The sequence below is a fragment of the Oryctolagus cuniculus genome, chromosome 7, assembly GCF_051225735.1.
Source record: "Oryctolagus cuniculus isolate XC-2025 breed Fujian yellow rabbit chromosome 7, ASM5122573v1, whole genome shotgun sequence".
NCBI lineage: Eukaryota > Metazoa > Chordata > Mammalia > Lagomorpha > Leporidae > Oryctolagus > Oryctolagus cuniculus.
The window spans coordinates 20,297,334-20,585,691 of NC_142873.1; the positions used below are offsets into that span (position 1 = coordinate 20,297,334).

Below are 288,358 nucleotides of genomic sequence, written 5' to 3' on the forward strand. Positions count from 1 at the left end.
TTCCTATTATTCATGTTGGTATGAGATTTTTCTTGCTTAATAATGCTACCCTTTAATTCTACATCAGCAGATACATTTGCTACCATATTTAAAGGTAGACTCTTAGAGTTACCCATGCAGGAGACAGCCAGATGAACACACGCTATGGGACTCAGTGAACACCCCACAAAGGGGAAATAACTTGGGCTTTTCCGTGAGGATTGAGTAGGATTTTAAAACATCAAGAGGATGTTTGGGTTATTTGAATCTATTCACATCATCTAAGTACAGGTAGGAGGGAAGAATTCTCACAATCTGCCTTAATACACCAGACATGTCAGTTTTACTCCAGCAAAAAGGTTATGTGGGATGTTTGCATGTAGAGCTGGGGCTTTATCTCAGGGTGAAGAGGTAGGAATTGGTCTCATAGCTGGTACTTTTTAGTAGCAAGGAAAAGTTGTGTTATTTGTATTCTATAGAATCAATTTCACTCTCCATTTGTATTTGCAGATTCAGCTGTACTGCCATTTTCTTATGTTCTAAAAGTTTAAAAGCAAGCACTCGGGAGGTAGTTGGCTGTGTGTTTCTGCCTTGGGATTTCTGAGGCTAACCACCCAGTGAATTCTGCAATACTGTGTTAAATGGTGCTCCTAGCCGTGGAGGACATAATGCCAAAGGCAGGATGACTTCCCTGTGAAAAATGATAGCACTGCAGACTCTGATAGGGAGACAGCATTATTAATAGAACAGGGCACAATGATGCCTGCCATCAGAGCCACTCAGTCTATTTTTGTGTGGCATAGGGGACTTGTAGCCATCACTTTGATTTGCAATGGAGAACCATGATCTCCAATAACAGCTCTCCACGATGATAAATAAAACAAAGTTGAAAAGTCACTGAAGTAGTATTTGTAAATGACTTCATAGTAAAAAATACAAATAAATTCTTTTCAAATTTATCACTTATTTGAGGTTGTATGGGAATCCTTTCTGCAGGTGCACCACCCAAATGCGTATAGTTGCCACAGAGAGCCTGGTGCCAGAGTCAGGAGTTGGAAACCCAATCCAGGTCTCCCATAAGGGTGGCAGGGACCCAAACTCTTGAGCCGTCACTGCTGCCTCTGGGGTTTGTGTTATCAGGAAACTGGAATCAGGAGTTGGAGCTAGGAATTGAACTAGGTCCTCCGATATGGGTTGCAAGTGATTTTTTTTTTTTTTTTTTTTTTTGATAGGCAGAGTGGACAGTGAGAGAGAGAGACAGAGAGAGAAAGGTCTTCCTTTGCCGTTGGTTCACCCTCCAATGGCCGCCGCTGCAGCCGGCGCACCGCGCTGATCCGATGGCAGGAGCCAGGAGCCAGGTGCTTTTCCTGGTCTCCCATGGGGTGCAGGGCCCAAGCACCTGGGCCATCCTCCACTGCACTCCCTGGCCATAGCAGAGAGCTGGCCTGGAAGAGGGGCAACCGGGACAGAATCCGGCGCCCCGACCGGGACTAGAACCCGGTGTGCCGGCGCCGCAAGGTGGAGGATTAGCCTATTGAGCCACGGCGCCGGCTGTTTTTTTAACTTTTATTTAATGAATATAAATTTCCAAAGTACAGCTTATGGAGTACAATGGCTCTCCCCCCCCATAAATTCCCTCCCACTGCAACCCTCCCCTTTCCTGCTCCCTCTCCCCTTCCATTCACATCAAGATTCATTTTCAATTCTCTTTATATACAGAAGATCAGTTTAGCATATATTAAGTAAAGATTTCAACAGTTTGCACCCACATAGAAACACAAAGTGAACAATACTGTTTGAGTACTAGTTATAGCATTAAATCACACTGTACAGCACATTAAGGACAGGGATCCTACATGAGGAGTAAGTGCACAGTAACTCCTGTTGTTGACTTAACAAATTGACACTCTTGTTTATGGCATCAGTAATCACCCTAGGCTCTTGGCATGAGTTGCCAAGGCTATGGAAGCCTTTTCAGTTCACCGACTCTGGTCATATTTAGGCAAGGTCGTAGTCAGAATGGAAGTTCTCTCCTCCCTTCAGAGAAAGGCACCTCTTTCTTTGATGACTTGTTCTTTCCACTGGGATCTCACTCGTGGAGATCTTTCATTTAGGTCATTTTTAATTTATTTATTTATTTTTTGCCAGAGTGTCTTGGCTTTCCATGCCTGAAATACTCTCATGGGCTTTTCAGCCAGATCCACATGCCTTAAGGGCTGATTCTGAGGCCAGAGTGCTGTTTAGGACATCTGCCATTCTATGGGTCTGCTGTGTATCTCACTTCCCATGTTGGATCGTTCTCTCCCTTTTTTATTCTATCAGTTAACATTTGCAGACACTAGTCTTGTTTATGTGATCCCTTTGGCTCTTAGTCCTATCATTATGATCAATTGTGAACAGAAATTGATCACTTGGACTAGTGAGATGGCATTGGTACATGCCACCTTGATGGGATTGAATTGGAATCCCCTGGTATGTTTCTAACTCTACCGTTTGGGGCAAGTCAGCTTGAGCATGTCCCAAATTGCACATCTCTTCCCTCTCTTATTCCTACTCTTGTATTTACCAGCAATCACTTTTCAGTTAAGTTTCAACATGCAAGTGATCTTAACCAGTGTCTTAACTGCTAAGCTAAGCAGCTAGCCCTACACATATATTTTAAAGGCAGGCAGATGAAATCACTACTGAATTATCCTGTTTTTCCGTGGGATATAAATTAAAATAATGTCTCCTAGAAATTGTGATTAGCTAACTTAAAGGATATTAGTTGAATAGGTATACCATATAATTTTTCTGTTATGACATTGATCTGAATAACTAAATAGTCATTATTATGTTCTAAAATAGCAAACAGTTTTGTTTTATTAATATTTTGGCTAGTACAAAAAGAAACAGTAAAATAATTATCACTTTGGTAACCTCAATACTCCTTTTATTTCCTGCACAAATCTCCTCTATCTTTCTCCAGATGAAGTTTGCGTGGGTGAGGGTTAAAAAGATGGAAGGATCAGCATGTTAAGTTCTCTAAGATCACATTTCCAGCTGGGCTTTCCATTTCTTCACAAAGGAGAAGATGCAGTTTGTTGCTCCATAGAGAACCTGGTTCTAGTTTTGTAGGCAGAGGCCTTTTAGTGTCGTGTCTTACTTAGTGACATGTAAACAACTGAGATAAAGGTTTTTTGGGGAATGGAATTTTTACAGAAGGAAAAGGGAGAGGAAGAGAATATTGATAGCTTTGGGAATCTGAAAAACAGATGCAAAACAGGAAAGAAAACAGATTATTCAAAGTTTACCATCCTCATCATTTAAGATATTCAATTTGGAGCCGTTAATTCTAAGTATTTGCTGCTCTGCTTTGTATATGAACATTTATAAATAAACTGTTGGGTGGAGCGCATCTCCATCAAATTGTTAAAATAATGGTAAAGTCAAATAATTGTAGTGGGAATTGGCCCTCGTTGCCCAATTAGCATTTATGCTGTACGTGTTGAGTGTCTATTAAGTACCGAGCACTGTGGGAGACTAAGGAAACAATTACTCTAGACAGGCTTCTCCTTGCTCTCATGATGAGACAGAAGATACATTAGGATGTCAACATGAAAACACACAGATAAAATATTGCAAGTTATAAACTATATGAAGTGAAAAACAAGGGGCTTACATTGAAGACCATGGGAGGGTGAGATAATTGAGGCTGGAGTTAAAAGAAGCTCTTTGAATTAATATTTAAGAACCACATGTGAGGAACCCAGTGTGAAAAATTCTGCAAAAGACTGTCCAGGTGGGACAGTGTTGCAAAGGCATTGTGAGTGCAGGGGAAATCTCAGTATGAGAGCAGTCACATGGGCACGTCCATAAGAAAGGCTTTGTATGGCGCCAGCGCTGTGGCATAGAAGACTAAGCCTCTGCCTGCAATGCCGTGTGTACAGAGTGGCAGTGGTTTGAGTCCCAGCTTCTCTACTTCTGATCCAGCTCCCTGCTAATGCTCCCAGGAAAGCAGCGAAAGACGGCCCAGTCCTGGCCATTTGGGGAGTGAACCAATGGATGGAAGATTGATTTCTCTGTCTCTCCGTTTCTCTCTCTCTCTCTCTCTCTCAGTATCTCTTCCTTTCAAATAAATACCTAAAGCTTAAAAAAAAATAGAAAGGCTTTGTAACCTTATGCACTGACTCTCCTCTCCCTAATCAATCTTCATTAAAAGCAATGACAGATAAAACAGAAATGGAAGAAGTTTATGAGACATAGCTAGTTTTAAGAAAGATACACATCTCTGTAGCCTATAAATGAGCAAACAAAGGATAGATACAAAGCTCAAGGCCAAGCAGACAAAGGCAATGAGAAACTCAGCCTGTGTAAATAACTAAAACCAAAGTGTCTTTGCCAGGTGGGAACTGCACAGGTGCACTGCTTAGCACCCAAGTCCCCTTCCAGTTATTTGGTAATAAAAAGAACAAAAGTTGTCATCAATAATTTTTTAGTACAGGAAGCTAGGAAAATTTTGAGACAACTACCAAGCCAGAATTGTGCCCAAGGCACTCATATGGCTCAATGGCTGGGTAGTCAGAACAGGAAACAGGGTCATCAACATAAAACCTGTTCTGACCAAGGGTCCCAGAGTTGTGGCACAGGCCATCTCAAAATCTCCAAGTAAGAAGAAATGAAAAAAGAAAAGAGGTGAATTCAAACTCTGTGATTCTATTCCATAGGTTATTCTAGAGCTGATATTGGTATGTGTTCAAGATATCCTGTCAAATGATCATTGTTTATAAGGAAAAGTAATTCTGAAAAAAGAAAACACCTGTGAATGAGAATGTAGGCCCAATCCATGATATATTCTTACCATAGATCATCAGTGATTATTCAACTGAAAGAAGTGTGTAAAACTCTCAGGAAACATTATGGCTCCTTCAAGTTGGAGTAGCCCTTTCTTCCCAGGTTCTTCCTTTACAACTAGTACTGTTCTAGACACCACACAACATATAAGTACAGAAGACTGAAATATGAGAAGAGGAAGCTGGCCCACATGGGGTCCCAAGGAAAGACTAGGTAATGAGTTTCCTTTTTTTTTCCATATACATGCCCAACATGAGCCACTGTAGAATATCCAATGCAGAAACCAATAATAGGTACAGATAAATAAATAAATAAATAAGTAGGTAGGTAGGTAGGTAGGTAGATAGATAGAGCCTTCAGGAAAATCCTGTTCACCTAGCCCAAAGACCTGGAAAGGGCTACTGCCTATCAATAGATAATATGTTTTGCAATACCTGCTCTAACCTGACCAAACAATGGTGCATGCAGCCACTGTGGTTCCAGCAGGCCAGGTGGGAAGTGATAATCGACCTCAACGCCTGCCCCCATGAAGGTGTGGGCTGGGCTCTGATTCCTGCAGTAGTGTGAGCAGGATGCAGTGGGAGCGAGCCTCCACCTCCACAACCACCTGTTGCCATGAGCTGTTATGAGGCCAAGCAGCAGCACTCTTCTCCTTCTTCCTCCTCTTTGTTCCTGGGCCCAGCAGGAGACGGACTATACACAACCTCCCTCTGCCTGTACTGCATCCCCACAGGGGGTCTGCCAGCTAAGCAAAAATGAAAGATTAAACAGGATTCAGATCTTCGTAATACCCAAAATATTCAGAATATAATTGAAAAACCACTCATCATAGCAAGCACCAGGAAAATTCCAACATGAATGTGAAGGATAAGAGATGATTGAGACTCCAACACAAAGATGGCTCACATGTCCGAAGTATCTGACAAGAATTTCAAAACACTGATCATAAAATTTCTCAACAAACCATTACTGATTCTCTCAAAACAAATGCAAATAGAGAGAAATCTTAGGAAGGCAATAGAAGCTAGAATAAACAGTCAAATGGAAATTATAGAAACTAAAAATAAAATACCTAATTTGAAAACAAAGCCCACTGAGGATCGGGTCAATATCCTACCTCAGTAAAGTGGAAATGATAGGACAGACTGAGTGAACTCCAGGGCAGATCAATAGAATTTACTCTACCTAAACAACAGAGTAAAGAATGCCAGAGCAGCAGAGATCCATGAGCCCCTAACAATAGAGCTAACATCTGTTTCCTTGGAGTCCAATGCAAAAAGAAAAATCTTTGAAGTGGCCAGAGAGAAATCATACATCACTTAAGGAGAACACCAAATCAAATAGCAGCAGAATTCTCATCTCGAATCATGGAGGCCTAAGGAATTGAAGTACTTTTCAAGGGTTCAGAGAGAATTATCAACTACAAATTCTGTATCCACAGAAGGTATCCTTCCAGAATGAAAGGGAAATAAAGACATTGTTGACAATAGACAATGAGAATTTGTTACTAGGAAATCTACACTTAATGAATGATGCAAAAGAGTTTTCTAAATAGAAAGAAAATGATAGTAAAAGAGGGCTTTCAACTTCAGAGAGGAAGGAAAACAGGAATGGCTAAAAATGCAGTTAAATGTAATAGACGATCTTACCCCTCATGAATTTTTCACAAGTCCTGTTTAAGGGGTGAAGCAAAATTATAATGTTATCTGATGTGATGTTCAATGAATGTATAGGAAATACCTGAGAGAATTGTATTAAAACTTGCCGAGTGTAACATGACCTAATGGAAGGAAGACTCCTACACTTTCCTGGAAGTGGGAGCTATCAACTCTAGTTAACTATGACAAGTTGTAATATCTAGAACAACCCTTAAGAGAAGTATTAAAAGGTATAAGGAGTAACATACTCCAATATACTATCAATATTCAAGTTGGGATCTTTAACAGTGTCCCTACAAACCAGAGGAAAGTAAGAAAAAAGAAATAAGAAAGAGGAAGGAAACAGAAGATAATGAAATGGAAGGTGGAAGCTGCTGATATATAATTATTTTAAAGCTAAATGGTCTGAGCACACTAATTAAAAGCTAGAGATGCACACAGTGGATGGAAAACAATGTTTACTAAAAACAGTTACAGAAGGAAATGCATAGAAGGAAGCTGTGAGTGTAGACTGGAACACCAAACCCAGGCTCTGAGTTATTCTAACTTTATATAGAAACAGGAAGGGCATAGACCGAAGACGAGGAGGTTCTACGCAGGCTTCAGGACACCTTCAGAAAAGACAAAGGAGAAGCCAGCTGGGAGGAATAGGAGTTCATGTTTCTCAGTATACTGCATGCTAAAACTATGATGCAAATATGATACAACGTTGACAATGCAGAAATAGCTGCTGGGATACTTGCTAGCACTCAAACACATTCATTTGTTTGAAATCATTTCCAATTGACTGAACAAGTTTTAAAACAAGTAGTGATTAAGTCACACAGACTTAAGTTAGTATAATTTTTGGTTTAAGTGACAAATTGTTTACATGTATGGAGAACATTTTGCATGTGGTTGAATGAGCAAGATAATAATATAACTTCAGGGATAGTAATGTAGCGCAGAAAAAAAATTGCTACCTTTTCTACCCATTGCTAAGTTTATGGCTGCAGTCCCTATAACAAAATACAGATTCTTAAATGATAAGCATGCACATTTATTTAACATGAATTTTACCCAACATAGGAGCCTTAAATTTTATAGTCTTATTTTCTTTTTCATGTCTGTAAATGTATTTTCATTTGTATATGCCTATGTTCCCAAAATTGTGAATGTATATATGAGGGAAAAATACTTTGAGCAAGTGGAAATTAGGGGAATAAAATGAATGTGGATTATATACAGGAATTTTAATTATGCAGGGTCAAAATCCAGTTTTTAATAAAATGTTAGAACTAAATATGGAATGTCATTATGTATGAATAACACATGGAATTAGTTTATGTGATACCTAGGCTTAAAATTGCATTGCTCAAATTCATGCTAACTTTTAAGTAAGTGAACCTCAGATTCTACACAGATCAACAAATGAATACTTATTTCTCACTCTTATGGTCACTCAAGTATCCAGCCTCCCTTATCTATGGGTTCTCCATTTTGTGAAGCCATCGGAGGTCTTTCTTTCTGTACTTTGTATTAAACAATATGTGAAGAAGTACATCAGCTCCATAACCAGTTCTGTCTTCAAATAGTGATGCACGGCCCTTCCTCTCACACAGAACCCATTCCTGAGTTCTTCACAAGTCTGAATTGCAACTGCCATTTGTGAATGTGTGTCATACATTATGGAACATACAAGATCACACTCACTTTCCTAATTTCAACCTTTTACTTTTACTATGGAGGAAAATAGTGTTACATCACATCTCTAATCTGGTTTTTATTAATGGACTTCTGATAGTAAGTTGTAAGATATTATCAAATATTATCATTTGATAAATGATAAAGTTTTAAAAAGAAATGAAAATTCAAAGAAGTAGGTAAACCTGTGTATTTTTTTTTGGCTTAGGTTTTATGGGAAGTAGATAATGATGGAGAGGTATGATTGGATATAAAGTATGATCTAATTACAACACTGGGGTAGAACTTGGCAAGGCTTGTCCGCTCAGATTCTTTGCACCCCTCCGTCTTTAGAGAGATGGGTGTTCCTTTCCTCTGTGCACAGGGAGGGAACTTCTTGATTGAGAGCCTCATGACCTGATTCAGGGGGAAACTCAGAATGACCTACCCACTTCTGCTGTCATCTCAAATACCAAGTATTTGGGGTTAGTATGACCTGAACACCATCAGCATGTAGTCTTCATGGAGACATCACATTTTTAAGCAACAGTGCAAGAAGGTATAAATTCAAGGAACATTATGTTAAAATGATACACTCACATTTCTTCAAATCAGTCCCACTGAGAGTTGTTTTTAAATTAAGTCTATGGGATGTTCATAATTCAGATTTTGTCCTTTTAATCAACTTGACTGCTATGGATAATCATATTCCAGCCTTAAAATGCAACACTAGGGTATCTGCAGAGAACTATGATTTCAATGAGTTCACTGAAGAAAAAAATTGAATCTAAAATTACCATATCTAAACACCTAGGTGTTACTCCACGACGTTGGGGAGCATACAAAAACTGTACAGTAACCAAAAAATCAGTGTGCTTGGGGTTGGCACTGTGGCATAGTAGGCTAAGCCTTTGCTTGTAGCACTGCCATCCCATATGGGCACCTTTTCAAGACTTAGCTGCTCCTCTTCCAATCCAGCTCTCTGCTTATGACCTGTGAAGCAGTGGAAGATGGCCCAAATCCTTGGGTCCCTGTGCCCATGTGGGAGACCGGAAGAAACTCCTGGCTCCTGACTTTAGATTGGCCCAGCTCCGCCCATTTGGGGAGTGAACCAGGGATAGAAGACCTCTCTTTTCTGCCTTTCTTTCTCTCTATCTGTAACTTTGCCTCTCAAATAAATAAATCTTATAGAAAAAAATCAATGCACTTAAATATGTTCCCCTTTCTGCCTTCCTGACTTATTCCTCACTAGCTATGTACTATTCATCCCAATTATGTACTGCAAGGCACAATCTCCTACAGTCGATTATCATTCACAGTAGCATGTTCAATAAAGTCCTGTGAGCATTTAATTAGATAACACTGAACCATTTCTCCTAGGGGAAATACAGGTTAGTTTCCTGGGAGCCTCTGGTCACAATATTTACATCAACCAATCAATACACAACCTTTTTTTATGTGTGTTTCTGTTTAAAACAAATTAAATATATGCAGTTGACTCATTGACATTGAACTCACAGTGCCCTGTGCATAGCATGTCCAAGAAGGGCAAGGGAACAGTGGAGCTGCATTGAAACAGGTGAGGAGAGTCTTAGGAGATTGGGTTAAAGAGAGGACAGTGTAGATTATGTAGGGCTGTCAAGGCTACTCTACATTTATTGGACTCTTCTACAAATGAGAAGCTAAGGTATTTAAATTATTGAGCAAAGAGTGACTTTTTTTTTTTTTTTTTTTTTGACAGGCAGAGTGGACAGTGAGAGAGAGAGACAGAGAGAAAGGTCTTCCTTTGCCGTTGGTTCACCCTCCAATGGCTGCCGCGGCCGGCGTACTGCGGCTGGCGCACTGCACTGATCCGATGGCAGGAGCCAGGTGCTTCTCCTGGTCTCCCATGCGGGTGCAGGGCCCAAGGACTTGGGCCATCCTCCACTGCACTCCCGGGCCACAGCAGAGAGCTGGCCTGGAAGAGGGGCAACCGGGACAGAATCCGGCGCCCCGACCGGGACTAGAACCTGGTGTGCCGGCGCCGCTAGGCGGAGGATTAGCCTAGTGAGCCACGGCGACAGCCAAGAGTGACATTTTCCAAAACTCATCTCAATTACTGAGTTGAGATTTCAGTGCAGGGATTTAAGGTACCTTATGACAAATAGGAGGCTATTTCAGGGAGCCCGGCAAGGCCCTGGGCTGGAGGTGGTGGTGGTGAGGAGAAATCAGTGGGCACAGGGGGCACAGTTATTTTTCACAGAGATTTCCAGGGGTTTCTACCTGAAGTCCTGGTGGTGGAAAGGAAAGAAATCAAAGATGACACCCAAATCTTTGGTTTCAGTTGCCACTTCCGGAGATCAGGAAGATTGTGGGAGGAGCAGGCTGGGGTAGATCAGGTGTCTGGTTACCTTTGAGATCCCTATTAAATGTCACAGCAGGGGATGGGCATTTGGCACAGTGGTTCACATGCTGCGTGGGATGCCCACATCTACTAGGGGAGTGCCTGGGTTTGAGTCTCAGATCCACTTCTGATTCTAGCCTCCTGCTGATGCACATCCTGGGAGGCAGTAGGGGAGGCTCAGATGTTTGGGTCCCACTCAAGTGGGAGACCCAGACTGAGTCCTCATCTCCTTGCTTCACTCTGGCCCAGCCTTGGTTGTTGCAGGCATTTGGGGATTAAATCAGCAGATGGGACCTCTCTCTCTCTCTCTCTCTGTCTCTATCTCCTATTCAAATAAAAAATGAAAATAAACATTTTTAAAATTCCAAATAATTGGATAAATAAATATGGATTTCAGAGTAGAGCTACAGATTTGGAGATTAAAAACTTTTGGGAGAAGTTATTATGCGGATAGTGCTACAAACTATGAGGCTGGATGCAATCACCAAGGGAACTAGTCTTTAATCACAAAACTATAAAAGTTTGCATCTGGAATACAAAGCTATCGTGTCAGCACACGAGAGTGATTTTCTTCACTGGTACTCACTATTTTTAAGTGGTATACCCCAGTTTCCTTACACTGCCTGCTGTTGAGGTGCTCAACAATATTTACTGACTGATAGTGATGGACGTGTCCTTTTGGTCATGACCTGACCAGTGTTAAATCCAGGGCAACTAAGCAAGTCTTCTTATTTCTAACTCAGTGGTCTTTTATCATCCTCACATCTCCTGCCAAATTTAATTCACTTTCTTACTCTTGATAAACACTGATCTACTTTGCATTTCATTTCTAATTCCCTTACTAAGTTGCTGTTTGGTTATTTTTCTTAAATTTATGATGCCTTTAAAAGCCACATTTGCTGCATTTTCTTGTGTTATAACAGAAAATGAAGACATACAATAATTTATTAAAGAATCAATGTTCAAGAATAGGAATTTTTAATTTAATATAAATCCTTTTTACTCAAGTTATTAAATTATACTAATATTCAACCCTTTTAAAATATAGTTGTTATAGATTTTCTCTATATCATAAAGGAAAAATGCTGTGTTTGATTTTAAAATTCTGGGGGAGGAGAGGAAGATTCAGGATATTGTGTCAGATAAATTTTATAATAAAATGGCTTGTGTCAGATAAATTTTATAATAGAAAGAATAGGCACAGGAATATATTGATAACATCTGTGTATTTATGTAACCAATATCAAGTTAGATTTCAGATTATATTAATTCCAAATCATTCTTCTTATTAGTGCTAACTTAGAGGAATACTTTGCACTCAGGTAGTGTGTTAGTATGTATATTCAGTATTATGAAAATAGCTAAACTCTTAGGTTTCAGTTTATCATCCTTGTTCTGGATCTTTTCCTTCTCATTCCCCTCTCCCTTTGTCCCCTGTAGTTTGGGGATTTTTACTGTTTTTCATTATCTTTTGTTGAGGGGAAGAAGATGGAGAGGAGCAGGTGAGTCCTAGAAAACAAAAATTTGAAGCAAACATTTCAAGAAAAGTATCACATTACGACGTGCACACATCTCATTGTGACTTCATTGATTCTTTTTCTCAACAGAAAATACAGAAGTGAATTAAGGGTCAGGGAGAATGCGAGTTCCCAGTTCCTGACAGTGGGCAGAAAAGGGGGCCCATAAGGGGACATAAACCTGCTCAAAAGAAAGCATGTGAGTGCTGGAGACGTCATCTCTCACATAATTGTTTCGCAAAAAGATGAGCATTTGAATGTTTCAAACCAGCTCCCCATATTGAAATGTACAAGGGCAGGTATTCTGATGAAAACTGAAGACAAGGCACTTGGCAAAAGGTTTGGCATATTTTATATATTCAATGAGTGATTATTTGCACAGTTAATCACCTGCTTGGGAACAGGGATGGGTGGGGATACCCAGCCCAATAAAGCATCAATGAAAGGTTTGTCGTGGGCAATGGTCTAAAACCTGCACTTCTTCTCTAGATCCATAAGAAGTCATTCTACCCTACACGTTTCCCAAGTTTTACTTTGGAAAAATGAGGCTTGAATTTTTGTGGTAAATTCACACTGTATAGGAATAAGAATGATCAGCAAACTAGTTTTACAAAGAAACCACAATTTTTTAAACTAAAACATTTGTTATAAATATGTATATCATTCAACACAAATAAAGATAGAAAAAGGATTAAATTACTGTTGTCATAGTATGCTTCCATGACCTAAGGTCTGTGCATGGGACAATAGCTGCTGTATTTAATTTGAAATATCTTTATATTGAAACTGCTATGGGTATCTAAAATATTAGAAGTAAAATATGCCCTACAATTAAATTGGACAGAATGCTGTATAATTCTATTTTATGAATACATTGAGATTCACCTACACACAGCTTACTGCTTGGGTAGTACTTGGGCTGGAACAAGGATTTCCTGCCTGGCAGTCATTGCTTTTCCTAGAACTCTCTTTAAAGGAGTAGGGGGCTCCTACAGGAAATGTTGCAAAATGGAAAACCCATCTCAGACTCCTAAATCCATGTCCAACAATGGTTAGGTGGTGGCATTCAAGGAGACTCAGAATTGATCCCCGTTACTCATGGATTCCATATTTGCAAATTCATCTACATGTAAAAATCTTATTGAAATCTCCAAATCAATACTCGGGGCACTAAGTCATTTATGGCAGTGAATGAATTCTCCAATGTGCACACTGGCTGTGAGATGTAACCCAGCTGAGAGCCAACAGCCCGTGCTCTGCCTTCTTTTCCTTGCTCACACTGTCAATGAGAGTCAGCTTCTCAGTGTAGGTGGCGCATGGTTAACAGATTCTTGCTGCTGATTTTTCTGTATAGTGTTGTAATGCTGCCTAGTGTTTCTAAGCGCAAAAGTGCTGTGATATGCCTTGCACAATAAAGTAAGGTTGTTGGATACGCACCCTTTAGGCATGAGCTATAGTGTTGTTAACTGAGTTCAATATTAATGAATCAACAGTATATGTTAATTTGTTTAAACAGAACCTCCTATCAAGCTAGCTTATGTAGGATTAGTACACACACACATACACACAAACATACACACACAATGTTGTGATCAAAGATTGACCTAACCCTTTGTGTTCTATAGGAACAATGGGCCACCACTGCTAAATGAGCTCTCCCAGTGACTTTATATAACGTAACTACTATGAATAAGAATCAATTATACTTCTTTTTCGAGTGTGTTAAATTTTTTTTTTTTTTTTTTTTTTTTTTTTTTTTGACAGGCAGAGTGGACAGTGAGAGAGAGAGACAGAGAGAAAGGTCTTCCTTTGCCGCTGGTTCACCCTCCAATGGCCGCCGCTGCAGCCGGCGCACCGCGCTGATCCTGGCAGGAGCCAGGAGCCAGGTGCTTTTCCTGGTCTCCCATGGGGTGCAGGGCCCAAGCACCTGGGCCATCCTCCACTGCACTCCCTGGCCATAGCAGAGAGCTGGCCTGGAAGAGGGGCAACCGGGACAGAATCCGGCGCCCCAACCGGGACTAGAACCCGGTGTGCCGGCGCCGCAAGGTGGAGGATTAGCCTATTGAGCCACGGCGCCGGCTCGAGTGTGTTAAATTTAAAACTTCAGTTTGACTTAAAAATTTAATCCTTGTGTGTGTGTGTTTGCAATGAAAGAAAATATATATACTCTCCCAAATTCCTATGGATTATTTAACCAACAAATAAGTCTAGCTCCTACATTGCATCAGCATTTTCTTAAGTTCTTTGGAAAACATGAATGGATAAAGCATTCATTGTCCTGGTTCCCAAAAGTGCAATTTAATGCATCATATATTACAAACAAAAACCTAAGGGATATAATATTACAATATGCCTAATAAGGGTCAGCTAGGTTTATTGGCTAACCTCTGCTCTGAAGTCCAAAGGGGCTACTTGGGTTACAGAGAGGTTGAAATAGGCAGGATTTGGGCAGGTGCAGAGGATGGGTATAGTTTTTATTTTGATTTATTTTTCATTGTTTTGGAAGGTAGAGGGACAGAGAGAGTTGAAGGTGAGTTTATTTCAGGAAGCATACACAATCAGAGGTACACCATGAACATTAGGAAAGCAAACAAGGAGAAAGCAGACTTAGACTATATGGAATATTTTAGAGTAACACGATGCAATTTAAAGCTAGTGGCAAAAGACTGCTAAGTTATTGCTGTCTCATAACTATTTTACTGTGATTTAAAGGTCTTGTATGAAACAATATCTTATATCTTCAGAGCTAATAGTTAATCTGAAATACCTTTATATATTAAAACTGTTATGGACTTCTAATATCATTTTAACAATAAAACACTGGGAGCAAGAGATACCCTAGAATTAAATTGGCTTTAAATTGTGTTTAGGTAAAATAATGTCTGCATGTTTATTGTTTGTATTAATATGACATATTGTGCAATGTCTGGGTCCAGCAGGTGTCTCACTTGTGGGTGATATTTACATAACAGCAAACTTTTAAAAAATGAAAACTCTGCAGATCCTAGAGGGATGAGTGCATGCATGGATGAAAGAGCTGCTGTGTGGCCAGACTGTGTTTAAATGTGTGTGTAACTTGCAGGATGTCACACAACAGAATCACATGTGCTGGAAGAAGAACAGAGGATGGCAAGCATGTTTTTGGCTGTGCTATGTTAAGAGTGACAGGGCCAGTCACACAGACTTTGACAGCACAAAGTCAAGCATGGAGATTGTCCATCTAATAACTCTAGCATGTATATTGACCATTTTGGAAAGAGAAAACATATTATTTTATACATATTGGACCTCCAAAACTTAATTTCCAGGTATCTTTCTAAGTCTACATAGCTTTTTTTTTATTTTTATTTTTTAATCTTTTTTTACTTGACAGATATATAGAGAGAGACAGAGAGAAAGCTCTTCCCTCCATTGATTCACTCCCCAAATGGCGCTGCACCGATCGGAAGCCAGGAGCCAAGTGCTTCCTCCTGGTCTCCCATGCGGGTACAGAGGCCCAAGCATTTGGGCCATCCTCCACTGCCCTCCCGGGCCACAGCAGAGAGCTGGACTGGAAGAGGAGCAACCAGGACTAGAACCCGGCACCCATATGGGATGCTGGCACCGCAGGCAGAGGATTAGCCAAGTGAGCCCAGCCCCGGCCCCATAAGTCTACATAGCTTTTAGTCACTGGCACGACTGGCTTCCATGTCTCATGATTCCTTGTGAAAATTTTTTTTTTTGTAATTAATACAGTTAAAGAAGAAAAGCTCTGACTGTAGTCAAGTCTTGTTCTAACCTGAGAGCTCACTTATCTCCATGGTGACCTTGTATAATGCACCTTTGGTCTTTTATGGATGAATTTTATACTTTAACTCTCAGGGGACCTTTCTCTTTCCCAGTAACCGCAGTTTACCAACTACCAAACATATTATCCAGAAGTAGAAATCAATATTTTGGGGTAGTAATAAATAGTGCCATTTTACTAATAGTCTATGTTCTTTTTTGAAACCACATGCTGATACCTTTCAGAGGCAAGCTGCCAATTAGTACTGGGCATTAATAATAATTGGGACAATATGCTATTCCACCCCCTCTCCCTCTACAGATGTAATGAACCACGTATCTGCCAGATGGAATTACAGCCTAATGTACCTTGACTTGCTGTTGCAGAGTTCATGAGCCTGGTTTTTCTTTCTAAGCATTTTCACCGCTAATTTTGCCGACAGACTCAGAGTCGACAGGATCTGTAAAGGTTTGAGCTTGGAAAGTAGACAATTTCAACATGATACAGGGATGTCTGGATACATGCCTCAGAGGATATTGACATTCAAGCTCCCCCTGAATGCTACGGACTTGTGAAGCTGTCCCACACTTCCTGTAGAAGAACTTAGATTTTACTGCCAGAGAAGGAGCTGAAGTGGCCTCTACTCCACAGAACAAGGGCCCCACTCAGTAGCTGTCCTCATTTCTTTCTGGACAGACTAGCAACAGGATGAAATTCTTGAATGACCCAGGTAGACTCACGTGGAGCCTGATAAGGGAAGAAAGATGCTGCACACTTAAAGAGCAGATAAAATTCACTGTTACAGAGGCATTCTTAGCAGGTTGAGACTTGGGTCAGAATGAAAGGAGTACTTTCTCAGTTCAAAGGGGATTCTAGCCTAGGAATGATGATAAAGAATGGGGTCAAACATGCTTCAAGAGTAGTCCGTAGAAGCTTGGGCAAAGCAATATCACTGCTCAGCAGAGAGAAAACACACACAAGTTGCCATGACAGAAGCCAGAGGAAGGGAAAAGTAAGCTGAAGGAAGGGGTATTCTGAAATGGGATTGTTCTGTAAAGCCAAAATAGCCCAACCAACGGTCATCTTTTGCAAGAAGGGATAGAAGACTCGCTCTTTATGGAGACCATGGAGAATGTGCTAGTGAGAGAGGGGCGCCATCATCACTAAGAACACTAAGTGACTCCCCTTGGCTGGAGAGGTAAGCACAGGTAGAATCAATAACATCCATGGGTTGATGGAGGTCCAAAGAAGTAGCAGCCAAGCTGTGGGAGCTGACCACCAGATGCCATGAGATTTGACCAGAAAGATAAGAGGTACAGTCAGCAGGTCTTGCTCAACAGAGCCTGGTAAAAATAGTTAATAGGGCATTTGGGGGGGGGTGGTTGCAGGAATGAGTAAGTAGCCAGCAAACATCTGAAACCAAATGATACTAAGAAGAAGGTAATAGAGCAACAGAAAGCTGAGGATAGCCACAAATTAACAAATGCTAACTCCTGCTCAGTTCTCAGACCTGAACCAAATTTTCAAATTCAAAACAGACTACCATATTAATGTGGGAATAAAGGCCCTACCATGTGTTGTGAAATTCCCTCAATTATTCCGCAGAGGGAGCCACAGCCATCCATTCGTGTTAGTTTATATCGGGGAAATGAGAATCACAAGGTATTTCAAAGAATACTGAAGGTAGGGTCTGAACTGATATTAATACCCAGAAATCCAAAGCCCTGTCGTATCCTGGCTTTGACAGTGGTGCCTAAGGAAGTTAGGAAAATTCAAAATCTTGGCTAAAAGGCATCTCTCAGTGGTCCACTTGGCCCAAGGATCTATTCAAAGGTCATTTCTCCAGTCCCCAGGTATGTGATAGAAATCTATATTCTTAGTCATTATAGTGATCCCCTCATTGATTTTCTAGAATGTGGAATAAGAATTATCAGGGTGAAAAAGGCCCAAATGGAAACCTCTGAAATCCCTCCTCACTCCCTTGCGGAAATAGTAAATAAACAGCAATATAGCCTGGACAGACAGCAAAGACTTGTACTGTGGGGGACGCTGAATCCGGAGAGGCCTAGGGGAACTTCCTGAGCCTGCCTCCAATTTGAAAACCTGACTTTAAGTTTCAAATCTCTGGTAGCAAACACCCCAGCCCCAGGGCGCTTCTGCCTAAGGATCATTAAGGTGGTATAATAGGAGTGGCTAGGACCCTTTTTCATCACAACGCCCTACGCCTTGCCTGCATCCGCTCATCTGCTCTGTACCATCCGCTCTGTACCTCAGCTACATATACACCTCCCTTTTATAATAAAGTGAGACCCTGCTTCGACTGGGCTCCACACCGCGCCTGGTTGTCCCCCGGGGTTTGGGGAAGGCTGAGTGGCGGGTGGCGGGTGGCGCACTTGCCCTCCTCGGTCAAGGCAAGCTGCGGGCAGTCTGCCTAATTCTCTGGAGGTGGCGAGGAACAGTCACTGCATTGTACCACTTTTAAAGACCTATAGAATCCAGGAAAAGTGATCCTTATTGTGCTCCCATTAAAAAAAAAGTATGTATATATGTATGTATCTCTTTCTATCTATCTATTGATCTATCTATCTATCTAAGGGATATTCCATCTGCTACATCACTCTCTAACTGCCCCCCACCAGCCAGGGGAGCCAGGAATACAACCCAGATTTCCCATGTGGGTGGCAGGAACCCAAATACTTGAGTCACACTGCTATCTCCCAGGTCAGTGTTAGCAGAAGGCTGGTGTCAGAAGCAGTGACAGGTATCAAACCTTGTCTCTCTGATACAGGGCACAGGCACCTTAATTGCTAGTCTAAACTGTTGCCCCTTGTGTCTCCATTTAATTCACCTGTTTGAATCCTGCAAAAACTGGGCAGATCCTGTAAAAAGGTTGTTGGCTAACACAGATTAGCAAATAATAGCCGTGTTTGCAGTTGGATGTGGTATAGTTGCTAATGCAGATAAGCATGGTGTTGGGTACATTGTAGGTAATCATTTATCTGGCAAATATATTTTTTCAGTAAAATGGACAAAGATGTCGGAAATAAGTCACATTCACTTTAAAAGGACAAAATAGTCATTTATATCATCTCAGAGTTATGTTCAACTTCTCGTCCTCTTGTGTTGTGGTTTGATGGTTCCCACAGCTTTCTTCAGCTCCTGGCTTATTTTCTATCCCAGGAATTTTTCTTAATACGTTTCATTTATGTTCAACCCTTTCTTGACATCTGTTTTTCAGAATATCTTGACCAACACAATGAATATGTCAAACACTATAAAATGTCGAATGCTACTAACTTTGATTTTTCAATCTTTTTAATGTTATCAATTTATATAAACAATTATATATTTATGGACCAAAGTGTGATATTTCAATATGTGTTTACGATATATACTCATCAAAACAGGTTAATCAGTATTTCTCCTTCCTTGACATTGCTTTATGATTGGAGGCCTGGAGCTTGCTTTCTGTTTGTTCATACAGTATATACTAGCTTATTGTGAATTATAATCTCCTTATTAAGCTGCATAACACAAGAAATTTTTTCCTTTGGCCCAACTCCCGTACCTGTTATCCAAACTCCTTCTATTCCTCTCACTCCTCCCAGCCTCTAGCAATCACTGTTGTGTAATCACTGTTGTGTTCAGATTGAGTCTTTGGAAGGAGGTGTATATCTCCCATATATGAAGGAGAACATGTGGTATTTGTCTTTCTGTGTCTGGCTTATTTCACTTAACCTGGAGTCCTCCAGTTTCATCCACTTGCTGCGAATGACAGGATTTCATTCTTTGTGCGGCTGACCAGTAGTCCATGCTGACTAGCATTCTGTATATACACCACATTTTCTTTAGCCATTCATCTGACGATGGTCACAGGGTTGGTTCCATACTTTTGCTATTGCGAACAGTGCTGCAATAAATATGGTGGAGCAGGTATCTCTCTCTCTCTCTCTCTCTCTCTCTCTCTCCCTCTCTCTTTTTTTTGACAGGCGGAGTGGATAGTGAGAGAGAGAGACAGAGAGAAAGGTCTTCCTTTTGCCATTGGTTCACCCTCCAATGGCCGCCGTGGCCAGTGCGCTGAGGCCGGCGCACCGCGCTGATCCGATGGCAGGAGCCAGGTGCTTCTCCAGGCCTCCCATGGGGTGCAGGGCCCAAGCACTTGGGCCATCCTCCACTGCCTTCCGGGGCCACAGCAGAGAGCGAGCGCCCCGACCGGGACTACAACCTGGTATGCTGGCGCCCCTAGGCGGAGGATTAACCTAGTGAGCAACGGCGCCAGCCCATAGCTGTTCTAATAGGGGTGAGTTGAGATCCCATTGTCATTTTGATATGCATTTCCCTCATCAATGCTATTGATCCTGAGCATTCGAAATTTCAGGACATGTATACAATGTGTACTGTTCAAACAGGGTAATCAACTTCCACTTTTTTGGTATTAATCTACGATTGGAGATTTGGAGGTTTGTTCTATTTCTTTGTTAAATATATACTAAATTATTACGAATGATAGTCACCAAAACATTCTATGTATCTAATTTTTTTTAACATGGAAGTATCAGTGTTCATGTTAGGTTATTTTCTCCCAAATAAATTGAGTAAGTTAGAGGTCAGTTTGGCCCAGTGCAGACTGTCAACCATGACTGGATGCTAAAATCACCTAGAGCACTTTAAAATCATGGCAAGGCCTTTGAAACTCTCCCAGAAATACTGATTTTATGGTTTGGATGGGCCTACCCATCAGAATTTTGACAAGTAAATTAACTTCTCTAAGTCTCAATTTTCCTCCTGTCACTTAGATAGATTCTTTTTTTTTTTTTTTTTTAAATCCTGCATGGCCATCATTGGAAAGATCTTAGAAGCTGGCATATTCTTGTTTGTGGCTCGCTCCTTCAGTTTGTTCTAAATTTTCCTCAAATACTCCGTCCTTAAAGGGGCCTTCTCTGCCACACTAGTGCTCACTGTGGCCTCCCAGCCCGCCCGCTGTGAGGTCCCTCCCCTGGGCACTTGTCATCTTACAGCACACTCTACAGTTTGTGCCTCTCCCTCAGATGAAACTGGGACTGCCGTCTTTCTCATTTGGTACAGTAAGATTCTGAACAGAAGTTGGCAAACGACAGTGCATGGGCTAACAAGACCTGTTGCCTGTTTCCATAGTTTTATCAGCACACAGGAAGTCTGCTTGCATGTCATTCATGGCTGCTCCTGCACACACTGTTACATGTCCTACAAAATCCGGCACGCTCTGGTTGACTATCTGGTCCTGTATGAAAAGTTTGCCATCCCTTGGTATAAAAAGTATCTTCTTCTTCTTCTTCTTCTTTTTTTTTTTTTTTTTTTTTGACAGGCAGAGTGGATAGTGAGAGAGACAGAGAGAAAGATCTTCCTTTGCCGTTGGTTCACCCCCAATGGCTGCTGTGGCCAGCGCACTATGCTGAACTGAAGCCAGGAGCCAGGTGTTTCTCCTGGTCTCCCAAGTGGTGCAGGGCCCAAGGACCTGCGCCATCCTCCACTGCCCTCCCGGGCCACAGTAGAGACCTGGACTGGAAGAGGAGCAACTGGTACAGAATCCAGCGCCCCGACCAGGACTAGAACCTGGGGTGCTGGCGCCACAGGCGCTGGCCAAAAGTATCTTCTATATGGGGCATGCTCAATAAACATTCAAGCATTTATTCAACAGTATGTCTGCACAAAATCAGCAGCCCTCAAAAATGGTAAATTGTACATTTGATTTGATTAAAAGTGAGTATGGCCAGATCAAATAATCAAATTACTAGAAACTGATAGACTAAAATGTTCATCTGAATAGATTGTATGTGATTTTCTAAGGCTACAAAGCGAACATGGTGGATGGTTTCTTTACCTGCATCTCCCTCCCCCCTTTTATGTAGAAAAAGGAAATGCTGGGGAAATGTGAGGTTTCATTGCCTGGTCTTTTTATGGCCCCCTTACTACAAACCAAAATATTCTCCCTGCTTAGGAATGTGGTGCTTCGTTATGTCACAGGTAAAGCTCCCAGGACAGGGAGCCCCCGGCCCTCTCCTAAGGCTTGAGGGCTAGATGATCATCATCTGGCAACCTTGAAGGGACTCTGTTTGGAAGTTGTGCTCACCATCATTACCCTGAAATTGATTTTTAAATTGTCCATTAGTGTATTCATAAGGGAGCATTGCTTCTTTTGCCAAGAGCAACATTGTGAAGTTGGAGAACTTTATTAGAACCTTGACTTTCGCTTTTTGCTTTGACTTTTAAGGCTGACCCTTTTTTTGAAATATAGACCCCCTGACAATCTTGTAACTCTAAAGCTGCTTCTCAGGATGTGCGAAAGAGAGAGAGAGAGCGAGAGAGCGAGAGAGAGAGAGAGAGAGAAGAAAAAAGAAAAAAAGAGGGAGAGAATGGAAAACCAAAGGATGACAAATGAATTATATTAGAATTGTAGTCATCACAAAAGCCAACAGTTTTTTATAACAAATTATATTTTAAAAGATTTACTCATTTATTTGAAAGGCAGAGTTACAGAGAGACAGAGGCAGAAGCCATGAGAGAGGGATCTTCCATCCCTGGGTCACACTCTAATGGCTGCAATGGCCAGAGTTGGGTTGATTGGAACCCAGGAGCTGGGAGCTTCTTCCGAGTCTCCCACGTGGGTGCAGGGGCCCAAGCACTTGGGTCATCTTCTACTGCTTTCCCAGGCCATAGTAGAGAGTTGGATTGGAAAAGTGGAGCAGCCGGGTCTCGAACCAGTGCCCATATGGAATGCCAGCACTGCAGGTGGCAGCTTTAACTGCTACACCACATCGCCAGCCCCTGACACATGACTGCTAAACACAGTAGATAAAAGAAATAGTTACATAGGCCAGCACTGTGGTACAGCGGGTTAAGTCACCACTTTCAATGCCGGCATCCCATAGTGGAGTGCTGGTTCATGTACTGATTGCTCTGTTTCGTGTACAGCTCCCTACTAATCCGGCAGAGGATTAAGGCTTAATTATGTGGACCCCTGCCACCCATGTGGGAGATGCAGATGGAATTCAGGGCGCCTGGTTTTGGCTTGTCCCAGCTCGGGCCATTGTGGCTAATTGGAGAGTGAACAAGCATGTGGAAGATTTCTCTCTCTCTCTCTCTCTCTCTCTCTTTCTCTCTCTCTCTTTGCTTTTCTGGCTTTCCAATAAATAAATAAATATCTTAAAAATAAATAATTACATTTTCAAAATCACATCTCAAGACATTTGTAACAACTGTAATATGATACAACAATATCTATGATTTCTAATGATAGTAAGGTCATAAGTATTACTAATGCAACTATGACGGATGCCTGGATTTGAAATTGTTATTGAACCCCTAAAATATGATACAGAATGTGGCCCATTAAAGTTCCCTGAAAGTCCCATCTGGAGTGCCATATATGATGACAGAATTTGGAGTGCCATACGATATCACCTTGTGCTTATTAATAAGTCCCCAATATTAATAAGCCCATGTGGGTTCCTGCCTAATAGAGAATAATTCTGAATACCGGCATAAATGAACAAGGCAGTGTGGTACATTTTTAAGTTTTTATTCAGTGAGTAAGATGCATAGGAGAGTGAGGGTTTTGTCTAAAAGAAAGGGATAAATCTGGGTTCATACCAAGTACCAGGAACCAACCACGTGGAAGAGCATCTAGGCCAGGAAGCACAGGGTGGGTGGCCCAAGGCCATGCACCCTGAAGGCACAGGGGCACACAGGCCCAGTGCTGGCAAGAGGCCAAGGAAAGGAAGGGAGGGGAAAAAGGCGGGGCACACTGTGTCCCAGGCTTCTAATTCATTACCAAAGGGGAGTGGTTAATTATCCTGATTGGCCAGTGGGTGCACAGGTGTGGCCAGGTAGGGGCATGAGGTCACACAGGGGCGTGGTGAAGGCGTGGTCTTCCAGCTCACAAACCTAATCAATTTTAACCTGTATGCCTGCCTACATCAGATTCACATTTGAAGTTGGTGCTAAATTTCAGTGAGTGATGAATGAACAGAAAGCTCTAATCTCCCCCCATCTTCTTTCTTGGACCTGCCTCTCTTTACACTCCAAGCACTAAATTTTTTTTTGCACTGTTGAGCCTGTTCCTGTTCTCAGAAAGTACTGCCCACTCTTCGTCACGGCAAATTTAAGTCCATACATTTAACCTTATGGTAAATTTAAGTCCGTACATTTTGATGACCCCAGAAGAAGCACAATTTAAAATGTACCTTTCCATGACTAGAGATGGTCTCTTTAAAGAAATTTCAGCAATAGCCCCTGATAATCACATACTGAAATACTAACTCCTGAAATTTTAGTACAAGTATACTGGGGATTATACATATATAAAATTAGCCTGGATATGCATTAGTCAATTTGGCCATTGAGTGCACTATAGGAAGCTGGTGAGATAAATGTAGAATTGAAAAATTTTCAATTAGCTTGTGAGGCAGTGGTAGGCTATAGTTGGCCCTATGCAAAATAATTCATGTAGCATTATGGGAATTTGTCTTCTACATTGCCTGGCTATCTTGCTTTAATGTGCATTTGTTACTAGGAAGTTGTACTAATGGAGTATTGTATTATTATTGTTGATAAAATAATAATGATATTTTATAGTCACTGCACATCATTCTTTGTTCCTTGACTTTGTTTGTACAGGAAAATCAAAGGAACAAATTGCCATTTAGTGCTTTTCCACGTCTCCAATAAAATATCAGCAGGAAAGCATAGGCTCAGATTTATCAATGAGCAGATGCTAACAGATTATGAAACTATGCAAGAGACCAGTGCTGTGGTGTAGTGGGTAAAGCTGCTGCCTGCAGTGCTGGCTCTGGTTTGAGTCCCAGCTGCTCCACCTCCTACCTAGCTCTCTGTTATGGTCTGGGAAATCAGCAGAAGTTGGAGCAAGTCCTTGGGCCCCTGCACTCACGTGGGAGACCCAGAGGAAGCTCCTGGCTCCTGGCTTCTGATCAGCCCAGCTCCGATTTGGGAAGCAAACCAGTGGATGGAATCTCTCTCTCTCTCTCTCTCTCTCTCTCTCTCTCTGCCTCTGTAACTCTGCCTTTCAAATAATAAACAAATAACTCTTAAAAAATAAAGTGAATTCCTTGATACTTAAAAAAATAAAAGAAACTATGCAAAGGCCAATATACTTGAATAAGTGAGTTAAAGCTACCTCTCTGTCAATTCAGACATTGCTGATGGAGCTCAGTAATGGAACTCAGGGAAAATATTTGATCTGAGACATTTTTGGAAGAGAAGAATTACCACTAAATTTTCACACTTTGTGTTCTAATTACCCAATGGCCATTTTCCTTGCTGACAGATACCACTTTCCCTTCCCACCACACAAGGTATTTTAGGCACTAGGTATTTGTACTGTTCAATGAGGTATAAGACTATGTAGCTCTGAGCATGTCCTAACTGGTATCAGTCCTTAAAGCCAAAACAAGTAAAAGTTACCCGAATATAATAATGTTATTTAATGTGACATAGAAATCCTCTAGGTGTCCTTTTACATCAGCAATTTTATGATGGTTCTAATACAGTCTTACAAAAGAATAATAGAAACGGAAAATTGGCAAGGTTTGTTGGATTTGAGCAGTAAACACACTAGGAATTACTATGTGCCAGGCTTTCAGATAGGGATTCTGAATGTGTAAATGGAAATGATATCTCCTGTCCTCAAGGGCTTAAAGTGGAGTGAAACTGACAAGCAATAGTTTATGGAAAAACTGTGTTGAATGCTTTGAGAGAAACAAGTACATTCTGCTAAAGCATCCAGGAAGTTAGGCTTCCTGAAGCACGTGGTACCCCGGTAAGTTTTAATGAACTATAAGGCAGTACCCAAATGAAGAGAGGCATAGTGCTGAGATGAGGCAAAGTTAAGTTAATATGGACAGTGGAGACCAAAACTGGTGTAGGTGAGCATCGTGTCCCTCAGTGTTTCCTTGAGGAAATTTGCAGCTAAGATGCTCTGAGAGTAAAAAACACTGCTCTGTTCCAGAAACCTCATATTCCGTGGCAGAAGCTATCTATTTCCCACTCTCTCTCATCTGTCATCTATCCATCCATCATCTTTCCATCTATGAACGTAACAACAGGCATCATTCTAGATGATGTTAACTGAGAATTACTGTCATCAAAGCTCGATCTGAGAATGGCCATGTTAATACATAGCTATATCAAAATTAATACAGGCAAAATGACACAGAGAGTTAAGAAGGTCTAAAATCAATCCAATCAAAGTATCAAAAAGAGGGGCCGGCACTATGACATAGTTGGCTAAGCCTTTGTCTGCAGTGCCGGTATCCCATCTGGGTGACATTTCTAGTCCTGGCTGCTCCAGTTCTGATCCAGCTCCCAGCTGATGGCCTGGGAAAGCAGTGAAAGATAGCCCAAGTGCTTGGGACCCTGCACCTGCGTGGAAGACCAGGAAGAAGCTCCTGGCTCCTGCCTTCGGATCAGTCCATCTCTAGCTGTTGAGGCCATCTGGGGAGTGAACCGGAGGGTAGATCTTTCTATCTCTCCCTCTCTCTGTCTGTAACTTTACCTCTCAAATAAAAAATATATAAAAATATTTAATAAAAAATCAGAAAGAAGAAACAAAAACCTTGAAAAAGAGACAATGGAAGGGAAATCTGTATGATTATGGAAAGCCAATCTTCAAATACGGGAAACTCAAGAAATTCCATGTGAGAGAAACCAAAAAGAATCTATACCTCAATATACAATAGTGAAATGGAGGAAAACGTTGGCTAAGAGCACACACTTCAGAGAGGAAATGACAGATTATCTGCAAAGGAATTATAAAGGCTACTCTCTCAATTGCTCTAACCAGCAAATAGAAAATGTTCTCAACTGATAACTGTTTATTTAACAAAACTTGAGAATCAAATGTTGGGGAATCATCACCTTATACACTATAAATGTAAACAAATTGTATTTATCAATTATACCTCAAGTTGAGGGGAAAAATACTTTTTTAAAAAAGACAAATACTAATTTATTTTCAATGTTATCAAAGTAGTAAAATGTACACCTAGTGAAACTACAGTCTACACTAACTTCAGAAAAAATATGAGGAAAAAATTTTTAAACTTATTTATTTGAAAGTAAGTCACACACATACACAGACACACACATAGACACGAGAGAGAGGGAAAGAGAGAGGGAGGGAGAGAGGGAAAAAGGGAAAGTGGGAGAGAGGGAGAGTGTTAGAGAGAGGTCTTTTTCCCACTAATTCTCTTTCTTTTTTTTTATTTTTTATTTTTTTATATTTTGACAGGCAGAGTGGACAATGAGAGAGAGAGACAGAGAGAAAGGTCTTCCTTTGCCGTTGGTTCACCCTCCAATGGCCGCCGCAGCTGGTGCGCTGCGGCCGGCGCACCGCGCTGATCCGATGGCAGGAGCCAGGTGCTTCTCCTGGTCTCCCATGGGGTGCAGGGCCCAAGCACCTGGGCCATCCTCCACTGCACTTCCTGGCCACAGCAGAGAGCAGGCCTGGAAGAGGCGCAACCGGGACAGAATCCGGCGTCCCGACCGGGACTAGAACCCGGTGTGCCGGCGCCGCAAGGATTAGCCTAGTAAGCCGTGGCACCGGCCACTAATTCTCTTTCAAAATGACCACAATGGCTGAAGCCAGGAGCCAGGATCCAGGAAATCCATCTGGCTCCCATGGGTGGCAAGGACCCAAATACTTGCTTTATAATCAGCTGCCTTCCAGGGTGTATGTTAGAAGGAAGCAGAACTAGAAGTGGAAACAAACTCCTTGACCTTTTGAAATATGGCATATAGACCTCCCAAGAGGTGGCCCAATTCACTGTTCTACACCATCCACCATGCCATTTCTTTTTAAATGAAGAAATTAATTACTTTTGATGGATTGTTTCACAAAGACCACATCATGATTTTAAATGTATCCACCTAATTCTGTGCCTTCATAATAAAAAACACACGGAGGTTGGTGTGGCACAGCAGGTTAAGTTCTCCCAACACTGCCATCTCATTTTGGAGTGCCAGTTTGAGTTTTGGCTACTCTGCTTTCTTTTCTTTTCTTTCTTTCTTTTTTTTTTTAAAGATTTATTTATTTGCTTGAAAGTCAGAGCCATACAGAGAAAGAAGGAGAGGCAGAGAGAGAGGGAGAAGTCTTCCATTCACTGATTCACTCCCCAGTTGGCTACAATGGCCTGAGTTGCGCCAATCTGAAGCCAGGAGCCAGTAGCTTCCTCTGGGTCTTCCACACCAGCAAAGGGGCCCAAGCACTTGGGCCATGTTTTACTGCTTTCCCAGGCCATAACAGAGAGCTGGATTGGAAGTGGAGCAGCCGGGACTTGAACCAGCACCCATATGGGATGCCGGCATTGCAGGCAGTGGCTTTACCTGCTACACCACAGTACCATCCCCTATTCTCCTTTCAATCCAGCGCTCATGCGAATGACCTGGGAAGGCAGCAGATGATGGTCCTAAATCATAGGGTTCTGCACTCATATGGGAGACCTGATGGAGTTCCAGGCTCCTGACCTCAGCCTGGCCCAGTCCTGGCTGGTGTTGCTAAGAGGGACTTAACCAGTAGACAGGTGCTCACTCTCCCTCTCCCTCTCCCTCCCCCTCCCCCTCCCCCTCCCCCTCTCCCTCTCCCTCTCCCTCTCCCTCTCCCTCCCTCTCCCTCCCTCTCCCTCCCTCTCCCCTTTCCCTCCTCCTCTCCTCCCCTTCCCCCTCCCTCTCCTTCCCCCTCCCCCTTTCCGTCTCCTTCCCCCTCTCCCTCTCCCTCACCCTCTCCCTCTCCTCCATCTCCATCTTCTTCTGCCTGTGATACTTTGCCTTTCAAATAAACTAGTCTTTAAAAAATATGAAGAGGCTGGCACTGTGGCATAATAGGCTAAGCCTCCACTTGCAGCACCAGCATCCCGTATGAGCACTGGTTCATATCCTGGTTGCTTGTCTTCTGATTCAGCTCCGTGCTAAGGCCTGGAAAAGCAGTAGAGCATGTCTCAAGTGCTTGGGCCCCTCTCAACCATGTGTTGACCAGAGAAGCTCCTGGCTCCTGGCCTCCAGTTAGCTCAGTTCTGGCCATTGCAGCAGCCATTTGGGGAGTGAACCAGCAGGTGGAAGACCTCTCTCTCTGTCTCTCCCTCTCTCTGTGTGTAACACTACCTCTCAAATAAACACTTAAAGAAAAATATGAAGGAGAGCATGCAGTTTTTGTTCTTGAGTTCCATGAATTTTGCTGCAGATAGGATTTCATTCTTTTTAACTGAATAATATTCCATTGTGTGTATATATCATATATCCTCCGTCCAATCAAATTTGATGGGCACCTTGATTCATCCTATATCTTGGCTATCGTGAATAGTGCTTCAATATGCACGGTGATGCAGGCATCTCTTTGATATAATGATTCCACATCTTTTAGATATCTACCCCATAGCTGGATTGCTGAATCATATGGAAGCTGTATTTACAGTTTTTAAAGAAATCCCCATATTGTTTTCCACAGTTTGTATGAATTTACGTTCTCACCAACAGTTGAGGTCGAGATGGGTGGAGTTGTACAGAGGAAGGTTGGATAATGAGCGTCAAATCGGAGTGAGACAGAAGGAATACATGCCTGATACAAACAGCATAGAGGAGATAAGCTCCAAACTTTCTCAGAATGTTTCTGAGAATTCCCTTTACATAAATAAAAAATATTTAGGAAATAATCTTCGTGAGAAATGAAACAGAAAATAGCAAAAATGAATAAAATAGCAGGTGGTATTTCTTAGTTAGAAAAGCAGAATACAGAATTTGAGGAGTAGAGACGAAAGCCTTGTCCCTGCCCTCCTAAGGTTTCATCTCCGAGAATGATGCTCGTGTGTATCCGCACAGCAGGTCTTGAGAAGGCAGCCTCTGTATCTTCAGATTCTCCGATCTGCATGGTTTTACTCTTACCCGAATTGCTAAAGCAATTTCTGCTACTCATGAGGGCGGTTATAGAGCAAGAAATTCTCATGTACCAACAAGCGGACATAATGAATTTTCTGACAGATGCACACAGAGAAGGTGCAGCTTCCAGCAGTCAGGAGACGAGGAAGAAACAAGAGGAATTCAACCCATCCAGCTCTTGAAATCAAGAAGCCACTCAGCCACTGGTGTGTGCTTCATACTTTACAAGCCATTTACGGAGGTGTTTTTTTTCTCCTTTGGTCTGTGTTAGTAATCAAGTATTTTGCTAGTCTTTTAGTTTTCAAAGTTTATTTCACTCATGTGCCAGATATATGAAGTCAAGAGTCAGTTGTAGTACATATGTGCCCACCTCATATTTCCCCTGGGCCATTAACTGCTTATTTCTGCTGGTCCTTCAAATGGCTACCATTGCCTCAACTTCTCGCTTCTTTCTATCTTTTCAGATGTGCAATATTCTAATATACATGGAATCCCACTTCTGCCATGTAGCCCTCTAGCTTAAATTTCTCCCTTTGCTGAATCTACATACAATTGAAGTGAATATACTGCATATGGTCTCTCCTCCTGGTTTCCTAAGCTTAAGTGTTTGGTCCAAGTTGCAAGACACGATTTAAGTTTATTACTTTACATGTATTATCCACAGGGGAAAATCCTGGTTTATCAATTTACTGTTGTATCAGTGGAGACACTGAAATTGATGAGATCCTATCTCTTGGATTCTTGTGGCTTGAAACTTCAACAATTTTATGAGACAGGACCTGATTTTCAAGAAGGTGAATTTTGAGGGACAGATGTTTAGTCTGCATTTAAGATACCTGAGGGATGCCTGTGTTCTTGTTGGTGTGCCATGTTCAATTCCGGGCTCAGGCTTCTGACTTCAGCTCCCTATTAACGCAGACCTCTGGAAGCAGAGGTGATGGCTCAAGTGACTGAATTTCTGCCACCCAGGGGGCAGACTTGAACTAAGTTCCCACCTCCTGTCTTTGGTGAGACCGAGCCCTACTCCTGTGGGCCTTTGGGGGGCGAGTCAGTGGGTGGGACCACTTTCTGTATCTCTCGTTCTCTCTCTGCCTCTTAGAAACAAACGAAAATTTTAATGGTGAATTTTGTAATTGATTTTCAAATAATTTAATTTTATAGTTATTTCTTAGACTTCAATATGCCTACTGAATTATACAGTATTATGTTTGTTGGGAAAAGAGTCTAAACATTTCTATCAGGTAAGAATCATTACTGGGGCTGGCACTGTGCCTCACTTAGTTAATCCTCCACTTGTGGCACTGGCATCGCATATGGGCTCTGGGTTCTAGTCCTGGTTGCTCCTCTTCCAGTCCAGCTCTCTGCTGTGGCCCGGGAGGGCAGCAGAGGATGGCCCAGGTGCTGGGCCCCTGCACCCACAAGGGAGACCAGGAGAAGCACCTGGCTCCTGGGTTTGGATCGGCGCAGCTCTGGCTGTGGTGGCCATTTGGGGGTGAACCAACAGATGGATGGAAGACCTTTCTCTCTGTCTCTCTCTCTCTCTCACTGTCTATAACTCTATCTGTCAAATAAAAAAATCATTACTAACATGAGAATAAATTTGTTCCAAGTCCCGCCAACTTCTTATTCAGTTTTGTAAATCATTATCTCAATCAGTTTGATGTCCTTCTGCCAAGTGATCCAGGCTTTTTGAAATTAACACAGAAATAGAAAGGGTGGAAAACTGTTTCCCTTATACAGAAAGTCAAATTTGGCATTGTTCACAAGAAACCCCTTAGGGGAGCTGCATGAGAAATGTGGACGTTTTGCCATAAAGCAACAAAAGATAATACAGAACAAAATGCAATATGTCAATTAGATTAACGGAAGAAAGAAGCAATAAGAAAAATGTCTTTTAGCTGCAGGCTAGCAGAGTTTCACAGATATCACTGAAGTAAAATATAAATGAACCCATCAGGATATGTTGACATGTAGAACAATAGTAATGTCCCAGCTACCTTGAAATCTTACTTAAAATGAAGACTCCTGGAGGAGACGAGTCTCAAGCATAATTCAGCCACCTCAGAGCACGGGGGAAGCTCTGTGCAAATATGCTCAAGTTGTGTCAATATACACTTACCTTCCCTTTCTGCTCCCAGATGCCAATATCTTCATTTAGCCCTAACTCCACAGATGCTCATCCAGTTATTTGGTGAGTAGATACACCTCTCTACCCATGACCTTTGCATTGGCTACAAAGAGTGGATCCTGGTCCCAGGCCACTACACCACTACAGAAACAGAGAAATCCTTAACAACATCTGTCCCTGTGTGGTCTATCTATCTACCTATCCATCTTCTAAGTTTCATCATCTATATGAATTCCAATCTGTATCCATATCTACCTATCTATTATCATCTGTCTTAATTCTAAGCATCCTAGCATATGTATTTCTGTGTACAGAGTCTTTCTTGTTATGGGACTCATTTGGGAAAATGAGACAAAATGAGCATTTTGTGGCTTCCAACTTCTTCCTTTTCAAATCTAGGAAGAGATAGCTTACTAATAAACACCTAGGGGAAGGATATATAGAGGATATGTTTGACTGCTATACCTAGTGGTCCTCTTTTTACTTTCTATGACATTTTTTGATTGACGGAGGTATTGTTGAGTGAGTGATGGAATCTTTCTTATCTCTCTCTCAACTTATAGTATATAGATGACCTTCAGGTCATCTGTGTGTGCTTAAGCCTCATGCCCTTGTACAGAGGAAAGTGCTAAAGGAGAAACTGGGAAAGGCCCAGATGACACGACCAAACTCTTGGGCTCTAGTACTGATTGTGAATATCAAATCAATAGATCATTTTATCTTCCTGAAAGCATAGTTTCCTTATCTGTAAAATGGACAAACGATCACTACTCTCTTTGACTCCTAGTTGTATAGATGAAAGAAATTCCACGTGGTACAAGGCCTTGCAATCTGTGAAGTGTGATACACATGTACTCACTGGGAAAGCCTTCACAGGAAATGGCACATAGTCTTGTAGGATGATGTGTAAGCCAAAGAAGCACACACTTTTGATAGTGACTCCTCCCTCTCCCTCTATCTCTGTCTCTCTCTATCCCTCCCTTACACACACAGACACACACACACACACACGGGTCCGTATTCCCAACCAGCCACCACTTATCTCTTGGTATCACCTCTCCTGTCGCCCAGCACTGACCCCAGGTTTCACTCCATGAGTTGCACATGCGTAATGAACTGCTTCTTGCCGGGGGACCACTGCTCTTCCCATGTTGAACACCAGTCGCTCCCTGGATTAGCTCATCTCACTGCTCATATAGTGTGTGAGCATCTATGATAATAATGATGGTAAAAGCATTTAGCTAAATCACCAGCAAGAATCCTCATTTGCTGTTGAACATGTATGGAAGAATAATCTAGCAGTCTAAGAGTGATTTATTGGGGCCAGCGTTGTGGCATAAGGGGTTAAGCTGCAGCCTGCAACACCGGCATCCCATATGGATGCAAGTTCAAGTATTGGCTGCTCCCCTTCCAATCCAGTTCACTGCTAATGCGCCTGGGAAGGCAGTCGAAGATGGCCCAAGGGCATTAGCCCCTATACCCACATGGAAGACCTGGTGGGAGCTTCTGGCTCCTGGCTTCAGCCTGGCACAGTTGTGGCCATTTGGGAGTGAACCAGTGGATGCAAAATCTCTCTCTCTCTCTCCCTTGCTCTGGCTCTTTCACTCTCTGACTCTCCATCTCTTGCTCTGTAACTTTGCCTTTAAAATAAAATAAAATAAAATAGTGATTTATTGCCAATATTGATGTATTTGGTGATTGAAATAAAATATGTATCAGGGGACCTTTCTTTAGTGTGCAGGAATATCAAACAGTGAATTCAAACACAAAAGGCAGATTGTTAGCACTGAACTCATCTAAAGACAAAAAGAAAGTCTTGGTAATTCCTTCAGACTTAAAGAAAATAGCCCTTGCTTATAGTAGCCACTATTAGGATAAAGAAAGCATACTGTTCAAATACAAATGAAATAGATAACCATGTATTAGGAAAAAAGCTTCAGTTGAAGAATTAAATACCGATTTGATGCAGCTATTATTATAGTGTTTTGTTCCTGGATTTTTGAGGGCCTCTTCACTTACAGGTAATCCAGAAATAATGAATTTAGAGCTTGGATACACTTTAAGAACATTCCCATGATTACCCAGCAAAGCCCTTTAAAGCTAATTGAACAAAATTTATTTGCAAGTTTACTTACTGGAGGATTCGTAGTTTGGTCTTATGTTGAGTTTTAGTATAACCAGGATTTACTATAGCAGTATTTGTCCCTGATTATTAAATACCTGAATTCCTCCCTCCCTCCCTCCTTTTTTCCTCCTTTCTTTCCATCCATGTTTGCTTCCTTCCTTGTGACTTTTTCACTTAGACAATTAAATGTTAATGAACACTGCTACGAGCCTGCTACATTGTTAAACGTGTAGCATAGTGGTTTTACAGATTATAGGAAACTTATAAACCTGCGTAAACACTCCAGGGGGTCGTATAATCTAGCCCTGAGGGATCAGGAACAGCCACCTGAAGTGTGAATGAGAATCAGAGGAAATCATGAAAGGAAGGAGATGGTGCCTGCTAGCCAAGGAATGACAAAGAGAACATTGCAGCTCAGACTTAATTCTACTTCAATGACAAGCAGATTAGGAGACTTCTGCAGAGATGTGAAGCCAGAGCTACACAGAGACTTGACTAGTGTGCTGGATTTTATATCGGGAGGAGTGCACTGGGTTTAGGCTGGTTGCATATTTTCAACACAAAAGCAGTATGACAGGTCCTTCAATTGCGTGGACAGCAACTGGAAGAGGCAGAAGGCCCTGTGAGAGTTGAAAAAACAAGGCAAACAATGATGATTGTGTGAGCCAGGATGCTGAGACAGGGTGGTATGATAAAATAATAATAATCATAAATGTTTAAATGGCAGAGTGAATCATCATCACTCAGAATTGTGAAATGAAGGGGGAAAAGAATAAAAATTGGCTTCTTGACTTATTGGATAGTCCTTGGTGTCAGTGATTGACTAAGACAAAGGCAGTGACCACAAGGAAGGGGAAGTTTAAGTGTGGACCAGATAATTCAAGATGTCTTTGGCATGGCTTTTGTTTTGGGGATTTTAACTCTTTTTTTTTGTAACAATAATCATACATATATATATATATATATATCAGCTACAGTGTAATATTCAATATATGTGTTCAGTGTATACTGATCAAAATAGGGTAAGCAGCATTCCCCTTTCCCTGATGTTACTTTATGGTTGGAGGCTTGGAGCTTCTCTCTTCTATTCGTTTATACAATATACACTAGGTTATGGTGAACCATAGTCTCCCAACTATGCTGTGTAACACTAGGAATTTACCCTTCAATCTAACCCTAAACGGGTACCCATTATCCAAACTCCTCTATCTCCTACCCCTCCTAGCCTCTTAGTAATCACCATGCTGTCTTCAGATCGATTTGGGTATGTGTCTGCTTGTTTTATTGGCTTCCATATGTGAGGGCGACATTTGGGATTTGTCTTTCCATGTCTGCCTTATTGTCTTATTTCACTCAAGATGACTTCTTCCAATTGTTCAAAATTATAGGATCTCATTCTTTTTATGGTTGAATGGTGTATATACTCCACATTTTCTTTATCCATTCATCTGATGATAGACAACTTATTGGCTATTGTGAACAGTGCTGCAACAAACATGATGGGACAGGGATGTCTTTTGGCTACCCTGTAGTTGGATTGCTGGATCATATAGCACTATTTCCGTATTTTTAAGGGCTATCACAATATTTTCCACAGTGGCTGCACTAATTTACATTCCCATAAGCAGTATATAAAATTTCCTCTTCCTTTGCATCCTCACCAACATTTGTTACTTCCTGTCATTTGATCATATATATTCCAACAAGTGTGAAATGATATCTCATTGTGATTTTGATTTCCTATTCCCTGAGAAGTTTCATACATGTATGTACTCATTATGTGTAGTTATTCTTTTGAGAAATGTCTGTTCAGATCATTTGCCCATTTCTTAGCTGGGCAAATGTTTTGTTTTGGAGTTCCTGATATATTCCATCTATAAGTACCTTGTAAATATTTATTCCCATGCTGTCAGATGTCTCTCCACTCTAGTGATTGTTTTCTTTACTGTGAAGAAGCTTCTGAGTTTGATATAATATCATTTGTCTAATTTTGGTTTGTGGTCTGTACTTTCAAGGAATTTTCCAAAATAATTGTAATTTACAACAAGGTTTTTAAATGCTTCCCCTAACTTTTCTTCTAACAAGTTCATAGTTTCAGTATTATATTTAGGTCTTTGATCCATCTTGTGCTGACTTTTTTATATGATGAAAGGTAGTCAAATAATTTTATTTTTCTAATAGTGTATATCCATATATATGTGTATGTGTGTGTGTGTGTGTGTGTGTGTGTATGCCTGTATTTGAAACCAGAGTTATAGAAAGAGAAAGAGAGAGGTTTTCCGCCTCTTGGTGTTTACTCCACAGATGGCTGCAACAGCCATGGCTGGACCAAGCCAAAACCAGGAGCCAGGAACACCATAATTGTCTCCCAGATGGGTTAGCAGGGGTCCATGTACTTGGACCATCTTCCACTGCTTTCCAGGAGCATCAGCAGGAAGGTGGCTTGAAAGTGGAACATTTGCAGGAAAATGGATGCAACTGGAAGCCATTATAGTTAAGTAAGCCAGTCACAAAAAGACAAATACCATATGGTCTCGCTGATCTGTGGTAACTAATAGAGTACCTAAAATGCAATCTATAGGAGCAAAAGTGACACTTTAAGGTGAATTGATTTTGAATAGCCTTTGTCTTGACTATAGAGGAGCATTTTTTTTTTTCTTTTTTCTTCATACAAATCAGTGAACTCTCTACTTAGTGTAGGGTTAATTTTATGAGCATAAAAATTATCTGAAAAATTGATCTCTATAAAAAGTAAGAATGGAAAAGGAAGAGGGAGGAGAAATAAGGGCAGGAGTATAGGTGGGAGGGGGATGGGGGGGGAAGAATCCTCATGTCTCCAAATCTATATATATTAAATGCATGAAGTTGCATTCCTTGAATAAAATAATTTTAAAAAACAACAACAAAAAAGAAAGTGGAGTAGCCAGTACTCAAACTAGCACTCCAACACAGGTTGCCAGCATTACAAATGGCAGCTTAACCCACTGCGCCACAATGCTGGCCTCTATCCAGTTTTGCCAGTACCATTTGTTGAAAAGAATGTTCTTTCTCCAGTGTATGTTCTCAGTGCTTTTGTCAAAAATAAATTCACTACATGCATGTGGATTAATTTCTGTCTTCTCTAGTCTAGTGCATTGATCTATGTGTTGTATTTCATGACCACATCTGGTTGTTTTAATGAGTATAGCTTTATAGTATTTGAAATTGGGTATTATGATGACTTCAGCTGTACCCCCCCACCCCCACCTCCATGTTGCCAGGATTGCTTTGATGCTTCTGGGTCTTTGTGATTTCATCTGAGTCTTAGGATTGATTTTTTTCTAATTCTGTAAAGAAAGTCTTTGTTATTTTAACAGGGATTGCATTGAACCTATAGACAGTTTGTAGTATGGGCACATTAATGATATTAATTCTTCCAATCCATGAACAAGGAATATCTTCCAATTTTTTTTGTTTCTAAATGATTTTTAATCAGTGTTTTATAATTTTCATTGTAGAGGTTTTATTTTTCTTTGGTTGAATTTATTAATAAATATTTAATTTTTATAGCTATAGTGAATTTGATTTCTTGATTTCCCTTTCAGCAGAGTAATTATTAATGTATAAATATGCTACCGTTTTTTGTATGTTGACTTTGTATCTTGCAACTTTACTGAATCAGTTTATTGGAGCATTTTGGTGGAGGTTTTAGGTTTTTCCATGTATAAAGCCATTTCTGCAAATGTAGATATTTTTGACTCCTCCTTTCCAATTTTTGTGCTCCTTGTTTCTCTTCCCTAATTGCTCCTGCTAATACTTCCAATACTGTATTGAATAAGAATATCAAATGAGGACAGCCTTATCTTGTTCCATATCTAAGGGAAAATTCTTTCAAGTTTTTTTTTCCCATCCAGTATAATATCTTTGGGTTTGTCATATATAGTCTTTATTATTTTAAGGTATGTTCCTTTTATACTTAATTTGTTGCAAATTTTAATTATGTTGAATCTTATCAAATGCTTCAAATTTACTGCACCCCAACTATTTTAAAGCAAGTAGAAAAAATATATTATTTTGTCCATAAATGAGGATTTCTCTCTGAAATGTGAAAGATCAAAATTAATAGAATGTAAAAACTAGGGTGTGTGTTTGATTTGGCATTTAAGCCACTGATTGGGAAGTCAGTATCCCATATCAGTGTTCCTGAGTTTCTGTCCCCCTCTGCTCTTAATATTTTCAATCCTAGCTTCCTGCTAATGTGCACCCTGGGAAACAGTGGCCAAGGGTCAATCAGTTGGTTACCTGACACCTATGTGGGAGACAAGGATTGAGTTCCTGGCTCCTGGCTTCAGCTGTTATGAGCATTTGGAAAGTATTCCAACAGATGTCAAACTCTCCAGTCCCCACCCAGATCCCTCTCTCCCTCTCTCTCAGATAAATATTATTAAAATATAATCACTTTATAAAAACATTACACTATTAATAACCACATTAAAACAATATAACAATACTTCCTTTATGCCACTTGCTATTTTGATAGGATTCCCCCTTCTCTCATTTTTTTCTATAGATTATTAGTTTATATCACATATAAATAGATTCAGTGGTTGCTAATTGGTTGGTAGGTCCCTCAAGTCTCTGACCACCTGCAGGTTCCCTCTTTGTCTCCTCTTTTCCCTTGCAGTGCACTGATGGAGAAACACACAGGCTGAAGCGTACTGACTGCATTCCGGGCTAGAGCGTGTACTTCTGTGCCCTAGCTTCCTGTAGAGTTAGGTCCAAGGCTTCATGAGATTCAGATGTTTTTTCTGACAACTTCATGGTGACAGAAAACATTGGACTGTCTCCATCGTTGTGACATTCACAATATTAGACCCATTAATTCATTAGAAACTATAAAATGGAGAGACACTCTCATTGGCCAAGTCTTCCTTGTTGATTAACCAGATTAATTTCATAAGGACAGACTTCCCTTTGTGGACCATGGCCTCTTTTGAAAAGTGCCTGTTCTAGTCCATGGCCTCTTTCTTAACTGGATTGTTAGTTTTCTTGTTATTGAGTTTCTTGAGCTCTTATAGACTAATGTAATCCTACTTGTATATTTTTGCTTAGATTGCCTGTGCTTCAGGGGTCTTCTCCAAGAAGTGTTTTGCAACACAATGGATGCAACTGGAAACCATTATACTTAGAGAAATAAGCCAGTCCCCAAAAGACAAATGAATTATGTTTTCCCTGATTTGTGGCAACCAATAGAGTACAAGAAATGTAATGTGTATGAGCAAAATTGACATTTTGGGATTCCATAATTGTTTACAGCCCTGGTCTCTACTGTTGAGGAAGAGTGTTATTGGTTGAATCCTTTACTTAGTGTAGGGATAATCTTGTTAGTATAAAATAAACTGAAAGTAAATCAGCCTAAGCATTAAAAGAAAGAAGAAAAAAGGAAAGAGGAGGGAGGGAGGGTGGCAGAGTGGGCGGGAAGGAGGGTAGGGTGGGACGTATCACTATGGCCCTAAATCTATATACGTGGCATACATGAAATTTGTTCACCTTAAATATGAAATAAATAATTAATTTGTTAAAGAAGAGAAGTGTGAAAAGTCTCTCTGGAAAGTAGCCCGTGAGCATGCTAGAACAGTAGCAGGACAGCGTGCAATGGTGCTGCTGTTAAGAAACAAGCTGCTGCTGGCGCCTCGGCTCACTAGGCTAATCCTCCGCCTAGCGGCGCCGGCACACCAGGTTCTAGTCCCGGTCGGGGCGCCGGATTCTGTCCCGGTTGCCCCTCTTCCAGGCCAGCTCTCTGCCGTGGCCAGGGAGTGCAGTGGAGGATGGCCCAGGTGCTTGGGCCCTGCACCCCATGGGAGACCAGGAAAAGCACCTGGCTCCTGCCATCGGATCGGCACGGTGTGCCGGCCGCAGCGCGCCGGCCCCGGCGGCCATTGGAGGGTGAACCAATGGCAAAGGAAGACCTTTTTCTGTCTCTGTCTCTCTCACTGTCCACTCTGCCTGTCAAAAAAAAGAAACAAGCTTCTCTCTCTTCAGCGTGACTCCTCGGGTTCCTCCTGGACCTGTTTCCTCAAGAACACACTGAAGGAGCAATGGGCACAGCCGAGGACACTGTCGGGTGCTTATTTCCAGCCTTAGCATAGACTTTGCCCCCAGCCATTGCTTGCCAGAACTCTGCTTTGCTGAGAAGATGCTTTCAGTTCACTGATTACAAGTATAATTAACATATGTAAATAACAAATGTAAATAAACATATTACATTGCAAATAACATTGGATTCTACTTCAGTGTATTCTTGGTACTTTGATCTAGGTTTTGATTTTCTTTTATTTCTTACTCTGCCAATGTTTCCAGAAGTAGGGAGAGTTTATCTTACTTATTTCTACCAACTTTAAGTGCCTTAAAGCATTGGAAGACCATTCTTTCCTTTCTCATTCACTCTTCCTCCTCTTCCTTCTTTTCTCTCTTTCCCTTCCTCTCCTCTTCCCTTCCTCCCTTTAAATCTCCCCCCTTCCTCTTTTCCTTCCTTTCCATTTCTTTCTCTTAACATTCAGCTGCACATGCCAAGAGCTGAGAAGGCAGCATTTGGAACATAAGGGCTGGTGAGATGCAGAGTTGTGATTAGACCCTACAGCCTCTCCCCTGTGGTTCCAGTGCAAAATAAAACCAGAAAAGACAGGAGGCATGCCTAAAAATTGACGTTGCTAATTTCTTGGTAGAACATCAGTATTTCTCTATCCCCCTTCAAGATTTCCTTGTGTGGTTACACATCTATTTTGACATTGATCTCCCAGTACAATGCAGGTTAGAGGTGTTGGAGTAAATGATGCCTTTAAAGAAGACAGCACTGAAAGTTTTAAAAGAAAAAGAAAAAACAATGCTCTGTGGATATATCAGTTGCAATTTTTTAGCAGTCTCTTTATTTTGAAAACCTCTCATAGAGCTGCTTGATTTCATGAGTGCTAGATTCCACCATGATTGCTAAAATACCATGCACCAGACACACACTGTAGTATTGTCAACAACGATCTGGGTTGATATACAGTGTGCCTCCCATGCTCAAGGCACAGTCCTGGAAGAGGAAAAAGAAAGGGGCTGAAAAAGCTGCGAGAGGTACACCAGGGAGAAACAGGGTATTTCCTTCCCATCTTTTGCTTACTGCTGAACTCAAGACCAGAAAGGGACAGGGATCCACATGGATGCCAGAGAAATGCAGGTCAAAGTCATACATCCTCAGCCACTGTTACTTTCTCCTGTAAATTTCTTAGTGATAAACTGGTCTTTAGGTCAGTTTATTACTCTCTATTGCATTTGTGAAAAGCTCTTTCAAATAGCTCTTTACCACTTTTGATCTTTCCATATTAGATAAATTACTTGTATTTTACCTTACCATAGTATAATCAGAATATTGTTTCTTGAAATAATTTTGCATGCTTCCTTTTCTGTGTTAACTTGTCTCTTCTATTTGCCTAGAGTAATTTTTTCACCTCAGATAGATTTAGGATTGTTACATCCAAATGCAAAACCAGTGAAAAATAGACTGTTCAGCTTTTGGCATCCAGAATGGGATTTTAGTCTCAAAGCTGACTTGTTTTATCCGTGCTGAGAAACAACTTTTGAAAGCCAGATTTTATGAGAGAGAGAGAGAGAGAAGATAATTCAAAATTATAAAGCTCCATATTTTTCAACTCAGGGGCCTCTGTCTGACAATGTAACCACTGAGGCTGCCATAAATCAAAGTCCCAGAGAAGAAAAGCCATGCTCTACCCAAGTTCCAGCCACTGGGAAGATACAAGCCTGGGGAGATAATTCAGGGTATTTCACATTTTCTTGGAACAGATTGGAATTAACTTGTACACAAATGTATTCAAATCTTCATTAAAATATTTCTGAAAGAGAGTGAGAGCAAGAGAGAGGGGGAGGGAGGGAGGGAGGGAGGAAGGAAAAGAGAGGGGGAGAGAGAGAGAGAGAGAGAGAGAGAGCCCTCTTAACCCTGGTTCACTCTCTAAATGCCTGCAAAAGCCAGGGCTGGGTCAGGCTGAAACCAGAAACCCAGAACTCAATCCAGATCTCCCACGTTGGTGGCAGGAACTCAAAAACCTAAGTCATCACCCACTGCATCCCAAGGTGTGCATTAGCAGGAAAGTGGAATTGGGAGTTGAGCCATGACTCAAACCCAAGTACTAGGAGGCAGGAGGCAGGTGTACCAAGTAGAGTCTTAACTGCTGCATCAAATGCCCACTCTTTATTAAATTGTTTTAAAAACAAAATTACAATAGAGAAATGTAAAATAACTTGCAGATCTGGGGATCCTCAATTGGGAGAGGAGGGTTTGGCTAGGGAAGAGAGGAGTCCTGGGTTCAATTGAAAAGTATTTCTGGGCCGGCGCCGTGGCTCACTAGGCTAATCCTCCGCCTGCACCCTAGGTTCTAGACCCTATTGGGGCACCTGATTCTGTCCCGGTTGCTCCTCTTCCAGTCCAGCTCTCTGCTGTGGCCCTGGAGTGCAGTGGAGGATGGACCAAGTGCTTGGGCCCTGCACCTACATGGGCGACCAAGAGGAAGCACCTGGCTCCTGGCTTCAGATCAGCACAGTGCACCGGCCGTAGCGGCCATTTGGGGAGTGAACCAACGGAAGGAAGACCTTTCTCTCTGTCTCTCTCTCTCTTTCACTGTCCAACTCTGCCTGTCAAGAAAGAAAGAGAGAAAGAGAGAAAGAGAGAGAGAGAGAGGGAGAGAGGGAGAGAGGGAGAGAGGGAGAGAGAGAGAGAGGGAGAGAGGGAGAGAGGGAGAGAGGGAGGGAGGAAGGAAGGAAGGAAGGAAGGAAGGAAGGAAGGAAGGAAAGAAAGTATTTCTGGGAATGGCAATGTTTAATCTCTTTGTTTTTGTTCCTTCCCTTGACATTGCTTATACTGCCTATCCCTTTGTTGTTTAGACAACCTATGCATTACTAGTGTAGGCTTTTGTCATTCATGGTTAATTTCCTAGCACTCTAATGTAAACCCTTTCTCAGTCTATCGCTCTTATTTAGAAATGAACATGTAACATAATGTACATGCGGTATACAGCAAACCAAGAGGGCTATCTGGCCATCAGCAAATATGAAAAGGTAAAACTTGATGTTCTTCACACTGATTACAAAAGACTGAAATTTCGTAATTCATCATTTTGAGTTAAATACTTTCCTCTTCAGGAACTCTGAATGGCTTGATAGTTGTAATGAAAGGGGAGGGGAAATGGGAGATGAGACAGAGTAGTCATTGGTCAAGGCAACACTGCAGACTGAGGCTCTGCAACCAGCCACACTATTAAGGGCACCAGTCCTGGGTGATGCATGTTCTTCAATTTCTTTGTCTCATTTCTTCCAGGGAAACCCATGTCTGTGTTCGTCCTGGTCTTTCTCGCTACCCTCTGGAGGTTTCTTTCTTTTCCTTGATCTACCTTAGCCGCACCTGAAGCCAGTATGGAGGAGCACGATCCTATGGGATGCTAAATACCGTTCTCACCCAGCTTTCCGCGTTTGCAAAGTCAGAGAGGCATCTGTTTTCTGCTTTTAACTTTCAAAGCTTCAGATGTTGGTCTCTTTTACACTTCTCCTCAGTCACACACATTTAAGCTTCATATCTCTTTGATCTAGGAAGTTTCTTAAATCAATTACTATCTAAAGTCATCTCCTAGACCTCATTTTAAATTTTTATAAATTACCAGACTCAATTGCCCACATTCCCCCTGAGTTTAATAACTATTACCCTGAAACCACTGACTTATGGAAAAAAGACCACACCTTAACCCACCCTTTGGTGGAAGCCTGGAACTTAACTGCTAGAGTAACTCAAGGATTTTATCAAACTGACTTGCTATTATTTGGGTTAGAAGTAGTATAACCTTTTGAGACTTCAATATACTATACTCTTACTGTTCTTTTTTTTTTTTTTTCTTAAATTAGGCTTTTCCTGATGATGTCTTGATGAATGTATCCAGTAAACACCCCCACACACCAGGTCTGTAGTTCTTCCCAATCACTTCCATTAAAGCTGCTAACACGAGACATGTGGTCTGCTTCCCAGCTACTGCAATCACCAATTTTAAATGTTTGTCTCAGCACAATACCTCTTATGTCAGTTTCGTTCTCATGCTCAATCAGGAAGTTATTGTTCTATATTTTAGATTCTCTTTCTCTTCCTTTTCTCCTCCTCCTTCTTCTCTATTCCTTTATTTCTGCCAAACTCCACTCCTGAGTCAAATTTCTGTATTATTCAGAATAGGATAACTGATTTAAAAAGTGATTACCCCAAATATTAGCAGTTTAGTTCAGTAAAAGCATATTTCTCATTCATGCAAATGCTAATGCAAACATTCATATTCAGACAATCTCCTTCACAACTCCTAAAAATGATGAATGGCAGATCTAGGCTCCTTCTCACTTGTGATGCTCTGTCTCTAATCCTCAGGGTCCCGTAGTAGATCCGGTGCAGTGAACTATCAAAGAAGCAAAGAAGAATTCTGCATGATTCCTCTGTTCTTTTCAGCATCTTCATGATGAGTGAAGTGCTTCCAATAATAAGAGTTCAATATTTGTTGGCTGACACTCTTTTAAAATGCAGGATGTTTCTAGGGGAGATGGCATTTAAGTTAAATATCATCTTTAATTCATGAAGAGAAGAATGGGGCCGGGTGAATCTTTGGGGTTTTGGAGGATGGGGATGAAAAATAATTCAAGTGGTTGAAAAATAAAAGAACAGGTTTGAATTAAAAGTCAAATGTGATATCAATTTTTCTCAGAAAAATAGTAAGGACCACAGAGGTATAGAAAAATAAATATGGACAATTCTGGAAAAGTAAACCCTTGGGGTATTTCCTGTTAGCATTAAATTGCTGCTGACTTTAACAGTGATGAAAAATCATGGGTGTGCATCTATGAAAATATATAATTACAGATATGCTTAATATGCATCATAAATAGAATATGATAAATATACATTTAATTTAGAAAATGTTAGCTGAACTACTTATAAATTGGTATACTTCCCACTATCTAAACTGAGAACAGTGTATCTATTCAATGAAACATTGTTCAGTGATTACAATGGTAATCATATAAATGGCATGCTAAGCATTTCCTATTCCACAGTGATATTGGTTGCAATTGTAGATTATATACAAAAGAAGACCCTCATAATATTTCTAATTTATGTGAAAATCGCATTTTAGGGAGAAGTGTGTCTCAATATAATGAAGTGATCTTAGTTCCTTTGCTTTAGGTTCATATTTAACTGTCTATGGAATTTAATTAGGAAAATTAAAGAGCTGAGATATAGGGATCACTGGATGGCATTATTTGTTTCTTGAGTGAACTGGGTAGAACATTTTCCTATTATTATTGCTACAGTTGTCTTAAAACTGAGGTTTGGTTTCAACTTCTGTGTGCAGTCACTAAGTTCTCATATTTGTATTACCTAAACATCTTGCAGAGTGCTGAGTTATTGGGCTCAAGTACCTAAAAGGTTGGAAAATTGAATTCCGTGATGATACTTCTCTCAGATACAACACTATCTCAAGAACACATAGATGTACCATTCACATCTAAATAATTGACTTCAAAGTGACCCTACTATGTCCATGATTCAGAGATATCAGTACAGCCGGAACTTCACAAAATATGGAGAACATGCCAGCTCTCTACATGAAAGAATGAGAGAAGTAGTTGACAAAGACCGGGGGACTGATACCCAGCCCTCCCCCATCTGCTTCTTGTCCCTGTCATCACACACGTGCACATGCACAATCAAGATTGATATATAACATTATTGAAGGTTTGACCTTCACAATCTCTAAAGATTAATATTTTCATATTATCCAAGTAAACAAATCTACTTATTCAAAAGTGGTCAAAATAAAAAGAGCCAGTAAATAAAAGTGAAGACATATTGTTCTTACAATTTTGTAGAATTGAAAGAAGTGTTTTGACACTTCTCTCCAGGTTTTATGCTTTGATTTCTAATATGCACCAGAAATATTACCATAATAATATCTTAGATCATTTTGTAATCTTAAAAAATGTTCCAGAAAGTAAAAACAAATAAATTTATGCAGCCCTGAATCCATTACTTAATTGCTTACCAAACTAAAGTCCCTTGAGTCCTGAGTGAATATTTACTTATTATTTACATAAATCCAATATACTGTCTGACAGATTCTCTTCTCATTACTCCAGTGTACCACATTGTTTCTTTTTTATAAAACAGCTAACTATAAACAAACAAACAAACAAACCCACAACCCAGAGTTGTATCTATTACCATGTTCCACACCACGGTAACAATGAAAAATCCATTTCATTTTATCTGTACATTTAGATAACTCCATCCCCAAATTTAAATAAATATTCTTCTCTTCATATATCTTAATATAAATTAAACCAGTAAGAAAATATACAACAAAACACAACAACATAACCTTCTTTTCTCCTAGTTTGACCTTCATAGCTGGTAATTCTTCATACATAAAAATATAAACATCATGTTAAAAGTAACTTTCTCTTCTAACTTTTAAAAAATTTGCTTACCAGGAGCTGGGGTTGTGGCATAGTAGGTAAAGCTGCCACCTACTATACCGGCACCACATATGGGTACCAGTTCAGGTCCCAGTTTCTGCACTTCCAAACTAGGTATGTGGCCTAGGAAAGGCAGTGGAGGATGGCCCAGGTACTTGGGCTCCTGCCACCCATGTGGGAGACCTAGAGCAAGCTCCTGGCTCCTGGCTTTGGCCTGGTCCACCCCCATGCTGTTGTGGCCATCTGGGAAGTGAACTACCAGATGGAAGATATTTCTCTCTCTCTCTCTCTCTCTCTCGCTCTCGCTCTCTCGCTCTCTCTTACTCTCTCTTCCCTTCCCATGTAACTCTGACTTTCAAATAAATAAATAAATCTTAAAAGAATAAGAATGGGAATAGGAGAGGGAAGAGAAGAAGGGTGGGAACGTGGGCAGGAGGGAGAGCAGGGTGCAAAGTATCACTATGTTCCTGGATCTGTAATACATGAAATTTGTAAAGCTTAAATAATTTTTTTAAAAAGTGAAAAAAATCATTTAACAAAATCCCAACTAAAACATCTTGGTAGCATTTTCTAGATAATAGATAATCTTTATCTATTTCTATAAAGGTAGGATTACTTAAAATTTATTTCTACATCGACAATCACTTTAATAGCATTCTTTAGAAATATGCCTGCATATAGAAGGCACATCACTACTAACACTATATAGCTGTTAACACTATAATACTATTAATGGAAGATGAGATAGTTATGAAAATTTATCACTCTGATCTCCTAATGTAAGAAATATAATTGATAGCATAGCTGCTGTCCCTCTTGATCCAAGCGTATGTGCTGAAACTGTGTCTCCTGGCATAGTAGGGGTATGAACACAGGTTCACTTTGCCAGAATATCAGATTCTTCGAACAGATAACTTTGGCTTAAAGACTCCCAACAACATAACCAAACTTTCCTTAGTACTACACTATAGTCCAAGACCCCTAATACCCGAACATCCTTCTTTCCCTCTGTCTTCACATGGATATAGGATCTCCTCTTGACCTCCTCCTGCATCCTTTAATCATAAACCTCCTACACCTCCGAAATCAAGATAATGTTGACTTTCCAGCTCACATGAATGGATGCAGGCAAGATGCATCTTTTTAAAGCTACTAAGTAGCTATATAGGATAGCTAATCTTGCGTTTCAACTCATCCAGACTATGGTGCTCAGTTGTTTGGTCAAACACTCGTCTAAATGTTGCTGTGGAGGTACACTGGATAAGTAGACAACAAGGATGGACCTAATCTAGCCAGTTGATGGGCTTAAGAGCAAAGATTAAGGTTTCCTGAAGGAGAAGCATACTCCGCATAACTTCAATAGAGAAATTCTACTTGAGTTTATAGGCTGATGTTCTAGAGAATTCATATCTAAGACTGCAACATCAACACTTGCCTGAATTTCTAGCCTGCTCTATAGATTTTGAACTTGTCAGCCCTACAATTGCATGAGGTGAAAAAGTGTATATGGGTGTCCTGTTTTTTCTACCTAAAGGATTATGATTAATACAAGGCATAATATAAATACTTTCTAATTCATGTTCACTCAGCATTAATCTAATTTATCTTCCCTTTCTTTGCACTTCTTAATTTTAAAGCCCATGAAGAGAAGACAGAGATTCAGTGGCCCTTTAGAAAAATAGAGGATAGGCATAGGAGGCTAAGTCATCCTCACAAGATAGGATAAATCCTGTCTCTTCAGTCACGACAGGAAGAAGGAGGCAGAAGTATGAAAGAAAGCAGGATCTCATGGATCAGACAAGAGACTTGGAAATTTAAGTTATTCTAGAAAAGTTGAAAAACATTTGAAAGCATAAAGAGATCTTTCCTAGCACCAATTTGAGAATCTGGGGAAACATACACATGGAATTTGGGGTGAGGTAGAGTTGGAGGTGTGGAGACAAAGCAAAACAAAACAAGAGCCACGTTAGCATAACTAACTTCCTTTGAGTCCACATGGCATGAGAGGAACCCAGCAACTTTTGTTAACCTTCAAGGGGAGCTGGATGGATGTATAGGAATACACTTCCAGACAACATAAAACAACCACAACCTGGTGTAAGCTCAAATTTATGGCCTTGTTATCATGGATGGCCACTGTATTCTATGTGTTAAGAAAATGAGACGGTGATATCCACCAGCCACAGGCTTCAACTGAAGATATCAGCACTGTAGAAATACATCCTTGGGCTTCTCTGCCAATATTCACGCTAAAAAGACATCATGAATCCAAGGACGCACCTCCCCTACATGCCAGGAGGACAGTGGGCTCCTTGCACCATTCAGCTTTTCAGTAGGAAACAGAAGTCACAATCAGCCCATATTTTGAAGAGAATGTAATGATGTGGCTAATTCCAAAGAGTGGGTAGATTTAAAGGAGCCAACAAAAGTTGTTGTGAAATTGACAGATCAACAAGAGCAGACATGGTTACCAAGCCAAACCTGAAGAGCTAATGGGAGAGAATAGTGTTACTGGAGCCCTAAGAGGTGAGAATGGAAGAACAGTTGCCCAATAATAGGTGAAGAAATAAAGTGATAGAAGTTACTGTAAGAAGAACCATGCTGGAAAAGCGATGAGGGAACAGGAAGAAAATTCTCAGACATATTACATCTTGTGTTGTTCTATGGCCTGCCAGGGACTTCCACTGGCCAAACCCACTCAGAACCCAGAGTGCAAGTGAGTCTATGTGTGCTCACGTTGTAGGTTTATTGTCTCTAGAGCACAGGCCAGAGAGAAAAAGGAAAATTAATTTGGCTGGAAGTTAAACAATAACCAACACATCTTCAATTAATCTAGATGCTATTTCAGTGAAGAAAAGTGGGATGGGGAGAAGTCTAAAAGATTGAGTATTATAGAGACAGAACTAACTTAGGGACATTGCTTAAATTATTGGATAAAGCTAAATTACCAGTTAGAATAAAATTTTGAGTCTCCTTTCCCATCTCCCTTGCAATATTTTTGAGAAAGTCAAATCACTTATAAATTGAGTGTTGAAGTCAGCATTTAGCATAGTGGTTAAGACGTTAGTTGGAACTCCCATGTCCCATATCAGGTGCCTATTTTCAATACCTGGCCCTGGCTCTTGACTCTAGCTTCCTGCTAATGTGTTCCCAGAAGCAGCAGGTGATGGCTTGGCCACCCACATGGGAAACTACCAGCTCCTAGCTTTGGCTTGGCCCAGCTCTGACCATTGCAGTTATTGGGGAGAGTGAACAAGACCATGGGGCATCCCCCCTCTCTCTCTTTCAAATAAATAAATAAATAAATACTTCTAAATGTCAGCCTTTATTCACATTTTGTTTTGGTGTCACACTCTTTTCCAGGTGCTGGAAATACAGATAGGGACTGGCAAATATCCTGCTGCCCTTTCTAGGGAAGCCAGCCAGCGAGCAGCTGAATGTGTAATGTGATATCAGGTAACACAGTGTTGGGCTGTGAGAGGTGCTCTAAGGAATGTTATAAGACAAAGCTTCTCACAAAGAGTGAAGGGGGATTTCCACTTTTGAAAGGGTTGTTACGGGGCCAGCACTGTGCCTTAGCACTGGTAAAGCCGCCACCTGCAGTGCCTCCATCTCATATGGGTGCCTGCTGGTGTCCCGGCTGCTCCACTTCCCATCAAGCTCCCTGCTATGGCCTGGGAAAGCAGTAGAAGATGACCCAGGTCCTTGGGTCCCTGAACCTACATGGGAGACCAGGAAGAAGCTCCTGCATCCAGGCTTCAGATTGGAGCAGCTCAGGCTGTTGTGGTCATCTGGGGAGTGAACCAGCAGTTGGAAGATTCCCTCTCTCCCTCCTTCCCTCCCTCCCTTTTTTTCTCTCTCCCCCTCCCCCTCCCTCTCCCCCCCATCTCTGCCTCTCTCTATAACTCTGCTTTTCAAATAAATTAAAAAAATCTTAAAAATAGCAAGGGTTGTTACAGAAATCCCTACAGTTTAATTTGTTGGAAGTTTGTAGGAACCCTTCACCATGTAAGGAACCTATATTTAATTTTTTTCTTTTATTCTCAGATATTACAAATTCAAAATAAATTAATTCAAAGATGATCTTCTAGGACTAAATCACACTGAAAAGAAGCCCACATGAATATTTTTATTCTGTGGCCAGTAATTAATTAAGAACACAGACTTTTCTAGAACATAGTTAATTGTCTGATATCTCACATTCACAGCATTGTAAACCTGGAGGGAGTCTTAAACCTCAGAGTTGACAAACACTATTGTTTTCTCTCAACTAAGCATGATATTTGTGATAAATTGTGTAACCCCATGATGTCAAACAAATGCAAAATAAAACCAGTAACAGCAAAAACTTTTATATAATACAAAAACAGACCCATTTCCCAAGTGATCTCTACAAGGTAGAAATTCATGGCTCAAAAGGAATGGCTGGGCAGCTGACACAGTGGACAGGTGGAATTTTTAGTGTAGGGAAGAAAAGAGTTGCCCAGGAAGGCTCAGGAACATTCTGCAGTCTCATTCCAGACAGCTCAATGATCTATTGCCTCCTCTCCCTGTGGCTGTCCAAACCTTCAGCCCTCATGTCAAACCACCCCCCTCTCTCCCTCTTACTTCTGTTTCTATTCCAGGATTCTCCTCCATATTTGGCATTAAAATTTTCTGTACCCTTTCAAGCTTTTCTCTGATACTAGGGGTCAATATTTCACCCAGTGCATTAACACAAAGGAATAAATAAGACAATGAAAATGGGCTCCCTGTGGGAAAACTTGGTGGAAGCCTCTAATGACTATTTATGTCATCTCTGTGGAAATTTACCACAAAATGATCTTAGCCAAGTTTTTGACTTGGTACCTGGGGGAGTCTGGAACCTACTGTTGGTTGAAAACCTTCAACAGTGACCGATTGTGGCTTTGAAATATCTTGTTTGCCTAACACTTCCTAATATTGGTCTAAGTTCTGTTAATGAGACCACTGTGCCAATGAAAGACAAAGGCTGAAGCTTAGAACTAGCCACTCCTGAAATCCCCATGCAATGAGATCCCAGGACAGTTGGATCCCCATCAGGAAGATTTTCATGCGTGTGCATTTGAGGCCCATTCTGCAGGAAAATACATAACTTTTGGTGACAAAAGACATTTGGTGCTGTGCCACAGAAAGGCAAATATTGCATGTTCTCTCTTACAGGTGGAAGACGCCATGGTGATCTGAGTGAAGTGTGGAATGGTGGTTATCAATAAATATGTATAATTATTAAATATTGATTTTTAAAAGCCAGTGACCCTGTGTGTACTTGCATAAATTCTAAGTAGGATCCTTGGATCAGCAATATGAGCACCACCTGCAAACTTGTTAGAAATGCAAATTGTTGAGCCCATTGCAGACTAATGAGAAAATTCTGGGGTCTGTACTTTAGGAAGCAATTGGAACTTTTGATAAATTCTTGTTTAAATACTGTGTTTTAAAGAAATTCTTCCTTTGTTTTCTCTTCCTGTCTTCCTTTCTCCCTTCTTGTTTGCCTTCTCTCTTTCCTTTCTTCTGCTCATCAACCTGTACAGTATTTGTTGGCGATTTGCACATGTCTGAGAAGGGCTCTTTCTTTACATCAACAGTATCATTCTAGGGCTGGCGCCGTGGCGCAGTGGGTTAATGCCCTGGCCTGAAGCGCCGGCATCCCATATGGGCACCGGTTCAAGACCTGGCTGCTCCACTTCCAATCTAGCTCTCTGCTATGGCCTGGGAAAGCAGTAGAAGATGGCCCAAGTCCTTGAGCCCCTGCACCCATGTGGGAGACCTGGAAGAAGTTCCTGGCTCCTGGCTTCGGATCGTCGCAGCTCCAGCCATTGCAGCCAATTGGGCAGCCAAGTGGGGAGTGAACCATCGGATGGAAGACCTCTCTCTCTCTCCCTCTCCCTCTCCCTCTCCCTCTCTCTCTCTCTCTGTCTGCCTCTCTTCTCTCTGTGTAACACTGACTTTCAAATAAATAAATAAATTGTAAAAAAAAAAAAAAACCAACAGTATCATTCTGACGTTTATTTAGTCATTATGGCATTTCTGGAACAACTGACGAAAGTCTGGCATGAGAGTTCTTCTGTTCTCTTTATGCCGGAAAGCATCTTTGCCTCTGCAGCCCCAGAAGTATACCGTGCCTCTCTGAGTGCCAAGTCTGCCGAACAAACAACGGGCAGCTGCTGTAACCTGAGCCTTTTCCTGGGCGCTTTCATTAAACTTTAAATCAAGTCCACTCTTCTCAGTGTAGCCACCGCCATCTCAAACTTTCATCTAACAGTACCGCCATAATGAAATTGCAAGTAAGAAGCAATTAGGGGACAGTTAGCAGTCACTTCACTCACAAAACAGTCAGGAAAATAGAATTAACTTGAGGAAATTCACCAACAGAAACTAATGGTCATTTTTTGGTAAATTGAGATGTAAAATGCGAAATAGATGCTTCCTTAAGCAGAACTAGTAAAAGGGGGAGTGAGACACCAGCCAGAATACTACCGACGAAGATCACTGCTACTCACTTCAACCTTTTCTCATTGCTACACTGAATCAGAATGCGGCAGTACAGACAAGCAAGTCAGATGAAAGGAAACTTATTTTGCCTTGACATACTAAAAAATACATGTACTCATGCATATCAAACTCTTCAAAATGCAGTATAGAGAGAGGATGCTGGATTATTTGTGCAAGTTTATCCCCAAAGAGTGGCAGTCCAGAAATGGCCACTGTCACTGAGAATGACCAATTTTAGAATGGAATTTTTTTTTAAAAAAAGTTTTGCTTATTTATTTATTTATTTATTTGAGAGAGAGAGAGAGAGCCGGGGTGGGGAGAGGAAAAAAAAAAAAAAAAAAAGAGAGAGAGAGAGAGAGATGTCAGTCTTCTCTTCTCTGGTTCACTCCCCAAATGTTCAGAACACTCAAGGCTGGGGCAAAGTAGAAACCAGGAGCCTGAACTCATTCTAGGTTTCACACAGTGGGTGCCATGGCCCCAAGTCCTTGAGTCGTCATCTGCCACCTCCCAGAGTGTGTAGTAACAGGAAACTGGACTGCGAGCAGAAGAGCTGGGACTTGAACGAGGGACTCCAGTATGTGATATAAACATCTCAAGCCGCGGTTTAACTCCTGTGCCAAGTATCCGCCACGAGTTATTTCTTGCAGTGTGAATTTAAAACACTCCCAGCCCCTGTTAGCGTAGCTTTGGTTCGGCTTAATGATGAGGTCAGGTTCTGGGTCGCTTCTCCTGTGCTGAAACCACTCCTACCTCTGTGCAATGACTGCACTGTTGCCCCCTGAGGAACTCTCTCCTCCAATCACTTTCTCCACACCAGCCGAGTCCACCTGCTTCTACTCGCCCGCCTTTGGATGAAGGGTGTTCCGATCGTTTCGGCTCAGTTTGCTCCTTCTTTCCTGGAATTCATATTGAACATATACTATGAAAGTTTACATGCATCTCAAAATGTTGTAGGGAAAAGTGGTATAGAAATAGGCAAAAGTTAACAAAAACAATGTTCTCTCTTTTACGATGTGGATTACATTTTATCACTTCGATTGAAAACTCACAAAAGCTTAAAAACAATTTTTAAAAAATAGCCACACAATAATTAATCTCATGAGTGTACTATTTGAAAGTTAAACAAAAATCTCTCTAACTTATTTCTTTCTTCCTTTCCTCCTTCTCCCCACTATTTAACGACTAATAGGGATTATCTTTCCAGACCAGGCTGCATCTTCTTAAACCTTTCCTCATTCATCCTTAGCGGGCTTTCCTCCCCTGATCTAATTGAATCAAATTATTATGTTAAAATTCAGTAACAGAGCCTTGAAGTGCCTTCTGCCTCCAATAATCCCCTTAGCTACAGTCACTCCGGAGAGCTTGTATGTAGTTGCAGGTGTAAGTAATTTTTATAGGGTAGGAAAGGGGACGCTAGGAGACTTTGTCACTTGGTTCTCATGAATTTCCTTTGATTTACCCAGACACAGAAGATAGCATACCAAGTGAAGGAAAGGAGTTGCACACCATTGCTCAGGCTAAGCTCCAATACCTACAGAAAGCTCCTCTCCATGGAATGACCTAGACACACTCTGATGGTCGCTGAAGACAGTCACTGCTTGGACAGTCACAGGCACCTTTGTCCTTCAAACATCTCAGTGTCTAAGATTCTCTTCTATCTTCAAAGGATTATGGTATGTTTCCTTCTGTAAGTCTCTTAGCTAGATGTGAACTGGTGTACTTATTTTTAAAAGGATAAAAATGTATACATAGTTGTGCAATTGAAACCCAGATTTTTGGAGTTGGCATTGTGGCAGAGGGTTGCAATGCTGGCAACCCATAGGAGCACTGGTTCTGGTCCCAGCTGCTCCACTTCCAATCCAGTTCCCTACTAACATGCCTGGGAAAACAGCAGGTGATGCCCAAGTACTTGGGCCCCTATCATCCATGTGGGAGAGCAGGATGGAGTTTCAGGCTTCTGGCTTTGGCATGGCTCAGCCTTTGCCATTGCGGCCATTTGGGGAGTGAACCAGCGTATGGGCGATCTCTCTCTGTAAGCCTGTCATTAAAATAAGTAAAATAAATCTTCAAAAAATTTGATTATTGGAAACTTTTACTTGAATAAAAACTTGGTATTCATATTCCTTAAAAAATGTATAATTTTATTTTGGTATCTAGATTTCTGGTTTAAGTTCAGTTGCATATGCTCATTGGATATTAGGGATCTTAATATATTGTATGTATTCAAATAGGGGAGCTGCGGATTTAATTAATTCAATTTATATATAATATTTACTGTGTAACTGAATTATAAGGCCAGTTCTCATTGTCATGTTGATTGGTCAAATCAGATTTACTTGCTGTCAGCAAAAGTATGACTGCATATTTTAAATGCAATAAATATGATAATATAAGTCCCTGTAGAAACCACCTTACTTCTTAGTTGAATTCTAAGACAGATGCAAGGTTTGCTGCTGGATATAGTAAGATGCTGCCCTTTCTGTCTTTCTTACTGAAGATCTACTCTTGCTCTCATGGGATTCTGGCTCAGTCCTCAGATGGTTCCTCTCTTGTCCTGGATTTCGTACCCTAAGGCAATGCACAAGACTATCTTTCAAAAGCAGAAAGAAGTATGTTTTCCTTTTAAACTAAGGGACAAAAGCAATTGTGGAAGGTAAGTTCACAAGACTGCATAGAACACACACATTCTTAGGCAGATTAACATTAGCCAAGAGTATACAAAGGAGCAAAAATGATTCCAGTGGGACTTTTTATATCATCCTTTCAGGGACTCTCGGGACATCTATTGTCATTTCTGGTCTTGACAATGTAATCTTTACTGGAAATCCGGGAGACTCAAGGCCTAATACGCCAACCTTCAGGGACTCCAGTGAGATCACATTTATCCTTTAAACAATGGACATGAACCCAGAAACGTAATAGATAATAGAATCACTGCAGAAACTAAGCAGCCATCACAGCTGCATTCCAGACGTCCATGAGAATGCAGAGAAGAGAACAGGCTATCTTAAGCAGAGACATGGAAGACATGCAGAAGACCTGAATTAATTTTGTAACAATGAAATCTACAATGGAGGGTGACCACTTGGCTGTAGTAATAATGCAGACCCCCATGTCCCACGTCAGAGTGCCTGAGTCTGACACCTGGCTCTACTCTTGATTCCAGAGTCTTGTTAATGGGCACCCCAGAGGCAGCAGCTTAGGGCTCAAGCAGTCGAGTCCTTCTCACCTATGTGGGAAGCCTGGATTAATTGCCCATCTTCCTGCTTCTACTTGGTCTAGTCACAGCCCTTGCTAACATTTAGGGAGTGATACAGCAAATGGGAGCTCTGTTTGTCTCTCAAATAAGTTAATTAAGTTTTTTTTTTTTTTTTTAAAGCCTTCATTCTGCCTAGCTGGGGACAATGTGGGGGGACACTTTAAAAAATTAGAATGCCTGCTATGAAATATTCACTGCAGGGATTAATGGCAGACCAAATAATGCAGCAGAAAATGTAGAGAATGGCCCCTGGCCATTTGTTGGAGGCCACTAAGATAATGGTGGTGTATCAGCTCCCTAGCTCCATCCAGAGATGCAAATCACCCACCTGGGAAAAACTCTTGGACCGTAGAAAGCTCACCCTGAGAAAATATTTTAGTTACAAGTATTCTTAGGTTGTAGCCCATATTGCAATGAACTGCCCACTGCTGGCTTAGAAGCATATGGCGGTAGTCACACTAAGAAGAGACTGCCATTACAGGGATGCCTTTCAGAATACGGCTCGTGATGTAGCAGTCCTCTGCCCTTCCTGACCAGCTCTCTTGCATCCTCCCTGTAGTCTGTTCAATAGATCCAGCTCTGCTCCCTGCCTCCTCTGCGGAGTTCTTTCACCACCCAAGAAACCAGCCTCGTGAACTGGAGGACATAGCAAAACAGGAGGAAAAAATGAGACGATCAAGAAGCTAGGGAAAACTCTGAGTAATTAATATCTCCAAATGACCTGGGATCAAATGTTCCAAAACATTTTGGAAGGAAAGAAGAAAATGAAAAGGATCAAAGTTTTATAACACAAAATCTCCAACGCTGGTAGTGACCTCTAGGCATAAGAAACTTGAAGAACACTGCACAAGATACATTCTAAACAATTTGCTTAAAAGAAGAAGTGAAGAGGAAGCTTTCAAGTATGAAAAAGAAATAAATTACATACAGGACAACGATAAGGATGAGGAATATTTCTCGTGACAAATGGTTCAGGCCAGAAGATAGTACAGCAACACTTCAGATTAAAGAAATGCAAAAAACAAAACAAGTTAGCAAACAAAACAAGTTAGCTGAGAATCCTATACCCAGTAGAAATATATTTCAAAGATCAAAGGTGGAAAGTTCGTTTTTTTTTTTTTTTCAGCAACAAAAGCAGAAAAAAAATTCAATCAACATTTCAAGAAATGCGAAAGGAAGTTCAGGGAGGAATTAGATGGAAATGTCCCTCTATGCATGGGAATGAGGAGCACCAGGCATGCATTAGGCCTGAGATTATAAAGTAAATTGAAATTATGCTATTGTGAAAATTAAAGGGGAAAAAAGAAAGGAAGGAAGGAGAGGGTATTGAGGGAGGCAGAGAGAGAGGGAAGTATGGTCATGTGCTTAGAATTCTATCTATGAGATACATGAAATCTGTTCTCTTTATATTAACAAATATTTTTTTAAAAACATACTATATTCTTATCACATATTCATAAAACCCCTAAAATCCATTGCATCCTCAAGTAACACAACAATGTATTGGGGATTTATCAGGATTCTTTAAAACATTAGTGGAAATAAAATGAAAACGTAAGTTCATCTTGGTGCAAAACGACACTTCTGAAATCATGCTTAATTTTTTCATTTTTCTGTGAACTGTTTGAAGTTACCTCAGAAAATACTGGAAGTAATAAAATATATAATAATAAGAGTAAAATGGATAGGAACAGAGAAATGGAAAGATGTGTTGTAAATACACTGCACATGAAGTACCATAATATCACTGAAAAACAGGCTGTGAGATATAGAAAAATATCCCTTCAATCTTACAGTAACTAGTAAATTCACACAATGGAAAAGACACGATTGAACTACAAAATGTATTTAAATCAGAAGAATGCAAATGTAGAGGGAAATGAAACAACAGATGGGGAAAATAGAAAACAAATAATAAAATAATATATTGAAATTCAACTACATAAATCATCGCATTGTATTTCAATGCTCTAATGAGCCCAATTATGAGGCAGAAGTTATCAAAATGGATAAAAAGGCAAGATCCAAAGTACATGCTGGCTGCAGTAAAACCACATTAACATAAAGATAAAAATGCGCTAGACAGGAACATCATGGGATAAGAAAACCACTTAACATCCCTCACAACCTTGGCTGTGAAATCTTCAAGTTAAAGTTCAGCAAAGCAAACCCAACAATATATAAGAAGGGCAGTACACCATGACCAATTGGAGCTCACTGAAGCACGTATGGTCTGTTAAGCATTCGAAAAACATCTAATAGAATTACCCAAATAAATTAAAAAGGAAAAACCGTATAATAGTCACAATAAACATGGAAAAACAATTTGAAAATTTTACCTTTTTCTGACCAACAAATGAAAAAGAGAATAGCAGATAGGAACAGAAGGAACTTCCTCATTTTAACATTAGCATCTATGAAAGCCACACAGTACCATGATTTTTTTTTCTTGTTGAGTGAGTGCTCATTTTCCTTCAAAATCCACTCATTGAAATCCTAACCCCTAACATGACTGCACTAGGAGTGGGGACCTTTAGTAGTTGATGAGGTCATGAGGGCAGAACTCTCAAGGATGAGATTGGTGCCTTATAAAGGAGACCCCAGGGAGCTCTGCAGCCTTTCCCCTCCACAGGAGGATGAAAGGAGAAGCCGGCAGTCTGCAGTAAGAACGGGGCCTCACCACAGCCTGGGACTCTGGCACTCTGATCTCGGACTCCCACCCCCCAGAACTGGGACAGGTACAGCTCCTGTGTTTATGAGCTGCCCAGTCTAAGATGTTTCATTATAGCAGCTGGAACTAAGACAGCATCCTTAATAGAGAAAGAATAAATACTTTCCTCCTAGGATCAGAAATAATGCAAAGATGTATTACTCACACCTAACACTCTTTTGGAGGTTTCAGGCACTATGATAAATCAGGAAAAAAGAAATAAGACACATCCAGATAGGAAAGAAAACAGTAAAATTGTCTTTGTTCACACATAACGTGACCTCTTCTAGAAAATTCTGTGGAATCTACTGAAAAGCTACTAGCACTAATAACTAATTTTAGTAAAGTTGATGAATACAAAATTGTCACAGAAAACATAACAGATTTTGTGTGTAATTCCTAATGAACCACTAGAAATTAGAATCTAAAGCTAATATAATTTAAAATAGTATCAAAAATATGCATACTTTTGATATATTTCAGTTAAGTCTGAAAAATGTTGTGTAATATCTGTTTTTATGGGTTAATTTTTTTTTCTCAAAAAGGTATTTTGAACTATAAATCCTAGTACTTCAGAATGTGACCTTATTTGGAAATTCTCTAACCCCATATGACTAGTGTCTTTATAAAAAGGGCGATTTGGCCAGAGACACATGTACTAGGAGAAGACCATGCGAACAGCAAGGCAGAGCTTAAGATGACACACCTGTATGCCCAGCAATGCCAAAAATCGTCAGAAAGCCAGCAGAAGCTAGGAGTGAGGCATGCAACAGATTCTCCCACATCAGAGGCACCAACTGGAATAACACTGCTATCTCACACTTGCAGTCTCCAGAACTGTGAGCTACCAAAATGTTGGGGCGGTGTTTGGCCGAGTGATTGACACACTGGTTGGCACACACACATCCCTTACTAGAATACCTGGGTTTGAACACCTGCTCCACTCTTGATTCCAACTTCCTGACAACACGGGCCCGGAGAGGCAGAAGGTGATGCTCACATAGTTGAGTCTCTGCTACTCACTTTTTTTTTTTTTTTTTTTTTTTTGACAGGCAGAGTGGACAGTGAGAGAGAGAGACAGAGAGAAAGGTCTTCCTTTGCCGTTGGTTCACCCTCCAATGGCCGCCGCGGCTGGCGCGCTGCGGCCCGCGCACCACGCTGATCCGTTGGCAGGAGCCAGGTGCTTCTCCTGGTCTCCCATGGGGTGCAGGGCCCAGGTACTTGGGCCATCCTCCACTGCACTCCCTGGCCACAGCAGAGAGCTGGCCTGGAAGAGGGGCAACCGGGACAGAATCCGGCGCCCCGACCGGGACTAGAACCCGGTGTGGCGGCGCCGCAAGGCGGAGGATTAGCCTAGTGAGCCGCGGCGCCGGCCTCTGCTACTCACTTTGAAGACCTGGATTGAGTTCTGGCTCCTGTTTCAGCCTGGGCTTGCCTCAGCTCCAGCCCCAGCCCAGCCGGCCAACTGATAGGAATGCATCTCGCTCTATACCCCCCTCCTCTCTCTCACTATCTCTCTCTACCTGTCAAATAAATTTAAAACACAACAATTATTTAATTAAATAAATATTTGCTATTTAAAGCACCCAATTTGTAGTATTTTTTATCAGGCGGTCCCAGGAAAGTAATACATTATCCAATTGAAAGGGTGAATCAATCCTGAGAAAAAATATGAGGCCCTAAATAAGTGGAAAGACACACTAGATGGATGAATCTGAACTTCCTAGTATTGTTAAGATGTCAATGTTCTCGACAATTGATTGGCAGATTGTACACAAAGCCAATCATTTTCTCAGCAACCCCTTATTTGTATAGAAACAAGATGATCTTGCAGTTCATGTAGGATAAATTTAAGCAAACCTGAGCTTACATCTATTTTCTGTCTTTAAGACTTATTATAAATTATGCTAACCAAGTGACTATGGAGTTGACTTAAATATAGACAAATAGTTATAAAAATAATTAAATGTTCAGAAATAGAGTTACAAGTACTTTTTAGAGTTATTTTTGACAAAAGGACAAGGGCAATTCATTGGGGATCTACTCATTGTTTGAATATAATGTTTTCAATAAACTGTACTGTAACAATTGGATATGCATGTACAAAGTCAAAGAAAGAAGGACAACTTCCATCCATATCTGACAGCACATTTTGTTAAATCACGGGCAGTTGTTTGGCACAGGAGATAAGATGCAACTTGGATGTCCACATCCTATATCGGAGTTCAAGTCCAGGCTCCACACCAATGCCTGCTTCTTGTTAATGGGCATCGTGGGAGGCAGTTTTGATGGCTCAAGTGTTTAGGCCCCTGCCCCCCAACGTGGGAGGCCTAGATTGACTTCCCAGCTCCTGTGGGTATTTGGAAAGTAAACCACCAAATGGGAGCCATTGCTTTCCATTTGTCTCTGTCTCTTTGCCTTTCAAACAAAAATAAATACGAAAATGTAAAGATCTAACTAGAAATAGGTCACAAACATAATTGTTAAATCTGTGAAATTTCTAGAGGAAATATTAGGAGAAAATCTTTGTGGCCTGGCTTAGGCAAAAAATTTTAATATGGAAAGGATTTTCTTTTAAACAAGTAAGTGCTATTAGAAACTCCTAAATCTACATCCCTCTTCTATTTTCTCCAATTATAGCATAACTACCTACTCAGACCCCTTTTAAGAAATGCATAATCTTTCTCCAAAACTTTCTCATCTTCGTGCGCTCCTATTAATTCTGAAATGTCTCTTGGATCTATGAGAACAATATTCTGACATTACCTGTTTAGGACCACAGGGGCAGTCATCTACTTTGTTCACTCCATAAGACTGGCCCCAGGAAAAATCTATCTTTGTGCATTTGGTAATGCTTAAACAAGACTAATGAAATTGTTCAAATTCAGATTATTTGAGAGACACATATAATAATTTCTAGAAGTTAGCAATCTATGGCTAAACATAAAAGTTATATGAATAAAATGTTTATAAAAGGGTTTATGATAGTCTGATATGGAAGTCTTTGTAATTATTCACGGTGAAAGGAGGAACATAGTCCGGGTTTTTGTGAGTTATTTTGCCAGGGTTAAAAATAAGAAACTACATAAATATTTAAGCAGGCTTCCTAATGATACTGCTAATGTTCCTAAACATGAACCTTTCTTGGCAGCATACTTTGTGTACTTATTTGCAACTTTCACTTTGTCCCCATTAATATCTAAATCTTTTCCAAGTGATTAGGATAGAACAGAATTCTCTTAATAGATATAATACCAAAGTTATCTGTATGTTGTAAGCGCTCAGGTTGAAAATAACACAAACTACAGCACTAGAGTAATATATTATATCATTATCTACAGTTTTCTGAAAAACAGAAGTATCTCTTTGTTCAACTATTTTTCAGCAATTTTCTTGTTTGGATAAAACCATAAAATTCAATATGAATACTATACATATGGTCTGCTGCCCCAGAATACCATATAATAATTATTTTTAAACAGAGTCATCTTGTTTGTGAATCTGTCTACAGCCAAAGCTTTAAAATAATTCATTTGTTCAGCAAATATTTAATGAGTGGAAGGTGCTGAGGGTAGGACAGGGAGCAAAGTGCATTAAAGGCTTTCACACAGCTAGTGCTGTGGCATAGTGGGCTATGCCTCTTCCTGCAGTGCCGGCATCCCATATGGGCACTGGTTCAAGTCCCAGCTGCTCCACTTCTGAGCCAGCTCTCTGCTATGGCTTGCTAAAGCAGTAAAAGATGGCCCAGGTCCTTGCACTCCTGCACCTGTGTGGGAGACCCAGAAGAGGCTCCTGGCTCCTGGCTTTGGATTGGCTCAGCTCCAGCTCTTGCAGCCATTTGGAGAGTGAACCAGCAGATGGAAAATTTCTCTTTCTCTCTCTCTCTGCCTCTCCCTCTCTGTAACTGCCTTTCAAATAAATAAATAAATAAATCTTTTTAAAAAATAAGCTCCTACTGCTCTGAAACAAGCAAGTGAGAAAAAGAGACAACGGGCAGGGAAACAAATGATAATAAAATAATTACAGAGTGCATGAAATCTTTGTATATGTGCTGCTGAAGTGAGCCCTCCATTAAATCTTTGATGGAAACAAGCTAGGCGCTGGAATCAGTAGTATGTAAGTGTGGTGCAATGCTGGGTAGGGTGAGCAGAGAAGACATTGGTGAGCTGGAGACAAGACTGAAGCCGAGACCAAAAGGCTAAAAAGAAATCATCCATACAAAACTGGAGGTTATGAGAATAGACTTATTTTTCCTTCAATTAACACATGTTAACTAAAACACATAATGGCCAGAAATTTTTGAATACAAAATTATTAGTAAGATACCAGGAAGTCTTTACATATAATGATAATAATCTTGCAGAGCTTCAGTCTGCATAGTTAAAACTTTTGAATGAAAAGCTGATCAACTCACAACCTTTTTCTTCCCTCGCCAGGTTCCCTGTTTCCCAAACACCTAAAGGTCTCTTTTTCAGTTCCTTATACAAGACTGGCTGAAAGTTGGAGAATTCTACCAACTTGTATTCCAGGCCCATGCATGTAATCTTTTACTGGTCATCAACTAGATGTACTGTGAGTGTGTCCCATTTAATGTGAACCCATGTGTGTGCTTCCCTCACCCACACTAAAAATGTACTCATCTTGGAGTGCAGCCTATCTCAGAAAAAGATGTCACCATTTCAAGTGACACAATTAGAGGATGTTCTTGTGCCTTCTGTCTTTGTCAACAGACCCAAGTACTCCAACTGCAATATTTATCTTAATATGCTTTCTGAAGTCTTAATTATCTAAAATTCTTTTTTGCTTTAATTACCATGATCCTCATGCAGGTCACTTTAAAGTTGTCTGGATTATTGCAAATGCTTCCTAACAAGCTTCCTGATTGATGTCTCCTTCCACCCTGTGACTAGGCTCTAGCTGTCATCAGAAATACATTTATATTGTAAATTATGAAATGTCTGATGTGTGTGAAAATGAATAAGGAGAATTCCTGCTTCTGATTCTAGCAATAGGCCGTCCACCTATCCTTCAAACATGTTCCCCAAATAAAACACAGATGATATTGTACAAAGTATAAATGCATTGAAATATATCTGAACATATGAAAAAATAAGGGATAACCATAAAAAATTAAATTATGTTAAAGAGAAATTCCCAGGGAGATAAAAGAGATAGAAGAAATAACCCATATCCGTGTATCACGCCATAACTTGTATCAGACAAAATGACCAAGAATGTTTATAACTTCTAGATAAGACATTTTTAAAAGCCCTATTAAAAGATAGTGGAGATTGTGGCAGTGATGTTGAATATTAGAGAGAGAAAATTTGCTGAGTTGGGAACAACATTCTTTACCTCATTTCTCACTGAGGCAGTGTCTGGTTTTCACATGGTGTGGCTTAAAACTTTTGATAAGAGAAAAACTTAAGTCAGCGTCATATAAAGTACATAAGACTTTCCATGAAACCTGATAGATGCACATGAGAGTTTGAACAAATTAGATTAGTCCTCAAAAGGTTAAAATCAAGATCAAATATTGTGTTATTAGATGGAGATGACCTTCTGTAAATCATTGTCAGAAGAAAAAGTAAATTTTCTCTAAATAAAAATGCCATATAGACTTTTTCCATAATAACTCTGGCCATACATGAACACTAACTAGATGATAGGAGAAAATGTGCATATGAGAGAGAGAGAGAGAGAGAGACATGCAGAGAAAGGGGGGAGGGGGAGAGAGAGAGAGGCAATAGAAACAGACCTACAGTGATCTAGATATCAAAACAAAATCAAATTTCAGAATTTAAATACAAAATTAGTGAAATTGATTGCTCAATAGGTGGATTAAATAGCTACTTAGATGCAAGAGAAGAGATTATTAGTGACCTGTATGTAAATCAGAGGAAAATAATCCAGACAAGAAAAAGGGAAAAGAAGAAAAACAAAAAGAAAAAGAGAGAAAGATAAAATTACAAAAGCCATATGAAATCTAATGAAAATCTTAGCACAGCTTGAGGAGAGAAAACAGAACAGTAATAATGACTGGAAAATACAGTCTGAAGATTTTCCAAAACCAATAAAATATATTAACAGATTATTTCAAGAGACCATTAAATTCTACAATGAATTGTATAGAAGATCACAGTAAAAATAAGAACAAAGACAGAAATGAGTCCATCAACCAGCTTCTGAATAGAAGCATATCATAGCCAGGAAAAACATTCTCTAAACAGTTACGTGAATAATGTTTCAGACATAGATGAAAGAATGCCAAAGATTTGTCAGCAGAAAGCAAGGAGAATGAAAAACATAGGAGAAGCTAAATACCTGGGCAAGTGTACAGTGAGCCTTGACAGCATACAACAATGCTAACATATGTTATTATTAATAACTTAATAAAATAAAAATGATACAGTGAAGGAGAAAGACAACCTGGGAAGAACAGCAAAGGTCTGATCATCTGCAATTCCTCCATCTCAGGCAAATCACCGACTGAAATTTGGGGTCGTAAAGTTGGAGGGCTCACAACTTCACCATTGCCTTCCCATCATACAGCTGTCCTCAGCTATGTGTGAACTCTGTAACACCAACCAGCCATTTCCCTGAGGTCACCTCTTGGTGCTATTGTGTCCCCGGGCAGGTACTGCTAGTTGCCTCATAATTATATGTAAGCCTCGTATTATGTAGTCTGAAATCAGGTTGCTAGCAAATCATTATGTTTTATTTTAGTCCTCCCAGCGCTTCTCTACAATGTGCAGATACTTCTGAGAATGAAGGCATTCGTAGATAACAGGTCTCCAAGGGCTCTCTGACAGCTGAGTGGGCAAGGGGCTGCAGGATGGACACTAGCAAGAGCAGAGTAGGTCCCAAAGATGGCTTCCGTCCTGATGCTGTTTCCCCTCCTTCACACTTTGGTCACCATCTGCTGCTGTTCTCCAGGTGTGCAATGACCACAGAGATCTGTGTAGTGTGCAAAGCTTAGGACCCCCTGAGCCACAAATGCCATACACAGAAAAGGAGGGCGTGAGAAGAGGTTTTTTCAAACTACTGCCAGGAGATAAATAGATAATGTTGTCTCATTCTAAAATCCATTTAGTAGGTAACATGCAAGGGAATAATGTGACTATACCAATCTCACTTTGCATTTTAATGTTTGCCCAGGAAGTGCCAAGAGAGCAAGGCCAGAGCAGTTGTTTTCTTTGCCCTGCTGCGACAAGGCAGCGAGAGGATTAAACATCTCCGTGCCTAGGTACAGCAAGAAAGCATTCAGTGTAGGAACAGGAGGCCAATCTCAGAGCAACTGTGACCTCCTTGGTTGCCTATCCCTGGGCAGCCACCATTGCACTCTCTGCTTCTCTGAGGGTGCCTGTTTTAGACTCATCACATAAGTGAGATAATTTAATATTTCTCCTTCTGAGACAAACTGTCATAAAGGACAGGATTTCCTTCTTCAAGGATGAGTAACTGTCCAATTGTATGTGCGTACTACACTTTCTTTATCTATTCATCTGCCAGTGGACATTTAGGTTATTTTCATGTCTTGGTTATTATGCAAAAAGCAATAATCACCTTGGTTTTATATATATACATATATAACTATCCATGAATATGCATATATACATTATACATATAATCATATGTATGTCTTCAAGGGCCTCATTTAAAACTTTGCTAAGAATGTAGATCTTACCATTTCTTATCACAGTAATAACAATAATAAAGAAGATTGGAGAAAACCTTTAAAGCTGATGAACAGATACATGGCACAGATTTTGGTAAAGATTTCACAAGTGTATACAATCTCCATACTCATCAAGTTGTACACATTAAATGTATATAACTTTTTTATGCCATACACATACCTTAAATTGTTTATAAAAAGGGGTCTAACATTCTTGAATAAGTGGGTATGGAATTTTTTAGAAAGATGTACCTTTGACTTGTGTTGATAATACTTAAAGCTCTTTACAAAAATTCTGGTTTTGATTTTTCTGACCATTATAGAAATTGTGCTTTTCCGTGCTCTTTAAAGTTAGGCAAGGCCATTTTTTTTTAGTTTTGACCAATGCCACTCATTCCTAGGTGTAAAATCTAGGTGCTAGCGCTCACACGGCTACATGTTTCACTCTGATTGTAGAAGCACATGTCAAATGCGGCCTTCTCCATCAGGCAGAGCCAATGAACAGAACCCTCTTTCAAGCCCTTGCTGAGTATGAAACATGAGTGATGAATATGTGGATGAGGTATGAAACTATTGAGACTTTTAGATGGATTTTTTATAAAGTTTTTTAAATTTTTATTATTATTTTTTTTGACAGGCAGAGTGGACAGTGAGAGAGACAGAGAGAAAGGTCTTCCTTTGCCATTGGTTCACCCTCCAATGGCCGCCGCAGCCGGTGCACCGCGCTGATCCGATGGCAGGAGCCAGGTGCTTATCCTGGTCTCCCATGGGGTGCAGGGCCCAAGCACTTGGGCCATCCTCCACTGCACTCCCTGGCCACAGCAGAGAGCTGGCCTGGAAGAGGGGCAACCGGGACCGAATCCGGTGCCCCAACCGGGACTAGAACCCGGTGTGCTGGTGCTGCTAGGCGGAGGATTAGCCTAGTGAACCGCAGCGCCGGCCTAGATTGATTTTTGTAACTATAACCAAGCTTGTCACAAACCTATAGACAAAGAGACGTAGCTTAGAGAAAGTTTATTGTGCTGGATGTTGAGGTATTTGTGTTGTAGACTAACCAGCCTCTGGAATCATGAGAAAAGGATTTATCTGGGTTACAACGAGCATTTATGCCTTTCTTTTTGAAATGCCTCTACTCAAATTAGACTAATACATGTAGCAATGAAGAAGAGTGGAAGATAAAAGTCTGAGCTCATGTTTAGCTTGATATAAAACAGATGTTGGATACAGAACAATCTATTAGTATGTGCATATAACAGGTTAGAATGCATCCCCTTGCTCTCTGAACCACGAGGGCCTAGAAGCAATTGTTCCATATCTGTTACAAAAAAGTGCACTTAATATCCAGACCTTAGCTTCTGAAACCATTGTCTGGTACAAGAAGCCAGGATCTTTGGAGAAATGTCTGACATTGGGCCTGGATAAGAAATACACAAGATAAAACAGCTTTGTCTTGTGGCAGCAGAAAGGCAGTGGAAACAACCACAACCCCACAAAGCTGGGAGTGTGTCAAAGGGACACAGGAAATAACCGAAAGACATCCCAAAGCCTGGAGCTGAAGCAATGTGAAAAATCTATCTATCTATATATATATATATAGTCATACAGAATTTTAATACATATTACAAAATACATATCCATGAATCCATGTGGAAATAGACAATTAAAGAAATAAAAGAAATAAATAAGTAAAGGAGAAGGGACAGCTCTATCATGCAGAAGAATTCTAACCATTTTATGTAAATACTTCACCCTTAAGAAGGTGGAACATACTCCCATCCTTTAAGTATGGTCTGTGCATACTTCCTTCCTGCCAAAAAGTAAAGTAAATGTGTGAAAAAGCAAAAAAAAAAAAAAAAATCAGTAACTTTACAGTCTGACAAATACCGTCTCAAGATGGGGAACTCAGGTTTACACCACCAATGATAAAACATAATGATAGTATATATCTCTGATTGGGCATAATGAAAATGGTACTTTACCTCTGTCATTTTCCCCCTAACACACTTTATTGCAGTCCAATAATGTTAAGCCTATTGGACAAACTCCAAAAGAAGCACATTCTACAAAACACCTAATCAATACTTCTCACACTCCCAAGATCACCAAAATCAAGAAAAGTCTGAGAAATTGTCACAGACAAGAGTATCTTAAGGAGATATGATTACACCAAGAATGGTATCCAGGAAAAAGAAAACATGTTAGATGAGAACTAATGAAATCTAAATAAAGTGTTAACTTTAATAGCATGTATTGCATTACCATTAGCTCACTAATTGTAATAAATATACCATACATCATAAGACAATAATATAGGTAATTTCATGTGAATTATATGGAGACCTTCCATGATAGCTATTCAATTTTTCAGTAAAGTAAATCTGCAACTATTCAAAAAAGAATTTTAAAAACAAATTCACAATTCCAAGAAAAAATGAAGACAGATAGGTATCTAAATGTCCCAAAAGATATTAAATCTCTCTCTGGAAACTTACAAAACATACCATTGGTAAGTAAAAATCTTTACTGAGAGATATTAAAGAAGGTCTAAATAAACTGAGGTACACCACATTCATGGTTTGAAAGACTAAATATTGTCTAGATTCCAATTCTTCTCCAATTCTTCTAAAGATTTATCACAATCTCAATCAACATTCCAGTAGAATTTTTGTAAAATTGACATATTATTTCTAAAATGCTTACCAAAGTGCAAATGATCTAGACTATCTAAAACACAAAAAGCAGTTTTAACAAATAGTATGAAGAGAAAGAAAGAAAAAACTGTTCCTCTATGGAAGAGACAAGGTCTGTAAACAATCGTCAAACCTCCAAATGTCCATTTCACTCCAATATATTACATTTCAGGTACTCTATTAGATACCTCAGATCAGGGAAATCATATGATATCTGTCCTTTTGTGACTGGCTTATTTCACTAAGAATGATGGTTTATAGTTACATCCATCTTGTTGCAAAAGGCAGGATTTCTTTTTTTTTTTTTTTTACAGCTGAATAGTACTCCATAGTGTATATATATATATACCATAATTTCTTTATCCAGTCAATTGTTGCTGGACATCTGGGTTAATTCCATATCTTAGTTATTGTGCATTGTGCTGCAGTGAACATGGAGGTACAGATAACTCTTTCATATGCTGATATTTTTTGGTTTGGGTAAATTCCCAGGAGTGGGATGGCTGGATCATTTAACAGGTCTATATTCAGATTTCTGAGTTATTTCCATAATTTGTTCCACAGGGGCTACACTGGTTTACATTCCCACCAATGGTAGACCAGGGTATCTTTTCCCCACATTCTCACCAGCATTTGTCTTTTGTTGATTTCTGTATGTGAGCCATTCTAATTGGAGTGAGATAATACTTCATTGTGGTTTTAATTTGCATTTTCCTGATGGCTAGTGATCCTCAGCATTTTCTCAAGCTTCTGTTGGCCATTTGAATTTTCTCTCTTGAAAAATGCCTATTCAAGTCACTTTTCCATTTCTTAATTGGATTGTTTATTTTGTTGATGTTGAATTTCTTGAGCTCAGGATGTTAACCTTTTATCAGTTGCATAGTTTATGAATATTTTCTCCCATTCTGTCAGTTGCCTCTTCACTTTGCTGAGTATTCCTTTTGCAGTGCAGAAGCTTCTCAACTTGATGTAATTTCATTTGTTAATTTCAGCTTTGATTTCCTATGCTTCTAGGGTCTTTTCCAAGAAGTCTTTGCCTATGCCAAAGTCTTGCAGAGTTTCCTCAATATTCTCTAATAATTTGATGGTATCAAGTGTTTGCTAATAACAATAATTAGAATTAAAATGGAGAGAGGCCGGCGCCGCGGCTCACTAGGCTAATCCTCCACCTTGCGGTGCCGGCACACCAGGTTCTAGTCCTGGTCGGGGCACCGGATTCTGTCCTGGTTTGCCCCTCTTCCAGGCCAACTCTCTGCTGTGGCCAGGGAGTGCAGTGGAGGATGGCCCAAGTGCTTGGGCCCTGCACCCCATGGGAGGCCAGGATAAGTACCTGGCTCCTGCCTTCAGATCAGCGCGGTGGGCCAGCTGCAGCGCGCCAGCCGCGGTGGCCATTGGAGGGTGAACCAGTGGCAAAAGGAAGACCTTTCTCTCTGTCTCTCTCTCTCTCACTGTACACTCTGCTTGTCAAAAAAAAAAAAAAAAAAAAAAAAAAAAAAAAAAAAAAAAAGAGAGAGAAAGATCAAACATGGGAAGCAGTCCACACAGCAGACTCATAGAATGGCAAATACCCTGAATACCACTCTGACCTCAGAATCAGCTGTTAAGGCATTCTGGTCTGTCTGAGAAGCCCATGAGAGCATTTTAGGCATGGAAAGCCAAGACACTATGGCAAAAAAATGATCTACATGAAGGATCTCTGTGAGTGAGATCCTAGCGGAAAGAAAGGGCCATCAAAGAAGGAGGTACCTTTCTCTGAAGGAAGGTAGAGAACTTCTACTTTGCTTATGGCCCTGTCTATATAGTGGCAGAGTTTGTGGACTCAAATTTCTTCCATAACCTTGGCAGCTGATGACAAGAGCCTTGGGTTATCACTGACATAAAAAGTAAGAGTGCCAATTATTAAATCAACACCAAGATTCACTGTGCACCTGCTCCACTTGTAGGACTGTTGTACTTAATGAGTTGTATTACGAGAATTAACAGTAAAACTTGTCTTCAAACAGTACTTTATACTTTGTGTGTCTGTGTGGGTGCAAACTTTTGAAATACTAGTATAGAGTTGATCTTCTGTATATGAAGATAATTAAAAATGAATCTTAATGAAGAATGGGATGGGGGAGGAAGTAGAAGGTGGGATGGTTTGGGGGTGGGAGGGCGGGTATGGGGGAAGAACCACTATATTCCAAAAGCTATATGTATGAAATTTATATTTATTAAATAAAAGCTTTCTAAAAAACTGATGGTATTGTGTCACAGATATAGGTCTTTGGTAGGATTAAGTATACAATCAGTATGTAAACTGAAAATAGATCTTTGTAAAAATTAGGAGTGGGTATGTGAGAGGGAAGAGGAAGAAGTGTTGGAGCATGGGCTGGAGGGAGGGTGGGGGGAAGTGTCAGTATGTTTCTAATTCTGTATATATGAAATACATGAAACTTGTATACCTTAAATAAAATTTAAAAAACAGTTTTAAGACTAAGACTAATTGATTTATATATTAATTACAAAGCTATTATTATAAAGAAACACTAGAATTATTTAATGATAGATATTCAAATCAAACAATGATGGAGTAATAAATAGGGCCACTCATATACAAGAGTATGTCAAAAAGTTTACAGAAAATGTTATTATAGAAAAGCTATGCATGGATTTCAAAAAATGTTTGCACCAAAATAAACTTACCTTTTATTTCATGATTCCATGAGATTTTTGCAATACCTTTGTATGTTCAATAGATTTTTGACAAAGGTTCAAAGTCTAATAGATCATAATGTTCTCAAACACTTATCCCAGAAAAATTAAATACACAAATGCAAAAGAATTTGTTTTCAGCCATACCTCACTAATATAAAAAAGTAATTTGAGGTGTACCATAGTCCTAAACAAAGCATAAATCTATGAAACATCTAGAAGTAGTAGGAAAAAATTATTTGTGATATTTAGGCAAAGTAATGCTAGATACAATGCCAAGAAGATTTTTCTCCTGCTCTTACTTTCAAATAATTTTTTTAAAAGTTAAAAATGATAAACTTTTAAAAATTCAATTATAAGAAAATAAATAACTTATTTAAAGAAGTCAAAAGATTTGAACAGATAGCTCAATAAAGAATATACAGGAATGACAAACAAGTAAAATATAGATTTTTTTTGCTTTCTTCTTGTAATTTTTTTAACTTTTATTTAATGAATATAAATTTCCAAAGTACAGTTTATGGATTACAATGGCTTTCCCCCCCATAACTTCCCTCACACCCGCAACCCTCCCCTCTCCTGCTCCCTCTCCCCTTTCATTCACATCAAGATTCATTTTCAATTCTCTTTATATACAGAAGATCAATTTAGCATATATTAAGTAAAGCTTTTAACAAAAGTAATATGGAAATTGAAACCAAATATCCAGTGAGATCCTGCTCTATCTATTAATGTCTAAAATTAGAGACTGGTTGTAACAGTTATTAATGAGGATATGGAGCAAGAGAAAATGTCTTTTTTTTTGACAGGCAGAGTTGGACAGTGAGAGAGAGAGACAGACAGAGAGAAAGGTCTTCCTTCCATTGGTTCACCCCCCCAAATGGTCGCTACGGCCGGCGTGCTGTGCCAATCCGAAGCCAGGAGCCAGGTGCTTCCTCCTGGTCTCCCATGGGGTGCAGGGCCCAAGCACTTGGGCCGTCCTCCACTGCACTCCCTGGCCACAGCAGAGAGCTGGCCTGGAAGAGGGGCAACCGGGACAGAATCCGGCGCCCCAACCTGGACTAGAACCAGGGGTGCTGGCGCCGCAGGCGGAGGATTAGCTTAGTGAGCCTCATAAAAAGTGGTGGGAATGATAAATTGTATAGTTTTAAAAACACAGTCTGGAAGGTTCCTTAGAATTTAGTAATCTACTATATAACCAACTCATTCTATTCCTAGGTATATAACATAAGAACAAACAGCCATTCAAAGATTTATAAATGAATATGTATCAAATATTTATTTTTTATTTTTATTTAAAAAAATTTTTTTGACAGGTATAGTTAGACAGTAAGAGAGAGAGAGCGAGACAGAGATAAAGGTCTTCCCTCCATTGGTTAACCCCCAAATGGCCACTACAGCCAGCGCTGCGCCTATCCAAAGCCAGGAGCCAGGTGCATCCTCCTGGTCTCCCATGAGGGTGCAGGGCCCAAGCACTTGGGCCATCCCCCACTGCCTTCTCGAGCCACAGCAGAGAGCTGGACTGGAAGAGGGGCAACTGGGACAGAATCCGGCGCCCCAACCGGGACTAGAACCCGGTGTGCCGGCGCCGCAGGTGGAGAATTAGCCTAGTGAGCCACAGTGCCGGCCAATCAAATATTTATGTTTTAATTTTTATATATTTTCAATTATTTAAAAGGGAGAGAGAGAGAGAGAGAGAGAGATGGAGATGGAGGGAGAGAATGAATATCTTCTACCCACTGGGTACTTCCCAAGTGACTATAAAAGCCGAGGTGGGGCCAAGCTGAAGTCAGGCGCTGAGAACTCAGTTTCAGTCTCCGACATGGTTGGCAGAGAACCTAGCACAGGAGTCACCAGTTGCGCCTCACGAGAGGTACAGGAGGGGAGGGCTGGAATCTGGAGCAAGGCCAGGACTGGAACCTAGGCAAACTGATTCGGGATGCAAGCACCCCAGGTGGCACTTGAGCCCAAAGATTCATTTTTTAATGCCAAAAGAGGTTAAACTCGAATTTTTGTATCCTAACTCCGTTCATCTCTCCCATCCTAGAAATCACCATTCTGTGTTCAGACTGAGGTTTTTTTTATTTAGTTCATTTTGTTTAAACTCCCATATATGAGAAAAAATCATATGGTATTTGTCGTTCTGTGTCCGGCTTATTTTACTTCACATCATGCTGTCCAGTTCCAGCCATTTTGCTGCAAATAATGGGATTTCATTCTTTTTATGACTGAATAGTATTTCATTGTGTGTATATATATATATATATACCACATTTTCTCTATCCATTCTTCCACTGATGAATACCTTGGTTGATTTCATATCTTGGCTATTTTGAACAGTGCTGGAACAAAATGACAGAGCAGGTATCTGATGTAATTTTTAACATATACCCAGTATTAGCATTGTTGGATTATATGACCATTCTATTTCCATACTGCTTCCTGTAGTGGGTGTGCTAATTTACTTTTCCACAAACAGTGTGTAAAGTTCTGTTTTCTTCACTTCCCAAAGCATATATTACTGTCTTTGTCTAGCATAGTAACTACAACATTGGTGGGATGATATCTCATGTTTTTGATTTATATTCCCTGATTACTAGTGATACTGAGCATTTTAAAAAATATTTTTTTACCTTTTATTTTTTCTTCTTTTGAGAAATGTCTATTCAGATCATTTGCCCCTTTATTAACTGCAGTGGTTTTTGTTGTTGTTGTTGAATAATTTCTTTTTATATAAAAAATTTTCATTACATCTCTACAATTGAGTACACTTCACAATAAAAAGGCATAAGTGATCTAGACACACAATAACATTGATGAGTCTCAATATAATCACCCTCAGTGAAAGACAGCTGATAAAATAGTAGTCTATGGTTCTCTTCTCATTTTATGGAAAATTTAAACTGACCCATTGGAGCAGAAAGCCATTCTGAGGTTGCCTTTGGATGGTGGAGCCAGAAGACACAGGGATTACAAAGGACTACAGGAAAGTTTCATTATGGTTAATCAAAGTTGATCTAATGATCTAATTATACATCTTAAACATTGCATTTTGGTATATGTCAATTATGTCTTAATAAAGTTGTGGGGAGCAACTCGGACTAGACTAAGTTACTGGAATTAAGACTTATCCTATGCATCTGCTCTCCCACAATATGGCGCTGGGAGAGGAGTAAACAGCTTCTGCGCAGCTGCCTCCAGTTCGACCAATAAACTGCAGGAGCTGCTCCTGATTGAAGGAGAGCAGTGTGCTCGGCGTGTGGGCTGCCGAGTTGGGATCGGTGGAAGAGGACTATAAAAGAGGAGAGAGACGGCACGGTGGTGTGGGTTGGTTGGAGAGTGCGTTAGAGAGTTCGCGGGGAAGTTCGTTGCCTCGTTCTTTCTCATTTCTCTCTACTCATTCTTGCTTTGGGAGTTCGCTATTTGCTTATTCTTACTTTACTATAGAAAAGACTTGTAAAAGGGGAACAACAAGCGTCCGGTCTGGTGCGGCTCCTCCGCGGAGGAGCAGCAAAAGTCATTAAAATTTATATTCTCAAATATCACTTGTATAAAAGTGTTCCTCAGAGCATCAGTCAAAAGGGCCACAAATAGGAAAAAAATGCAAATACCCACTAATAAGAAAATGGGTCTTGGGGCCGGTGCTGTGGTGCAGCAGGTTAATGCCCTGGGCTGAAGGGCAGGCATCTCATATGGGCGCCAGTTCAAGACCCAACTGCTCCACTTCCAATCCAGCTCTTTGCTATGGCCTGGAAAGCAGTACAAGATAGCCCAAGTCCTTGGGCCTCTGCACCCATGTGGGAAACCCAGAAGAAGCTCCTGGCTCCTGGCTTCAGATTGGCACAGCTCCGGCTGTTGCGGCCAATTGGGGAGTGACCCAGCAGATGGAAGACTTTACACTCTCTCTGCCTCTCCTCTCTCTGTGTAACTCTGACTTTCAAATAAAAATAAATAAATCTTTAAAAAAAAAGAAAATGGGTCTTTTAAAATATTGAGCAGCTATATAATAAACGTATCACAATCAGTAAAAGGAACAAACTATCCATATAGGCAACACCACAGTGAATCTCAAAAATGTTCTGTTGAGCCAAGGAACTTAGAAACAAAATTGTACGATTTTATTTATAGTTAATCCCCAAAACTAAAAAAAAAGCTATTTATGAGGATGGAAATCAGAAAATGCTTTCTGCCAGGAGTTGAGGAAGTTTGACCAGAAGGGGTACTGAAGAAATTCCTTGGTATGATGAAAATATTTCACATGTTCTTTTGGTAGCAATTACATGGCTATATGCAAAGCATATTGAACTCTTATACTTAGTTATTGTCTGTTGTATTTTAATTATACAATAAAATTTTTTAAAATGACTACTCTTTTTTTTTTTTTTTTTTGACAGGCAGAAAGACAGTGAGAGAGAGACAGAGAGAAAGGTCTTCCTTTGCCGTTGGTTCACCCTCCAAAAAATGACTACTCTTAGAGATGATAAAAAGCTAAATTATATATGCACACACAGAGGTATGGATGGATGGATAGATAGATAAGAGACGATAGAGACAGATGCATCGATACATAGAAGGAGAAAGAGAGAGGATGAGGAGGAATTGAGAAAGCGATCAAGCAGGGGCTCCCTTTTCGGAGTAGCATTTGGAGGATGATTTAACATGGTCGTGTGTGCTCCAGATGCCACGGAGCATTGTTAAAAGCAAGAGCTGGCCGGCGCCGCAGCTCACTAGGCTAATCCTCCGCCTTGTGGCGCCGGCACACCGGGTTCTAGTCCCGGTCGGGACGCCGGATTCTGTCCTGGTTGCCCCTCTTCCAGGCCAGCTCTCTGCTGTGGCCAGGGAGTGCAGTGGAGGATGGCCCAGGTGCTTGGGCCCTGCACCCCATGGGAGACCAGGAAAAGCACCTGGCTCCTGGCTCCTGCCATCGGATCAGCGCGGTGCGCCGGCCGCAGCGCGCCGGCCGCGGCGGCCATTGGAGGGTGAACCAACGGCAAAGGAAGACCTTTCTCTCTGTCTCTCTTTCTCTCACTGTCCACTCTGCCTGTCAAAAAAAAAAAAAAAAAAACAACAAACAAGAGCTGCGAGTTTACAGCATGGATTATCTGGCCTTCCTGGCTGAGGCAATGGTACATACGACCTCAAGTTCCATCTCTGGGAAAATTCTGCTCCTGCTCAATTGTTGATAAAATGCCCAGGTCAAATGTTACTCCTGCTTCTCAATGGCAGGGGGTGATTTGTTTGTGTGAATTGTTTTGGAGGTATAGCTTGTCTCCACTCATTGGATTTCTTAATGCCCCACAGAGGTTTCCTGCTTTGATAGTTCAGTGTGCACATAAGTGAGCCTGACACAAATCTTCACATTCTAGTTTTGCCACTCACTTGCTCCTTAACTTTGATAAGTCCCTTATCACTGGCAATTGTTACCTAATATGTAAATGCTAAAACTTTATGCCTAGAATTTGAATTGTTCCAATAATTACCAAAATAATAGACTTAAATCAATTAGTAAAATACTGTGCATTTGACATATACTCTATCATTGACACACAGCTATGGCTCAAATCATTGCTAATGAAAACTGACTTAATTGGAGAATGTAACATTTTCTCAACACTTTCAACAAATCTGTACAATTATTTGGAAGTGAGTTGATAAAGATATGAGTTAATCAGTGATAGTGAAAAAATGTCCCTGAAGATTTGCATTCCTACCAGCTACAGCAGTACAATTCCTGCTAAAATGCTAAGCTTCCTTGGTGTCGATGCATGTATTCCACCCTCAGGTATAAACTTTGTTGGACAGAGAATGAGTGCTAACCGGGGGAGTGGTGAGAAAGCTTGCGCCCTGGGAATCTGCCCTGGGAGAGAAGATGACTAAGGAGGTGGGAGGGGAAATTGCTGCAGATACGGAGGGGAAATCAGGTCAGAAAGAAAAGTTGCCTTTGCCTCCAATCCAGATCTTATGTTACAGTCAAATTGAACAATATTTCCATCAGCAGTTGTTTATTCAAGCTCAGGCAAGTAAGACACAACAGTTTAGGCATGGGAAACACGGCCAAACTTTTATCTGAAAAACCCAAATGGTTCACTAACTTAATAGGAAACTAAGAGAGCAGTACAGATGGTGTAGGTGTGCTTTTGTTGTTCCTTTTGGTTTATTTATTGATTCAAAAGGCAGACCTATACACACACACACAAACACACACACAGAGAGAGAGAGAGAGAGAGAGAGGGAGAGGGAGAGAGAGAGAGACTTCCCATCCCCTGATTCACTCTCTAAATGTCCGTCACAGCCAAGGCTTAGTCAGGCTGAAGCCAGGAGTTGGGAACTCTGTTCTTATCTCCCATGTGGGTAGCAGGGCCTCAAGTACTTGGGCCATCCTCCACTGCCTTCCCAGGAGAAGGAAGCCAGATCAGAGCAGGGAAGATGTGGGATGTCAGGGTCATAAACAACAACTCATGTTTTCCATCCCTCTTTTCAGCCTGTGTATGTCCTAAAATCTAAAGTGAGTCTCTTATAGGTAACATATATTTGGACCTTGTTTTTTAATTATTCAGCCATTCTGTGTCTTTTGATCAGGATTTTAATCCACTTATATTACAATTATTGTAATATAGGGAATGATTTACTATTGCCCTTCGTTAATTGTTTTTCTCTGTCTTGTAGTTTTTTTTTCTCATTTTCTCTCTTGCTAAGTTCCTTTGTATTTTACTGATTTTTTCTGCTGATACACTTTGATTATTTTTGTTTTTAATTTGTGTTACTTCTATAGATATCTTATTAGTGATTACCATGAGCTTACCCAAAATATCTTTTACTTTCAACAGTCTGTTTTAATTCAATATCAAGTTAACCTCAACTGCATACAAAAATTGTACTTCTATATTGTCTCCCACACTTTACATTATACATGTTCAACTTACACTTATTTATATTGTGTATCCATGACATATTTTTACTTAGACTTATTTCTAATAGTTTTGTTTTATAACTTTTATATTAAAGTTTTTTATCTATCACCATTATGTTAATATAGTACTTTGTCTATATTTTTACCTTTACCAATGTGTCTGATACTCTTTTATACTATTACATTGTTCTTTAATGCCCTTTTATTTCAAATTTAAAAACTACTTCCATCATTTCTTGTAAGTCAGTTCTAGGTGCAAGAACTCCTTCAACTTTTATTTTTCTGGAAGTTCTCTACCGCTCTATTATTGTTGAGGTACAGTTGTTCCTCTTACAGTAGTCTAGAAAGTGGTTTTCTCTCAGCACTTTGAACCTATCATCCCATTGTCTCCTACCTTCTATTAGTCAGCTTTGCATTACTAAATGGAATACGTGACGTGGACTTCTTATGCAACACACTTTCTTTATGACCTCTCAGGCCTTCTTTTGGGATGTTGCTGGGTGCCGCCATGACCTCATTACCCTTACATTGTGCACACACCTGCAAAACCAGAGTCACTTGGGTGCTACCGAAGTCTACCACCAGTATGTTCTGTGCCTAGGGCCACTTGAACTTCAATAGCCTTAAAGCACTTCAACCACTTGAACAACTTTATAAGTAATTCAGAAGCCTGACCTGGCCCTTGGGCAGAGCACTCCAGGGTTCTGTTCTGGAACAAAGCTTCCCAAGAAGATCTCTGAAATAGATTTCCATCTGTGGGTCTCAAAGGTGCCTTAGATGTTCCTGAAGCACCCTTCCTGTCATCCTGACTCAGAGCACTTGGATTCCTTTATCCGTGCTGATCTCTTTAGCAAGAAGAGGCTCAATTGTGCTTTCTTTTGTCACACCCTTACTGTGTTTTATTCCTTCAGGCTGCAATTTTTCCAAATCTTTCCACTTTGCTTCTTTTTAATCATTGCAAATTTGACTAAAAGTGCCCAGTAGTGCCCATGCCAGAGCTCTAAAATCTTTCTATTTTGAAATTTCCTCCACCAAATAAACCAATCTATCACCTTTCAGTGTGGCCTTCCACAATGTTCAAGGACATGGATACAATGCAATAAAGTTCTTTGCCATGATGTGACAATGGCAGACTTCAGTATAATTCTCAAAAAATTCTCATTTCCATAGGAGATGTTATTTTTCATTTCCTTTGTTGTCCACATTTCTATCAGCATTCTGACCTTCTATATAAATTCAATATTTTTAAAGATTATTTATTTATTTGACAGTGAGTTAAGGGGAGAGAGAGAAAGAGAGAGGTCTTCCATCTACTGACTCATGCCCCCAAATGAAGCCAGGAGCCCAGAACTCCAGCCAGGTCTCCCATGATGGTAGAGGGAACACAAGTAACTGGGCCATCATCTACTGCCTCCCAGGATGCACATTAGCAGGAGGCTGGATTGGAAGTAGACGTAGGACTTTATCCCTAGCACCTCAATGTGGGATTCAGGTGTCCCAAGGGGTGGCTTGACTCACTGTGTCACAATACCTGCCTCTTGGGCCTTCTGAGCCATCACAAAATCCAACATAATGCTCTGCTTACAGCATTCTGGGTTTTTCTGGCTTGCTCCTCCATCCCCTTCTAACCTCTTCCCAGTAGTCAAATTTGAAGCTGCATCCATATTTTTCAGGTATAGTTACAGTAATGCCCTCACTACCGATTCTCTGTATTAGTCCCCTTTGTATTACTATGGTGAAATACTTGACATGGGCTTCTTATGAAGCAAAAGCAGTTTGAAGGTTCAAGAATATGACACTGGCATCAGCTCAGTTATGGTCAGGGCCCTTGCTCTCAGCTGTCAGATCGTGGCAGATTACCTTGGTGGGAGCAGAAGCAGGGGCCTGCAAGTGATTACATCTAGGGCCAGGAGCAGAGAGTTGGGTGCTACCAGGATCGCTCATTTTATAACAACTCCCCCACACATACAAATATACACAGAAGAACTCAAAGGGTTGCACAAGAACCACTTTACACCCCCAGTGACCTAAATATCCCCCAGCAGGCCCTACCTTTTAAAGGTTCTACCACCTCCCAGTCCTGCCACCCTGGGGACCATGTCTCCAATCACCCTCTCAGAGCACCAAAGCTATATCCAAATTACAGTTGGCCTGCAAAGTTTCTGCTGAGATATTACCTGAAAGTCTTATGGAAGTCCCCTTGTATATGATAAGTCGCTTTTCTCTTGCTACTTTCAAACTTCTTTCCATCATTATCTTTTGACAATTTGATTATAATGTGTCTTAGCATGGATTTGTTTGAGTTCCACTTATTTAGAAATTTTCAGACTTCCTGGATCTAGATGTCCATGTTTTCCCATAGATTTGGGAATTTTTCTGCTATTATGTTTTTGATTGAGCTTTCTGGTTCTTTCCCTGTCTCCTTTCCTTCTGTCATCCCCACAGTGTTTATATTATTCTGCTTGGTGCTGTCGCATAGTCCCTCAACTTTCCCTCACACTTTTGCTTCTTTTTATTGCTTTTGTCTCTTTGACTTGATAATTTCAAATAACTTGTCTTCCAGATCATTGATTCATGTGGTATGTCTTTAAATCATCTATAGATTGTTTAAATTTTTTTTTTATTTATTTATTTGAAAGTCAGAGTGACCAAGAAAGAGAAGAGGGGGAGGAAGGGAGAGAGACACTGAGAGAGAAAGAGAGGGAGAAAGTGAGAGAAACTTCCATTCCCTTGTTTACTACACAAATGACCAAAATAGCCAGACCTGGGTTAGGCCGAGGCCAGGAGTCAGGAACACCATCCTGGTTTCCCATGTGGTGACAGGGGCTAGAGAAACTGGGCCATCCTCCACTGGCTTCTCAGGTGCCTTAGCAGGAAACCGGATCAGAAACAGAGTAACTTGGACTTCAGCTGGTACTCTGATGTGGGATGTCAGCATGGCAAGTGGTATCTTAACCTACTAACCACAGCGCTAGCTGCAAACCCTCTACTCCTTTCTTTTTTTTTCAGTTTAACTACTGTGTTATTTAGCTCCAATATTTCAGTTTAAAATTTTTGTCTGTGTGAAAATTTCCACTTTATTGATAGTGTATTGTTCCGCTGAGATCACAGAAGATTTCTATAATAGGTAGTTTGAATGCACATAACAGTTTAATGAAGTTCTGTTTTTGGTTTTACTTTATTCCTTTGTTTATTTCCTGTCTCTTCATTTCTCTTTACACTTTGCATTGTCATCCATGCATTTGGACAAAGCCATCTCCCAGGCTTCATGGGCTGACACTCTACAGAATACCTTCACCAACTGATGTGGCCTGAGCTTCTGTAGAACTTGTGCTAGTCCAAGCCACCACCTTCACTCTTTGTAGCCCCAGGTGTGCAGAGCATGACAGGTTCCGTCAACATGTCAAGACAGATAAGACAGAAGACAATCTCTTCGAAGGTACCTAGAGCATTCATGGTCCAACCCTTTCCCTCCTGGGGAGATGGGGGCATGGGAGATTTTATCTGCTCATTCTGCTGGGGGGGGGGGGGGAGATGGACTATGACAGGTGTGCTCATGCTGGCTCCTGCTACTTTCTGTGTTCTAAATGCTTCTAGTTGTGTCGAATGTGTTGTGTGCTTTCAGTGCCCCAAAATAGGTAGACAAAAGGCAGGACAACATGTAGAAAAGCTGTAACATTTGATCCATTGCCCAGCTCTTTCTCTCCCAGGGAGAATCTGAAATGTTTTGCCCATTTACTCTGTGCTGAACCGGAAGGAGAAGACTCTGATAAGTTTTCTCACGCTCGTTCAAACCACCCACCTCCATTCTGTAACCCCCTGGAGTATAATACATACTGGGTCCCTTCAGCTCTCCCAGACAGTGGAGACAGAAGCCGGTACCCCAGGGAGAACTAGAAAAGTTGAAATGTTAAAGTGCGGTGCAACACTTCGCCTCCTCAGAGGAACCGGGAGCTGTTTTTCTCCTTGATTATGTGGGCTAGGATGCTGTGCTGGGGGTGGAATCAGGGTGAGATAATAAGTCCAATTTGCCTTCCCATGTCAATGTGCTTGGTTTCCCATTCTTCAGGAGTTCAGGAGCCTCTCAGTTTGTCTCTGGATTTCTCATAAATAGCATTGATCTGTGTATTACTAATGAATCAGAGCCTGCAGCTTCCTGCTCCACCATTTTGCTGACATCATGCCTTGATTTTTTTTAATGTGAAAAAAAACAAAAAAACAAAAAAAACCAAGCCTGATTGCATAATACTGTTTCTGTTCTGATGCATTTCCCCCTTTCCTCTTCTCCCACTCCTGCACCTGCCTAGGCTATTTCATGCTCACTGCGGTGGGTGGAGGGCAAGGTTTTGGTTCCCTCCTACCTGCTTTTTCTTTACATTTCTTTCCTTAGGTCACAATCAAATCATGTTTGCTGAGAGGATTGTTCTACTATATATTTCAGTTTGACATCTGATTATTAGAGATATTTTCGGGGCCAGCACCGTGGCTCACTTGGTTAATCCTCCACCTGCGGGGCCGGCACACCGGGTTCTAGTCCCGGTTGGGGCGCTGGATTCTGTCCCGGTTGCCCTTCTTCCAGGCCAGCTCTCTGCTGTGGCCTGGGAGTGCCCTGGAGGATGGCCCAAGTGCTTGGGCCCTGCACCCGCATGGGAAACCAGGAGGAAGCACCTGGCTCCTGGTTTTGGATTGGTGTAGCTCCAGCCAGCCGTAGCGGCCATTTGTGGGGTGAACCAATGGAAGGAAGACCTTTCTCTCTGTTTCTCTCTTTCTCACTCTCTCTCTCCCTCTCTCTCTCTCGCTCTTGCTCTCACTGTCTATAACTCTACCTGTCAAATAAATAAAAAAAAATTAAAAAAGGGATATTTTCGGGAATACTTGTCCATCCTCTGAATAAAACACTGGGGCGGATAATCATCCACATGAGAGAGGCAAATTTACAATACTCTACATGCTCTCAGCCCAGGCCTGCACACTAGGATGGGGTTTGATGTCCATACTGTATCTTTCAGACCATAACAAAGGGTTGACCCAACCCACAGAGCCAAAGGTGAAAGAAACATTTCTCCACCGTATGAAACAAATAGAACCATGGCAGCGAGCCTGAGATGGTGCTGTGGTTTTCCTTCATTGCCTCCTCTCTCTCTTGCAATTGGAAAGGCTAACCAAAACTTGCATTTTTCAGACTCCAATAGTGAAATCATGTGAGGCTATGTTAGTCTGGAAGATCACACAGGTAAACATTGGCACAGCCGCCAGGAGAGAAACATTATTCTGCCTGACTCCGAAGTCTGCACTTTAACGTAGTTCCTGAAGTAGTGCTTCCTCCAGTAACTTTTCATCTACTGAAATGTGGTGTGGAAGGGATTTAGATGCAGCTAGACAGGATGCCTCCTTGTTTCTATTGCCCTTTTATGAGGCTGTTGAAAAAAATAACATTTCTAAATACTCTAATGTGTTACATTTGGCCAGAGAACCAGAGAAACCACAATTTTCTACAATAACTGATTAGCCCAGTAAAAAAACAAAAACAAAACCACCTCACACCGGAAGCCCTGACCTCCTTGAAGCCAGTCATTAGGAAGAGGAACCTGTCTTCTTCATCATCATTCTTGCGGGATTGTGTATGCAGAAGTCTCATCTCCTGTGAAACTGAATGCAAATGAATGGCTGAGCCATTTAAAATCTGGGCCTGTTTCCTTCCTTCCCTGGACTAACGTGAGCCTCTGAGTCTAATTATGAGGCAGCCTGTGAAACTAGGTATGCTGGGGTTCAGATGTTAACAGAGCAGGGACCCTGTGAGCCAATTTGGGGCTTTACGTTTGTAATAATATCTTTTTAATGAATATTGTGTTTCACTAAAATATTTCTAACTAGTTTTGCTCTTATGTGAGGCAGGAAAGCCAGCTCTTGAGAAATCCAATTGAACCAATTTTCAGGGTAAAGCTGGGATAAAATAATTTTGCATTTATCATTTAAGTTAATTGTAATGAGCCTCAGTCTAATGAGGCTTACCTCTAAACTCCATTTAAGACAATAGTTAATTGCTTCATTTTAATAAATGTTGTCAGGATAGTGAATATAACAATGACTGAGCACTCAATTACTACTGAGGCTAGAAAATGAAGACATACAGAGCTTAATGAGATACATAATCTGAAAAGGCAATTAGTATGCAGAGGTGGAATAGGACATTCTTCTAAAAGCTATGTAAAGCGAAGCAATATGTTTGCAATAAACACAAATATTCAAATTAGATCAACATTGTTGACTGCCTACTATGTGCCAGACTGAGCACTGGATGTGGTCCCATGGATTATTTGATTTAATCCTTCTTTTATCTGGTGAGGAAATTGAGGCTTACAAAGCTTATGCGAATCATGCAGCCGTAGGGCTATTCCACGATTCTTTCATGACTCAAACCCTTCCTTCTGGAATCCATGTTCTCATCACTTTTTTCCTTACTCTTTGATGAATGGAGATGAATGCTCACACCACCTTTCAAATTAATAAACTGATAAATAAGTCTTATAAAAATTTGAAGATCAGGTGTTAAGAGATTGAGAGTTGCATGAAAATTGGTCGGTTGAGTGGTGTAAGGATTATTCCCCGTTAGATGACAGCCTGAGATCTGTTTGAGCTTATTAGAGAAGCCCAGTCCTTAGGAGAAAGGTGATTCTCAGAAATGCTCATCATTTTTTTTTTTGCTTGTTGATTATTTATTTTTAAAGTTTAGCAGGTTTATGATTTGAATATGATTCCTTGACATTAGAATCATAGGGTTGTTGGAGGATGCTGTATAACAATTAATTCTTTTCACTACAAGATTCCTAAACGACGTTGGAGGCCAGAAACCAAAAGCTGAAAAACTGCACTTATTAAAGATTAGAGCTAAATGTCTGAGGTTCCCAGAGAAAGAAACAAATCATAGAGAAAAGAATGCCTAAATCAACCCGTTTAGCCAGCTGGGGAGGCAGAATTTCTTGGAGCATTTGGAAGTGACTTCAGAATTCATCTTGCGCCGGCGCCGCAGCTCACTAGGCTAATCCTCCACCTTGCGGCGCCGGCACACCAGGTTCTAGTCCCAGCTGGGGCGCCAGATTCTGTCCCGGTTGCCCCTCTTCCAGGCCAGCTCTCTGCTGTGGCCAGGGAGTGCAGTGGAGGATGGCCCAAGTGCTTGGGCCCTGCACCCCATGGGAGACCAGGATAAGTACCTGGCTCCTGCCATCGGATCAGCGCAGTGCGCCGGCTGCGGCGGCCATTGGAGGGTGAACCAACGGCAAAGGAAGACCTTTCTCTCTGTCTCTCTCTCTCTCACTGTCCACTCTGTCCAAAAAAAAAAAAAAATTCATCTTGGGAGGAGCCGACGTTCAACACACGACGGAACTCATGCTGCTGGTCACCAACATCATCCTCCCATCCTTCTCCCGCATCTCAGTATAAATATTCTTCTCTGGATCCCAGACTGGGAGGTGGTCAGGTCTTCCTCCGCTCCTGTGACTCGTGGACACCTCTGAACCTGTAGAGAGCTGATTTCTTGTATCGGTTCCTTCAGATGGACTGTGTAGACAGTAGCATACCCAGTTACCGTCCTGTCTGGAACAGAAGCACAGCTCACAGCTTACCACTCCCATTTTTCTGGTGGATGCTGACTCCCAAGGATTCGAATCTCTCAGCTCAGCTTTCTCTTGCTTGGTCAAATGATTCCGCTCTTGTTCTGCCCACAGTTGCTCTTCTGTTTCATGGTCTGGTTCTCTCAGAGATAGGCCTCTTCCAGAGCTTCTCTCACTGTTGCCCCTACGGTAATCCTCCACCATTTTTTTTTTTTTTTTTTTTTGACAGGCAGAGTGGACAGTGAGAGAGAGAGACAGAGAGCAAGGTCTTCCTTTGCCGTTGGTTCACCCTCCAATGGCCACCGCGGCCAGCGCACCGCGCTGATCCGATGGCAGGAGCCAGGAGCCAGGTGCTTTTCCTGGTCTCCCATGGGGTGCAGGGCCCAAGCACCTGGGCCATCCCCCACTGCACTCCCTGGCCACAGCAGAGAGCTGGACGGGAAGAGGAGCCATCGGGACAGAATCCGGCGCCCTGACTGGGACTAGAACCCGGTGTGCCGGCGCCGCAAGGCGGAGGATTAGCCTCCTCCTTTCTTAAAGCTCGCCTTTGCTCTCCAACCTCTTGTCTCAAATGGCTCCTTGGTCCTGGTCTCACATCTCCTACTTGGTGTCTTCCATAATTCCTAAATTCTGGGTTCAGGCCTCTCTCATGGTTGCTTCCATCACTTCTCTCACCTGGCTTCTCTCGTCATCCCTTAATGCAGGGATCCAGTCTCTATGCTCCAGTCTTTCGTTTGGTTTTGGAGCTGGTCTCTGTTCTCTAAGTTGACTGCTCCCAGCATGCTTGGGTTCTGGTCTCACGTCTCTCACTTGGTGTCTCCTATCATTCCTGGGTTCAGGACTGAAGTCTCCCGCTTGGTTTCTCTCATCATCCCCCGGTGAGGGGATCTTCTGTTCATGGTGGAATCTTTCATGTTGTCTTAGAGCTGGTCGATAGCCGGTAAGTTGACCACGCCCATTATTGTTGGTCTCAGGGTCCAGGTCTCTCACTTGTCTTCCCTCCTTATCCCTTGGTGTGGGGATCTGGTCTCTAAGTTGAGTTCTTCCTTGTTGTCGTAGAGCTGAGCTCTGCTCCCTACCTCGACTTCTGCCATCATACCTGGGTTCCTGTCTCAGCTCCCTAGCTTGGTGGGCCTCATCATTTCTGGGTTTAGTGCTCATATTCCCCAATGGACTTTTCTCATCATCCCTTGCTACAAGAATCTGGTCTCTCTGTTGGAATCTTTCATATTGTCTTGGAGCTGGTCCCTGCTCCCTAACTGGGTGACTCCCCTCCCATCACTGCTGGGTTCAGGGTCCTGGTCCCTCACTTGGCTCCTCCTGTCATTCCTTAATGCTGGGTTTTTATTTATCACTAGAAATCTCTTATCTTCTGCTGGAGTTGTTCTCTCTTCTTGGTGTCTCCCTTCATCTCTGGGTTCTGATCTGTGCTCCCTAATTTACCCAGAATGCTCACTGCTTAGCCATATTTTGTAAGCCATGAGACCTTAGATGAATCCTAGCCAGCTCAGTATTTGTCTGTAAAATAATTTTGACCAAGTATTCTTTTTTGTTGATATCATGAAAGACAATTTTTTTATTTTGTTTTATTTTTATTTTTAATCTTTGCTCAATACCTGATTTTTCCATATATATCCATGCCTAATCACTTCCATTATCCTGAAATCATGTTTTTGAGTTCCCGTCTCATTCTTCTTATCATCCTTTACTAAGCTTATACTGTTTAGTATAATTCACCAACTTGAAAAATGTTGCTTTCAATATCGTCATTCACCTCACTGATACAAACAATGATGTTGTACCCTGCTGCACACACCTCCCACAGAACCTGCAGGTAAACCTGTTTTGATTTAAGAAGGATAAAACTTTCTGTGGGGCAGTAGAAGCAGCCCTACTATGGGTTACATTTTCTAGTCCTGGTTGTGGTTCCTAAGGATGGAAATCAAACGTCAAGAATTTTTGAGTCTGCAACATGGAGCTGGGATTTAATCTTGAAGATACTTTTCCAGATTTATTTGAACTTCTCACACTTGGCTGACATTGTATGCTTCCATCTTTTAAATGAAGTTTAATTTGACACAAAGAAACTTTTTTTACAAAGAAAAAGGAATGCCCACTGCTGTATGCATGCAATTTCATTGCAGTTGCTTTGATTAAATAACAGTAAAAACAAAGAATTCTTAACAAGCTAGTGAAGCATCTTCCTTTCTTCATGAAATCACTCTGGTTACTGAAATGAAGCTTATAAAATTCATTGTGTTTTCTCCCTGGACTGATTAACAACTGGTACCAAGCTCTCCATTTTAGGACAGGGCTAAGAAAATATATAATCTGCCCCTCTATGCTCATCTCTCTGCCAGCTCCAAGCCAAAGAAAAGATTTTCCAAAAAGAGGTCGAAATAAAGGATGTATTCGTCTTTTCCTGAATTCTCCCTGATAATTGCCCAAATGTCTTTTGAAGGATACATTTTTAAGTTGAGCTTAAATAATCTTTTAGTGTAATTGTGGAGGAAGTAGCAGGGAGGAAAGGAAGTAAAATGTTATCTTGCTGGTAGGGTGTTTTCTTCCCACCTGGCATAGCTGAGTTCCTTAGGTTATTATTTAGTTGCTCTTATATCTACCATAGGGCATTTTTGCCACTGCCAGGTGCTGGTGCTGTGTTCTACCACACAGGCTGGTGACTGTTAATGAGAATTTGTTGATGGTACAATTGATTGATTGATTACAAATTGTGTAATCTTGTCTGCCAAAAAACACATCTTCACAGACTGGCACTGGGGTCGGGTAGTTCTACCATGAAAGGCGCTAAGGAATCAACTTTCTTGGAACGAATAACAAAGAATCGTTCAAAGATCTATTCTGCAAACTCAAGCTAAGTAGCTGCATCACTATGTTTCCATTTCATCTTGGCATGGAAAGAGGTTTGAGGAGAAAAGTCTGAAGGGCTGAGACATTCCTTTGAAGAGGTAGAAATTGGCCCTCAGGGAACTAAATCTGTGTCAGGGTTTACAAAGCCAGAAGAAGGGAAGGAACATCAAACACAAATACTCCATGTGATCATTTTACGAAATGAAATACGGGCTGTACACTTGATATAAACTATGGCAGACTGTAATGTAGGATATCAGGATTCAACTTAGGTTCCCTAGGAATTAACTGTGTGCATTTGGGCAAGTCATTCATATTTTTCTCATCTATAAAAACAGAGAATTTTAAAAAAAAGAAAACCTCAAGCTTTTTTTCAACTCTGCCAATCCACAATAACTGTTATTTGTTCTTTGTTCACTTGGCAGGGCAAAACACAGCACAAAGTAGACAAGATACAATCGCCACCACTAAGACATGTCAATAACGACTGTTTTCCAAAAACTAAAACAAAATAAACCCATAATGTCTAAATGTGTTTGAACTGGGATTGTGAATTCTAAAGTTGGAAAAGGCCACGTTGGCTATCCCAATGGGAGTGGTACAGCCTGACAGGGAGGTAGCTGACTTATTGGGGTGCTCCCTCAGGCTTCCGTGAGACTGTAGACCTTGAGCAAAGGCACAATAGGAATGCAAGAGCTGATAGAAGAAGAGGAAAGGCCTATAGGCAAATACGATTGAGCAGCTCAGAGAGTCAGCCACGTGAGCATGGAGAACTTGGCACACAGGTTATGGGAAGATGAAGATCAACATCATGGATCAGACACCGTGAAGAGAAGTCAGCAAAGTGATTGCACACGCAACACACCTCATGCAGCATCATGCTCACATTGGTATCTCGGAACAGGAAGTCACTCTGTGGTATAAACCCACAGATTCTACAGTGACTTCAGCGTATCTTCAGTCGGATTGCTCTACTTGATTTTAGATAGCTAATCTTCTGAGACAGCTGACAGAACCGAGTTTCTAAAGAAACTCAAAAATCAAAAGGATTATGAAACAAAGTAAAAGAACAAATAGTACTTAAAAATAATTTAATATCTAGTACTTCAAGAAATTTTATAAGCTTAGAGCTTCTTAGGTCTCTCTAAACTTTTAATTGTTTTATTTTTAATTAATATGGATGCAATGGCATATCATAGTCCTCTCAGAGTTTAGTGCCTCTAACTGCAAATTTAGATAAAAATTATTTAAAGAATTGTTATGAATGAAGCAGTAGGAATGAGCATTTGAGACTGTCTAGGATTACAGTTCTAGTGTCTAATCCTGGCCCCATGGCTTAAAAGTATTGTAAATATGGAATAATTACTTAATCATTCTAATAATCTACTTCCTTAGCGGTAAAATTGGGACCATGATTGATGTCCTACTTAAATCAGCAGTATATCTTATGTTCACTGTGGTATTGCTTGCTTACTTTGATGAGGCATTATGCTCAGCGCTTTTTAAAGGTTAGGTAAAGAAAACAGAAGTTCCTCACATCCCAACATCACGCCTTTATTTCTACATCATAGGAAACAGATTGCCTCCTCCTGCCTAGCTTTTATCTCTCTTCTTTGTTGTTTTGTGTTTCTCCTTCATCTGCAGATTTAGTAAGACAGAGCTTTCAGGCATAACAGCAAAAACTGCAGCTCTGCCCTTTGTCAGCTACATAACCTGGAAAAATCAATCTAAATCTCACATTCCTCACTCACATATCAGGGATCAAAACACATTCTTCCAAATGTCATTGGGCAGACAAAGTATTTTTGGTGAATTATGTCCAAGGGTACTTCAAAAATTTTGTGGGGGAGTTTAATTAAAACCAAGTTTGTTTTTCATGTCATTTTAATATTATGCATTTCCCATGAACTTTCTGAAGTACCTTTGCATGTCTGGCAAATATTTGGGACCTAATAAATTACAAATAATGTTTTCAATGGGCGACATAATAGAGTTTTGATGGTTAATCTTTATCAAAAGACACCTCTTTTTTTTTTTTTTTTTACTTTGCCTCAATTAACATTAACGTTTATAATCAGAAGGGGAACAATCTGCCTTCTCCATTTTCACAGCTTGTACAACATCTAGGAACTACAGAGGAATTACCTTTCATTTCTCAGTGTTAACGTTGAGTAGGAGGTTGAGGGAGAGGAGATGCAAGGCTTGAAAGGCACCCAACACCTACAGTACAGAAAGAATCATTCTATTATGAAGGGCATTCTTCATCTACCAGGGAGATAGCTTAAAAACTCCTCAAACAAGACAAAATACTTCCAAGTAGTCAGCTACAAAGAAGTTAGAAAAGTCTTCATGAGCATATCTAGAGATAAATCCCATAATCTTATGGCTGTAGATCACCTTTAGAGAAAAACTTTGGTTCTCTGGCCCCAAGGGTAACTGTTGGGAGAAAGACTAAACAAAAACTAGCACAGTGGCAAGGGTGAGTGGGCCTGGCCGTTTGGGGTGAGAAGAGGAAGATCCAGTGAAACTGAATGTTTTCTCTATAGGTAATGCACAAACAAACGAAAACAAACATAGGGAGGTTCCCATAAGAGAGACAAATATCTAAACATCTCAGATGATAATTGAAAGAAAGATGGAAAAGAAAGGACAAACTGAAAAGCCTCTGTTGGAGTACATGGGTCTTAATTTAAGATCACCTAGCATAGTCTACAGTCCATTAGGAACTGTCAACCACACAGCCTGATGGGGATAACATGTCCAATAAAGGAACAGATTTCTGGTAAGACATTGACAGCAACTATTGCTTCTGTATCTGCAGATTAATTGTCTACAAAGAATTATCGATGTGGCCAAGTTGACAGAGAATGTTTATTTTCAGGTAAATGGGTCCTCTTCTCACTTCAACCCCCAGGCCCAGACTACAGAATGAATGATCAAAGAAAGTGATGTATTACACTGACAGGAAGAGCCAGAAGGAAGTATTCATTATTTTTCTTTAAAATTAAGAGCTGTTTATGAAGGGCTAAGATCTCTTTTGATGGTGTTTATCTTACCATTGCCTTACATGCTTGAGTCTATTAATATCAGTTGCATATTATGCATGGGAAATGTTGACTAGATATGGTCCTCTAACTTACAGGCTGCTTCTTCCTTAAGAAAACAAGCAATCTGAGCTTTGCATGATAGGCAGAATTCTGAGACCAAATATCCACCGTGGCTTAACAGTCAGAGTGGAACCTCTGGAGGTCAAATGGAATGGAATATGAGCTGCACTCCAGCATGCCGTGGGCCCCGTTAATCTAAGCACCACCTCATGGTTATTTCCCCAGCTCCTGAATGTGGGACTGAACAAAACGTACTTGGCCCCTGTAGGATCCTCACATTAGCTCTCTGGTCAAAGGAATGAAGGCCATCATATGAAGAAAGATGTGGCAGAAGCCACTGGGAATTTTTCTTCCCCACCAAACCAGTAAACAGAAACAATTCCTATTTGAGTCACCATCAAAGGTGCAGCACAGTCATACTTATCATGCTTCCATTCAAGTTGACTAATTAGCCTAAGCGAGTGGATGGATCTCAGGCAATGTCTACCAATTATCATAAACATAGATAGTGATTCTAGCTGCTGTTCCAGATGCAGAATCCTTTGACCAAGAAATCAACAGTCTCTATCATTTAGTATGCAGCTATAGGTATAGCGATTTTTTCCACTATATTATTGTAAAAGGATAACCAGAGACAGTTTGCTTTTGTCTCCCAGTACAAATAACACAACTTCAAAAATTTGCTTCTGGGTTGTACCAATTTTCCAGTTCTCTTTAATAACACAGTTTCCAAAATCTTGATTGTCTTGGCATCTTCTAAAATATCACACTGGTCCACAAATAAGCCTGCTTGGATCTGATGAGCAGCATATACTCTCCTGTGACATACGTGATATAGAAAGTAAGAGAGAAATCCAACATGCAGTCAGGTATCTGCGAGCTCAAGAGTGTTCCTGGAGTTTCAGTGGCCTCCAAAGTGAAAGAAAGGTTGCTGTTTCTTGTGCCTAATCAAACAATACAAAAAGCAAGACTCGTGGTGAAGCTTTTTGTATTTTGAGGGCAATAGTTATCACACCTGAGTGTGTTTCTTTTTTTTTTTTTTTTTTGACAGGCAGAGTGGACAGTGAGAGAGAGAGAGAGAGAGAGAGAAAGGTCTTCCTTTTTGCCGTTGGTTCACCCTCCAATGGCCGCTACGGCCGGTGCACCGCGCTGATCCGATGGCAGAAGCCAGGAGCCAGGTGCTTCTCCTGGTCTCCCATGGGGTGCAGGGCCCAAGCACCTGGGCCATCCTCCACTGCACTCCCGGGTCACAGCAGAGAGCTGGCCTGGAAGAGGGGCAACCGGGACAGAATCCGGCACCCCGACCGGGACTAGAACCCGGTGTGCCGGCGCCTCAAGGCGGAGGATTAGCCTAGTGAGCCACAGCGCCGGCTCTGAGTGTGTTTCTTATGCTCATGTGGTACTGTGGCATTATTTATAATCCATTAATATGAGAAGAAAGATCTCAAGCCTGATTTGCAGACAGGTCTCAAGTGTATGCTGATGCCACTTGGAAGCAGATAATCATAGCATTCAAGGCAAACTCAAGGCTACAACCAAAGGACAGCACGGAAGAAATACTCCCATTGGATAAAACTTTAAGTTATGTATTAGTATTTTTTTTATTTTGACAGATAGAGTTAGACAGTGAGAGAGAGAGAGACAGAGAGAAAGATCTTCCTTCCATTGGTTCACCCCACAAATGGCCGCTACAGCCGGCGCTGCGCCGATCCGAAGCCAGGAGCCAGGTGCTTCCTCCTGGTCTCTCGTGCGGGTTCAAGCACCCAAGTACTTGGGCCATCCTCTGCTGCCCTCCCGGGCCACAGCAGAGAGCTGGACTGGAAGAGGAGCAACCGGGACTAGAACCCAGCGCCCCAACCGGGGCTAGAACCCGGCACCCATATGGGATGCTGGCGCCACAGGCGGAGGATTAACCTAGTGAGCCACGGCACCGGCCCCAGTTATGTATTAGTATTAGATCATCTGCTTTTTTGCCATAACAGATGCTTAGCAGAAGGAATCTACACTGATGCCTTTGTGATTGATGATGGTGTGGCTACGTATTGGGAGATTTGAAAGAGAAGGACTTGGACAATTTGTGAATGATACACACACACACGAGTGTGTGTGTGTGTGTGTGTATCATACATACACATATAGGCTAAACATTAAGAATGAGCACAAACTGAAATTGTTGGTGATGTATCTTAGTGTTCACCCACAAGCATCCACTGCATAGGAGGAGGCTCTTCAAAATCAGGGCAAAGGGGCCGGTGTTGTGGTGTTGCAGGTAACGCTGCTGCCTGCAGTGCTGGCATCCCATATGGGCTCTGGTTCAAGTCCCGGCTGCTCCACTTCTGATCCAGCTCTCTGCTAAGGCCTGGGAAAGCAGTGAAAGATGGCCCAGGTCCTTGCACCCCTGCACCTGTGTGGGATACCTGGCAGAAGCTCTGGGCTCCTGGTTTCAGATTGGCACAGCTCCAGCCATTGCGGCTAACTGGGGAGTGTACCAGTAGATGGAAGACCTCTCTCTCTCTCTCTCTCTCTCTCTCTCTCTCTTTCTCTCTCTCTCTGCCTCTCCTTCTCTCCTGTGTAACTCTGACCTTCAAATGAAAAATTAAATCTTAAAAAAAAATCAGGGTAAATCAATCAACCTGTTTCTCCAATAACCCCAGGGTTTGCTCAATGGTTCCATCAACTAAAGAACTACAGTTTCAAGGATGGAGGCTATGCATAGCTCAGCAATGTGGTCTTCAGTTTGTGGTCTGGCTGCCACTGTCAACTTCAGGGTTCAACGCTGGCTTTCAATACGGCAACATTCCCAGTGGGGAAGATCTCACCTGGCAGCAGGCTCGTGTGTTAAACCTTTTTGATCAAGAAAGGAACAGGTATCTACTTTCACTGTGCTAGACATATTCTGATATAGATTTTCATTCTGTATTAGTCAACTTTTCTTCACTATGAGTAAATACTTGAAACAAGCCACTTATGAAGAAATGAGAGACTGATTGTGGGATTTCACAGTCCAAAATCAGACAGAATCACTGATTCTCATGATGGCATTCCTGCTGGCAAAGTTCTGAGGCTGCACAGAGCATCATGTAACAAGAGGGGCAAATGTCTGTCCATGTCTCTCTTTATGGTTTTTTTTTTTTTTTTTTTTTTTTTTTTTTTAACAGGCAGAGTGGACAGTGAGAGAGAGAGACAGACAGAGAGAAAGGTCTTCCTTTGCTGTTGGTTCACCCTCCAATGGCCGCCGCAGCCAGCGCGCTGCGGCCGGCGCACCGCGCTGATCCGGTGGTGGGAGCCAGGAGCCAGGTGCTTTTCCTGGTCTCCCATGGGGTGCAGGGCCCAAGCACCTGGGCCATCCTCCACTGCACTCCCTGGCCACAGCAGAGGGCTGGCCTGGAAGAGAGGCAACCAGGACAGAATCCGGCGCCCCGACCGGGACTAGAACCCGGTGTGCCGGCGCCGCTAGGCGGAGGATTAGCCTAGTGAGCCACAGCGCCGGCCTTTCTCCTTATGTTTTAACCATGAGGATTCTACCTCAATAACCTAATCGAATCTAATCACCCCCCCCACAAAGGCTCCAAACATCATAATTAGACTAAATCTCCATACTCTTAGGAGCATTTCCATGGGACTTTGGGACCAATCCCTTAAAGCATGTGCCTTAGCAGACCACAAACTAACATCTTCTCTCTCTCCCTAAAATCCTTCTAGCATATTATCTTTGAGCTCATCTCTATGCTCTCTCCTGCTACGGTACTCTGCAAAGCATTGCTTCCTGTGAAGGACACATCACAGCAGAAGTACAGCAATGGGCTCAACCCACGACATTAATTAGTGTTAGCACATATCCCATCCTGGAGAAACAGCTAGCTAACTGAAACATGGAATGGCTAACTAAGGACTCATTGTAGGTTCCCACTGAGGGATAAATGCTAAAAAATGGGATTCCACTTATAGGATCCAAAATAAAATCTGAAATAAAGATGATTATATGTTTCTCTCTACCCAAAAACCAGAACATACAGGTCCATAAATCAAGGAGTGCAACTAAGAGTGCATTCTCTTACCTGATAGAGCCCAGACACTACCTGCCGAATATTGCTGCTCTCACTGAAACTTTTGAACTCAGAAATGGATAGACACATGTATACTCTTTTTAAAAGTAGCAGCTGATATATATTAATGTCATATAACATGGGATTCATGACAAAGGTAGTAAAATAAGTAAAGAAGGGTATATTATTATGCAAAGGGTATAATTAAGTGGATATAACATTTATAAATATATACTGTATATATAATGATTACAGATGAAGCAAATATGGTAAAATATGGAAATTGTTAAATCCAAAAAATATAATATCTATAGAGTGAAAAATAGATATTTATAGTCTATCCTAAAGCTAAATTGAAAACTACAACTTTAAATTAACTTTTGATTCTAAATTATGACTTTTCTATAAGTTAAAACTACCTTCTATTTCATTTTACATAAAATAAACATTGTATAAAACCATGACGCCTATTAATATCCCCTTATCTAAGCTCTCTAATGTACTTTAATAGAAAATGGTATATTTATTGTGAAATCCTTGGCTTCATATAATGTTTTATTCCTGATGCTCTAGTTTTATAATCAACTATATATAATTCTATATAATATTATTAAATTAATGATAGTATAGATATATTAACACATAAAATATGTTACATGTTAATGCAGTTAGAAATAATTGCTAAAGGGGCCAGTGCTGTAATGGGTTAAATGGCTGTAATGGGTTAAAGCCATGGCCAGCAGTGCAGGTATCCCATATAGAAGCAGGTTCCAGTCCTGGCTGCTCCACTTCTGATTCAGATCCCTGCTAATGCACCTGGGAAAGCAGTGGAGGATGGCCAAAGTCATTGGTTCCCTGAACCCAAGTGGTAGATCTGGCAGAAGCTCCTAGCTCCTGATTTAGCCTGGTCCAGCTCCAGCTGTTGCAGCCATTTGGGGAGTGAACCAGCAGATGGAAGATCTCTCTCTCTCTCTCTCTCTCTTTCTCTCTCTCTGTAACTCTGCCTTTCAAATAAACAAATAATTTTTTTAAAAACCCATAATATTAAATAAAATGCTAACTTTTTTAAAGATTTATTTTATTTATTTGAAAGAGTTACAGAGAGAGGTAGAGACAGAGTGAGAGGTCTTCCATCTGCTGGTTCACTTCCCAGAGAGCCGCAATGGCCAGAGCTGCGCCAATCCAAAGCCAGGAGCCAGGAGCTTCTTCTGGGTCTTTTCATCTTCCACTGCTATCCTAGGCCATAGCAGAGAGCTGGATCAGAAGAGGAGCAGCCAGGACTAGAAACGGCACCCATATGGGATGCCAGTGCTTCAGGTCAGGGCTTTAAGCCACTGCACCACCGTGCCAGCCATAATACTAACATTTTTTAAGAAGATTCATTTCTCCATTTGAAACTACAGTGAGAGAGGGAGAGACAGAGAGAGAGAGAGAAAGAGAGGAGAGAGATTTTCCATCTGCTGGTATACCCTGCAAGTGGCCAAAAAGACCAAGTCTGGGACAGGCCAAAGCCAGGAGCCAGGAGCTTCCTCCAGGTCTCCCATGTGGGTGCTGGGGCCCAAGCACCAGGGCCATCCTCCACTGCTCTCCCAGGCATATTAGCCGGGAGCTGGATTGGAAGTGGAGCAGCCCAGACTCCAACTGGTGCCCATAGGGGATGCTGGCACTGCAGACCGTAGCTTAACTTGCTATGCCCCAGCATCAGCCCAAGCAAGTTTTTTTTTTTTTTTGAAGAATAATTGGTAAAATTCTGTAGCACTTAAAATCTGCTGGCATGTATTTAGAGGTGCTAACTAGTATAATTCTCACAACAAATTATTATTGTCATGCTCCCTTTATAGATGAGGGAACTAAAAGCACAGTAGATTAGTGAACTACCAAGGTCTACAAAAAATAAAAGTCAGAGATGGGATTCAAATTCAGAGAAACTTGCTCCAGAGCTTTGAGCTCTTCCACATACATGCACACACCTATATATAGTTTCATGAATGACAGACAAGAACATTCCTTCTTAATGTGTTATCCTAGTATTACTGATGCGTATGTCCTATTGCTCTAAAGGGAAAGCAAAGCTGCTCTTTTTTATACCTGACACAGATTTGAGGGTCGCTTCCTGGTAACTCTTAGGTCTCCTGGCTTTTTCTTTTCTTTTTTTAAAGATTTATTTATTTGAAAGAGTTACACAGAGAGAGGAGAGGCAGAGAGAGAGAGAGAGAGAGAGAGAGAGAGATCTTCCATCCAATGGTGCACTCCCTAATTGGCCGCAACGGCCGGAGCTGCACTGATCCGAAATAAGGAGCCAGGAGCTTCTTCTGGGTCTCCCATGTGGGTGCAGGGGCCGAAGGACTTGGGCCATCTTCTACTGCTTTCCCAGGCCATAGCAGAGAACTGGATTGGAAGTGGAGCAGCCAGGACTAGAATCAGTGCCCATATGGGATGCTGACGCTTCAGGCCAGGGCATTAACCCACTGCACCACAGCTCCCGGCCCCACCTGGTGTTTTCTAATGTTTATTTTTTAACTTAATTTTACTTGAGTGAGGAAAATTATGTGATTAAAATTATTTGTGAGAGCTTACTATTTTTCAGACTATCCTTGCTGAGCCAAAGTTCTGTTGCGATGGTGAAAGCTAAATTATGCCTGTGCATCAGATAGGCTTGTATCCCTTTACAATTTTCTCAATTGAAATGAAAGGGAAGAGAAATATTAATCCAATAGAAATATCTGAAAAGTATCCTTCAGTTTGTTGAGTGAGTGGGTGAAAGAGGTAACAGGTGTTGATAGGAACTTACTTGTAACTTGACCTCCTCCCCTGGAATCTCTTGGCCTTGTAGACTCTCATTCCCAAAGCTTTTGCTGTGTGGGCAGGAGATTTCGGATATAATTCCAATGAGTATAAAGATTGTGTTAAAAATGAGTTTTGGCCAAGGACTACTATTCACAACAATAGTTAAATATTGAATAGTAATTTGTGCTTTCTTTTCAAGTGTTATTTTCCAAGATAATTCGATAGAATGCTGCATTGTTCATTGCACACTTTGTGGGAGTTGCTTCAATAAGTATTGCCAGTCATGTAACAGGAAGTTTTGACTGAGGACAAGGGCAAGGCTTTCCCTTCATTTACCTCCCGACTTCTTGTCTCTAATGAGGAGTTATTTCCATGGTGGAATGTGTCTGAAGTACATGACGAAGCCAAACAGTCACTTCAGAATGTAGTTATGTCTCAGTCTCCTCCACGTACAGAACAAGTGGAAACTCGCACTTGCATCAGCCAGGCCATCGTGAGTGCACAGAAGTGTATGGCTGAGGACCAGGACAGTGCCTGGCACCAACTCACTACTTTACAATAAGCTCGCTCTTGCTGTATTTTTAATATTTTAATTTTAATGACCATGTGAATGACTTTTCTCTGTTATCCAGAGTCTCACTTGCTGAAATTCCTGGTCTGAGCATCTCATCTTTATGCTACCCAGAAACATAATGTGGCATGGAAAGAAAAGATGTCTAGAAACAGAATCCTACCAAAGAGGGACGAATCTGGGCAAGGTCCTACAATGAGCCTCCTGGACACTCAGTGAAGAATACAGAGAGCCAAGGTGCCCAAGGAGAACTGAGGCAGAGTTGTGAACCCAAGCAACTCCCAAAACATAACAGCGATGTCATTACAAATTCACGTCATAAAGAGAAGAAAGTTCCTAGCTTAGTTTTTAAAACGGAGAGAGAAGATGTGAATTTCCTCATTGTTATTTTTAATCTTCTATGAAAGATAAAACACTAGGACTCTGGACTCTTGGGGCTGACCCATGGCCTGTTGCTGCTATGGAATTTTATAATCTCAGTGACATTCATTAATTGATTTAAACTTCTTTGAACTTTTATGACTCATGTAGATTGAAAAAAGAGCATCACAGGCAGTCATTGGAGGCTGATTTTGGAAACTATCCAGTGTGGTCGCTGCAGAAAACGCAGCCATGCTGTAGTCTTTTAAGGAGTTGCTGCCCTGCCTTCTTCTCTGCTTCTCCTACCTTCTTATTCCTCCTTCCCAGTTTTCTTCTCTGTTCAACCTTATCTTTAACCACAAAGTCCAAACCACTATAGTCACACTTTGGTCAAGGCATAATGAAAATTATTTCCATTTCTTTCCCAAAGGGCTCTCAGACTAAAAGCATCAGCACGTCATAACTTCTTTATTTCTAAGGATGTTTCCTGACATTGAGGTTAATTGAATAAGTAAGAGAGTCAGGGTGAGCTGGGAAGTCCAGAACTAGGAAACTAGGAGCCAGTTCCTCCATGCAACGTCGTGCACCACACTGCTCTCCATTAAAACCTTTCCTACAGAAAAGCATTCTGGAAATGCATCCAAAGGATCCCCCATCATCATCAAGGCAGAGTAGCTTTCTAAGGGTCAACTAGCAACAGAATATATACGTCTAGAATATACATATTCCAAAACTACTAAAGCATTTACACTGTTGATCTATTAGCAAAGGTGTCAGAAATAGATAATTGTACAAAATACAATATATGTACATATGTGTCTGTGTGTCTCTGAGTGACCATGGGTTCCCCTGAATAATGTTTACTTTTTTTCCTTTTTCAGGATATTTTTCAAGTATAACCACTATATGAAGAACTGTATGTATTTAATATACACGGTTGGATGAGTTCAGGCATATGCAAATATCCATGATAGCACTACCACAATTAAGGAAATAGACAAATATAAAACTTCCAAAGTTTCTCATTTGTGTGTAGTGAGAACACAGCATGCAGTCTACTCTCTTAAAATCTGAAGTGTGCAGTATTGCATGTTAACTACATCTCAGGGTTGTACAGCAGATTTCTAAAACTTAATCATTTGCCATAACTGAAACTTGAAACTTTCCAGGAAGAATTTTATATACGTCTGTATAGAGTCCCACATAGTAGATTACAAATATGTAACTATTGAGTATTAGACTAATAATCATTAGCAATATATTTCTATGTATCTGCTATTCATTAAACACACTGATCTCTTAGTTTATGTGTGTATTTACAAAACAAATGTGTTCCTATACCTGACACACACTCAGCTTCTAGAAAAATATATAGGGAGGAATGAATCCCTTCAGTACTGAATTTACAGTCATAGACATATAAAGAGAACAGCATCAATTTGTGAAGGCAGCAGTTTAAATTTAAATATAGTCTATCCTGACAGACTCAGAAATCACTGGAATTTTACATGAAGTTCAAAGCTTCGTGTCTCATCAAGAGCTCAAAAGAGTCCTAATAAAATTTGAACTTACACAATGCAAGAATATTGCGCAAATCCCTTTAAATTAGTCATGGAGTGCTGTTTTTAAAAATTGAATTTGTTATTGAGGAAAAAATTGCCTACAATTTTCAGCTTTAATTGCCATCGTTGGAAGATGGGACAACTTATGACCTGTTTGCCTTTGAAATCTCATAGCTGTGTTGTCTTGGTTTTCCTAATCACCAGCCCTCATAATGAACAACTCAAGTCAGCAGATGCCACACAACATGGCAGGTAACTGGATTCCTTTCAGATACTTAGAGCCAATTCCCTCATTGTCCTTGGAAAAGTCTGCTTTACCTGCAATGTGGCCCAGTTTTCTCTGCCATATATGACCACTGATTACTAATGGTCTAGGAATAGCATTCCCTAGAAAATTTAGCTGGAACCAAACACAGGACACTTGGATTTTTCAGAAGACTTGAAATACCAAGAGGTGGTCTATATTGTCAACAACTTTTAATTTCTTTTAGTTTGTTTTTTTCTGATTTAATAGCTCAATGAAAAGGCTTAGTGTTTTGTAAGTTTGGAGAGAGGGAACAAGAAAAGATGGCCACCATTCAGAACATGTGTGAATATGGCCCAGAGACGGAGAGAGAATACAAAAAAGAGGCAGGGGCAGCTGCAGTCTGTCCTGTCTCCTATCCCTATGAGGCCTTTATTCATGGAGCTGCTCGTTTATTGGAGAGAGATGGTTCTGGCTCAGGAAAGACTTTGTAATTCGGAAAAGCCAGATTCCAGAAGACCTCCCTTATCTTCGCCCAGATTCAAAAGGATTACAGAATCCTTGCAAGCCACATATGTGTGACACATTACATGTATTCTGTCTTAACACATCAATATACATTGTAAAGGTTTTAAAAAATAAATGCCTCTTATATATGGAAAAACAAGGAAGGAAGGAAACAAATTTGATTTGTTTCTCCTCAGAGCCAAAGATGAAAACGTTAGGTTCATGCACTAAAGCCCTGACCCACAGCACCTTAGAAGGTGATTACATTTAGTGATAGTGTCTTAGATATTAAGTTAATAAGGTTATACAAGTGGGTCCCTGTCCGATGTGCCTGGTATCATTCAAAGAGGAGATCACGACACAGACATGCATGGAGGGCTGAGTGTGTGAGACACAAGGAGAAGAATCTGCAGGCCAATGAGAGAGGCCTCAGGAGGAACCGACCTTGCTCAGACCTTCATCTTAGACTTCTAGGCTCCAGAACATTGAGAAATAAATTGTTCTTAATTTTGGTACCAAGTCTGTGGTACTTGGTTACAAGGAGCTTAGGAGACTCATAGAAATTATCTGAGGACTCTGGACATTCCCATTAATTAAGCTTTTGCCATCCCCTACCAGTGCAATTACATCATTGTCACCAATTTATCTCCAACTACAGCTCAGTTCTGAATATAGGATAACAAGAATAAGATTCCATTTGTAATTATACACTGATAAATGGATCTGAGCACTACTCATGTCCAAAGTACGGATCTTCAAGTTTCTTTGTGTTGAAAAAATATACATCTTACCTAGATATGTCAGAGAGTGGTGGGTGTGATAGGAAGAGAAAGGCGTGATTAAAGATAGCGAGAGGGGCTGGCGCCGAGGCTCACTAGGCTAATCCTCCGCCTGCGGTGCCAACACTCCAGGTTCTAGTCCCAGTTGGGGCACCGGATTCTGTCCCGGTTGCTCCTCTTCCAGTCCAGCTCTCTGCTGTGGCCTGGGAGGGCAGTGGAGGACGGCCCAAGTGCTTGGGCCCTGCACCCGCATGGGAGACCAGGAGAAGCACCTGGCTCCTGGCTTCGGATCGGCGCAGTGCACCAGCCATGGCGGCCATTTGGGGGGTGAACCAGTGGAAAAACAAAGACCTTTCTCTCTGTCTCTCTCTTTCTCTCACTGTCTAACTCTGCCTGTCTGAAAAAAAAAAAAAAAGATAGTAAGAGGATATATGTATGTTGCTGTGGCACAGCCCTCCACCTGCCTGGCTTTGTCCCATGTTGCATTTCTTTTTTTTCTTTTTGACGGCGGACTCTGGAGCCTCTGCCCAGCTAAGGATGGCATCAGCAGTCGGAACACTGTGCGAGTGAGTGCTTCCAAACTGGTGGCATTCAACCCACCTGGGCTGCATATCCATCCCTTCTGGTCAAATCCAACAGAGAGGTTATTTGGATACTTCAGGATATAGTGGGATTTTTCCAAGGAGGGAGGAGAATTGCATGTAATTATTCTGAACTCTCACAACCTGTTCTAGTATCTATCACAAAATGGAATTGCATGAGTAGTCCAACCTCCCCACAACTCTGTTGCTAGGTCTTTTTGTGATTTTGACAATTGGCATACATTGTCAATAATCCAGCTTACACCTACATAAATTGATGATAAATAAAACATATGTCACACTGAACTGAATGAAACATTGCATGTTAGTTTGGGATCTCTGAGAAAATGTTGGTCAGATAAATTAAGTGCCCAGAGATTTCTGTAGTGGAAAATTCTTGTATGAGTAACCCAGGGAATGTCATCAGACCTCAATGCAAGAGTGACTGCAACTGAAGCAGAAAGGAAGGGTGAGTGAAAGCATTGTAGATCGCAGTGTGAGGTGGTCAGGAGTCCCTGAGCCAAAGCCATCCACTGGAGGAGTCTCATGTTTCCCAGGCATGAGCCAGCCTCAGTGAATGTGCCCCAGTCCATCTGCAGCAGAGAGTGGGCTCCGGTGATTGGAGCGGTCTTTGCAAAATGCTGGTTTTCAGAGCAAGCAGCTCAATTCAGTTGGAGGTCTGTTAGGTGCATTCCCATGGCCACCATAATACACTCATTGAAATAAATGAACCAAACTATTTCTCCAAGAAGGTCTGAGGAACAATCCCTCCACGTTTCCCATGAGCTTTTCTCCCTGGGAAACTCCAAGACGATTAGTAGGAGGCATCATGGTGCACTCACCCTGTGGTCCATCACCACCCATTCACTTGACTGTTCTCGTGCTCAGATATCGCTTCAGCAGATTTGGGTGCTTTTTTCCTGGTCTTTGTAATCCGAACTCTCACTATTGAGGGTCCTAAACACTCAATAATCATATTTCTCTGAGTTAAGGATTGCATCACATGCCTATTCTTTGTTACAATGGGACAAAGATATATCAAGAGGTGTCAAAGTGGTTTGTCTGGGTTCCTCCTGCATTCCTCCAACCTGCATTTTGCAGACACTGTCCTACTTCCTCCGGCTGATCAGTCAGTTATTGTCAGTATGGGACTTCTTGCTTGTCGATCGCTAGACACAAGGAGTCCAAAATGCCCTGAAGACAGATATTTCTTCTAGTTCAATGGGACCCTTGCTGTGGCCCCTGGTAAGTGTATGCTCTATTTGGGTACCAGGGTCCACCCCACAAAGTCCAGACATAGAAAAATAATAAGCACCTAGTCTCCTAGAGGATTGACCCTGCCATTCACTGTGGTGGTGGTGGTGGTTTTTTATCTTCTGGCTGGCAAGCAATATTTCCCAGACACTGTTACTTCAAGGCCCCATCACCCATAAATGTCAGTGAGTCGAACTCTGTGACTGCTTCTCCTTCACCCATTCCTATCCTGCAAAGGACAGCTACCAACACATTCCTTGGTGAACCTGGTAATCACCTCCTCACCCCATTCCTAATGGGTTTGGGTGATATCGAGTCATCTGAGCCTTTTCTTGGAACAGCATCCCCAAGAGCACATTCTAGCCTTGTATGTTCATTCATTCATCATAACCATGTCCCTTAATTACTCTATTCCTTCCTCTACCTTTGCCTTGACAGCTGTATTGTTTCTATTTCCCCGAGACTTGTCCATCATCTTTCCCTAGACTTCTTTTTTTTTTTTTTTTTGACAGGCAGAGTGGACAGTGAGAGAGAGAGAGACAAAGAGGAAGGTCTTCCTTTTGCTGTTGGTTCACCCTCCAATGGCCACCACGGCCGGCGCGCTGTGGCCGGCGCATCGTGCTGATCCGAAGCCAGGAGCCAGGTGCTTTTCCTGATCTCCCATGTGGGTGCAGGGCCCAAGGACTTGGGCCATCCTCCACTGCACTCCCGGGCCATAGCAGAGAGCTGGCCTGGAAGAGGGGCAACCGGGACAGAATCCGGCGCCCCGACTGGGACTAGAACCCTGGGTGCTGGCACCACAAGGCAGAGGATTAGCCTGTTGAGCCACAGTGCCGGCCCCCTAGACTTCTAATAGTCATCCCAACATCAAGTTTGCCCTATCCTCTGGAGTCCTTGCTGGGTGTTTAAGTCCTGTGTCCTCATAAGCTTCCCTCCAATCAATCAATTCTTATTTATGCCATTATACATTCTGATACTTTTGATGACATATCATCAAATCCAACTCCAAGGGTATGTCCATGCTTTCTGCCAGCATGTGCCTACTAAATTTTGCAGTTCCATAAATACATCATCTCATTTTCTCTCATCAGGCACAATACATGTCCATCCAGGTTATGCTGGAATTCAACCCATCTACACTGCTTTGGCAGCCTGGAGAGGAGACAGGGTAGCCACCAAATGAGCAGGCTTAATCATGGGAGGGCTGGCTTTTCCTAGGGATATATTAGCTATCTCTGTAAGACTTGCAGAACCATGGGAAGTTACAGAGTCAATACCACCAGTGTCCATCTAGGTAACCCTCCTCATTTTTCTAGATTCCAAATTTTCTCCACCAGCATTCTGTCCTTGCATAATAGATCTTATCTGGCTGTTCATTCACATAACCTATGAGTCTTACAATAAATGATTACAATCTTCAGCTGGCTGTTCATCTGTGCCTGTGCTTCCTTTCCTTGTAAATGACCACAAGGACAGCCTTTCTTTAGCCCGAGCCATTAAATTCTTGTTAACATCCATCAGTCTATCATTATCATTCTGTAGCAAGCCAATACAACTTATCAGTAACCAGCTAACTCCTCTTACAGGAACTATTCATCTGCCCCTTACTCCATAATTTTCAAATGCTTGCAGCATTTCATTTTCATAGAATTTCTTTCCATCATTTTCTCAGGTTACCATTAAGGACCTGTTTAGAAGTTACTTTGAAACCTTTTGCCAGAGACACTCCGCATCACATCCACAAACCACGGTAGCATTTTCCTTACCTGTCTGGAAGAAGGGGTGGGCCATCCCAAGTCCTATATTACGTTTCCAGACCATTCCTGGTACCACTTGCACAGATATGGATCCTCCAAGCAGATGTAAGGATGTGACTAAACGTTCAAATATTGTATTAGAAGAAACACCTATGATAGAAGACGGAGGGATTCATGAGTCTGGGAGAGGCGTCACCTTCAATGTAAATCTGACTTCAAGGGAAAAGGGGAAGAAAAGGTGGGTGGAAGCATCCTACACCACTGTGCATTTAATGGAAATTTTGTCAGAATATCAAGGAATCCTCAGTAGATTCCGCCATCAGAGGCTCCCTGTGTCTCCTGAGAATTGGCTGCCTCGGTCAGTAAGTGGAAGTAGCGTCTGTAACTCACGGCTTTGGTGATGGACGAAGGAATGCAGCAAGTGGGGCCTTGAGTTTGTAAATGGACAGCCATCAGCCATGTTCCCGTGTCTTCCCAGATTAAATGTGGGATGCTCTTAAACATTAAAGCATTCAGTATATATTCATATTCAAAGTAAGAAATACTCAAATGATGCTCTCATGTCCATAATTAGAAAGCAATGATTTAAGAGTGTCATTTTCTCATTGATATTTTCCTAATAAAGTATTTAAATTATGTAGCTATTTCTTATATTTTTCACTTTGAGTTCACTATAGGTATTTTTATTTTGAAGGGAAAAGGCAGCTTATACATTCTTATTGAACTAATTTTGCCTTTCTGCTAAAAATTGTTTACCAATTATCTAAATTAATAATTTCCTAAAAGGAAATTAATCCTAGCTCCAAATAAGCCAGTCCCAAAAAGACAGATACCATGTTTCCCCTGATCCAGGGCAACTAATAGAGTACCTGAAATGTAATGTATTGGAGTGAAATAGACATTTTGAGATTTGATGATTATTTATAACCCTTGTCTCCTCCATTGAGGAACAGTATTTTTGTTTATTGGTTTTTTTTCTTTTCTCTTCATACTATTTGTTGAACTCTTTTACTTAGTATAGGTTTAATTATACAATCATTAAGCTTGCTAAAAATAGATCATTGTAAAATTTAAGAGTGGGAATCCAAGAAAGAGGGGAGGAAGTGTTGGAGCATGGGCAGAAGGGAGGGTGGGGGGAAAGCGCAGCTATGGTTCTAAAACTGTATATATGAAATATTTCAAACTTGTATAATTCAAATAAAATTTTAAAAACTGTATTTTCAAAAACACAGCAAGAAGATTGCCATTATTCTCTATTTTTCAAATATTATTACCATCTGCTTAAGAGAAAACAGCTGGATTCTCACATTTGCTCCTGCATTCAATCTCTTGCAAATGTCTTGCTTTCATTAAGGAATATAAAGAAAACCTGGCTTCACAGAGATAGGAAATGAAATTAAAGAGGGTGCACTATTTTAATAAACTTTTAAGGAGATTGTGAATATTCTTCTTTGATTTCATGCCAACAATGGATAAGTGATAATTCCTTAGAGATTACTTGCAATGTGGAATAAAACTGTATTAATGAATTTTCCACTACTTAATCACGAGAGAATGACAATTTAAAAATACCTAATACTATGATGACACAGTATTTTCATGAAAATAATGTTGACTCTGTAGACCTCTAACAAATCAAGGGTATAAAGGGACAGTTGCCTTCACCAAGACCAATAATATCAACTTTTAAAACTTGAGAAGATCAAGAATGAACAGAAAGACAATGACTTTCCTGTTTCATTAGAAAATGGGAATAAAGACACCCCTCAGGGCATGAAGATCTATATTCAAGGATGTGTGTCCAGTCTTCCCATGCCCATATCTTCCACACCCTTCCAATACCACTGTCTTTTAATTCCTTAGGATCATCCATTCCTTCATAATGCTTCTTTGCCAAGGCTGGTGTCTCTTTCTAGAATATTCTTTGCCAGCACTCAAGTGTCTACCAATACACACAGGCACACCTGTGAGCATGTTCATGCAAACACAAACCTGCTCCCTCAGGTTGCAGCGCATTAGTTATTTCCTCTGGAAGATGTTCTCTGGATTTTCTGCCAATGCTAAATCCCATTTTAAATATGTATTTCTAGCTAATTAGTTTATTTTAAAATTATCTTTCTGTATGATCTCACAGAACTTAACACAATTTGGCTTTGTCATTATTGTGTGAGTAGGCTATATCCTCCATGACAGCAAATGCAGTCTTGATTTTTCTTACTGTTGTAGTCACATTTCTTAGCGAAGTTTCAGAAAATGAAAGTATGTGAATGAGTCATAATATTGATAAAATTTTAAATTCATATTACCAAAGAGAGGGAAAAATATGATTTTTGTTTAAATCCTCAACTCAGAGTTCCTCACTGCTTCCGGATACTCCTTAAAAAAGATTGATTGAAACAAAACAAAGAAACGAGAACTCCCTGCAAAACACATTGATATTAAAACGTGCTTTTTTTTGAAAAAAATCAATGTTGTTTCTGGATCTTCAGAATTGACAGTATAATTTAAATTACTTCCTTTGTTTCCATGAGAGTAAATGTAATTTCCTTTCCATGATCCTGAATAGAAACAGATATAGAATGTGCTTGTCTAATGAAAGTGTTATAATATAAATCTCCCCCCAAAGGAATTCCAGATATGCATGTGGGTGCATGTGTGAGTTTGTGTGTGCACACACACACAGAGCAATTTCTCTCTCCTTCCTTGAAAAGACAGATTTGTCTGTTTTACGCTACATTAACTCCTCACTTTATTCCATCAATTGCTAAGAATATAGTAAAAAAGGCAAAATATCCAACCCATGTCAGTCCGCATTTCATCTTGCCCTTTGTCCTGAAACTTCATCACTTCTATTTTAGATAGCACAAGCATATCAGGAAACATTCTCAAAGGATGATGGCTGGAATGAATGTGGATAGTTACTCTGATCTTCAGCTTGGATCCTCAGTTTCCACAGCTGTCTGAGATGGGGTAATAATCCTTGGCTTCCATCCTTGTCAGGCTGCAGGGGCATAAGGCCACCTCTTGGAGGGCAGCTATGCAGGGGAGGCTGCCTGTGGAAACCTAGTCCATGGAGGGCAGGGGCACGACACTGTGGAACATGTCCTCAACCAAGAGAAACAAATGGGAGCTTGCTTTCCATTTGGATGTCTTTTATGAGAAACTGATATGTTGAATTTGAACAACTGCCCAGCATGCTGTGCATAAAGGACGGTAAATACCCAGTAATTACTATTGTATGGTTTTGTTTATTAGTTCATACCCAGATCTGAAATTTGCTTCACATTTCTTCTCAAATAATCATATGCTATACTCTGCTACAGTACATAGAAGTCTTACTACGGAAGGCAGGGTTTTAGAAGCATGGTGGAGGCCGGCGCCGCGGCTCACTAGGCTAATCCTCCGCCTAGCGGCGCCGGCACACCGGGTTCTAGTCCCGGTCGGGGCGCCGGATTCTGTCCCGGTTGCCCCTCTTCCAGGCCAGCCCTCTGCTGTGGCCAGGGAGTGCAGTGGAGGATGGCCCAGGTGCTTGGGCCCTGCACCCCATGGGAGACCAGGAAAAGCACCTGGCTCCTGGCTCCTGCCATCGGATCAGCGCGCTGCGCTGGCCGCAGCGCGCCGGCCGCGGCGGCCATTGGAGGGTGAACCAACGGCAAAGGAAGACCTTTCTCTCTGTCTCTCTCTCTCACTGTCCACTCTGCCTGTCAAAATAAAAAAAAAAAAAAAAAAAAAAAAAAAAAAAAGAAGCATGGTGGAGTGGGTGTTGTGGTGCAATGCCTTAAGATGCCACTTGCAAGGGCCGGCGCTGTGGTGCAGCAGGTAAAGTTGCTGCCTGCAGTGCCGGCATCCATGTGTGCGCCAGTTTGAGACCCAGCTGTTCCATTTCCCATTCAGCTCTCTGCTATGGCCTGGGAAGGCAGTGGAAGATGGTCCAAGTCCTTGGGCTCCTGCACACATGTGGAAGACTTGGAAGAAGCTCCTGGCTCTTGGCTTTGGATCAGCGCAACTCCAGCTGTTGCAGCCAATTGGAGAGTGAACCAGTGATGGAAGACCATCCTCTCTCTCTCTCTCTCTCTCTCTCTCTCTCTTTCTCCTTGCCTCTGCTTCTCTCTCTATGTAATGCTGATTTTCAAATAAATAAATAAATAAACCTTTAAAAAATATGCCACTTGCAGCACCAACATCCCATGTTTGAGTGCCTGAAATTGAGGCCTACCTCAGCTTCTTACACAGGTTCCTGCTAACGCACCTGTGAGGAAGCAGATGCTAGCTCAAGTACTTGGGTTCCTGCCTTCCACATGAGAGACTTGAATGGAGCTCTGGGCTCCCAACTTCAGGCTGACCTTGCCCCATCTGTTAATAGGCATTTGTGGAGGGAAGTAGCAATAGGATCTCTCTCTCTCTCTCTCCCTCCTCTCACTCTCCTTCTCTCTCTCTCTCTCTCTCTCTCTCTCTCTCTCACACACACACACACACACAAATAAATAGTTGAAATCTAAATTAAATCAATCAAAGTGTGGTGCATAGGCCAACAACATCAACTGAACTCTTGTTAGACGTGCATCAGACATGCATCAGAAACTCTGGGAGTGGAGCAAGGAAATCTGTGCTTGAACAATATTTCCAGATTATTTTGATGCAAATATTTGATAGACACAAACTTAAATCCTGAAACTACCGGGTCAAAATAAAAACAAATAACACATCAAAAGAAAGCAGCACCCACCGCGAAGATAAACATGCAACTCATGTTCACCCTTTGCCTTTTCAGTAGTCCTATTGGTTTAGCAGATTAAGACTAGAAAATACAGACAATGCTGGAACACAGGTCCATGAGTTCTGATAGGGGTGGGGAGTGGCATATGGAGGTTTCTGAGTAAGAACTCATTCAAGTTTCCCCCCTTCCAGAACTGGAGGTGGATTTGTAACACACCTCCAGTTGCCCCTTCTCTTCCTTCTTCTGGGTATTCTTGGGCACATAGCTCAGACAACTCCTGTTTCATCTATTCTTCTCACCCCCACTTCGACAGTCTCTAGAGGGGAGATGGTGGGTCTAGAGCAACACTAAAATACCTTTTCAGACAGTACCTGGAAACATCTAATTCTAAGTCCAAGGAGCTGACAGGCACTGGACATCAGGCATTGGGGTACACTATAGTAGGTATTTATGGGCCAATGATTAACTGTGGGCAGAGTGAGGACCACCAAGATCCAAGTCCACATGACATTAAATTGGATATTTCTGTTTTCTGTTCATCTGTGAAAAACTCAGGCCTGATCTTAAAAATTCTGACCAATCGCTCTTTAAAGGTACGACATGCTAAGAAGCCATTGAAAGTACAGATATGTCTCCAGGTCATTTACCTGTTGAAGCAGAAAACGCTGTGTGAGGACACAGGTTTAACACTTACAAGCTGGAGCTGATTCGTGGGACTTGAGAGACGGACTCAGGCTCTGAGATTATATTTTGGATTGAGGAAGCTCAGGGAGTCGGGCTGGGATTCCTTAGGGACGAAAGCAGTGCAGAAATCCCGCCATGTGGGAGAAAGGCGGTGGTTACCGTGTGTAGGTGTTTCCAGGATCCACCAAAAATAGTACGAGAAAAAAGAAAACAAACAAACAAAAAACCTTCAAAAGTGGCAACATTAATTCAATGTCCTATTTCGTGGTGGGACTGAAGCTCCTAGGGGCCTCGCCTTCACTTAGCCACAGATGCCAAGCATTTGAGCTGAGCCAGACCCTCAGGTGGAGGAGGGTTCAGCGCTCACAATTCAACTCAGCTGGAAAAGCGAAGCCAAACTAGCCGATCCGTAGCTCTACAATTACTTGGACCTGAATCTGCCATGACTGAGCCATACAACTTGCCTGCACAGCCTCGGCATCGGAGTATCTTGATTCCACACTGGACTTCAGAGGTAGGCTGATTGTGCCAAAATAAGCATCAAGTTGGCAAGTACAACTTTAAAGTTTATCGTCATATAAAAGAGCAGATACAGATTGCTGTCTGGGAGACTGGGGAACCTCAGATAGGCTGTTCCAGGCCGGCTTATATGGTGGAGATGGGGCAGCTGCTCAACTTTGCCAGTAATTGATTGGTTATCATAATGGGTATTTCCAGATAGCAATGAACTGGTTTATAGTAATTAGCATTTTTACCATTTTGGGAAAGGTGATGTAAATTTGACTTTTCTAAAGATTTCTTTATTTATTTGAAAGCCAGAGAGAGAAGGAGAGGCAGAGAGAGAGAGGTCTTTCATCCACTGGTTCACTCCCCAGTTAGCCACAACAACAGGAACTGCACTGATCCATAGCCAGGAGCCAGGAGCTTCTTCCGGGTCTCCCACATGGGTGCAGGGGACCAAGGACTTGGGCCATCTTCTACTGCTTTCCCAGGCCAAAGCAGAGAGCTGGATGGGAAGTGGAGCAGCCAGGACTGGAACTGGCACCCATATGGGATGCTGGCACTGTGGGTGGCGGCTTTACCCACTATGCACTATGCACCAGCCCTGAAAGTTTGACTTTTGATTATCAGAACAAACATTTTCAAGAAATAGCCCAAGTTAATTTCCTTTATGTTTATAATCCAACTAAGACTAAGTTTTCCTAGGTGGCTTACCTGGCCTTACCCGTCAGGGAATTTTCAGGCTTGTTTCCATCTATGCTACTTGAATGATTTCCCCTTTGGGGTCATTGTTTCAGCAAGCTGGAATTTACAGAGACCAGGTCTCCTCAAAACAAAACGGCATGGCTTTCTCAGAAAGGCCAGGAAAAGCAAACGAGGAGTCTAATGAAAACACCCATGAACTTGACTGGAAACTCCCATCACTGGGATAATTTCATTACTCTGAGGAAGATTTGATGTGTAGTAGTGGCATTTAATGTTGGTATCTACCAAAACAATACAAATTCACCCATTTGTTTCAAATTTATATTTCCCTTGTTGATTTTTTCAGCTTTATTTATTTATTTTCTGTTGTGCTTTTGTTTTTTTTCTCAATTCTTTTGTTAATATGATATTAATGCAAAGAGAAAGAGTCAATGTATTTCAAAGATAAAATTCTAAGAATATAAAAATTTCCCTCTCCCCACCCTCACATCAACCATCTCTTCCTCCCTCCCCTTGTTGCTTTCTTGTCTTAATTTCTGAGATACATACTTTAATTTACATTACAGTCAAAGGCCTAATGTTCCACTAAAGAGCTCAAGAACTGAAAGACCATAATTCTGCAGGAATATAGGTAAAGTCTATAAATAATAATCAAATGAATAGGTGTACATTTCAATCATACAGAAAATGTTAAAATAATCAGAGACCAATAAAGCTATAGAAATATATCTATATTAACTACCACAAGTAAGAAAAAATATGTGATATTTTTCATTTTGGGTCTGGCCTATTTCATTTAATGTAGTGATCTCCAGTTGCATCCATTTTTGTTGCAAATGTCAGGATTTTATTCTTTTTATGACTGAGTAATACTCCACCACATTTTTTTTTATCCAGTCACCAGCTGTTGGACATGATTGGTTCCATGTCTTAGCTATTATAAATTGAGCTGCTATAAATATGGGAATAACTCTTTCAAATCCTGCTTTTATTTCCTTTGGATATATTCCCAGCAGTGGGATGGCTGGATCATGATTTAAAGGAACTATTGGAAGCATCTTCCTAGGCAAATCCTCAGAGATCTGTCAAGGTTGACAGTTTTCACTAGAATCCAGAAGTTGAAGGTTTCTTCTTACAGGGCAACCAGGAAGTTTAATAGCCTGAGATTTCAAAGAGAACAGTCTTTTTGCCCATATTTCTTTTGCTTATGGCAACAACAAGCATCTCTCTCAGTAGGAGATATGAGGGTTTTTTTTAAGATTTATTTTATTTATTTGAAAGGCAGAGTGACAGTGAAAGAGAAGGAGAGAGAGAATCAGTTTGTCAATATGTGCCAGAGCTCACAAGAAGAGTTTTGAGAAATACTTTTGGATAGTTAAGAATAAGTAACTCTTCTTATGCTAAAAAAAAAAAAGATTCTCAAATATAAATTATTTGATGCAGCTTCCAAATGTGAATATACAACTTGAGAATGTCTTGAACAATCAGAAAATTTGCCATATTTTTACAGTGATGTATCTAAAAAGATATTCCATGGTTTAGAGTGTTTCCCATTAATTAAGCAATAAACTGTTCTCTTAAGTCTTGTGGAAAAACAAAAAAAAAAAGAAGGAGGAGGGGGAGGGAAAGAAGGGGGAGTGAGAGGGGGAGGGGGAGGAGGAGGAAGTGATCTTCCATCTGCTGGTTCACTCCCCAAATGACCACAATGGTAGGGGCTGGGCCATCCCATATGGGCTCTTGTTTGAGTCCTCGCTGCTCCACTTCCGATCCAGCTCTCTGCTACGGATTGGGAAAGCAGTAGAAGATGTCCTAAGTCCTTTGTGGGAGACCTGGAGAAAGCTCCTGACTCCTGGCTTTGGATCCACACAGTTCTGGCCATTGCAGCCAACTGGGGAGTGAACCAGTGGATGGAAGACCGACTTCCTTCTCTCTCTCAATCTCTCTCTCTGCCTCTGCCTCTCTTTAATTCTTCCTTTCAATTAAATAAAATAAATCTTTAAAAAATATAGAGGGAACTGGATTAGAAGAGACATAGCCAGAATTTGAGCCAGTGTTCCAATATGGGATCCAGCACTGCAGATGGCACTGTGACCTGCTGAGCAGCAGCACTGGCCCCAAAGGAGTCTATCTTTAAAACTGAATTCAAGGCCAGCGCCGCGGCTCACTAGGCTAATCCTCCGCCTTGCGGCGCCGGCACACCGGGTTCTAGTCCCGGTCGGGGCGCCGGATTCTGTCCCGGTTGCTCCTCTTCCAGGCCAGCTCTCTGCTGTGGCCCGGGAAGGCAGTGGAGGATGGCCCGAGTACTTGGACCCTGCACCCCATGGGAGACCAGGATAAGTACCTGGCTCCTGCCATCGGATCAGCGCGGTGTGCTGGCCGTGGTGGCCATTTGCGGGGTGAACCAACGGCAAAGGAAGACCTTTCTCTCTGTCTCTCTCTGTCACTGTCCACTCTGCCTGTCAAAAAAAAAAAAAAAAAAAAAAAAAAAAAAAAAAAAAAAAAAAAAAACAACAACACCTGAATTCAAGTTCCAGCAATTGTAAGTACAGAGCCATGAGGTTTTTGTTGTTCTGCTTGGTAGCCTTTTTCTTCCTCTCAGAAGAGAGGCAGAGTTAGACAGTGAGAGAGAGAGAGCGAGAGAGAGAAAGGTCTTCCTTTTCCGTTGGTTCACCCCCCAAATGGCCACTATGGCCAGCGTGCTGCACCGATCTGAAGCCAGGAGCCGGGTGCTTCCTCCTGGTCTCAATGCGGGTACAGGGCCCAAGGACCTGGGCCATCCTCCACTGCTTTCCTGGGCCACAGCAGAGAGCTGGACTGGGAGAGGAGCAACCAGGACAGAATCCAGCGCCCCAACCTGGACTAGAACCCGGTGTGCCGGCGCCGCAGGCGGAGGATTAGCCTAGTGAGCCACAGCGCCGGCCATTCCTCTCATTCTTTTGAAATGTTTAGCAAGATGGTGAAATCTGTGAGAGGGAGGATTTCCCATTTAAATATATATTTATTTGGTAAATCACAGATTTTTTAGGGGAAGCCTATAACAAAATATGTCCACAAGGCAATACAAGTCCCAGGTATTTGGGACCAAAGTGTTGTCTATCTCTTCTAAACAAGTTAAGAAACATGCCACTAGTCCATTAATTTTCTGTTTTCAATAGTATATTATGGTCCAGTATATCTTCATAGAAAAAACTTCAGGAACTACTATTCTGGAACTGTGGCCTAATATTCTGATTCTTTTTATTCTGTTGCTGGAGGTAGCTTTAAAATGGTCCTTAAAATCTAGTAGTCTCCAAACCAATTACTTGAAGCCATTTTGGATCATCTGCTCGATTATATATCATGTAGAAAAATTGGCATAAATAAGTCAGTCCAGGATCAAAAGCACCAAAAAGAACTTTTAATTGTTCTATAAACTGAGTTTGCTCTTTGGAGATCTTGGAAAATATTTTATTGCTTGAAGTTCAGCTTGAGACCAGAGTCTAATTCCTCTGAGGTCAGAATTATTGGCTCACTTGAATATCTTTTTTTATTTATCTAATTTATTTGAAAGGCAGAGACAGAAGCAGGGGAAAGAGGGAAGGGGTGGGGGTAGGGGGGAGAGAGAGAGAGAGAGAGAAGAAAATAGAGGAAAGGAAAGGAAAAGGAAAAGGAAAGAGAAAATGAATAGAAACCTTGCATCTGCTGGTTTACTCCCCAGACGTCTGCAACAGCTTGGATTGCAACAGGCCAAAGCCAGGAGCAGGGAACTCAGTCCAGATTTGCCATGTGGGTGGCAAGGACTCATCTGCTGCTTCCCAGTGTGTACATTAGCAAGAAGGTGAAATCAGGAGGCAGAGCCAGGAATCAAACCCAGGCACTCCCATGTGGGATATGAGCGCCCCAAGCATCATTTTAACTGCTGTGCCAAATGCCTGTGCCTGGAGATCTTAATTTAGAGAACCCCAGATGGTGAGGGAGTTTAGGCGGAAAGGGCCGAGTTTCAAAGGATCGGTGGGTTCAGGTAGAGAGGAGCAGAACATTTCACAGGGGACAATTCTGTCATGTTAGATCAGTTGGAAGTATAGCTTCTGATTTCTCATTAGCATGCTGCAAGGATTTTTGTACAGGAGCTATCTTAGAGTCATTTTGGCTTTTAGAAGCTTCTGCATACCAATCAAAAAGTGCCTTCCATTGTTTTTGAGAGGTTTCTATCCTCTTTTTCCGAGGGCATCTCTAAGAGGGACTATTTTAGCTAAGAGTCCGGAAAGTGGTCATTGCATTTGAAATTAGCCTTAGTAAAGTTCACCCAAATTTCTAGGAAAGCACAAAGGCCTGATCTATAGTTTTTAAACAAGTCAGAGTTTTAAGGGGAGAATTTTTAGATGCTTTGGTTAGGAGGAGCCCAATGGGACCCTTTGTTCACCCAAAGACACCAAGTAAGCTATGGGAGTCTAGTTAGAGAGACTATTGTCCACCTGGGACTCGGAAATCACAGATAGAAAAGGGTGACTTTGGATAGGAAAGCGTGACTTTACCTAGTTCAACCAAGCAAGCAGAAAACAATTTTTTATGTGAACAAATGGAGAGCTCAAAAGCACAGAACAGAGCATGGATCCAAAAGGAGCTTGCTTAATAAACTCCATGGTTGGCAAACAGCAGTGAATACAATGGTCTCCATGTGCCCGGACACCTGGTTCTTGCCTGCCTTGGGGCAGTGGTGTTCTTCAGAATCCACTGTGATATTAAGAATTGTCAAAGTCAAATCAAATCATCCAAGAAAAATGTAGAGTTTATTTATTGCTGCATAAAACAGCAAGTACTGGGGCTGGTGCTGTGGCACAGCGGGTTAAAGCCCTGGCCTGAAGCGCCGGCATCCCATATGGGCACTGGTTTTAGTCCCGGCTGCTCCTCTTCTGATCCAGCTCTCTGCTATGGCCTGGGACAGCAGTGGAAGATGGCCCTAGTCCTTGGGCCCCTGCACCCACATGGGAAACCCAGAAGAAGCTCATGGCTCCTGGCTTCAGATCAGTGCAGCTCTGGACATTTTGGCCATCTGGGGAGTGAACCAGTAGATGGAAGACCTCTCTCTGTGTCTCTACCTCTCTCTGTAACTCTGTCTTTCAAATAAATAAAATAAATCTTAAAAAAAAAAAACAAAAACAAAAACAAGTACGGGGCTGGGAGACTTCAAGCCTGAAAGTAGCTACAGGTGAACTGTTTCAGGTAGGCTTATAGAGAAATAATGGAAAGCTGTTAACCTTTACAGGGATTAGGTAATATAATGGGATTTCCAGACAGCCGTGTGGTAATAATAATTATTTTTAAAAATTGTTTTTGGAGGTTGACTTATGTTTTGTTATAGATTATCAAAAGAAGAATTTTCAAGAATGTCTAAGTTAATTTTCACTGATGTGAATCAGATTAAGTTTTGCTTAATTGGCTTACGTGATATTGTCTGCTTGGGGAATGTCTGGGCGAGGTCTCCTTGTATTTTATTTTAACACTTGTGAAGCCCTGGGCAGAGGATCCTTAGGGATGTTCACCTGTGTGGAATTCTAGGCACGCAGCCTTTGCTTGAGACTGCTTATTTACTCACTTTGGATAAATGGGATGGTTTTAGCAAGAGCACCTTAAAGAAAAAGAGGCCGAAGAGATTCCGAGGGGTCAAAGCATTCTGAGAGCAAAGGGCTTGCTGGACATTTCCTGGAGGAGAACGGAGCAGACACTTCTGTGGGAGACCTGGCAACCGGGGTGCTAACGGAGCGCTGCTTGTGCTTAAGTCTGGACCGAAATGGGAAAAGGACTCTTCCCTAGATTGCTCAGCAAGCCAGGCGGTACTATATGCTCAAGATTCAGGGACACAGGCATCTTCTGAAGATAATCCTTCGGCACAGACACCGCAAGCTGCCTGACTGGGCAGATCTGAGTGAGGCTCACTTCAGAGCATTTCTGAGTGGAGAATCCAGAGAAGAGGCACTGAGAGCAGGCGGGCACTGTGGGGAACAAGCAACTGCATTTAACTGAACAAATGTATGAGACAGCGTTTGCTGTGCCAAGAAACATTTCAAGGGGGAGTTTCAGAATGCTGGGGGTGATATCATAAAGCTAGGGAAAATAGGATTTCACAGTTTTAAATAGTTTGTTCCTATAGGATGATGGTCCTGGGATGTATCTAGGCTCTGGGTATATGAAACAAAATATTAGGACTGTTTTTCTATTGATGGCCACTTTCTTCAATGTCTCTGCACTTGTCAACTAGAAAAAGGCCCATAAGAACTTGTAACCTAAGAAGACAACCAATCCCTTAGCTCCAACCTTATTTGCTCCTCCACTCACCTGTTTTCTCCAGGCTAACATTGAATAACATTTGTGCAAATGCTCACAAAGGTTTGGAAAATGTAGCAATGTTTGGGAATTTTTTTTAAAGAAAAAATGACATTCAATATTTAGAATGTAATGTAAACCATGGCCTCTGAATATAATTTCTCAAATCTTGCATTGCTTTCCTTCCTGTGGTAAGGAGAAAGACTTCAAGCCAAAGGTAGGATATGTAACAACTAGAAATCAGACAGCAGTGAAGTGCTGGCAGAAGAACATCTGGTCAACTTGACTGAATCATCATTGCTACATGAATTTCTTGTTATATTACTGAAATCAATTGCAATAGGATATGTAGGGCTGAGAAAAAGTAGAGCTGCTAATGCTTAGGACATGATGGTGGCCTGATTGTAGTTAATTATATTTCAAAGGGAAAGGTGAATCCTAAAAAGAGAATGATAGATCCCAAAACCTACACAGTTTGGCAACAAGTTACTTACGGAATGGTTTGTGAGCACCTAAGTAGAACATGATGATGGGCAAAAACTAGAATGGATTCACCAAGAACAAATCAGGACAAACAAACACACTGACACTAGAACACACACAGAGACATGCACACACAGTATCAAACAATAGTGATTTCAGTTGGCCTATGAGCTGTCTAAAATAGTGTACATGCTTTACGTACATATACACATTTTTCAGGAGGAAAACTCATCTCCTTTGTTGACATTCTTGAAGGAATGCAACACTCACACTTTGACTATAAGGTTGTGAAAGAAATAAGCCATAGCTGACTAAAAGCTACTTACAAATTCCTGAAACCAAAAAACTATAATAATGTGTTCATTGCTGTGTTAAGCCAGCAGGCTAAGATACCACCTGCAATGCCAGCATCCCATATCAAAGCGCCTATTCAGAGCCCTAACTGTTCTGCTTCTGATTTGGTTCCCTCCAAATGCGCTGGGTAAAGCAGCAGAAGATGGCTTAAGTACGTGGGCACCCATGGGAGACCTGGATGGAGATCCTGGTTCCTGATTTTGGACTGATCCAGCCCCGAATGTTGCAGCCATTTGGGAAGTGAACCAGAGGATGGAAGATCTCTTTCTATATTTTCCTCTCTTTCTCCATCTCCTTGCCTTTCAAATTTTAATCAAGTATGGTCGAAAAAACTGGAGATACTTAATATATTTAACAAACATGTAAAAATGAAGGAAGAAGTATTAACAGCTTCATTCTCTTTAAAAGCTGAACACAGAATATGAATTAAACATGCTGTGGGTCTCCAGAAAGGAAAAACACAAACAATGGGTGATGTCAACAGGAAATTACATTTTAGATAAGTGGCTAAGCATGTTACAAGCAACTGACTCTCCTGTAGAACAGGGAAGCTATCCGCAGGTGCCGCGGCTCACTTGGGTAATCCTCTGCCTGTGGCGCCAGCACCCTGGGGTTCTAGTCCTGGTCAGGGCGCCGGATTCTGTCCCGGTTGCTCCTCTTCCAGGCCAGCTCTCTGCTGTGGCCCGGGAAGGTAGTGGAGGATGGCCCAAGTGCTTGGGCCCTGCACCCACATGGGAGACCGGGAGGAAGCACCTGGCTCCTGGCTTCGGATCGGCACAGCGCACTGGCCGTGGCTGCCATTTGTGGGGTGAACCAACGGAAAAGGAAGACCTTTCTCTCTGTCTCTCTCTCTCTCACTGTCTAATTCTGCCTGTCGAAAGAAAAAAAAAAAAAAGAACAGGGAGCTATCTAGGAATAAAAATGTTCTGAGAAACACAACAGGCACTGTAGTTTAAGTTAAGCCTCCACCTGCAGTGCCAGTGGGTGCCAGATACTGGTATGTCTTGGTACGTAAGTAAGCAAGGGATCACTTGGTTAAGGCATTATCTTCAAGGTTTCTTCACTGAAAAGGTAATACTTTTCCCACTGTAATTAATAAATATTTTAGAGGAGATACCTTGAATATCCTTTTTAACCTTAAGCTTCTGCTCACTAATTTTAACGTTAATCAGGGAATCTTTCTTGTAGTAATTATTATTGTAGCGTTATAATGGTTATTTTCTTGTTCCTAAATAGAATTCTATATGGAAGGATTTTCCTTTCACCTATATTTATCTATTTATTCAATCACTTATGTCACTGAGATGTATGAGTGTTTGTTTTGTATTTTAGGTTTTAGTATCAGTTTTTTTTTTTAGTATCAGTTTTTTGTATTTTAGGTTTTAGTGCAGTATCAGTATTTATTTATTTTCTCAAATTGTTTCTGGTTGGGTCACTGGAAGTTCTTTCAGATCTGTTCTTGTCACCTTTTTTGACAAGCTTCTGTCTTTATCTCACTTTCTTATTTTCTGACTTTATGCAACATTCCAGACCCATCTTGTGATTTTTAGGTAGACATGTTATTGAATACTGGGATTCAAGTTCTCAGTCCCACATTTTAGAAGGAATATTGCATTCATTTGAGATTTTCAAATGATGGTAAATAAAATGGTAAAAGAATGTAAAAGCATCCTGTACTTTGGTCCTCTTGACCTTTTCATTCCGGCGTTTTGGTGCAGAAGTTTCTATGTACCTGGTTAGAATGGAGGAAAGGGGAAGTGGCCAAGGTCCTCTTAAAGCCACTTTCATGACCGAATTTCACGCCTGAAATGGCAGTGATGTAGGGGTTACAAAGCCTCAAACAAGAAAATATGAGGAGCATTTGGAAATGTCCGCACTGGTGAAATTCTGAGATCAGAGCAGACATGTGCAGTATAGAGTGGTGGGTGGTGGGGCAAGAGGTCAGAGCCTCACAGAATGGAAGGTCCCCAAAGGTCTCCAATGCGGAAGAGTAGAGACTTCCTTCCAGGGAGACGATTCAGAAAGCAAGTGTCCATCTGCAGTAGCACGCTGGCTCGTCTCAAAAGCAAAACACGTGAACTGTCTCTTCCTAGCAATTCTCCTAGGGAAAACATCTTGGTCGATTGATCAATTTCCTTTTAAATATACAAAAGACCATATCATGCTCATATATTTTTCAGAATGTTTCCATTCTTTAAAGAAGTACAAGCCCTGTGGCAGGGAGGGGCAGATGCATCCACAATAACTTCATTCTGAGAAACATTAAAGAGACATTTAAATTCCATAACATAAAACTTACTTATAGCAATTTTATTCATGTTTTCCAAATAGGGGGAACCCTAGTTGATGGGAGCATTCTATCAAATGAAAGCCTATTTACTGGAAAGTTACTGCTTCTGGTGCACCAACAATAATCAAAACACAGCAAAACAAAAATAAAATATGGATTTCATTGTTTGCATTGTTAACGAATCTTGATGTGCATAACTAAAATGGATAGAGAGGAAAATGTTTCCCTTTACTCTCAGCCTTTAGTATTTCCTCCTGGTTTCTGATTTATTTTAAATTGATCATCTGTGCATCACTGTTCATTCAAATAAACATTGAAATGCCTAACTCTGCAAATCTCCAGTCCACTGTTTCACTTCCCATGTGGTTGCAGCGGTTTGGGCTGATCCAAGATAAGGAAAATCAACTGGGGTCTCCTATGTGCACATTAGCAGGAATTTGGAACTGAGAGCGGAGCTAAGATACCATCCAGGTCCTCCAGTTTAGGGAGTGGATGTCATTAACTGCTACACCAAACATCTGCCCCTCAAATGCTGTTCTCTAAAGTTCCAGATTCATTCATTTCCTGCATGAAATCCTCTTTGCCTCGACAGTAGAATCCAAACTCTCAGGACAGTTTAGAAAGCCCTTCATGATCTCCCTGGTATATTTAAAAAGGGTCAGCCCTGGCCATTCTTCCACCAACACTCCTGCTCCATACTACAGCACAGCCACCCACTGAGTTTCCTGGTCTCTGTTTTGCTTTCTAATTAAGATGCCTTTGCAACTATTGCTTTCTCAGCCTGGAATATGTGCCTCCACACCATCCTCTTTTCACTCAACTATCTTTTACTAGACCTGGCAGACTCATCCTGATATAATCCAACTTACGAAGTTTTCCCTGGGGCTGGCGCTGTGGCATAGCTGGTGAAGCCCACTGTCTACAGTGCCAGCATCTCCTGTGGGCACCAGTTCAAATCCCAGATGCTCCACTTGTGATCTAGCTCTCTGCTATGGCCTGGAAAAGCAGTAGAAGATGGCCCAGGTGCTTGGGACTCTACACTCACATGGGAGACCCACAAGAAGCCCCTGGCTCCTGGCTTCGGATCAGTCCATCTCCCGCTGTTGCGGCTATTTGGGGAGTGAATCAGCGGATGGAAGATCTTTCTCTTTCTTTCTCTCTCTGCCTCTGCCTCTGCCTCTTTGTAACTCTGCCTTTCAATAAATAAATAAATAAATAAATCTTTTTTTAAAGAGTTTTCCGGCCGGCGCCACGGCTCACTAGGCTAATCCTCCGCCTTGCGGCGCTGGCACACCGGGTACTAGTCCTGGTCGGGGCGCCGGATTCTGTCCCGGTTGCCCCTCTTCCAGGCCAGCTCTCTGCTGTGGCCCGGGAGTGCAGTGGAGGATGGCCCAAGTGCTTGGGCCCTGCACCCCATGGGAGACCAGGTTAAGCACCTAGCTCCTGCCATCGGATCAGCGCGGTGCACCGGCCGCAGCGCGCCAGCCGTGGCGGCCATTTGCGGGGTGAACCAATGGCAAAGGAAGACCTTTCTCTCTGTCTCTCTCTCTCACTGTCCACTCTGCCAGTCAAAAAAAAAAAAAAAAAAGTTTTCCCTGTCACACTTTCATTCTGGACTCATGGTGCCTCCTCTGTGTTTTCATGGTACTTGGTAACATCTTCTGATAGATTATTTATCTCACAGTTTTGCAAGGTCTTTTATGTACTTACCTTTCCCATTGATATTTGGATAACTTGAAGGTAGAGATCTTTTATCTCTTAAGTATCATTTTTGTGGGAAGTGAATGAATTCACTTGCAGAACTGGAGAACACACACAATCCACAATCATGACATTGAAGAGGCACTTCTGTAAAGGTAATGGTGTGTAGCGAAAATAGTATCTAGATCCAAACTTACCTTGCTAACAGTCAACTTAGATGATTAATAACCATGCAATTTGAGGGAAATTGCTTAATTGCTCAGTGCCTCTATGTTTGTGAATAATTATAATAGTTAAAAGTTGTACAGCTTACAACTAATATGGTAAAATAATCATCAAAGAGCATATACCTGAACATTTACTAAAACCTTCATAATCTCAAAAGCTAACGTTTACCAAGGACTCACCATGGGTCAGACATGGTGCTAATCTCTTGGTACGTATGATTTTATTCAGTCCTCTGAGAACCCATATGTAGTAAGAACTGATGCTAATAAAAATTTTTTATTATTATTTTTTCTCACACCCAACCTATGGTAGGATTCTACCCTGGCCCTGCTGTAGTAGAAGAGACGAGGTCTGGCCAGTGGGTTACAGATTTGTCACTTATAGGCTGAATTTCATTGCTGACCTGAAATCTCCCTTCAGGATGCTCTTGTCCATGTGACCCAAAGACAAATAAATACCTTTTAGGTGCTGGCTGGTTCCTCAGTGTGGGTCCTTGAGGAATAACATATTTCTTGTATGAAAAATAAAAACTATACTTTAACCCAATAAGATGTTAGCCTGTGCTGACAGATGTGGTATTTGACTGCACTGCGTTATTACCTCTACTTATTTCACAGTTGAAGAAACTGAAACATAGAGTGGTGAAGTAATTTCTCCATGGCTACCCAGCTAGTAAGTGACAGGGTTTAGTTTCTGTCTTTTTTTCTTTGCCTCCCTACTGAATCTCAGGCTCCTTTTCTCCATGTCCATCAAATGCCCCTGTCTAATAATAAGATCTAATAGATCTAATAAGAAGATCTAGTCCCAAACTGAATTCCATGAAATTAGTTTTGTTCAAATGGGTTTTCACTCATCTCTCAATTCCCCGAATTCTCTTGAGTGTATTTACATGTTGTTACATGTGTATTATGGTTACAGTGTATAACCATAATGAGTTATACCCGTCCTTGCATCATTCGGGTGCTGTTTACCTGAGAAAATTATGCCGTTAACTAGAACATGAACTTCTGCTTCCTTGGAGGTGACTCCACTCACCTGTCTCCCCAGCACTCCAGGCGATGCTGATGCCATATGGTTTTGCATCATCAACTTTTGCCCAAAGAGATTAAGCCCTTAATAAACTATTGTTTCACTTCTGAATCATAATAACAGAAGCTAACTATTTTAAATTTTCTTAATCAGCAATCCTTTTTCTGATTTTGTCAGAAAAAAAGGTGATATTAAAATCTAAAATTCAATACTTAGTTTTTGTGAAATTATAATGCCCATTAAATCTCTTTCTCCAATGAGGATCTGAAAGCCTGTAAGATGTTTACATTGAGTTAAAGGAAAAGGGAAAATGTTATAAGAATAGTGTTAAAAGCTTTTCCCCAAGTACATTTTCTGTCGTGTTTATGAGTAACAATATAAAGGAGAGTAATGTGACTAATGAATTTCTTCCTGTTTGCTCATAAAGATTTATATACCAAGCTTAGTGCTATTGTTGGCCAATCAAGTTACCCAGTTACTCCTGCACATTTTAAAAGTTAATAACCTCACTGCAACAGTGGTGCAAAAATAAAAACTGATTTACGCAGAAGGTTAGTTTTTTATACGTCACTCAGCTCTATCTTCCTTGTATGTTAGTATAGGTGATGACAAAAGGGTACAATGGGCTCCTCAGAGTGTCTCAAACAATGTGTATGTCGGCAATGAGACCACAGAGTGGTTATAGTGCTACTGTGTGTGACAGATTCATGCACTGTCCAAAATAAGTATGATCTCAGAGAAGGTGTGGCCAGAAACATGGTCAACTTATACTTCAACTTCGGAGGTACACCTTGTATTCTAAGTTCATGAGATGCTCTACAGAGCATGGAAGCACTTAAAAATCTGAAGTATAATTCAAATTTGATGTATTATTATGATCAATTTTGTAAAACATTTTGAGAAGGCAGAAGGAAAATTTGTGTTGAGTAGCAAAATCTGTCAGAAAAGCCTCTTAAGATAGAAATGTATTTCAATGGGGCATAGAAATGTCTTGAAGCTACACCTTTATAGATAAAAGTATATGATCACTCCTGCTCTTGGCCATGAGTAACTAATACCAAGTTCACCTCTTGCTCTAGTAGCCAGAAAGTGTGACAGAAATATAAAGGAACTGCTGTCTTATGTTGAATGAGAGATGGTGCAGGAGTCTGAATTCTGCGAGGAAACAATCGAGGGAAGCCTCCCCGTGCACCTGCTTCTGTATCTGGAAACTATGACTCTCGACCAGGCGCACAGAGCACAGGAGACTCCCTGACCTGACAGTCTGAGACTGCGGTTTGGGAAGGCTGAGATGCCCAGCATTTTCTGGGCAAGACAGCGCAGAGTAACACACCATGGTGAAACTCAGGCACATAGTGGCGACCCCAAAACATTTGGGTATACGGTGCAAGGCAAAACCAGCTCCAGAGTAAAGGCTGTCAAAGATCCACATGGAGAAACATCTACAAGAACCATGAAAATGATCCACCTGATTGATTCATAAGTAAATTGCTTTCCTGAAAAAGCAAATAAGCTTCCACACACTTTAAAGGGAAAAACAGAATGCAGAATGTCACAAGGTACTATTCATAGTGACTAACACATACAAGGTATGATATATTAACCAAGAAAATGTGGCTGATCATGGCGATCACGCTGATCATGGCTGATCACGCTGGTTAAGCTGCCAGTTGGAACACCTGTACCCCACGCTGGAACGCCTGATTTCAAATCCTGGCCCCACTCCCAATTCCAGCTTCCTGCTGGGGCACACCCTGGGAGGCAGAGTCAAGTAATTGGGCCCCTGCCATTCAGATGGGAAATCTAATTTGAGTTCCCAACTCCTGGCTCCAGCCTGGCCCAGCCCCGGACATTTTGGGTATCTGGGGAGTGAAAAGTAAATGGGAGTTCTGTCTTTCTCTAAAATAACTGGAAAAACAGAAAAGTTTTTAAAAGAAAATGCTGCTTATAACTGGCAAGAAATTTGGTGGATATAAATAGAACCAGAGGAGCAGGCATTGTGAAACAGCAGGCTAAGCTACTGCTGGTGATGTCCACGAACTTTATCAGGAGGCTGGCTTGAGCCCTGGCTACAGTACTTCTAAACCAGCTACCTGCTAATGCACCCGGGAGACAGCAGATCCTGGCTCAAATATCTGAGTTCCTATCACTGTGTGGGAGACCGAAATGGAGCTCCAGGTTCCTGGCTTTGGCCTGGCAACCCCAGCTCTTGTAGATGTTTGAGGAGTGAGCCAGCGAATGGAAACTCAATCACTCTCATTCTTGCTCTCCCTCTCCCTACCACCCTCCCTCCCACTCTCTTTCTCTTCTCTCTCTCACTCCTTTCAAGTACATAAATAAATAGACCTTAAAAAGTAGAATAACGTAAATGACAAAGTTTACAGAAAGATACTTTTTAAGACACAAAATATCTTCAAGAATTTAAGATAATAAAAATGAAAAATGGAAGATATTTAAATATCAAATAAAGTGCAAATTGTAGTTTGGAGTTAGCTGAAAAGTACAGTACTTAAAATTTAAAATTTACTTGGGAAAACCGACAAATATCTATAATAGAGTATCAGAAATAATGGAGATAAAAATATTTGAATAAACTAATTAAAAAATTTACATATTTGGCCGGCGCCACGGCTCAATAGGCTAATCCTCTGCCTGTGGTGCTGGCACACCGGGTTCTAGTCCCGGTTGGGGCACCGGATTCTGTCCCGGTTGCCCCTCTTCCAGGCCAGCTCTCTGCTATGGCCCGGGAGTGCAGTGGAGGATGGCCCAAGTGCTTGGGCCCTGCACCTGCATGGGAGACCAGGAGAAGCACCTGGCTCCTGGCTTCGGATCAGCGTGGTGTGCCGGCTGCAGGGTGAACCAACTGAAAAGGAAGACCTTTCTCTCTGTCTCTCTCTCTCACTGTCCACTCTGCCTGACAAAAAATTTTACATATTTGATTATAAAAGCTATAGAATAATGGGTTTAAAAGTTTTAACAAATCGCCGGCGCCACGGCTCACTAGGCTAATCCTCCGCCTTGCAGCGCCGACACACCGGGTTCTAGTCCCGGTCGGGGCGCCGGATTCTGTCCCGGTTGCCCCTCTTCCAGGCCAGCTCTCTGCTGTGGCCAGGGAGTGCAGTGGAGGATGGCCCAAGTGCTTGGGCCCTGCACCCCATGGGAGACCAGGAGAAGTACCTGGCTCCTGCCATCGGATCAGCGTGGTGCGCCGGCCACGGCGGCCATTGGAGGGTGAACCAACAGCAAAAGGAAGACCTTTCTCTCTGTCTCTCTCTCTCACTGTCCACTTTGCCTGTCAAAAAAAAAATTTTTTTTTAACAAATCTTGAGTAGGATAATCATACAGAAGATGAAAATAAGAGCATCAAAGCAAAACAGATGAGATTCAGGGATCAAGAAAAATCTTAAAAGCAGCGAAAAAGCTGCTTTTAAAATGAAATTGAAGATTTTTCACCAGAGGCAATGAAAGAATGCATACAACTGACCAATCTCTTCAAAATATGAAAACCAGAGAAATCATATAGCATTCTATATTCAGAAAAAATACCTTTCAGAAATGGAGGCAACAAAACCCATCAGAGGACCAGAATTCTCCCTGCCCTCTAAGATTGATTGTTAGCTATTATTCTGCTCCCCCAAATTGTGCTTACAGACTCCCAAGATTCTTGGGTTTTCCTCTCTTGGAGCCCAACTCCTGAATGCTGTTGCAGGTTTCTGACTTAAATAAATCTTGCTATGCTAAAAAAGAATTTAAAAAGATTATATGCTGTCAGACAAACAATAACTGACAGAAATCATCATTAGCAGACATGTATAATGAGAAATGTTAAAAGAAAAATGTTACAGCAAAAAACAAAAAAATACTTTTATTTTAAAATATATCCATTTTATTATTTTAAAAACTTAGTTGAAAGGTTTTTGACTTTCTAAAGCAAAAACTAACAATGTATCATGGGATTTAAAGCATGTAGAAGGGGCCAGCGCTGTGGCACAGAGGGTTAATGCCCTGGCCTGAAGCGCCAGCATCCCATTTGGGCACTGGTTCGAGACCCAGCTGCTCCTCTTCCAATCCAGCTCTCTGCTATGGCCTGGGAAAACAGTAGAAGATGGCCCAAGTCCTTGGGCCCCTGCACCCATGTGGGAGACCCAAAGGAGGCTCCTGCCTCCTGGCTTCAGATTGGCACAGCTCTGGCCGTTGCAGCCAATTGGGGAGTGAACAATCAGATGGAAGACTTCTGTCTCTCTCTCTCTCTCTCTCTCCTTCTCCTCTTTCTGTGTAACTCTGACTTTCAAATAAATAAATAAATCTTTTTTTTAAAAAAAGCATGTAGAAATTATATGAATGTTAGCAATGAAGCAAAAACAGGATGGAGAAATGGAACTCTGATACTCTGTATTGCTTGTGGTAAATAAGTTTCATGAAAATGTGTTTAAATACTAGAAGTATCACTAAAAATAAAATAAAGGATAACTGAAAACAAGTTAAAGATAAAATTGAATGTCAAAATTGTTCAATTATTCTAAACAATGATTGGAGAGATAAAAAAAGTGAAGATTATGTAAGGAAAACTAAACATAAGTAGTGAGATGGTAGACTTAAGTCCCATTTTATCAATAAGTACATTAAATGTGAATAGCCTAATATTGTTAAGTGAATGTAGCAAATCAGGAAAGACTATGTACTGTATGATTCCGATGATAAGATATTCTAGAAGAGACAAAACTGCAGAGATGCTAAAAAGATCAGTAATTTCCAAGAGTTCGAGGGAAGAAAGGAAAGAATAGGAGCCAGAGGATTTTAGGGCAAAGACACTACTATGTATGATTCTGCTATGATGAATAAATGTCATTATACATTTGACAAAGCCCATAGAATAAAACATTGAACCGTAGATGCAAGCTAAGGGCTTTGGGTGATAATGGTGTGTCAGGGTTGGCTTGTGCATGATAACATATATGCCATTCTGCTGCAGGATTTGACAGCAAGAGATTGTGTGCTACAATGATAGAGAGGGTTCGTGAGAATTCTCTGTAACCTAAAACTGCTTGAAAAAAAATGAGACCTGTGAAATATAAATAACCCAAAGGCACCAATTAAAAGGCTGAGATTGCCGAAGTGAATTAAAATCTAGATTCAAATATATGCTGTCAAAAAAATCACATCTTAAATATAAAGCAAAGAAAGGTAAAAGCAGATGGAATGCAAGGAGTCACATAGGGCATCAGAAGTCATGCATCATTTTGTAAATATCCTATTGTCAAATGGCCTCATCCCAAGTGGGAGGATGCCTGGGGTGGGGGATGACTACCATATGCAAGAATGGCGATTGGATTATCTACTGTTCCCCAACATGTCACCTAACAACTTTGTGGTTTTCAAAAAAGAGTAATTATTTGTTTCTTCATAATTATGAAATCTGAATAGATCGTAGATAACTTGTTCTGCTCCTGGGCAGCTTCACAGGGCTGGGAGATGCACTTCCAAGGTGGCTTGTCACATGGCTTGCAAGCTGCTTCTCTCCGTGCAGCCTGGGCTTCCTCACAACACAGCTGCTGTTTTAACCATGATTGTTCCTGGGGACAGAAACTGGAAACTTCACACTTCCTAAGGCCAAGGTCTGAAAACTGGCAGAATCCCAATTATAGCATATGCTGATGATCAAGTAGTCAGACTCCAAAACAAAGAGCAGAAAAACAAGGAATCCATTCTTTCAATGCAGAGTTTGAATTTGGAGGAACAAGTAGATTTCACATTACAAAATCCACCAACCTAACTCACTATATTAACAAAATAATGAAGGGAGGACAAACTATCATCCCAACAGCTGTGGAAAAGCATTTGACAGAATGCAATACCCATTTATGACAGAAATTTATGAATCATTAGAGAATAGAACCTTCCTGAACCTGATAAGGAGTATCTACAAAATCCATCATATTTAATAGTAAAGGATTGACTATTTTCTCTCTCTGGATACCTGTCCTCACTATTCCTACTGAATATTGAACTAGATGGACTTGTCAGTGCTATAAGGCAACGAAGGAAATAAGTCATACAAGCAGGCAAAGAATAAAATTATCATCTTTGCAAATAATGTGATCATTTATGCAAAAATACTCAGGAATTTGCAAAATACTTCTAGAACTAATGTGTACATTTAGTAGAGTTGTGGAATACAACGTCAATATCAAACGCAATTGTACTTTTATAATAACAACAAACAATTGGATACTGTAAATGCCATTTATAGTAGCATCAAGAATATAGGATAACTTGGGGTAAATTTAACTGTGTCCAAAATCTGTACAATCTAAATTATAAAAACTACTGAGAACTGAGAAATCTTAAAGGATGCCTAAATAGACGATGAGAAATATACTACTCATGAATTGAAAGATAACATTGTGAAGTGGTCAAGCCTACCCAATTGCCCTATATATAAAATGCAAGTCCACTCCAAATTCCAGCAGGTTTATTTGTATAAGTTGGAAAAATTACAAAAATTTATCTGAAAATAAAAGACCTTAGAATAGCCAAAAAATCTGGAATAAAGACAAAATTGGAAAGGACTATCTGATTTACAAGTTTACTACAATTCAGCCATACTAATCAAGACTACACAGAACTGGTGGTAACAATAGACATAAAGATTTCAACAGTTTGCACCCACACAGAAACACAAAGTGTAAGTACTGTTTGTGTACTAATTATAGCATTAATTCACATTGTATAACACATTAAGGACAGAGATCCTACATGAGGAGTAAGTGCACAGTGACTCCTGTTGTTGACTTAACAATTTGACACTCTTATTTATGGCATCAGTAATCACCCTAGGCTCTTGTCATGAATTTTCAAGGCTATGGAAGCTTTTTGAGTTCACCGACTCTGATCTTATTTAGACAAGGTCATAGTCAAAGTGGAAGTTCTCTCCTCCCTTCAGAGAAAAGTACCTCCTTCTTTGATGGCCCATTCTTTCCACTGGGATCTCACTTGCAGAGATCTTTCATTTAGGTTTTTTTGTTGCTGAAATCTTTACTTAATATATACCAAATTGATCTTCTGTATATAAAGATAATTGAAAATGAATATTTATGTGAATGGGATGGGAGAGGGAGCGGGAGATGGGAGGGTTGCAGGTGGGAGGGAAGTTATGAGGGGGGAAAAGCCACTGTAATCCAAAAGCTGTACTTTGGAAATTTATACTTATTAAATAAAAATTTTAAAAAAAGGAATAGACATATATGGGCCAACATGGTACAGTGGGTTCAGCCACTGACTGCATTTTTATTTTATTTTATTTTATTTTATTTTATTTTATTTGACAGGCAAAGTTAGAGAGAGAGAGAGAGAGACAGAGAGAAAGGTCTTCCTTCCATTGGTTCACCCCCCAAAAGGGCGCTATGGCCAGCGCTGTGGCGATCCAAAACCAGGAGCCAGGTATTTCTCTTGGTCTCCCATGTGGGTACAGGGCCCAAGCACTTGGGCCATCCTCCACTGCACTCCCAGGCCACAGCAGAGAGCTGGACTGGAAGAGGAGCAACCAGGACAGAACTGGCGCCCCAACCAGGACTAGAACCCGGGGTGCCGGCGCTGCAAGCAGAGAATTAGCCTAGTGAGCCATGGTGCCAGCTCCAACTTATTTTTAAGTAAGGTGCCAGGTAATCCATGCAGAAAAGATATGGAAGGAAGGCATTCCAGATAGGACTTCCAGCACAAGAAGGCACAGTCCTGAGAATGAGCAAGGCATCTCCAAGGAAGGATGAGGGGCACAGCAAACTCAAGCACAGTGCACCCCAAGTCAGGGATGAGGAGAGAGACACTTCATTCCATGAATTTCTCAATCCTAGCATGATATTAGGTTTTCCTTTTTTTTTTCTTTTTCTTTTTTTTTTTTTTTTTTTTTTGACAGGCAGAGTTAGACATTGAGAGAGAGAGACAGAGAGAAAGGTCTTCCTTCTGTTGGTTCACTCCCCAAATGGCTGCTACGGCTGGCGCGCTGCGCCGATCCGAAGCCAGGAGCCAGGTATCTCCTCCTGGTCTCCCATGCGGGTGCAGGGCCCAAGCAATTGGGCCACAGCAGAGAGCTGGACTGGAAGAGGAGCAACCAGGACTAGTGCCTGGTGCCCCAACCGGGACTAGAACCCGGGGTGCTGAAGCCACAGGTGGAGGATTAGCCAAGTGAGCCGCGGCGCCTGCCTAAGATATTAGGTTTTTAAAATAATTATTGAGAGATGTAAATTTTCAAAAGAATGATTTCCCTCATTGTCTTTCACATGCACTTCTCCCAGTAAAATCCGTGCTTCTCAGAAGAGAGAGTACACCAGCTCTACACTCTACCCAGGGTAACGGTTTAAGACTGAAAGGGGCCAGAGACTATCTAAAAGAGAAGACTACCATTATAGGTTCTATTTCCTGTGCCTGGGCCCTAAATGGGATGAGGTCTTACCCATGTCCCCTCTGTTCCATCAAATCCAGGGGTGAACTTACTCTTGGTCCAACTGAAAACTGCTACCTTGACTTTTTCATTTGGAAGCAAACCTAATGTATTATTTTTTAAATAAAAGAAGTAACGAAAAGGAATGGAGATACTCCAGAGGCATTATTCAAGAATATCTGCTGAGAAATACAGCTGGTTTTGTTGTACTTGACTAGTTTCAAATTTGTCAAGAGATGTAGGAAATCTGGAAGGGGTGTGTGTGTGAGTGTGTGTGTGTATTTGTGTGTGTGTCAGTGTAGGGGACTAAAGGGACCGTACACCAACATAAGAAGAGAATACAGAGGGTTCGCTATGATGCAAGCTGTGATTTTGAGTGGCACATTTCCCTCAAGAGCAAAGAACAGAGAAAAGCTGTGTCAGAAGCCTCCTGCTGTCTCTTTGTAGCCAGTTCCTGCAGCTCCTGGGAGAGAATGATAGGATGCTGTATTAGTCAGGGTTCTCCAAAGAAATAAGAAGAGGAGTGGGGAAGGGGTGGGGTTGGGAGAAAGTATGAGGAATAGACTAACACAGTCATGGGGGCTGACACGTCTCCAGATCTGCAGGACGAGGCAGCGAGCTAGTGACCTAGGAGAGCTGACCGTGTGGCTCCAGTCCAGAGGCCAGCAAGCCAGAGCAGCTGATATTTCAGTCCTGGCCGGAAGGGAGGACAGAGCTGACATTCCGATTTGAAGCCAGCCATGCAAGGAACTAAGTCAGGAGAGGGCATGTCTTTTGTTTGTTTCTTCTCAGGCTTTCAACTATTTGGAATGAAACTGACCCACATTTGGAAGGGCAGTCTACTTACTCACTCTAACAATTCAAACGTTAATTACATTTAAGAATACCTCACAGAAGCACAGGGAATAACATTTAACCAAGTATTTGGTTCTTGATGGCCTGGCCAAATTGACCAGCAAAGCTAACCATTGCAGGTGCTTGGATTATGAGTCCTGACCATATATTCTGAAACGGAGTTAGGTGAATGCTAAATTTAAAATTTATCTTAAAGTGAGAATGTAAAACCTAACACTCATTTGTACAGATTTAGCACAGGGTCAAAAAAAAAAAGTAAAATTGAATATTCTCATTGTTGGATGCTCAAGTGAGAAGAGTTATCATGCCTCCGGAAGGAATTGTTAAAATTCCCACACCCAAGCTCAGAGTTTGAGGGGAGCAGCCCAAATTAACTGTAATTTCCAGACCCTTAGTGGGGACTAATAACTGGCAGTGAACTGAAAAAGGGCTCATCCATGAAGGGGGAAGAGAAAATGGTTATTTTATGAGATTTTAAACACCTACAGCTTCATTAAGTGCTTTCTTCACCCGCCTCCAAAATTAATCACCCTTCATGGGTGAGAAATTATGTTTATTTTAATGAGAATCTCTTCTGTCTACACTGATTTTCCAGGACTGTATGATAGAAGCGGTCACATAGACTATTGAATTGTTTTGGCTTCACGTTCCTAACTTTAGGAGAGATTCTGAAATGCTCCCTGACTTCTCCCAGGAAACCTTTTTACTCGGTGAGAAGGTCCATCTGCTTGCACTGAAGACTGGCTATTCTGGAACCTGTGTCTACACCCTTCCCTTTGACACCTGATCATAAAGGTCTTTGGTTTCTCCACTTTCCCTCCCGGTTTAGTAATTCCACATAGATGGAAAGGATCTGGAAATAGTTTCAGTCTTGTACCCTCACTGTGTGTGCCTGAAGCTCGCCCGTATCTCAGATGTGGAGCTAGACAGTCGCAGGTACTCCTGGCTGGCCCTGTCCCACAAGCCTGGAGCAGGCAGAGAGGGCCGGAGACGCGCACTTCTAACGCTCATTTTAAACAGAGCCCTAAGACAGCTGAGGCTCCTCCAGACGCCTTCCAAGGACTGGAAGAGGAAGTGGCTGAAATGTTGGTGATGTCTGGCGAGAATCCTGCTGAAACACGATGAGCTCTGGCCCTTCACCTTGGAGGGCACTAGCAGACAAGGCTGCTGGAGCAGATGCCAGAGAGGCGCCACACACCCACAAACATGTTCCTAGGAAGAAAACAAACAAATGTGAAGATCTACTCAGGCAGCTCCCTGGGGAACACAAGAGCCTACAGAGTAGCAGTGGGGAGGTGAGAGACACCAACCACCACCCTCCCAGCACAGGAGGTCTGCGTTACCGGCTGATTGACCTCTAGGGGCTGCCTGGGTTTCCCCAGGCTTTACTTTCTCTAGAAGCAGTGAACCCCTTGGTCTTGATAATTATTGTCAGCCATTCTTTCTTCACGTGTCTTTTCTGTCATGCCCACTTCCCCCTCCTTCAGACGCTCTGATCACAGCCACACCAAGCTGTATGAAATTGTCCTAAGCTCCCTGATGCTGTTGATTTTATTCTTTTGATACTTCATTCCTCTACGTTTAATTTGAGTTGTTTCTACGGCAGTATCTTCACTTTATCTAATCTCCTCTGGTATCCATAAAAATGCCATTCATCCCATTCATATTTTCTTTAAAATATATTTTGCACTCTAGAATTTTGATTTATATCTTTTAAAAAATAACTATCATCTTTACTTAGAATTTTGAGTATGTGGAAGGCAATTATAATATGTCTTTAATTTTTCTCTCTGCTAGTTCTAACTTTAATGTCTTTTCCAATTTAGTTTCAATTGATTATTATCCCTATTATCAACTATAATTTTCTGCTTCTCTGTATATTTAATAATCCTTGATTGGAATTATGAATTTTAGCTTGATGGGTGCTGCATACTTTTGTGTTTATATAAGTATTATATATTACATAATCACACATTATATATTATCCAATTATTTATATATTTATTATATATTAATATAATATATTATCCAATTATTTATATATTTTATTATATATTAATATAATACATAATTACAATATATGTTATCCAACCCCCTCCAGAAATGCAAAGTAGTTATTTAGAAATTTGATCTTTTTAGGTATTTTAAAAATGTATTGCATACATGAGAACAGAGCTGGTTATTCCAGTTTAGGGCAGTCCCTTCTGAGTATTACACACAATACCCCATAAATGATCAGTTTTTCACTCTTGCTGGTGGGAAGGCACTGTTCCAGGTTCTGCAACAGCACTGGACACTGCTATCTGTTGTCATACTGCATGATTGCTAGTTCTACTCTGTACCATTTTCTTGCATGCATGTCATGCTCAGCTCTCTACTGAATGCCTAAGGAGGATTTAATCTCTGAGAAATCCTCTCTATTCTTGCTATGTGCAGATTTATCTTTTCTACATTCTACCAAGTAAACTCTAAGCATGTTGATCTTCCTGAGCCCTTAACTCAATCTTCTCAATTCCAAAAAGTTTGTTTGTCTATGACTATTACACCATTTCTTGCACTGTACCCAGGCACCTCTTCTAGGGAAAGAATACAGCACCTCTAATACTCTTGTTTTGTTTACTATCTCTAAGGAGCCATTCTTCACCATTGCCTGTATAAAATACCCTAAAGCCATTGTCTCATGACTTTTTCTACTTTTCTATTACCCAGGAAAGATAATTATTCCTGGGCCAAAAGCAAGTATCTCATTGATTATATCCATATTACTCCACGTGGTCTTTTAAGTTAATATATAGTTAACAAACCATAAAATTCAACCTTATAAGTATACCATTAGTCATTTTGGGTTTATTCATAGGATATTTAGTGTATTCTCATTACTACTATATTCTTCAGAACACTCCCATCAGCCAAAAAAAGAAACCAGCTAACGAGTAGAGAAATCATCATTCAACCTCCCTTGGTGCCTGCCAACTACTGATCTACTTTCTGTCTCTATGGATTTTCCTGTGCTGAACATTTCATGTAAATCAATTTATGCCATATATGACCTTTTATGTCTGATGTCTTTCAGCAGGAAGTGAAGACTAAGGCAGAGTTATCAATAGCTGATTTGAGTGTTGAAGGTGTGGATCCAACAAGAGTAACACTCAACAGAGGCTGGTAGACTTAATAAACCTAAGCGTTTAAGCAAATCTCTTCCTTGTCATTACACAACCAGTGAGCTAGTGTAGCAGAGACTTCAGTGGGTTCACATGAGTAAAAATACAGTGTTTATGGATAAATCTTAAGTAAGCAGATAACAGCTGTAAGTAGTAGCAACAACATTTCCTGGGAATTAGGAAAATCTGAGCCCCTAAATTGTCCATTACATTATCTAAAGGGTCTAATTCTCAAGGCTTGCAAAGAAACAAGAAAGCATGGCAGAACCTCATGGTCAGCCCACAATGAGAGCTTAGGGCCTTCCTGGGTCTTTCCAAGGCATGCTTACAGCACTTGGCACCCTCTGAGTCTCACACACGTGGTTCTAGATTCCCAGTATCTTATTGGGGTTTGCTAGAGCCTCTCTGGACAACATATCAGCCAAATGCTCCTTTTAATGTTTTAATTAGCCTACCATTTATCCAATTGGCATCCATAGCAAAGTATATAGGCAAATGGTTGCCTTTAAATGTTCTTGACAAAACATCCTAGGAAAAGAACTTTTGCACTACTGGGCAGCCCTGGATTAAGTCAATTAAAGGCAGCCTTCCAAGTCTGCTCCTAGAAACGACCATCCATGTTAAACAATGACAGTGCTCTGGGAATGAGGCTTTGAAGGACCTGTACCCATATTGCCCACTCCAGTGGCTACTAAGCAACTTGTTTACACCATGAATACAGATTATTGGTTTTCAAGGCTACCACAACTGCAGAAAGAAGAACTAGATTAGAACAAGTGAAAACACAGTAAAACTTGCTGGTTTTCCTGAGATTTATCTACTTTTATTGAATAAGTTTCTCCAGGATTGGTGTAAACCTTTAGCTATTTTCTAGAAAAATTGATTTTGATGCTCTTGCCAGTTTTATCATTGATTTCATTGGAAAGAATTGCCAAATATCCTTATTGTACATTGTCTGCTGCCATGTCTCTTATATAGCATTTTGAGAATAAATACAGAGAAATAAGAACTGTTAGTGAAAATTTAATTATAATGTTTATAAAGTAATTGTTTAAAATGATGAGTCAGACTTCTTTTTTTTTAGGTTTTATTTAACAAATATAAGTTTCCAAACTACAGCTTTTGGATTATAGTGGCTTCCCCCCACCACCACCCGCAACCCTCCCCTGTCCCTCTCCCTCCTCCCTTCCATTCACATCAAGATTCATTTTCAATTATCTTTATATACAGAAGATAAATTTAGTATATATTAAGTAAAGATTTCAACAGTTTGCACCCACAAAGAAACACAAAGTGTAAAATACTGTTTGAGTACTAGTTATAGCATTAATTCACATTGTACAACACATTAAAGACAGAGATCCTACATGGGGAGTAAGTGCTCAGTAACTCCTGTTGTTGATTTAACAATTTGACACTCTTATTTATGGTGTCAGTAATTACCCTAGGCTCTTGTCATCAGTTGCCAAAGCTATGGAAGCCTTTTGAGTTTGCCAACTCCAATCTTATTTAGACAAGGTCATAGTCAAAGTGGAATTTCTCTCCTCCCTTCAGAGAAAGGTAACTCCTTCTTTGATGGCCTGTTCTTTCTGCTGGTATCTCACTCGCAGAGATCTTTCATTTATATATATATATATATATATATATATATATATATTTTTGCCAGAGTGTCTTGGCTTTTCATGCCTAAATACTCTCATGGGCTCTTCAGCCAGATCCAAATGCCTTAAGGGCTGATTCTGAGGCCAGAGTGCTGTTTAGGACATCTGCCATTCTATGAGTCTGCTGTGTATCCCGCTTCCCATGTTGGATCGTTCTCTCCTTTTTAATTCTATCAGTTACTATTAGCACCCACTAGTCTTGTTTAAGTGATCCCTTTGGATGAGTCAGACTTCTACAGGAAAAGATTAATTGTAAAATTTATGGCTTAATATCTTTCCCCGCTGCTAGTATGTAGTCTCTATGAAACATTAAATTTCTCTCTCTTTTTAAAGATAGGTTTTATTCATTTGAAATGCACAGGTACAGAAAAAGGAGAGAGAAAAGGAAAAAAATATTCCACCAGCTGCTTCACTCTCTAAAAAGCCATAATAGCCAGGGTTGTATCAAGCCAAAGCCAGGAGTCTGGAATTCTATCTGGGTCTCCCACATGCGTGACAAGGTTCTAAGTACTTGGACCACCTTTTGCTGCTTTCCCAGGCATATTATCATGGAGCTGTACTGGAAGTGGAGCAGCTGAGACTCAAACCAGTGCTCCAATATGGGATGCTGGTGTCCCAGACAATGACTTAACCAGCTGCACCCCAACACCAGCCCTGAAATCTCTTCACCTTTTCATTGTTCAAGACTTCAGCATTAGTGCATTTCATTGTGACTTAGATAAAATGGGTGATCAATAAATATTTATTCAATAAATAAATGAGTGAATGAAAGGGAAGCTTCTCAATAATGAATCCTATGGAATATGAACAGAGTACCTAATGTGTTTCCCTTTTCAATATTTTTCCTCTACTTATAATAGCATTCATTCCCAAATGTGTATTTCCTCATTTAAGCATCTTCGTTTTCTCTTGGCCCTTGATGCACAGAGATTCTGATATGATTGTCACCACCTTCACCATCATTACATATATTCCATACTCTCTTGGACAACATTTTAGCTCTGACTAATCTAACCCAATTTTATATAAAGCAGGCTGTTAGTACTCTGGGTGACTGGTCTCTCATGAGTGGCATCATAGAGCTTCCTAAATTTCAACCCTATGTCTACAGATTTTCTGATAAAGACACACTTTCATAAGGGGTACTTTCAGCCCTGCTGAGATTACACAACACATTTGTTAGCAAATCACTTGCATGGGACTCCCACTTGTAGCTGAGTATCTTCAGAAAAAAGCCTTTAGAAACTAAAGGGGAGTTTTCTTTTCTTAATGAGATGGGAGCTCTTGTTTCAGCATTAGATGCCCTGCTTTCTGAAGTAGGATCTTCCTCGATTCCCTCTGAAGTCTTCCTCTGAGCTGTGACTGATCATATACTCAACACAAGGACTCTCTCTCTTCCTCTCTCTCCCTCTCCTGATCTCAGTTTTCATCCTAGTGACATCTTTGACCTCATTTTCAAGGCCTCCTCATTTCGCTTAGAGATTAAAGAGGCTTATTCCTTTGTTAACCTGAAACCAGAAATCCACAGAAGGAGAAGACCTTGAGGCTGAAATCACACTGTTCTTATGGAACCTCATCCTCTGTGCATGAACACACCATAAATGCATCCCAGATTGCTTTAAATCTGCTTTGGTTGACTTGCTATAGCCCTTGAGAGAAATGCACGTCCTTCTTAAATCAACATACGAAGCTTTAATACCTGAAAATGCAGGTCACTGCTCTAGCCCTCCTTCTAGCTATAGAACAATGACATTTTCATGTAAGAACTATCTATGATACTTTAAGCTAGAATATCTGTTTGCATATTAGCTTAAGTTATTGCTTTGAGCGGCTTAATTCTAAATCTGCTGCTGGGAATGCTACTGAGGGTGAAAATGAGCCCCATAGTTGATGCCACTGAGCTCTGCTTATGGTCTGTGGATAGCCATTAGGTGGTCATTGAATATCCTGAGTTTATTTGCAAAAGTTTGTGTATTCAGTCATTTCAAGACAGGATCCATAACTTTCTTCACATTCTCAGAGGGACCCAGCATCCAAAAGAGGTTAAGAACCATTGGTTTAAATAATTTAAAATGGTCAATTATTTATTTAGCTTTTTAAGCCTGCTTCCTGGAATTGAAATAGCTCATAAACTTCTCTTTGCCTCTCATGGCATCTAAATTGAGCTTGAGGAAACAATTATTTTGCTGCTCCTTTTCCTCTTTCTGAAAGCTGATTGGGTCTCCCGGATAGAAAGTAGATTCTGTGGCAAATCCTCTTTTCTCTCCTAAGCAACTGCTAATAACCAGTCAAATGAACATTTAAATCAGCCGTATTCAGAGAACTTACCATGAGCATGGGGAGATATTCCTGTTGGAGCAGAGTATGACATCTGACAGGTGCTTTCTAGAACACAGCTTGGTAACCCAACCATAAGCTCAGCACAGCCAGGCCCTGCACGGAATAGGAATGGTACATCCTAAAAATTTCACTTATGCCCTTAGAAGTTCACTAGCTAGTAGACAGAACACTATTAGCAATTAGTTGATCACCTTATAGTTCTTAGGTTGTTTCTTAAGTAGAAGTGATGGTTGGCAATTTAAAGGTGCTCTGGAGAGATGACACTCACTGAAGACTTCATTGTTTAGAAAACGTTCTAAAAACGTTTTCTTTCTTTTTTTTTTCTTTTTGACAGGCAGAGTGGACAGTGAGAGAGAGAGATAGAAAGAAAGGTCTTCCTTTTTCCACCCTCCAATGACCACTGCGGCCAGCGTGCTGTGGCTGGCGCACCGTGCTGATCCGAAGCCAGGAGCCAGGTGCTTCTCCTGGTCTCCATGCAGGTGCAGGGCCCAAGGACTTGGGCCATCCTCCACTGCACTCCCAGGCCACAGAAAAACGTTTTCTAAAGTTGAGCTGAGTCCATTGCCTGATATTCAAGACCCAACTTTCACTAATCAGGTTTATCAGGTGGTTTTTTTTTTTTTTTTTTTTTTGGACAAAGCATTAAAACAGTAACTCTATAGAGCCTTCCCACAAGAATAGAAAGTTTATAAGACAGGCAACAGCAAGGAGCTAAAGGGCCAGGGAGCCTAGAAAGGGCCATCTGCTTACGGGTACCAGGAACCCCCATCCCCACACATTTACTCACTTCAAGAATAGAAAAATAGAACCAAGTGACCTCTAAAACCTCATTTTCCCCAACATCGGTTGATACTCAGCTCATGCTGACAATTCTGGTCTACTATCACCATTGATAAGAGCACAGGCTGATTAGGTGATTACTGAGAAACACAGAGATACCCCATCTCTATTCATATCAAAGAAAATCTACCCCAGCTCCCCAATTTTCTAACTAGTCATTCCTCTGTAGCACTAGAGAACACTGTAAATATATAGAGTTACCTGAAAAAGATAAAGGCTTATCTTATAAAGTCTTAGTGAAAAATTTTAAGCAAGTTTGTTTCAGTAAGCGAAAAACAGAACAAGAAATCTTGGGAGCAGGGTACAACATGCTCATAAGTATATGAGAAAGATGGACCTAAGTGGGAACTGCAATGGGTGGAAAATGTTCCTGGATGCAATGCTGGCCTCACCTGTGGGTGACGGTTTGAATCCCAGCTGTTCCACTTATGATCCAGCTCCCTGCTAATGTATCTGGGAAAGTAGCAGAAGATGGCCCTACTACTTGGACCCCTGCACCCATGGGGGAGATCCAGAACAGGCTCCTGGCTTTGGCCTAGCCCAGCCCTGGCTGTTGTGGCCATCTCAGGAGTGAACCAGCAGATGGAAGACTTCTTTCTATATATCTCCCTCGTTGTAACTCTGACTTTCAAATAAATAAAATATTCTTTTAAAAAAATCACTGGAATACATTTCTTTTTTAAAAGATTATTTATTTATTTGAAAGGCAGAGCTACAGAGAAACAGAGGCAGAGGGAGGGCAGTTCTTCCATTTGGTGGTTCACTCCTCAAATGGCTACAGTGGCTGGAGTTGAATCAATCCAAAGCCAGGAACCAGGAGCTTCTCCCAGGCCTCCCACATGGGTGCAGGGACCCAGAGACTTGAGCCATCTTCTACTACTTTCCCAAGCCACAACAGAGAGCTGGATCGGAAGTGGAGCAGCCGGGTCTTGAACGGGCGCCCATATGGAATGCCAGCGCTGCAGGTGGCAGCTTTACCTGCTATGCCACAGCACCAGCCCCTGGAAATATATTTCTTCTAAGTCATAGTTTTCCTTAGATTATTTCATATAGCCATTATATCTCTAATGCGCTCTTCAAACTCATGCCCAGTCCTTAAGAATAATTCATGGTTGAGTTGGAGAAATAAGGCAGAATAGGGGCCGGTGCTATAGCGCAGCGGGTTAACGCCGTTACCTGTAGTGCTGGCATTCCATATGGGTGCTGGTTCGAGACCCAGCTGTTCAACTTCTGATCCAGCTCTCTGCTATGGCCTGGGAAAGCAGTAGAAGATGGCCCAAACTCTTTGTCCCCTGCACCCACGTCAGAGACCCAGAGGAAACTCCTGGCTCCTGGCTTCAGATCGGCGCAGCTCCAGCCGTTGTGGCCAACTGGGGAGTGAACCAGCAGATGGAAGACCTCTCTCTCACTGCCTCTGCTTCTCTCTCTGTATAACTCTGACTTTCCAATAAATAAATCTTTAAAAAAAAAAGAAAGAAGGCAGAATATGTCTTCTAAATTCTTGAGTTATTCTATCACCGAGTTAGTAGTTAGGCAATGTGTTCCAGTAATTGTCGATAGGGCTGAACATAATAAGTGAACATAATAAGTAAACATAATGATAGAGAGATTCAAATGATTTAAAGAACAAAAAGTTAGCACATGGTAACACTCGATGGAACTTCTCTCACCTTCCCACCTCAGTGATGTGATGTTAGTTTGCACCTATGTTCCTCTGGCCCGGTTCTCCAGCTGAGCAGGTAGTTCCAAACTGCCCATCCCCATGCCCTCTCCTCTTCTCCATACATTTATAAAAGCTACTTATCCTTCTGGGGTATCTCGGGAAGGCATTTCCTGGATAATTAGCTCTGCCATGCATAAATAACAAGTTCTTGGTCCTTATTCAACAAACCAGCGAACAGAAGAAGACAATGCTTAATATAAATTGCCCCATAAATCTGTCTTTTCCACTTAGATTTTTCAGGGCTCAGTTTAAAGCCTGAACACAAAACAGACTCAATAATCACTAGTTGACAGATTTAGTGGTGTTTTTTATCACTAGTATATAATGACAACAATTCTCACTAGGGTTTTCCTTGATCACTTTGATGTTACTTTCCCATGAGAATTTTATAGCTAATTCAATTATACAGGCTAATGGGCTAATCGTGTTAAATTCTCCAGAATCCCTTCCTTCATGGCAATCGCCTTTACTTCAGAATGTTAGACTAGGGGGATATAGAATTTAATATCTTCTTTTATACCTCTTCTCCCATCTCCGTTTTTTTGCTCTGTGACTCTGCAGACAAATTCTGATGAGACACTGTGGGCAGTACTTTAAGATGCCACTTGCTCTTCAATCCTGAAAAACGAAATACTGTTTTTTCTCTCATAATACCCTCGAGTCTAATGTTAGAAGCCAGGTTGATCTTGGCCAGCCTGGGAATAGGCCATTAGAGACATGAATGAATATGTTGGTCCTGTGTGTCTGGTGAGCAGGCAGTCAGGACAAGTTGGAAAGCATCAAGTCAGGGAAGATGATGCTGTGGTGTAGTAGGCTAGGCCTCTGGCTGTGGCCCCAGCATCCCATATGGGTGCCGGTTCCTGTCTCAGTTGCTCCTTGTCTGATCCAGCTCTCTGCTATGGCCTGGGAAGGCAGTGGAAGATGCTCCAAGTCTTTGGGACCCTGCGCCTGTGTGAGAGACCCAAAGGAATCTCCTGGCTCTGGCTGTTGCAGCCATTTGGGGAGTGAACCAGTGGATGGAAGACCTTTCTCTCTGTCTCTCCCTCTTTCTGTCTGTAACTCTACCTCTCAAATAAGTAAATACAATTTTAAAGAAAAAAATAATAAGTTTCAGAAGCATTCACTTTAGACTGGGGTCTGTTTCACAGTGACTATATCTTAAGTGATTACAGGATGGAATCCTGATTCTCACCGATGTGATGGCCATCACACGGCTGAAGAATGACAGGCCAAGTATGTTACGGACTTACAGGAGGCCATATGGACAAATTTGTAGAAGGGGATGTGCTTATGGGACAGATGGAACTGTATATACATCGAGACCTTGCCCTTGTATAGCCTTATCAAATTCCATTTCAAAGAAGGTGGTGTAAAACCAAACAAAGCAAATGAAACCCCTTCTGCCCAATTATCGGGAAAGTGAGTAATTTTGGACCCTGGAGCCCATACCTTATGAGCTCTAGGTCCTTACTTTCCTCAGCTATGCCTAAATTTTCTGAGCTACAAACTGGCTGAACAAAACTATTACTCATCAAATCTCAGCTTCCCTGGGTTGTGTCTTATCATTGTGGACTTTTTTTTTTTTTTTTTTGACAGGCAGAGTAGACAGTAAGAGAGAGAGAGACAGAGAGAAAGGTCTTCCTTCCATTGATTCACCCCCTAAATGGCCACTACGGCCGGCGCTGCGCCTATCCGAAGCCAGGAGCCAGGTGCTTCCTCCTGGTCTCCCTTGCAGGTGCAGGGCCCAAGCACTTGGGCCATCCTCCACGGCCTTCCCGGGCCACAGCAGAGAGCTGGACTGGAAGAGGGGCAACCGGGACAGAACCGGCACCCCGACCGGGACTAGAACCCAGAGTACCAGCACCGCAGGCAGAGGATTAGCCTAGTGAGCCGTGGCGACGGCCTGTGGACTATTGAAAAGAGAAAAAATCAGGCAGTTAAACTGGGATATAATGCAATCATATCATTTTCATTTTACAATGTTTTAAAAGTTCTTTTAAACTTCATCAGATAGTCGTATTCATCATAGACCACTGCTGTGCATAAGTAAAAAGGAAATGGATGGTGTGGGATTTTCCTGAAATGTTGTCACTTTCAAAGCTTGATGTTTCTCACTCTGTCTCACCATGTACCTGTTCTCTCTACAATTGAGAGTGATGTCACGTATTATGAAACTCCACTTCTGGTCTGTAGGATTCTCTTCCTAGTTCCACATGCAGTGCCAGCTAGAATATATGAGGGTCATCCATTCTAAACTTTAGAAATTAGATAGAATCTTCGAGTTTTAGTTATGACAATTACCGTGATGTAAGTTTGACTTCACATTTTATTCTACAAAGGAGTCAGCAAGAATGATTTTAACCAGTTGGCACTAGTATGAATGGGTAGGCACATTAGGAGGCAAAACGTGGTCCACCCCCACCCCGTATTTCTACCCCTCAGCCCTCAGATTTCTACTTTCTGTTATGCAGCAAAAATTGGGAGAGTAAGATAACTAATGTGAGTAAGATACTGAATAAGACATGAGTAAGAAGTAAATGTATTACTTATCAGGAATGCCTTACACTGAAAACACATTTGACGCAACCCATCAGACATTGGGGCTCGCCAGCACAACACACCGGAGAGTATTTGATGCTCACCCTTGTGGTCATGCGGCTGACAGGGATCTGCCCGATTCTGCCTTGCACAGCATTGCAAGAGAGAACCCAACCACAGAAAGCCCAGGAAAAAAATCAAAATTCAGAACTGCGAAATGGTTTCAACTGACTGTGTATTGCTTTTGCACTATTGATCAGAAAGTCAAAAAACCATTAAATCAAACCAACCTAAACTGGGGATGGTCTGTATTTGCATTAGAATAGGGGCCTTTGGCAAAGACAGTGTATTAATTTGAAGCTGTAAAATTTGAATGGCAGTGATGGAATGTGGGAAAGATATCTTGCATAGGGAGATAGATCACGTTATTGTTTCCAACAAATAAAAAGAATATGCAGGCTGCGCAGGGATTTTAATCTACTCATCGCCTATAACTTGTGGTACTTAACTGTCACCCCATGGGAAGGCTGGCTTACATGGCTTGCCTTTGCAATGAGAGCTGGCGTGATACACTTGTCCTAGCAGAAAGTCTGAAGGCAGTTGTGTGAGTTGGAGCTGAGGCTTGCTGTTTTCACTTTACAAGAAAAGAGTATGTTCCAGACCAGGGTTGCTCTTCAGTCTGGACCCTGAAATATGAAGACACAAGTAGCAGAGCCACAAAAATTAATCTGCTGCTATATAAATCAGCAGGAAATAGCCTTATGGAAAACACTAGGATTTGGGTAACTTGTTAACACACCATAGCCGACAAATACAAAACCATTTTTCCATGTCCCTAAAATGATATGCCATACTCTTTGAACAAAAAGGGTTTATAATAAAAAGTTTTCCAAGCACAATGATTTTAAGGAATGCAACTGCTTGTGCATGTCATAAATCATAGCATGGCTGAATATGCATACCTTATGTATGATTGGCTGCACCATACTACAGACCTACCAGTGAGGGACAGGAATTGGGCAGCTTGGAGTGAGAGAAGAAGGTGTAGTTGTTTAGATAGAAATTGAACACCAGAGAATACAGGGTCTGGGGATTATTGAAAATCACAGTTTGGGTCTGTAGAAAATGTACTCTGTGTAATGGAGTTTTGCTTGCAGGAAGATTCTTGGGTGTGGTCTCAGGATCAACCCCTGTGAGAAAGAACAGGAATAACTGATTGGGAAGAGGAACAATTTGCATTGTAATACATTTCTCCCAGTAGCCCCAGCCAAACTCATTAAGAGCCTTCAGCGGTATCCCACACTGAGGACAGGGGACGGTCACTGTCCCAACCTCACTCACACATTGTACAATGTAGGGAAAGCTCTAGCATGTATATGACCTCATCAAGTTGGATCACTGGGTAGCTTAGAGATTGGTTTAACACTAGTATATACACATGTGTAGACAAAACACAAATTGCCTATTGTTATTGTTGCTAAGTTCCATGTGTGCAATTTAAATATGAATTTAATTTTAAAAAATTGCGATTTCTAACATCATCTAGAACTAATAATACCAATAATACTGTAATTATGTTTCTTGCAAAATCTCTATAAACTGAAATAATAAATACTAGAGGATTGATAATAACTATGGTTTTGAGGTTGGCACTGTTTGTTTTCTTTTATTTTTATTTTTATTTATTTGACAGGTAGAGTTATAGACGGTGAGAGAGAGAGACAGAGAGAAAGGTTTTCCTTCTGTTGGTTCACCCCCCAAAAGGGCGCTACGGCCCGCACACTGCGCCGATCCAAACCCAGGAGCCAGGTGCTTCCTCCTGGTCTCCCATGTGGGTGCAGGGCCCAAGCACTTGGGCCATCCTCCACTGCACTCCCAGGCCACAGCAGAGAGCTGGACTGGAAAAGGAGCAACCGGGACTAGAACCGGCACCCATATGGGATGCCAGTGCCACAGGCAGAGGATTAACCAAGTGAGCCACGGTGCAGGCCCCGGTATTGTTTTATTTATTTATTTATTTATTTATTTATTTATTTATCAGAGTTAGATAGTGAAAGAGAGACAGAGAGAGAATTATAGACAGTGAGAGAGAGACAGAGAGAAGGTCTTCCTTCCATTGGTTCACTCTCCTAATGGCCGCTACAGCCAGCGCTGTGTTGATCCGAAGCCAGGAGCTGGGTACTTCCTCCTGGTCTTCCATGCGGGTGCAGGGACCCAAGCGCTTGGGCCATCATCCACTGCCCTCCCAGACCACCGCAGAGAGCTGGACTGGAAGAGGAGCCACCGGGACAGAATCCGGCGCCCCAACCGGGACTAGAATCCCGGGGTACCGGTGCCGCAGGTGGAGGATTAGCCAAGTGAGCCACAGCACCGGCCGGTACTGTTTGTTTTGATAGCTGGAAGAGTCCTTTCTCTTCAGAGGAAGGAAATAGCTGTATCTTCTCAGTAAGATGTTTAACCTACATGTGACCTTCAAGGACAAACTCACTAACCACATTAAAGTCTTAGGGAGGGCAAGAATATGACAGGACAAGGAGCTGTCACCCATGGGTCTACAGGAACAAATAGAAATGGACACAAATCTGAGCTTCAGGACAACTTCCCAAATGATCCAGAACACAAGCTCAAATGAGAAGGGCTAATTCTCCCTGTGATTTCCATTGCCCTGAGGATTAATTTTTTTTTAAATATCTGAGCTTGTTTAAAGTCCATGTGTGCATAGGTCAAGGCACAGGGTAGATAACTATTCCAGATAACATGCTGAAAGATCAAACAAATTTGCAGAATTTCCACCCTCCCTCCCCTCCATTACTCCCCACTAACTTTCAGTGAATCTGATCTATTCAGTTTATAAAGCTGAATAAAGTGAAAAATAACCCACATTTGTATAGCACTTTTCAAACAACTTTTTGAAAAACTTTGTTTCTCAGCCTCAGAGGAAATGCCCAAAGTTGTATACAACCAAGAAGCTGGCTCATGAAAAAAAAAAAAAAAAATCTCTGTGTTTGTTCCAAACAAACTCCCAGGTCTTAGAAGGATGGCTCATGAGCTCTCTTTGGCATTTCAGTATTACCATCAATTTTGTTTCTCCTGGCTGCAATGGGAAAAGAGAGCAGAAAACACTTCTCTTAAGAAGCCAGGACTAGTGTTATCTTTTTAGAGCAACTCTTGGTTTATTTCCTTCAAGCCATTTCCCAAGAGACCCTTGGAGTGCCATAACCTGTAAGAAAGTAAAGTCTTGAAATGTTAATAATTTAAGAACAATGGAATGGCATTTAATCTTTCTGCTTCTGTGTCTAGAAGTGTAAATTAACCAAGAATAAACCCCACTAACTTTGATACAGCAAGTAATTTGGTTGGAATTCCACTTCAAATAGTGTTCCAGTTCTATTCTAACATTAAATACAGAATCTCTGGCAAAATGTTGCCAGTGAGAAAAACTTAATGAGCTTAGGGAGAATGATTTCTGATTAGTGCGCTAATTAATGGTATGTAACTAGATTTTCCATGGAAATTTAGAAGAGTTTGCTCTCCTAAGCAGATAGAAATTTCCTTATTTAAAATTCTTATTTATTTGGAAAGTCTTTTTATTTTCATAAAAAATAATTGAGGGGTGGGCATTTGGCCTAGTGGTTAAGACTTTGATTTGGACATCCACATCCCGTAGCAGAGTAACTGAATTTATGTCTTGGTTCTGCTTGCAATTCTATCTTGCTGGTAATGTGGACCCTTGAAGACAGAAGGTAATGGCTCAAGTAGTTTGATCCCTGACACCCACATGGGAGACGTGCATTGGATTCCTGGTTCCTGCCTTTAGCCTAGCTTAGCCCCAGGAGATGCAAGAATTTGGTAATAAATTGAAGGTTGGAAGTGTGACTCTCCCTCTCTCTCTTTCCCTTCCTCCCTCCCTCCCCACTTCCCTCCCTCCTTCAATAGTAATGATGATAGTAAATTGTAAGTATCTTTGAGCCACAATTTAACTGAAAGAATCTAATTTAAGAAAGTTTCAATATGCAAAGAATTAAATTTATTCATAAAGGTAGGTTTTGATAAATGGGTACACAAAGATGTAAACATGTACAATGAAGTAGTGCTTCGCAGAAGTGGATCTGCTCTCATTCCTTTAGTTAAATGACTCATAGTAAAACTTGGGCTTTTTCAGGTTAGTCAAAGACTCAAGAGTCAATATTCTGATGCTGGAATATATGGGATAACTGGGAAACAAATACAACCGAAAAATAATATGGATGGGAAAATCCTTTTAAATCATCTCATCAGAATTCAAAATTCTTCCTCCCATTTATCTCAGGAACCTGTTTTGCTAATATAAAAATACAGGGACAGAGATGTGAATTTATGGGATCCAGACTACAGAATGCATTAGTAAGGATTTGGTTGATTGTAAGAGAAAAATGCCAATTAACAGTTCTTTAAACATACAAGAATAAATTTTATCCCTCATAAAAGGCGGCCAACGGCAGCAGTCCAAGTTTGGGATGGCAGCCTCACATTCCTTGGAAGTCCCGACTGCATGCAGCTTCCATCCCATGGTTTCCCCCCTGAATCCCAGGCAGAGGCTGCAACATTTTATCCACATTCCAGGCAGCAACAAATAGAGAGACAGAAGGGTGAAGGGAGCTCTCCAACTCTGTGCCTCCTTGAGGGAGCCTTTCTCAAAAGCTCGCTGAGAACATATCACTGGCCACAGAGCCATGGATGTGGCCAATCATAGTTCAATTTTAGCTAAGAAATATCCTCTTTTAGTGGAATTCATTTGGTGCTGGAAACACACAGACCATAAACCAAAATTAACAGTAACTGAAAAACAGCATTTTATTAGGAAAAATGGAAAATTTGGCATCAGGTAGATCAATTTTTTTCTCCTATAGCATTTATTTTTCTTTTTAAAATTTTATTTAAGGTAAGCCGGCGCCGCGGCTCACTAGGCTAATCCTCCGCCTAGCGGCGCCGGCATACCGGGTTCTAGTCCCGGTCGGGGCGCCGGATTCTGTCCCGGTTGCCCCTCTTCCAGGCCAGCACTCTGCTGTGGCCCGGGAGTGCAGTGGAGGATGGCCCAGGTGCTTGGGCCCTGCACCCCATGGGAGACCAGGAAAAGCACCTGGCTCCTGGCTCCTGCCATCGGATCAGCGTGGTGCGCCGGCCGCGGCGGCCGTTGGAGGGTGAACCAACGGCAAAGGAAGACCTTTCTCTCTGTCTCTCTCACTGTCCACTCTGCCTGTCAAAAAAAAAATTTATTTAAGGTATACAAATTTCATGTATTTAATATCTACAGCTTCAGGAACATAGTGAGATACTTCCCACTCCACCTTCCCTCTAGCCCACATTCCCACACCTCTTCCCTGTCCCTCTCCTATTCCCACTCTTGATTTTTACAAAGATCTATTTTTAGTTTACTTTATACTCTTACGATTAACCTTACACAAAGTAAAGAGTTTAACAAAGTCTGCAGAAAAAAACCTCTGTTCTTCCGCAGTAGAGACAGGGCAGTAAACAATCATTAAATAGAGTACCTAAAATGTAGTATATAAGTAGATCAATTTTTATGCCATAGAGCTGGTTAATGTCAACAATAAAATTCGGAGTTCTTAGATCACAGTTCTTTTTGTGATAACAGAAAAAAAATAAGAATCTTTGAATGTAGAAATCCTTACTGGATATATTAAGAATAAAGTAGCAAGACTTCAGAGAGAGATGTGTCTTTCTCTTCCAGCTCTCCCGGTGGATAATGGAGGCGTTTACATGTTCTCTGCTGGCAAGCATGGGGAGTTTAGCAGAAGAGCTGTTTCAAATCCCAGGTCCCCAGTCCAATGGTGTGATCTTGACCTTGTCATCTCTCCTTTCTTCTGTAAAACTTTGTATCTGCAACATGGAGATTCCAAGGCCTGGACTGTAGTTTCTTTTTTTTTTTTTTTTTTTTTTTTTTTCTCTGTTCCTCCTCCCTGATGTCTACGAGCCTTCTGAAAAAGGCCACGGCAGGAAAATTTGCAACTTAAGTAAAAATGACATACATTCTAGGTAAACTTGACTTCAGGAAAATTGATTCCCCTGAAATCAATTTTATAAAGACATTCTGAAGTTGCCCCTGGGGGAAAAAGCATAGTTATCATTTGTGTAGGTTCCTGGCCACAACTTACAGAGTTCTAAAGCAAACACACACACACACAGTCAACTCCTCAGAAACCAAGATATTTTAGACGTTAAGAATAGAGGCCTGGATGCCTCTGAGAGTAGAAAAGGGAGGAGGAAAGAAAGAAGCTGTCCTTGGTCCCTTTCTGAAGCTCCATAGCAGGAGGAAACAAGAGAAGGCTTGATTTCAATCCAGCAATCATGCTAAATTAAATAATACACTAAACACCTTGTGACGATTCAATAACCAAGTTCTGTTGGTTAGTCTGTTATCAGACTTTCCAGATAGGAAAAGGAAGTTATAGAGGAGCAAGAAAACCGATAGTACGGAGGGCCAACAATGGAAATGTGACTACAAGACAGAGAATACCATGAAAACCCATATAATATGGATTGATAAAATAATGGAAGTGTTAATTTTTTCACTCATTTACTCATTATGTCATATACTCAACAAGTATTTCTGAAGAAGTTAGCAAAGATATAAAAACTTGTATACTTAGAAGCATTATAATACAGTAAGGATAATGGTGGATTTGATGATGATGTTGAGAATAACTATATACACTGATGTATGCTTATAACATGACAGATGTTTTCCTAAGCATTGCAAAATTATTTAATCTTCACAACAATTCCATGAGTAAGTTAGCTAATATTTTTATCCCTGTTTTGGAAATGCAGGAACTTAGACCCAGGGCTAGGAGTCATCAGTTACAATTTTGTGCCTATCTTTGAGAAAACAAAATGCTGTGTTTTGATGGTTAGCCTCCATGGTGGCCCTGACCATTGCTGTCTTTGGTATGCACAGCCTTAGGGAGTCTCTGAGAGTAGCTTCCTTCCAACCTGTAGGATAACTCAGTTTGAGAGAGACATCCTTTTGTGATTAGATTATGGGAGTTTTGTTTCCATCCTCTGAGCTGCCCCTCTCCCTGCCTGACTAAACAAGTTGCAGTTTCTTTCTTTTTTTTCACAGGCAGAGTGGACAGTGAGAGAGAGAGACAGAGAGAAAGGTCTTCCTTTGCCGTTGGTTCACCCTCCAATGGCCGCCGCGGCCGGCATGCTGCAGCCCGCGCACCGTGCTGATCCGATGGCAGGAGCCAGGTGCTTCTCCTGGTCTCCCATGGGGTGCAGGGCCCAAGCACCTGGGCCATCCTCCACTGCACTCCCTGGCCACAGCAGAGAGCTGGCCTGGAAGAGGGGCAACCGGGACAGAATCCGGCGCCCCGACCGGGACTAGAACCTGCGGTGCCGGCGCAGCTAGGTGGAGGATTAGCCTAGTGAGCCGCAGCGCCAGCAAGTTGCAGTTTCAAGAAGGGCCACGTGATGAGGAACTCCAGCTAACAGGCATCCAAGGGCTGACCCATTGCCCAGGATCAATCGAGTCCTGTCAAAACCCAGGTAGATGGGTTGGGAGATGCCCCTTTCCCAGGTGAGCCATCAAAGGAGATCCCGGCCCTGGTTGGCATCCTGACTGCAGCCTGTGAGAGACACAGATGCGGCAGACACAGCTAAGCCGCACTGGATTCCCGGCTTATAGAAACTATGAGACCAGCAACACGTGTTGTTTCATTCCACGAAGCTTGTGGGAACTGGTTTCCAACAGATAGATAACAACTAAATAGTATCTGTAAGAAACACTCCCTCCAAAATAATCCAGGAATAAACACTACAAGGAAAATAAACATCACAGTTAATAAGGAAAACTGAAATTATACCAGCATTAAGATAGAAAGATATTTCACAATTAATCAGGAAAAAGATAGTAAGTTATATTGTAACTAGCTTTGGAGAGATTTGAGAAAACGGAGCTACTAGTTTCAACATAAATCAGTACAAACTTTCTGGACAGCACTTTGGCAATACATATGAAAAGACTCAAAACTATACTTTCTCTTTACCATAGTAATTCTACTTGTAAGAGTTTTACCTAAAGAAATAATCAGGTTTGTATGAGAAATTACCAGGGTACTTCTCAGTAACTGTTCATAACTGTATAATTTAAAACTACCTAAAATTTTAAAAATCTAAATATTTAACAATGTTCATTGATTAAACAGATTAGAATAGTTCCAAAGAGAGAATCCTATGTATTCTTTAAAATGTTTAAGGTAGAAAAATGTTGAGTGGCGTAGAAAAACATTTGCTGATTTATTAAATCCCTGCGTATGTCATAAAACAGAATGCACAGTAAGTCTTAATAAATCATATGCAAACGGAAAAAATGACTAAAACCATTTAAATTGGGATGGTTAGAATGTTGTCTCCACTGCTAGAATTGTAGTGTTTTCACATTTATTTATTTTTTTTGCTTTTTCCACATCTAAAAAACGATTATAGATTGTTGCTGTTATAAGGAAAAATAATGAATTATTATTAATGACATAACTCATTTCTTCAATGATACCAAACAGAAAGTACATTACTGCTTATTCATCTTTTAAAATTCGTTTAGATATAAGACTCAAACAAATACATTAAATCAAGAAAATGCTGATGATATATTGTTGCTGGTAAGTGATGAAGTTAATCTTTCACTTTTCTCTTGATAGTTAATCTACTTCTGCTCATATATTGCCTAGACAATCCATCAGAGAAACACCATGGCTGTTGGAGGCAAAATGATATCTTAACAGTGTTGGCTGTAGATAAGAACTGCTGAACTATTACATATAAAGGATATAAAGTAATAAAAAATCCTCACATACATAGAATGTTCTTACAAACTTCTAAGAGAAGAAAAATATCTACAAAATATGGAGCCAATTTACTGCTCCATGAGACTTTTCCAGAATAAATCATTTATTGTTCACTGAAGTTTAAATGTGGTTGTTGATTGAAAATAGCAACTCTGAATACTAATCAACCATATGTCTATGTCTTGTGCTTTCATAGAATCTTACATTATTAAATAACACAGTGTCTTTCATAGTATTTATTTGTCAGCAAGAAACTCCTTATTTCAATATATCAATCAAAATTCTAGCAGAGCGTGAACATGCTAAATTAATGATCATTTATACACAAAATGCCGCCTCAAGAACTATTGATTTTCTCAGGCTATTTACACTACACATATGGAGTGAGTAGATCATGAAAAGGAGCTAAGTTGGTGCCAATGACAATGATGCAAATAGTAACATTTTCTTTACTGCGGCTAAGTGACAAATTGGAGAAAGCATTGTCTTACACTCGGCATAAAAATAACTGCTCTGGATAAGTTCTATATAAAACAGAATGACCCAAATGTCCTCATGTGGAGGAATAATATCTATTAAGGATCAAAGCAATCATGAGTTCATCTGTAAAATGCATATTATATAAGACAGAAATATTAATGAAAGGCAGGAAGGAACAGTGGAGGATTTTTAAGTCCATAGCCAAACTTATAGCCCAATCAAAACATCTTGAGACCTACATTGGAACTTCAGTTCTACATTATTATTTTTCATTTGTATTATGTTTTCTTATTGCACATTTTTTTGGTAACAGAAATATCAGATATATTATCTGGTCCTGACCAAATATATGTTTCTTTGAACTGTAACTTGTGTTTGTTAAACATGTTCTGAACTCAGCCGGGAGTCAGGGGCCTTTTTTCTGGAAAACATATCCTGTCCACACAACAGGTGCAGGTGTCAACATTTTCTGTTTGAGTAACAGTACTTTTTAGAAAAATGTTACAGACTCTTAGGACTAGTATAAAGGAACAAATTTTGAGATAAACAAGAAAGTGTGTTAGGTGAAGTCCATCACTCCAGTTGTCACACACCATGCATGGGCCATGGTATCACTTGTTGGCCAGATAACAAATGTTTAGCTCCTCGATGAAGTAAGCAGAGCTAAAGTCCAGGGCAAACAGGAAGGTAATTGGTGATCTCTCTCCTGGCCCACACTGCTGAACATCCTTCTGGTAATACTAACATAATGAAGAGCACAGCTAGAATCAAAATCAGCTATCCAACTTAATAGCTTAGTGACCTCTAACAAATTACTCTATCTTTCAGTGCTAATGCATCTAACCACTAACTGCAGTACAAAGCACATACTAAAAGAGTCAGTAGATTATATTTGATTATGTGGTCATCGTCACTGGTGTCATTTCCTTTACATTCTGGAAATGTATCCCAGCCTTCTGCTATTTTATAGGACATTCAAATGAATATTGGCCTGTAATTGGGTTATTGATGGTGCCAGAGATTTAACCTAAGAAGAGAATTTAAAAATTCATACCTGCTATACCTTCAGCATTTGGGATGGAGCTTTGCCATGAGTTAGTCAATGGAACTATTCGTAAGAGAGTTGAACCATGAGATTTGTAGAAATTTTCTCCATGTATCTGTTTGACATGCCATTTATTCAGAGTATGATTGAAGGCCAGGAAATCTGCTCACCTGTTCTCTGCCCATCATATATAATTTTGGTTTAAATTCGAGTTATCTGTATCCTCATGTTTATTGCTGTTCAATTTACAATAGCAAAGATATGGACTTAACCCAGAATTCCATCAACTGATGACTGGACTAAGAAACTGTGGAATATATACATTATGGAATACTACTCAGCCATAAAAAGAAGGAAAAAATCCTGTGCTTTGTAATAAAATGGATGCAACTGGAAACCAGTATGGTAGTGATATAAACCAGCCCCCAAAACACAAATACCATGTTTTCCCTGATTTGTGGTAATTAATATACAGACTACAAAAAATGTAATGTATATGAGTGAAGTTGACATTTTGAGATTTGATGGTTTTTATATCCATTGTCGTACTCTCAAGGAGCAGTGCTTTTGCTACGTACTTACTTGTTGAATTCTTTATTTAGTGGAGGATTAAGGTTGCAATTATAAGATAAACTGAAACTATGTCATTATAAAACATAATCATATTTGCAAAATGTTGAGAAGATAATAAGAGTAAGCCAATTTGGTGAGTCCATCAGCCCTTACCATGCAAATCATGAGGTGAAATCCAGGCTTATCACATTTTAACAAAATAAGGAGTCAGAAGGGTCTCCAATAAACTAGATGTCCTTTATGAAGTTAGAGGACTACAGATCACTGAGGACTACATTTTAAGAAGTTCCAGTTGTCACTAGTTGCCAGTTATTAGAGCCATGTGTCCAAGGGCTTCCAGAGAGCAGCAGACTCCCCAGCCACCCGCTGCAAACAGGTGGCTTTCTAATCTGTTTGCCTCCAGCATTTTCTATTTCCGTAGACCTATCTGTATTTAGTAAGTCAGGGAGTGGGTGGTGGACCTCCATAAATTTTGACTTAAGAGTATGGATTTCTCTGACTACTGCTTATTAATACCATGAGTACAGTCTTGCCGGGTGGTGGTGACCATGTATCACAGTGCAGTGGAGAGGAGTTCAGGCGCTGGAAATAGCCTGGGTTCAAACATGGCTCTGCTGTGTGACCTTAGTCTCCTGACTTATAAATTGGATATATAACAGACACCATTTCATGCAGTGATTGTAAGAAATAATATACACAATTTGGAGTACAGCAAGTTTGTTGTAAATTTTATTTATTTATTTGAAAGATAGAGTGAAACGGACAGAAATCCTCCATTCCCTGATTCATTCTCCAAATGCCCACAACAACTGGGGTTGGCCCAAGCCAAAATCACAGCACAGGAACTCCATCTGGGTCTCTTACATGGGTGGTGGGAACCCAAGTGTTTGAGACACCATCTGCTGCCTCCCAGGTACATTAGAAGGAAGCTGGATTGGTTGCAGAGGCAGGACTCAATTCCAGGCACTCCAATATGCAGGTTCCCCAAGCAGTAGCTTGACCTACTGTGCTCAAATGCCCATCTCATTTTTAAAGTTTATTTTCATTTTATTTGAAATACAGATAAAGGGATGGAGAGAGAGAGAGAGAGAGAGAGAGAGAGAGAGAGAGAGAGAGAGAAAGAAGTGAAATCTTCCATTTGCTGGTTTACTCTCCAAATGTTTGCAACAGCCAGGAATGGGCCAGGCAGAAGCCAGGAACCCAGAACTCCATACTGGTCTTCCACGTTGGGTGACAGGGACCCAGTTACTTGAGCCACCATCAGCTACCTTCCAAGGTGTGTATTAGTAGAAAGCAGAACTGGAAATCAAATGTCCACTCCTATTATAAATTCTAGATGCATATCTACTCTTATTATCAGACCATGGAATTGCCTGGACAATGAAATATTACTGCGGCATCATATACCAGGTATATTTGGTCAAAGAAGCCATCAATCACTTAATGCATCTGTATTTATTCTTTCTATATAGGACTGCTCCTGTGTTATGTCTCACTCCGTGGGAGCATGATCCTGTAGCTCTGGATAAGGAAAGTTGGTCTGGACTGGGAAGTTCCAGACTTAGAACAATGTTTGGTCACTTGTCCATTTGAAAAGAAACAAACTTCTTTTTGAAGATTTATTTATTTGAATGGCAGAGCAACAGAGAGAGGGAGAGAGAGAGTAAGAAACAGTGAGCGAGCTCTTCCATCTGCTGGTTCACTCTCCAAACAGCCTCAAATGTCAGGTCTGGGCCAGGCTGAAGCCAGGATCCAGGAATGCCTCAAGGGTCTCCTACAAGGGGGGCAGGAGCCCGAGCCCTGGGGATATCTTCCACGGCTTTCCCAGGTGCATTTTCTGGATGCTGCATGGGAAACAGAGTAGCTGTGACTCAAACTGGCACTCCAGTATGAGATAGCAACATCACAAGTACTAGCTTAACCTCCTAAAAGATGTATTTATTTACTTGAAAGTCAGACTTAGGGAGAGGGAGAGAGAGAGGAGGGAGGGAGGGGGAGGGGGAGGGGGAGGGGGAGAGGGAGAGGGAGAGGGAGAGGGAGAGGGAGAGGAAGAGGGAGAGGGAGAGGGAGACAGAGAGATCTTCCATTTGCTGGTTCACTCCCCAAATGGTCACAGTAACCAACACTGGGCCAGTCCAAAGCCAAGAACCAGGAGCTGCCTCCAGGTCTCCCATATGGGTAGCAGGGGCCTAAGCAGGGAACTGGATAGCAAGTGGAGCAGCTGGGACATGAACCGGCACCTATATGAGATGCCAGTGTTCACAAGCAGTGGCTTTACCTGCTACACCCCAGTACTGGCCCCTAGAAGATATTACTTAGGTGTTTCCCAGACTCAGGTATTTGGTTAACTACAGATGATATAATGGAGTTCAAGATACAGATGATATAATGGCAAGATTCACAAGGCAAAGTGGTTGTTGAATGCTTCTTGGAATAAGCCAAAGCACAAATACATTAAGCCCCCACTAGAAGAGATTTCTCATGATCTGTGAGTTGCAGAGCAGGCCCTGGGTCTCAGCTCAGAGGTTGCGGCTTTGCTGTGAGTGAGCAGAGTTCTCTGGTGCTCCAAAGTGGGTGTGTAGCACAAGCAAGCCAGAGAATTCTCCAAGTAGTTTCATTGCCCTTTTGTGTTTTGAGGTAACCTAAAGTAGGAAAATCAATTGGACTTGCAGACGTTTTCAAGGTTTTATTATTCTCAGGCAGTCAAATTATATTGATGAGAGGCAATGCTGAACCTTGAGCCTGCCTCAAAAGGGTGATTGTTTTAAAATCAATTTTATTGAGGTATAGTTACAGAACAGAAAAACACTCATTTTAGGTGCCCTGTTCAATAAGTTTACACAAATGTGTACCCTCATGGAACCAGCCCTACTTCCAAGACAGAATATTTTCATCACCCTGAGAAGGTCCCTTGTATACACTCTCAGTCAATTCTCCTAACTCTCAGGAGTAGTAAAAGCCTATGTGCTTTGTTACTACAGGTTGGGTGCAGCTCTGATAGAATTTCAATGACACTGAGGCATGTACTCTACTCTTCTGCACCAGGCTTGTTTCATTCATTACGTTTTTATGAATCATCCATGTTATCACATATGTTGGACGTTCCCTTTTCTTGAAGAGTAGTAGTAAGTTCATTTTCCATTATTTGAATATAACAGAATCTGTTTGTCCTTCCAACCATCCATAGACACTGGGTCCTTGCTAGTTTTGGGTTATTCTGAGTAAAACGAGTCTTCAGGCAGACATCTGTTTTTATTTGTCTTGATTAAGCACCGAGGAGTTGAATTTCTGTGAGAGATGGTAAATACGAACCTCAATGTATGAGACAGCGTCTGTCTGTTTTTCAAAGCGCATACGCCATTTCACATTTCCACCATTTGCTACACGTTTTTGCTACGTTTGCTTCACCTTTTTGTCACAAGTTGGTATTGTCAGTCTTTTTATCATTGACCACCCTAGTGGTTTTTGTTTTAACTCTTCTGATGGCTAATATGTTGAGGATCTCCTGATGCGCCTTCTGACTCTCTCTGTCTCTTCTTTGTGAAGAGTCAGAATGTAAGAGTATCTTTTGACCACTGTCAATGACAGCCCCTTGCTTATTGAGTTATAAGGGTTATTTGTATATTATTATATAACCTGGATACCAGTTCTCTGTCAATATATGTATTGTGAATATTTTCTACCACTATGTAGCTTTCCTTTTCATGTATTTAAATAAGTCAGGAATAGAGGTATTAAATTTTGGTTAAATCAGTTTATAAATTTTTATGCATAAAATTTTTACTGCTTTGGGGTCCTACATAAGAAATTCCCTATCCTACCAACTGTGACATCACAAGGAAATTCTCCAATATTTTCTTCTAGAAGTTTACAATCTCAGGCTTCTAGCTGAGGTTTAATCTTTCTCTTTAAATATTCAGTTGTCTCAATGTTAAGAGTTGAAACGTCTATTTTTTTTTCCATTTAACTAAGCAACGTCATTGAAATCAATGTACCATTTAGGTTTGGTTCTAATTCTCATATCTCTTTTCTATTCATTTGGCAACACTGATATTCTTTTTCTAAATCATTTATTTTAATTTTAATTAGTTTTAACAGATTAAATGTGATTTGTAGATAGAATTCTTTTTTAAATTTAGTTAATGTCTACAAATCTCATGTTTTTCTATGTACAGATTCAGGAGCATAGTAATACTTCCCACCCCATGTTCCCTCCTGCCAATGCTCCCACCCCCTCCCTCTCCTATTCCATTTCATAATTTTTACAAAGATCTCTATTCAGTGAACTTTATACTAATAGGATAAAGAGTTCCACAAAGAGTGTGAAGAAAAAGACACTGTTCCTCAACAGTCAGGACTAAGAGCATAATAATACTCTCTTCCCCCTCCCCTCTTCCCTCCACCTTTCTCCCTCCCACCCTCCTTCTCTCCCCTTTCTTTTCTTTGGTATTTGAGATAACATTTTAAATTTACTTTACAGTAAAAAGGCTTAATATTTGGCTGAATAAGAAATTTGATAAGTAAAAAACAAAAAGAACTGATTTTAGTGGAACTATAGACAATGGCTATAAACAATAATTGAATGGAAAAATGACTAAACCATATACAGTAAATTTAAAAGTAATCACATATCATTAAAACTACAGTAGTACAACATTCTTATTAAAGTTTTACAAAATTATATTTGCAGCAATAATGATACACACAGATATTTCTTTTCTCTATCTCTCTTTTTGGTTTGTTTTTTTAAATTTTAGCTCCCACATACAAGGGAGAACATGCAGTATTTGTATTTTTGGGTGTGGTTTACTTCCCTCAACATGTTGTCCTCCAGTTGTGTCCATTTTGCTGCAAATGTTAGAATTTCACTTTTCTACAGCTGAATAATATTCCATTGTGCATAAGTGCTACATTTTCTTTATCCACTCATCTGATGATGGACACCTTGGTTGGTTCCAAATTTTGCTGTTGTGAAGAGTGCTGCCTTAAACATGGTGGTGCAGGTGTTTCTTTGATACATGATGTTTGAGTCTTTTGGGTGTATATCCAGTAGAGAGATTGCTGGATCACATGGCAAGCCTATCTCTAGTTTTTTTTAAGAAATCTCCACACTGTTTGCCACTAATTTACATTCCCACCAACAGTTTGTATAAGTGTTCCCCTTCACCCACACCCTCGCCAGCATTTGTTACTCTGTTTTGGTTGTTAGCCATTCTGACAGGATTAAGGTGATATCTCATTGTGTTTTAGGTCTGTATTTATTTCCCTGATGACTAGTGATGTTGAGCATTTATTCATATATTTGCTGGCCGTTTGTATTTCTTCTTTTGAGAATTCTCTATTGTTGTCATTTGCCCATTTCTCAACTGATTGGCTGTTGTTGTTGAGCTTTTGAAGTCGCTGATATATTCAGGATACTAGTCATTTTTCAGAGAGGTGGTTTGCAAATGTTTTTTCCCCATTCTGTCAGCTGGCTGTTGACACTTGATTATTTCCTTTGCTTTGAAATTCTTCTGAGTTTGATACAGTCCTGTGTACTTAGTTTTGCTTTTGAGTCATAGTTTTGCTTTTTTAGGTCTTTGTGGGGCCCGTGCTATGGCGTAGTAGATTAAGCCTCTGCCTATGGCACCAGTATCCCATAGGAGTGCTGATTCAAGCTTCCAGCTGCTCCACTTCCAATACAGCTCCCTGAAAGGACCTGGGAAAGTAGTGGAAGATGGCCCAAGAGCCTGGGCCCCTGCACCTACATGGGAGACCCAGAAGAAGCTCGTAGCTCCTGGCTTTGTATTGGCCCAGCTCTGGCCATTGCAACCCTTTGGGGAGTGAACCAGCAGATGCAAGATCTCTCTCTCTCTCTTTCTTTCTCTGTGTCTCTTCCTTTATCTGCCTGTGATGCTGCCTCTCAAATAAATAACAATTTTTAAAAAAAGGTCTTGAGTTGATTTTTGTGTATGATGTGAGCTATGGATCTAATTTCATTCTTTTACATATATAAATCCAGTTTTGTGAGCAACATTTGCTGAAGAGACTATCCTTATTCCACCGTATGGTATGAGCACTTTTGTCAAATCAGCTGGCTGTACGTGGGTGGATTAATTTCTGGGCTTTCTATTCTGTTCCATTGATCTATGTCAGTGTTGATGCAGTACCATTGTTTTTTTTGTTTGTTTGTTTGTTTTGTTTTGTTTTTGACAGGCAGAGTGGACAGTGAGAGAGAGAGACAGAGAGAAAGGTCTTCCTTCCGTTGGTTCACTGCCCCCAAATGGCCACCACAGTTGGCTCGCTGCACAAAGCCAGGAGCCAGGTGCTTCCTCCTGGTCTCCCATGCGGGTGCAGGGCCCAAGCACTTGGGCCATCCTCCATTGCCTTCCCAGGCCACAGCAGAGAGCTGGCCTGGAAGAGGAGCAACCAGGACAGAACCAGCACCCCAGCTGGGACTAGAACCCGGTGTGCTGGCGCCGCAGGTGGAGGATTAGCCTAGTGAGCCGCGGCACCGGCCTTCATCATGTTTTAATTGCTATAACTTTGTAGTATGCTTGGAAGTCATGTAATGATACCTCTAGCTTTATTTTTCTTGTTCAGGATTGCTTTGGCTATTCTGAGTCTGTTGTCATTCCATGTGAATTTGGGGATTTTTTTTCTCCTGTAAATAATGTCATTGATATTTTTTGATAGGGATTGCATTGAATCTGTATATTGCTTTAGGTAGTATAGACATTTTAATGATATTTATTCTTCGGTTCTATTAGCAAGGAATATCTATCCATTTTTTATGTGTGTTCTGATGGTTTCTTTGATCAATATTTGATAACTTTTGTAGAGATCTTTCACTTCTTTGGTTAATCTATTAGTAAATATTTGATCTTTTTATGTGGCTATTGTGAATGGGATTTCTTTCTTGATTTCTTTGTGAGTTGACATTCTTCAAACCCTCACATTATCTACATTATTGTACCTTTATGATAGAAATCAGTAGTCTTTTTTTAAAGACTTGTTTTATTTATTTGAAAGATAGAGATACAGAGAGAGGTAGAGACAGAGAGCGAGGTCTTCCATCCTCTGGTTCACTTCCCAGATGGCCACATCGGCCGGAGCTGCACCGATCCGAAGCCAGGAGCCAGGAGCCAGGAGCTTCTTCCGGATTTCCCATGTGGGTGCAGGGGTCCAAGGACTTGGGCCATCTTCTACTGCTATCCCAGGCCATAGCAGAGAGCTGGATGGGAAGAGGAGCAGCTCGGACTAGAATCAGCGTCCATATGATACGCTGGCACTGCAGGTGGAGGATTAACCTACTGCGCCACAGCACTGGCCCCTTGAATCAGTCTTTAACTTTGACTTTGTTCTTTCAAGATGGTTTTGATATTTAGGACTCTTTGCATTTTCACATAAATTTAAAATCCTCTTATCAAAATTATGAAATACCTAGATTGAATTTAGATTATAATTGCATTGAATCTATGTGCCAAGTTTTGTGGAGAATTACTACCCAGGTAAAATGACGTTTCCAATCCAGAGTCATGGTATATAGCTCCACATTAGTAAATGTGTTTTAAACATCTTTATCTTAAAAAAAAAAAACATTAATATCTCCATGAACAAATAATATGTGCATTTTGTTAAAATTAATCCTACTACAGGGCGGCGCCATGGCTCACTAGGCTAATCCTCCGCCTTGCGGCGCCGGCACACCGGGTTCTAGTCCCGGTCGGGGCACCGGATTCTGTCCCGGTTGCCCCTCTTCCAGGCCAGCTCTCTGCTGTGGCCAGGGAGTGCAGTGAAGGATGGCCCAAGTGTTTGGGCCCTGCACCCCATGGGAGAGCAGGAGAAGCACCTGGCTCCTGCCTTCGGATCAGCGTGGTGCGTTGGCCGGCGCACCGGCCACAGTGGCCATTGGAGGGTGAACCAACGGGAAAGGAAGACCTTTCTCTCTCTCTCTCTCACTGTCCACTCTGCCTGTCAAAAAAAAAAAAAAAAAAAAAAGAAAGAAAAGAAAAAAAATCCTACTACATTTCAAAAATGGAATCATTTTCTTAATCTCAGTTTCTGATAAAATCATATAATCACATACCTATATGTGCTTAATAGTGATGTTAGCTTTATCATTTGTTTAATATGGCCTTTGCTACATGTCTCTATACTGGAAGTTATTATCTTTCTGTTTTAATTGATAAGCATGTTGAAGGAAGATTCTTGAAATATATACAAGTATTCTGTTTCTTCCCATATTTTTGTACACTAATTTTAGTCCCTATATATCATCTTTGCCTAAAACAACTTGCATGTAGTATTTATCTAATATTTTCTTTTCTCTCATTCATTCTACATATATTAATTAGAATTCTATTATAAGGAAAAATGACTTGCTCTTCAGTTGATTTATATTACTATGGATTGACAATTTATTCCATTACTTTAAACCATTGCTTTTTTTTTTACTTTTTTTCTCCAAATTGTTTCAATTTAGTTGCTGTAATATATTAAGCTCATTTTCTATTAAATTCTTCTGGAAAGACTTATGGATAAAGAATTCCAGGACCGGTGTTGTGGAGTGGCAGGTGAAGCCGCCACCTGCAGTATGGGCATCCCATATGGGTGCTACTTCGAATCCCGGTTGCTCTATTTTTGATCCAGCTCTCTGCTATGGCCTGGGAAAGCAGCAGAAGATGGCCCAAGTCCTGGGCCCCTGCACCCACATGGAAGAGCTGGAGAAGGCTCCTGGCTCCTGGCTCCTGGCTTTGGGTTGGCTCAACTCCGGCCATTGTGGCCATCTGAGGAGTGAACCAATGGATAGAAGATCTCTCTCTCTCTCTTTCTCTACCTCTGCCTCTCTGTAACTCTGTCTTCCAAATAATTCTTTAAAAAAAAATCACTTATTTCTTACATGCTGAAAACTGTTTTCTGAAGCTCACACTTTCTTAAAGTGCTGCTTCATTTTTATCTCCCTTTGTGTGTTACTTTTTGAAAAGTTAGATGTCAATCTTGTTCCTTTATCTTTATAAATTATTTGGTCTTTTGCTTGAAGTCTTGAGAATTTTTCTTTTTCTTTGAAATCTAAAATTTTGCTATGATATATCTCTGAGTTGATCATCTTGAGTTAATTTTCCCAGGTACCTAAGTCTTTCAAAATATAGAACTTTCAAGTAATATCTTTTATTTTGTAGTTTTATGTCATGATAACATTTGATTCTCTTTTCTTTATTGTGCATTCTTGTAGTGAGTTTTATACTTTAATGTCATTTCATGGCAGTTGTTATAATTATTTTACCTCTTTTTTTTTTTTTTTTTTTGACAGGCAGAGCGGACAGTGAGAGAGAGAGACAGAGAGAAAGGTCCTCCTTTTGCCATTGATTCACCCTCCAATGGCCGCTGCGGCTGGTGCACTGTGGCCGGCACATCGCGCTGATCCGAAGCCAGGAGCCAGGCGCTTCTCCCAGGTGCAGGGCTCAAGTACTTGGGCCATCCTCCACTGCACTCCCGGGCCACAGCAGAGAGCTGGCCTGGAAGAGGGGCAACCGGGACAGAATCCGGCGCCCCGACCAGGACTAGAACCCGGTGTGCTGGCACCGCAGGCAGAGGGTTAGCCTATTGAGCCACGGCGCTGGCCATTTTACCTCTTTTTAAATTTTTTTAGTGTTTATTTTATTTTTGAAAGGCAGAGAGAGATAGAGAGAAAGAGAGAAAGAGAGAGGGAGAACTTCCTTTTGCTGGTTCACTTCCCAAATGCCTATGATAGCCAGGGCTAAGGTAGGCCAAAGCCAAGAGCCCAGAACTCCATCTGTGTTTTCAACTTGACTGGCAGGGGCCGGAGCACTTAAGCTAGCTTCCACTGCACCCCAGGGTGAATTAGCAGGAAGCTGGATCACAGCAGTGGACCTGGGACTAGAACTGGCACCCTGATATGGGATGCAGGCATCACAGGCAGCACAGTGCCCACCCTGATAATTTTACTTCTAATGTAATTGTATTCCCTTAAATGTTTCTTGTAGATTTGGTCTGGTGGGGATGAATTTCCTTGGTCCCTCCACCCCCCACCCAGGAAAGACATTATTTCTCCTTACTTCTACAGGATAGCTTTGCTGGACATGACATTTTTAGTTTGCAAGGTTTTCTTTTTTAGTTTCATTTTTTTAAGAATTAAAACATTTATTTTCTACTTTAAGATCTATTTTTAATTTCAATTCTCTGCAGCCAAGCAGAAAGACAATCAGATTCCAAGATCATGCATATCATTGAATTCTTCTGTCATTTCAGCATTTATATATGGTCATTATTTAGTTACAAATTTTTAAAATTATTTTCTTTATAAAATAATTTATAAATTTCATGTACTTCATATAGACAGTTTTAAGATGTAATGACACTTCCTCCTCTACAGCACTCCAACCCTCCCTCCTTCTTCTCTTGTATTTTTTTAATTTTTACAATGACATACTTTCAATTTTCTTTCTAATCACAAGCTTAACCCTCCAGAAATCTTAAAGAGAGTGATAGGAAAGTGCCGAGTTACACATAAAGGCAAACTCATTAGACTAACAGCAGGCTTTTCAATAGAAACCTTGCAGACCAAAAGAGAATGGGGTGATATCCCACACTTCCCTCTGGGGCGTTTTATTTCATTGAAGGGAATTTTAAGTTAAAAATTTCTGATTGATTCTTTTTTATGAATTCTACTCCTTTGCTGAATTTCTCTTCCATTATCATACTTTGCTTTTCTCATTTATTTGAATTACCTATCTGCATTTTCTTGCATTTCATTGAATTTCCTTATACTCATTATATTGAATTCTTTTTCAGACATTTTTAAAATTTCCTTCAAATTAATCTATTTTTGCAGAAAAACCATGTTCTTTTGCAGATGTCATACTTCCTTGTTTCTTCATGTTTCTGTGTTCCTACACTTATCTACGTATGTGGCAAAACAGCTGCTCCTTCTTTATGAAGTAGATTTCATTGGAAAACACTTCTTTGTCTATATGGGATATGGGGTGTCAGTTGGGTTATTGCTTTGGCTTTGGCTTTGGCTCTAGAAAGTAACCTTGATTTCTTCAACTGTAATCAAAATCAGATCCTGAATGCCACAATGTCCAGTCTGTTGCAGTTCAGAGGTAGTGGTGTGGCTTAGTACTGGATGTGAGCTTTCAATGGTGTGTGCACTCAGGCCCCCAGGTAGAATGCCAATCACACTGGAGTTTGGGATGGCAGTAGCCGTGTTTCTGGGACATAGAGGGAGCCATTTACAGGGTTTCATTAGGTGTGTGCGGGTGATGCTTGAGCTTGTAGCACTGATAACTGTGGTCCTAAGAATTGTGGGCTGCCAATGGGACCTTCCCCATGTCCTCCTGAGTTGGTATTGGTGATGCTGGGAATTATAGCACCAAAATTCCCAGTTCTGGCACTGGGGATATGAAGAAGATTTTACTCAAGTACGTGGGGGTAAGCACAGGTTATGATGGGGATTGTATACTAGTAGGTGTGAGCCTGGAGCAGTGGAATGTGGTTAAGTTCTTCCCTGGCTCCCATGGAGTGAGCACAGATGTTTTTGGGGCTTGGAGAACTAATAGCCACAATCCCAGGGCTGTAGGTTATGCTGGGGAACACCCACGTGGCAAGGGCAGGCTTTTCTAGAGATTGTAGGACGGTTCTGGAGCAGCACAATGCGGATAAGACCTTCCCTAGATACTTCATGGTGATCACAGGTGATTGGGGAATGCAGCATCAGCAGTCTGTAGTACTCAGGGGTAACTCACATGGATCCCGTGGGGTAAGCACAGGTCGTGCTGGGATTGTGCATTGGCAGGGATGGACCCAGAGCAGTAGAAGGCAGGAGAGGGAGGTTGAGAGTGAGTGCAGCTGTTCTTCCTTTCTGTGTATGCACCTTCCCATCTGCCATCACTTTCCCCCGTCTGAAGAGTTTTCCTTGACATGTTTTATTCTGCAGCTAGCTGAAGTATTGCCTAATCTCACACCAGCTCATGCCAGATTGACAGTGTTGAAGCCTGAGCCTAGTATTCTCCCCAGATGTGAAATCAACAAACACTTAGAATTTTTTTTTAATTTAAAAATATTTATCACAAAGGCAAAGACACAGATAGAGAAATACATAGAGACAGAGAAGACAGAAATCTCCCCTGGTTCACTCAGGAAATGTCTGCAACAGCTCAGACTGTGCTAAGCCACAGCCCTGAGTTGGGATCAGCCCGGGTCTCCCACACGAATGGCAGGAATCCAACTACCCAAGCCATCATATGCTGCCTCTTCGGGTGGGTATTATCGGGAACCTTAAACCTGGAAGAGATCTGGAGCTCAAAGCCAGACACTCTGACAGGGAATGCATCATCCCACATGGCATCCTAGACACTGGGGCAAATGCTTGCCTCATTCCTTAGAATTATGTCTGTTTATTCTTGCCACTTTTAAAATACCTTTTTAGAATTCACTGAGCCTCTTTTCATGAAGGATTCTGTAGTACAACACCTGGGCTCCGCCCACCCCTTTGGAATGGAAGGTTAGTTTACCCACATCTGGAAATGCATGTTACTCACAGTTCTTAGCTGAATTCTTCTCTGGAAGTTGCTCTCAAATGAAAATAGGCTCCTTGCTCACAGCCACACCTTTCTCCACGGGCAGCCCACAGTCAGCAACACCTGGTTTCCTATCCTCGTTTCAGAACAACTCTGAAGAAATTCTGACTCCAGACCTCAAAAAGAAGCTGCTGAGGCCCTTTTTAACACTGAATCAGGGCTCGTTTTCTGCATGTGTCATTCCTACATCACGTACTTCCCTGCAATGTTTCTACAAAGGATATAAATCCCAGAATTTCCTCTATCCAAATCTTCATTTCATGGTGTTTTATGGGCAAGATTAACCATGCAACACTCCACACCAGAACTGGCATGAAGAAACAGACTCTCAAATGGAATTTTGTGGCTGGTTCACCTACCAATAGGTTGGCAATAATCATGAGATTATTAATGATAGGAGACTACAGGGAACCCTGGTCTGCAGTTTCAACACAATTTCTAGGAAATGGAATGATGCTCAAGGAAGGAAATGCACGAATTGGTGTGATACACTGATTCTTTTTTTTTTTTTTTTTTTGACAGACAGAGTGGACAGTGAGAGAGAGAGAGAGAGAGAGAGAAAGGTTTTCCTTTTCCATTGGTTCACCCCTCAGTGGCCACTGCGGCCGGCACACTGCGCTGATCCGAAGCCAGGAGCCAGGCGCTTCCTCCTGGTCTCCCATGGGGTGCAGGGCCCAAGCACTTGGGCCATCCTCCACTGCCCTCCCGGGCCACAGCAGAGAGCTGGACTGGAAGAGGAGCAACCGGTAGAGAACCGGCGCCCCAACTGGGACTAGAACCCGGTGTGCCGGCGCCACAGGCAGAGGATTAGCCTATTGAACCGCGGCGCTGGCAATACACTGATTCTTCATGGTAGAAGTATGAAGGAAACAGTAAATATAAGGATTATGGAATTTGATTGATTGATTAATGGAAGAAAACAATAGAAGTCTTATGGTTAGCAGTTATCTGAGTCAGTGTGAAAACCATAGGATCTATGTGGCAATACAAAAAAATAAATTTTTTTCTTCTACAGCTAAAGGGCAGGAAAAAAATCATGTATTAAGCCCCTGTCTTAGTTGCACGAAAGGTAGAATTCCAGAGAAGTTTGAATTTTCAGAGCCAGAGAGAATGGCAGGCTAAGCAAAGCCATGATTGAGAAGAGTGGGGCCCTGGGGACACATGGAAACACACAATGGAGAATCTTTACTCCTAAACTCTGCCTCTGTAGAAGGATCTGGATTCATCCAGTTAAGACTCCCCTGGCACAGTAGACACTTTTGCAATTCTATGAAATATTTACAATTCACTGCTGTAGAGGTTAAGGCTTGGTTTCAGAACCACAGGGGCTAATATTGTGATTCTCTTAATGGGGTTTGTATAAACTCTACACAAAATCTCTTCCCACCACAGATACCTCTAATGATGTATAGAAACTCCTGAGTTCTATGACCTGAAATGCAAGGTGGTTCATACTGCACTCTGGACCTGCTTACAGTGTGGGTATTATCTAATCAGAGCAATATTTTCAACTAGGGAATATTCTGCCTTCCAACACACAGCATGATGCTGCCCTTTTAGTGGTGAGAGTTAAGGCTAGTTCTCTTCATTTGCTTAAGATGACGGAGAAGTTTCTGCTTTGCAAAGCAACGCAAGGAGAATTGTGAGAATTTGAGCATTGAAAGGTAGACTGGCGCACAGCACCATTTCCTTGGTCCCTGAATGTGTAATCAGAATATACATCACACTTGGAAGAACCCTTATGTTGCTTCTTGGGATGAGAGCTGTCTTTGTGGAGATGGCCAAATGGAAGCCCTTGAAATTGCCCCTCTCCCATCTGTGATGATTATAAATTTAAACAACACTGTCTCTCAGGGAAAATGGTAGAAGTTAGTTTTGCCTTTCAAAACAGAATGAGCCCAGTGGTAGTGTTTCCCATCATATCTACACTGAACTCACAAATCTGTACCTGTACCCAACTTGCTTAAGTAGGAACTCCAACAGCAGCTCTGTGACAGATGTGACATCTTTACTAGATCAGACGAACTTGGCCTCAGTGCATGACCACTGATGTGGGAAACACACTCTGTTCCATTCCTATTGGAAAAAGAAAATCAGAAACAACCCTCAGTCACTTAGAATAGACAACAATGTACATTTGTGGCATGTCTCCATATCTCTGTAACTCTTCGGCTTAAAAAGACCTGGATCATCTGAATATCCCATAGAACATCACACAGGTCTCTACTGATTGTCACCATATGAACCAGGAAAAAAGTAGCAAGTATGTTGGAGACCTCGGTAAGACATGAGCAGGCAAGCATTTCAGAGATAAAGATTAAGGGGCGGATCATATCACTGAGATGTTTGGGATTTTTGGTGTACTATGACATCCTTTCTGAATTAAGGATAAATCAAATCTTATCATAATTCTTACCACTAAAATGGCAGTACTGCACCATGGGTGTGGAAAGCAGAAAGTCTGCACTTGAAAATACTGCTCTGACTAGATGATACCAAGGCTAACAGCAGGTCCAGGCTGTGCTGTGACCCTCTTTGCTAGTCGGGTCAGAGAACCCAGGCGACTATTATCAGAGGTATATATGGTAGGAAGATTTCGTGTAGAGTTTACAATACTAGTGTTCACAATACTAGTGTCCACGGTTCAGGAGCAAATTCTCAGCAGCCACAGCCGAGAAATGTGTCTTTCTTTCTTTCTTTCTTTCTTTCTTTCTTTCTTTCTTTCTTTCTTTCTTTCTTGACAGGCAGAGTGGACAGAGAGAGAGACAGAGAGAAAGGTCTTCCTTTTCCATTGGTTCACACACACACACACACACACACACCCCAGTGGCTGCTGTGGCCAGCACACCGTGCTGATCCAAAGCCGGGAGCCAGGCACTTCCTCCTGGTCTCCCATGCAGGTGCAGGGCCCAAGCACTTGGGCCATCCTCCACTGCACTCCCTGGCCACAGCAGAGAGCTGGCCTGGAAGAGGGGCAACCGGGACAGAACCGGCGTCCCAACCAGGACTAGAACCTGGAGTGCCGTCGCCGCAGGCGGAGGATTAGCCTATTGAGCCGCGGCACCAGCCGAGAAATGTATATATTTCAAGAGGAGCTCCTAGAGTGCAACTGAGCCTGGACAGAGATGGAGCAGCTGGACATGGGACACCAAGTGACCATGCAGTCAGAACTGTCAAAATCAGGAAATTGGCACTGGCATGATACTATTAATCAAATAATCAGTTTTCATAACATTTTAAAAAATTCTGATGTTCTTTTTTTTTAAACAGATTGTTAAGGAAAGATGTGTTCCTTTAAAAAGCTGCTTTATTGACTTCAGTGGCACACTTGTAAAATATTAACAAGTCTAACACATCTATTCAAAATTGTGATTTACACTAACATAATTGTATGTGCATGTATGGATGAGTGCAATATCAACTGATGTTTAGTTCTATGACATCTTGTTATGTATTTATTGATTTTTCCCAAAAAACCTTTTATTTAAGGAATACAAATTTCATAAGTACAACTATAGAAATACAGTGATTCTTCCCACTATACCTGTCCTCCCATCCCCACTCCCACCCCACCTCCTCCTTCCTCTCCCATTCCCAGTCCCATTCTCCATTAAGATTCATTTTCAATTAACTTTATACATAGAAGACCAACTCTATACTAAGTAAAGATTCCAACAATTTGCACATAAACACATACCAAAAAAGAAAAAAAACCCTGAGAACTAGTTTTACAGTTAATTCTCATAATACAACTCACTGAGCACAGTGGGGAGTAAGTGCACAGTGACCACTGTTGTTAATTTAACAATTAATACTCCTATGTATGATGTCAGTGATCACCTAAGGCTCTTGACATGAACTGCCACGACTATGGAAGCCTTTTGAATCACAATCTCTGTTAGTATTTAGACAAGGCTATAAGCAAAGTAGACGTTCTCTCCTCCCTTCAGAGAAAAGTACATCCTTCTTTGACGGCCACTCCTTTCCACTGGGGGCTCACTCACAGAGATCCTTCATATAGGACATTTTTTGCCACAGTGTCTTAGCTTTCTATGCCTGAAATGCTGTCATGGGCTTTTCAGCAGACCAGAATGCCTTAAGAGCTGATTCTGAGGTTAGAGTGCCATTTAAAGCAATTGTCAATCTATGAGTCTGCTGTGTGGACTGCTTCCCATGTTGGAACATTCTCTTCTTTTTAATTCTATCTATTATTATTGTCAGCCACTTGATCTTATTAATATGATCCCTTTAACACTTAATCCTATCTATATGACCACTTTAACCCTTAATATGATCACTTTAACACTTAACTTGACATTTTTATCACCCAGTTTAATGGGATTTGGGCAAGTTTTTAAACCATACCCTTAGAAGTAAGTCTGTAGGAATGTGTGCAGAACTGTACAGCTTTACAGGTACAAGCTTCCTCTTCCTCTCTTATTCCCACTCTTATTTTTTACTGAGATCAATTTCAATCGACTTTATACACATATGATTAACTCTATGTTAAGAGTTCAACAAATAGTATGAAGAAGAGTATTTATATTTGTGTGATCATCACTAAAAGTAAAGGAAACTTCAAAAAATCATCACAAAAAGCTCTCCCATGCTGCCCTTTTAAAAGCACATCTTGGTCCCAACTAAACCCCTGATAACCATCAGGCTTTTCTCCATTAATGTAATTACATCCATACATCCATGCAGTGAAATACTACTCAGCAGTAAACAAGAATAAATGATTAATACATGCAACAAATGATCTTTTGTGGCAATAAAGTTCACATAACATAAAATTTCCATTTTACTATGAAAAATGTCATTTAATATAATCACAGTGTGTACACTACCATCTCTATATAGTCCAAGCATTTCATCACTCCATAAGACAAATCTGTAAGCTACTCTCTATATTCACAGATTTACCTCTTTACCTGGATATTTCATGTACATGGAATCATACAACATGGGACCTCTTGTTCTGACTTCCCCCACCTACAGTAATGTTTTTGGAGTTCCTCTGCCTTATACCATGTATCAGTACTTTGTTCTTTTTGGTGTATTAACAATATTCTGTTATACATGTACAAGAGTTCTTCAAAAATTTATTAAAAATGGTAATAGAAGATAAACTTATGTTGTCAAAAATTCTGAAATCCATGCATTTGAGTTGTCTTCAAAAATTTCATGAAAATGCATATTGTCAGAAAACTATGCATAAATTTCAAAATTTCTTGCACCAAAATTAACTGATCTTTTAATTTTATTTTCTGTGATTTTTAAAAATAATCTCATAAACACACATATTTATACACATACATCTGTATATATACATATAGGTATACTATAATTTATTTACTCCTTTACATGATGATGGACATTTGCATACTTAGAGCATAATTGTTGGATCATACAGTAATTCTGTGTTTAACTTTATAAGGAACAAACTGCTTTCCACAGCTGCTAAATCATATTACACTCCTACCAGCAACGTACAAGGCTCCAATTTCTCCACATCCACGGCAACATTTGTTATTTTACATTTTTTATGATATACATCTAATTGGGTGTAAGGTAGTAACACATAGTTTGGATTTGTATTTCCCTTATGATTAATAATGTTCAGTTTTTCCAACATGCTGGTTAGCTATTCTTATATTTTTTCATATAGCATTCTCTTTAAGTCCTTTGTCTATGTTTAATTGGGTTGTCTTTTTGTTATTGAGTTGTGAGTACTCTGGACACCAGACCTTTATCTGATAGATGATTCACAACTATTTTATTCCATCCTTTAAGTTGTTTTTCACTTTCCTGATCACATCCTTTGATGTACACAGTTTTTAATTTCAAGAAAGTCCAACATGTTGCTTATGCTTTGCATGTATGTGAAATTTCAGCGATCTCAGCAGCATTTGTAAAGAGAGTGTTCCTCCTCCCATGAAGTTATCTCGGAATCCTTGTGGCAAATCATTTGATCATAGATATTTGGGTTTATTTCTGGACTCTCAGCTATATCCCATTATGTTAACCACATTGCTTTGATTATTGATGCTTTATAATAACTTAAAATCAGAAGACTTAGATTTTCTTTTCCAATACTATTTCAGCTATTGGAGGCCCCTTGAGAGGTTAGCTATTCAATTTCATCAATAAAGACCATTGTTATTTTGATAGGGATTGCATTAAAACTAAATCATGTTGAGTAGAATTTCCCATTGAAAAGTATCTTCCAGTTCCTGAAACAGGATAGCTTCCCATTGACTGATGCTCCTTATCTTATGAAGGTGTTATATCCTGAGAAAATGATTTCAGGTTAAAAATATTGTAAATAAAAAATGTGTTCAATATACTTAACCTACCCAAGATCTTAGCTTAGCCTCACTCACCTAGAACATTTACATTAGCCTACAACTGGACCAAATCATCTAACACAGTCTATTTTATGATAAAATACTGAATATCTCATTTAATTTATTGAAAGCCAAGCTGACAGTGAAAAAACAGAATAGCTATATGTTGCTCATCATTAATATGCACAGCTGAAAGAAAACTGGGCCTGAAGAATATTTGGAGCATTGAACCAAATGACTGCTGGATGATGTCGCGGCTATGGCCATGGGGTCATCAATTTCTGGCATGGAGTGCAGCTTTCTGCTGCTTCCCAGCAGTACAAGAGAGAATTGTACTGTACATCACTAACCAGGGAATAGATCAAAATTTAAAGCACCGTTTCTACTGAGTACAAGAGATTTTCTGTTCATAAACAAGAGAAATTGTAAGTTGAATCATCACAAATTGAGGACTATCTGTATTTATGTCTTTAACTTCCATCAGGAACATTTTGTAGTTTTCAGTGTATAAGGCATCTCATCGATTACACCTTTTCTTAGATACTTATTTTTTTGGATATGGTATGAAAGCAAACCATGGTAAGTTAATGCCATCTCGAGCCTCACCCTCTGTTTTGACACCTCTCACCCCCTCTCAGAACTCTGACAATCTGCTAGTGTAGCTGATGCTACTCTCTAGCCATAAAGTATATGTGCTATCACAAGTTTTCTGATATAGTTAGAAAGACCAACTGGATACCTAAGGAGTTAGCTCTTAAAGAATGCATAAAAGAATGGTGTGAAATGATATCCTTATTAGATTTACAAATGTGTAATATCTTTCCCCTTCTTGGCACCTTGCATGGAAAAATCTTGGTACAGCAACCAGTGTTGTGACACAGCAAATTAAGCCACCACTTACAAACCTAGCATCCCATATTGGATTGCCAGTTTGAGTTCCATGTACTCTGCTTCCAACCCAGCTTCATGCTAATGTGCCTGGGTGATGGTCCAAGTAGCGGGGCCTCTGCCATCCATGTGGGAGACCAGGATGGAGTTCTGGGCTTCTGGCTTCAGCATAACACGGCCCTGGATGTTGCTGCCATCTGGAGAATGAACCAGTGAATAGAGAATCTCTATCTATCTCTATCTCTATCTATCTTTATCTCTATCTCTCCTCTATCTCTTTCTGTCTCTCTCTATCTCTCTCCATCTCTGTCATCTCTATCTCTCCATCCCCCCACCATCACTCTGCCTTTCAAATAAATAAATAAATCTTTTTTAAAATTTTATTTAAATTATACAAGTTCCATGTATTTCATAATACAGATTTAGGAACACAGCGATACTTCCCACTCTACTCTCCCTCCTGCCCGTGCTGTAACCCTTCTTCCTCCTCCCTCTCCTATTCCCACTCTTAATTTTCACAAAGATCTACTTTTCATTTATTTAATGATCATAAAGTTATCCCTACACTAAGTAAAAGAGTTCAACAAATAGAATGATGAAAAAAACAACTGTTCTGCAACAGAAGAGACAAGAACTATAAACAATCATTGAATTTCAAATTGTCCGTTTCAACCCAAAAATAAGTAAATCTTAAAAATACAATGCTATTTAAAAATTCTTTAAATGAGAAATATTAGATGAAAAGAAATGATACTTTTAAAAAATTAATTGTATAACAATATATAAAATTAATATAAATTCCTTTTTAATTGAAATTAAGTTTTAAAATGCTACATAAGAAATAAATGATTATAAGATCATTAATCATCTATTAATAATGGTTATTTCTAGGCGAATGAATTGTAAGTGATATTGATTTCCTTTTATGTTCTCTATGTATTTGAAGAATTTTTATGTTCTCTATGTATTTGAAGAATTCTACACAAATGTGCTTTTCTTTTAGAATCAGCAGATGTATGCTGCCTCATTTGTTTATATCATGTGTATTGCTATTTTAAAACCCAGAATCAGTGGGAACTAAACCAGATAATTTTAGATCTAGCTTAATACTTTAGTTTTTAGCAATAGCTGCAAAATTGTATATTGTGAAAAAGATTTATTTAGAAAACTTTCACAAATGTACTGTTTTCTTCTTACTTCCTTTTCTATTGAAAGAAAAGGCACTTATCCTGTAGCATAGTACCAAGCATTTCAGAAGAGACTGAAAGATAAAAGCACAACTTTGAATTCCATGTCCTAGTATTTTATATTCAATCCATTTCAGAGACTATACAGCAGTACATTATTCAAATCCCATTAGAGGGTTAGCATTGAGGGCGAGGTAGTATATTGATAGATCCAGAAAATTCAGGTTAGGTTAACTCCATTAAGGAAGAAAAATAGAAATCTATTTAAACATAACCTAGACTGAAGCAATGCCTAATGCATCCTAAAGAAATAAAGGGAACAATAGAAAAAGACTATTAGACAAAATAGCAAATATAAGAAGGTAAGCAAAACTGCAATTTGAAATGTAGACAAACTGGCCAATCTCACAGACTTTAATCAGATTTTTACAAAATGCATTGTTCAAAGGGAGGACAGAAATACTATCCAGAAAATGCAGTGGTATCATCACATTAAATAAAAACATGGGTGCTGCCATGTTTAATCACTCCACAAATGATCAGACATACACTATTTGATAACTGTGATCATTCATAAAAATTTAAAGTGCTTTCACTTGAAGTTTAACATTTTCATATCATGGACTGTAAAATGAAAATAAACTTGAAGGGCAAGTGAATATCCTAAGGAGGAAATAACAGAAACAAGTATTACTTCTATTGAAATTCCCTTGTACTGAACCCATGCTTATGTATCTGAAACTCTGCCTCCTGTAATGCACCTTTGTAGACAACGATCATTGTCTTTCTTTTTATCTCGTTAGTATCCTATTCATTCTCCAGTGTAGAGGCCAAGATTAGTCTATCTACAGAGTTACTCAGAAGTAGACTGAGTCCAGGATTCTTCTCCGTGTGATTCACTGAGAGAGTTACTTTCAGAAGGGAAATAGGGAGGCACAATAAGGTAGGATAGGGTAGAACAGGTAATTAATCAGAGGTGATCCAGCTGGACACCGGCTTCGGCTAGATCCAGTGTAGAGCCGAGTCAAGTAGTGCAGGCTTTGTACCTGTCGTTAGGCCATCGCCTGTCATTGGCTTTATGCTGCTGCATGTGGTAATGCCCACATGCGTCCTTCCCATCCAAGGGGATTTTCTGGATTAAGGGGACTCTATGAGACACTGACAGCTAATACTGACAGCAACTCAGTGCCAAGGAGGATTGGAGTGGGACACCAACAGAACCTACTAAAATTAGCGTTTGTCAAAGTGTGATCTTTGATGAACTCTACAAGAATTTTCTGGTGTTTATGAAAATTTAAGGTGCTGGGGGCCGGCATTGTGGTGTAGTGGGTGAAGCTATGATACCAGCATAACATATGGGTGCTGGTTGGTGTCCCAGTAGCTCCACTTCTGATACAGCTCCCTGATAAAGGCAGTGGAAGATGGTTGAACAGTTTGGGCCCCTGCTGCTCATGTGGGAGACCCAGATGAAGCCCTTAGCCCCTGTCTTTGGCCTGACTCCAGCACTATCTGCTGCAAGCATCTGGGAAGTGAACCAGTGGATAGAAAATCTCTCTCTCTCCTTCCCTCCCTCTTTCCCTCCCTCCGTCCCCCCACCCCGTAACTCTCTCAAATACATAAATCTCAAAAAATACTTAAAGTGCTATGCTTTCTGCAGTCCATTTGAATAAAAATCACCAGGGATGGGGCATAGGCATGTTTGGTTTAAGAAACTCTTCCTAAGATTCTTTAGCACATTAACATGTATGAACCTCACCCTTTTTTATTCAGCATCAAATGTCTTCATGCAATCAAAGCTGTCAATCTTGAATGTCAGTTAAATAACTATTTAGAACAAAATTTTAGTTTTGCTCTCCTGGTTAAACAATAAACATAACCAAAACCATTCCTGATAATTTCCATATTCATGCAAAAGTCAACATTGTGCTGGAAGAAATATTTTGTTACTTACAAGAAGTGATTAAAAGTCCACCCAGGGAAACAATCACGGACGCTCTTGGGAGTTATCCTTCTGAGGATCTGAACCTCCATGTCAGACTGTTTGCAGGAGGAAAGAACTTGATAGGAAGTTCTGAAACATCCCCTTCCTGTAAAACACAACTCTTGCCTTCTGCACAGGTGAAATAAGGTAATTTTTCCATCAATTGTTTTAAAATATGTCCACAATAGTTATAATCCTCCCCTTCAAAAGCAGAGCCTAAATTTTCACTGCTTGATTGGGTGATGGCCTTGGTAATCCCTCTCTGATGGTAGCAGTAGAAGTAAGAGTGTGTGACTTCAAGATAAGGTATTAAGGCCGGCGCCGCGGCTCAATAGGTTAATCCTCCGCCTTAAGGCGCCAGCACTCCGGGTTCTAGCCCCGGTTGGGGCACCGGATTCTGTCCCGGTTGCCCCTCTTCCAGGCCAGCTCTCTGCTGTGGCCCAGAGTGCAGTGGAAGATGGCCCAAGTCCTTGGGCCCTGCACCCCATGGGAGACCAGGAGAAGCACCTGGCTCCTGCCTTCAGATCAACGCGGTGCGCCGGCCACAGCGGCCATTGGAGGGTGAACCAATGGCAAAGGAAGACCTTTCTCTCTGTCTCTCTTTCTCACTGTCCACTCTGCCTGTCAAAAAAAAAAAAAAAAAAAAAGAGAGATAAGGTATTAAAAGGCATGGTGGCATCTTCCTTTCTCTTTCTCTCACTTGTATTACTCCCTCTGCAGATAGAAGTAGGATTATGAGGCCCTTTAAGCAGCTCCACGGAGGGATCTATGTAATAAGGAACTAAGGTTTTACACACACACACACACACACACACACACACAATTCTGACAATAGAAGTGAACGTGCCATCTCAGCAGGTGATTTTCCAGCCCAGACAAGCCTCCGGTGACTGCAGCTGTATTTGGATTACAAGGTCTTCATACCTCCTGAAGCATAACCATTCGGATAACACACTCCCCAAATCCTTACCCATATAAATATAGCTTAATGAATGCTATGTTAAATCAGCTGGTTTTGGAGCAATTTTTTAGACATCAATGAATAACATATTACTTTAAAAGTCTTTTTCTGGGTTCCTGGATAATATTAGTCCCTTCCCTCAAATTCTTTTGTAATAAGCACTTTTTTAAAATAATTTCACTCTCCTTTAAAAATGGGAAGACCTCTGAAATGATTAGCACATGGTCTGTTCTGTGGTTTGGTATGGCTTTGGCTTGTCTCCCAAGGGCTCACCTGATGGAGTCACAGCCCTCAGTATGCCCAGGTTAAGAGGTGGTGGCACTTTCAAGAGGTAGGCCAGGTGAGGAGTCTTTAAAGATATGTTCCTTGGAAGGAATTGATGTAGTTCTTGGGAGACCTTGATTAGTTCTCGCAAAAGTGAGTAGTTATGGAAGAGCAAGCTGGGTTATTCCCCAGTCTCTGGATTTCTGTCTCGCCAGATGTTCTCTCTGTCTCTCCCTCTTGCTCATGTTTTCTCCATGATACAATCTGCCATGAGAGCTGCACTAGAGCCAAGCCGATGCTGGCCCTATGCCACTGAACCTCTAGAACTATGAGCTAAATAAACCTCATATCCTAGTAAAGCAGTCCATCTTTGCTATTTCAATACAGAAACAGAAAGAGGACTCACATACTGTTTATCAATCGCTAGTATCCCAGTATCAAGAACAAAGTGAGTAATTATCTTTCCTGATGCTTCTTGGAAAGCAGTATAGGAGTTTTATTGAGGGAAAAGTCAGAGGTGGGAATTACCAGTGGAAAAAGTAGGTCATTGTCCAGGAAAGGGGGACTAAGACATGTAGCAAAAGACACTAGAAATGCAGATAAAGGTCGCATGGGCGGAAACAGAGGTGGAATGATACCAAGCAGAATCTTACTCCTTTGTAGTATTGTTGATTGTTGGCCAGAGCCATGAGGATACTGGTGCTAGAGACAAGGAAATGGTCCATTCAGGTCTTCTAGGTCTCTTGTCCACAATCCAGGGGTCACTTCCCAAGAAGAGACATTAAATTCCTAGAACCATGAGCAATGTGCAATTGTGATCTAGTAGAGTATGATGCTGGGACTGATAAAAACTGAGCCTACATGAGTGAAGGTGTGACAACCTGGACAGCATGAAGTGTCTAGCAAGTGGCTCATGGCCCGGAGTGTAAGGATTCACCTAATATTTACCAGTGTCATTAGGTTCAGAACAGGGTATAGCTACAGGAATGAAGGAAAACCAGTTATAATCCTATGCCTAGTTAAGAAATTTGGATTTTATTTTGTACTTACTGGGGAGACACTTGAGTGTTTCACAGAGAAGTGACAAGGTTGTTGGTTTTTGTTTTTCTAATTTGAGAGACAGACGTAGTTAGAGATAGAGACAGAGAGAGAATGCGAGAGCGAGCTGCCATCTGCTGGTTCACTCCCCATATGGCTACAATGGTTGGGGGGGAAGCTGGAGCTGGAACCAGGAGCCAGGAACTCAACCCAGGTATCTCCCATGATGGCAGGAACATAACCGCGTGAACCTGCTGCCCTCCCAGGATCTGCATTGGCAAGAAACTGGCATTGGGAATTGGAATCAAGAATCAAACCCGGGCACTCTGAGGTATGATGTGGGTGTCTTAACTGGTATCTTATCCACCAGGCTAAATGTCTGCTCTCCATGATCAATCTTATACCCAAAAAAAGATCATCCTTTTAGTTGGAAAGAAAAATTTTTGATAAGAAATAAAGATAAGTGACCTAATAGGAAGTTATTATAATAGTCTGGGCAGGAAATGATAAGGTTCTGAAGTAAAACACCTAATAGTATTTGGAGAGGAAGGGATAGGAGCAAGAAATACACAACTGAAATCTACAGTATTTTTAAAGTGACGATACAGATTGTAGATGACAATCTACACAGTGAATAAGAATCAGGTTAGAAAGCTAGAGTGTGTATGGAATAACAAGTAGCTAATGGATCAGTTGATTTGGAAGCCAGGGTCTAGGATCTGTGGCCCAGCCAAGTCAGTGAGAGGACAGTGTGGAAGCCACAGGCCTCTATATTTCAATCCCCATTGAGTCTTTCTGTGGACTCCTGATAAATGCTGAGAGCCCTGATCCCCTGTAAATAGGGCTCGAGGAAAATATGTTCACTCCAGTGAGTTAGTGATTAAGTGAAAATGTTCAGATTTCCAAACACAGCCTAAACATGGCCATGGTTCGTACATGTGGTAACTTTGGACTCTTCTCTCTCCAGCCCTGGCAGGATCCCAGACGTTGCTGCTTAACTGGCTTTCACTCTTACTGACAATTTTATTTATGATGTAGTTTCCTAGCCTTAAAAGTTGTACTTGGCTTAGGCAGCTGCAAGGTACAGATACAATAAAATGTGACATTTGTTAAAAGATTTAAAACAACTCAGAAACTGCCCCAACATTGCAGTTTATAATAGGAAGGCAACCTTAAAAAAGAACAGAGCATTGTGCTCACAAACCCCCAAATCCTAGGGCCACCTGGACAGTCTGGGGCATATGGAGCGCCAGGATCTGGAAAAATCTTAAAGCCAGGCCTTACATTACTCAGATGCCACATGACTCTGCAAACTGTAATCATTTTTAAGCCTCCTTTTCCCTTTCTATTTCATCAGTTCCTGATCTGATTTTAATGTTCGGCTTGAATTTTCTTCTAGATTTTTCCATCATCAAGCAATTTTGCAACAGGAAAAGCTAAAGAAGCAAGGAAGGGGCCAGCATTGTGATGCAGCAGCTTGAGCCTCCGCTTGCAACACAGGTATTCATATGAGCACCACCTCGAGTCTTGCCTGCTCCAGTTCCAATCCAGCTGTCTGCTAATGTGCCTGGGAAAGCAGCGGAAGGTGATCTGAGTGCTTGGCCTTAGCCACCCGCCCACGTGGAAGATCCAGATGGAGTTATACGCTCCAGGCTCTTGGCTTTTGCCTGGCCCAGCCCCAGCTGTGGTGCCTATTTGGAGACTGAACCATTGGATTGAAAAGCCTCTCTCTCTTCTCTCTGCCTCTCTCTGTAAATCTGGCTTTGAAGTAAATAAACAAATCTTTTTTTAAAAAGCAAGGAAAACTATGTTCAAGGCTATTGTAATAGAGGAGAGAGACCAGAATTTCTGCAGCCTGAACTAGACTCTGTTGAAATAAGCAACCAGCAGTCACTGTAAAGCATTAGAGTGGGGGAGAAGGTGATGGGCCATTTGTATTTACTAACCGGCTTTACCCCAAGAAAAAGTAAACTTTCTCCTATCCTCATAGCAGTAGTTAACTTTATGTTGGTGAAAGTCTCCACCAGTCTTCCACTCTGCAGGTGGAAAGACAGGAATGCTATCTTCCTTGATGACTGCAGTCAAAGAGATGGCTCACACACCCTTCAGAGAAACGTTCTTGAGTTGTAAAACTGGCAAGAGGCTTTTCAAAATATTTATATCTCAGTGGGACAGAGAAATAACATGCTATTAGAAGTCTTCTAAAGAAAATGTTCTAAGAAAGGGAGGTTAGGGCCTGGCCTCAACTTAGGGCTATCTAAAGTTTAGCCAAGCTGAGGGGACCACAGTCAAGGTTGGTTACTGTAATCAATAACTTTTATCAAAAAGGAGCCTAGGGATGAGCGTTTGACTCAGCAAGTTAAGTCATCACTTAGGAACGTACATCGCAAATTAGAGTCTCTGGGTTCAAGTCCCAGCTCTGCTTCCAATACAGATTCCCGTTACTGCACGCTCTAGGAAGAAGCAGGTCGTGGCTCAGTTATTTGGGTCCCTGCCAACCATATGGGAGACCCAGATTCAGTTCTGAGCTCCTGGATTCGCACTGGCCAGCCCGGGACATTGTAAGCATTTGAGGAGCAATCTAGCAGATGGAAAATCAAACTCCATCTCTCTCCTCCTCTCCATCTCTCTCCTTCCCCTTTCCATCTCCCTCCCTCTCTGTCTTTCCCTCTCAAAACGTATATATATATATAAGCATTCAAGAATGAGGCTAACATCAGAGAAAGTCATATGATGCAAAAGCACCACAGGACATAAAATTTTAAAACTTACCTTTGAATTCTGATACAAGCTGTGGACTAAAAGTCTGCTAGTGATAAGCATGCTCTATAAGGTAGGAAAATAGTGATGAATTTAGGCCACTTTTCACAATCTTGAAAATCGAGCTGAGTAGACCAACACAGGTAGAGTTCTGTTGGGGAATTCATACATAGTAGATCTTGTCAGAATTCGGCTTTCAAAAAGCCTCCCTAGAATATTTGGAATAACCTCTCCCTTTGAGACTCAGAGCTCTGAATCTTTGAAGAAGTCACTAATTTCTTCAGCTAATCCCCAGTGAACGTTGGATAGTGACCTTGAACACAATGGAACACTTGGAGTCACACTGAAGTGAAGATTTTCGTGACAGCCACATTTGAATGTGTGGGTTGACTTAGAAAGACAAGGGAGGGGCCAGCACTGTGACATAGTGGGTAAAGCCACTGCCTGCCATGCCAGCATCCCATATGGGCACTGGTTCAAGATCCAGCTGCTCCACTTCCAATCCAGCTCTCTGCTATGGCCTGGGAAAGCAGTAGAAGATGGCCCAAGTCCTTGGGCCTCTGCACCCGCATGGGAGACCTGGAAGAAGCTTCTGGCTCCTGGCTTCGGAATGGAGCAAGCTCCGGCCATTGTAGCCAATTGGGAAGTGAATCAGCAGATGAAAGATCTCTCTCTCTCTCTCTCTCTCTCTCTCTCTCCTTCTCTATGTGTACAACTCTGACTTTCAGATAAATAAATAAATCTTAAAAAAAAAAAAGACAAGGGAACAAGAAAAGTAAAGGATCTTTTTTTTTTTTTGCTTTTTTTAAAAATTTTATTGTTTTTTGATTTTTTTTAAACTTTTATTTAATGCTATAAATTTCCAAAGTACGACTTATGGATTACAATGGCTTCCCGCACATACCGTCCCTCCCACCCACAACCCTCCCCTTTCCCACTCCCTCTCCCCTTCCATTCACATCAAGATTCATTTTCGATTATCTTAATATACAGAAGATCAGCTTAGTATACATTAAGTATGGATTTCAACAGTTTGCTCCCACACAGAAACATAAAGTGAAAAATAATAGATGATTTTTTAAAATGATGATGAAATCAGAGCAGACCTATTGTCATGTTTAATCCCAGTGAGAGTCAAGTTGGGAATTGATAATTTCTTTCTTTTTTTTTTTTTTTTTTAACAGAAGATCAGTTTAGTATGCATTAAGTAAGGATTTCAACAGTTTGCACCCCCATAGAAACACAAAGTGAAATATAAGTAAAGGATCTTTAGGAACAACTCAGGACTGCCAAAGCCATGAGGGTTTACCCTCTAGCTCTGCGACTTCTTCAGCTAAGTTCTTAGAAGTGATGACTGGGTGACAGGAGATATTCTCCCAGGAAGTGTTCTTCTCCTATGACATGATGCTTCCATCAAGGTCTACTATAGCTCTAGGAGCCTGAACCACTATAAATGAAGCATTTGATACTCTTGCTGTAGGTTTGAGAGTCTGGTGAAAGATTAGCAGAGATAATTAGCAGCAGCAGACAGAGAGTTACCCTACATTACAATGTCTAATTCCAAGAGGTTTACTTGGCCAAACCACTAAAATGTTAAATCTTCTTTAATTGTAGCTTCATAGGGAAAATAAACTTGCTCCTATTTCTTTGTTTTTATTTTTCTGAAAGTCATAGAGAGAGAGAGAGAGAGAGAGAGAGAGAAAGTCTTTCATCAATTAGTTCACTCTGCAAATGCCCACAATTTCCAGGGCTGGGCCAAGCCAAAGCCAAGAACCTAGAACTCAATCTAGTCTGCCACATGGATGGCAGGGATCCAAATAATTGAGCCAACCCTTCTACCTCTGAAGCTGTGTATTAGCAAGAGCTAGAATTGCAAATAGAGTCAGGACTTAACAACCAGGCTGTCAGATATGGGATGCAGGTGTTAAAAGCAGCATCCTAACTGCTGAGCCAAAAGCCCACCCCCACACTCCCTTTTTCTAAAGACACAGTACCTTTCTTAGTCTTCGTAACCTCTGACTCCCTCAGCGTCTGTGCCGAATCTCTCAGGACAAGCTTGGTTCCTTCCTGCTTGGAGTTACTGCAGAAGCCAGTAACAGACTTTAGGCATTTCTCTCTGCACCTACACTCATCCTCTGTGATAATTTAGGATCCATCTGATTAAATACTTCCATTTCAAATTTGACCTGTGGCTGGCGCCGCGGCTCACTAGGCTAATCCTCCGCCTTGCGGCGCCGGCACACCGGGTTCTAGTCCCGGTCGGGGCACCGGATTCTGTCTCGGTTGCCCCTCTTCCAGGCCAGCTCTCTGCTGTGGCCAGGGAGTGCAGTGGAGGATGGCCCAGGTGCTTGGGCCCTGCACCCCATTGGAGACCAGGAGAAGCAACTGGCTCCTGCCTTCAGTTCAGCGCGGTGCGCCGGCCCCAGCGTGCTGGCTGCGGCGGCCATTAGAGGGTGAACCAATGGCAAAGGAAGACCTTTCTCTCTGTCTCTCTCTCTCACTGTCCACTCTGCCTGTCAAAAAATAAAAAATAAAAAAAAATAATAAAAAAATTTGACCTGTGGTAGATCTTAAAGGAAGCATTATAAGTAGCACCCCAACCTGTCAAAACCAGAAACATGTATTCTGATGGTTAAGATTATCAGTTAACTTGAGGGGACTAACGTTTGCCCAGATAGTTGGTACAGTATTGTTAGTGGACGTCTTAGAAGAGATTGTAATTTGAACCAGCAGACTGAGTAAAAGGATCTTGCCATCACTGATGAGGGCAGGATCATCCAGTCCTCTGAGGGTGGAAATGGAACACAACAACACAAAGGTAGAGGAGGGCAATTTCTTCTCCTCTCTCCTTAGCTGGGACACCCAGTTTCTGCTGCCGCCCTTGTGCCCTGGAGTTCCTGATTCTCAGCCTTTGGACTGGGGTCTCCATCTTGCACAGAGCATACTGGGGGACTTTTCAGCCTCTACAGTCGAGTGAGCTGGTTACCATAATAAATCTCCTCTTAGACTAGGAGATTCCAAAAAGTTCGTGGGGAAAAATTGAGGTAAAATATGTTTATTTTGATATAAAAAGATAAGCTCATTTTGGTATAAAAAGATGATTTACTGTTTATTGGAGAGGCAGAGAAACGGGATTGAGAGAGAGAGAGGTCCTATCCAGTGATTTATTACCCAGACTATAATGGCTGGGGCAAGGCTGGTGCTGAAGCCAGAAGCCAGAGAACACAAGAAGATAGATCGATCGATAGATCGATAGATCGATAGATATGGATATAGATATAGATATAGATATAGATATAGATATAGATATGGATATGGATATAGATAGATCACCCATTGTTTCTCCCGTTAATTCTGTCTCCCTTCCGCGCCTTCACTGATGCACCCCTAACTACCTCCACACACGACGTCTCAGGAATCCTTTCTATCCGCTTAGAGAAGGAAATAGCTGGTTCACCATTGGAGAAATCAATTAAAATTAAAATACCTTTTTAGTGAACAAAATATTTCTTATTCATGACTCGCATTAAATACACATTACATGCCTACCATATATTACATTAATATATATTAATCTCATTTAATACTTAGATGGTGTCTGAAAGACAGGAAGGGTGGAGAGGACATTTCCTTCCTATTACTGCCAAAGCAAAGAGAGAAATAATACATCCTGGTGCTAATGGTCATGAAGCCCAAGACCCAAACACTGTACATCTACGTGAAAATGTCCTGTGGTTGAAGTTTCCCATGCATTCGTTTTCACATCTAAATAGTAGGGCAAAGTTATCCCACTGATATTTATAAAACACCTGTTCTATGCTATATGACATATTCACTGTGTAAGTATCATTAATATGTGAGTTTTTAAAGCAAAATGGAAAACTGCTCAGAAAGGAACAAAATGTCTCTTATAGCTGTCAGCCATACCTTCTTGATGGGACCCATAGGCCTGCTTGGGAGTGGGGAAGGCCTGAATGCATGCCCAAAGCCACCTGGGCCATGCAATGACTGCTCGATCGTACTTGCCCCTTTTCACGAATTCCAGCAAAGGGAGAGGTAACAAGAAAACCACATGGCCACCTACTGCTTATTGTGGAAAGCCCCTCCTTCAAGACCACTTGTCCATCCTAAGAAGAGGCATATCATTGAGAGAATCAAATCTCCCTTCAGCCCTGAGAGTAGGGCTCAGAGCTGCAGAACCCTGTCGCAAAGACCTCTGGAGTCCAAGCCGACACAGAAAGGAAGCCGGTGACCTCTCCCTTCGCTGCCTAGCCTCGGTTCCCACTTCTGCACTTCCACCTCTCCTACCTCCTCTCTGTGGCTCCTGGCACAGTTTATCTGTCAATCCAGATTAATGGTCTCTCTCTTTTTTTTTTTTTTTTTTTTTTTTTTTTTTTTTTTTTTGACAGGCAGAGTGGACAGTGAGAGAGAGAGATAGAGAGAAAGGTCTTCCTTTGCCGTTGGTTCACCCTCCAATGGCCGCCGCGGCCGGCGCACCGCGCTGATCCGATGGCAGGAGCCAGGTACTTCTCCTGGTCTCCCATGGAGTGCAGGGCCCAAGCACTTGGGCCATCCTCCACTGCCTTCCCTGGCCACAGCAGAGAGCTGGCCTGGAAGAGGGGCAACCGGGACAGGATCCGGAGCCCCGACCGGGACTAGAACCTGGTGTGCCGGCGCCGCTAGGTGGAGGATTAGCCTAGTGAGCCGCGGCGCTGGCCTTACTGGTCTCTTAATATTTCAGTGGAAATCTTTTCTTCCTCTGATCCTTGTCAGTGCAGAATGGTCCACTCTCTAGTCCTCTGAGGCATAATTTTCCACATGCTCAAATAATGTGCCAGTTGGTTTTTCAGCTGGATTAAAACAGACAAGATTTTGGTTGCTGGCATCAGTTGTAAAATCTCAGAGTTTGGCAACCTTCATAACTGGGCTCAGCCTAAACACGTGGTAGGTGTTTCATAAACAGTTCTGGGGTGGATTTGGCGTTTCTTCCTTCTACAAGTATTTGTTGACCACCTGGCCCTTCCTCTAAAAGAAAAGATCAGCCCTGGCCAGGGCCTGGGCTGCCCCTGCTCCCTCACAGGATAGGGCCAAGGGTGACAGTGTTTTTACCTGGAAGATCTGTGTCTTATCCAGCTTCCACTTTCCGTTTGGCTTCTTTTCCCACCTTGCCTACACATCAGGAGGCCGTGAGTGCCCGACTGACGGAAGTTTGAAAATACCAATAAATCCCTTCAATCTGACAAACAAGCCAAATACAGCACTGGAGGAACTCGGTGAAATGCATAGAGAGACCGGGCTTTTTGACAGCCCAAGATGAGCCAATGATTAACTAGGCAGTCACCACTTACAAAGCACCCTAATCGAGGGCGTAGGAAAGGAAATGGAACATTTTGACAGGAAAATAATGAGTCGCAGAGGCAAAACTTATCCTTGCTTATCGGCACATCAGAACAGCCGGCTTAAAAACAGCCCATCCACACAGCCTCGCCCAGCACCAGACAAGGAGTCCATGGCTGGGTTTAGGCAATCCCAGGAAAAGGCTAAAACCTTGGCAAACAGCAGGTCAAATCAATGGTAGCCCCTGAGAAACCCACAGACGTGTGCCATGGGGCTTGACACGAGAAGGTGGGTGCAAACTGTTGAAATCTTTACTTAGTAGATACCAAGTTGATCTTCTGTATATAAAGATAATTGAAAATGAATCTTGATGAAGAATGGGATGGGAGAGGGAGTAGAAGATGGGATGGTTGCGGGTGGGAGGGAGGTTAATGGGGGGGGGAAGCTACAATAATCCAAAAGTTGTACTTTAGAAATGTATATTTATTAAATAAAAGTTGAAAAAAATAAATACATCAAGGGGTGGATGTTGGGGTGCAGAGGGCTAAGTGGTCACTTGGGATGAATGCCTCTCGTATCGGGGTACCTGGGGTTCCTCAGCTTCCTGCTCATGTATACCCAGGAAGGCAGCAGACGATGGCTAAATCTAAATACCTGGGTCTTTGATACCCACATGGGAGACCCAGATGGAGTTCTTGGCTGCTAGCGTCAGCCTGGCCCAGCTTTGGCTGTAGCCTACCTTTGGGGAGTGAACCAGTAGACAGAAGTTTGTTTTTTTTTTTTTTTTTTTTTTTCTCTCCCTCTATTTCTCTGCCTTTCTAAGGAATAAAAACAAGTAAATAGACTTGAACAAGAAATACATGAACAAGGGCAACACGCTCAGGTCCAGAACAGAGTGCAGCTGGAAATGGAAAGGGAAGGCACCGGGCTGGAGGGCGACAGGGCAGAGAGCAGACAGAAAGAGCCCTGCCGCTCCTGGGCAGAGCGGAGCCCGATAGCCCAGAAGCAGTGGCAGCAGGGCTGTGTCCTGCCCGCCATCTGTCCCCAGCTCCTGCACACACTCCATGCTCAGTGGGCTTTCCTGGGTGCTCAGTAATATTTTTCTTCTTTACAAAGCAAACTACAGGACTGGCGCCTTAGCATAGTGGGCTAAGCCTCTGCCTGCTGTGCTGGCATCCCATATGAGTGCCAGTTCCCATCCCATCGGCTCCTCTTCCAATCCGGCTCTCTGCCATGGCCTGGAAAAGCAGTGGCCCAAGTGCTTGGGCTCCTGCTCCTGCATGGAAGACATGGAAAAAGCTCCTGGCTCCTGGCTTCAGATCCAATCAGCTCCAGCCATTGCGGCCATTTGGGGAGTGAACCAGCAGATGGAAGACCTCCCTCTCTCTGTCTCTCCCTTTCTCTGTCTGTAAATCTACCTCTCAAATAAATCTTTTTTTTTTTAAATCAAACTCTGGAGTTTAAATTATGCAAACTGATTATGTTATGGACCCCTAAAGTGCAGCATGATGACAATAGTTAATAATACAGTATTTTTATATACTTGAAATTCGCTGAGCAGGTAGATGCTAAGTTAAATCTCACCAACCACACACACTCAGAAATGGTAACTACATAAAGGGGGAAGATATGCTAATGAGCTGGATTGTACCGACCACTTCACAATGCATCTGGATATCAAGCCATCAAGTTGTATAACTTAACTGTATATAATTTTTATGTCCATGATAACTTGGGGCTGGCACTGTGGCATAGTGGGCTAAGCCTCTAACTGCAGTGCCAGAATCCAATATGGACACTGGTTCATAGCCTGGCTGCTCCTCTTCTGATCCAGCTCCCTGCTATGGCCTGGGAAAGCAATAGAAGATGGACCAAGTGCTTGGGCCCCTGCACCCACGTGGGAGACTTGGAGGATGCTCTTGGTTCCTGGCTTCGGATCAGCACAGCTCCAGCTGTTGGGGCCATTTGGGGAGTGAACCAGTGGATGGAAGACCTTTCTCTCTGTCATTCCCTCTCTCTGACTGATCTCTACCTTTCAAGTAAATAAAATTTTTTTAAAAAGACACCAGAAGAGCAGGAGGACCCTGAGTTATAAAAGGAGAGTTGCTGGGGTAATTATGCTTCAGGGTCCCTACAATGTGTGGCAGGTGAGAGAAGTTGTTTTCATGCAAAAAGGAGACAGACACACAGAGAGATGTAGCACACAACTGCCAAATGAGAGTATTTTCCCAAGAGTCCCCTGAACTGACAAGTGATTTTTCTTAAAATAGTGCAGAAAAGAATGAAGGAGTCTAGCACAATCCAATTCCGGATGTCACAAAGTAAAAACTGTGCAATACAGTAAGTTCTGATGAGTCAGAAGCACAGAAAACACAAAACTTGTTTTCAAATCCATATGCACAAAAATACAAGAGCCGAAGTCCTTTTAGATAAAGGTAAACTATTTGTAATGTACAGAATTAGATCTACTTTATAAATCTCTCGTTTACTAGGTACCGGCTTCACGGCTGTCATGTTCTCTGTCACCTATGGCTGTCAGAAAAGAAAGTGTGATACAATCGCAGAACTGTTTCTGGGTTGGCGAGGGAGTGACAATCCATCATTTCACGGTGAGTCCTTCTCAGCTGGGTTGGCTTTTAAAGGGACTTGATTTTATATGATACTTGAATTGCCCTGGCTTAAAAACAAACTGATTTGCTTTAAAACTTTAAATTGCAATAGAGAGAAAAATTAGGTCTGCCCAGTGGGAAAGCAAAATGAAAGAGGAACAGTGTGTGGGCGACAGGATGTCTCGGGGACATCTTGCTGTCCCTGTGGATCCGGGTCTTGCCAGGCTGCCTCGCTGGATAATCGCTGCTACTGTAGCTGATTCTCAGAGACAGTTTCCAGAAGGCAACGTCACGGTATGATTTCCAATTAAGCCTAAACAGCTCATGAGATTGAACACCCACAAGTTTTACTTTAGGGAAGGGCCTGGTTTCCATAGCAAAGAAAAGAGAAAGTGGTAATAATCTCTCGTACTCGGAGCACTGATATTTTCTACGAAGAGGTTGACTTTTTCATTTGTTTTGTATACATTAGCTCATTCTGTCCTCAGAACAAAGGTGGCTTTGTCCCCACTGGGGAGAACAGGAAGCTGACAGTGAGAGTTTACCTTGCCTGTTGGTGCCAGGAACACAGCAGGGCCCTGACTCCTGCATCCAGTGCTGTATTCCACTTGGCACCACTACACATCTTCTTGACTCATGATGATGAGATTCGAATTCAAGACAGCTGAAGAGGTCACTGACCGTGACTTCTAACTCATTCCACACCTGAGACTGAGGTGCTGACAACAGCTTCAAAACCACACCAGCATCAGCCCCTCCAGGATACCCTGCGAGTCTGCTCCTGTTCCTTTGCTTCTGCCATTCCAGTCTCCAGGAGTATGCTGCCCGCTTTGTCCATATTTCATGTTTCCAGAGCTAACTCAAAGCTGTCTCCTGTTGAAGGCTCTCCCTCCCTGCCTTGCTGCCCACTCTGACACTTGCTCATTGGAACTCCTGTGGACACCTGATTCGCTCACTCTCCAATTACTAAGGGGCCGTTTCAAGAGTAGAGACCATGTGTAGCTTTGAAATGTCCTAAAACCCTACAAGCACCATGATTCTTTGAAGAAAGGAACTAGTGACAGCCTGTGGAACTTATACACACGAACAATTAACACTTTGAGGAGTAAAGATTTTGACTGTGTGGAACAAACAGTAAGTCCAATTGGAGTCCATATTGGAGAAGATGAACTGAGCCATGGTCCTGGGTCCCCTTTCACTTGGCATACTGTAGGCACGACCTTCTCCACTGAGAAGTGACAGAGGTCAATGGTTGTCATTTAAGAACTGACCTTCTCAGATGCTGCAACTCATACTTGATAGACTCACTTTTTATTTTTATTTTTTAAATATCTAATGAAAGTGTGATGGAGAGAGAGAGACAGAGAGAGAGAGACAGAGACAGAGAGACAGAGAGAGAGAGTGAGGGAGAGATTCTATCCCCAACTGGCCACAACAGCCAGATCTGGGCCAGGCCAATGCCAGAAGTGAAGAACTCCATCCTGGTCTGCTATGTGAATGCCTGGACCCAAGTACTTAGGACATCTTCCACTGCCTCCCCAAGCACATTATCAGGAACCCGAACCTGAAGTAGAGTAGCCAGAACTTGAATCAGCAATCCAGTATGGATGCCAGTGTTACAAGTGGCAGCTTAACCCACTGCACCACAAAGCCAATCCCATATTTTTTTTTAATTTTGAGTGACATGCAATACTTACACATTTTTATGTATAGAATTCCAACACATGTATACAGCATAAACTGATCAAACCAGGCAACTAGCTTTGCCATTTCCATTTCTTTCTTTGGTTTTCAGCCTACAACTCCCCTCACCCAGTTCCTTGTACCACATATAATCCATTATGGTATACTACAGTCAGCTCAGTGTACAATAGAACTTGTTACTTCACTGGTACTGGTTACTTCTATCTGACTGCGTTTTGGTATCTAATCTCCCAGCAGGACTGAAGAACATTTTTTCTACCAAAGGCCGTTTGGATATTTAGAAAATCTTTTGTGGGTGGTACAAAATTATCAACCTAAAAAAGTAGTCTGGTATAGATTTATAGACTTTTAAGTCCCTCCTGATGGGGCCACACTAAATGACTGTGTAGGCCTCAAAGGGCCTCAGACGGGTTGATTCTCACCCCTGCATCCTCCCCCACCACCACCCTACAAACTCATCCTATCCTCTCGTAATCACTATGATTAAATCCGATTGACTATCTTTCTGAACTTCTATGCCTGCGTGATAACACATGCTAGTTGCTGTGCTGTGTCTGGCTTATTTCACTCAGCACAATGATCTCCAGTTATCCCCATTTTGCTGCGAATGACAGAATTTCATTCTTTTTATGGCTCAAGAATATTCCATTGTGTATATGGATCATGTTTTCTTTATCCATTCATCCATATCTTGGCTGCTGTGAATAGCGTTGCAGTGAACATGGGAAACCTGGGACTTTAGGTATCTCTTTGATGTGCGGGTTTCATTTCCTTCAGGTATATATACACCCAGAAGTGGGGTAGCTGGGACACACAATAGATCTGTTTTTAGTTTTTTGAGGAAACTCTGTGCTAACCCCATAATGGCTGCACTAATGTGCTGTTTCACCAACAGTGTAGTAAGTTTCTCTTTTCTCCACATCTTCACCAGCATTTATTATTTTTTGTCTTTTAGATAGTAGCACTCTAACTGGAGTGAGAGGATACCTCACTGTGGTTTATTGAATGTTGATCACTCCAATTATAGCACGAAGCAGATAACTACAAATCCATCTCGAAAATAAGGACACGAAAGCATAGAAAAGGAGGGAAATAGATGAACTCTGCATAGCTGGTAACATCTGCTGGTCAAAAATCTAGTATGAAGATTATTGTCCAATTTGAGGGTGTGGAACAAGAAAGGACACCCCCTATTTTTTATAGATGTGATAGAAAGTGTCTTTAAGAATTGTCAAATTCCTGACATAAATCCCTGATATAAAAGAACTCAGGGAAACATCTCAGAATGAGTGACTCTAATGGCCTGTGTTTTGGGTTCCAGTCCTGCTGCAAGCTGTAGGGAAGGAGCTTGTGAGTTTTCTTATCAAGTCCTACCCTGATGAGCCTTCTCTCATTACATCATCATCATCCTGATGAAGAGAAGAAAGCTTTTTCTGGAGGTAAAGCAGCAAAACCAGAATTCTCTGGTTCACTTGCATTAAGATTCTTGCAGTGTTAAAAAATCATCTAGCCCAAACCTCACAGCAACCGTCTTCCTACTCCAGCTCATCAGGGTGATGTTGATCAAGAATGCATTGGGGTACAGGCATTTGACCTAACACTTAAGACACTGTGTGGGATACTTGTATGTCATATTGTAGTGTCTAGGCTTAGGTCTTGGTTCTTGTCCTGATTCTAGCTTTCTGCTAATACACAGGAAGACAGCAGGTGACAACTCAAGTGCCTGGATCCTTGTCACTCATGTGGGAGACCTGGACTGAATTCTTGGCTCCTGGCTTCAGCTTGGCCAATTCCTTATGATTGTGGGCATTTGGGGAGTGATTCAGTGGATGGGAGCTCATTCTCTCTCTCTCTTTATCTCTATATCTCTCTTTCTCTCATTGTCTGTCTCTGTCTACCTCTCCCTCTTAAATAAGCAAATTAATTAAATTCTTTTAAAATAAAGAATGCATTGGGTTGAAGAGCATCATAACCTGGTGACAAGGTGAAGGATGTGTGGGTGGGCTATTGAGTCTCCAAAAGGAAGGGGAAATTAGCACCTAAATGTCAAAGGATCTGTGAAATAGAGAAATGAAGTGCAGAGGGCCCTTCAGCGATAATATTACCAAGCCACCCCTCTGGGAAAAGTGATCACAGCCATAAAATTTGCCTATTCTGTGACATCCTCATTTCTTCCCATGTCATCCTAAACTCTTGGTAAGAGGCAAGGTTTTTATCACGTTATCACCGATAATACTATTGCCCTTGTACTATGTGCAAATGAATGAATTATTCTTGAAGTGTTGAGTAGACTATGGCATAAATTAAGATTCCTGGAACAAGGCAATTCACCTGCCTGGTAATTCTTCCCAGTGCTATGCAGAAACCACAGGCCTAGTGATTTGGGAGATTATTGTGGATTTTTGCTCTGGTACCTGTAAGTTCTTGGAAAAGGAAACAGTGTCAACACATGTGCAGACAAGCCAAGAGATCAGCTTCTCATTTCCTTCACCACACTCTATCCCAGGGTCCAGCCTGGAGCTCCCATGCTGGCAATAAATTACGCCTAGTGTTTTATTTTTAGAAGAAATTTATAAAAGTGCCCCATTACTTACTGAGAAATGCCCATGAGATTTTTTTAGGGAGAAATTTTTGCCATTAATAGTATTCAGTCTTCTCCAGGAAAATTTCATAGACAAACTCCTCAGTTAAACATGGCAACCACCAAAAGCGATACCAATAAAATAGACAATGAAAGAATATTCCCTCTTTACTTAATTCTGTTCTACATGGATTAGGATAACTTCAGTTTTTTTTTTTTTTTTCATGTCTTGCACTCAATAGGCAAATACATTTTCCTGGACAGATTTCATCTAGGGTCAAGCAAAGTTGTGCTAATGTGATTTAGCCATGGAAATTGTTTAGTAGGCTTTGGGAGGTACTATGTTGAATGTTGATCAATAATATCATGAAACAGATAACTACAAATCCATTTTGAAAATAAGGCCATGGAAGCATAGAAAATGAGGGAAATAGATGAACTTTGCATAGCTGGTAACATCTGCTGATCAAAAATCTAGTATGAAGATTATTGTCTGGTTTGAGGGTGTAGAGCAATGGACTCACAGGGAGTGGGATGACTATCATAAAATGCACACAAGTTACACTAATGTGTATCTTCCATTGAATGGGCAGTTCTCAGAGTCAGAACTCGGATGGTGGACCTCTCTCCTCAGGATCCAGGTGGCTATCAAGCTGCTGGTGTCCACTGGACATGTGTTGAGTGATCACATGAAGGATTTGGCTACGTGACATAGAAGTCACATAGACAGTAAAGAAATTCTTTAAATCTTGATTCTTCTAATTTTGTCTTGTAGTCTACACACAATTAAGATTTTATTTTTAAGACAGTATTGGATTTTCCATTCAAACTACAAAAGTAATACATGCTACTTGTTGCAGCAAACTAAATTAATAATTCATCACAGGGAACCACAGAGTAAAGGCCAACTATTTCTGTAGCTCCACTCTCTACCTAACCTGCCCCAAGAAATATGACTTCAGTATACACTCTTCCACACTCTTCTCTACATTCATAAAAACAAACACAGTCATACAAATAGACATATAGAACAAACACACTCTCAGAAATACAAAATTCAATTGTATGTGTTACTCAGCAAATAACCTTTTCCAGTGCATACTATATTATGGCAATCCTTAATAGTTTCATAATTTCACAGATGTATGTACTAAAATGTGCTCCAATTTACATATATTGACAGTTTCTCTATGTTGTCATCAAGATAAGTGATACTCCAGTAAGCACTCTTACTCACATAGTCTTACAAACCAGTGCTATTGTTTCTGTAAGATAGATATCGAATGCTGCTTTGCTGTGTCAAAATACAAGTATATATTTACTTTAATAGATTCTGTTGAGTTATTTTCCTGTCATCGAAGCAGTTTATACTTGTATAAGCTACATAAACAGAATGCCCCTTGCACCTTCCTTAACTGCACAGAATATTATCAACCCTTCCAATTCAAGTTTAGATTTTAAAAGAAATTATCACCTGCTTTTAGAAAGAACTACTTTTATTCACCTGCAGAGAAACAGTTATGAACTGCATCATTGTCTCCTGGTGGCTTGGGTCAATGTTCTTAGGACAGAAGCAATTGCAATAGCTAGATTAAACACAGAAGTTCTTCCAGGAGCCAGGTCCTTGTATGACTGTCTAGCAACTTGGTTGTAGGGCAAACAGCATGTTCCTCTGTTCCCTCCTGGTTGGCCATGACCTAACTTTGCCTTGATGTGGAAAGTGGACCTTATACTCACTACACTAACCTATTTTAAAGGGTAGACTGGCACAGTAAACTCAGTGTAACAACAAGTTCAACTGCTGTGACAAATGACCATAGACCAAGTGGCTTAAACAGAAGACATTTATAGCTCAGAGTTCTGGAGGCTAGAAGCCCAAAGTCAAAGTTCCAGCAAGGTCAGGCAGGAGCCCTAACCAAACAACCTACTTCTCACCGCATCCTCACATGTTAGGAAGAGGGTAAACTCACTCTATGGCCTCTTCTTCTAATAGCACTAATCCCATTCATTAAGGCTCCATTCTCGTGATGAAATCACCTACCAGAAAATCCACATTCAACTATCACACCAGAGACTCAATTTCAACACAAGAATTTCGGAGGTAAACAAGCATTCAGACCATAAATGTCAGAGTTTCTTATTTATCTTTGTATCTCCTGTGTTTTGCCCAAATGCATGGGACAAGACAAGCGCTCAGTATATGTGAATGTGCTTATAATGGGCAGTAAATGGTATTACAGCAGCAAGTCTCTTGGCCATAACAAAGGTAATAACATACATGGAAGAATGCTTATGAGATATACCAAAGAAGGTACAATAAAGCCATATCACAACATCTCTCTCTCATAAAAAACATAGTAAATGAACACCAAGTCACAGATTTAACAACAAGCAGACAAGGAAAAGTATCTACTTTAATGCACTGTGTAAAACCCACACATAGCATCCCGTGAATAAGAGACAGTAAAAGAAATAGAAGAATTTAATGTGGCTTGATGTAACCTCTCCCCAACCCCCATCCTATTCCCCAGGTCTTGTCCCAGGACAGCGGTGGGGAAAGGTGCATCAGCAAAGTCTTCAAATTTCTCCCCAGTTACTTACAATGTGGAACCGCCATTTGAAAAGTTCAAGGCAAAAATTAATACTCTGGTAAATCACCCAGAAAGCTAGAAGAGAAGATAAGGGCTTCCTGGAAAAAAGCAAAACCTAGAACAGACATTCCAGGAAGGATTATCACCACAGGAGTTAAAGCATAGAAAAATAAGAAAATTAGAGCTCACAATATAAGTGATTAAATTTATGGATTAGGTGATTAGATGTGAGATTCCATGATACAAAAAAAATTAAAAGAAATATCATAGAACTAAGGAAATAAATTAAGAACCCCAAATATGTCATTGCATATCTACACAATAAATTATGTATATGAAATATATATGCTTGAGGGGATATATTTATCCTGATTGGACATTATACAATGTATGCATGTACTATCAAAACACCATATAATACTCCACTCATGTGTACAATTTTTATATATTTGTTAAATATCTTAAAATAAAGACAATTTCTTAATTAAAAATTTTGTAAAGAATTTCCAATTTTCAAAATATTGTGAGAATAAGAAAGTATGGATGGGGACTGGTATTGTGGTTGTAGTAGGTAAAGCCACAGCATGCAATGCCAGCATCCCATATGGGCATGGATTCAAGCCTCTGCTACTCTACTTCCAATCCAGCTCTCTGCTGATGTGCCTAGGAAAGCAGTAGAAGATGGCCCAAGACTTTGCACCCACACTGGAGACCCAGATGGAGTTCCAGGCCTCCTGGCTTCAACCTGGCCTAGCGCCAGCCATTGTAGGCATTTGGGTGGTAAATCAGTATATGGAAGGTTCTCTTTCTCTCTCTCTCTCTCTCTCTCTCTCTCTCTCTCTCTCTTATAAAAAGGTACAAAATCCTTTCTGTTAATCCAACATTTGATCTCATTATATCATATTCATGTTGCCATATGTTCTCTACCGCCAGTGCTGCACTGATCTGAAGCCAGGAGACAGGAGACAGGAGCTTCTTCCGGGTCTCCCACGTGGGTGCAGGGGCCCAAGGACTTGGGCCACCTTCTACTGCTTTCCCAGGCCATAGCAGAGAGCTGGACCGGAAGTGGAGCAGCCGGGTCTCAAACTAGAGTCCATATGGGATGCGGGCACTTCAGGCCAGGGCGTTAACCTGCTGTGCCACAGCACTGCTCCCTTGAGTAATTTCAAAGAAAATTGCAGACAGTATCTTCTGTTACTCCTGAAAACTTCAGGGTACATGTGCTTCCTAATTACTAGGATGTATTTAATCATTCAAATTTTTCCAACTATCCTAATAATATCCTTTAGAGAAATGTTTTCCAAGTCCAGAATCCAAACCAGATCACACACTTAATTTAGCTTTGATGTTTATTAAACATCTTTTAATGGATGCTTCTTTCTTAACATTATCCTTGTTGGAAATTTCAGGCCTGTTGGAATGTCCTTCAGTTGGGATTTTTATAATGTGTTCTCATATTAAATTCAAGTTATCGACTTTGTAAAAGAATTACCTATATTAGGTCATTCTCATTATGTCACAATGGGAAGCACATTCATGGTTGACTTGGGATAACTTTTTTTTTAAAGATGCATTTATTAATTTGAAAGAGTTACAGAGAGGTCGAGGGAGAGATAGAAAGAGATCTTCCAACTGCTGGTCCATTCCTAAGTTGGCTGCAATAGTGGAGGCTGGGTTAGGCTGAAGCCAGGAGCCAGGAGATTCATCTGGGCCTTGCTTGCGGGCTACAGCAGCTCAAACATTTGGGCCACTTTTCACTGCTTTTCCCATGCCATTAGCAGGGAACAGGATCAGAAATGGAGTAGCCAGGACATGAGCTGGCACCATATAGGATGCTGGAATCACAGGTGATGGCTCACCCAGCTTGATGCCAGCCCCAGCTTGAGATAAATTCAACACTTGGTTGAGATGATGTCTGCCAGGTGTTTTCCCCTATGGTATTCCTATTGTAGTTAATAATTAATTTGTGAAGAAATGCTTGGAGAGCATAAATTCTCTGAATTATCAAACTTGCACAAATTAGTTTTAGGTGTCCACTGATAATTCTTGCTTAAATAATTTATTATTTACTAAGATGTTTGAAAATTATTTCCCAGCTCCATCAGTCTTTCTACCTTCATTAGTCTACTGTAAGGAACAGCTTTCCTTCCTTCCTACCTCCCTCTTTCCCTCCTTTCTTTCTTTTTTCCTTTCTTCCTTCTCATTAATATGGATTTTTATTTTATTCAGTGAGTAATAGTAAAGCATTAAAATTCTTTGGATGATCAAATGTTCCAATGACAGTACCTTCAAGCTAACTTTTATGATGTCTTTGTATATTCCTTTGTTTTGCTAGTACAGTCAGTCATCTATATATTCAGGTTCCAAATTCACAGATTCAACCAATTATGGATAGAAGATATTTCAAAAAACAAGCTGTGTCTTTATTGAACATATATATATATTTATATACATAAATATATATACATATATATGTATATATATATAATATATATATAAAATATAATACATATATAAATATATGTATTATACATAAAAATGTCTGGAAGAAATTTATGTATATATAAATATATATATAGTCATTCTTCCTTAATAGGATATAGCAACTATTTATTTAGCATTTATGTTGTATTATATATTAGAAAAACATCTAGAGACGATTCAAAGTATATGACAGAATGTTCATGGTTGTGTGCAAACATTACACCATTTTATATATAACATTGAGCTTCACAGATTTTGGTAACCGCAGAGGTCTTAGAATCAACCCCCTACAGATATGAAAGGACTCGTGTATTTTGAGTAAGACAGATCTACTTGAGGAGACAACCTTCAGTAATTACTTAACTCTACACAGTAACTTCCTCTGCTTTCTGCCCCAAGGAAATTGTAAACACCACTGACAGCGTCACTGTTCCTGCAAGAAGGATCACTGCCTTTATAAGGACAATTGGATAAAGGGTCTAAGCTGATGCTGGGACACAAGATCTTATATGCCACTTTCTTGGCTTTGTGGAGTCAAGAAAAAAAAATAGGATTCTGGTTTGTGTCTACTCACAATGTGCCCAATGTGTCAGGGTGCTCACCCTCTGATTATTTTTCTGGATTCTAGGTGCATGGTTGCTAAAATTATTTTAAGCAGCTAATAGAAGCCTTACAGGAATTCCCTGACATTTGGCACAAGAATATCAAATGGAAGTCCTAAAAACTGCATAGCCTTGCCAAGATAGAAAACCAGAAGGGGTACAGCATCAACAAAGGAAGCATAGGAATTTCTACCACCATGAATTAAAGGGTGCAGGGTGGTGCGCTTTGTCTTATCCCTGTTCTACTCACCAGTGTGGTATATGATGAAATGCAGTATGGGCTGGTTTAGCCACTGTCTCAACAGAATACCTAAGTGGTGGGTAGCTCAGACCAGTGCTGACATCTTGATACTGAACTAACTTTCAGTGGGTAGCTAGCTATTCTGTGGTAGATCAATAGTTTCAATCCCCTCCAGTCAAGAAATGGGCGGAAATCTGTCCCCACGTTTATTCTAGGCACAGACTTGCTTTCCTTCTCTGCCACCACTATCACCATTTGAAATTGTGTAGATTGCCTGGTATTCTCTACAAGCTTACCTCAGTCCAAGGGTCCATGTTTCAACAAACGAGTACAAGATAAGGGAATCTGTGGATGACAGAGCTCATGCATCTATCATCTAAAAACTACCCAAATGCACAGGATGGTAAAATATTTAAAACTTTGTCCTTACACTTATATCCAAATTGCTACATCCATTTCCAACTTAAACAAATGGGAGATTCTTTGGGAAGGTGCTTACTCAAGGATTGAACTGAGAAAATACAATATGTGTCTGGAAGAAATTTTTATGCCAAAGAGTAAAGAAGTACAGTCCTCTGGTGTCCTAGGACCTCTGAAGATAGCAAACTCTATGTGTGCTCAAATCTTTTATATAAATGGAATCATATCTGCAATAAGCTACTCATATCCTCCCATATGCATTTAATAATCTCTAGATTATTTATCATTGTTAATACAATATAAATACTATGGGAATAGTAGTTAACTTATTTTGTTTAGGCATTAATGACAAGTAAGAGCTCCCTAAGATTTCAAAGCTCAGTAAAGACGCAATTTTGTTTTTCTGAAATTTTTTTTATTTATTTTTTATTATTTTTTTAAATTTTTGACAGGCAGAGTGGACAGTGAGAGAGAGAGAAAGAGAGAAAGGTCTTCCTTTGCCGTTGGTTCACCCTCCAATGGCCGCCGCAGCCTGTGCACTCTGGCCAGTGCACCGCGCTGATCCGATGGCAGGAGCCAGATGCTTCTCCTGGTCTCCCATGGGGTTCAGGGCCCAAGCACTTGGGCCATCCTCCACTGCACTCCCTGGCCACAGCAGAGAGCTGTCCTGGAAGAGGGGTAACCGGGACAGAATCCGGCGCCTCGACCGGGACTAGAACCCGGTGTGCCAGTGCTGCAAGGTGGAGGATTAGCCTAGTGAGCTGCGGTGCTGGCCCTGAATATTCTTTAAACCGCAGTTGGTTGGATGCACAATGGCAAAATCTGTAAATAGACAGGGCTGGCTAATCTGAACCTGTTAACTGACCTAAACCTGGAAACTGGATGGGAGATTTAAATGCTCATAGCAACTGTTGACATCAACCCTCTGAACAACAGCTTAATAATCTAGACATCTTTCTTGTCTCCAGGAACGTCATCACCTATTATCCATCTTCATTGATCTTTACATGGAAGGACACCCTTTTTAAAAAAAATTACTTATTTATTTGAAAGTCAGAATTACACAAAAAGAGAAGGAGAGGTAGAAACAGAGAGAGAGGTTTTCCATTCGTTGTTTCACTCCCCAATTGGCTGCAATGGGTGGAGCTGTGCTGATCCGAAGCCAGGAGCCAGGAGCTTCTTCTGGATCCCACGTGGGTGCAGGGGCTGAAGGACTTGGACCATCTTCTGCTTTCCCAGGCCATAGCAGAGAGCTGGATCAGAAGGGGAGCAGCCGGGACTTGAACCGGCATCCATATGGGATGCCACCACTACTGACGGTGGCTTTACCCGCTACGCCACAGTGTCAGCCCCGGGACACTCTTGTTTCCCATTATTGTGTCTATATCCACTTGGTCTCTGATAGCAAATGCTGCCAGCATAGGGCCCCTGTAATTCAGGAATTATCACTTCTGAGTCTATGTATCCTGGCTTCATGACAGCGCTTTCTAACATCAGCTATGACTTAAGCATAACAACCACATGGAAGAACTTCTGAAAGATACAAGCACTTTCAAAGAAACTCAATGTCCTCTGGATTCTCTTCGGAAACGTACTTGGTGGTGGATTCCAGACCTCACATAATATGCACAGTATTACTCACAATTGCTCCGTATTAAGCAAAGGAAAACCCAACATCTCCATCTCATTTACTATAGGCCACTAACCTGTAAACTTCAAGGAGGCATCCAACAGATGACGGATTATCTGAAGACATCCTTCACAGATCACTGATCATGTATGTTGGAAATACTCTTGTGTCAATAATTTCTTTTCTTACCAGATTTGACCCCACCTGCAGTGGTCCAATAGCTTCAAAATCCATGTCCTACACACCTACGTGTTTCCCTCAGATTCTACGGGGGAAATGAGCAGTCCGATTAAGCATATAATTTATTTACCTCCAATATAATAGCTGCAATTAGTCCTCAATGCAACCCAAACCAAGAAGCTCAAATGCTGCTCTGGAGATGGGAAGAGCAATGATGCTGTGATGAAAGCAAGCATCGTCCAATAAAGTCTTTGCTTCATGCCACCTTCAAGGCTGGCCTTTTGAAGCAATATGGAGGGTGCTGCTTTTGCACCGAAAAGGGAACCTAGAGTTTAAAGAATCTCAAGCTCGTTAATCCAGTGTCCATATCTCAGATCTCATGTTCCCACTATTTTCCTATCAGTGACCTGTCACGGCTATAAATTACATTTCCTTTTACAGCCAAAAAAGGAACAGTGAGATTCCGACCTCATTTTCACTTTCTCATAAGACGACAAGGGGTGAAAAGTTTCCAGACTAATGTTATAGAGTCCCTTTTTCTTTCACAGCATGTTAAGTTAGCATTTTGATTCTTTGAGCCTATTATGAATTTTTGACATGCTTCCACTGTCATTGATGAGACTGTACCACTACACAGTCCACACACATCTATTTTCCCAACATTATGTATTGCAATACCCACACATCCCACTGCCTCATCTTCTACCAGTACCTGATTCCAACCAACCATAGGTGATAGGTGATGACATTGCAGGCAGAGACTGTGAATACCATTCCATTCTCCATCATTCTATTAAGTGATCCTTATTGCCACCAATAGGATCAAAATGATCAAAACACCATTTTGAAGGGCTGTTTTCTCTTTTTTAATATTTTATTTATTTATTTGAGAGGCAGAGTTATAGACATTGAGAGGGAGAGACAGAGAGAAAGATCTTCCATTCATTAGTTTACTCCCCAAATGGCTGCAACAGCCAGAGCTGAGCTGAGCTGGTCTGATCTGAAGCCAGGAGACAAGAGCTCCCTCCAGGTCTCCTGTGTGGCTGCAGGGACCCAAGTTCTTGGACCATCCTCCACTGCTTTCCCAGGCCACAGCATAGAGCTGGATCTGAAGAGCAGCAGCCGGGACTAGAACCCGTGTCCACATAGGACGCCAGAGCCACAGGTGGAGAGGATGAACCTACCGTACCACACTGCAGACCCTGAAGACCTGTTTTCTTAATGATCTAAAGATTTTCCAAGACGTGGTCACAGGTGCCAATATTTTAGAATAAATTCAACATTGTAAAATGCCTGAGGCCAGGGCTCATATGCCATTACTATTTGAAGACAACTTTTTTTTTTTTTTTTTGACAGGCAGAGTGGACAGTGAGAGACAGAGAGACAGAGAGAAAGGTCTTCCTTTCCCGTTGGTTCACCCTCCAATGGCTGCTGCAGCCGGCGGGCTGCGGCCGGTGCACCACACTGATCTGATGGCAGGAGCCAGGTACTTATCCTGGTCTCCTATGGGGTGCAGGGCCCAAGCACTTGGGCCATCCTCCACCGCATTCCCTGGCCACAGCAGAGAGCTGGCCTGGAAGAGGGGCAACCGGGACAGAATCCGGCGCCCCGACCGGGACTAGAACCCGGTGTGCCGGCGCCACAAGGTGGAGGATTAGCCTAGTGAGCCTCGGCGCCGGCCGCCATTACTATTTGAGAAAGTCAAGAATAAGACATGTGAAGGAGGCAAAGTAGGAGGAGGCGGTGCATTATCAGACAAGGTGCTGCTAAGTGTCTACGCCCACTTGATTGACAGGAAGCAGGTAAACTGCATCTCGAGAGCATCCTGTTTGAAGATTGTAGAGAAAGCAGGAATAATTTAATTTTGGCTCTAATTTTCCTTTAGTCAAAAAAATCTTCCCCTGGGTGTTAACCCCCCCGGGTTTCTGTATCATATCTGTGCCACATAGGTGAAAACTGCAGGGAGCTCAGAGAAACAGTGGAAATGGCATGTTGTATCTGTATAAAATTGGTATGAGCCAGCGCAGAGTTTCCACAGAGAACAGGTGAAGCACAAAACATGAGTGGTGTTTAAGATGTATTTGAGCTTTTTAATTTTTCTTAGACTTTAAATAAACTTATAGAAGCTAGTTTCTGGATTAATATGATTATGTATTTTTCTGAATTTCAAATATTTTTTAAAATTTTATCTCTGATAAAATCAATTATTAAATACATTACTTATAAAATTAAAAAAATAATTTGTATGGCTTGAATCTACCCAAAGAAATTGCTTTCTTTTTCCTGCGCACCCCTCTATTTATATTTCTAAGCAGAGAAATATCTAAAATGTTATTCACCAAATAACAACACTACCACCTTTGAGGATTTCAAGTGATTTGTTACCTTATAGCTTTCTGGATTGCCTGAATGTTTTATGGTGAGCATGTATCATTTTTATTAATGCAATAAAGTCATCATTCATATAATGTTGGCACCACACTCTGATATCACCATGAGACCTTGCTAAATTTCTATGCAACAAGTAAATTTACCTAAACTCATCAAGATCAGGGCAATTCACCTCAAAGACAGCGTTGCAAGCAATTCTACAAAAAAAAAAGTTCTTCGAGCTTAGGATATAGATCATTTTTGTATTCAATCTATTATAAAATTTGAAAAATTAGAAATTTCTGTAAAGTGTGCCATATAAATTCCACTCTTGTTTAAAAGATGAGTAAGCTAAGTGTAAAAGTGATTCTGTAGATCCAAGATGGCTAAACAGCAATGTCCAAAACTCACTGCCTGCTCCACAGAGAAGAGACAAAAAAAAAAAAAAAAAAAAAAACAAAAGAATAGCTGCCTCTCTAGGTCCATGACCAAGAAAAGCACCAGAATTCGGAAAAAGACTCATGGGAGCCCAGTAAGACATAGGGCCAAAGATGGAAATGCAGAAAGGAGCAAAGCCAGCAGCAGCAGGGTATCCCTGTTGCAGGGGGAAGATAATCCGGGGAGCCTCAGCAGAGTAACCCCAGCAAGGAGAGGACTCCACGGTTACTGCAGACTTGCAGCCTATTAAGATGAGCTACCTGGAAACTTTACAGCGACTTTGCTTCAAAGGGAAATCTCACATTGCCTCCTCCACCCTCAAGGGTTGAAAAGTGTGGCAGCATCTTGGAAAAGGAGTCACTACCAAGTTCCATACTAGTCTAGGAGACAGAAGCACCTGCCCAGCTCCATCTCGGGGGTCCCAGACATCCCAGCACAATAGCAAGAAGATCTGCGGCTTCAGTAGTCCAGTTGAAAACAGTAGGACAGTAGCAGTCCTAGCACCCTAGCCAACACAGCAGAGCAACAGGGCTATCTAGCCCCTAGGATCCTAGAAGAATAGGTGCCTGCTGCCCCCCAGATTTGGGGACCATTCTCCCTCCACTGCCTTTCCTTTCCTGGTGACTCAGGGCATTGCTTGTTGTTGCTGGGACCCCTGCACCCTGGGACTCCAGGTCAGAGTTTCCATGATGCTCCCAAGTCTGACCACCACTGATTAGAACTGAGTGACTGCTCAGGCCATTATGCAAATAAGGATTATGCACTCTCAGGACTATATACACACCTGGGACTGCATGTGCCCCCAGCCTACTTCCAATGCCAGCAATCCTTATGCAACAAAAGGCCTGTGATCTGTGTGACCTGGATGCAGCAATGTTTAAAACTCTTATCCCTGGGCTGGCGCCACGGCTCACTAGGCTAATCCTCCACTTTGTGGCACCGGCACACCGGGTTCTAGTCCCGGTCGGGGCGCCAGATTCTGTCCTGGTTGCCCCTCTTCCAGGCCAGCTCTCTGCTGTGGCCAGGGAGTGCGGTGGAAGATGGCCCAAGTGCTTGGGCCCTGCACCCCATGGGAGACCAGGAGAAGCACCTGGCTCCTGCCTTCGGATCAGCGCCGTGCGCCAGCCGCAGCGCGCTGGCCACGGTGGCCATTGGAGGGTGAACCAACGGGAAAGGAAGACCTTTCTCTCTGTCTCTCTCTCTCACTGTCCACTGCCTGTCAAAAACAAACAAACAAACAAAAAAACCCCTCTTATCCCTCTCCCATAGATAGTGGATGCTATTTGAAGGTTTTTCACACTCCAAAGCCAATGTCATTCCATGGCTTCAACCCTCTTTAGGCAGTAACTGGGGGGTTTGCCTGCCTGGCCCACACCAGCCCTGTTCTTGTGGCAGTGGAGTTAGAGGCTGGGAGTCTGTGAGACCAACCTGTTCCTGGTATGAGTCCTTAATTAGTAGGTGTCTGGGAGACCAAACGACAGGGATCTGAGCAACTCCACTAGACCCCAGAAGCACCCAAACCAAAGAAGTTTTATAGAAACTATCCTACAGCACCCAACTGGAACTAAAACCAAAGAAGTCCGCCACACTGACACCCAAAGACACATCTTCAGGAAAAAAGTCTTCAGTCCACAAAACAGAACTCTAAAGGTGATAGAAACAACTGATCCCCTAGATGCACAAAAATCAACATAAGAATATGGGGCCCATGCTGAGGCGCACTAGGTTAATCCTGGGCCTGCAGCGTTAGCGCCCCATATGGGCACCGGTTCTAGTCCCGAGTGCTCTTACTCCAGTCCAGCTCTCTGCTGTGGCCTGAGATAGCAGTGGAAGATGTTACAAGTGCTTGGGCCCCTGTGCCCACATGGGAGACCCGGAAGAAGCTCCTGGCTCCTGGCTTCGGATCGGCGCAGCTCCGGCCATTGTGGCCATTTGGGGAGTGAACCAATGGAAGGAAGACCTATCTCTCTATCTCTTTCTATCACTGTAACTCTACCTGTCAAATAAATAAATAAAATCTTTAAAAAAAATAGGAATGCAAGAAGTACAGAAAACCAGGCAATGTAATGCTTCCAAAAGAACACAGTAGAACTTCAGCAGCACACTTTAGTAAAAACAGCAGTGACAAAACGCCTTGTAAGGAATTGAAAACAATGATTCCAAGGATACTCAAAAAGATAAAAGAAAATATAAATAGAGGTTAAATGAACTTAGGAAATCAATGCATGATTTGAAAAAGAAATTTAGCAAGGAGATACAGACCTTGAAAAAGAACCAAGCAGATATATTAGAAATGAAGAACTCAATAAGTCAAAAAGTAATACCACTAAAAGACTTCACAACAGGCTGGATCAAATAGAAGAGAATATCTCAACTTCAAGACAGTTCCCTTGAAATATCTCATCAGACAAAAAAGAAAAAAGGAAATAAAAGAATGAAGACAGCTTCCAAGATCTATGGGACACCATTAAACAAGCCAATATTTGTGCTTTGGGAATCTGCAAAGGACAGAAAGAGAGGAGAGTCTAAGAAAAAAGCTGTTCAATGAAATAATAGCTGAAAACTTCTCCAATCAGGAGAAAGATATGGACATCAAAATGAGACTCATAGGACCTTAAATAGGTGTGCCCAGAAAAGCTCCTCACCATGACATACTATACTCAAACTCTCCAAAGCACAACACAAAGAGAGAATTCTAAAATTTGCAAGAGAAATGCACCAGGTCACTTTTAAGGGATCCCTTATTAGATTAATGGCAGATTTTTCAACAGAAACCTTATAGGCCAGAAGGGATTGCAGTGATATATTCTATGTTCTGGAAGAAAAAAAAAGTGCCAACCCAGAATACTAAAGCTATCCGTTATAAGTGCAGGAGAAATAAAGACTTTCCAAGACAAGCAAAATTGAAGGAATTCATCACCACCCAACCAGCCTTACAAATCATACTTAAGGGCGTCATACATACAGAAACAAAGAAAGATATATTCCACTGTGAAAGTATAAAACCTGCTGGAAAAATAAGAAAGGATAACCAAAACAAACAAAAGGACCTTTAAAGAAAAAAAATGACAGGACTAAGCTGTTACTTATCATTAATAGGTTTGAATGTCAGTTGGATAAATTCTGCTATTAAAAGATAGACATACTGATTAGATTTAAAAAAAGACCCAACAAGATGTTACCCATAAGAAAGTCACTTTACCAATAAAGATGCACACAGAATGAAAGTGAAAGGATGGGAAGATATTTCATACAACTGAGAACTCAAGACCACAGAATCAAAAAGGATACTTCATAAATGATAAAGAGTTTATTAGGGCCACATACCTACAGGATTCCAGTCAAGGACATACAGACCGTCTAAGCAAAGCTGCAGCAATGGTTTTGTTTGTCGGTTGCATGGTTTGTTTCCTGCACAGAACAGCAAGAGGTGCAAGATTTAATATACTTAGAAATTAAACGGAGCTGGGGTGGAAGCTTGGGTTACAACTTTCTGTTATGTACTCATTGGGAGTTAGCCCCTCAAGCATCCTGCTGGGCTTTCTGACCCTGTCAGTAAGGTTTTGATCACATCTAAATGTTAAGGCTGGGAAGTGGCCTGGCATCAGTCAGGCTGATGGACCCTCAACAGCATCCTTATGAAAGGAAGATGGCGAAATGGGGGGGAGGGGGATGAGACTCAAGATGCTGTGACTCTGGTTTGCTGTCATCCAAGGACATAGCAAAAGCAGAGCCAAGAGGAAGTTCCTAAAGGATGCAATTACAACAAGTGCAGTTTTGCAGATCCTAGTTAGCTTTATTTGCAATTTCAGAATTGGGCATTTTGATCTAGACCAAAAATGATTCAGAATGCCCTGCCCCACCACATGGGCAGATTATATCTGGAGAAAAGAAGTGGTTTACAGAAAATGACAGTGAGGTACAACAGTCCAACCACTCATAGCTCTGGTCTATCTCATTTGACCATGGTTTCAACCATTGGTTGCTTGTGATTGGCTGAGGCTCAGCTGCTTGTTATATGAGTGAGTTTCAGACTGTTTACATGTTAAGTTAGGTTACAGTTCATTATGTACAGAGAAACCTTTAAGCGAAATTTAAAACATGTACAGGTAGATTAATGCCAAACTTCATTCAGTTTAGCAACACTTAGAGCAATAAATGCCTATTTTTTGATAAGATTGTTTGCAAGTACTTGGGTATAACTGGAGATCTATGTTAAGTGAAATAAACCAAGCAGAGAAAGACAAGTGTTACACAATCTCATTCACTATGGAATCTAAAAATGCAATGCTCTCATAGAAGTTAACAGTTAGAATGCTGGTTAGCAGAGGCTGGAGAGAGAAGTGGGGGGGGGGGATGGTATGCAAAAAGGTACTAAGTTGTAATTAGGAGGAAAATGTTCTGGGGTTAAGAGTAACTATAGCTAATATTAACATACTGTATATTCCTCTGAATAAAAGCCCTTGGGGCAGCCACTGTGGCTCAGGGGTTTAAGACACCATTTGGAATCCTATGTCCCACATTGAAGTACCTGGGTTTGAGTTTGCACTCTGCTTCTGACTCCTGTCAATGCACACCCTGGAAGGCAGAAGTGATGGCTAAAGTGCTGGGGTCTGACATCCGTCTGGGCTCCTGACTTCAGTCTGACCAGCTCTGGCTGTTGTGGTAATTTGATAAAATTGGAAAATGCTTGCATTGACTGTTTACTAATATAGATTGTTGCAGACCTTGTTGTACAAAGGGGCAGCCTGTCGAGTCATTCCTGTATCTGCAGAGATGGATGGTTTCTCTGAGGAACCCACTCCAGATGGGCCAGATAAACGTATTTGGAGTGGGTTATTTTACTCTCCACATTCTTGTTGGAGAACAGTCATTTGTCCCTCAAGGCAGCAACGACCACACTGGAGTTGTCAGAAACATTCTAGAGGACAGAAGTGTAGAGAAGGAGAATGAGGCCGGCGTCGCAGCTCAGTAGGCTAATCCTCCGTCTGCAGCACCGGCACTCCGGGTTCTAGTCCCAGTTGGGGCGCTGGATTCCTTCCTGGTTGCTCCTCTTCCAGTCCAGTTCTCTGCTGGGGCCCAGGAGTGCCACAAGTGCTTGGGCCCTGCACCCTATGGGAGACCAGGAGGAGGCACCTGGCTCCTGGCTTCAGATCAGTGCAGCGTGCCGGCTGTAGCAGCCATTTGGGGAGTGAACCAATGGAAGGAAGACCTTTCTCTCTGTCTCTCTCTCTCTGTCTAATTCTGCTTGTCAAAAAAAAAAAAAAAAAAAAAAAGAAAGAAAACGAAAAGGAGAATGAAAGAGTAGGAAGGGAAATAAGACTTGGATGGGAAAAGTAGAAAGAAAGTTAGAGGAATTCTAGGGAGACCCCAGATATTATTTCCATGCATGAATTCTATACATTTTCATATTGGTAGTAAACAAATCCAAAATTTGACAATTTTGGTTTAGCTACTCATTTGAATAACAGATTAATATTTGTTTTGGCTTTTATTTTGAATTCCTTTCATTTTAATGGTAGGCTTGATAAATGGTGATTTACACACATACTCTAAAAAAAGATAATTGATTTTATAATGTTTTTTAAAAGCAGCACATTCAAATGCAAATTAAAATGTGTTGCAGCTGCAGATCTCAGAAAAGAAAAATGGTTCAGAGAATTCAAAAATTAATTTCCTATTTTGTATGTGTTCATCAGAGGTTGCTCTGACCCCTGGCTGAACAGAGGGACAAAGGAAGTCTTTCCCACCCAAAGAGCTGCCCTGACAATCAAGGGACAAAGCCTTTTCCACTCCAGGAAAGAATGCTTGAAAGAGAAAATCAGTTTTCCTTCTCTCTCATTTCAATCTCCACGCCCCCAGGCTGTCCTTTTAGCTTAGCCTAGTCTACTTGCTGTGGTTTCAGCAAAAACAAACGCATATAAAGTGAAAGAGGAGATCTCTTTACATACAAATGACTCATAATCAGACATTGCATGAAAGAATGAGAGAACTACTCCAAAACCATGTCTATGCACCAGGCTGTGTGGGCTGTTACTAACACACTAAGTCCCCACTCTCCTGGAGCTTATATTTGAGTTTGGGAAGACTCTACAAAAATAAAGAAATAATTTTATTATAGATAGTGATATTATTTTTAAGAAAAGTAGAGCAGAAAAGACAATTAGAAATGTTTGAAGTGCACTGTAGCAGGAAAGACTTCAGATTCTTGTAAAATTTGGCTAATAAGGCTTACCCTTGAAGCTGAAGCCCTATTGTCATGGAGGTCTCCAAAGTGAGACTCTGCTAGAAGGCCCACTGGACAAAGATGAGCCAATATCTAGCTGAGCAATGTTAGGGAAAATAAACCTTCCTGGTCAATTAAATAAGCTCCCCTCACCCGCCACAGGATATCCCTCCATCGGGATTCCCTTCCTTCTACATCTGTAAAAAATTAATCCAATTATTTTGACCTCCTGACAGGAAAGTGATTGCCAGGAAAAGTCCCTTCAGCTGTCCTTCCTTCACTGTTCGCAACAGTATTAACAACATTAGCATCATTCAACATCTCCTCCAGGTTTTTGTGCAAGACAAAAAAAAAAAGAAAAAAAAACTGAGAAAAAGGTGAAAGAATTTTTGCGTCTTGAACTTGGTGTCAAGTTATTTTTCTTCTTTTTTTAAGAATTGTTTTATTTATTTGAAAGACAGAGTTAAAGACAGAGGTAGAGACAGAGAGAGAGGTCTTCCACCCACTGGTTCACTCCCCAGATGGCCGCAACGGTCAGAGCTGTGCCAATCCAAAGCCAGGAGTCAGGAGCTTCTTCTAGGTCTCCCACAGGGGAGCAGGGGCTTAAGGACTTGGGCCATCTCCTACTGCTTTCCCAGGCCATAGCAGAGAGCTGGATCAGAAGAGGAGCAGCCAGGACTCAAACCAGTGCCCATATGGGATGCCGGCGCTTCAGGCCAGGGCTTTAACCCGCTGTGCCACAGCGCCGGCCCCTCAGTTGTTTTTCTTAATATTTTGGAAGCTCAAGGGATTTTTCTGAGTTTTGAAAAGGTGAGTCAATGACCCGTAAGTTATAACGTCTTACAAAAGCGAATAAAGACGCCTTCGCGGATCTGTGTGCATACCACAGAGAAGCACATCAACACAGAAAAGCTCATGTCTCAGCTGCTTAATGCAGTTAAATGAAATTCGCTGGCTCCAAAGGCTCCCTTGAAAAGAATTTCCAAGTTTTCCCCTGTGTTATTCATTTTTCTCACTTAAACACATTCACTTCTCTTAGCTTGTAGAAAGACATAATAAAAAGGAGCAGAATGAATGCCCAGTTATATCTACTTGCTACCCTAAAATGCGTACATGAAACTTTAAAAGTATTAATTTGAAGGTAGAATATTAGGAAAGTATAATAATTTCTAATTTTAAGTAATTTTAAACTTACTGAGTTTACATTTTAGGGGTTTCCAGAAGGGATCATCTATCAAATCATAGAGAGATGATAAATAGAAAAAACTTTATTACGTCTTGCATAATGACCCATGCTATTGGGGGCTAATGCACCATTGAAAAGTGTAACACTCTTTGCTCCTTAATAATATCAAAAGTTGATTGAGTCCCTACTCTCTGTTATATACCATTGTAGCCCTTTCACAAGCTAGCTCACATATCCACATGGATTCGTTTTTTTATCTGTGCAATGGGTACAGAGAGGTAAAGTGACTGAAAAGACCCTGCTGCTAACGAGTGGCAAAGCTGGGCAGGAATTTCAGTAACCTCACTCTGGAACTGACGCTCTTAAAAGCAGGGTCCACAGCTCCCCAAAGCTAGATCAGTGGATTAAATTATGCCTCCTGTTGAGACTACAACACCCCATGAGACACCACCAGGAGCAGTGCTAGGGCTACAGGCATAAAGGGTCTGCTTATGCAGCAACAAGCAAAAAGACAGCTTTCTGTTTTAGTAATGCAGTTTCACTTAAAATTTAACTTGAACAATGTGTCTAAGACTCAATAAAAACATAGTTTGGAAAAGGTTTGAAGCAGCTAACAACTTGCATTTTCTCTGACAATCCTGTCTGTGGTGACTACATGTAATTTTAAGTTGTGTTAAATTTAGTCAGTTGAATTGTTACAATTTATGGCCCTGAAAATAAACCACAATAATTATGTCAACATAAATGCCATTTTTTCTTTATTGCACTGTCCTGTGAGACATGATAATTTCCAGTTAGCAGCAAGACGTTATTGGAGATGTTACATTCCTATTGTTCAAGACCAAGAGCATCTGTGATATAAAAACTGGGGGGGGGGGGTGGTTTGGGTAGGTGGACCTTCTGGTTAAGTGAGCACTTTGGCTAATTCAGTCTTTAGAGAAAGGTTTTTGTGTACTGTGTTTGATTATGCTATTCTGGGGTGGTACATCAAGGCTCAAATCCAGTGTCCTTGGGGACATTGGCATCACCGTCCTTGGTGTGAGTCCTCACTGACCAGAATCATAGCAGTGGCTGTACAAGGTGGGGATTATGCTGAATAAGTGAATGGAAGCTAAGCTCCAGGACACGGCCAGGAATTTACTGGTGCCCATATATTTGTTTTATACAAATGCCTGCTAGTCATTGTTTTATGAAGTGTTTCTATTGCAGAAACAGAATCAATTTTAAGGGGAAAAAATCTTTGGCTGAATGGCTAAGTCAGCCAAGATTTTGTGTATCTTCTTTGTTTCTGTAAAGTTATCTCTCTGTTCACTCTTCCTGGTCTTGGACTGACCTATGTGTGAGAAGCAAAAAATGGATAAGCTAGACTTTGAGGCTGTGTCCTAATCCCTTATTAGCCACATCTACACTTTTCACGACACTGTTGTATTTAATGCATCAGAACAAAACCAGACACCAGGACTGATCTTGGCCTCTCAGCAGGAAGTGATCTTAGTCAACAAAGGGCTGAAGGAGGAAGTTTGGACTGTACCTGAGAGGGGTCCTTGGAATCACTCTAGAACCATCCTGCTAATGCATCTCTGGTGTGTGTGAGAGAGAAAGACAGAGGCAGAGACAGCGATAGAAAGAGTAAGAGAGATTTACAAGAGTACATTTTCCCCCTTAACTGAAAACATTGGTTTCAGATCATTAATATCTATAACAGAAAAAAGAGGGTAATGCTTAAAAGTAGTGGCTAATTCTCTCTTGGGAATGTCAACCTCTCCTTCATCCTGTGTCCCATCAGTACCTGGAGGCACTCAGATAATGCTTTGGGTTCAAAGAGTCTAAAGTAACACTAGGGTTTTTTTCTGGGATCATGTTCCTCACTTGGGTCAAATCCTTTCTCTTAAGAAAAAGGCCTGAGAGAAATGCCAAATATTGGAGCCAGCACTGTGACGTAGTAGGCTAGACTTTGCCTGTGTTGTCAGCATCCCATATGGGCACCAGTTCATGTCCCGGCTGCTCCTCTTCTGATTCAGCTCTCAGCTATGGCCTGGGAAACAATGGAAAATGGCCCAAGTCCTTGAGGCCCTGCACCCTGGCTTCATATTGGCCCAGCTCCAGCATTGCAGCCATTTGGAGAGTGAACCAGCAAATGGAAGACCTTTCTCTCTGTCTCTCCCTCTCTCCGTTTGTAACTCTACCTCTCAAATAAATTTTAAAATGCAAATATTAGTGCCTTTAATAAATCCATTAATAAAATAAATATATTTATATAGAATGGGTCAAGGTTATTAGGGAAATAATTTCACTTGCTAAGTTCTGAAATAACATTATTATCCATAATACAATTTAGGAGAAACAAGAAAACAAGACCAAAGTGCTTCTTGGAAATGCTGTGATTCGGTGTTATTTTTCAGAGTGTTCTGGTTAATGCTGAGCATTTCGCTTGACGTCACAATTGGGGGAGAGAGAGTTGGTGACTGATTTCCTTGTTCTTGTGTTTGATAAGTAAAATTGCCCCCCGCCCCCGCCGCCCCTGCCATCAGGGAGCTGTTTTCTGGGAGGAAGAAGAAAACATGGGTATTGGGGCCAAAGATAGGCATTTAGCCTAGTGGTTAAGACACACCCATATAGAGTGCAAGAGTTCAATTACTGGCCCCAGCTCCTGTCTGCAGCTTCCTGCTATTGCAAACAGCAGTGAGGTCAGTAACTGGGTTCCTGACACTGACATAAGATGCCTGGATTGTGTTCCTGACTCTGGCTTCAGCTCTAGCCTGGACCCAGACCAGTCCCAGGTGTTGGGGACACTTGGAAAGTAAAGCAGTGGATGGGATTTCTCTCTCTTCCCTCCCTCCCTCCCTCCCTCCCTCCCTCCCTCCCTCCCCTCCCCTCCTTTCCTCCTCCCTTCCTTTCCTCCTTCCTTCCCTCCTTCCTTCTCTCTCTCTCTCTCTCTCTCCAGTAAATAAAAATAAATCACTACACTGTAGAAAAGCTAAAATGAGTTGCTCTAATGTGGTTCTGAAAAACTCACTGAGTAGTCTGGTTCTTGTCTTTGCTTTTTTTTTTCTTTTGATTGTTATTATTTTATCTGAAAGCATAGCATGTGTCCGAATTATGAAGGGCAGGAGACATAATGGGCAGTTGTCTTTATTAGGAGCAGGAAAACAAGTTCCGTTGGAGCTGCTACCTACAGAATTTGCCTCCAAGGTGTGAAGGCTTTTCCTTCGTGCCACCCACAGGCTGATGACAACTTCAATGCCTTCATGGGCTGTGGAAGTGAGCAATGATATGGCGGGGGTATTGGTGACCCATGATGCAGAATCTCCACCCTTAGCTTCCCCATCTGTGTATAAGTGACAACACTGCCTGCACTACGCCCTCGCTGGTGTTACAGTGAGGTCCAAAAGAGATAAGCCATGTCAGTCTTCCAACCGCTGCATGCATTCCAAATGTTATTTTACTCTCATAGATAAACTACATTGACTCCAAGAGGGTAACACAGAGAGGTGCCTAGACCTCACTTTGAAATGATTTTATCAGGTATTTTCCCTGCTCACCAGATAGACTAAAGAACCAGAGAACGCTGGGTATCTCAGCCTAGACGGACATGGACCATGCAAGGAAATGCCCTAGAAAAGATCTCAGAGGAGCTTCTCACTTAGCGTCACTTTTGCTGACTGTAACTGGGGTCAGTCCCATGGGCTCAGTGGTGACACACGTCAACAGAGCCAACTGCTTAGAGTGGTGACTCCATTATGATGAGTATATAGAAGGAAAAGGGAAAATCAACCCTTTCAATAGCCATGTTCCCCTAAAATGCCTTCATAGTTTCCCCCTCTTGTCAGGCCACGATTCCACCCTCTGCCCAATGATGTGTTTTAATATAACACAGCGTGTAGTGACTCACAGTTGAGTGTCAGGCTGGTGAGAGGAAGACCTACCTCCAATTCTATTAGTTTTGCAAAGCAATGCACAGACTCCAAGACATATCTAGCTGAAGCGTTCTTCGCCTGAGGGAGTCTCCAACTGATGCATTGTTGCTCCCACAGTATGACAGGTAATGTGAGATTTTCAGTGCTGTGTCTCAGTGCACTGACAATCTTGCTTTTGGTGTTTGTTGTTTGCTTGTTCTGAATTAAGATGGTCTCCTGCGCTGCCAAGTTTTCAACAAGAACCCACACTTCATGAGAAAGCAAGTTGCATAGAACCTACCATGGTGCATTTCCCACAGGTGTTGTTTTAACATCTGGTTGGCATGGGGGGGAGTTACAGCAGCCACAGAAGCCAGGAGGCAGAGGTAGTGCCACAACGCACCATTTCATCTGCCATAGCAATTTCCCTTGCTGCCCGGGCACCCTGTTCTCTTGGGTTCAGCGCAGCAACAATGGACAGAGTTTTCAGAGATATGTCTGACTGTCTATGTTATGGGAAGTCCTTGAGAGCAAAGCCCATGCCTTCACTTGTATTTCTGTTCCTGACTTCCAGCACAGTATCTGAAGCATAGTGGGGAACCTAAAACATATTTTTAACTCGAAGTGGATTAACTAGAATAGTGGCTCTTTAAAGGATATATTGAAATTACTTGAAAATGTATGCTTAAAAATTGCACTTAAAATAAATTATATAAAATATTAACAACTGATCTAAAAATACCAAGTGCCATAATGATGTGCAATTTACCCACTTGTATGAAGATCTCATGTGGTTTAGAATTAGTCTGCCTTTGAATTTCATGAGTGTATGGATTTTAGGTGCAAAACCCTGGATTGACAGAAATCTCAACAAATAGATAATAAATCACTTTAAAATTTCCCAACCTGATGCTGGAATAAAAAAGATGGAACAGGAAGTAATGCTATTGGGAAAAGCATGCTTTCTACCAATCATTTTAAAGGCAGGCGTAACAGTGCCCCATTCACTGCACTTCCTATGGCCTAAATAAAATGGATGATCCAAGCTCATAAAACATCAGGGCAAGATTTGCTAAGTGCTTGCTATCAATCAATTGTCCAGTCACTCAGCATTCATTAATTAAGTGCTTAATGTGGGTGAAGCATTAGGCGAGGGACATGAGGAGGTCAGTGTGGGACGGACATGGTTTACCACCATTAGCATGTGACCATAAATAATTTAAACCATAGTGCAGTTAAATACTGAATTCTATGGCATAAATTAGAAAGGTGTAGAGGGGTCAGCCTTGTGGCATAAGTGGTTAAGCTGCTGCTTACAATGCCAGCATCTGATATCAGAGTGCTGGTTCCAGTCCTGGAAGTTCTGCTTCCGATCCAGTATCCTGCTTAATGCATCTGAGAATGAAGCAGAAAATGATCCAAATAGGTGGCTCACAGACAGCCATGTGGGAGGCCAGGATGAAGCTCTGGGCTCCTGGCTTCAGCCCAGCCCAGCCGCAGCTACTGTGGTCATTTGAAAAGAGAATCAGCAAACAGAAGATGTCTCTCTCTCTCTCTTTCTCCACCCTCCCCCCTCTCTTTCTGTTGCTCTACCTTTCACATAAATACATCCTTTTTTTGATAAAAGGTAGAGATTTTGAAGAGAGGAATGGTCAAGGAAGGGCTTCATTGTAGACTTGGAGCTGGAGCTGAGGTTTGAAGAATGAGACTTGAAGAGAAATAGAGCAGAAGATGAATGAGAGTTTGAGGGTGTGTCGGAGGGGGTGGTCGTGCAGACTGGGCAGAGTGAAGCAAGTGCTGAACAGGGTATTTAGTCCCTAAGGAAGAGACGCTTGAAAGGCAAAAAGAGGAATTAATATGTGAATCTACAGAAAACAAAGAGCCTCTGCAGAATGTAAGGGGAGAAATTCTCAAAGGTGAATGTATTGAGTGTGGAAGGAGAGACTGCTAGCGTCTCTATTACGCCTGTATTACTGGTGTTACCCAACCGAAGACTGTTCCTCTGGGTGGCCTCCTCTCAGATCCTGGGAAAGATGCATGCCAAATGGATGAGATGAGGACCACAGCTCTCAGGTGTCCTTTGCAGTAGGGCAGAGGAGCGGCTGCTTCCTTTTCTTTGTGAGCAAAGAAACATCATCTTTCCCAGTCCCTTATCTTGTGGGGTGTCTGACTACTTGAGAAGGAAATATTCCCATTATCTGTCTTCAGGATACCTCAAGGCAAGATGAGTTCCAGGGAAAGCCAACACTTTTACAGGAGCACTTCAAAAAGTTCATGGAGAATGAATTAAAAGATAAGTTTATTTTGGTGCAAAAACTCATGTATAATTTTTTTCATAGCACCTATTTCCCACAAACAATTTAAAGATCCCTTATACTATTTACTACGAAGTATTTAATAAGAAATCAAGATAAGGGGCTGGCGTTGTGGCACAGTGGCGCAGTGGCGCAGTGGGTTAATTCTCCACCTGTGGCGCCAGCATCCCATATGGGCACCAGTTCTAGTTCCAGCTGCTCCTCTTCCAATCCAGTTCTCTGCTATGGCCTGGGGAAACAGTGGAAGATGGCCCAAGTGCTTGGGCACCTGCACCTACATGGGAGACCAGGAAGAAGCTCCTGGCTCCTGGCTTCAGATCGGCACAGCTCAGGTCGGTGCAGCCAATTAGGGAGTGAACCAACGGAAGGAAGACCTTTCTCTCTGTCTTTCCTTCTCACTGTCTGTGACTCTGCCTCTCAAATAAATAAATAAAATCTTAAAAAAAAACAAAGAAATCCAGATAAAATGAATAATGATGAATATTAAAAATATAAGTAAAGATATCCAGTGCAGTGGCTGCCTCTAGCAGGAGCTTTGGACATTGCCACTTTACTACCCTAGGCCTCTAGGTTTTGGCCAGTGCAGCACAGGAGCTGCTCCAGCAGTTGCACAAATGGGCCTGGGCTACCTAAGACCTAATTCTGAGTCACCAGCAGGGGAATGGGAAGAGTCATAGCCAGGTCATGAACAACATACTTCTTGGAGCGTGTAAAACTAGAACACACAATTGTAATGAATAGATGTACTTTTTGGTCTAAATAGTTGCATCATGGTCTTGTGTTATTGCTTTCTCCATTGGTTCCTTAAGATCCAGAAGCACACCGTGTTCTTCAGGTATACACTTGATTTCTCCGAGATTACTTCTGTGTGGTCTTCCTGAGCATATCCCCCTACACACAGGCTTAGTCAGTGAACAGTGTTGGGGTGCCACCGGCAGTGCGTTCCTGGAATGGCTGGCACCCATTTCCTTCCTGTTGAGCAGAGGGTCTGCGTGGACCTCTTAGATCCCTTGCCAGCAGCAGGGGCGACGTCTCTAGGGAATGAGAGGGGTTGCTTTCTGTGATTTAAACCCTGGTAACTGGGGCAGGCATTTGGGGTTAATCAAGTAAAGTCAGTGCTTGGGATGTCAGCAGCCCATGTCTGAGTAGCTCCTGGCTACTCTGCTTCCAATCCAGCTCCCTGCTAATGTGCACCTTGGGAATTGGCAGATGAGGTTCAAGGCTTGGTTCCTGGCCACGCCAGAGAATGAAGTCTCATTCCTGGCTTCTGGCTTCAGTGTGGCCCAGCTCCAGCTTCTGTGGACACTTGGAGAGTGAACCAGTGGGTAGAAGATAGCTCGCTTGCTCTCTCTCCTCTCCCCCTTTTAAATAAAATGAAATTAAGTAAACAAATAAATAATGAATAAACTCTGTTATCCACTCTAAAATCAGAAATAAACAGCATTAACATTCTGCTGCCTGTGACCCGCCACACTCACTACTATTTACCTTTGAGAATTTCTCCTCTTCAAATCATGCAGAGGCACATGGCAATGTAAGGTCATCAGGTCAGATAGGAGGAAACCAAGGGCCTGTGATATCTCTAGAACGGCACATTCCAAGAAGAACAGAGCTCAGACCAGGCTCCAAAACTGCTGACCTTATACTTAGAGCTATCTCATTAATATTACACATCCCCAGTATCCTATAGATGCAGGAAAACCAGTGCTAGCCAAGCAGACTTGAGAGCTGTCTTTGTGTGTGTGTGTGTGTGTGTGTGTGTAAGAGGGTTAATTAACTCTTTTAAAGCTTGGTGTCTTCCTCAATAAGCATTGATATGAAGGACTGAGCGGATACAAATCGGAATCCAAATGCCCTGGCCCTTGATTACCTGCAAATGGAGCTACATTAGCTCTTCATGCCCCTCCTCTACTGGCAGATTTGGACAAGGGCAACTCACAGAGCCAACTGGGGTCCCACCGTAGATAAACTTGTCTTGCCCAGGCAAATAATAGATTCTAATTGGTAAGTTTCCCTAATGTAAAAGAATACTTAAAAGTGATCTGTAAAAATATTGTGCACAACTTTTAAGATACAAACACTTGAGAAGATAATTTGTCCCTAGGATTATTATAAATGCATTAGAGAAAACTTTCAGCCTGCTATCTCAATTCACTATAGCTTGCCCTCTACATACAAGAAATATCTTACAGTTGGGTGGAGTGGGAGTGATTTGTTAATATAAGGACATAACAGCACTTCTTGCCCATTCAATTAACACATTTATAATTCAGTGAAAAAAGGGGGGGCAGGTGGAGAGGCATAAGCAAAGCTGTAAATAATTAGTTTACTCAAGAACTGAAGAGCTGCTATGAACCAGATAAAGATCTACCATGAACCAGACACTAAGGATACAACTATAGATGGAATTCAGATCCTGTCCTCAAAAGACTTGGAATACACTGGGGAGACAGGCAAATTAAGATCTTATTTGATAGTGTAATGGGTGTTTCTTAGAAGTAAGCTTGGCTGATAGGTGAAGAATGGGGAGTGGGGTTAAACTTGGGGATTAATTATAGGAAATGGAGAATGAGAAAAGAAGAGGCCACGCCGCGGCTCACTGGGCTAATCTTCCGCCTTGCGGCGCCGGCACACCGGGTTCTAGTCCCAGTCGGGGCGCCGGATTTTGTCTCAGTTGCCCCTCTTCCAGGTCAGCTCTCTGCTGTGGCCAGGGAGTGTAGTGGAGGATGGCCCAAATACTTGGGCCCTGCACCCCATGGGAGACCAGGAGAAGTACCTGGCTCCTGCCATCGGATCAGCTCGGTGAGCCGGCCGCAGCACGCCAGCCGCGATGGCCATTGGAGGGTGAACCAATGGCAAAGGAAGACCTTTCTCTCTGTCTCTCTCTCTCACTGTCCACTCTGCCTGTCAAAAAATAAAAAAAGAGAGAAAAAAGAAGAGACACCAAAGTTGAGTCTTGTAGTCTTAGGTCTTAGGTTGAAGAAGTTGCAATGGCTTAGCTGGTAAAGCTACTGCATGCAATGCTGGCATCTCATGTAGGCACTGGCTCAAGTCCTGGTTGCTCCACTTCCAATCCCGCTCCCTGCTAATGCACCTAGGAAAGCAGCAGAAGATGGTCCAAGTCCTTGGGCCCCTGTACCCATGTGGGGGACCCAGAAGAAGCTCCTGGCTTCTGGCTTCAAATCAGCCCAGCTCCAGCCATTGAGGCCATCTGGGGAGTGAACCAATGGATGGAAGACATTCTCTCTCTCTCTCTCTCTCTCTCTCTCTCTCTCCCTCCCTCCCTCCCTCCCTCTTCCTCTCTGTAACTCTGCCTTCCAAATAAACAAAGAAATCTTTCTTTTTTTAAAATAAAGTTGTCATGTCTCTCTATCTCAGCAAAATGCCGATAGAACAATTGGGACAGAGTGGGTTTGTCAGGAACTGTTTAAAATAACACAAAGGTAGAACTCTTACTCCATCTATACTTCTACCTAACCCTGAAGAGGCCCACTCTGCAGGTGTTAACTGATCAAACCAGAACCTGGGGCTTCCTCTTTTTTTAAGGCAAGATTGCATCTAGTTTCTATGAAATAGCCTTGATAGATAACTAATTGTTCCAGAAATGTAGATTTAGACATTCCCATATTATAAATAGCAGGACTTGGGGAAATTGGTTAAAACAACCTATAGACCTTTAGACTATGTCTGAGTGCCAACAATGATCCAAGCTGAGACATGGAGACTCCACCTCCTCTATTTTTGCCTCAAAAAATGAAAGAAGACACAAAAGATCTACCAGCTATCTCTAAAGAAAATAAAACATGCAACCTTTACAATCACAATGAAAACAACAAAATTCAAATCAGGAAGAGAAGGGCAAAGAACATTTATTGGGTATCTAATATGTGCCAGTGACTACTCCTATTGTAGATTTAATCTTTCAAACAAACTCGTGTTGGTCCCATATTTTATCTATAAAAAAATTAAGCTCAGAGCAATTAATTAGCTTATCCCAGGATCATATGACTATTCAATAATTCAGATCTCTTGTTGCCTGTTTTAAACTTCTTTGTTTTCCTCTTAGTGTCACTATAACTCTGAATGAATACATTAAACAAACCTTGCAGTCAAGGAAGTGGTTTACATGAATTTCTACCCACTTAGGAGAGGTCTTTGGTACTTTCTTCTACAAATCATTGGCTGTGCCAAGTTTAATAGCTCAGTCTCTAGGATTGAAGTGGGAACTGTTCAGGTTCCAGCCTTGGTAGTGCTGGAAAAATAACCCTTCTAAGTAAGATGGACTCATTTCTAAGACTTTTTTGCTTTAAAATGTAGAGGAAAGGTACACTATAATCAGATGCATCCCTGGGTCATTTACATTATTTCTATTTTTGATATCAGCACATCCAAATCAACACTGGGAATTCTTTTAAAGATTATTACATTTATATGTAATGCATAGATTACAGTTTACTGACAAATTAAATTTGCAACATGTGGTAGGTTACAAAATGGCTTCAATTCTTCTTTCTGCATCCATACTCCTTGCAATATGACTTTCCTATTACTCCTTTAGAAAATACATTTATGGGGCAGGTGTTGTGGGATAGCGTGTTAAGCTGCTGTGTACAAAGCTGGCATCTCACATGCCAGTTCGAGACCTGGCTGCTCCACTTCCAATCCAGCTCTCTGTTAATGTACCTGGGAAAGCAATGGAGGGTGGCCCGAGTGCTTGGGCCCCTGCATCCATGTGGGAGATGCTCCAGGCCCTTGGCCTCAGCATGGCACAGCCCCAGCCATTATAGCCATTTGGAGAGTGAACCAGCAAGTAGAAGATTCTCTCTCTGTCCTTCCCTACCTCCCTTCTTGTCTCTGTAACTCCGCCTTTCAAATAAGTAATAATTAAATCTTTTCGAAAAAGAAAGTGCATTTACTTTCCCATTCGTTGACTCTAAGGTAGTCTATTAAATTATGACATAGGAGGAGATGGTGTACTAGGGCTGAGCCTATCCTTCAAGGAGCCTTGATACTTGACTGCCTTTCTAGGTACCCAGATGATGTTTAGCCAAGAACAAGTAAAGTCTCCTAGCAGAACAAAATTAACCACATACGAAGAAGTCTGAGATCAGAGGAGTTGTTCAGTTGAACTCAGATTAAATTACCAGTCCACTGAATTGGGAACTAAGTAAACTGCTGTTTTTCTTAAGATTTGGGGTAAATTTCAAGAGAGAAAAAGCTGATCAATACATGTTTCAAACTGATTATTAAGTATCTTCTGTCCCATTAAAGTTTACCTTACTGCTGTGGAATATTTAAGAACAAAAAGAAACACCAAACAAGACTAAGCCTTCTCTAAAGTAGCATAAAATCTCACTAATGATACACACACACACACACACACACCCAATAAATAGTAAAACAAGCAAGACAGTGCATACTTCTGTGATAAACTGTATGTCTCTGATCCCAGAGAAGGCAGAGATAAGTAAATGTAATAAATCAGCTGATTTTCTTACCTAGAGGTTTTAAATTTCTTCCAACATGGATCATCCCAGCAGCTAACTTTACCTTTGGGGAAAACACGGCCAGTAATTACATTATTAGCAATGACTAACTCAGCGATATTCAGTGGCTTGTGATATCGGTTCAGTTTCATTTGCTTAGGTCTGGCAAGAATAGATATACTCAAAGCACCTCGGTTAATAAATATTAATGTGGAGGAATTTTAATCCCTTATTTATTTCTCACCATCTGCATAATACCCTCTCTGGTAAAACTAATAAAAGTTTCACAGGATTTGCAGTTCAACAGAATCTCCAAACAGACATGCAGTGAAAACAGGATGAAGGCTAACCAGAGGAGGAACACTTAAATCCTTTTTAGGAAAAACATCAAAGAAATTTTTGTAAAATGTGATCAAAGAGAGGGGAAGATGGCACTGTGGCATAGCAGGTAAAGCTACCACCTTCAGTGCTGGCATCCCATATGGCCACTGGTTCGAGTGCTGGCTGCTCCACTTTCAAGCCAGCTCTCTGCTGTGGCCTGGGAAAGTATTGGAAGATGGTCTAAGTCCTTGGGCCCCTGCACCTGTGTGGGGGACCTGGCTTCAGGTCAGCCCAGCTCCAGCTGATCTATGGCCATTTGGGGGAGTGAACCAGTGGATGGAAGACTCTCTCTCTCTCTCTCTTTTTTTTTTTTTTTTTGACAGGCAGACTTAGACAGTGAGAGAGAGAGAGACAGAGAGAAAGGTCTTCCTTCCGTTGGTTCACCCCAAAATGGCCGCCATGGGCGGTGCGCTGCGCCGATCTGAAGCCAGGAACCAGGTGCTTCCTCCTGGTCTCCCATGTGGGTGCAGGAGCCCAAGCACTTGGGCCATCCTCCACTGCCTTCCCGGGCCACAGCAGAGAGCTGGACTGGAAGAAGAGCAACCGGGACTAGAACCCTGGGGTGCCGGTGCCACAGGCAGAGGATTAGCCTAGTGAACCGCAGTGCCGGCCGAGACTCTCTTTCTCTCTCCCTGCCTCTCTCTGTAATGCTGCCTTTCAGATAAATAAATAAATCTTTAAAAAGATGTGATCAAGGGGCCAGTGTTGTGGCCCAGTGGGTTAAGGCACTGGCTTGCAACGCCAGCATCCCATATCAGAGCACTGGTTTAAGTCCTGGCTGCTCTGCTCCCATCAGCTCCTTGCTAATGTGCCTGGGAGGTAATAGATGTTAGCCTAAGTACTTGGGTCCCTGCCAGCTACATGAAAGACCCATGTTCCAGGCTCCTGGCTTCAGCCTGACCCACCTTTGTCCAGTGGATGGAACCACTGGGTGGAAGGTCTCTTTCTTTTTGTCTCTTCCTCTGTCTCTGTCACTCTGCCTTTCAAGTAATTGAAATAAATATTTTTTTTTTTAAATGTAACTTAGGCATCCAAATCTCATACATCTATCCAAGTTACATAAGGTGTCCCTAAGAAACAAGTATTTGGTCCTCTTTGGTGAGAAGGTGCACCTTCTTTCTTAATTCCCCAGGAGGAGTATTGTGTGCTGTCATTTCCACCCAGCCTCCAAATGGATGGAACGTTCCGGGAGCACATCAAATGGTATTAGCCAACAAAACAAGAGTCATTAAACCAGGACTCTTTCTTGTCTGTTGACCCTAATGGACTCATAGGAATTTCATTCTAGAATAAGCTTACAGAGAAAGTAAGGTCCTAATGGGTTTTTTGTGTTTTGGACATCAGTGTGCCCAAAGTTCCTAAAACACTGCTGGGCACATGATGAGTGTCCAGAGAACGCTTCTTGAATAACTGAATTCCACAAAGCCATCATTCTCAGAAGCCCCTGGAACAACAGTTGCTAAGAATTGAATATAGTTCAAAAAGTTCCTGGAAAATGGAATTAAAAATGTTTATTTTGGTGTAAAAATTTTGAAATCTATGCATAGTTTTTCATAATATGCATTTTTCATGAATTTTGTGACTACCTCTTTATTTAGAAGTGGAATCTCAAAGCCCTAATTGATTGAACCTTATTTTAATAATTGTTTATAACAAAAGTCATTTCTTAAAAATCACAACATATATTCAGTTTTGTACTAGCATGTAAGGGTATTTTGTGAATTGCAAAGATGTTTCTCTAAGTAAAGGAAATGAAAAGGTGGGTTAGTAACAAATACCATTAAAAATCGGCTAGTTAGTGTCAAAGAAAAATGAAGCTGTCTCTATACTTCATTTCTTACATAAAGTGTTGAAGGGAAAAAAATCAAAATGTAAAATAAATGCAATCCAAGAATATAAAATGTTTGATATATTTATAAACTTGGTTATAAAATTGAATCTGAGTTTTATAATCCAGTTTCTCAGAACAAAAATCAGAAAACAATTTAAAAGATTAATACATTTAGGGGCTGGCACTGTGGCCTAGTAGGCTAAGCCTCTACCTGCAATGCCAGCATGCCAAATGGGCACCAGTTCATGTCCTGGCTACTCCTCTTCTGAACCAGTTCTCTGCTGATAGCCTGGGAAGGCAGTGGAGGATGATCCAAGTGCTTGGGTCCCTGCATCCATATGTGAGACCTGGAGGAAGCGCCTCACTCCTGGCTTTGGATTGGCCTACCTCCAGCTGTTGTGCCCACCTGGGGAGTGAACCAGTGGGTGGAAGACCTTTCTCTCTGTCTCTCCCTCTCTCTGTCTGTAACTCTGCCTCTCAAATAAATAAATATATAAATAACCTTAACAAATATTAATACATTTAGGCATGAAACATATAAAGTCTGTATAAACTATAATACACAGAGTTCAGATGCAAATGCCAATCTGTGCGAAAATCTTTTATTTTACATTTTCTAAATCATTGTCTATTATAATTTCATAAAGATTAATTGTGAAACACATAATAAAATTACAAAACAAGAAGCAGGCAAAGGACAAAAATATTCATTCATCATAGAATCATGAAAGCCAGACCACATATTCCTTTTACTACTGGAAAAAAATAAAATTTGTATGTTGATAAAGACTTTAGTGAATTTTCACCATGGAGTCATTACAGGAAGAAATTTACCACATACAGTTTACTACCAACACAGCAACTGAACTCCAAATATTTGAGTTTTGTGTCCAGGTTTTCCAACTGAAATACCACACCTTGCTTCTCCATTAGTTGTATAGCATCTACTGGTGACCTCAAGCTGACTGTCTTGACAAAACAGAGCTTCTAATCAGGATCATTGTCCCATCTGCTAAAATGCTTTGCTTTTTTTTCTTACTCACCAAATCCTTGCTCAGTACAACCTAGCCTATTGGTTCCTACTCACTCAATATAATATTGAGAATTATTAAAACTACAACTCTCTTTTTAAGGGAAGATTTATTAACTTATTTGAAAGTGAGAGTTACAGAGAGAGAGAGAGAGAGAGAGAGAGATCTTTCATCTGCTGGTTCACTCCCCAGATGGCCACAATGGCCAGGGCTGGGCCAGGCAGAATCTAGGAGCTTCAATAGGGTCTCCCATATGCATGGCAGGGGCCAAAACACTAGGACCATCTTCTGCTGCTTTTCCAGACTCAGGTGTTCTGTTACAGCAACACAAAATGATGTAAGACAGTACATCATAGAGTACTACATAGTATAGAGTATCTATACTGAAATTCTAATTTTTATCCTCACGATGAACCTTAGGATAATTCAATTCCAGCAATCTCTATTACTTGCATGCTATTTGTCCAATATTCTAGATATATCTTTACTTTTAAAAAAGATTTATTTATTTATTTAATAAAGTGACAGAAAAAGGGAGAGAAAGAAGGAGAAGGAAAGGGAGAGGGAGAGACTGAGAGTGACAGAGACAGAGATGGAGACAGGAATAGAGAGTATGAATGAATGAATGAGAATCTTCCATCTGTTTGTTCTCTCCCCAAATGCTTGCATTAGCTAAGGCTTGACCAGGCAAAATTAACAAACCCAAGATGCTACCCACATAGCTCACATAGGTAGCAAGGACTCATCATCTGTTTTCCCAGGTGCATTAGCAGGGAATTGGGTCAGAAGCAGAGCAGGCAGGACTGCAACTGGCACTTGGAAATAGGATGCTGGTGTCGCAGGTAGCAGCTCAATCTGCTATCACAGTACTGGTCTCAATATATTTTGATTTTTAAGCTGTTTTATAACATTGCTTTGAACCAGCACTGACCAATAGAACTTTATTTTAATGTGTAAATGTTCTATATCTGTGCAGTCTGATATATCCACTAGGACTACTGAGCAGTTGAAGTGTGGCTAATACAACCAAGCAACTAAAACCATATTAAATCAAAATTCCAACAGCCACTTGTGGCTACCAAACTGGAGTTTTATGCAACTGGCCTTTATCTGAGATTAAAGCATCTTCCTTATCTTTACTCACCGTTAAAAAAATCATGTTCCTTCTTCCTAAACTTCATCTTCTCCAGAGCTACAGTGAAATGATGTTTTCAGCAAGCAAAAATAGCAGTTGACTAAAAACTGACACTCAAGTGACAAAAATTTCCAGGATATTGACTTCTGGATTTCTTTTGTCTCAGCACTTTTCATTTTGGGGTCTTCATTTTTGCTTATCAGCTGTCAATCTGTCTTCCTCTCTAGCAAGCCTTTTTCGCCTGGCTGAGGATTGTAAGACAAGGTCATCGTATTCTACAGTGATGCACACATGTCCAAGGCAGGCAGGCAGGTGTGCGTGTGTGTGTGTGTGTGTGTGAGAGAGAGAGAGAGAGAGAGAGGGAGAGAGAGAGAGAGAGAGAGTCTTGCTTGGAAGATGCTGGGAGCTTTGTAGGGAGCAACTCGGACTAGACTAAGTAACTCGAATTAAGACTTATTCTATGCATCTGCTCTCCCACAATATGGTGCTGGGAGAGGAGCAAACAGCTTCTACGCAGCTGCCTCCAGTTCAACCAATAAACTGTAGGAGCTGATCCTGGTCCTGATTGGAGGAGAGCAGAGTGCTCGGCGTGTGGGTAGCAGAGTTGGGATTGGTGGAAGAGGACTATAAAGGAGGAGAGAGACAACATGCACCAGGAACATCTAAGGGGAACACCTGAGCAGCCCCCGAGCAGCCCCCGAGAGAGCCGGCCGGCGGTGTGCCGCTCCCCCGCGGAAGTGGGGAAAGTGGCAGGGAGAACCGCCCTTCCACGGAGGTGGAAGGGTCGGTAGCCAACCCGGGAAGAACCAGCAGCAAACCCGGGGAGGGCCGAGCAGACAAAAGAACAGCGCAGGGTCCTGTGTCGTTCCTCCACGAAGAGGGGGAGCGACAGAGCTTTGTATCACGTTCGTTCTTCTAGGAAGCACACAGAGACTAGGGGAGGAGCTCAGGAATTGATTGTGGGTAATGCCTGTGAAAGACAGAGTGTGGAGAAGGTCTCGGAACACCCTGCAGGACAAACACAGTCTCCACCCAGCAAGCAGGGAAAGGAGTCCTGCTTAGGGCAGAAACACTCAGATTCTAGCCTCCCTCACTGGACTTACAATGGTGTGACCTACCCAAGTTCAAGACCGAGGCAGAACCAGAAGGCAATGAGCAGGAGACTCATTGAGAAATAACATCCAAGTTATTTCTCAGAGGAGAGCCAAGAGGGGTCCCTCGGTGGCTGCCACAGCTGTGGCAGGCTTCCCCAATCTCACGATTGGTCTCTTTCCCCAAGCATGGAAAACAGCCCAATGGCTCTCTTAAATTCCCACCAGTCCCTTCCTTGAAGGATAAAATCTACAAAGCATGCCAGCTAAGCCACACCAGAGAGGACTCTGAGCACATCCAGAATGTTCTGCTGCCCAACAGAGACTGGCATCATGTTTCCTGGGCACGCACTGCCCAAGTCCCTAAGGTTCAGTGGGAGTATGGGCAAGATGCGGCTCGTTCAGACTAACGGCGCGGTCAGCCAGGGCTGCTGGCTTCCTGCGAACACAAGGAGAGGAGGAAGGGGTCAGTGAAGTGTCCTTCTTCCCCCACACTGTAAATGTCTGGGAAACTTGCTGGGCCTCGCAGAACACTGGAGAGCAGATCTGCATCCCCTTTCCTTCGGGGGCTCAGGGCCCTGCATCTGTTGCCAAGGATGACGCTAGAATACCATTGTCTTTCCCAGGCGCGAGTTGGGCTCTGGCGGCTGCGAGGTGAGCGTGACTGGGTCCCGACGTCCGGAGAGGGCAGGGGACGAGCCGAGCGAGGCGCACAACCTGGAAGAGCTCTCAAGCCTCCCAGGATGGAGGCCAGCCGCAGGTGGGACGCGCACCCCGGCTGAGGGACGCTGGGCCAGGGACAAGGCTGTTGACACACGGACCCTGCCAGATCCGGGGGCCTCTGCAGGCGCCACTGGGCCTGGACTGCCTTCTCCTTGTGCAAGTTCTCCCGCAGTTTGTCCCTTAGCTGCTGTAACCTTTCCACCCTGGGGGCCGAGCGCCTGTCTCACTGTCACGTGCTAGGGGTTCTGTGCGTCTCCTTGCGTGTCAGGGCCCCCTGCAGCGGGCCCTCGCTGTAGATCGGTGTGCGCAAGCCTTGAGCTGCAAGTCCACGCGCCAAGACGGCGGCAAAGATTGTACCAACCGAGGCTGCTCTCAGCTCCTGCCGCTTCTTCTTCCGCTTCCGCTCCTACCTTCTCCCAGGGGGCAGAGGACAACTCCTAGATGAGGCTCTGGCCCCAGGGCTCCTGGATTTTCTGGTGCAGCCGCTGTCAGAGGACAGACACACCGGACAGAGGGCCCGTGGCCAGGTCATCTGCCATCTTTTATTTCTCATTTCATCCATATAAAACACACTGTGATAAGCAATGGGTTAGAAAATATAAAATAATAATTTTCTCACACATTGACATTTGCATTTGGATCTTGTTTATCGCAGCTATTCTATACAGAAATGTAACCTTTTTATGCTCAAATTTATTAATCTTTTTAAATGTTTTCTGGTTTTCTTATGAGAAGCTGGATTATATAATTCAGACTCAAATTTGTGACCAAGCTTAGTTAAAAATTATTTTCATGTACAGTGATTTTTTTTCTTCCAATTTGGGTGCTGATAAAATGGTTTTGTTCATTTTGTGAAAATGCACCAAAGTGAATAATTATGAATTACACCCTTTTTTGTATTTAGATTATATGAGTAGTTTCAGAAATTGACTTAATTCCTCACCAGAAATCAAAATGAACGGTGAGTTTTTGCACGTCCTTAGTTGATAACCAGAGAAACATGCCTGCAGATCCTACTTCCATTATAATCTTCTTACTGGTAAGTGTTGGAAGACTCCAACATTCTCTAATAAAAGACAATCTATAGATTCCGGAGCTTATCACAGAGTGTAACAAGCTTCCTAGATAAAGATGGCAGACCAAAACAGAACAGCAGCCCCCGACCTGTGCGGTGGCGTGGCAGGCCCTGCAGCTTGTGCAGTCCTGTGGGAGTGCTGATGGAAAGCAGCGGTGTAGCCGGTAGCTGTAGCCGGTAGCTGCAGCTCCATTGCAGCCTGATGCCATCCCCGTCAGCAAACCCAACTTGGTGCAGCAACTTTAGCCAAAGACAATAGACAGTTCCTGAGGAAGAGCAGTTACCAGGCACCCGGGGTGGGGGTGGGGCAGGGGAGTGCCTTGTTCTCTGTGGCGATCTTAGAAACACACCAGGATTTCACTACAGCCAGTGATTCATTTCTCCCTACTTTGAACCGCTCTTACACACATCTCTGTTTCGCTTTGTGCTGGGGTCAGATTCTAGAAACCACATTTCCTCTTTGCTGGTTCGCATCTTGTCAGGCCCTGCCAATAAGGGTCACTAAAAAGACTAGGGGTTTAGATGAAGGAAAAACAAGTCATCCTTCCATTCTGCTTGCTGTTGACATTCTCTGCCATGGTACTTTATCCAATCAATAGCAGTTGTTTCGAGGCTGGCACTGCGGCACAAAGGGTTAAAACCCCAGCCTGCAGTGCTGGCATCCCATACGGGCACCGGTTTGAGTCCTGACTGTTCTACTTCCAATCCAGCTCCTTGCTAATGCCCCTGGGAAAGCAGCAGAAGATGGCCCAAGTCCTTGGGCCCCTACCCGCATGAGAGAGACCTGGAAAAAGCACCTGGCTCCTGGCTTTGGATTGGCTTAGCTCCGGACATTGTAGCCATTTGAGAAGTGAACCAGTGGATGGAAGACTCTCTCTCTCTCTCTCTCTCTCTTTCTCTCTCTCTTCCTCTTGCTCAGTCTAAAGTCTCTACCACTCTGTAACTCTTTCAAATAAATAAAATATTAAAAAAATAATTATTTCAGTAGCCATAAATGAATGTAGTTTGTCAAATGCTGGTCTCATGGTACCCCAGAAGGAACCCAGCCCAGCAGGACAGGACCCCTGCTCAGAGATCTGCGTCCCAGGGCCAGGGAGTGCCTCCTCTGAGCCTAGAGACTTGCTCTCCTGCTGTAACAAATATTTGTGTGCTGCAATAATCTTCCTGGCCTTATTACTAATTTTCTATACAACTAATTTCCATATGACAAAATTAGTTTTTATAAAACCACCTTGTGTAATCCACAATGTTAATTATTTAATAATTTATACTTAAGGTTCCCAATTATCCTGCTGTTTAGGCTCTGAAATAGTTTCCTTATGGAGATTAATCAAATAAGCTAGTGCCTTCTTTCCTTGGCCTGAATTAGAATCTAACAGGCAAGCAGAGCATGCTCTGAGATGTGAAATAAAAATAGTTACAAGGGTAATTCATAATCCTTACAATAATAATGGCATGATTTTAGAGAATTATAAATGTCAGGTTAGCATTAAAAAGGAGATTACATTTTAATAACTGAAGACAATTACAATTTGGCTGACATGTCAGTTCAAATCCGAGGAGCCAATTTAAATATCTATATAAAGTAGATGTGGCAAACCTGTGTTCTTTTGGTGGCACAGACAATTTATGCCACCTATTTAGATAACAGATAATGTGTATCTATTAAAAGCTTTCTATGTATCTGAATAATGTCTTAGTAAAAATATTCGGAGTTATATTCTCAGGCATATTCTAACCACCTAATTGAAATATGGTTGACATATAAAAAGTGCATATATTTTGTGTATACATCTTGATGAGTTTGGAAATAAGTATAACACTGATGACACCATCAAGGCCATAATGATACGTGTTGATTCTCAAAGATTTCTCTCTTCTTTATTACCGTTGTTATTTAAACTCTTAACATAAGACCAACTCTTTTAGAAAATTTTAAGTGCACGTTACAGTATTGTTAGCTATAGGCACTATGCCATAGATCCAGAACTTACTTATCCTGCATAACTAAAACTTGTAACACTTTTATCATCAACTCCCAACTTCCCCCTCCTGCTAGCCCCTGGCAACCACAATCTACTTCTATGAGTTTGATTCTTTTAAGTTCCACATGTAACAGAGACCATACAACATTTGTTTTCTGCTCAATTTTTTCTTTACCGTATGATTTATGATGACTATGGAATTTGGGGCTTGGCATTGTAGTGCAGCGGGTTAAGTATCTGCCTACAATGCTTGTCTCCCATATCAGAGTTCTGGTTTCACGCCTGGGTGCTTTGCTTCTGATCCAGCTCCCCACTAATATGCCTGGGAGACAGCAGAAGACGGCCCAGGTGCTAGGGCCTCTGCCTCCCACATGGGAGAGTAGATGGAGTTAGAGGATCCTGGCTTTATCCTGGCCTGTATCTGGCCATTGCAGCCATTTAAGGACTAGGCCGGTAGATGGTATTTGTCTCTCCCCGCCACACACACCCCCTTTGCCTCCCTCTCTTTGTCTCATTCTCTGCCTCTCATTCTCTCTCTCTCTCTCTCTCTCTCTCTCTCTCTCTCTCTCTTCTACCTTGCCTTATTTGAAGCAAATAAAATAAATCTTTAACAACATATGAAATTCTTACCCTCATTCCCTCGCCTCTCCAAGATTTGATGACAATACCCATACATCTTTGGAATAGCTAATCTAGAGTCACATATACATGGTAATTTTTAAAAGATGGCTGGGTGGCCCACTGAGTAAATGAGTCACTTAACTTTCTTGACAATATGGACCACATAAGCATACAAATAAATCCTAATGGCTCACATTCAGAGATTCAATGTAGATGAACACATAAGATTATTATGGTACATTTGGCACTTGGGACTCAGTATATGACAGGTACATTCTTTACATGGAGTCTGTTATTCAATCCTAACAACAGTGTTGCAAGAGCTTTATTATTATTATCCCCATGTTTACAGATGACTAATAGACACCGTGGTGCCTTGTTTAAAGCCATATAGGAAGGCCGATTATTTGCCTTTTATGCCTAAGCAGATGTGGTGGTGATGGCGGTGGTGATGATGGTAGGGAAGGAGAAGGAATTCCCCATACATGGTCATGGCAAGTAGCACATGTAAATACTCAAAATCAGAACGTCTAGGCAAATAATTTCTGCCAGTTTATCTGTGCCTTCCTACCCCTGTGACCTCTGCTTCCCGCCTCACCACAGGCTGTGTATGGCACTTTCTCACTTACTCTTGAACTGGTTGGATGATTCACAAATGTTTGTGATTACTTCCTCAGCCCTATTTTTCTGTAGAACTGTAGAAGCAAAACAGTGAAATGGCCACTGGAAATATGAGGAAAACAAAATTATTTGAATTCTAAAATCCACATGAAACAGATCAGAATTAAGATTTGCTACCTAGTCTTCAAGAGACTAAATGGTTCTTGGACTGGTAAGATGACAGGAAAATCTCAAAATGTAAATCAAATCTAAATAAGTAGTCTATGGCAGAAGTCAGTCTGTCATGAAGATAATGAGCAAAGGAGAGAAGATTTGCATGGTAGATCGTATACTTTATACATAATAATATGCAAATGTGTGATTATAATGCTTGTTATGATGATGTTGGTTACCCCACTTAGAAGATCTGCCTATATGGTGAAGACATTTGAAGCTACTTTAGATGAAAAACAGATTTTAATAAATAGTTTCTTATCAAAATAGTACTTGAACAAATATTTAAGCCAAGTAATTCAAGTGTTGAGTCCTATAGCACATCTATTAGTCCTATTCCAAAAGAAAACCATTTCACTTGTTTACAGTTTTAATTTTTCTTCTTGTTTCCACGTTGTTAAATAATATATGGAAAAATATGTGGTATCACTTTATTGAATTATTTTACTGATTTCTGTAACAGCTAAGCATTCAGCACACCTATGCTGACTTCCCTCTGCTACTCACTCCAAGCTGGTTTTCATTCTCTTAATTGATCCCACGTGAAAGTTAAGTATGTTATGTTGAGTTTGTATTTTTGGGGGGTCAGTCTTCATTAGTATGTTTGAACCCACACTTCAAGGGAACATATTTATACCTCTCCATGCTCAAATTCCATGTCCGGTATCTTTATATCTTGCTAAGATTGATAACATTTAATTCCTCTTTGTTATCCATAATTAAGCCTTTTAGGTATCATCTATATCTTGGTTCCAAAGTTTGAAAAACCACTGATGTAATCATGTCATCATAAATATTAAATAGAATTCACTGCCTATTCTGGAATTCCAATGTCGTACTTCTTATTACTTAAAACCATTATCTATAGGATCAAGGTCTTCATTAAGATATCCCAATAGTCATTTAAGGTCTCCATTCTGCATTTTAATTTACCTGATACCTAGACTATAATTTTTTTATATGCTTATTTTCCTGTAATTTCAAGTGGACTTACTTTGGGGGGTAATGTGGGAGAAAATGAAACTTATGTTTCTTTCATATATCCCTTATTCTTGCTTTCCACACTATTTTGAATCCATTCCACCTTTCTCATGAAAATATTGTCTTTGCAGCCTGCCAACTGCCTGCTCTAATTGGGACCCACTTGTGTTCACAGCAGGCAACAAAGCTGTCACCCAAGGATTTCTTTTACAGTGAACTTTGGGTTAGTTTTCTGTTTCTGATGATCCACATATTTCTTTTTATTTATTTTCAGGGTCGTTTTGCTGAAGTATGAATTTAAGAGACTTCCTCAGGGAAGGCTTTAGAAGATTTCTCTGTTTTTGCTTTTTTAGATGGAAGGGATGTTATTTTGTTCTTAGGCATGATTCAAAATTTTCCCAGAACAGATTCTAGGTTCAGAATAATTTTCCAAAAAGGTCCTGATGAGGGCACTTCTCTATTGTTTTCTTGATGCTGGGACATCTGCCACCAGCTAGCACTTCCATTCTTTGTAGATTTCCTATTTGATTTATTTTCTCAATGCTTTTTATGATATTCTCTTGACATTTTAAGATATCATAGGTTCATACCCAGATGCAAGTATCTCTTCTTTCATTCATGTTGACACTTGGCAATCTCTTTCAATCTGAAGACTCGAGTCTCACTTGGGCCTGGATAGTTTTGGTTGTAATTTATTTCATTATTTGCTCCTCCTAGTATCTTTGGTCTTTCTTCCTCTACTTTTTAGAAATTAGATATTATAACCTCTGGATTAAAACTCCAGCCCCTTCTTCTTTTCTCACGTGTTTTTGCACTATTTTTTGTTCTAAATTCTGGATGATTTCCTCAGCCTTTCCTTTGAACCCTTACAATTCAATTGTTAACACTGCTCTTTAAAATACAAACTGATGTTAGCTTCCAACAGCTAATTATTGCTTCCTAATTGACTGTTTTTCATACTGTGCTTTGTTTTATAAACAGATAAGGATTTGTGTATCTTCTTACGGAAGATATTAAAATTTTCTTTTGCTTCTGTGTTTGTTTCTACTGATTGTTCTATATTCCCCAATCTTTTTTCCCTGCTACAGGATTTAATAAAATGTTCATTTATCCCTTTTTCTTTGTAGAACGAGGCATGTATGAGGCTACTTCAAAAAGTTTATAGAAAATCCAATTAAAAGAAATTTGTTTTGGTGCAATTTTTTTTAAATCCTTGCATAGTTTTTTCAAACTGTGCACTTTCCATGAAATTGTAAAAAAAAATTTTTTTTGTTTGAAAGGCAGAGTAACAGAGGACACACGGAGGGGGAGAGAGAGAGAGAGAGAGAGAGTGAAAGAGAGCCCTTCCTCTACTGGTTCACCAAGAGTGGTTTCAAAAGAGAGAGGCTGATCCAGGCTGAAGCCAGGATACAGGAATTTCATCCTGGTCTCCCATATGAGTGGCAGAGACCCAAGCAGTTGGGAGACCATCCACTGCTTTCCCAATCACATTAGTAGGAAGCTGCATTGGAAGCAGAGCAGCTGGGAAATGAACCAGTATTCCAATATGGGACACTGCTGTCACAAACAACAGCTAAACCCAATGTCCCCTCCACAAACTGTTTGAAGACAGTCTCATAGAAGGCCCAAACCAAGGTGTGCAGAGTTCAGGGAGAAACTGTAAAATGTAAAATTGTAAAATGCAGTGAGAGGAGTGATACCCATGGATGATAGACTCACGTGTGGACCATATTTTGATAAGGAGCTGCTTGAGATGCCACATTCTGTATTGGAGTGCCTAGGTTTGGATCTTGGCTCTCTTTCCAGTACAGCTTCCTGCTAATGCATATCCTGGGAGACAGCAGGTGATGGCTCAAGTACTTGGGTCCTTGACACTCACAGGGGAGTCCTGAACGGAAATCTCATCTCTGTTTCTACCTGGCCCAGTCGCTGCCATTGCAGACATTTAGGGGGTAATCTTGAGGACAGGAAATTTTTCCCTCTCTGCCTCTCTCAAAACTCTCTCTCTTCTTTGGTGTCTCTGTCTTCCAAAGAAATAAAATAAATGATCATTTGATCACAAATTTTAATTAAGGAGAAAGCATAGAACTTAATGGATGAAGACATTAATTTTAGTGGAAGATGGCCTCTGCAGGGCATTAAAACAGAGAGCACAAACCTCTCTGTTTATATTAAAAAATCAGGGACTAAACTTTTCCAGATTCCTGATTCAATGATTAAATTTGGTGGAAAAGGTTGAAGAGATATAGATAGATGATTACAAATTTAGTTAGTTTGAGCATCTGGAAACAAAACAAATAATTTGACCATTAACTTATTACGTTCCTTAGATTCAGACAGTATAGATAATAAATCCAGGAAAAAGATTACATTTAACATATCAAGCCTTGGGCTAACTAGTTTTTTGAATAGATGCTAATAGGCCAGTTTAAAAAGCTGGGGAATCAGTAAAGCAGAGATCTCAAAGTGAAGAAATAAAAGCCTTTGTTAAATTGTCTGCACTTAAGAATGCTCACAGTCCTGGAGGCAGGCCAAGAGGCTGAGCACTTGCTGCCTGGGTGAGTCTGAGCTGCACATCCGCCTGATTTGGAAGGGAACTCATCCACACAGGAGATCACACTGAGACTCCTTATTCATCCCTGGCTCATGAGGCTCCTCCCTCCACACTTCCTTCCAGTGCTGTGATTTTTATCAACAGAGGCAGGCTCCAGGGTGGCCTTTTGAGAAGCAGCTACCTCAAAGCCATTCCTGAATCTGGTCTTGTTTTAAAAAGTAGGGACTGCAGTGGGGTGGAAACCAACTCCCTCTACACACCCCTGAGGTTTTGCTGAATGCAATCACAAAGCTTCCTTCAATAATATTTCAAAAAACATAACAGGGAGGTACGTTTTCGCTCCTTGATTCAAAACAGAAAGGAGCATCTGGAGAGTCCAAAGGCTCCAGGAAAGAAATTCAATTACCAGCAGTAATGAGGGCACCTTGAGCCAATCAGAAGCCAAGGCGTTGCGGAGAGTCCAGAAGGTGGGCCATGGATGAGTGAAGGGCCAAGAAAGTAACTGAGCTCCCAGTTTCTCTCTGGCTCACTTCCCTGCTCCTTCCATCTGTGAATCGCATAGCCAAGACCCCCAATCTGCAGAGAAATGATTATTTACATAGTGACTTTACCAAGGACTACTTGACTTTCATAACAGCAATGAGATGTCTGAAAGCTCATCGTTGTCCTAAGACCCTGGCTCCTAATCCTAGCGATGCTGTCTGGTGCCATAGTGTTCTTGATCTAGGAAGCACCGATGATAAAGTTTCTATCATAGAAGCCTTTTTTCTCTGTAAAGCACTGTCTCTGGGAGTTTGCCTAAATTCCACACATTCAGCTATGATAGATGACTTCTGAATTCCCAACTATCCTGGGGTACACGTTTCTCAGCTGGCTATTTATTCAGAGAGAGAACTCTGATAAATGCTCTACTCTTAGGAGTCACAGGTGGGTAATAATGGCAGTTGCATGGAAAGAAAGGTAGAAAGCAAAGCATTAATAGGACAGAGACAAGCTGAGGTGAGTAATTATAAGGAAACAGTGAAATCTGGGAGGAAAGAGCCTTGACAGTATCAAAGTTTTTAAATTCACAGTTTTGCTGTGACTTCAGAAATGTCAACAATCTCTAAAGCACTTCTCCATAGTTGGAGTAAGAGCCGGCATAGCTCCCATAGTTAGAAAAGGTAATGACCCCAGATATATAATTGATTCTGGCCATGTAATCCCCCAAATGACTTAAGGTTAGGCGTAAGACTGGAAAGCATTTTGTGTTGCACCCTGCTCTAGCACTATGACCCTGGTTAAGTCAGATCATTTACTCTCTAAAGGTATTATGAAACCATTATCTCACATGGTGGGTATGAGAATCAAATAAGATATTATGTAGAACATATCCTATAAAATATTACATTTTTTGCAAATACAAGAACTTAGAGTGCAAAACTTCAGCTGCAATGGCTCACCATTACTTTTATGATGAAGAGCCTTTCTGTATGGGAAGCCATCCCTGTATTGTTTTGTTGGGACCACTAACCATAGTGACCCACGTGCTCCCCAGGGGCAGTCAAGGATAGTCCTTGATCCTTCTGTCCACAGCAGTTGACCCTCAAGGAAGACATGAACTAAACAGAACCAAAAAGAATCCTTAAATGAAATTTGGTAAATAAAAGCTAACATATGGAAAATCATCATGGTTACTTAGACGTGTCAACTTGACTGAGCCATGGAGGCCCAGATATTTGTTCAAATGTTACCAAGGGCATGTCTGAGAGGTTGCTTCTGGATGAGCTTTTCATTTATTTTCATTGGTAGACTGAGCAAAGCATACAGCTATCCCTGATGTAGGTGAGCCCCCACAATCAACTGAAATCTTAAAACAAAAGGGAAGACCCTCTAGAGAACAAGAAGAGTTCCTTTTGCCTGAATTTTTGAGCTGGGACATTGTTCTTTTCTTATTTTTTAGACTTGAACTAAAATGTGATATGTTGTTATCAAAGTACTTTGGTTTTAAGATTCAGCTGCCACTCCGGGGAGGAAAGTCAATCAGTCCAGTGGACAATTGCACTCCCAACAATTGTGCATGGTGTCATCCCACTGACCTCTGTGTTAGTTTCTGATGGAGTCTAATGTTTTACATAGAAACCTAGCAAAATGGCATCATGAGTGATTTGGTTGTAGACATGCAGACACTCAAACGTAAAGCAGCTTCTTACTCACAGAATAAAAGTTTGGGGAGTGAAGCCAGCATTAGGTCCTGCCATCCACCCACAGTAAGAATCTTCACAACAGCCTAATAGAGTTCAGTGTATTTCTGACAAGGAAATTTCCCAAGAACCCTTGAACAGTCACAAATATTGTATTTCAGAAAGGTTATAAGCAAGTTAGATGTGCACAGAACGACAAGTCTTGTGGAAAAGTATGTGGCATTGTGGTTTAGCTTGAGGAGTGATGACACATCAAAATATTTCATCCTACAGGGACTGCAACTGCACCATTAGAAATAATCTCCTCTATATCAAGGCATTACTGGCTTCCAAGATAAATACTGCTTCTTTCATTAAAATTTAATGTGCACTTTAGTGTAGGGACTGTTCTAGAAACTTTGCATACATTATCTAGATATAACTTCATCAGATCACTTAGGGAATTCACTAATGCCACTTTGCAAACAAGGAAAGTCACTTAGGTTGCCCAAGATCCAACACAACATAGGTAGCAGAGTGAGTCTGTGCACCTCAGTCTTCTGGTCAAGCTGAGCATGCTATATATAACTTGTGTTGTCACACTGACAACCAGTAGCAATGATTTTTCCAGTTCACGCTCACGTGTTATGCTATCTGGTATTACCTGGTACTTAACGTGTTCACTCACTTACCTCCAGAACATGTGGGCTCAGTTTTACTCTTTGTGTTTTAGCTGAAAGCAAAAGTGAACATCCCAATGACTCAAGAACCCAATCAAACTGGGACTTCATGTGCAGAAAGAACGAGAAGAAAGTGAATAGAAAATAACTCTCAAAGCCTCATAACAGAAGGAGATGTTACTGTGATCCAATAAAGATCTTACAACAGAAGAGTAGCACTCGACAGTGCACAATGTCAGGTCTAACCAACAACATCTCTCCTGAAAGCCCCAAACAGAGAGGCAAACTGCCATCTGTTAACTGTTCAGCGATCCAGCAAACTCACGGACCCTGTCTCCAAAAGGCTCCTGTGGCCTTGAGCAAACTCTGCTGCATAGGCTGGTTAAATCTTCCTGGAGGAACCTGGCCTCCTTGTCTTCTTCCTCAGTCATTCCAGTTACATCCTACACTGGGATCATTGCTCTGGTGGCTTCTTCAGGCTGGGGTGTTCTCAGGCATTCCGTGTGGCTAAATCTCTTACCTTGTTCAAGTTCTTGCTATCAGCTTCTAGTGATATCTACTCTGATACTCCATTCAGTATTGCAGCCCCTCCATCACATAGGGCAAATGTGATTACCTATGTCTGCTTGAAGTTGGTCCCAGAGCATTTATTATCTTCTAATCTTCTATCTACTCATATATATATATATATATAATTTAATTACTTATTGGCTGTGTCTCTTGTTAGAACATAAGCTCTGTGAAGGCAAGGACATTTTGGTAAGTTGTTCACTGTTCTATCCCAGTCCTTAATTTGGTGTCTAATTGGACAAATATGGGACAAAGTATTGGACAAATATTTGCTGGCTAAATGATCAAAAGTAGCCTTTAGATATTTAATGATCTACAACACTAAGTGGAACCTCCAGATATATTTATCCCTTATTAAGCTGCAGCACCCCTGAGTGTTTTCATTTTTCTTTTTTTATGTGAGACAGAGAGACATCCCATCTACTGGCTCAGTCCCCAAATGCTTGGGAGTTGGGAACTCAATCTAAGTGTGCAATGTAGGTGGTTGGGACCAAACTGCTGGAGTCATCACCTGCTCCCCCCCAGGGGATACAATAGAGGTTAGCTGATTAGAATCAGGAGCAGAATCACAGCTCAATCCGAGGCACTCTGGTATTGGATGCAGGTGCACTCTGGTATTGGATGCAGGTGTTCTAAGCAATGACTTAACAACTAGGAAAAAACCCACCCCAACTTTTTTTATTAATTGCTCTTATCTAATGAATAAAATATTAGCATTGATATAGTATCTGACAATTGAAATTGCCAAGGTGACTGATATGGCAGTTAGTGTAAAATTTTAGGCATTAACCCCCTCACCACCAGTCATTCAGTATCCATTCACTTATTTATCCCTTTCTCATTTAGTTGGCAAATATTTATATCCCTACTATATGTTATGGCTGCATAGGGCATGATTCATTCATAAAAAGCACTCATAAATTGTGATGAAATTTTGTATTAAAATTACTAGAGGGGCTGGCACTGTGGCTCAGTAGGTTAAGCCTCCACCTACAGTGCTGGCATCCCACATGGGTGCTGGTTCTAGTCCTGGATGCTCTTCTTCTGATCCAGCTCTCTGCTATGTCCTGGGAAAGCAGGGTAAGATGGCCCAAGTTCTTGGGCCCTTTTACCCACGTAGAAGCTCCTGGATCCGGATTGGCACAGCTCAGGCTGTTGTGGCCATTTGGGGAGTGAACCAGTGGATGGAAAATCTTTCTCTCTGTCACTGCCTTTCACTGTCTGTAATGCTACCTCTCAAATAAATAACTAAAATCTTTAAAAAAGTAAAAATAAAATTATTAGAACAATGAAGAAATACTGAATTTTTTGATTGTCCTCTCTATTCATTCTTTTGCAATGATGTTCTGAAAATGATACATTTTAAGTCTTCAGAAAACTCTGTCCCTACTTATGTGCAGAGTTTAGATTCCAGGAGTATTTACCCCAGGTCAAACCCAGGTTCCCTGTCCTATTGAAATTAGTTCCTGGAACATCTAATTCCTGGGATGTGTTCCCTAAATACGCTTCCCAGTGAGAGGTCTTAGGAGAAAGGTGGATGTACTTGAAGTTCTGTGAGAGAACAATGGTCAAGGCAGGTTGGTACTGAGGGGAGTGAGGAATGAGGACTCCCAGTTTCTGGCTGAAACCCCGTGTAGAGGATGGAGGTCCTGTCTAGCCAGTGGAGAAGACTGGAGGGAGAGCAGGGCTTCGGAAGGATTTCACTGGAGAAGCAAAAATAACCTTAAAGACATAGCTCTAATTCCACATAAGTTCAAATTATGTTCACAAGAGGGCAGGGGATTCTCAACACAAAACACCTGAATTCATGTTACTTCACTGAATTAACATGCCCTTCCCTCCAAAAAATAATGGTGGAAATTACTGTCACAGAGCTGTTTTCATAGAGGAAGGAGTGATGTGTTGGGGAGGGAGGTGATGAGATGCTGTAACAGGCAACACTCCTAACAACAAAATGTTAATTTCTTTCTTTTTTTTTTTTTTTTTTTTTGACAGGCAGAGTGGACAGTGAGAGAGAGAGAGAGAGAAAGAGAGAAAGGTCTTCCTTTGCCGTTGGTTCACCCTCCAATGGCCGCCGCAGCCGGTGTGCTGCATCCGGCGCACCGCGCTGATCCAAAGCCAGGAGCCAGGTACTTATCCTGGTCTCCCATGGGGTGCAGGGCCCAAGCACCTGGGCCATCCTCCACTGCACTCCCTGGCCACAGCAGAGAGCTGGCCTGGAAGAGGGGCAACCGGGACAGAATCCGGCGCCCCGACCAGGACTAGAACCCGGTGTGCCGGCACCGCAAGGTGGAGGATTAGCCTAGTGAGCCGCGGCGCCAGCCCAAAATGTTAATTTCTATCATGAGAGAAAAGCTGAAGAACCAAGAAGCCAAAACGGCATAAAATGCACCAATAGAAATGCAAACAGATGATAAAATGCCACTACGCCTTAATAGCTCTAAGTGACCTACCAAATTAGCTTCTGTCACCTAGCTAGAATCATGAAAGCTGTTTGCTAAACTTGGAAGCAAAGGAAGAACTAGTTCTGCTGTGAAAACAACATGAAGGGTATGCATATTACCTAGTGTGGGTGTAATATGTGTTTAGCGTGTGCTGTGTATCATGAGCATTCGGTGTCATTTGTGCAATGTGTGGTGGTGTATTTATGTGTTGCATGCATGTAGTATGTAGTGTGTCTTGTGTGTAATGTGTGTGTGGTCTGTGTGGTGTATAGTGTTTTGCATGTCTGGTATGTAGTGCTTGTTTCTGACATGTGTATAGTATGTGTGTAGATTATGTGTTGTGTGTGTGGTCTGTGTGGTGTATAGTGTTTTGCATGTATGGTATGTAGTGCCTGTTCGGGTCGTGTGAGTGTGTGTGCACACGTGGTCATTCATAGTAGAGAAGGATGAGTTGTAAGGCAGCAATGGGAGCAACTGAAACAGCACTTTCTGCTCAGCCTCCTTCCCCAATCTGGCCCCATGGCAGCCGGCTCCCAGGTGGTTCTCCTGGTGCCAGCCCTTGGCAATAGGCTGGAGCCTCCACACCTGCGTGTGGTGGGGAGCGGGTGTCGGAGGCCACAGGCCTTTGTGGGTGCACAGATGGACTCACAGGTGGTAATCAGTACAACACTTTGCAAAACAAGCTTAAAAGGAGGCATCAAGCCGAGACGTGGGCAGTTACAACAAACCAGTGACGGGAATGAGGAGCAGCTCCAGCCCGGGTCCCCAGGCTCACCAGTTCAGTGACCCCAAATCCTAACACTACTTCCCGCTTCCAAGGCCCCTGGAAACCAAGCCCCATAACATCTGCCCAACCTCACACACCTCTTGCCCCAACAAACATTCAGGCTCCTGCCCTGTCTGCCAAGCATGCTTGTTCATTCGATTTGGGGAATTTCTGTCCTATTTGCCCGCTTTCAGCAGTCCTAAAACCTCTTTTTCTTCCCCCTGTATTCAAAGCTGAACTTTCTGTGCTAAGCATCCTCTAATTTCCTGATAAAGCCGCTGCAGGCACAGAGCTTTATGTGATGCCAGCTGTGACCTGTTCCTTCTCTAAGTTAATACATACCGGCATGCTCTTAACACCTCTGCTGTAGATCTATGTGCCGGTCTCCACAATGAAATAGCACATGTTTGAAGAAAGAGGATGTGTCTCAAATTGGATTTATTTTCCTGTATCATCTCTTATCTCAATGCCAAACCCATACTTTCCATGGGAGTGTGGAGAGATGTCTAATCCCCTGTGAGAGTTCATTTCAGCTCTGCTTACAGTCCCAGAGGAAGGTCATCTCTGGGCAATCGCTGAACTTCAAAGCAGGGTGGGCCACCCTCATCAACCCTGAGAGTTGGGACCCAGGACTGATCCATATTCCCGCAGGTGCCTGGGGAAGGCTTTGTTCTGGGCTTGTTTCCATCAGTCACTGAGGAATGTGAACCACATGAACCAACAAATGTCGGGAAGGCTCATCTGCTTTTTTGTCCTGAAAAGATGTCCAAGGAGAGGAAAATAGATGTATGTCCCACAAAGTTGGGAAGTAGGCAGCTAGGTGTGGCCTGAGGGGAGACCAGCTGGAGGCTCTGCCTTTATCCAACACCCTTTATACAGAGACACGAAGGGAAGGCTCTTTAGCAAGAAAGGAGGGTCTTTCTACAGATGACATTTTCAGACTCAAGGAGGACCAGTGGTTGGGAACTCTGGTAGCCATTTTTGCTGGAAGTCTTGGAACAATGAGATGAGCTGCCAGGAAGGTACTCCCCTCCAGGGACAATAAGACATCAGCAGACCACCTGTGAGGGTTGTTCCAGTGAGACCTCCTGTGCTGGGTGAGAAATTAAACCTGAAGCCCTGAGATTCCTGACTCTGTGACCGAGCAAACCAACAGGCACAGGAGGAAGCCTGAGATTCTCAAACCTGCTTCTTCATTTTGATGCAAGACTTTTTCTGATTCCCATAACACCCTAGGTCCCAGACATTGCACCAAGTCTAAGGACAACACACAATATCATTTTGCTTTTAATTGCATTAACTTACCAAATAAATAGTAAGCTGTTAAGACATAAATGCTTACTATGTTGTTTGGACCTAACTTCTTTTTTTAACTTTTATTTAATAAATTTAAATTTCCAAAATACAACTTTTGAATTATAGCAGCTTCCCCCCCCCCCATAACCTCCCACCCACCCACAACCATCCCCTCTCCCACTCCCTAACTTCTAAATGAACAGAACTGGTGATTATTTCTTTTGGCCTGAAGAAGAGGAAAGACTCTGTGCCTTATATGCCATAACATTTCATGGGGAGGTGGACATGGTCAGGTCTCCTGGCCTACATTACAGCTGTGGCCCTTCTCAGGAAAGAGAAGTCGGAGCACTGGGCAGGGGCATCGTGGCTTGGTTGCACGGAAGGGATGGCAATGTGATCCCATTCTAAGAAATGGTGTGGTGTTCAGCTACCTATGCTGCAAGCTTTCTGCTAAGTCCCACCTTTCCCCTCTAAGTGGAAGCCCCATCATACCTTCCCAGCACCTATGACCTTCATTCTCTTCACCTTTCTCCATCCCTGGAAAAATCCAAGAGACTGACTGCTTGCAATGCACCAGGCATTAAGCTAGGATCTGGGGATACCAGGGTCAGTTCAGCAGGTGCACAGGAGATGCATCAGAGTCCAGAATGTGATTCCGGCCCAGTCGGCACTGAGTCATATTCCATGGCCGTAAGAGGGTATGTTGACATTCTGAAATCTCAGGCACTACTCATGTCCCCATGAGGTCATAGAAACAGCCAGCCACACATTCCCCATTCCTTCCATCTAGGTCTTCCATAATCCTCCCAGTCTCATCCTAGAAGCCTGTACTACAGTCAGGCTGGTCTAGTCACTCTCTCCCAGCCACTTTATATTCCTCCATGAGTTCACCTTCACAGCTTTGTCCGTGCTGTCCCCACCCTCATTGCCATGGTCATCCTTGCCTTGCTCTCTTCTCTAGCAGACCTACCTAAGGCTCAGTCTTTCTAGACAATGTGTTGCAAGTCTGGTTCACCAGACACTTAGTCTGAGGCTTCAGGATCCTCTCATGGTTTTGCAGTCACGAATCTAAGTTACCACGTGATTATAATCCTAGGAGTTAATTTAATTTGTGGTTTAAATCCCACAGTGAAATGAAGATTATAAAAATATCTTTAAGAAAATGAACAGATGCCTGGATTTAATGGAAAGGAAAATAAATCAAGATGATAACTCCTAACATTTAAAACAGTAACTGAAACACAGTAAGCAGCAAAAATTATTTTATACATGCTAACCTATTTAATTCTCATAATCTTACAAGATACACACTGATAGGGAAATGGTGATACTAAAATGGCAGGCAAATGGCTAACATCACTCCACTAGAAAGTGGCAAGAGGGGCTGGCATTGAGGTAGAGTTGGTTAAGTCACTGCCAACAATGCCAGCATCCCATATGGCTGCAAGTTCAAGTCCTGGCTGCTCCACTCCCAATCCAGCTTCCTGCTATTGTGCCTGGGCCAGCAGCTGAACATGGTCCAAATGCTTGGGCCCCTGTACCCACATGGGAGCCCTGGATGAAGTTCCTGGCTCCTGACTCCTGACTCTGGACTGGCCTGGCCTTAGCCATAGTGGCCTTTTAGGGAGTGAACCACTGGATGGAAGATTTCTTGCTTGCTCGCTCACTCTCTCTCTCCCTCCCCCAACCCCATAACTCTGCCTTTCAAATAAATAAATGAAACTTTAAAATAAGAAAGTGGCAAGAGCCAGAGTTTGAACTCTGCATCCATACTGTTCACACAATGTTCTGCTCCATTCTTGCTTTTCCATCTTAGGTGCAGCCTATATGAATATTCATAAGGTACATATTCATTGCTATTTAATTTATAACTAAGTAATGTATTTTTAGAAATGTAGGAATTGTCTTCTGTTATAATTTCTCAATATAACATCTCCTTTCTTTGCCCAAGTGAAATTTGTTTTCATTGTTCTAGGTTAACATTTCTTTTGGAAGAAAGCACAATATGCATGTATCTATGTGATTTGGTCTCCAGTGTTTGGCTATTCAGCTCGCCAGCTAATATTTATGGAACATTTACTATACACTAATCACTCTATTAGACAGCAGAAAGATGAGCAAATCCCTAATTTTTTTGCCTTAAGGACACCCAGTGTTGTCTCAACAGTATTCACAGCTGGTGCTCACTGAGCACAAACATGTGGTGGGTGTTTTACATGCATCATCCCACCTAATCCTCATACCAATCCTAAAAGGCAGTTACTGTTAATATATTGACTCAACAAATGAGGAAATGAAGCATTAGAGAAACTAAAGCCCGGGGCCAATGTTACAGGGATAACAGTTACAAGGCTGGGATTTGACTCAGCGTGTAACAGACACCAAGCTCGTGACCCTCACTCTGTCCTGCCTACTGAGAGTTGGGGCCTGCGAGAGAGAGGTCTGCATCTGTCTGCATGGTTCCTGGCACAGCCAGTGGTGTAAACACAGCCCTCTGAGGACCTAGAGATGGAGGTCAGTCATTCCCCCTTGCAGACACACATCTTTCCTTGATTTGTGATTAGTCATTCTCCAAGGCTTCAGTGTCTCACTGGTGAAATAGCAGTGATGACTTGGACATTCCAACTTCCTTTGTCCATGTCTCAGTTTGTACAGGTGGTGTACCTGCCACTTTCAGTCTCAGCCTCTTGCCCCCAAATCCAAACCCAAGAGGCATGCAATGGACAGGAATGACTAATATAAATTGCTACCTAAATAGGATGGATCTGCCTGAGTTCTGTGAAATTTTCCCACTGCAGGGAACCTAACTAGTTCCCAAAGAAACACAATATTAAGTTGCACTGTGTGCCGTTTCCTTACAAACCAGTTATACCCTACTCACAGATCCCTTCTGAACCAGCCTCATAGACTGAGACCATGAACAATGCGCAGGTCTGGCTCGGCACCCATTTGCCTTGGGGGTCCTGGGGAGCAGATGTGTCTGCAGCACAGCTGCAGACCAGCACACAGCTGGGGTCACTGCCCAAGAAGCTCAAGATGGGAGAGTGCTGGAGCAGCAGCTCTGACAGTGACACTTCCTCGAATGCACGCTCTCTGTAGGTCTGCAATATCAACCATTTTTGCAGTTCTTCACTAAATCAGGATGACGGCTCCATCTGAGAAGCTGTATGTCTGATCTGAAGGCACAGAAAGGGTCATCTAGAAAAGAAGCATCCCCAAAAAACATGGCCACTGAGTAAGACCTTTGGGCCCTTCAGTGTAACACCATCAGGTAGGGGTGAGGAACCCATAAGCCAGGGAAGGCGTTGGGGAGTTCACGTCTTCCACTTTCCAACTCTTTTTTGCTTGCCATCAGCATGCTTTCTCCTGGGGTGTTGGCCCCGTGACTGCCACTGGGCTTTGAACACACCAAGAACCACAAATCTATCACTCCCTCCCTGGATCTGTCCATGTAGGGCCTGACTCTGTATAACAACCTTGTGCCAGGAGCAGTGGAACCATGAACACAGGTGGCAGAGCTACCACGACCTTCCTTCTCCGACCACCTCCTCTTTGGAGAGGCTCAAAACACACTGGCTCGCTCCCTGTGAACACATATTACACATGGGCCTGTTCTTTTTCTTCAGTAGCTGTATAAACAGGATCCCCCTAACAGGCAAAATACTCATTAGCAGTATGTTCCTGCCAGCTGCTGGAAGCAGGAACATAAACACAACCCCTGAAACAAACGCCATCCCTGCTGGCCTCGGCCCCTGGGTATCCTGTGCAGGAGGGAGGAAGAATGGGGACAGGCTTAATGAGAGGAGCTGTCCCTCATTCAAAGGCAAAGATCCGCTTGGCATTTAGCTTCAGGTGCTGGAGCCACCCAGTTCCTTTCCCTCCTGCTGTCACTTTCCATTAGCACAGAGGCCACCGCCAAGAGGAGCTCTGCTGGATTCTCCTGAGAACAAACCAAAGAGGGTGGGGAAGAGGAGTGTGTGCCTTCAGTTGCAGGTGTGTGAAAAGAACCGTGCTATGGGCTAGACTACGTCCCCCTAAATCCATGTGTTGCTGTTCTAACTCCAGTGCCGCAGAAGTGACTGTATTTGAAAACTGGGTCCCTAAAGAGGCAACTAAGTTTAAACAGTCATATGGGTTGACCCTAATCCAGTATGACTGGTGTCCCCATATCAATAGGAGCTTAGGACACAGGCTCAGCGGTTGAGCATGTTTGGACACAGGGAGAAGACAGCTGCTGCCAGCCAAGGAGAGAAGCTTCAGAAGGAACTGGCACCTTGGTCTTGAACTTCCAGCCTCCAGAACATGAGAAATACATTTCTATGTATAACCTTGGCTGTCTATGAATCTTTATCATAGAAGCCCTGGAGCACAAGCCAGCTTGGGAGAAGCCAATGGGAGGAGCACCTCTCTGGTGCCCTGTTCCCTTCTTCTCCCACCAGCACACATCCCGTCATGTCTTTCACTCCCCAAAGTCTCCTGATGGGCCCAGGGCTGCTTGTCTGGAAAGTAAGTTAAATTCTGCTTGAAAGTCTCTAGTTGGTAAAACCCTACAGATTTCTGAGTGCAGGGCGTGGGTGGGGATCTTGATGCCTTTCTAGGATGTTCCTTTAGTTTAAGGTACAGAAATGACCCTGTTTGCTCATGACAGTTCTGTCTTACTCCTGTGGTCATAGCATAATGATTAATAACATCTCTTTCACTCTTCCATCCTGGTTTGGATGATAAATGGTTTGGTTAAGTTATTCTACCTGCCTTTGCCTGTGCATGCTCCTGAGTGTCAGAATACTAAGTTAAATAATAGAAGTGAATAAATCATCCTATGCATTTATCGAATGCCAACATTCACTTTCTTTACCGTGGGTTAGAGAATGTGTTATATGACATTAATCACAATATTTAGAAATTATTTTAACCTATGATTAGATCCTTTATTATAATTCAGCTTTATGTAGACTCTGTAAGTTCAAGATCAATCCTTCTTTCTTAGAAGAATACTCTTGGGTAAAAAGGGTCCCTTTCAAAATCTTTAAGGTCTTGTCATAGGCCACACAGTAGCAGGATCAAACTGAAATTTTTGTGTTTATCACAGTTATTTATTTATTGTGTTTTGCTTTTTTTCCTTTTTGAAGGATGTGGATGGAGGCAAAGGGAATCAACACTTTTTTGTTTGTTTGTTTTGGGTTGAATATTTAAAAACAAATAATGGCGAACCAAACAAAGTAGATCTCACCTTGACAGGCTCAAGTATGGAAAGAGCATTTCTATCTTTCCCTTAGAGAAAAGACATGAAAGGGAAAGCCTGAGCCTCTCCTGAAGTTAAGCCCAGAGGCAGAATTTGCCCATGTTTTTCCTTTGCCTCGCTGTTTTACCTCTTGATGACATCTGGCCCATTTGCCTGTGTACAGAATCTCGTTGAAGACATGAAAACCATTAGAAGGCTGTGTATGGCTATTGTGCTGCTGTTTCAAATTGCAGAGGGAGGGTTAAGGTCAGGTTTATATTAGCTCTGACTCGAAGAAGTCGCCCTGAGTACAAGAGTTGGAGCCAGGGAGGCAGACACAGGATTTTCATCCACCTCTCCTTAATAAGGCAGTGGAGGCGAGAGGGAGCAGCAGATGTTCTGCCTGGGTGATGAATGGCCCGAGAGTGCTCGGAGATTGTAGCCAGCTGGCATGAGAGATGGCCTTCGACAAGAGTGGTTAATAATTGCTTGAAGGAAAGCAGTTTGCAGAATGAAGAGTATAATTCTGTAATGAGGGATTTAATACCTACGAACTTAACTAGAAATGGAACAACAAGGCTGTCCATAAATGGGTGGAAAGTCTTCAAAAGCAGCTCCTAGAACGGGAGACAATAATATGATCAGGTTAACAGAAGGTGCTGAGTCCAAGTTACAGCAACAAGATCTATTATCTGTAGCTTTACCCCACTCACACACTGTATGTGTACAATCTGGTGATTGTTCAATGGATTTATAACAGAGCCGTTCTCACTATGAATAAGGTCATCACATGTCCATCACTCCATAAATATCCCTCCATCCTACTCATAGCCAATCAATGCTCCCACGTCCCAGCCCCAAATAATCAGCAAACTGCTTTCCAGTTCTACATATTTATATTTAATAAGGATCCTTTCTGCCTGGCTTTTTTTTTTTGCTTAACATAGTTTGCAGGTCTCTCCATGCTGTGGCAGGTATCAGTAGACCATTACTTTTTATAATCACTGAAGAGGATTGCACTACCAAACTCAGTTCACCGGCTGGCAGACATTTGGATTGTTTTCAGTTTGAGCTGCCCTGAATCAAGTTGCAATGAACATCCATATGTAAGTCTTTTTGAGGGCATAAGTTTTCATTCCTCTCAAGTAGATTCCTTGGATTGTAATTATAAGATCCAATGGGAAGTTTATTTTTCACTTTAAAGAAACTGCCAAACTTTTTTGCAAAGTGACTGTACCACTGTACATTGCCACAAGCACTGTATGACATTCAAGTTTTTCTAAATCGTAGCTGTTACTCTGTATTGTCTGGTTTTCTATTATAGACATTTTAGTAAGTATAGAGTGAGTTTTTAATGACTCATTTATTTTAAAATCAGAATTACTGAGAGAGAGACAGACAGAGAGAGAGACAGAGAGAGAGAGATCTTTCTGGTTCACTCTCCAGATGATGTAACAGCCAGGGCTGCACCAACCAAAGCCAGAAACCAGGAACAGGGGCCCAAACACTTGGACCATCTTCTACTACTTTTTCCAGTCCATTAGCAGGGAGTTGGATCAGAAGTGGAATAGCCAGACACGAACCAGTACCCATATGAGATGCTGGTGTCACAGGTGGCAGCTTTGCCTGCTATTCCATGACACCAGCCCACTAAATTGGTTTTGCTTTCATTCTAACAATGGTTAGCCCATTTCCATGTATTTATTATTCATTTGTAGGTCTACAGTGAAGCTATGATGCAAACCCAGAGCCTACACTTTGCACTACAAAGACTCTCAGAAGCGTGAGCTAGAACGTTGCAGATCAGATGACGGAGCAGAAACGAGGAGCAGCATTTTGGAGCTTGAGATGATGAGTGACTTGGTCCATCTTTTTTTTAATAATTTTAAAGGATTTATTTATTTATTTGAAAGGCAGAGTTAAAGAGAAGCAGAAGCAGAGAGAGAGTTCAATCTTCCAATTGCTGGTTCACTCCTCAAATGGCCGCAATCATGCACATTAGCAGGAAGCTGGATTGGAAGTGGAGCAGCCAGGTCTTGAACTGATGTCCCTATGGGATGCCAGCACTGAAGGTGGTGGCTTTACTTGCTAATTCACAGCTTTGGCCCCAGCTTGGTCCTTCTTGATCCTATCATTTGCTGAGGCAGATTTGGGATGAGCAGAAGAGTAGGTCTCAGCATCTCACGCATTGAAATCTTCTCTCATCTCCCTTGCCTCTCCTGCATTTATCTCATCTACAGCCGCATGCTGTTGACATAGACAAAGATAAACCAAATGAAAACTAACAGTGGCTATCAATTTGTAGCTTGCTGTAGCCAGGAAGTTAATGTGCAAACAATTCATTTGGGTACTGTGTTTAAAATGCTGATTCTGATGAAGGATGAGATCTGAGATTCTGCATTTTTAACAAGCTTCCAGGTGGTGCGGAGGCTCCTGGTCTACTGGCCAAGCGTTCTACAGCCAGGGTCCAACATTAGGCTCAGAGAAGGCATAATTAATGGAAAACCATGAATGAATTGTGATAGCCGTTGGGACTATCTACCTGGAGCTGGCTGCTGTTAGAGTGAGATGCTGTAGAGAAACCAGCAGTGGGAAATCTGGAGGCATGAGATCTGTCACTGTTTGAAATTAAAAAAAAAAAAAAACAAAAACTGTGTGTATGATCTTGAGTAGCACACGCTTTGCAAGCCTCAGCTTCCTAACATACTATAGAAGTGGTTTGCAATAAATCATCTTTATAGGATAGAAATTATGGTAATTGATATTTTAGTCCTTACTCCATTCACACTATGTGATAGCATCTTACTGTGAGATTTGCTATTTTATTAATAAGTGAAACCATGTTAGGGTTGTCATTATTAAATACAGGACATCCAGTTACACCTCAATTTCAAACAAATTACAAATAAATGTTAATTTATGCCTCATGTAATATCTGGGACACACTTATACTAAAAAAGTATTTCTAGTTTATGTGAAATAGAGATTGAATGGGGGTATTCTGTATTTTCATCTGCTAAATCTACAACCTGAAGAGGTTCTATATCCAGTTTATGCACGAGAAAACAAATCATAGATTATAAAACAATTTGCCCAAGATGGCCCATCTAGTCAGTGAAGGAATCAGTATTTGAAGACACAGAGGGGTCTCTCTCTGTGCTGATCATTCTCCCTTAGACTGATAAAACTAGTTGAGGGGCAGTCCCATTTTAATGAAACAGGGGGTATGAGTAAGTTGATGAAAGCAGGAACATCATTATCTAGGTGAAGGTGTTGCATGGAGTTTATTCTATTCTGAATTTGTACTCAGCCTCTCCTTGCTTGCAATAGGTCATCCTCAATGCCTAGCTTTCTGAGCAGTGATCAGGATAGGCCTGCTATATGAAACCCCTTTTCTGCATAAATCAGACTCCACATGTTGCTCCGTCTCTCCTTAGTCCTTCAGCTGTAATTTCAGAAGTAGTGCCCTTTCTTCTCCAGAGTTTTATTGCATGCTGAGAACAATATGAGCCTTTTAGTTTCGGAGAGTTTTTTATTTAAAATGTGCACAGTTTTCCATTGAATTCATTTCGTTTAGGAGATGAGTGTCTTCTATTGTATTAAAGAAACACCAGGATTCTGACATTTCTCTGTGAACTCCCATCCATCATCTTTTCCTACCTGCATTTACTGCTCCAGGCTTCACACCAAAATGAGCCAAGCTGCATCCTTACTGTCCAAAATAATTGCCTAGAGAACTTCTTTTTTTAAAAAAAAATATTTATTTATTTTGAAAGGCAGAGCTACAGAGAAAGAAGGAGAGACAAAGAGACAAAGATCTTCCATCCCCTGATTCACTCCCCAGGTGGCTGCAATGATCAGCAGTGGACCAGGCTGAAGCCAGGAGCTATGAGCTTTATGTGGTTCTCCCACATGGGCGGGAGAAGCCTAATAAACACGTGCACCATCTTCTGCTGATTTTCCCAGGCCATTAGCAGGGAGCTGAATTGGAAGTGGAGCATCTGGGACACAAACCTGTGCCCATATAGGATGCTGGTCTTAAAGTGGCGGCTCTCCCTACTACTCCACAATGTCAGCATCTTAGAGAACTTCTTATCCCTCTTTCCTCCACATTTCAGCTCTGACCTGTCAGCATACATTTCTATCTGATGTGGAGGCCTCCAGTTTGTTCCTACAAATAGCATGTATGGAACTCAGCATCTGAAAGTTGGAAGTACCTAATTCCTTTCTGAATCGTCTCTCCCTTTAATGACCAGTACTCAGGCTGTTCCCTTCAAATAAACACCAGCCTGCTATGGATTTCCATTTCTTTATTTAATAGAGAAGACTATTAAGGAACTACAAAGTGCTTTGGGAGTGGTCTTCCTCTTCAGTGATCCCAACAAGCCATCCCCAACCATCCCCAAGACCGTGTGGAATAACATCATCAACTGACCTCAGACTAGGTCTTAGGATACGACTCCATGGCTGAGAGATTTGAGCTTGCTTATTTCTTTGAATAAATGTGCTTTGCCTTCTCCTTGGGTAGGAGGCTTCTACATGTTTATGAATGTGCTGTGCAAATTCTAAGTTCTTCTCTACCTTGTTTATTTAATCCATTGCCTCAACTCTAGTGCATCCTGTGCTTAATAAACATGGAGTCCTGCCAGAAGTAGAGTCAGCCAGCGGCTGAGGACTCCACCTCCATCCTGCCAATGCGTGGGCACAGAGGAGACCCATGCTTGCCATGCCAACGTCACAACACTACTAAATTATTTTACCTATGCTTTCACTTAACAATAACAGAAAGCCACACCAAGAGAAACTTTTTTTTTAATGACGTGGGGTATGTTTGTGAAAGAAAGTTGGGTTTTATTTATTTATTTTATAAAGATTTATTTATTTACTTATTTATTTGAAAGGCAAAGTTACAGAGAGGCAGAAAAAGAGAGAGAGGTCTTCTATCCGCTGATTCACTCCTCAAATGCACGCAACAGCCGGAGCTGGGCTGATCTGAAGCCGGGAGCCAGGAACTTCTTTTGGGTCTCCCATGAAGGTGCAGGGGCCTAAGCACTTGGGCCATCTTCCACTGCTTTCTCAGGCCATGACAGAGAGCTGGATCGAAAGTGGAGTGGCCAGGACTTCAGCTGGTGACCCTGTGGGATGCCAGCACTGCAGGTGGCAGCTTTACCAGGTACGTCCAGTGCCAGCCCTAAGAAAGTCTCTTGCTTCCAGAATCATATAGCAAAGAACAGGACCCATTTCTCCACACAGAAAGCAAACTATTGCTTGTGAAGTTCACTGGAATAGTTTTCGTAAAGAGCATACTTTAAAAGTGGTCTAAATAATTATCAAAATGAACAACCCCAAACTCTCCAAATCATTTATTAGCCAAATTTTCTGCTGACCATTTCCTCAAATGCTGTTGGTTTTTGGCCACATTTGAAGTAAACAGGAAATCAAGAGGTTAGCACAGGGCAGTAATGCCAGTAGAGACAAAGGTGAACCCTTGGGCCAGCTTCATCCCGGAGTGGGTGAGCAGCACCACACTGCTGAACAGGATGGAGTGACCGGGTCCTCCATCTCTTCTCCAGTGGCTGCTTAGGAAGGCAAAACTCGAGTGAGCAGTCTCCCAGCAGCAGAATAGAGAACAGGGAAGCAAATTTCAGCAGCCTAATGGGTGGTCTATGTTGGGAGTTTGGGACTGGTTAGAAGACCCCAGCTACTGGATACAGGATTTATAGGGCGCTAGATTCAGAACCACAGCAAGGGAGCGAAGTAAAGCCACAGACTCGTAGGTCAGAGTGAGACACAGACCACTTAAAACCAGAGCACAGGCCGGTGCCGCAGCTCAATAGGCTAATCCTCCGCCTATGGTGCCAGCACACCAGGTGCTAGTCCAGGTCAGGGCGCCGGATTCTGTCCCGGTTACCCCTCTTCCAGGCCAGCTCTCTGCTATGGCCTGGGAGTACAGTGGAGGATGGCCCAAGTGCTTGGGCCCTGCACCCCATGGGAGACCAGGAGAAGCACCTGGCTCCTGGCTTCGGATCAGTGCGGTGCGCCAGCTGCAGCACGTCGGCTGTGGTGGCCATTGGAGGGTGAAACAACGGCAAAGGAAGACCTTTCTCTCTGTCTCTCTCTCTCACTGTCCACTCTGCCTGTGGAAAAAAAAAGAAAAGAAAAGAAAAGAAAACAAGAGCACAAAAATCTGCTGGAAGGAAATCAGCCCCTGCACCCCACGTGAATAATCACATTAAGAAGACTGCATCCACAGAGGATGGTTTTTAATGGTTATAAGAAGTGCATTTTATGCCACTCTGTGAAGAAGTTTTCAGTCTCGTTAAGGGATTGTTCTTCTAAGTTGATCACGTTTGTTTTCTTTTCCAAGTTTTTCTCCTGTTTAAAAAAGCTGAGCAAGGCACGGCCATCAGTACTCCGGGTCCTCTAATAGCAGTGAGCTTTGCAAATAAAGAAATGACACAAGTGTCACATACTTTACCTTTATTCACGAAACTAAATAGTGGTCGGATGACAAATTGGATAGCACATCGTGAAAGCAATCTTTTACTAAATCCAAGGTATCACAGCTTCTATTTTGAATTCTTATATGGTTGTGCTTGGGTATAGGTAGGGGAAAGAAACTACGCTACAAAATGTTGTGAGACATGAGAGTTTTGCAGGCATGGAAAGCCAAGACAGTGTGGCAAAAAAAGAGACCTAAATGAAAGATCTCTGCGAGTGAGATCCCAGTGGAAAGAACGGGCCATCAAACAAGGAGGCAACTTTCTCTGAAGGGAGGGGAGAACTTCCACTTTGACTACGGCCTTGTCTAAATAAGATCAGAGTTGGTGAACTCAAGAGGCTTCCATAGCCTTGGCAGCTCATGACAAGTGTCTTGGGTGATTACTGATGTCATAAAAAAGTGTCAATTGTTAAATCAACAACAGGAGTCACTGTGCACTTACTCCCCATATAGGATCTCTGTCCTTAATGTGTTGTACTATGCAAATTAACAGTAAAACTACTACTCAAACAGTACTCTATACTTTGTGTGTCTGTGTGGGTGCAGTCTGTTGAAATCTTTACTTAGTATATACTAAGTTGATCTTCTGTTTATGAAGATAATTGAAAATGAGTCTTGATGAATAATGGGATAGGAGAGGGAGTGGGAGATGGGATGGTTTGTGGGTAGGAGGGTGGTTATGGGTGGGAAAGCCACTATAATCCAAAAGTTGTACTTTGGAAAGTTATATTTATTAAATAAAAGTTGAAAAAAAAAAAAAAGCAACAACAACAACACAACAAATTTAAAAAAAATGTTGTGAGGAAAACTTGACATTGAATCCGATAAAATACGTTAGCATGGTAGCACTCACCTTCCGTCTCCGGGACTGCCATCAGTCCAATATTAGAAGTGCACGAGCCAATGATGTGAAGTCGTTACAACTTAACCTCAAGGCTTTGCCACAGTATTAAACTCATCTTCAGTAAATGAATACTCTCAACTCTCTTTGCACATTGTTCAAAATGTGGAACAATTTTTTTAACTTACTGATTTTTAAAATGTTTATTTATTTTGCTTGATAGGTGGAGACACAAAAAGAAGGAAAAAAAGACATCTCCCATTCACTGGCTCTCTGTCTCAATGCGCACAACATCCAGGGCTGAGCCAGGCTGAAGCCAGTGCTGGATGCTAATCTAGGTCTCTCACATGGATGGCAGGGGCCCAACCACTTGAATTGTCACCTGCTCCCTCTCCTAGATCTGCATTAGTAGAAAGGTCTAATCATGGTGCACCTGGTATTCAGACCCAGGCTAAAACTCCTATATTGAATGTGGACATCCCAAGTAGTGTCACAAACCCTGTAAAATGTTTTTGTATTTTTATTTTGTTTCTTTAATCAACAAATAATAATTGCGTATATTATAGAGTGCATTGTAGTTTTTAGATTTCTTTTTTGTTTGTTTGTTTGCACTATGGAGTGATTAGGCTAAGCTAATTAACCTATGAATCACCTCACCTATGAGTGTTTTTCAATTTTGTGGTTACTACAGGATAGAGGAAGGAGAGTGTGGGGAAAGTTGATCTGCATGGAATGGTAACTGTGTGTGGTTAGCAGGAATCCATTGTATACTTCAAAGTTGCTGAAGGAGTAGATTTTAAATTTTTAATTTTGTTATCCTAAAATTTTCAATGCTCATATGAAAAAAATAACTGGGTTTGCAGCTTTTAAGTGAATTGTAATTATTGGAAACAAAGCATGTGAGCAGACAAATGGGTATATACTAGAAAGACTTAAACACAACGTGTCAAAGAGATATGTGTACCACCATGTTTATAGCAACACTTCACAATAGCCAAAATTTGGAACCAACCAAGTTGTCTATCATCAGACGAATGGATAAAGAAAATGTGGTGTGTATACACAATGGAATATTATTCAGCTATAAAAAAGAATGAAATTCTACCATGAAGAGCAAAATGGACACAACTGGGGAATATTATGTTGAGTGAAATGAGCTGGAACCAGAATGACAAATACTGCATTTATCCTTTATATATGGGAGCTAAAATTTAAAAACAAACAAAAAAGAAAGAAAATCTGTGTGCATCAGTATTGATGCAAACATAGTTTTGTAAAACTTTGTTTTATAACTCTGTCACATCATTGGTTAAGAATTATACTACTACACTTTTAATGATCTGTGATTACTTTAAAACTTATTGTATATGGGTGACAGGTCATTTTTCCATTCAATTATTTTTTATAGCCATTGTTTATAGTCCCACTAATCTAGGTTCTTTCTGCTTTTTTCTTGTCAAACTTCATATTTGATAAAGTATTAAGCCATTTTACTGTAATATAAGTTTAATATACTTTATTTAAAATACTAAAAAAAAAGAGAGAAAATGAGTAGGAAGGAGGGAGAGATGGAGAGGAGGAAGGAGGAAGGAAGGAAGAAAGGAAATATTATTTTCTTAGAATTATATCTACAAAGCACATTGAATCTGTTAAAAACTGATTAAAAATTAAAATTAAAAAGTATAAAAAATGAAGAGACCAGATAAATGAAATGAAGACACCCAGTATACAACATTCAATTTTGAAATTTGATCATTAGATTTCAGAATACCTGAAGTTTTTAATTTGTTTTTTTTTTTTTAATTCAAAAGACACAGAGAAATAAGGGAGACACATACACAGACACACAGAGGGATAGGAGAGGGAGGGGAGAGAGAGAGAGAGGGGAGAGAGATTTATCGTCAATTTGCTGGTTCATTCTCCTAATACCTGCAACAGCTGGAACCTCAGTGAGAGCTGGGAGCCAGGAACCCAGCCTGAGTCTCCTAGGGTGCTCCTTAGCAGGAAGCTGGATTCACAAACAGAGCCAAGAATCAAACTCAGATCCTCTAATTTAGGTGCAGGCATCCAAAGTGATGTCTTAATCCCGTGCCATTTGCCCATCCCTCAGTATTTTCCATTGGTACATTTATATTCTGTAGTGGAATAGAATAAAATAAAGGTCAGTGATTTTTAGCATGTAAACCTGGTAACATTTCAGAGAATTGATGTGTTTTGTCTCATAAAAATAGGCTTGAGAAAACCTAGTACATACTCTGGCAAAGCGAAAAAAAGAAGTTTTATTTTTTATTTATTAGAAAGGGGAAGGGAGAGAGAGACAGAGAGAGAGAGAGAGAGAGAGAGAGAGAGAGAAATATCTCCATCCATTGGTTCACTCCGCAAATGGCTGCAATGGTCAGAGCTGAGCCATGCTGAAGCCAGGATCCAGAAAACACATGGTGGCAAGAGACCAAATACCTGTGCCATCTTCCACTGCCTTCCCAGGCACATTAGCAGGGAGCTGCATGGGACTCAGAACAACCCAGACTCGAACCAGAGCAATGATATGAGATGCCAGTATCATAGGCAATGGCTTAACTCAGTGCGCAGCAACACCAGCCTATGGGAGTCTTTTTTTTTTTTTTTTTTTTTGAGAAGTGACCTTTTAATGAGCCTTGATACTGAGATTTCAAGAAATGGCTTTAACTTCTCCCCTACTCTTCAGAATCTCCATCCTCCAATAGCACAGAGGAGAAACACCCTGTGCTCCGTGTCCTCCTTTTGGTCTAGAGTTGAGAAGAATAAATAGCCTTTTAGAAAACACATTGTCCTATTATCCCTTCAGAAGAATATAGTGACACAGAAACTAATATCTAAAAATTCAAAGCCTACACAGGTTAAATTCATGTATGAGAAAATTGAATTATTGGAGATGGCCACGTTAAACACTTAAATGGGCAATACTGTCCCAGAAAAATGTATTGGACTGTCTTATCCATGGATTTAATAAATGATTCATTCTTGTGTTCCCCCAATATGCAATTTTATTCAAACTAAGTAGAAGCAATAAATAAAATAATGATAAGTTGATGGGGCCAGCATTGTGGCATATTGGGTTAAGCCACTGCCTGCAACACCGGCATCCCATACGGGCACCAGTCCAAGTCCCAGCTGCTCTATTTCTGATCCAGCTCCCTGCTAATGTGCCTGGGAAAGCAGAGGAGGATGGCCCATGTACTTGGGCCCCTGCCACTCACATGGGAGACATGGAAAAAGCTTCTGGCTCCTGGCTTCAGATGAAAGATCTCTCTCTCTTTCTCTCCCTCTCTCTGTAACACTTTCAAATAAATAAATAAATAAATCTTTTTTAAAAAATAGTAAGCTGGTTAATACCTTCTCTTTGATAGCTCAAGCACATGTTTTTTGGCCCAAATTTCTGTGTCCTATAACAGAAAGAGACAAACCACTTTAATCTGAAAACTCAGGAGCCCATTACTTTTAAGTTCTGTCTTGAATACCGTCCTGCAGCATACTGGGCTTAATTTTAGTCTCACATAGCAGAATGACAGCTCTTTCTCACACATGACCAGTGTCTGACACAGAAGGTGTATGGGAGTGACTTGCAAAGAATTTCTGTGGTGCAGATACTTGCTGGATAACTCTTATACAAATAAAAAGCAAGGCAAAGCCTTCCAAAATCCACCTGAGACGTCCGGGTTGGTTGATAGCCAATGGATTCTTTCTGTTCTTTGCTAAGATGAAACCAGACATTAAGTTGCAATGAATACAGAGTATATTAGAGAAAAAACTATTTTGTAAGCAGCTAAGATAATTATAAAGGTATGCCCTTCTCCATTTGAACAACATGTCTCCATGTTTCAAAAGCTGTGTTTAAATGCATTGTCTATTGTTAGCTGGTATTCTCTCACTGCATTCCCATTTGAATTCAGTAATGGAAAAGTACTGATGAATAAAGTGGAAACTTTGTTTTCAGAAAGTGACAGAAACATAAACCAATGCAATTTCTCTTTTGCCTTGGTAACAAGTAAGCTAAGAAGAATAAAAGCAATTAACAAAAACCAAGCAATAAGTTTTTACTAGGCATTAGAGGAATTATTTCAATTAAAAAAATCTTATTCAACATTGTGCTTAATTTTTAGTTGGCTCAAAAGTATTTTAGTGCTATATGGAGTGTAAATTCTAGTTGAGATGCATGAGATGAACTAAGTTAGTGGGACAGCTGATACTGATTGTTACATATTAGTATTCAACAGCTGGGAATTATAGAAAATACCTTCTCAAATCTTTTCCTTCCAATTTTTCTTAATACATTTATCCATTTGGCTAGCTGAAGTAAGGATATACTTTTAGAACTGAATATTAGTTCTTTAAGATCTATTCCAAGTTTTATGTCTTGCACAAAAATCTTCAATTTTCAACCACAAGGTTTCTTCTGATTTGGGACATTATGTAGTAGATTATCTGTATTTCAAATTATGCTACTTAACTATTTTATTCTGTAAAAGCCTTTTGAAAGTTATGTCTTGTTTTTCTGCTCTGGGACCTTCTGAAGGACCCTCTAAAAGAACCAGATCTATAGTAGGAATAAATCCTTAGAAAGACTTGTTGATGTAAACTGACAATGGGAGTGTGAGTTTCCATTCATTCAAGAACTGTCTGTTTAGCTTAGTCCAAGGCAGTTAATGGTCCCAGATGCTCTAAATCAGGTCGTGGTGTTTACTGCTTCTGTACTGGATTGACCGGTTACAGCAGGCACACCTGAAATTCAAGAATCAGATTTTTCAGGTGAATTGAAAAATGTAAAGTTTTGCTTCTTATGTCCAATCTGTAAGTAGGCTTTGGTATTGGAGTCACAGGGAAGTAATGGAATATAGAGACTACATTTATCCCCAAAGCCATTTCTCTGCATTCTTCCAATGGAAGCCAAGTTTGGAAGTGCAGACAGATGGAGCCCCAGTACCCAGGAACGAGAACAGAGAAGCTGCTGCACCCCCATCCCAGAACCATCTGCCTCAGGGCTGCAGAGGAGCGTCCCTGCTGGGAACCGGCTTTGGAATCTTTCAGTCTGATCCCTGGGAAACAGAGGCCACATCCTGACTCCGTATCAAGGACAGCATTTTCTGATTCTCACCATTTGTACCTATTTGGGGATTGGGAATAAAAAAAACAGAGTTTGAAGGCTGGTCCTACTTCCATCTCCACTGTGAATAGAACCTTTTTTTTAAATAAATATAAACAAGTTTATCTGATTAATCTGATAGTTCTTAAAAAGAATCTGATTAACCTGATAGTTCTTAAAAAGGACCTAACTGATAAGAACAGATAATGGGGCCTGTGCCGTAGCATAGGCCAGTAAAGCCACCACCGGCAATGCCAGCTACCCATATGGGCACCGGTTCAAGTGCCAGCTGCTCCACTTCAGATCCAGTTCTCTGTTACAGCCTGGGAAAGCAGTAGAAGATGGCCCAAGTCTTTGGGCCCCTGCACCTGCATGGGAAGACCCAGAGGAAGCTCCTGGTTCTTGGCTTTGGATTTGTGAAACTCCAGCCATTTGCAGCCAATTGGGGTGTGAACCAGCAGATGGAAGACCCCCACACCCCCCGCCACTCCTTCTCTCTGTGTGTAACTTTGACTTTCAAATACATAAGCAAATCTTAAAAAATAAAAAAAAATGAAAAAAAGAAAACAGATACTATCCTTGATCTTAGCCAAAAGGAAAGTGGGAATGGGAGGGGAAGGAGGAAGAAGGGTTGGAGTGTGAGCAGGAGGGATGGTAGGGTAAGAAGTACCACTATGTTCCTAAATCTGTATATATGAAATACATGAAACTTGTGTGACTTAAACAAAAAATAATAAAAAAAAAAAACTCCACTTTGGAAGAGACACCATCTTCTAGGACTGGCAATGTGCCTAAAAAATTAAGAAATTGGGGGGTGGGGTGCAGCACCATGGCTCACTTGGTTAATCCTCCACCTGGAGTGCCAGCATCCCATATGGGCACCGGGTTCTAGTCCCGGTTGCTCCTCTTCCAGTCCAGCTCTCTGCTGTGGCCCGGGAAGGCAGTGGAGGATGGCCCAAGTACTTGGCCCCTGCACCCGCATGGGAGACCAGGAAGAAGCACCTGGCTCCTGGCTTCAGATCGGCTTAGGTCCAGCCGTAGCGGCCATTTGGGGATGAACCAATGGAAGGAAGACCTTTCTCCCTGTCTCTCTCTCTCACTGTCTATCTGTCAAATAAAAAAAAAAAAAAGGAAAAAAAAAAGAAAGAAAGAAATTGGGGCGGGGGCGGGGGCGGGTCAGTGGCACTGTGGCATAGTAGCTTAAGTCTCTGCCTATAGTGCTGGCAACCCATATGGGTGCCGCTTTGTGTCCTGGCTGCTCCTCTTCCAATCCAGCTCTCTGCTATGGCCTGGGAAAGCAGTAGAAGATGGCCCAAGTCCTTGGGTTCCTGCACCCACACGGGAGACAGTGGAATAAGCCTGGCTTCAAATCAGCCCAGCTCTGGACATTGCAGCCATTTGGGGAGTAAGCTAGCCAATGGAAGATCTTTCTGTCTTTCCCTCTCTCTGTCTATAACTCTACCTCTCAAACAAATAAATGAAATCATTAAAAAAAAGAGGAAAGAAATTGCCTTTATCATCTTCTTCTGCAAAAAGAAAAAGAAAGTCTCTGCGTTAGTTTTTTTTTAGTTGCTGCATGAAAAACTACCATCAATTTAGAAGCTTTTGTATCATACTCATTTATTAGCTCACAGCTCCAACAGTCAGCAGTCTGCCATAACTGTGGCCCAGCTGTCTGCTCAAGGTCTCCCAAAGTCCACATCAAGTGTCTGATAGGATGTGTTCCAATCTGTAGCTAAAATGGTTGTGACAAAAATCTAATTCTTCGAGGCTACAAGACTGAGGTCCCATTTCCTTGTTGGTTTCCACTGGGGCCACTTCAGTTTGCTACATGGCCTCCTCCTCCAAGGCCTGTGCATAAGAACTCTCATACAGTAAATACCCCTTACACTCTGAATCTTTTTTTGCAGGAAGAGCCCTGTCCTTATTAGATCGGACTCACTTAAACTCCCTAGTTTTAAGGCCCAGAGCCATGGCTCACTTGGTTAATCCTCCGTCTGTGGCGCCAGCATCCCACATGGATGCCGGGTTCTAGTCCCGGTTGCTCCTCTTCCAGTCCAGCTCTCTGCTGTGTCCCAGGAGGGCAGTGGAGGATGGCCCAAGTGCTTGGCCCCTGCACCCGCATGAGAGACCAGGAAGAAGCACCTGGCTCCTGGCTTCAGACTGGCGCAGCGCCAGCTGTAGTGGCCATTTGGGGAGTGAACCAACGGAAGGAAGACCTTTCTTTCTCTCTATCTCTCTCTCTGTCTATAACTCTACTTGTGAAATATATTTAAAAAATAAATTAAAAAAATAAACTCCCTAGTTTTAGGTCAACTAATTTTCAAGTTTAATTACATCTGGAAAAACCTTTCACGGCACAACCTAGCTTGCTGTTTTAATAATGAGAGCAGGTGTGTGCTCGCCAGAGGCCTGGAATCTTGGGAACAGTCTTGAAATTCTGACCGCCAGTGTCCCTTATGGGGACAGTGGTCTGTGGTTCTATGAAGCAAGAAAGAGTTTGCTTCATTGTGAAACAGAGATGACCTTGCTCTGCATTGAAGGTTCAATACTCAACTTCAGGATGTTAAGAAAAGAAAGAATGAAGCATCTTACCAGAAGCCATGTGCTTTGAATATCTTGAATCAATATTTCTTAGTACATAGTATAGGAATCACATTTTCATTGATTATTATTAGTTATGACACAAGAAAGAGGCTCCTGTTAGGATAAGTTTGAGAACCATGAAATTTTAAAAAACTCAATAGGAATAACACATTAAATCCTCTGATAATTTCCACAACTATGTGCATTCCTTCTTCCGAAGAGGGAATGGTAATAAGGAAAATACAATCATAAGATGTACCAGTGTTCACATTTTAACATTTTGAAGCTGTGTCTATTAAAGCTGATATATGAACCATATTAAAGTTGATATATACACTATATGTGTGACTTTGTTTATCCCCAAAGGATGACATTTTTTTTAACTTTTATTTAATGAATATAAATTTCCAAAGTACGACTTATGGATTACAATGGCTTCCCCCCCATACCGTCCCTCCCACCCGCAACCTTCCCCTTTCCCACTCCCTCTCCCCTTCCATTCACATCAAGATTCATTTTCGATTCTCTTAATATACAGAAGATCAGCTTAGTATACATTAAGTAAAGATTTCAACAGTTTGCTCCCACACAGAAACATAAAGTGAAAAATAATAGATGATTTTTTAAATGATGATGAAATCAGATAAGACCTATTGTCATGTTTAATCCTAGTGAGAGTCAAGTTGGGAATTGATAATTTCTTTTTTTTTTTTGCCAGAGTGTCCTGGCTTTTCATGCCTGAAATACTCTCATGGGCTTTTCAGCCAGATCCGAATGGCTTTAGGGCTGATTCTGAGGCCAGAGTGCTGTTTAGGACACAAAGGATGACATTTAAAAGATGACATAACAGATTATCAATTAAATCAGACCAAGGAAGGTCTACTGAAGCAGCCCAAAGACAAGCAATGGTACCTAGGTTACAGGTACAAAGAGAAAAGGTGTTAAGAATGAGCCCCCACTTTTTCTGGTGTGCATTTCTCAATGAGAGGGTTAGTGCCTTAGCACTTGGTCATGGAGGGAGGGGCTGTCTGGCAGGGTGAGAAACCTGTAATAGGAATAGGCATTGCCAGAGATAGTGATTAGGACAGAGACTAGGAATGTTCCTTATCATCAATCTCCCACTGGCTATATCAAATCAGAAACCTACTGGCAAAACACTCTAGGAAGCCTGGATTTTGAAGAACAGACCTCAAAACAGAGGGGAGTAGGGAAGAGACAGTGAACATAGAGGAAATACCTGATACGGTCGTGCCAGGGAAAGGCAGAGAAGCCAGATCTGGGCATGCTCTGTTAAACGTTTCCAGGTAAGGGAAGGGATGAGAGGGGCATGTGGAGCTGTCTCTTCCTTTCTGTTAGTGAGAGTGCTTCCATCATACTAGGACCCGTGGCACAGCCAGCCTCAGTGGGAAAAGAATGTCCAAAAGTCAGTTTGTCAAGGCCAATGTTGTGGCATAGCAGCATAACCAGTAGAGCTGCCACCTGTGATGCCTGCATCCCATGAGTGCCAGTTCATGTCCCGGCTGCTCCACTTCCCATCCAGGTCCCTGCTGATGCCCTGGGAAAAGCAGCAAAGGATAACACAGGTACTTGGATCCCTGCTACCTATGTGGGAGACCAGGAAGAAGCTAACTTTCAAATAAATAAATAAATCTTTTAAAAAAGAAAGAGAAAAAAAATGTCTCTCAAGTCCCAAAGTTAAAGGCAGTTGGAGGTCAAAGCCATGAATGGACCTCCTCACTTGAGGAGCAGATTAGAATGCTAAATGGCATTCAAATGGAGGCAAGGTGCAGCCAAGTTTAGGTGAATATGAAAACCAGCAGCAGCTTTCCAGCAAATACATTTAAGGGAGCAAAAAGATCCTGGTCAGGTGAGCATCAGGAATCTGTGGCATTCTGGGAGCCTCAGAAAAATAAATAAATTGACCATGCAGGTGAAGACCACGGTAGCCACTAAGCAGTCACATGGGGACCATCAATTTTGCATCTATCATGTAGAGTCAGGTTTAGGTTTCCAGAAAATGGAGCTAACACCGTGGAGTCAGTGCAGTTCAGAAAATGCTGGAAGGGCATGAAGATAACAGCAGAAGTGTTCCAGCCAAATTCCCAGACTACTAGAAGTGGGCATGTGAGACTAACATGTGGTTACTGGGGTCAGAGCCAGGAGACAAGGTGAGAACCCAACCGCAGGGCCCTCAAGCAGAGGACCCAGGCAGAACCAACAGGTCTGACTCAATGTCAACAAGACTGCCTGATGGAAAGAACTCTCACTACCCTCAGCTCCAGGTTGTCATGAGCATCAGTTCCAGAGGTCAAGTTTCTAACGGAGCAGCGGGTAAGAGTTAGGTGTGTGTTACTGCCAGGATTAGAGGCCACAGACCCGAGAGGCAGGCCATCACAATCTCCATCTCTGTACAATGAGGAGAAGACAATCCCATCTGCACAATGAAGGAGTAGAAGTCCAGATGCTTCCAAAGGCTATTTCTAAGTTCAGCACTATGACACAACTTTGCTTTACAAAAATAATGGCCCTCTGGAATTCTGTGTGCTATTAGCAGCCAGTATTGTTTTTTCAGGAACTGTATTTGTCAAGCCTCACCATTTTTTTCAAATTCTTCTTCCATTCTTCCAACTCAGGCTTCAAACAGTCCCTGCTGTAGAGTGTCGGTGGCCCCTGCCTCCCCACTCCACCAAGCACACAATCTGCATGTAGATCTACTCAAGAATGTAAATGAGAAAATACACACCAAGTATTATCCTATACATAATTCATTTTCACAATAATTGAATGAAAAGCGCACAATATTCAACCATTAAAGTTTTATGGGATGAAGTAGGTGTGCATTTCTGACTCTAAAAAGTACATTCTCATCATATAAATAGATTTTCTGGGGTAATAACTCCCAGCACTTGGAGGGATGCCTGATAAATAATATTCAAATTTTCTTTTATTTTAAATAAACTCAATTATTCAATTGAAAAATTAATAGGAGGAAACCTTAGACTGTGTAATGGAGTTTAATCTGGGGATTGTTTTCTTAATCCCAATGTACTGGAACAATGTTATAGATAGCTCATATCATCAACGTATCACTTCTTGCAGTTTAAGATGAGCACCTACAAACTCCTCATAATAATTTTCCAGGGAAGTCTCTGCTTTCAAAAGAAATAAAACACTGATAACTGACATAGATTAACTTGCTTTGGAAATATTTGGCTTTCCCATGTACCCCTCTGCACTTGACCCACTTAAAGCCCCTCTGCAGGCGATAAGGACACCTTCCTGTCACTCACACCCCTGCTCCTTTCTTCTACCCACTGGTTGTCACTTCACAGATGAGAGAACTTGAATTCTCAAGTTTGAATTCTCAAAAGGACTTTCTCCATTCTGCTGTAGGTTAGGAAAGAGTTAATTCTGGAAGGGCCTTGTGAGCTTCTGCACCTGCCTTATAATACAAACGCTGTGCCCCATTCATATGTTAAAACTTGAGCCCAAGGTGGAGGTGTCAGGAGGAGGGGGGTTCTTTCTGGATGTGATTGGGTCTGCAGGATGGAGTCTTCCTGGATGGGATTTCTGCCCTTTTATTTATTTATTTATTTATTTTGGAAAGTAAAGTAGAATTCATTTAGGTTGGAAACCTGTCAGAGCAGCAAAGAGGAGGGTTCCAAGAGAGGAAGACCCACAGGGCCAGTGGTAATGAAGTTTTTAAGTACAATCTTGGGGAACAAACTGTCAACCAATGAGGAGGTGGTAACAAACTCAACAAAAGACCTGAATTTACAATTCTCCGTCTGGCTTGTTTATGATTAAAAAAAAAAAAAAGTGGGGGGGGGGGCAGATCTGTGGCACAGTAGGTTAATCCTCTGCCTGAGGCGCCAGCATACCATATGGGTGCCAGGTTCTAGTCCTGGCTGCCCCTCTTCCAGTCCAGCTCTCTGCTGTGGCCTGGGAAAGCAGTAGAGGATGGCCCAAGTCCTTGGGCCCCTGCACCTGCATGGGAGACCAGGAGGAGGCACCTGGCTTCTTGGCTCCTGGCTTGCGCAGCTCCGGCCATTGCGGCCATCTGGGGAGTGAACCAATGGAAGGAAGACCTTTCTCTCTGTCTCTACCTCTCACTGTCTGTAACTTTACCTCTCAAATAAATAAATTAATTAAAAATAAATTTAAAAAACCACACACACACACATACACACACACACACAAACATCCCGAAGGGCAGGGAAGGAATCAGTACTTCCTTGCTAATTTCAAGGTAAATTTATAAATTTGGTGATTCCTAAAGAAGCAGGATACTTTGATCTGTGGGGCAGGCACCTCAAAATTCCAAATTTCTACTGGGGACCACCCTGACTGCCTGTGACCCCTTTAACTCACACTCCCACCTACCGAGGATTGGAACCCTAGCTTCTATCAGAGGGAACTGGGCAATGACCACTCTGGCTGCTTCATGCTGAAAAGGGGCGTCGTTGGGGGAACAGAAGCAGGGTATTCTTCTGGAGGTCGATCCTAGGGTCCCACGTAGAACGTGGGCTTCCTTAGAGGCGTTGTCTGAAGTACCACGTGGAGGCTGATGGCTTCTAGTTGTTTAAGCCTGGATAACACAAAGCGTGCAAGGCAGTTGAGTATACGTGGTCCTAGCAGGAGCGCCAGAAAGACGATAAATATCGGTCCTAGGCAAGGCAATAACCAAGACAGCCACTTCCAATTTTCAAAGAAATTTCCGAAGAAACTTTCAGCTGACATATGTATTTTATCTACTTCCTCATGCAGCCATCAATCTCCCTTTGAACCAGGGTTTGTTTTTTTTTTTTTTTTTTTTTTTTAAGCAATAAGTAATCAATGGCTGCGAGATTTTGTAAAACACCTTCTCGAACTTGGCTTAGTTCATCATTAAGATATGTTAACGTGTGGCAGTGGCGTTAGCTGTCTTTTCTAATATACAAGCCACCTCACTGATCTCTTTATGTGCCCATGCAGCTAGTCCAGGAGTTGGGATAATGAACACAGCTGTTCTCAGTGCCTCAGTTAAAGGCAACAGAATTAAGGCATCATCACAGTCTGGCACGTACAGAGTGTGCAGAGGCTGTCCCAGGAGAGATGAGACGGGGTACCACTCAACCCACCAAGCAAAGGCCAGAATATGCCTTATGTAGTATTAGTGTGTTTCAATGAGTGATACGGGTTCTCAGAGTTGGGGACAAATAGCTTTGACAGAAATATATATGAGCATTTTATAGAGAAGGTAATTTTTTAACTTGGTCTTAAATAATGAATAAAAATTTGATAGGCATGGACAATATCAAGAAGAGATTGCCAGGCAGTGAAAATGCTATGTGATAACCCCCCAAAACTCAAGGAATAGTATCATAATACTCAGGTTAGCCTGGACTGTGCTGCAACAATGAACTAATGCTGAATTTTACCAGCTGAACAAAATAAAAATTGATTTCTCCTTTTATCAAGTCCCTCCTCCAACTTTTCACCTGAAACATCTTTCATGGTTGCCACAGCAAGAGAAAAGAATGAAGGAGAAAACACATTGGCTCTTAATCAAATGGAGTTACTTATGTCAACTTGGGACTGGGTGCAGTTTATTTTGCTAGAATTAATAATGTGAGCCTGATCTTAATGCAAGAGAAGCTGGGAAATAGAGAAAATATTTGGTGATTAATAACTGCTTCTGGGCACGAGAGGAAAAAAAAAAAAAAAACAATTGACTGAGATATTTACCATGAGTGCAGAGTTGGGATTAAGAGTTGTGGAGGGGAAGCCCTAAAATAGGTTATCAAGAGATTATGATGGTGCATGTCAGCTAGACTACAGATTGCATGTTTAAGACTTCTTGGAAAGGCCCAAGATTTCATCTCATAGAGGAACACGTACCAGTCTCTGCTTCACAGCTAACCCACCTCTGTTACTGGGGAGGATGGGACAATGGAAAAGCTGAGTCTAATAGAATGTTCTTCCCCGTGAGAGCATACCTTGATTTAGGTCAGCATGGGCACAGCTAGTGCTGGTGGACTCGGAGCGCGCAGCAGTGGGCAGACAAGGATCTTGTTCAGTTCAGGTGTGGGCTGCCAAAGCTACTCAGTTCAAACCCTAGCAGGATGTCTGTCTCAAGGACACAGACATGTATCTCACCACATTGTAACCTAGATAGGAGCGGGCACATTCTTCTGACCTGGATTAAAAATAAAATCTCTATGGGATATAATTTTAAAAGCCTTTTCCAAACAAAGGATGGCACAAGCAAAACACTGGCTGACATGAAGTAGTCTCCTCCAACAGAGGAAGGCGACATGTGCTTGACGACATTTCTAGTACATGCGTGCATGCGTGTATGTATGTATGTATGCACGAACGTGTATTGATATTAGGCATTAAATTTTTTTTGAGAATCAGAGAGAAATAGACAGAGAGTCTCCATTTGCTAGTTCACTCCCAAAATGCCTGCAACTGCCAGGGCTAGGTGAGGCCAAAGCCAAGAGCCAGGAATTAAATTCAGATCTCTACATGAATGGCAGGAAATCAACCATTTGAGCCATCACCTGCTGCCTCCCAGTGTGCACATTAGTAGGAAGGTGGAATCAGGAGCAGAAAACAGGACTCAAACCCAGGCCTTCTGATATGGGACCTAAATACCCCAAGAAGCATTTTTAACCACTATGCCAAACGTTTACCCCTGCATCCAAAGGATAATAACAATAGGATAATAACCAAAGGATAAGTCAAAATTGTGTATAATATTCTCAATAGGCACAAGTCTACTGCTTAGAATGATGAATAATATCTGACATTGATTCTAGTTTATTAAAAGCCGTTGAGCCTTAGAGTATAGTGGAGCCATTCCTTATTTCAGCTGTCACCTTATGTCTTTCTTTAGGAAAAATGAGAATCCAAAAGCTTAATCTGATTACAAACAACAAATATGATCAGTGCACCAAGAATCTCAACAGATGTACTTTGAGACCTTTATGTGTTCCTGGTATTGCTTAAACACCATGAGGAAGTTAAAAAGAAATGCTAAGCACAGAGGTTTCTACCACAGCCTGGTGGGACAGTAGAGCAGGGTGCTAGGAAGAAGCGACTAAATCTCAATTCTTGGACTTAAATAGTTAGTACTAGAGTGTCTGTTCACTTTCATATTTGCTTCTGGTATACATCAATCTAAGACTTTTTCCCATTCATCTCAACACTCATTCAATAAATATTTATTGAAGATGTTCTAAACATCAAACATTGTGCTAACTAGTGGGATAAAATGGTGAACAGAAATAGAGTCTGTTTTTTCATGTCTAATGTGGAAGAAAATATTATTATGTAATCAAACAATTAAATGAAAAATCCAATAAAGGAAATATGAGAGACAAATGAAAAAGTCCTTGAGAACTTCTCTGTATTCCAAGAGTGGAAAGGTGAATAGGAGTAAGCTAAGAGTGACAGATAGTCCCTCCCAGACGGTACATGCAAAAATACCGTAAGCAGAGAGAGCTAGCTGGGACAACCACACTGGCTATTAATTTATTTCTGATGTTATTGTAAATTAAGTTTTTTCTTTTCTTAATTTTGGGACTGTGCATTACTGACAAGTATAAGTGACTTAAAATATTGTTCTTGCATCCTAAACTTTGATAAATGTGCTTGCCATGTTATCAATTTTGTTGGCATTTACAAATAATCAACTTTTCCATCATTAGCATTCTATGTTATTTTTCTTTTTTCAATATTATTTTTTTTCTGATATTTGTCATCTATTTTTAAAATTATTTACTTTGGGTTTGATTTGTTCCCTTGTGCAACTTTTTGAGGTGCTATCTTAGAATATCGATTTTAGATCATTCTTCCTATTACAAGAGTTTAGAGTAATAAATTTCCCCATAAGCACTCCTTTAGCTGCCTCTCGTATGAATCAATTAGGATTCCATCAGGAAAGACAAGAGACAGAGTCATTTGAACTGGAAATTATCAGGGCTAAAATTTAACAGAGGATTTAAGTAAGAGGGAGTGGTAAGAAGGGCCGAAGGGAAGCTAAGCAATGCAGGAATACAGGATCAAAGGTCAACACTAGGGCTGAGATAGGACACTCAAGGAGCACCCCCATGCACACGTGGGCTGGGGTCTGCACTTCAGTAGGAAGGCCACACTCACAGCTCACAGGACAGCTGGGAAGTTCCCACTACAAGACTGTGGATGGCATAAATCTGTGCTCCGGGACATCCACAGGGACTTCGGGCACCTTAGAACTTGCAGTACAGTCTGTTGCTAGCATGCTAAGTGGCCCTTCACTAAGACGTGTCTTGCTGATGATACCCCCACCGGAAAGCATCTAGAAGAGACACCAGCAGAAGCCCCCGGCCATTAGAAGCTGCCTGCCACCAACCACTCAGGCAGAAAGTGGAACCTGGAAAAGCAGCCCTCTGCAGGCTTCAGGGGTAGGAAAACCCAGACACTGCCAGAACTGAGTGTTGGTGAATACTGCTCCCTGGAGGAATTCAGCACGGGAGGAAACCCAAGTTCTCTTGCAGCTGACGGCCAGAGAAAGGCACCTGCAGTGGTCAGGAGTCCAGCACTGGATATAATGTTCCAGGTGGGAGCCTGGTAAATGGGACTACTGTAACCACGAGTGTATGAACTCCTCCTCCACTGCAACTGCTACAAACAGCCCGAACATTGTGCTAGCTGGAGATATAGAAATCCTTACAAAGCCCACCTCCGTTATCACAGAGCTGCCAAACAAGATGGCCAGAAGCTGCCAGGCAGTATGTTGGGAGCTAACATACAAGCACTAAGGTATGTTATGGTTTTCTTTTCCTTTTTTCTTGTTTAAAGATTTAGTTTTATTTATTTGAATGGCAAAGTCAGAGAGAGAGAGAGCAAGAGAGAGAGAGGGAGAGAGATCTCCACCCTCTGGTTCACTCCCCAAATGGCCACAATGGCCAGCAGTGGATCAGGCCAAAGCCAAGAGTCAGGAGCTTCTTCTGGGTGCTGGGATCCAGGTACTTGGGGTACTTGGGCCATCCTCTGCAGCTTTCTGAGGTGCAATAGTAGGGAGCTGGATCAGAAGTGGATCAGCCAGGACTCAGTCGCCCATATATGATGCTGGCATTTCAGGGTGGCTTAACCCACTATGCCATGATGCTGTGATTTTATTTTAATTCAGCTTCTTTATCCAGTTTCTCTGCTCTTGGGGCCAGCATTGTGGTATAATGGATAAAGGTGGTGCCTGTCATGCTGGCATCCCATACGGGCACTGGTTCAAGTCTCAGCTGCTCCACTTCTGATCCTGCTCCCTCCTAACGTACCTGGGAAGGCAGTGGAGGAAGATGGCCAAAGTCCTTGGGCTCCTGGCATCCTTGTGAGAAAGTCAGAAGAGCTCCTGGCTACTGGCTCCTGGCTTCAGCCTGGCCCTGCCCTGGTTGTTGTGGCCATTTGAAGATTGAACCAATGGATAGAAGATTCTCGTTCTCTCTCTCTCTCTTCAAAATTATGAATTTCAAATAAATAAATAAATCTTTAAAAACTTATCTACTTTTTCCTTTGAAATATTATTTGAAAGTGTATGTCTAATTTCTAAATACTTAAGAATATTTTCAATTTCTTATATTTAAAAAAATTATTTGTTTGACAAGCAGAGGACCCACTCTGCAGAGTCTGGTAAGGAAAGGCCTACTGAACATGGAGGGAGCTCTGAGGGACTGTGGGAGACACAGAGAAGCTGTTTTCTCCCTTGGCTCACTCAGGGGTAGCAGGTCTAAATAATGTGATCTGCAAGAATTAGCGCTGAATGATGTCACCGCCTCTGACCTCGGGCTGTGCAGGAGAAGCATGGAAATGAGAGTAATCCCCCCGGGAGCTCCAGACTCCTCAGAAGCCAGTGTGTGGGGGGGTAGCCCCCTCTCTTTCATCCACAGTTGCCCTTGACCTCATAGAAAATAAAATGAGACAGGAGTCAGAGCAGCAGCAGCCTTCATCCTGGAATCTGCTAACGTTAGTGGGCGTTCCGATCACTTTCCCATTTCTGGGTCTCTTAGATATAGACGTTTCGGGAGGGGCCAGAGGCAGCATGCCGCATTAAAAACCCATCAGCTGCAGAAATTATTTTTAGCAAATTGGTGACTTCATGGAGAGCTGGGAATATTACACAGAGAGCTGAAAGGTGACAGGCACAGCCACGCCAATGGATGCTAGGAATTTTACATGCGAAGCTGAGAAATGCACACCAGCGAGACCACATTCACGTCCTACCTGTGCAAATTTAGGCAAGTTATTTCCAGTGCTTCAAGTTCCATATTTAGAACAACTACATTGCAGAAGTGTGAAGAACATTAATAAAAAGACGTGAAATGCTTAGCACAGGGTTTGACTCCTCAAAGGAGCCCAATATAAGATGAACAGTAATGGTACGCTGTACATCAATGTGCGCATGCTCAGTGCTTTCTTATTAGTAAGCGTAAAAGCCCTGATCTCTAGTTCTGTAACAGGACTCAAGAATTTCCTTAAGGCATTTGACTGCTGCATTCAAGACGTATGTCTGACTTTCACAGCATGGTGGGGGGAAGATTACACATTCCCAGCAGACACTGAGGTTTGGATCCTAGTCCTGCTTTTTATTAGCTATGGACCTTCAACCAATGAAAAAAACCTAAGTCTCGTAGCGTTGTTCTAAAGAAAATGAACACCTTATGTTTCTGATTTCTGTGGGGTGAGGGCAGGTCATGTGTTGCTTTGTTTCACATTTTCAGAAGGAAAGAACTCCACCCATGGAGCTGTACTCACTGAGCCACACCTGCAGAGCGCCTGGACCTATTTTGATGATAAGATTGTGAGACTAATCCCATAAGAGAAAAGACTTTGAGGGATCTTGGGAGCAAGTAATAATGTGGGAGAAATTCAAATAATTTGTGGCCAGAAAGTTGACAATGGTTCTTAGAAAACATGTCTGCAAAATGTTTACAGTCTCATTAGAAAAGGGGGATTCTAATTCCAGTTCTCTGAAAGCAAGTCATCCAGTGACTCACTTCCAATCAGTAGGATGTGGCAGAAGAAACCCTGAGCGACTTCCTATATCATGACGTAAAAGTAACAGAAGTTCAATCTCATGGTCTCTCTCCCTCTTTGGAACCTGGCAGTTGCAAAATGAACCTTCACCAGGCATCACTGTGGGGGGCTCTGACTAAGCTCTATAACAAGGCAGACTAGCTCAGGTTCTCCAGATAAAAAGAACAATGGAAGAGGCAAAGAGGAGAAGGTGAAAGAGAAAAATGTAGGGAACCTCTGGATGGATGGGTAAATGGATGAGTGCATGAACAAATATAAGATAGATGACAGATAGTCATTAGATATATATCTAATAAAGTAGATATATAATAGATATATATCTAATAGAAACTGGCAAGTCCAAACTCTGCAGAGTCAGTGTCCCAGTTTGAGTCTTAAGTCCAGCAGGCTTTAACAGAACCAGAAAGCAATAGGCAGGAAGAATTCTAACTCTCTTGAGGGTAGGTCTGTCTTTTGTCCCATGAAAAGCTTCAAAAGATTGGATTAGGACCACTCTCTTAGGGTGGGCAGCCTTCTTTGCTCAAAACCCATCTTCAAACACCCTCATGGAAATACCCAGAATAAAGTTTGACCAAATATCCCAGCAACATGTCCAAGCCAGTTGACACATAAAATTAACTATCAAGGAAGGCACATTAGGTTATTTCTTTTAATAGCAGGATCCAGAAAGACTCCAGGCAAATGTGAGTATCTCAGACTCTTGTACCAAGCCATGGACTTGTTCTTCCTAATCCTTTTTCCTGTCACATTTTCCCATATGGTCTCCTTACTAGGTATTTGCCATCAGTGCTTAATAGTCTGTGATCCACACCATTGACCTTGGTCTACACAAATTTCCTTTGGCAGCACCATCTGGCCAGCCCAAAGGCAGAGCTACCTTATGACTGAGATCTTAGGGACAGTGATTTCTGAATGAGGAGAGAAGTCCTATCTTTATAAATGCTGTTCTTCATTGTGGTGTTTTATTTCTTACTAATTTTTTAAAAAGATTTATTAATTTATTTCAAAGAGTCACAGAGACGCAGAGGCAGAGAGAAAGGGAGAGACAGAGAGATCTTTCATCTACTGGTTCACTCCCCAGACAGCTGCAACAGCTGGAGCTGGGCCAATCCGAAGCCAGGAGCCAGGAGCTTCTTCCAGGTCTCCCGCTTGTGTGCAGGGACCCAAGGACTTGGGCCACCTTCTGCTGCTTTTCCAGGTGCATTAGCAAGGAACTGGATCAGAAGTGGAGCAGCTGTGACTTGAACCAACGCATATATGGGAGGTGGCACTGCAGGCGGTGGCTTTACCTGCTTGACCACAGCACCAGCCCCTCTTACTAATTCTGAGCATTATCATTTACTGACAGTAAATTTTCACTGTGGTGATTCTTGGCTCAACTCCATGGCGATTGCTCAGTGTTGTGACTGAACACATTTAACCACCAGCCTCAGACGGTAGCTCTAATCCTGTTCTTGGAGACAGAATTCCCAAAGAGTTTTTGGGACTAAATAACTGTGCTGCTTTTTCTATTTTAACAATACACTCCTTAAACAAATTTTCTGCCTTATTTCCAAAGAGCAATCACCAAACATCAATTTCTGCTAGTCTCAGACTTGCCTCCTGGGACCTAAGATTCTCCCTTTCCTGTATCATGGGCCATAACCCTCTCCTTAGTTTCCAAGGTCTCACAAGGTTGTGCTCTACCCAATATGTTTTAAACAATTGGAATCTTATTTGTGAAATTCTCTTTTTTTCTTTCTTCCTTTTTTTTTTTTTTCACATTGGCTCATCTTCAATCCAGATGCTATTACCCACTTTCATGGAATGTGTCTTCTTTCCTACCATTGAGATAAATGACTCTGTGTGCCCACCCCTTGTGGTTTTCCAGATCTCCATTATGGAACCCTCTCACTGGACCTCTTACACCCCTGGCTAGGTTCTTTTCATTAAGTGGATATAGGACCTGGAAGACATCTTGGCTTATAGTGGTCACTCTGGAAACACTGCTAAGTGATGAGTTACAGGATGGCAAGAAAAGTCATCCTAAATGAGAAAAAGAGGCCAATGTGACTCCTCCCCCACGGACATGCCCTTCCATCCGTGAGCTTGGTTTCAAGCCAGCATTTCCCTTCACCCTACTCACTGCCAGTGATGAGCTTTGCCAGCCTGAGTCATGCCCTTCCCTCCCCCAGATCAATTACCTGCCAGAGCTAATGGGCTTGATCTCCTCAGAATACTTCCTGAAGGTCGTTAGGAGATAAAAGCAATCATTGGTTACAACCTTAGTGGTGGTCATGTTAAGGCATGATTTACTTCAGTTACCTAATAGATTCTGGGAATCTAGATCCGCTCAGAGAAAGTGGCATCATCATTCTCCCAGGTTTTCAGACCAAAAGTGAAGGGATAATCTTGGAATCGTTTTCCCTCGTACCTACATCCAACCCAGAAGAAAGTTCTTCTGACCTTCTCAACATCTATTCTGAATCCAATCATCCCCTCCTCTTCATTGTTACCACCCAGCCAAAGTCACATAAGTCCTTGATGGGTGCGTCAGCAGCCTCCTAATTGCTCTCCTTGCATCCACTCTTGCCTGCTATTGCGCTGTTTTTCATATGTTCTGCACCAAAAGGGCGATGCCTCTCTCCTACTCACTTCACCTCTCACTGGCGTCTGTGACCAATGAGTTTGTAAGACCTGGAACCCCTGCCTCTATCTCTGACTTCAGTTCCTGCCATCTTTCTAGTTTATTCCCTCTATAAGAAGGTATTTGCTGGCCCTCAGTCTATAAGATTGTGCTCTTCTCAAAGCATATTCACCACCACTGTATCATCTACCTGGTACATGTTTCTCATTTGTTTTCTGGATCCCCCTTCCACTCACTTCATTTGGCATATCCTTGCATGCTCCTCCACGTACTGCCCCATTTTTTTTTTAAGATTTTATTTATTTATTTATTTGAGAGGTAGAGTTACAGACAGTGAGAGGAAGAGACAGAGAGAAAGGGCTTCCTTCCGTTGGTTCACTCTCCAAATAGTCATAAGGGCCGGAGCTGCACCGATCCGAAGCCAGGAGCTTCTTCCCAATCTCCCACATGGGTGCAGAGGCCCAAGCACTTGGGCCATCTTCCACTGCTTCCCCAGGCCATAGCAGAGAACTGGATTGGAAGAGGAGCAGCTGGGACTAGAACTGGTGCCCATATGGGATGCCAGCACCACAAGTAGAGGATTAACCTACTTTGCCATGACACCAGCCTCACTGTGTTTCTTTTTAAATTCTATACTGTTTACCATCCCATGAGCTTGCTTCTTTTTTCTTCATTTATTTATTCCTGGTTTCCACAACCATGTGCTGTGTTCCAGGGGACTTTGTTTTTGTTGTGTCCATACTTAGCACAGGGTCTATCACACTCCAGAAATTCAGGAGCCATCACTAAATGAACTGTATTTGTTTCAGGGGACGATGGGTGTGTGTGTTCACACCTGGAGTTGTCAGTAAATCCAGAAGCAGTTTGTGGGCCTTCACTCTTCCTTGTCTACATTTTATGCCATAGGGGTGGGTGGGGGGTTTACTCAGGATAGAAAGAGCACAGCTGATGCCCTCAAAGCCTTTTTCATTTATATGGGACAATAGCATTATCACAAGTGAAGCCCTGTGTGTGGCTCCTAATGACCCTCGGGGATATCCTGTCCTCCATGGTAAAGAGAGAACAGTGCTGACTGAGGTCCTCAGCACACAAGGATGTGGAGGAGCCAAATCTGGGACTCAGAGCACCAGTGGGATTGGGATTTAGACAGCTGAGTGCTGGCCAATGACAATGATTTGTCTCAGGTACATTTTCTTCTACATCCCATACCTTGTCCCATATCAAAAGCCTGAAAAGGACACTATGTTCCTCATGATGCTATGTATTCTGAAAACCAAATTCAGTTGGCTGATTTAAGACCAAAAGAAAGACAAGATGATATAATCGAATCTGAGAGAGGAACTCAAATTATGGCACCTGTTCCTACACTGAGCCTGATGCTGGAGCATCCTTCACCACACACACGGCAAGATGTATCAGCTTCTGCCCACATATGGATAGCAATTTATAAGTCCAGTTCACATTTGGAAACTCCTCATTCAACACTTTGATGAACGTGGAACTCAACACTCTCTCTCTGTAAGTTGTACTTTTCTCCTTGGGGTCATTTAATAAGCTAACTTTCATCGGTCTATCAGCCTATAACATGAGCATAAACCTATAAACATTTGAACCCATGTTATGTTTACTATGACCCCCCAGGTTCACTTCCTTCATGTAATCATTTATGTGAATGTATGGATTCATAGTTCTCAATTATGAGCACAACACTCAAAGATGTGGAGGAATAGTCAGAAAACACAATAAATCTAGAGGCTAAATTAGTTTGTATGATTAAGAAACACTGTTGACAAAAGGAAGTACACATTAAAACTTCTTAATTATAAAATATTGAAAATTAATAAAAATAAATTCAGAAAAAAATTAATTTTATAGCTAATTAAATTTTTAAAAATTATTTTAAATTGAAAATAAATTCAAATAAAATAAGCTAGGTATTTAAAATATGTAAGTATTTAACATAGGTATTTTTAAAAAGCTAGTGCACTTACACTCAACTACAATGCCATGCTTCTTCCCATTCATCTAAGTTGTTAAATTGTGACTTTCTTCCTTGTCCATGTGATCAAAGTAACCTCCAACCCTCTACGTCCAATTAAGTATAACATCCAGCCTATGTTAGCCACCTATGATGAGCAAATAATTATGCCCAGCACCATGAACAGGAAAAAATGGGGAAGGTGCAGGCAAAGGTTGAAAGCCATGGTAGTCTCATACAGCGGAAGACATCAGCAGTCTCCTTACCTGAAGACCTTAGAGTCCAGTCCATGGACCAAGACAATTGTCAATAACTAGGACAAGTCTTGCTGACCCATGTGAGAGTTCTTAGGAAAATTTTCTCAAAGGGTAACAGGGGCAGGGGACACACAGTGGAGACCATTTCTGCTCACCAAGTGTCAACATAAGCTCCTTCATTCCCAGACCCACGGTGTTTGGACGAGGTAATCTGATGAATTCTCAGTGTTGGAAGATGAACTGGGATCGTGTATCCCTAGCTGTCTAAGGTTGGCAAGTATATATATCTTCTCTGGCCTCTCCCCCTGCCTTGCCTCCCCCTCCATCACCATCTTAGATGGTGGAGATGCAATACAGAAATGGGTTCACGCATCACTGCTCTCAAGAAAGCCACAAAGCAGAGCCTGTAGGTCCATCTTGCAGGAGATGCACTCAATCTACATCACACAGTGCTGTGAGAGAGAAGTACAGTGTTTATAAGTCAAAGGACTGAGATTCCCCGGCGTGCCTGCTACCACAGCATAGTTTATTCTACTTTAAGGAACACATTGAGGACCACAGAACATGGTCCAAATGGAGAGATAAGCAAAGAGGACATTTGTAATGGAGAAAACAGAATGTGCAATGTGCCACAAGTGGACTATAGCAAAAACACATTATAGATGTAAGCTTCCCCTTTGAAGTCTCACAGAATCATTTTTTTTTCAACATTACATTTCCAAAGACAAAGCTTGAAACATTTTTGCATGCTATTTGTCCTTTTGATGTTTCAGTCCAGGGTGACATATTTAAGTTATCTCAGTTAAGTGCAAGAAATACATTGCTAAATTCTGGCTTACTTTGCACACTAGGAAACAATTGAAAGGTGGTTGTTGGGGCTGGGCTTGTGGTGTAGCGAGTAAAGCTGCCACCTGTGACACTGGCATCTACATAGGTTCTAGTTCAAGTCCTAACTGCCCCACTGCCAATCCAGCTCCCTAAGTTGTTAATGTACCTGGGAAACAGCTGAAGATGGCCCAAGTTCTTGGGCCACTTCCATCCACGCAAGAGACTTGGAAGCTCCTGGCTCCTGGGTTTGGCTTGGCCCAGCTCTGGCTGGAGCAGCCACATGGGGAGTGAACCAGCAGATGGAAGATTTCTCTCTCTCTCCCTCTTTCTCTGTAATTCTGACTTTAAAATAAATAAATAAATAAAATCTTCTTTTTAAGGTGATTGTTT

The 288,358-nt window shown here is 41.6% G+C and overlaps 2 long non-coding RNA genes across 9 annotated transcripts; one reads left to right on the top strand and one right to left on the bottom strand.

Moving 5' to 3' along the window:
• Positions 1 to 53,372: 53,372 nt before the first annotated feature.
• Positions 53,373 to 112,500, bottom strand: LOC149125352 (uncharacterized). 8 transcript variants are annotated; one of them, XR_016237004.1, is made up of 4 exons: positions 112,363 to 112,500; positions 107,008 to 107,148; positions 99,388 to 99,451; positions 93,355 to 93,494 (listed from the first exon to the last, which is right to left on the bottom strand). It is a non-coding gene; the product is annotated as an uncharacterized LOC149125352 (long non-coding RNA). The 8 variants fall into 8 exon arrangements; XR_016237006.1 differs by lacking the exon at positions 93,355 to 93,494 and adding an exon at positions 97,673 to 97,832; XR_016237008.1 differs by lacking the exon at positions 93,355 to 93,494 and adding an exon at positions 98,778 to 98,984.
• Positions 112,501 to 112,775: 275 nt separating this feature from the next.
• LOC149125353 (uncharacterized) lies at positions 112,776 to 185,529 on the top strand. The gene is made up of 3 exons (XR_016237012.1): positions 112,776 to 112,913; positions 183,973 to 184,070; positions 185,139 to 185,529. It is a non-coding gene; the product is annotated as an uncharacterized LOC149125353 (long non-coding RNA).
• The last annotated feature ends 102,829 nt before the right edge of the window (positions 185,530 to 288,358 follow it).